This window comes from Accipiter gentilis, chromosome 30 (genome assembly GCF_929443795.1).
Source record: "Accipiter gentilis chromosome 30, bAccGen1.1, whole genome shotgun sequence".
Lineage (NCBI taxonomy): Eukaryota > Metazoa > Chordata > Aves > Accipitriformes > Accipitridae > Astur > Astur gentilis.
The window spans coordinates 3,866,853-4,155,210 of record NC_064909.1 but is presented as its reverse complement, the minus strand read 5'-3'; the positions used below and the strand labels follow the sequence as shown (position 1 = coordinate 4,155,210).

Sequence of the window (288,358 nt, the reverse complement as noted above, 5' to 3'; positions counted from 1 at the left end):
CTCAGGCTTTTCAACTCGGCAGATGCATAAATCTGGCTGTCACCAGTGGAGGTGGGAAGCACAGGAGAAGCGTACTGGGTCAGGTTTTCTGTGCTGTTATTTTTCCAGCCCTTTTAACAGTTTCCCCCTGTGCTGGACTGCAGCACTATCTGATCAGTTTTCTGCATCCTGTTATCTCCCTGGCAGCATGTGGAGCTTCACTTGTCTCCAGTCAACAGCTGTGTGCTTATTACCTTTGAGTCTTACCGACTGCCACCTATACATAAAATACAATTTTTCTCTGGCTTACGGTGTGCTTCTTTTGCATTTCTGCAAGGTTAACCAATTTGTGATCTTAATTTTAAGCAAGTGCTTAAATCTTGGGCTTTAGGCCATGCTTGGAGAAAGGGAAAAGGGTAAGTTAACTGAATATTCTCTAACGGTCTTCTGAATTTGGCCTGCAATAGTCTTCAAACCAAAAGTTTTCTTTTCCAGGGTTTATTTACCACTAATATTAACACAGCAGGCAAGTCTGTCCAGTTACATTGCCCTTTATAAAGCTTCTGCTATTTGTTGTTTGTTTCCTTTGGCATTTAACAGATTCTTGGATGCCCTTTGCTATTTTCTCTCTTGTTTCCTCTCGTGTCCCCAGGACCCCAGGGCAGAGCTCTCCTGTCCTAAAGGAGGTCTTCACCCTCACTGCAGAGGGATAGAGAGAGGCTGGGAGAAGCATCTGGTGGGGATGAAAGCAGGACACGCAGAGGAAGAAATTTCACTGAACAGAGACCAACAGGGTACTTGGTGCCCTTATTGCACCCACCTCTACTGCTTTACTCTCTGACCTGTTTTTCCTCATGAGGAATCTGCTGCATAAAGTCCAATGTAAGATGAGAAGAAGAAACTCCTGATCACAATGGAACAAAGAAAGGGTAGCACTGGGCTTTACTGAGAAGATGGGGAAAGCCCATGGGACAGAGGAGGAGGAGGTAAAAGCAGTAGAGGATGTCCAGGGGCTGCCCCACAGAACAGGAGACTTCTAAAGCTGCCAGTCCTACAGTAAGGAAAAGTTCAGTGGTAACAGAACAGGGCCAAAGGCTTTTAAAAAACTCATGTGTTCAGACTAAAATGGCCTGACAGCATGCCTGCAGTCCTCTGTGAAGTTAATGACAGCCAAGGGCAAGCAGCAGTAGGCAGGATCAAGCCAGTGTGGTATGCATCCTGGGTGAGAGACACTATCATCTCTTTGGTCCTGGGCAGGGAGTAATCTGGCCTGGGGGTCTGCATCTGTTGCAAATAACACTGATGGTACCGGTGTCTGATCAGGGATGCTGTATTTGCCAAAGCCTCCAGGAATATGCTCTTTGCTCAGAAGAGGGAGTGAAAGTAGATGTTTGCCAGGTGATCTCGGAGAGACTTTCAAGCAGGGCATCCTGGTCCCTCCCTGATTTATCTCTTGACATGTTTTACGTCCTGTGTGTGAGTGGAAAAGCTGTTACGCTTTCTAGTGGCTGTCTGTAATTTGGTCTGGGCTTTGGGAGAGAGACTTGGGCCCTGAGAGCTGAGCCTGGGCTCACAGCTCCTCTGCAGCGTTGCCCCACAGGCTTGATAGAATGAGAAGCAGCAGAACCAGGTTTTGTTACTAAAGCAAAAATACCTCTTGGTGCATGTGTACAATCACAACTATTTGTACGTAGCCCCTTGTCAGACCAAAACTGTCACTTTGCAGACTGCTGGGTGGGACAGTACCACTGGACTGCTGTCTGTGTGCAGGTGTGAAGCTGTCACCCTGTTGGCGTGATGCTGGTTTGCAGACTGTCATCAGCTTGCTCCTGTCTCACCATCACTCGTTTCCACGAAAGCATACGTGTGCTTAAAGACATACATGGGTACAAACAGGTCCGTGTGCGCGCATGCCATCCACTGCTCATGTGGTGCAGAGCATCATTTAAAAAGCAGGTCACTCTTCAGAATTAATATAAAAAGTCTTTATTAGTAGGAAGTGATTAGCAGCATTGTTTGGTATAAATGCAGCTTTATTCAGTAATTTACATTGCTAAAAGTGGTTAATTCCTTAAGAATCCACCTCCTCAATTTTGGATTTTATAGTGCCAGATACAAATGCAAACTTTCATTTTGTTGCATGGCATTTGCAGTCCTACAGTCTAATTTTTCCAGACCAGCCTGGACAATTGTGTGCAGTACAAGGCAGGTGGACACGAGTGGATGAACAGGGATAGGAGGGAATATGGAGGATATCAACATTCCCTTGTCCAGGGCTGAGCCCTGGACAGGACTGGGGAGAAACAAGCAAAATTCCACTAAGAGCAGGTCATTCAATGTGATGGCAGATGCTTTCATTTTCCAGCTCCAAACTGCACACTGTGTTGTCATTTCTAACAGCATGGAAGAGATGAATCGGGCCAAAATAATCCAGAATCACACAAAGTGCTTATCTTTTGTTGGAGCCCTTGGAAGTAGCCCATGTGCCACATAAACTGAAACAAATTAATTTTAGGACTTGTCTGTCTTCTTCGACCTTCCTGACTTAAGAAGCAAAGAGAAGGATTTTATGTCTTTCACATTGGAGTGCTCTGGGACTTCATTTACTAATGCTTTTAACAATGTTTTGATCTTCAAGTGAAGAGCCCAGTAGAAGGACAAGTGACTGCAATTAGTAAAGCAAAATCATGTCTCATTTTAATGTTCAGTTCTTTTATATACATGATCATAACAGCCAAGTCATTCTCACTTGTCTCCACTAATATTTGGTTACAGAGGAGAAGGCTGCAGCCTGATGAGCAATGCAATGACTGCTTACCATTTGCTTTCTTCACAGAGATTGGATGTGGCAATATCTTGTTGCATGATTGTTGCCTGAATCAGCTAGGAAGTTAAATATTTCATTATGAGGATTTTGATACTTGCACTGATCTCCTGCGGATTCATAATTGAAGACATCACAAAACAAAACAAACCTCCCCCAAACAATTGTGTATGTCTAAATCACCTACATATGTTTCTTGTTGCCAGTTATACATGGGTTTCTTTTTAAAATAACTCTTGGCATGACAGAAACCATGCTGGTGACATTATTGGTATTGTTGGCCTAGAATGTTTTCAATAACACCAAGTTTGTTGGGACAAAGCGTGAATTAGTAGTCAGTTCTCGAGAAGTCAAAATTTAATTGCTGATCAAGTGTTTAAAATATGACTTTTATTAATGACAGGTTTCCATATAAATTCTTTCTTGTGACCATTAGGCAAGAAGCCAAAAACTGGCAGCGCAACAGCTCTGCTCAGCAGCCGCAGTTTGGAAGTCAGCTCCAGGCTTCTATTCTGGACTGAAATTCTCATGGTTTTCAGAATTCTTAAATTATTTTTTTTTATTTTTTTTTTTCATTTTGGCAGAAAAAACCCTGAAAATAAGTTTAGGTCAACCTGAAATAAATCTTTCCCCCATTCTTTTTTTCCAGGACTCTTGTCAAGCTGACAAATCAGTTATTATGCATCTCTAGCTATTATGCTCCATATAAATCTGTAGTTCCTATCAGGCTGTTCTTCACCACTCCACCTTCTTTCATAGCCATTGTAAAATGGATGTGGAATCAAAGGGGTTTTTGCAGTTGTCTCTGCAAAAAAGTGGACTTTTACCTGTGAAACCATAGAAGAAAAGAGTGTAAACCAGAACAGAAATTTTTACTGAGTTCAGCTCCAAACTTATTGTATTTTTATAGATGAATCTATCTATCCTTCCTGTCTGTGTTGAGATTATCAACCCATCAGTACTGTTCTTCCCTTCCAACTTGCACATGCTGCTCTTGACAATGTAGTGTGCAAACTGATTAGTCACACTCCACTTAAGTACTGTTAATCTAATAGATAGATCACTGTTAGGTCAGGGAAAGGGGAGGAGAAAGAGATTTACTGTGAGAAGAGACACTGGCGCTATACAGGAGCCCACTGGTGATGGCCATAGGGTGGTGATGCTTTCCACTTCATCGGCGCACCAAGGTCAGAACTTCCCTTCTGCAGCTGGGGGGGGGGGGGGGGGGGGAGGGAGTTAATCCAGGATTAATGATGTCAAATTCCCTTAACACAGAGTTTTGAGCGTAGGGTAGATGTTCCCAGGATAGCAGACCAATTGGATCATTTGTCTGTACTAGAACAGCAGTTCAAAGGTTCTTCAACTTCCTTGTCCAGGACTTTTTGCTTACTCTAAAAGAAAAATATGAAACCTGCTTGTTCCAGTGGCTGGCAAAGGAGCCTGACCTATGGCCCCTGTAGCCTCCCACTTCTATGCTCAACTTCACAGCAGATTCCCAGAAGTATCTGTCTGAAGGCGTGTACCAGAGAGGGTTGACCCTTCATGGCCAACACAGTCCTTCTCCAGAGCAAATTCCTTTCTCCTTTTGCTGGCTAAATGTTTCTCTGCACTCATTTCTTTACCTACACTGTCATTGTTGGGAATTTGCCTTCATGTTAATCTTATCAGTTAGTGGCTGTACCATGTCTGAAAAGCCTGAAGTACTACAATTTGTTATTATTTGTTTTCTTCCTGATACTCTCTCCAAGTCCAGATCAAGTGGCATGCACATCTCCCTCTGTAGCCTATTGTCTTACATCTGAACAACTGATCCCTGTTATCAGCTCACTCGCTGCCTGCTTAACTCCTGTGTTGCTGGAAATACATTGTGGAACTGGGGGGAGTTAAACACTGTTAATTGCTTCATATTGTAATCAAGGTACTGGCTTTACTCGTGCTCGTAAAAGCCAGTGAATACACATCTAGTGCATTTCTGCAGTGCCTGCATGTAGCACAGAGTTGTCTTCTGATAAGCAAAACCTCTCTCTTTTCTTCTTTTCTACCTGCCTGTCTGTTGGCCACAGAACCCCCAGGGTCCTCTGTGTTTTTCCACCAGAGCATCAGAATAAAGCAGGAACACACCAAACATGGGTGAAGTTTTGGGACATGAATTTGTGCTAGAAGCTTCTATGGAGCATGTGTGAACTGTTAAAGGAGGGGTTTGGTTTTGCAGTTTCTTTTTCTTCCCCCTAAAAGACTCATCGTTTGGGGAATTTTTTCCTGAGATTTAATCTTTAGATGGAAAGTCCATGTCAGTGTATAAGGATCTTGTAAGCATAAAATCACAAACAACAACTTCTGCTTTGGAAACAAAGCAACTATTTTGCTGAAAATATTCCAAAAAAACAGTTCAGGCTGGACAGAGCCATCAGGGTAGATTCAAACCAAGTGGTTACAGCCCGACAAAAGGAATAAGATGAGAGCAGGAAGTGCTGAGTACAAAGCTCCATGATATGAGAGAAATTGGTTACAATAGTGCTTACTCTGGAGTGCCTGAAAACATCCAACAGGAAGAATCCAGCTAGGGCAGAGAGGCAAAAAAACCCCACTCTTGTAGTAGTTTTGTTTCCTGAGAGACAGAACTGTTTCCAGCTGTGATGAGTTCAAGTAAACTGCTCTTGTGGTATCAGAGGTAATATTTCTAGTGGCCTCAAGTGAGCCTGGTTGCAGTGGAAATGGCAGTTGCCCATATTATTTTTCCTGTGTCCATTGCAGCTGGCATTGGTGACACACCATGGTAAGGGGGGAGACCCAGTGGAGCATAGCATGGCATTGCTTGTTTTCCTCATCTCTTAATTTTCCAGGCTGATAAACAGGGTAGAGGAGATGCCTGTAACAATTACTATTAAGGTTTGCAGCAGAAGCAGTGTGGCAACAGAATTTCCCTGCAACTGTGAGGACTCAGTTCAGTCAGAAAATCCCAAGGCAGCTCTGTATTGGTCTTTGAGTCAGCACAGGCCTGCTCAGGGGAATGATCCTCTCTGGCACTGGTGTGTCCTGGGTTGATCCACCTCCAAACGTACGTTAACCAGCATGGCTCTCAGCTGTCAGGGCCCCAACCAGCACCTGTGAATCTTGCAAGGGCATGTCTCAGGGTGCTCTTGTGTCCAAGAGCCTGCCCTTATTCTGCATGTGTTTTTCTTCCACACCAAACCTTTATTTTCTCTGACCATTGCATTTCTTGTTTCCCTCCAAGCTATTGATAAATCTTCATCTCACTTTCCCCTCTTTGTTCTTCTCTATACTGAGATCCTGCTTACGCTTGCTTTGTTCACTCACAGAGAAAGGCAATGCGGGACAAAAAGGCCCAGCAAGCTGTGAGAATCGCTGTCAAAGTTGTTATCCAGGCTATGAACTCACCAGGTTTCAGAAGATAATAAAACACTTTCAGTATGATGCTTGGATAGATCAGGGATGAGGAGTTGCGTAATGGAGGCCTTTGACTTTATTTCAGGTAGTTTACTTGGCTCTCAGCTGTCACTTTTCTATTCCCCAGCAACTCCTACATCTGACTTCATTCTCAAACTTTCCTATTTTGCCCATGCTGGGTTGCTTTGGCTAGGGAGAGGACCTGTTTATACTAACATCCATTCGACAAGTTTGTTTTTTCTGGGAGACTTGCCAGTTGTGTCTGAAATATCTCAACCCCTGAGTTGAAAAACCTATCAAAAGCCCTTCGAAGATGGTAAATGCAACGGCCTTATCCCACCCCCAGACTCTTCTGCAGACATTGCACTTCAGTGAAACCGTCTCTTGTCAGACCAGTGATCCAGCCTGCCCATGTTTCTGTTCTGCAAACACAACCTTGGGCCGTTTTTCGAGCTCAGGGTCACAGCCCACGTGTGCTCCAGACCCTCTCCAGCAGGATCCTTCTGCCCTGCTGAATCCGCTCACACCTATGGGGACCACAGCCACTCAGAAATTCAAACTTCTGCTTTAATGAAAATTTTGAGTTGATTTCTGGTGGGCAACAAAAGCTCACCAAAGCTGTTCGTTTTGGCTCAGTGACCTTTTTTTCCCCCTAAGTGCAGTCTTAAGCCTGAAGCACCTCCAGTGTTTAGGAGAGTTCTAGAAGCAGCAAGAAAATGCAGTGTGTGCCCTGAAAGCAACAGAAAAACAGATCAGACTGTTCTTAAAAGACTGACCAAAACATCCTGATGAGGCATGAAGGCACTAGTGAGTCACACCCCACAATGGGCTAAAAAATAGTACTAGATAAAAGCTTCTTGTTTCAGTTCCCTGCTGGGGCCAGAAAGTTGATTCTTCACTACCGACTGGTTTCTTTTCCCTCTTCAGTGAGTTACTAGCTGCAATTTATGATTAAATAATTCCTTTGGGAAATTATTCCTTTTGGGGAGAGAATTATGAAAAGGAAAAGTGATCTTCCCCTCCCCATTCATCAAACCAATGAGAATAGCATTCAGAAAATTCTGATGATCATGAGACAGACTAGCCTTTGCTTCCAATTTTTTTTTGGCTGATTATTCTGAAAATGGATTGAGCAGTACCCTTGAGTCTTTTTCTTCATTTCCCACTGTACATTAGCAAAAAAAGAAATAGTTTTACTATGAAAAACAACTTATATTTCACAGGTGACCTTTTGTCTTTGGCAAAAAGGATTTTGCCACATCTTTTTGAGAATGCAGCCTTGCATTATTTATGATAAGCAGTTTAACAAGACAACTCTAGTTTAAATCAAATTCTAGCAAAACCTCCCAGTTTCTGTGACCTGAATTCAGTGCAGTCATGGATGGATATGCCTTAGCCAGGGCAAAGGATTGGGATTTTAGAGCAAAATGTGCCAAAAAATGAGGTCAGGACAGAGTTCTGGCATCCACAGTCATGGTCTTGTACATTTCAAGAAGTACTGGCAGGAACTTGTTTGTTCCTAATACTATTGTGACTCTGTGCTGTTGTACATATGTCGAGGGCAGACCTGTATAGGTGAGCATTTTTACCAAACAGTCTTTAGAAAAAACATACAACAGCAACCATAACACTGCTGGAATTAAGGCTTCTTGGTAGATAGGAATGTATTTGTGACTTTCATTTATATGCTCAGAAATTAGTTCAGTGTACCTGCAAGATAAATTAGATGTTTTCCTCCATCATCCATTGTTAGGGGAAGCTGTTTTGCTGATACAATGCAGAGAATGGAAACTTGGCTCACTTCGGTTCCGAGGGCCCAGACTAAAGAGTCCAATTAGCGGTCCTGCAACTGGCATGTTATTGTATGGTATTAGGGAAGATGAATAATGGCTGTGTTTGGGCAGATTGTTTCCATAATTTAAGAGAGAGATAATCAGCTCATTGTTGATCCACATTTTGTCATAAGTAATTTGAAAGTTCTCTGTGGGTTCAGTTGAAAGGCATTTGGAGTCAAGGAGAAAATGCATGTTGATGTACATTGGACTTTGGTGAGCATCTGCTTGAAAAAAGAAGTGTTTTATGATCATCCTGGCCCCGTGGGCTCACCCAACAAAACAGTTCACAAATAATTTGCAAGTTTGGGGCGAGTTCAACTACTCTTTTCTAGCTCATTTAAAAAAAAAACCCAACCCAATATAATTACACACAGAGCAACAGTTCAGTCCAAGAGACTCCTTGAATGCCATTAGGAGATGTATCGTACCCAAATGCTGCCAATGTTAGCTAAAACTTGAAAAGCCTGAGCCAAACTGAGACAATTTTTCCTTCCTTCCTTCCTCCTCCTATATTTCACTCTTTTCCTTGTCATTGCAGCTAAAAACAAGATATCCTCCTTGCCTCATTTGCTAACTAAAACATGTATACCTGCTTCTTAAGCTGTAATTTTAGCTTCACTTTGATTGATAGTTCAAGTAGGAAAGGTTTGAATTTTCATCTTGTACAGACACATTCAAATGTCTTGGCAAGGCTGTTAGATGCATTGCCTTTGTAGTCATCGTGCAGACTGGAGCTTCCCCAGTGACTGAAAAAAGTCTAAATGAATGTAATGAGTTTTGGGGTCTTTCTCTTTTTCTTGTTTTTTTAGTTAGTGCTTCAATAAAGCACTGGATATTTTGGAATGGTGAATGCATACCTTCTGAGTGAAGTGCAGCCAGTGCTGCAGCTGCAGCTCTCTTCCTATATTTGTTGCTCAATAGGCTTGTGGGAACTGATGGAGCAGACTGCTGGGACTGCCAAGCAGGACGGCTCCGCTGTTGTTACTGGCTTGGGCCCACTTTAATACCCTGTGTGTAGCTGAATGTAGGAGAGATGTCAAAGAGGTGTTACTAGAAAAATGCTGCTTTAAAATGAGACCCCTAAAAAGCCATAATTATGTTAATGCTTGTTGTAATTGTACACTCTTGGAGCATCATGTTAATAACTGAGGAAGCAGAGACTTTTTATTTTTAATGGCTTCATGCCTACTTGCATCCAGTGGGTCAAGAGCTTTGCCTGTCTGCTAGTGCAAAAAGGGTCTGGACACTTTGCCAACCACGTGCACTACTGTCTGTCATGGGCTAGTGTACCAGGCATGGAAAGTACATGTGTGACTTCTAATGAAGTACTAATAGTGATGTGACTGACAGTGTTTCTTCTCTGGTAGAAGCAGGAGGAACTGGGTTTTGGAGCGCAGTTGCCTTCAGTCGAATTCAGCCTGGATGAGTGTGGGGCACTGTTTGGGTAAGAAGTCTTCCTTTGTAAGAAGACTGGAAAAAAGCAGAGAGAGAGAGAGAGAGAGAGAAGGCAAAAGCCAAGTGGTCCAGACTGACTCTGAAGCCAGTATTCACTTACTGGTGCTTCTGAATAACTAATGCAGAGCAACTCTGGCAAGACAAAAATGGCCCTCTTGGGTCAGGGTAATGCTCTATAGGTGACTGCAGCTGTTAGTGACTGCTTAAAGAAGGCACATCAATGTACATCCTTTCAGCAGTCAGAGGCTCTAACCTCAGCATCTGGACCATCATGGCTGTCCTGGTTTTGGCTGGGGTAGAGTTATTTGTCTTCCTAGTAGCTGGTACAATGCTATGTTTTGAGTTCAGTATGAGAATAATGTTGATAACACACTGATGTTTTCAGTTGTTGCCAAGTAGTGTTTAGACTAAGTCAAGGATTTTTCAGCTTCTCATGTCCAGCCAGCAAGAAGACTGGAGGGGCAAAAGACATTGGGAGGGATCACAGCCGGGACAGCTGACCCAAACTGGCCAAAGGGGTATTCCATACCATGTGATGTCATGCCCAGTATGCAAACTGGGGGGAGTTGGCCTGGGGTGACCAGATCACTGCTTGGGAGCTAACTGGGCATTGGTCAGCAAGTGGTGAGCAATTGCGTTGTGCATCATTTGTTCTGTATGTTCCAATTCTTTTTTTATTATTGTTACTATTATCATTTTAGTTTCTTCCTTTCTGTCCTATTAAACTGTTCCTATCTCACCCCATGAGTTTTACTCCCCTCCCCCCCTTCCCAATTCTCTCCTCCATCCCACTGCGGGGCGGGGGGTGGTGGGGGTGAGATATGAGTGAGCGGCTGTGTGGTGCTTAGCTGCTGGCTGGGGTTAAACCACAACAGTGGTCCAGCAAACAATGGATCTACCCTCCATCGATGTATTTCATCTCTGGAACTTAACATAAGCTTCTCACCACCCAACATTTTGTGGCAATGAGCACTAGGACTAATCTCATTCTCTTAGTCAGATACAGGCATGAGTTGCACATTTTAATAGTTGATTGTATGAAAAATTGTTTTCTTTGGCTTTTTTTTAGACTTCCAGCCAGAAAGTGTTACCAGACACTCAGTGTTTGTTTTACTAGAGGGATGATTTTTTCAAAATCAGCTTCTCCATTGGAGGCGCACTTCCACCCGGCTCTGCTAATGAGAAATCTCAATCTACTTGAGATAAAATTAGCTGGGAGTTTGTAACCTCTCGTTAGCAACATGGGTAGTAATATCCTCAGATGTTAAAACCAGATTTGGAAGAGAACACCTGCCCAAGCCTCATACTGTGAAAAACAGCTTTTAAAATTATAAAAGCTTTGAATGACTTTCATTGAACTGGTCCAGTTGAACCAGAGGGAGGCATCTCTGTGTTAGCAAGACTCATTTATTGCATCTTGTTTTGGATTTGGTTGGGGTTTGTCCTCTTTGGGTATGCTTCTTTTTTCTTTGGGTACACTTTGGTTCCCTCTGGGTACACAGCTGATGTCTCCTTGTGTGCATGTCTAAATGCAACAGTCATGCAAGTAAATAAATCCTGGTAATAAGTGGGTGAAATCACAAGTCTGCTCATTTCCCTGCCCCCGTTTCTTTGTAATCAGAAGATAGAGTCACTCCAGAAAATGCAGAGGAAGCTCTGCTATCTGTGGCATGCCATGCCTGCAGTAAGCAAACATTTTAAATCACAGTTTTAGAGCTTATTTATACAGCTAAATGTCATGTGTTTAAAAATAATGAGTTCGTTCAGAAAGAAAAATTCTCCCCAAAGTGATTAATTAATGGAAGGAGACTCATTCCCAGTGTAACAGCCAGCTAGAATTATTCCAGGCCTTCTCTTGAAGTCAATTACCTGTTGGAAAATCTGTTCACTCCACCAAGTCGGTCCAAGTTCAACAACTAGAAGTAATGAAGCAATGGTATATAGCAAGAAACAGTAAATTTTTCATAATTGCTTGTGCATCTCATTGCAACATGTCAATCAAATTCTAAGACAACAAACTGTTTTGGGAGTTTAAAGTTAAAAATAATAGGGTTTAGGCAAACAGTAGCTTAGATGTTTTTCATAGTGAAACAATTTGCTTTTTGCTAATGTGCATAAGCCTTCCTGAAAAACCAAGTGACAGTGATGTTCTTAAAACCACATGTAGAACTTAACACTAGGTATCATAGCTGCTGACTTTTCAGCGTCTTGCCTCATATTGAATTTAACATGCGAGAAAATGGCTATGTCATAGAGCACTATCACAAAATTGCAATTGCTGCTCTTCAAAATCCTCACCTCAGTTTGCAGGCAGCTGCAAAGCACAGGCAGGCATGCATGGACGCACTGGTCTCCCAAGAAAGCTTCCTTATTGCTTCTTGCCTGGTCTTTCAGCTAATACATTTGTCTAGACCCCAAACGAGCAGGGTCAGATGGACTATAACCACAGTGAACTGCTTTGCTGCACTGTGGCTGCAGCTCAATATCCCTCCCAGTTTAGTCTTGCTCCTTGCTCCCAACTTCCAGAGTTTCATAATGGAGTTATAAAAACACATTTCACAGTGAAACTTGGCAAAGTGACAGCCAAGAAATTATTTTCCCTAGTAATTTTAAATGCATCAATACAGTCACTGTTAAGATATTCTAAGAAACAGAGGATGGAGGAATAACAGTATTTAAATAGCTTGATGTCTCATGTTGATTCTGATGGGGAGATGTCATTTGTCTTTTGTTCATAAAAAGATCTGAGATCAAATAATTTCAAAATATTAATGGCATGCTACATAAGCATCAAATGAATATAATGACTAGGGCTGAGACTGCTCTTTTCCAGTGGATTCATAACATGTCTTGTCTAGCAAAAAGAAAAAATCCAGTTGCAGGAATTTATGCAGTTGACAGACCAGAAGGGCTCTGGTGGAGTTCCTCTTGTCTCTGAACTAAATGAAATGCACCTTGTAAAACTTTCTAATTACAAATTTATCCAAGGAACTGTTCTGATCTTCAGGGTAAGTACTACAAGATTTATAGGCAATGTCCTGAAAGGGTTTTTTGGGGGTGTTTTGGGTTGGTTTGGGGTTTTGTTGTTGTTGTTTACACAAGTACTGTATTTCTGGCACAAGTTGCCAACCGTTCAGCCAGGAAATTCAATACTGTGCTTGACCATGTGTTATCAGCTCATTGTCATGGTTTGTCTCTCTACTTGAAAAGGTAAAATCCATGTCAGACACACAGTAACTTAAAATTGCTTGGGAGGGGTTTCTTTAGGTAGTACCATGAGGCTATTTGAAAGTTGTTTTCAATATCAAATTGGAGGGTAGGGACAAATATACTAATCTTGTTTTCTAGCTTTCCTTTGGAGGACAGAGGTCCTGTAGTTATCTAACATCAAGTAACGGATCTCTCTGACTGTGTGTGTGGCCAGGGAAAATGAGGTGAAAAGATGCCAGAGAAGAGGTGGTAGCTGAGAGGAAGCTGTTGGTTTGGAAAAGCATCAGGTGGGAGCCAGTGGAGCCTGGGCTGGTGGTGGGGCAATGCAGGGAAGGGATGCATGCTGAGGGAGGTTCATATATATTTAATATCTTCAGAGGACCAAAATCCGCACTTCTGCTAGGGGATGTACAAAATAATTTCCTTCTCTTCTGTGGAACTCTACTTCACACTTTTCCTAAGATCAGAACCCAGCCCTGTGTGACAAAGAAGTTTGTTTTCAGATATTTTTAACTTGTGTTAAAAAAAAAAAAAATCAGTGTCATTTTTTGTTTTCTGGCTGTGCCTGTAAGATTGGAAGAACTCTAGTGATTCACACTGCAGTGATGCACAGCAGCATTTGTATTCTGAGGAGGGGGAAGCGAAACAATCACACATTCAAAGGAAAACATACTTAATGAATACACATACATTAATTTGCCACCAATAGAGATCCTTACTAATGAAATGGATCATTACTCATGCAAAGATGATGACTAAAAACTGTAAAATGCATGTTCTCTGCAGTAGGCATCAAGAGAGACAATGCCATGCAGATTTTTATGATTTGTGGTGCTCCATTTTATTGTCTTCTAGGCTTGTACCTGATGAGAAAGGAAAGACCCAAGAGATGGCAAAGACCTCCTTCTGTTTCATCTGCCCAATTTTTTGGTACTGTTTGAAAGAAGATTTCTCGGGCAGATGTTATTTATTTTGCAGCCATGTCATTCCTAAAATATACAAGAAATATTCAGTGAAGACCAGCAGTGAAAAAAAAAAGACTACAAAACAAACTTGAATATGAAACTTATTATTTTTAACTGCTTTTCCAAAAGAACTGTGCTTTTAATAACAGTCTACTTTTGTAAAGCATCTCTCAGATGCGGACTTCAAAATCAGGTAGACAAATTGTCTCAACATGTCTGTGGGCTAGGTAGGTACTATTAATCTGTTTTTACAGAGGGAGAAAGCTGAACATCAGAGAGCTGAGAACGCTGTTTTTCAGCTTTGGTGTTACAAAACAACCGTCAGAGCTGAGAGTATTATATTAAATTCCGCCCCCTAAGTCCAATTTAGCATTTTACCTTTCCAGCAGAGGGTATGTTATAACTTCATCTTTTCTGGTCACAGGTTACCAAATGGACAAAGGCAGGTGTGGGTGTGAGAGATGGCTGGTTGTTCCCGAGACATACAACATGTATTTGAAGTTAATTGTAAGCTCCTAAGCTAAACATTTCATAAATATGTCAGAATGGATACAGACTTTCTTAAAGTTCCTCAGCCTGAAACTGGTTAGCCTACCACCATGTCACTTGTTTAAGTTCACAGAGTGTGGGCAAACTCCCCAAGAATGTACACCCCTGTTAATGTTAGTGGGGTTTTTTATATATCACAGGCAAGCTAGGTATTGATTACTGAGTGCATGCAGTCAGCAACCTTACTTCATCCGGTTTCTCCAACAGGTACTTAAAAAATGCAAGGGACTTATGAGAAAGTTAAGTTCATGATGAAAAGGGAACCTAAAACTACAGCAGTCTGTGAAGGCTAAGTCTAAATGAAATTTTCAGTCCTCAGAATGAATGTTCTTCCTGCTAGAAGGGGATATATATTGAAGTATATATGGGTTGGAGATATAACTTGATTAACATTTCTTAGATCCTCTTTTGATCAAAAAAGACAAAAACTATTGTTCTGGACACCTTAGGCTCCAGTGAGAATGCATGCAGCCAGATTTAATTTGGAGTGTGGTATCTGCTGTGGCAGTGAGGGCTATCTACAGCTCCAAGTTGAATTGTGTGTAAATCCAGCTAGACTGCAAGGCTTCTCCTTCCTTCTCTTCTATCCCAAAGGTACGTTTTGCTGTTGGGTGCTCTGTTAACGCCTATCAGGATAAAACCAGCCTGTTCTTCACTGTATTTATGACAGTTTCTCCCTGGCTGACCTTGGAGCTGCACACTCACTCACCATTGGCAGCAGCCATCAATAATGGGAGCATGGAGGCTGCCCTGGCATGGAGTCGTGCTTTTCTTGTTGGCAGGAGCACCTCTAAAACAAGATGTGACAGAGGCACCACCAATGCATCGGCAAAGGGTAGGAGCAGGCAGCCACGCTCACAAGGCAGCAGATCATGCTTGTCATTTCCAGCTTGACGCTGGCTCCAGGGTGCTGCCAGGTGCCCTGGGGCAGGCAGAGCCTGCGGGAAACACCCCCGCCGTTTGCAACAAGCTCATTGTACCTAGCAGCAACGATAAAGCTTGCCTGAGCAGGAGGCAGAGCTTTCTCAGGCTTGTCTGTGGAAAAAAGTTCCTGTAGGACCTCAGCTCTTCTTCCATCTGATCCACAACTTGTATGCAAGGGTTTGCCTTTACCCTGCCTGTGCTAACACAAACTGCACCACACAGCAAGGTTATTCATATAGTAACTGTTCTACACGCAGCCTATCCAAGGATAAGGTGCTTACCATGCTCTGGGATGCTACCAAATACTGGGCATGGTTTGGACAAGCTGTAAGGACGTAAGCAAAGCGGGTTAGAATTAATAGATGACATGTCAATTAAAGCAAGCGGTAAGTTGTGTGCCAAGGAAAGGAAGGGGCTGGAAATGCCAATTCTTGTTTCAGCAGCGTGTGAGACCCAGTTGCAGGGCTGGCAAAAAAGGGAAGAATCACAGCATGCCTTACACTGAGCTTGGGCTCCTAAGTTCAAAGCTTTTAAAGAAGCCAAGTAGTCCAGGTGACAGCAGTGCAATTTTATGAAGGAATCCAATTTTGGAAATAGGCCTGTTGAGAATATTTGAAAATCCCAGTAGTTGTCTTTTCGGTGTACTTTTGGACACCAACAATCTCCCTCTGAGAATCTTTGTGAAGTTTGCTTAGCCCACAGGAGCTGGATGCAGAGAATAACGTGGAGCTGGCTACAGGAGAGCTCACACTGGGGTATGTCCTTCCTCTGGCTGATGGGGTGAGTGGTAGGACCCTCTAATCCTGGCCCGTGAGGACGTGTGAGCTTTAGCACGCCCCAGCTGAGAAAAGAAAAGAAGAGAGCAGGATGAAAAGCATCCATTGAAAACTTAAGCAAGAAGGCGGCAAAAATATTGCCTGGTAGAGGACTAGATGAAGGTGAAGAAAAGAGCTATGCTGTGTATTTTGTATATCCAAGATTTTTGAGGTAAAAGTGAAAAATAAACTGAAAAAGTGGAAGTAGCCCACAGAGTTGCCAGCTGAAAGAAACCCAAGATATCTGTTCATGTATTGTTTGGGCTGGTCTCTCTACTTTCACACCGATATCAAAGCCTATGTGCAGCTGTGGGAAAGAAAGAGTTGAAGAGGATGAGAATGTCTTAAGCAACTTCAACAATTCTGCTTCAGTGAGGGGCACAATTAGGGAAAAAGAGAAGACTCCCTTTCTCTCCCCCATCTGTTTTTCTCATTCCTCATTTAACATATGCAAATGAAAAGTTGGGAATAGTCACTCTTTGGAGTCAGGTTTTACTTTCATGATAGTAGATCTTAGTCCTTGTATAAAATTGGCTATATTAATAATTATTGTCTTTCCCCACACTTCACTCTTCATCTCAACAGAAGAGTGAAGTATGGGCAACAGGACATGGTAGTTTCGAGTGTTTGTTCTGGATGCCTAAAAAGGAAACTCAATGTGTTGCAAGTTAGTGCGAGGAGTTGCCTTGTCTTCAGGGGTCATCAAAGAAGCTCTTAAGGAGGCAAAGAAAGAATAAGTTGATATTGAGCGTGTAATCTCTTTCATGACTAGTTTTGGTCTCTCTAACAGTTTTTAGGAGGTGTGCAGTTCCTTCCAAAGTACGCTAATGCAAAAGCACCAGAAATACAAAGGTGAGCCATTAGCTTGTTAATACTACCAGGAGAAAATAAAAGAATTAGCAAACTCTGTGATGGGCAGCCACAGCCAAATCAAATGCCACCTCTGTGGAATTAGATGTGCTGCAAACACCAAGAGCCTGCAATAATATGACCTTTAAAAAACATGTGTTTCATAAATGGAAAAATGAACTAAAGAAGCTGCTGGTGAAAATTCCAAGAAGCTGGACTGCTCATTTATACATTAACATTGCACAAACTTTGCCAGCTAAGCCAGGAGGCAGAGCTGACAGGGGGTCCATGTTTTCCTTTTTATATAAAACCTGCACAAAAGCTGGTAGCCATGGGGAATGCCTGCTGCAGGATACAATGAATAGATCTTTCTCGTGCTTGTCAAAATTTTTTTTGCAATATTACATTGCCTTCGATGCCAGCCCTGACCATCAGCAGTGGGTCCGATCATAGCACTGGTATTTGCCACCACAGGGTGCAGGAATGGGTGGAAAAGTCCAACCAGGGAAACAGAGCTGTGCCCATGGAAAACAGGCAGCAGGAGGGGAAAGCAGACTGCCAGCCTTTGCTGCAGAGACAGTTATCTTAAGCAAGTATGTCTCACCAAAGCAAGTGGGCAAGAGAAGAGGCAAGGTGCAGGAAATGGGTTTTGGGGAAGTGGAAAATGAGCAATATGGCAATATGCAATATTTAACGTGTGGCTTCGTCATGGCTGCCTGTGAGGCTGGGGGCTTTTCACACAGGAGCGGGGACTGGGAACACAGCGGCTGCAATGTCACTCCAATAAGTCATGATAAATGCCAGCTTTGTTAGTGTGCATGGCAAGTTACCAGGAGCTTTGCAAATTCCTGCACTTGGAGAGCCTTGTGCTGAGAAGGAAAAATGAGCTGTGAAGTAATAATGATAATAACAGGATTCAATGAGGCAGATGCAATCCACATTTCTTCAGCTGATCCTGGCTTGCAGCACCAACACTGCTTGACAGAATTGTATTCACAGGAATCTTTTCAAAAGTTCATTTCAACACTTGAGCTATGGTGTGGCTCAGACTGATCTACAGCTAAAATACAGCATTCTTTTCTCAGAAGTCATATTTCCAGAGTACTTAAGTGAGGGACGTACCTCAAAACAATTGTCCATGAGAATTAGTAGTTTGGGGAGGGTTTTCCCAATCATTTATAAAACCTCTGAGTACATTTTTGTTCTTCTGGCTTACTGTCAAGAAACCTTGGTAGTGCTGAGCTTCATGCAAATACATATTTGTGGCAAGCCCACTGGAGCCAGAGAATAGCAAATATTGACCAGCTTGTGTCAACAGAAAAGCAAATGCAAAACTGGCTGTGGGCAGATCAAATTTCATTTTCAAAATAAACATTTGGTGTATTCTTTCTGCTTTCAGCTCAACTCAATGTGTTGATGCTAAGAGGCTGAAATCCCTCCTGCTGCATCTTGCTTCTGTGTAAGATGCTGTTGACATGTCAAATTCTCTAGGACGCTCAGGGTCCAGACAGGCACTGCACACATTTCTTCTTCTTCTGACCCACAATGCCATCTCTCAAACCATCTCATGCAACTTCTTTGGGGGCTGGTCCTGTACCCTAGGATACACAGGAAAACAACCTGCAGGACTTGGACACTTCTGAAGGTGATCTAGATCTTGCAGATTCACTACACTTCGCTACACCCTTTGGACAAGGAATGTCTGCAAGCTACAGTGAAATCACTGTTATTTCAGTAAAAGTAAGGTAAAACACAAGCAGAAGTATTTATTTACAGCATGCACAGTAGGAAAAAGTCACAGATACTCATGCAAGGACATGAATGGAAAAAAGCGTACACATGCTCACATGCTTGGACCTTTGAGAATTAGTCTTGCTATGCCACCTACCTGGTGCTCTCCTGACTCACCCCTTGCTAGGGGCTTTGCTTGCCTTCCCCAGCTGTGGCCACAGGTCTCCAACAATTTCCCCTGGCATTAGCTGTCACCACAAGGAGCAATCCTACCACCTTCATGCCCCTACCCACAGAGTCCTGCCCTGACACCTCCTCCACAGTGGCCTTGGACGTGCTGGTGGGGTCATGTAGTGGTAGGGGTTAGACCACACATCCATGCTGAGACTTACCTTTATTTTTTGTTGTTGTCAGGTTATCTTTCACTGGATCACTTCTTCCACCCTGTGGACTGTGAGGCTGCAGGAATACTTGGGGCAACACCAGCAAATGGGCAGGTGAAGGGCAGGAATGAGCAGTGCCCAATGGGCTGGGGAGGGGACCGCTGGTGCATCCTGGCTTAAAGTCTTTCTGAAATTGTGGCCTCACTGGGAGTGTTTCTTCCTGAAGCATCTCCTTGTTTGGAGCCAAATATTTGGTGTCCATCTATCAACAGAGATACCTGATACAATTCTCTAAATGAGTTAGATGTGTGTAATCCCTGACTGGTTCTTGACTGAGAGCAGATGTGACAGTGATTAGCCACTTTGGGACAGCTCCTTGTCTGGGAAAAGATTGTCTGGGTGTCGTGGATTAACTCCAGACAGCAACTAAGCACCATGCAGCCTCTCACTCACTCCCCCCCCATCCAGTGGGATGGGGAGAAAATCGGGAAAAGAAGTAAAACTCGTGGGTTGAGATAAGAATGGTTTAATAGAACAGAGAAGAAGAAACTAATAATGATAATGATAACACTAATAAAATGACAACAGTAGTAATAAAGGATTGGAATGTACAAATGATGCGCAGTGCAATTGCTCACCACCCACCGACCAACACCCAGCTAGTCCCTGAGTGGCGATTCCCCACCCCCACATCCCCGTTCCTATAGTAGATGGGATGTCCCATGGTATGGAATACACCGTTGCCCAGTTTGGGTCAGGTGCCCTGGCTCTGTCCTGTGCCAACTTCTTGTGCCCCTCCAGCTTTCTCGCTGGCTGGGCATGAGAAGCTGAAAAATCCTTGACTATAGTCTAAACACTACTGAGCAACAACTGCAAACATCAGTGTTATCAACATTCTTCTTCGCATACTGAACTCAAAACACAGCACTGTACCAGCTACTAGGAAGACAGTTAACTCTATCCCAGCTGAAACCAGGACAGTATCCACCCCTTATTCTATACCATTGACGTCATGCTCAGTTCCCATACCTTTAGTTACATTAGTTACATCCTGATCAATCATCATCACTTTTCCATCCCTTGAGACATATGAACAATGATATATATATATATATATATATATATATGTATACACACACAGAGATATTATTCCTTTAGTTTATGGGTTATGTTCATAAAACGTTCATTGAGTTCATTTAGTTTCCGACTCTGGGCTCCATCTGTCATACCAGTCTGTCTGGGCAGGAGGGATGGTGCAAAGTCCTCTCAGTCGGTAGAGCAGAATTGGGCTTCAGTGCGGTGTGACGAGCAGATGACATTGGACGCAGCAGGAGGATGGTGTGCACTGTTGGATTGCTGCGTGCTGGAGTCTGTTCTGGTTCCATCACTACTGCGCTTTGCTCAGTTTTATCACGGTTCTCTCTTGCTTGATCTAAATGATTCTTACTCTAGTACTATGGATATAGCATATAACAATTATAGTAATGATAACATACAGTAGCAGGGTTATATAGCAACTAATATCATACAGGTTAATTCTGGCTATTTTCACCTAAAATCAAATCCCCTTGAGGCACACATCGGACTTCTCCATCTTTTCGCATCACCCACCAGGTGCACCCAGGCCCTTGAGCAAAAGCAATCCCACGAATGGGTTTACCTTTGCCTGAGGCAGGAGTAACCCAGGCTGTCTTCCCTAACATATTTTTTATGTGCACTACAGGGACTTTATCCCTTTCTACAGTATGTAAAAATTCTGACTGGGCAGGGCCACTCTGATTTGGCACATCCTCTGGTGTTGACTAACCACGTGGCTTTTGCTAAATGTGTATCCCAGTGTTTGAAAGTTCCACCCCCCATTGCTCTCAACGTACTCTTTAACAGTCCATTGTATGGCTCAATTTTCCCAGAGGCTGGTGCATGATAGGGAATATGATACACCCACTCAATGCCATGCTCTTTGGCCCAGGTGTCTATGAGGTTGTTTCGGAAATGAGTCCAGTTGTCTGACTCGATTCTTTCTGGGGTGCCATGTCACCACAAGACCTGCTTCTCAAGGCCCAGGATAGTGTTCTGGACAGTGGCATGGGGCACAAAATATGTTTCCAGCCATCCGGTGGTTGCTTCCACCATTGTAAGCACATAGCGCTTGCCTTGGCAAGTTTGTGGGAGTGTGATATAGTCAATCTGCCAGGCTTCCCCATATTTATATTTCAGCCATCACCCGCCATACCACAGGGGCTTTAACTGCTTGGCTTGCTTAATTGCAGCACGTTTCACATTCATGGATAACCTGCACGATAGCGTCCACGGTCAAGTCCAACCCTCGATCATGAGCCCATCTATTATGTTGCATCTCTTCCCTGATGGCCTGAAGTATCATGGGCCCACTGAGCCATAAATAGCTCACCCTTATGTTGCCAGTCCAGGTCCACCTGAGCCACTTCAATCTTGGCAGCCTGATCCACCTGTTGGTTATTTTATGTTCTTCAGTGGCCCGACCCTGATTCTCTAGCCGGGATGCAATATCTTGCCACAGTGCGGCAGCCCAAATGGGTTTACCTCTGCGCTGCCAGTTGCTCTTCTTCCATTGCTGTAGCCACCCCCACAGGGCATTTGCCACCATCCACGAGTCAGTATAGAGATAGAGCACTGGCCACTTTTCTCTTTCAGCAATATCTAATGCTAGCTGGATGGCTTTCACCTCTGCAAACTGACTCGATTCACCTTCTCCTTCAGCAGTTTCTGCAACTTGTCGTGTAGGACTCCATACAGCAGCTTTCCACCTTCGATGCTTTCCCACAATGCGACAGGATCCGTCAGTGAACAGGGCATATTGCCTCTCATTTTCTGGCAGTTTATTGTACAGCGGGGCTTCTTCAGCCCATGCCACCTCCTCCTCTGGTGACATTCCAAAATCTTTGCCTTCTGGCTAGTCCGTGATCACTTCTAACATTCCTGGGCGACTGGGGGTTTCCTATGCGAGCCTGCTGTGTGATCAGCGCGATCCACTTACTCCACGTGGCGTCAGTCGCGTGATGCGTAGAGGAAACTTTCCCTTTGAACATCCAGCCCAGCACTGGCAGTTGGGGTGCTAAGAGGAGCTGCGTCTCAGTACCAACCACTTCTGAGGCAGCTCGAACTCCTTCATATGCTGCCAATATCTTTTTTTTTCAGTTGGAGTATAGCGAACCTCGGATCCTTGATATCCTTGACTCCAAAACCCCAGGGGTTGACCTCGGGTCTCCCCAGGTGCTTTCTGCCAGAGGCTCCGGGTAGGGCCATTCACCCTAGCTGCAGTGTAGAGCACATTTTTAACATCTTGTCCTGTCCAGACTGGTCCAAGGGCTACTGCATGAACAATCTCCCGCTTAATTTGTTCAAAGGCTTGTTGTTGCTCAGGGCCCCATTTAAAATCATTCTTCTTCCAGGTCATTTGATAGGGAGGGCTTACGATTAAACCGTAATTTGGAATATGCATTCTCCAAAACCCCCCGACACCTAAGAAGGCCTGTGTGTCCTTTTTATTAGTCGGTGGAGACATAGCTGTTATTTTGTTAATCGTGTCCATTGGGATCTGACCACGTGCATCTTGCCATTTTATTCCCCAAAACTGGATCTCCTGTGCAGGTCCCTTGACCTTACTTTCTTTTATGGCAACACCATCTTTCAGAAGGATTTGGATTATTTTCTTCCCTTTCTCAAAGACTTCTTCTGCCGTGTTGCCCCGTACAATGATGTCATCAATGTACTGCAGGTGTTCCAGAGCTTCACCTTTTTCCAGTGCAGTCTGGATTAGTCCATGGCAAATGGTGGGGCTGTGTTTCCACCCCTGGGGCAATCATTTCCAAGTGTACTGGACAGCCCTCCAAGTAAAGGCAAATTGTGGACGACACTCTGCTGCCAGAGGGATTAAGAAAAACACATTAGCAATGTCAGTTGTGGCATACCACTTGGGTGCATTTGACTCTAGTTCGTATTGAAGTTCTAGCATATCTGGAACGGCAGCACTCAGCGGTGGCGTAACTTCATTCAGGCCACGATAGTCAACTGTTAGTCTCCACTCCCCATTAGACTTTTGCATTGGCCATATGGGACTATTAAAGGGTGAGCGAGTTTTGCTGATCACTCCTTGGCTCTCCAGTTGGCAAATCAACTTGTGGATGGGAATCAGAGAGTCTCGGTTGGTGCGATATTGCCGCCGGTGCACCGTCGTGGTAGCAATTGGCACTTGCTGCTCTTTAACCTTGAGCAACCCCACAATCAAAGGGTCTTGAGAGAGACCAGGCAGGGTAGACAGATGCTCAGTGCCCTCTGTCTCCAAGGCAGCTATACCGAAAGCCCATCGATACCCCTTCGGGTCCTTAAAATACCCCCTCCTGAGATAGTCTATGCCAAGGATACACGGAGCCTCCGGACCAGTCACAATGGGGTGTTTCTGCCATTCATTCCCAGTTAGGCTTACTTCAGCTTCCAATACAGTTAACTCTTGAGATCACCCTGCCACACCAGAAATACAAATGGGTTCTGTCCCTTTAAAACTTGATGGCATTAGAGTGCACTGTGCGCCGGTGTCTACTAGAGCCTTATTCTCCTGTGGGTCTGACGTGCCAGGCCATCGAATCCACACAGTCCAATAGACCCGGTTATCCCTTTCCTCCACCTGGCTGGAGGCAGGGCCCGTCTAATTCTGGTCAGAGTATTCAGTATTCACTTCTCGTAAAATTGGCTCAGAATTCCCTTCAAGAGGATCAGAAATAAAATCAGCCCTTCTACTCTGTTTGGAAACTGGAGCGGCATTTTTCCTGGTAGAATCCCTTTTTGTGGTGGTTTTTCCTCGCAGCTCACGTACCCGTGAATTTAGGACCGAGGTGGGTTTTTCTTCCCATTTCCTCATGTCCTTTCCATGATCGCATAGGTAAAAGCACAGGGCACCTCATGGTGTGTACCTTCTATATTCTCTCTCTTGGGCAGAGGAGCGCTCACTCCTAATAGCTGAGACATTGGTTCTTACAGGTGGGGAATGGACATATCCTCTTTGAGTTGCTGGAAATCCTCAGACAGCTTCTCCACAGCCGAAGTGCGGGCTTGTAGGGAGGAGGAGAGATTTTCTTCATATTGACGGAGTTGGCAAGCCGCTTCATCCACTGTCGGTGCCTCTTCGTCTTTCCAGGTCATTACTGCCAATGCGTTGGCGTAGGACGATGGTGCGCTCCATACAAACTTCCGCCACATGGGTCGTGTGCATTGGACTTCGTCTGGATCTTTGGGTAACTGTGGGTTGTCCGGGTCATGATGAATCATCTCTAGCACAGCTAATTCCCTCAGATATTGGATACCTCTTTCCATGGTGGTCCACTTGCTTGATTGACATATAACATCTTCTTTAAAGGGGTACCTTTCCTTCACACTTGACAGGAGTCGCCTCCAGAGGCTGATGGCTTGTGTCCCTTTTCCAATTGCCTTGTCAATGCCACCTTCCCCGGCAAGCGATCCCAGCTGCTTGGCTTCCCTACCTTCTAATTCCAAGCTATTAGCCCCATTGTCCCAGCATCGGAGGAGGCAGGTGATAATATGCTCACCTATACGGGGGCCAAAATCTTTTCGCAAATCCCGCAGCTCACTCAAGGATAGGGACTGGTTTATTACCTCTGGTTCTGCCTCTTCCTCCTGTTCCCGTGATGACCCTGGTTCACCTTCATCCTTCGTTAAGTGAACTGATTTTTTGGTATATTTCTTTTTCTGTACGGGGGCAACTGATACTGGTGCAGGTTGGTCCGCTGGTTCAGTTGCAGTATTGTTTGCCAGGTTTTGGATAACCACAGTGTCTGCCGCTGAGGTTTGGGTAGCTGCTGTGCTCATCACCAGGGCTGGAGGGGCTGCAGTGCCTGTTGCTGAGGTTTGGGTAGCCACAGTTCTCGTCACCGGGGCTGGAGGGGTCGTGGTGCCTGTCGCCAAGGTCTGGGTGCCTGCAATGCTCCTTGCTGAGCCTGGAGGGGCCGGAGCGCCCGTTGTGAAGGTTTGGGTGGCCGTGGTGCTCATCGTTTTGTTGTTAGGTCCAGAGACTTTCTCTTCCCCTTGAGGGTACTGAGTGGTGTCGAACAGGGCTCGATAGGCATGGGCCAGGCCCCAGCACGTTGCAGTGATTTGTATCTCTCTGGAGCTGCCGGGGTGACAGCATACCTTTTCCAAATATTTTACTAGTTCTTCTGGATCCTGCACTTGTTCAGGGGTGAATTTCCAAAACACTGGAGGTGCCCACTTTTCTAGGTACTTGCTAGTACTACCCCACACACCCTGCCACTCATAATTATCCAGCCTTGGGGCAGATCTCTGGGTGATCTTCTTAAATAGTTGTTTAACCTTAAACAAGAGCTGAACCACATTCAGAAGCATGCTAATTCCTAGCAGTAGGGCTAGGACTGCGCTGGTCCCAACATCCCAAGAGTATTCAAATTTTTCAAAATTCTCAAACACCATTGAACTGGACTGAAGGAGAGAGGAGAGGGGAAGAAAGGTACCCCACCCATAGACTGGTTTTCCAAGGAGGAAAGGTAAATGGTATAATTATTAATAGTTTCCCACAGATGGCTCCCGCAGTATAAAGGTGACAATGCTGAGTGCAAATACCAGATTAATCCCACAGCCGATGACTTTATCATACCGTAAACCACTGTTATACCATACATCAGAGCAAAAACCTTAATCCACCTCCTACGGATGATAAGCAGCAGAAGAGGAACTACATACAGCAGTCGAGGTGATACATAGCAGAACTTTAAAAACCAGAGCAACAATTCTAAGAACACATAAATCAACATAAAGACCAGCGACTATTAGACCAATATAATGAATGTTTATAACAAATTTGTTTTAACAAGCTCTGGTCAAGTTTGTCGTTATCTCAACCCTTTGAGCCCCACGTTGGGCACCAAAATGGACTGTCGTGGTTTAACCCCAGCCAGCAACTGAGCACCACACAGCCGCTCACTCACTCCCCCCATCCAGTGGGATGGGGAGAAAATTGGGAAAAGAAGTAAAACTCGTGGGTTGAGATAAGAACGGTTTAATAGAACAGAGAAGAAGAAACTAATAATGATAATGATAACACTAATGAAATGACAACAGTAGTAATAAAAGGATTGGAATGTACAAATGATGCGCAGTGCAATTGCTCACCACCCACTGACCGACACCCCGCCAGTCCCTGAGCGGCGATTCCCCACCCCCACATCCCCGTTCCTATAGTAGATGGGACGTCCCATGGTATGGAATACGCCATTGCCCAGTTTGGGTCAGGTGCCCTGGTTGTGTCCTGTGCCAACTCCTTGTGCCCTGGCTGGGCATGAGAAGTTGAAAAATCCTTGACTATAGTCTAAACAATACTGAGCAAGAACTGCAAACATCAGCGTTATCAACATTCTTCTTCGCATACTGAACTCGAAACATAGCACTGTACCAGCTACTAGGAAGACAGTTAACTCTATCCTAGCTGAAACCAGGACAGATGGATATGGTATGATAGATGGTAAGCTCAGAGATGTGGGAGCCAGCTGCAGGGCAAGGTTCAAACTAAATGTGGGGCTTGAACTCTCTGCCCAACCCTAGAGACCTTCTGCTCCAAATAAATGTGAAGCTCATTGGCAGCTGCCACACACAAAAGCTTGCACAGAGTTATACGGCTGTCTACTGAGCAGTATACATACAGACACAAGCATCAAATCCTTGCAAGATATAAACTACACTTCACCACATATAATTTGCCAGTCACTAATCAGCACATCTTCAAGTGTTCACTTTGTTTTCCCACTGGAAAAAAGCACTGCACTGTTTTTTACTATATAATTATAAAGGCCAAGGCAGGTTATTTTTCTAGATGATCTTTGCATGCGTAGCTGAAGTCACATGGGTTCCTAAACCCTGTCCTTGGGAAAATCTAGTAAATCCTTTTTAGATTTTGCCATCTAGACAGTGCCCACCAACATCATATTCAGGATCTGCCAGTGAAGCCTAGGGAACTATGATGTGGACCACAATTTTATTTTCTCCTGTGAAAACATGAGTGCTTTGAACCTGAAAGATGAAAAAAAATTTTAGGGAGTAGTGTGAAGATGACAATTTCATCTAATTCCACATAAAGTGATTGACCACTGTAAGGTTTGATCAGAAACCGAGGTGCCCTAGCATTTTGTTTCAAACATTTTGGATTCACAGAGCCCAGTAGGAAAGATCTGGGGAGGAGTTTTGCTGGAATCACAGCCCCCAGGAGGCTTGTTTAGGTTCACAGCAAGTTAGCAAATGCACATGTCTGCTCTGTTTCCCCAGATCAGGCAGGCTAGGAAGCTAGTGGGGTGATGGCTGTATATAAGGTAATGCAAGTCAGAGGTCTAAACTAGCAATAACCTGTCAAACAACAGAACTTACATGCACAGGGAGACAAATACATCTTAATGACATATGTGTTGTTGGGGCTTTGGAAAATAAATACAAAATGCCCAGAGCATGTGAAATGGAATATGTTCCAAGAGAACCAATTTCACTGAAAACCTATTGCCTGGCAGCCCAAAACCCAGGTCAGTTCAGTGTCATGAGGATGCTGCTGTATAAAAGAAGTACTAAAAACATAGGGAAGTCACAGGGAATTAAATGAAAATTCTGGTGAAGCCATAACCCATGTTACAATAACAGAGAACAATGAGACCTGAACACTTTCTTTGCAAAGGTTCAGCTAATGAATGACTCAGCCTTAGATAAGAAAAGCCTGGATGGGGCATAATAAATGTGAGTCACTATAACAAATTTTCAGATTTTCCTTGGGACTCTTCCTTACAGGATCTTTGTACTGGGAAAAGGAAAGGAATAGGGAAAGACTTGCATCAAAATCCATATAGCTATAAATATGGATGATGTTATGCAACTGCAAGGAAATATCATTTGTCTTCCTTTGCATAACCATGTGGTAATATCACGTACAAGGCAGTCTTCACAGGAGAAGCAAAGTGTAAGACTATGGTAAAAAAAGACCAGAAATATTATAGACATGAGATTTGTGAAGATGTGACAACTAGATAGTGAGTTTCATTGCTTCAGCCTTTTGGAAAATGACCGATTCTGCAGTTGTTCGGTGTATGATGCACACAGAGATCAGGTGTGTTTGGGTACATTATTCCCCAGGCAGGCAGACATTTGCTGGGTAACCTTTGCACTCTGCTGGAAGAACCACCCATGTCTGAAAGCTGGGTAGTAAAACTAATGCTCCCAACCCAAGCGTATTTTATGGAGCCAGGACAGACACTGAATTTATATTGTTTTTGAAGCTTGTTTATCTACCTGAAAGCTTTGGAGGGTGACAACCCTCTCATTTGTCTTGTTCTAGTGCTCTCTCAGTGTTCCTTTCCCTTCCAGTCTGCAGATTTGGGACTTGGAATATCTCTTTATATTGGAAAAAAAATCATAAAATGGCTTGGGCCACAGCTGAGCCATTCTCTAAAGCTTGTTGATAAAGGAAAAAAAAACAACCAACCAACCAAACAAACAAAAAAAAACAACCAAAAAACCAAAACCAACAAAAATCCCCAAACAAACAAACAAACAAACAAAAAAACAAAAAAGAAAGGGACTTTTAGGGTCTCTCCTGACTGTCGAGCTAAGACAAATCTGTTCTTGAATTGGGTGACTCGCATTTAATTTAATGTGAAATGTATTAAATGAATAAATAGATGTTACTTTTATGTCTCAAAGCTGATGCCAAGTCTTACTTGTTTCCTAGCAAAAATCACAGTCTCCTAGGGCCAAATAGCTGGCGCTTTTGTCTTTGCCCGCCTCACGTATTAAAAATGATGGTGGTGTTCTTCCAGGAGAGCCGACTATGCCCCTACTGAGCACTTCTCAGGATCAGTCCTGCCGGGATTCTGCACAAGTCACCTAAAATTAAAATTCCTTGTCAGAAAACAGCTCTGGAAAGGCAACGTCAAATCCATCTGTTATGAAGAAAAACACCTGGCAACAAAATTAGAGAGGAGAGGGTAGCAGTCAAACGGGAAGCACCATTCGGAGGATCCTGGAGCAGACTTCACTCTTGGTTTTCACATGCTTTCTAACTCTGAAGAGCAAATAAAAACATAACTGGTAAAATGAAGTTCCTAGAAAGAAACTCAAATTCCAGATGGCTGATACCACCCAAGCACCAGCTGTGGGGAGGTAATAAACTTTGTTTTTAAAAAGAAATAGACAGTGCCAAGCTGCTATTGCTGCACTTAGGGGTTTTGTGTCTGCTGAATTCAGCTGCTTTTAAGGGCCACAGACATCCAGGGTGTGCATAGTCCCTGGTACGAGTATCCTTCTGATTGCCATCAGACTATGTAGCACGTACCAAAAGAAATGTTATTTTGGTAAAAGTGAAACCTTTGTCAAGTAATACCGAGGAACAGTCAAAAGTCAGTTGGGCACTGGATATGTTTTCCCTGGAGGGCAGGGCTCACAACGCTCTGAGAGAATCCACAGCAGTCTCTACAAGGTGAGAGATTGTTTTATCCAATTTTCACCTCATTTTAAACAACCGCAGTTGTTGCTTTTTTTGTATTGACAAAATGAGCTGGCCATGATGTATAGTGATATCCTGTACTTTGGATGTTAGTTGATGGGGGCAAGGAGCCGGGAAGGGGGGGCACTAGGGAAGCAGGCAGGAGCTGTTTTTGCAGAAGCCCAAGGACGTGTGTGGGGAAGGAGGGAAGCTGGGTACAGTGATCCGTGTTGTCTGTGGCATGGGGGAGAGGAGACAGCAGAAGCTGAGAGCACGGCGCACCGCAGGTAGGCTGGACTGGGAACGGCTGCAATTTCAACAGCTGAACTTGTCAAAGGCCTCCTCGCTCAGAAGCAGCACCTTATCTCTGGCTGTCAGGCATCAGAAACAGATGAAAGAGCCAGGCGTTCAGGTCGCTCTCAGCTAATAAAAGGTTTTGGATAGCCTTTAGCTCACAGTGGACATAACCATCTATTCCTGATGCTGCTGAACCTTATGGAGTCTGTGTTTTGGGGCTGGTTGGATCCGCACCTCCAGGTGACTTAATCTAGAGACTGAGCCACACACTGAGTGCCAGCTGCACACTGCTGTGCCAAGGCTCCTACGTCCTGTGGTTGCATCTGGAGTGGGGTGTGCAAGTACCTGGTGACACAACTGGTGACATAGGAGATGAATGCAACAGCTAAGCGTGCACACTCCTACGAAATTGCATATGAATGGGTCTCTCTCTTGCGTCTTTATCAACCACAGCTCAGCTGTGGGAAAACCAGATTCTCTCCCAGTTCCTAGATTTGTTAATGTTAGGTTGCTACTAGACTATTTCAGGCTACAAAAGGATCAAAGGTATGGGACAGACTCTGAAAGCAGAGCAGCTGAGATGAATGAGATTGTGAGGTTCCCTTGCTGCTGCTGCTGCTGTTGTCACAAAAAGTCTAAACTAGCTACTGCTTGAAAGGACTTATTTCTGCCCCCCTGGCCAGGTCATACTGAGCCTGAAAAAGGTGAGTTTTTGAAGAAATACACTTCACATAGAGTAGAACTTGCCCTGCTGTTCTTCAAAAAAAGTTTTCTTTGTTGTCCCCTAGGTGAAATAATTCAAACAAAACTTTGCCTTTCCATTTTGACACAGTACTGTTAAGCACAGAGATTCGTCCTGGCCCCGTCCCCACCCCCACCCTACCCCCCCATTTGTTGGGGTTTTTTGAAGAAAAGTTAAATGCGTTTGTAATTCTAATCCTTTTCATTTTAATTTGAACTAAATGTTTCAGGCTGAGGTTAAATAATGTATCATTTTCCTTTTTGTATTGTTTAGAAAAAGTATTTTTTCTTCAGCTTCCCTCTGCCTTTGGTTGGAAACTTAAATCTAACAGCATTTGCCAGCTTTAAGTGAAAATGAGTAAATATTCCTTACTCATTGGGTGAGATCTTTAACTGGCTTTGAGCATTATAATCATACTGAAGTCAAAGGAATCAGATTGGTTTATACCAGATGGTTATCTGGACCTCCAAGGGGAATGAAATCAATATCACGGATTAAATTTACCATGAATTTAAGAAAACCTGTTTGCATTAGCAAGATTACATCTGTGCTTCCTCATAGACAAATTTTGTCCAAGTCTCCACTATTAATGTTGTCATCTTCATGCTACAGGCTGTGGTTCAAACCAGCAATAGAAGCCCAGGAGGTTTTTGCTGGAGCAATACTTCAGCCTTTGGGCCCAAGATTTGCACCAGTGTTCATGCAAGCCTGTGTTTTAAGTAGTTTGTTATTGTCTGTTAATTTTGTGTGTTTGTGCCAGAAATGTGTATAAAGACTAGAATGAACAAAATGAATGGGAAGATAATGGGGGGGTTTTTTGTTTGTTGGTTTTGGTTTTGTTTTGTTTTTTTTAAGGATGGACACAATAGTAAAGAAAAATAATTATTTTTTTGCCAAAGGAAGTTTATATAACAAGGGTACTTTTCCTGGCCACCAGAATGACCGCTGGTATGAACAAACTGGTGGGGAAAGACTTCTTGAGGTATTGCATTGGCATGAGCAAGGAAACTGTTGCAGCTTGGAAAATGAAACCTGCGATTTAGGAGCACAAAGGCCTTGAAGTCAATATTTTGTTTTCCTTAGTTATTCAATAATGACTTTGACAGTTCCTCTGGGTTTGAGGAGATACAGGTGTTTGGGCTGGCAGGGTGCAATGGACTAGCTGATTTCCAAAGCTCTCACTGATCTTTGATTTGTATCTTCAATATTTTCCTTGTTGGACTAGTTAGTACCATCAAGCTCTTGCCTGCCTTGGCTTGGTATGCAGCAGCTTGTCTCCAGGGTAATTCCAGGATGGCTTGTCTTACCTCTAGAAGAGGCTGCAGCCCTGCTTCTGTCTTGCCCTATTATGAGTGAGTTTTAAACCTAGGATATTAGAGTTGTGCCTGGACCTTGTGCTAGGGCACATGTTGAGCCCCATGCACTCTTCCTAAACTTCTGTTGAATCTGTGTTTGTAGCAGATGAGGCACTGCATTTGTGTCACTTTGAGTTGGTGGTGCTGGTGAGGATGGCTCTTGCCTGTTTGAGTAGCATGAGCCTTTCTTTCACTGCAGCATTCAGCCCTTTTCTGAATCTATGTCAGTTATTTACATGCTTGAAATGATTTAAAATGACAAGCACAGTGGAAACTGTCTATGATGTATAATTTGCTGTGAATTATTTCAAATTAGAGAAGAAAGTGAAGAATGAAGACTCTTGGATGTAGTATCAGCATGATCTCCATATGTCTGTGTGAATTTCATGGATGAATCCCTTCATAAAGACAAAGTCCTGTGCTGTACTGAGGGTCCCTTATTGCTTCCCCTCCAAGGAACACAGCAGAATTCCTTTTAGCAGGGTCACGTGGAAGCATCCTGGTGGTTTAAGGCATCCATGAAACAAGTGTAATCATGCTTGCCTGTCTTCCCGGGAGATCCTTATGCGAAAGGAACTAACTGTAGCATAGTTACAGCATATAGCTACATAGCTGAGACAGAAAAGTGGGTGAATAGTTTTGGGGCAGATTTTATTTGAACATTTTTGAGCTATGTTTGTTAAAGACAATGACAACTTTTTGAAGTGCACAGCAAAAGCAAGAAGGATTTGGGGTCTTGTTGCTGTTCCGGGAGCGCTGCTGCTTCCTTATTCCTGGGGAATGACAGAGCCAGCTGGTATAAATATCTTTCTCATCCCACTTTTTTTCTTTTTTTGTTTGTTTTTTTTTTTTACATTTTCTTCTTTCTCTATACCATCCATCTACATTATGCAAACTGAGTAATGAGACTTTACCAAGGCAAACCAGAGAGTGAAAGGCAGCTCTACAGGCTTTGGGATTATTTAGCATTAAGCTGTTACAAGCGTATGGTTTTTTTAAAAAAGAGTGTTTTCCTAACAGGCCTGGTACATAAAGAATTTCTGGCTGGATCTCTAAATTCCTGCAGGGAGATGTTGATCCTTTATCTAATGTTTGTTTTATCTGCTCCCTACCAGAGCATATTGCTGCTATATAAGTAGATTGCTGTCATATTGCCACAGACAGTTGCTTCATAGAGGAGTTCTACAGCTCCTTGATAGGGAAATTGTATTTATTTGTTCCTAATAACATCTATGCTCCTTGTAATTTGTTTTACCTGTAAAGCCACTTAGGTACTATTTTTTTCACCTGCCAAATTCTTTAACTGTATTAACAGTACAAAGGGAACCAAATTTTCTCATTTTCACTCTTCTTTTAGGTAAAGCACTTGCTGGGGTAGAGGAAATACTGATGCAAATCTGGAGTAACTGGGGATTTTTTTTTGTAGTAATGCAAATTTTGAGAAATGGATACTAGAAATGCAATATTACTCTGCCTGCTTCTTTACCTTGCTTAAACATCAGTAAGAAGACTGTAAGACAAGGGAACACTGCTTCTAGTGGGGTGGGGAAGCAGAAGTTTTCCTGTGGGTGTGGATAACTCTGGGTCTATAGTGCTAGCACAGATATTGGATGAAACTGAACTTTAGTCAGCCTTGTAAATACTCTTGTAATTCCTGCAGCCTACATGAGGTCATGACCCTGAATTTGGGAATGGCTGGACCAGTGCTCAGTGTCTGTGGAATAGAATTGTCTCACGCCGTCCTGGGCCAGCCCTTCCAGTGACTGAAGATGACCTGGCAAAAGTCACTGGGGCTTTTTGTTGCGATACAGACAGGGCTAGAAATTTTTTGCTGCTCTGCTCGCAGAGCTACAAACCTTAACTGGCCTGAGAAAGCAGACAGCATGGGTGAAGGTGCTGTTCCTGACACAGACAGCCCTTCAATTTTAGAAACTGCTGCTCAACCCCTACTTGTGGTCAAGAGCATGCTCTGTCTGGAGCATGTAGAATAAACAATGCTTTTCTTAATTTCACCAGTTTACCAGCTGTTCTTGTGTTAACAGTCTCCCCCTGAGAAGGGCAGAGTATCCCCAGAGGACTGGCATATCTGTACCTCCCAAAGGACCATTTTGGGCAAGTGATGGTGGCATGCTCTCCAGCCTCATAGCTTCTCCTCCTTGAAAAGATCTTCAGGTGCTAATTTTCAGGTAAAAGACTGCCTTGTGTGGTTTGTGCTGAACCAGGCTTCAAGTAGAAAACATCAGTGATACTTTAACAGCAAGAGTGACAAAAAAGACAAAACACACTCTCTAAAACACCTTATGAAATTGTCTGGTGGGGGCAAGATGATTCTGGCTTGATACAAGTGTAATATTTTGCTAATTTTGCTATGCCACTTCTCTGCTTGCTGGCTCCCTGGGTCCCATGGGAGGCTCCAGCCATCACAGGAGGTCCCTGAACACCTGGACCTGGAGCTGATCCTGCTCTGTGGAGCGAGGGGAACAGAAGGGCTTCACGAGGTGTGCGCCCTCTAGACTCTTCTACTGAGGCCAGGGGAAATTATGTCCATGGCAGGAAGACTGGATCTTAATGTGTTTCAAGGGGTATCTTGTACAATTATTTCCTTACGGAAACTTTGGCCTTATTCAGTGCTCTGCTGTGTGTGCCAATTAAGCTAAGGTTTGCTTTTGACAAAGCATGCTTGCTTGTACAAGTCCCACTACTTTTCTGCTCTAAATGGCTAATTTCACAAAAGAGAGCTTTTTAAGCATTAATAGCATTTTTTAAGAAGATCTTAACAAAGAAAGAAGAGTCACTTAAATATCTGCCTTCCCAGTATCCTGCAGCAATGAGGACACAACCTTGGGAGTTATTTAAAGTAATATATTTTTAATTGCATCTTCTAGCTAAGAGAGGCACTGGGATCTTCAGTACAATTCCTTTCAAGGTGACCTTTGCACAGTTGTGTTGTCTGGACAAACCATGGTGTCAGTGTTAATAAGGGCACCCACTGGAAAAATAGTATCACCCATGTTAGGTCTGTCAGCACCCTATAAAACTACAGTGGCTGGGAAGGTGTTAGTATAGCTGTACAACAAAAGTCTGCTCCCATGGAAGGTCCTGGTAGAGCTCCTTCTGTGCTTAAATTAGCCAGGGCTTCCTCATTTAGTCTTTGGTTGAGGAGCATGAGGTGAACAGCACAAGTGGGGTCTACAGTTCTTCCCTTGTGTCACGCAGTTTAAATACTGTGCTTGTCACTGTTCTATTGTCTTCAACCAGAAAATCACCTACAAAGATCCTGGGTGTAAAATTAATATGTTTGTTGCTCCAGAGTCTATCATACTATCTTAAAGACTGATATGGAGGCAGAGCTGGTCTTCTGTATTAACTGATCTTACGTACCAAAACTAACCCAGAGCTGGTGTGTGCCAGGCAGGAGCCTGGTTTTCTTCAGCTGCTGTTTTTGGCCAACTCTTTACCTCTAGGTAAGGCCAGTGGCTACAGAGAGGTTACTAAATCAGGATAGTACTTTCCCATGCTTTGTACTCCTATTGACTGAAAAAAAAGTCAGTATCAGGAAAAGTTTTTGACCTGCAGTTTCCTGGCTCCTCTCCGAACATGGTTGCCAGCTGATGGCTGCTTCAGGAGCCGGTTTGAAATGAATTGGTGATTATAGTTCAGTTCCTGTTGACAGGCATCCACCTTACAACCTCTGCAGCCGGCAGCCTTGGTAGTGGGCATGGCAGAGAGGTCCAGAGCTGAAAGAATAGGAAAGATAAACAATACTCTCATAACAGGATGTGACTGCCCGCCCAGCTTGCATGATTCATATCCTGGGCAGTATCCCTTGGACCATGCAGCCCCACAACCAGGTCATAGGCCCACTGGTTTCTCTTTGAGGTCCAGGAGACTTTCTGATATTACTGCTATTTACAAGGAAACTGCTTTTGGCCTGGTTCTTCAGGAACTCCTGCTCCTGGCTCTCCTGTGAGATGAAAGTTTCTGCCTCAGCAAGGGCTCTCAAAGGGTCTTTGTAGTGCTGCTGGCATTACCTGCAATTTTGATGTAAAAGTAATTTAAAGTTAGAGGCTGCTTCATTTTATAGAATTTCCTGTAGAGCTGGTCTGAACATTCATCAGGGAGAAACGTGGTGAGTTTTCTGGTGAAATGTTCATCCACTTGCATTTGGTGCAACTGTCTCCCTTCCCTTACACTGCCTTCTCCCTCAGCTTTTCTGTCAGCTTTGCCATTTTCTGGCTGTTGAATCATTAGGGAGCTTAGTCGGGATGCTTCTGGGACGGCACACCTCTGGGAGCACCAGGCTCCAATCTACTGCCTTCTAGGTAGATTTAAGTTCCTTCTGAACAACCAGAAAATTTCCAGATGCTACTACACAAACTTGTCTGCCATCTCCATACTCTTCCTGCATAGTTGTCCTCACTATTTACAACCCAAGGAATGTGCTGAGAAAGAGGAAGGTGAAAGATACTTACTTGTAATTGATGCCTGCGGAAAATGAGTGTTTATAGTATAGACTCAGTGTCAGAAAAAAAAGCAGCTTTCTCTGGTGTATAACTAACCAAACACAAGCTCTGAAAACATACATCTGAATTCTTCCCAGGTCCTTGCAACCTGGAAAACTGAGGATTCATCCGTCTCCCTAAACATAAATAATATTGTGGCTATTTTTCTAATTGCTTGCCTTCTCCTTTTGGAACAACCAAACCCTTATGACTCCCCAAATGTTCCTCTGCACCTGACAACAGTTTTTATAGCCTGTTTCCTTTTCCATAGCTAAGTTTAGCTTGTGATTTTCCTTTGTCTCATCTCCCAGGCAGATCTCAAGTAGTTGAGCTGTTTGTGTTTTCTTTCTGCCTGCATCAAGAAGTTTGTAGAAATAAAGTGCAAGTTTTTATATCAGATTGGTGGGAAAAATATCAAGAGAACAACAAAAGTCCTTTCTGAAGCTATCGTGCCATTGAAATAGAGCAGAAGGCAGCTTTGCTGAGGTTGAATTTATTCATCATCACAGAAGTCTCTGCAAGAACTTGAATTTCTCACATATCTCATGTGAGCTCTATTCCCAACCAGTCCTGTGTTGCTGACTTGGCTGCTGACCTGTATTCATGTCGTTGTAGTGTCTATGTGCATTGAAGATCTGCAAATAGCCGTCAAGAAGACAGGCCTGTCTTCAAAATTTCACAGTTCAAATATATGACAAGTTGTAGCAGTCAATGAAACTAACAGCTGTGGAAAGGCTAAACTGACTGTAACAGAGCAAGACTGAGCGAGGGAGGAGAAATTAAAGCTGTTGACTGTCAGTCATGGGCTGACCTTGACATCTGTCCATTTCTTCCCCGTAGGCAAAGTTTTGCAGGAGAAGAGGCAGAGAGGAAGCTTTGAAGAACACTGCTTTGAGGGCTGTGAGCCAGCACCGTGGCACATTGGGAATGGATGGAGGTGCTGGTGCACAAGAGCAGGAGGTGACTGTTTAGCACAAACTGGTGAGGCTGCAAGGGTGAAGCTCACAGTCTCTGTAGGGCTGTGGGGTCTGCCTAGACCCCTGGGAAGGCTAGGGCCCTTGTAAGGTGATTGCATCTGCAAAACCAAATAATGGGACAAATTTTAGGGTCATAAAATGTTCAAGAACTCCTCAGTGTGATTGCACTGCGTGGGTTGAAAAAAGCCTGCCTGGAGCAGAGCGGCAGATCAAAAAAGATTTGAGCTCTCCCAGCAGTATCCTATCTCAGATAATCTTTTGCTATGACATTAATTTCCTTGGGCAGAAGATTAAGCACTTTTAAATGAATTATAGTGATTTTAGTTTCTGCTGTCCTTGCATATTGCTGCAATTATCAGTGTAGTCTCTCAGTTGCCCTACTGCCATCACAAAGCCAAAAAGGTTAATAACAGTTCAACCAAAAATTGCTAAATCTGTGTATGTGTGTGATATGTCAGTATCACATAGAATGAGCACCTCTGATATTTAGATGGAATTAATTTTATACCCCTGCCCAAACAAGGTCTGCTCACCACTTATCAAAGACATTTCAAGGTGAATTTTAGATGGGACTTGTACTGGCTTTTTCCATTGGGTAAATTCCACTTCACTTGGACAGGTTCCTCTAGTGGGTCATTTAATAGACAAGGGAGTGTCTTAAAGGTTGTGTTGAACTGCTGAAAAAAAATGTGTCTGATCTGTGGTCAAGGTGTTAAAAATCCAAGGCAGCATTCAGACAGACATCCTAGCTACCACCTAGGCTCGATGGATAAACCCAGGAACTTTAATCCCAAAAGCAGAGATTGAGCAAAGGATGATTTTTATGAATTTTTGTGGTATCAGAGCACATACCCTTTTTAGACTGTATCCCTTGAAAGTAGAGGTACCACAGCCTGCCCTAATGCTAGAAACAGCCCTAACAGCTATATTACTGGAGGGGTGCTGAAGGGTACAGCTCTTCCTTCAGGTTAGTATTCTTGCAAGTGACTGCATTGTGCTGTGTAGATCTTACTCTGCCTGGCTCCAGCACACAAAGGGTGGCCCAGCTGAGCTGCCTGTAGGACCTCAGTCACATGAGATGCTCTGACACTTTCTCACTAAGAGTTTCGAAGCTCTATTAACTGACGCTCCAAACTGATTGAATTTAATGAAAGTCTTTCCACTGACATCATGGTTTTATACCCTTAATACATAATGCATTTTTTTCAAATGTGAGTCTTAATATCCTTATCCAGTCTGCAGCTCTTCCAAGTTAAATACGAACAAACAGGGAGGAGGAAAAAAACCCACAAGACAAGTTTAAGAGATTTCTGTGTGTCTGTTAGAGGCAACTCTTGACTAATGCCAAGAAGCAGCAGGAAAGGGTGTCTTTTGCCTAGGAATTCAGAGTCTGTGGGACTCTTTGCCGCCAGAACATTGCACCGCCCATTTATTTTCTATCAGAAGAGGCAACCGAACCTCTCGTGCAATAGTTAGACCACTAAGAAGGTTAATGGGCTAAAACCCTTATATGTTTATGTTAATTAAATCTGTCAGCCACTGTGTTTTTTCTTCTGGTTTTAGTCTGGTTTTCTAAGGAAACGAGGCTTATACAGTTGCAGTTGCTCTCTGTCCATCTGTTGGTCCCCCCGCTCCTCCCTGTAACTTTCAAACTGTCAGCAAATTTCAGCCAATCTGGAAAGAAAGGAAAGCATCTCAAAGACATTAGCATTTTTATGAATTTCATGAAGACTGGTGGCAATTTTCCAAAAGCTTGATTAATGTCCCCTCAAGTTAAAGCTGTGATCGTTCAGCCGTTGCCATTTCTGTTTGCCCCGGCATACAAAACCTATCTGCCCTATCGTCATGTGAACGGCTTTAAAGCAGCTACAGCACAGGCTGTTTCTTGCTTGCCCCAAAGCAATGGAAGAGTAAAGGGTTTGTGGGAGCCAGAGATGTCACTGGAGATGTGCAAGGGATTGGAGGGGAACTGCAGGGCATCAGATGGGGAAAAGAAATAGGTGAGACCACCATGGTAAATAGGTGAGGGCAACAAGGGAGGGATACCTGGAAGGTTTCATTCACTGATAGTTTTTCAGGCACATGGCTATTTTTGAAGGATGAGCAAACATCAGAAAAACGGAGAATATTGTGGCGGAGAGGAGGGTTGAGGAGTGCAGAGTAAACTCAAAGGTGTAACAGGGAAGAGAGGCTGGGCTCTAGTAGGCTAATTTCAGTGGTAGCATGGGGGTACATAACAGAAATCCATAGGCAACCGAGTTTTGTTAGCTCAGCTGTTCACAGAAGAACTTGTCTTATCAAGGTCTTTGTTGGTAAGGTTAGACTGTGGAATGACTGAAGTTGTTCAGAAAACATGTTCACATGACTTCTTTGGGGCTGTACTGCTAGAGAGAGCAACTCTTTTTCATGATAAATTATGGCCAGAGAGCATACCTACCCTCTGCTGCCTGCGTCCCGTGTAGCACCCACTGGGTTTCTTCAATTCCAGGACTTAGTTTTTCTTAAAAGGATGATTGTTTTGCTGTGCCCGTGCCACCAAGATGAAGGTGCGCTGATTTAATAGAGCCTTTGTGAGCAGTTCCTTGGACTCTGTGAGGAGGAACCTTCCTTACAGCTATGTGGAAGCTTATACTTATTTAGATGGCAATTGACATGCCTTGCGTTGGCCGTCTGTGTATCAGTAAGGAGCTCGAAGAGCCAATTCAGTCCAGACAGTAAACAATGAATTGCTGACACTTTCAGCTCTGCTAGGGCTCAAAAATACCAGCGCGCATATCTGAGCCATATCAGTGGAAACACACAAGGATTAGATTCTTTTGGTGACGGCTGCACTTTTATTGTGAATAATCTGATGGAAGCCTCATGGTGTCCAATATATCCATTCTTGCCTTGTGATTCTTTTGCCATCTGAAATGTTGTTAGTTTTAATGACATAATTATCCTTTACATATTCAGTTAGATGTGTGCGTTGGGTTTTTTCTTTTTGTTTGTTTCTTTTTTTTTTTTTTTTTTTTTTGAGTTATGATTAGTTTCCCTGAGAGGCTACAACTTTAATGCTTGGGTAGTTTTCTGAAAAGCTGGGACCAAAAGAAGCTTTTGAGAAATGACAATTATATGTCTATGGTTTTTATTTGGTATGCTTTATTTTAATCTTTGTCTAGGCTGAAAGCTCTTGTTGACTGGCAGAAGATGGATTCAATCAGTGAAATTAGGCAATTTCAGTCTCCCCCTGCCCAAACAAAAACATACAAAGAGCTTGTATATTGACTGAAAGTAAAGTGCAGTTGTTTTGCTGAATTTATACGAAGTACTGGTAGGAAAAAATGAATACCCTTTCCCCACTATCTTCCAGGGCATTGATTGAAATCACATGAAATTTTTTGCTGAAATTTTCTAGAAGTTTATCTCAACAGAAGATTTTGTAATAGATGTTTGTATCAAGGTAATTCTAACAAGATGAGACTATTTGGCCGGTGTATCTTGGAAAACAGGAAAAAAAAATGGCTAATGGCTTGTAAATGACCTTGTAACCTTCTTCTGTATTCCCCTTCCCATGGTCAGCCCATGGTGGACCATGTCTGTCTTGGGGACCTTGCAGTATCCCATGAAATCCCTCCGGGGACTACTGCACCTATGCAGATGCATAAGGACTCTGAAGTGGGTTTAAGCATTAGTAAAAGAAAACAGCTATGGAAACTTATCAGAAATCATACAAGCTGTTACCTTTTGAAGCTTCATAGGTGCGGTTAGTTGCTGACTGGGTTATGCCCAGGCTTCACATTGTCATTAGGAAAAACAACAGAGAACGATTTTCACAGGGTTTTTAAAGCTCCAGTGGGGATGCACCAAGGTAAGGGCTTCCCCAGCACCAACAGAAAAAACCTGTGGGTTTGCCAGTACTTTATGGTGCCATTCTGCAGCAACAAGTTTGAGGAAGAAGTTTTGAGAGCATCTGAAAGGTCTTGTACGTTCTGCCTGAGTGGAAAGTTTCATTATTACACTGAAATGATTAAGAAAAGCATTCGCTTTCTGAGATGGGGTGGGGGCACATCTTCCCCCATCACCTCGCAGTGCAGAGAGAAGCACTGACTCCTGTCACGCCAGAGTAAGGGAGCTTCCTTCCCTGGCATGGGGCAGGTAGGTTGCTTGCTTGCCCACTGTGCTCCTTGCAAGAGAAACAAGGGGGATAACGTGCAGCTTTGCTTCTCCCCAGCGGCTGGTGCAGCCACTGTGGGACCCCTCGGGGGGAGTCAAGCACTGCGCCCCCACTCTGCTCTTCTCACTCCTTCCCCTGCCTGGTCCTGGCTGCTAGGGAGCAGCAGAGAGACCCTGTAAGGCAGCTGGGGGAGCATCTTCCTTGAGATAAGGGGGGAGAGGAATCAGTACTACTTGTAAGTTATTTCACCCATCCAGTTTCTCCCAGCTTCAAACTATGCCAGGGCAAAGTCAGGGTTTCCATCACTTCTGGAAGACAGCAACTGGTTTCTCTCCAGGAAAGCCCATAGCAGCTGGAAATGGAAAAAGCCTCATAGGTCCCTTAATCAGTGTCTCCCTCTTGGTCTCTATCTTTTTTCTTTTTTCTTTTTTTTTTTTTTTTTTTAATCAGTGTATTTGAGAATTATGTGTCCATGCTAGTTTTACCCATCTCTTTCAAAGGGCTTCCAATCCCTTATTTTAAATGAAATGTTATTCCAAGATGGAAAAGCTCGTCTACTGGCAAAGTCAGTGATATAATTTGTTTATGTGGATTCAGTGCAACTAAAAGGAAAAAAAAAAAAAATGAGAGAGAAGAAAATTCCTTCACCATCTCGTACTTGTTACTTGTCAAGTTGTGTACACTGTCAGTAAAGCTGTGCTCTTGAAGGGTTAGGGATGGTGTGGACCCAGAACGTTATTGGTAGGGAAGAGGAGACAGGGTGTCTGTCACTCTGGCTTGGAAGGAGTGTGCTACATAGTTTTCATCTTCTGCATGCATGATTAAACTTAGAGGAAAAAAAAATAATCTTGGCTCTAGCAGTGGGAACCACACAGATGTGAACTGAATGGAAAGATGATTTTTTTTGCCTGTTTGTCACCACTTCTTATGACCTGAAGGATAGATTTGTCTCAGATTTTTCTGCAGCAGAGGCAAAGACATTAATTACCCTTTTCAGAAATAATAGAAGAAAAATATCATGTTCAGTGTTTCACAGTGTGTTTTCTGTGCTTCACTTTAGGTGGGTCTGGCATCTTTGCAAAATCCCAGATCTTTTGGAGACTTTCTCCCTTCCTTCCTTTGAAGTTGAGGATCGCAAGCCTTTTCCCAAACTGATCTGTGCAGCCTCTCATAAAACCAGGTAAGGCACACACAGACCATGGGTCCTGTGTGTCACGTGGAGGAAAGCACGTGTGAACCACATGTGCATTTATAAACCCCATTTGGTGATGAGATGCATACACACCATCTTCCTCCCCAGACAGGGGACTCCATACACGTATGTATATAGCCAGATAGACTTCTGTTGTGTCATGAAACACGCATCAGCTATCTATATATTTCCTGGGGAGGGATCCTCCTAAGACCCAAAGGCCTTGCCCACTGAGATGGGTGCCCTGGGAGGGGTATCATTGCCACATGGCACTGCAGGCAGGCAGCTATGCCTGCTGGAGAGTATTTCCATAGCTGTCCATGCCTCATTAGCCCACAGCCCCTCCTATGTGCGTGGGCTCCTAGTCTATCCATGTTACCCTCACACACCATGCAGGTATCAGCAGGCATCAGCTTGCTGCTAATTGCCTCCTAAGGAGACCTCCCAGCTCCTCCACACAGGCGCCATCCGTGTTGCAGCTCTCCATCAACAGACGTAGAGAAAGACTTAGCCTGAAAAGCCTGTCACTTCACATAGTGCCGTAACATGAGGTTACTAGGGTGAATAGACTAGAGTTACAATTCCAGAGAACTAAGTTCAAATTTTGGTTTTGGTCACAGAGGGAATTACGTTTAAAGATCTTTTAATCCTTTGGGAAGCTTTCCAGTCCCTGGGGATATCACCACTTAATCATACCCTCAACCCAGTGCCGGGTCATCCTCTCTCAAGATAGGGCTTGTTCAGGGACTTTTATAGATTTTTGTTTGCTTGTTTTCCAATTTAATTTGGGGTTGTTTGTGAAAGGTGTCTGCTTTCAGAACATTGCTGAGAGTTTTTTGGTGTGGAAAAAGTTATTTTCTTCATCCTTCCTTCTGGTTAAAAGGTACGTGGCACTAGAAAATGTAACTGGGAGAGAGAGTAAGGTGTGCAAAGGAGAATGGGGAGCATGAGCAGCCTAAACCATGGTTGTTATAAGACATTCAGAGGAATTTCCAAATTGAAATTTTTTGGATTTTGCTTTTGACATGAAGGATCACATTCTTCCTAGCAGGAGGGAGGAAAATATCTAGTGGTGTGGGCCAGAGCTGATGTAGCTACCTCTTTGCTTGCTTTTGCATACCTCCCATGCTCAGCAGTACAATTATGCTTTGAAAGAGGAGTTCACCCAGAAATGTAAGGAATGGCAAATGCATCAGCCCCTGCCTGCACCTTTACATTTCAGCTCTGGACTCAGCAGCCCCCCATTTATGATACAACAGGAACGTATTTTGTTCTGCTCCAGTAGCAGCACTCCATTGAGTGTTACTGGCTCGTTAGGAAATCAGATGATTTGTCTAAAGCTTTAGGCAAGGGACACATTTTTTAAGCAAGTATGGAGTGTTCAAGTGATGCCAACAATAACAATCTGTAAATTACAGACGAGGTGGACTGAGCAAGCAGTGTGTTATCTCTCTGAATGTTTAAATTTTTGCACATTTTGGCAACTTCTTTAAAGAAGGCAAGAGCTGGACTGTCAGCACAGAGTTTAGTTTTGCAGTGCTATGGTTTTCTATTTATAATGGACATGAAGGAGGTCCTGAAGGCAGCGTTTCTTGTCAGTGAATTAAAAGTTCCCTCATTCTGCAGCGTTTGCTTTAATTTAAATATTTGTCATGGTTAATGAAAGATAGCCTGAGAAAGAGGGAGTGAAGCAGGTTTCCCAGGTCCCATCGGTTTACTTGTGTCTTCTTCCTATTTGTGGTCAAAAATACAGCCCCGTAGGAATGGTTATGATGCTCTATGGATGGCAAAGTGGGTAGTAGTCCATCACTAAGGGGATTTCACTTCATGTGGTTATCTAGCAACCTTGGATGTTAATGTGGGGAGTCTGGCCTATTTTGTTTATAGCAACTGATCAAATGTAAAGTGCCTACCTTGAATGCTCTGATTCTCTGTTGAGCCAGTTTCTTGATGTCATCGTTAAGCGGAGCGGGAGACATCCCCAGAGTGCAGACACAGGCCATGCTTCCAGCTGCAGAACTGCCTGCTGCTCCCTGGTGCAGGAGCTGTGTTGTTGCAAATAAAAACCAGGCAAGTTCAAATTACGTAACAAGCATTATAGGCTTCTCTTATTTGGTTCACCTGTATACCTTTGGGCAACATTCAGACTCTCCAGTGCCTGCTAATTAATTTGTTTTCTTGTACTTTACTGAGATTTGGCACCAAAGCCCAAAAGGGAAGAATCTGGCTGTCAAAAAGTGAATGTCTATAATGAGTGTAAGGTGTGGATGGAAACCGCATAGTTGTCGCACAGCAGCTATGACGTAAAAGATGCTATTGCTTCCATACTGTTTCCCATAAGGGAGAGAGATATTTTGGGAGGGCAGAAGATGTGATTACAGGAGACAGCTACATGGAAACTATCATTGAATGCTCCACGCACTGAAATGGAGCACTGTGCAGGAGCAAGGCTGTTAGAAATTTTTTAATAAATATTAAGTTCATGGATGAATAACAAAAATATGTAAGCATTAATTAAACATGGCTGGCTAGCCTGTGCAGCATTGTCCAGTTGAGGAACACAGGGTTCAGAGTGGGAAGCTGAGGTTTTCCTCCTGGCCCTGAAACTAGTTTTCTCCAAAACGTCAGCAAGTCATATTTTTCACTGATTTCATACTCTCTGGACCAGGAACATGTACCTCAGTTTCCTCATCTCTAAAATGCTGTTGTTTGCTAACGTAATCCCTAGACCATTGCCAGATATTGATTATAAGTTATATCAGGACCCCAGAGTGAATAGCTATGGAATTCTGAGATACTAATTAATCATCATCGTTTTTAGGCTCCTGGCCCTTTGCTGCACTATGACACATTTTGCAGCCCTGTAAAAGCCCTGTATAGAGACCAGGCTTCCCTTTCTCTGTCTGAGAATTCTCCTACCAGCCTTAGGCATACCCCTGTGCTCAGGGCTTGCCTGCCTGCTGCAGTGGCACCCGGGCTGTTACCCCACTGCTCCCAGGCAAGCACTCCTGCTTGTGCATTCGCACCTAGTGCCGGCAGTATCAGCTGTTGAAATGGCTTGGTAATGAACCCTGGGGCAGCCACTCTGTAACAAATTAATCTTCGTGCAGTCTGATGACCATAAAGAGTAATCCTAACGTGTAGCATCTCTCTCTATAAGAGCACAGCATCGCAGGTGCCTGTACCTCAGGAACCCTTGGTGCTCCCCGTGGTCAGTACGTACAGTGAGCTCTACCCAGTTGCTTTGCAACATCCTATTTTCCCTGTGATGCTTCAGGGAGTCTGTGATATCTTCAAAAGTGCCCTTGAAAAGGTTCAAGAGAAGCAAGTAAAACTACGCTTTAAATGGGTTGCATTACTGAAAATTACTTAGATGATGAAGCAAAAGATGAGAGTGTGCTGGTGACTAGTAGACAGCAAAGGACGAAAAATAGGAGGCTGATGTACAGCTCATTCAGCACCTGCGAGTCCTCCGGCTGTGTTGAGCAAAGGGCTGTACTGCTCATTAAGCCCTGCGAATCCTAGCGAAGCAGGCGCAGAAACCAGCACCTCAAACCTCCTTGCAACCAGTGGAGTCACAGGGAGGTGGTGACAGTCATTTGTGTGACTGATTTTTCCAGTCCCTATTGTGTAACTGCAGAAATACCAAGCTGTAGTCTCTAGGCCTGCACTGGAAGTACAGAGACAGCCCTTCCCTGGGATGCGGTGGGAGGTGTGGGGGCTGCCTCCTGCTCCTTTTTAGCAAGAGAACATCTCTACAGCTCCCCATACCACCTTCTGCAGAATGACAACCAACTTATGACTTGGGTTTGAAATCCTTGCAGCTGATGGAAAAACAATTAAGATCTCATTAAAATTCTATGTAAAGAACCAAGAAAAGGAAGATAATGTCAGAGGAAAGGTAATACGTAGGACAGTATGGAGAATTCTCTGAAGTTAAGCCTGTCGTTAGGTAGGAGCACAGAAGATGCTAATTGTACAGTGCACTTCATTCATCCCACAAAGAATAATTAACTCTTTCTCTTCTGCCTTCCCCTTCACTGAAATGAATGGATTCAATACATATGCTCTCTTGTTAAGGCAGGAGTTGTCATATCCTGGATCCTTGTGTGCAGAAGAATTTTACCGCTGGGTTTCTTCACCTTCTGACTGTTGAACAGGAATCATTATTAGTCATGTGAGAGAGTGCTGATTTCATTAATCTCTTTGTGTGTCTTCATCTCTTGCTGTTACAGAAATTATTCACCCAAGATGGGAAGCATTGGAACAAGCATTGGAACTGGCTTTCAGGTAAGCACATGCTTAAATATTGCCCTAAATAGGGAAGGACTGACCAGAGATCAGTCCTACCCTGAGAGTCTGCCTCAATGTGCTGGTGGGGAGGGAACACAGTGCAACCAAGCACTGCTTGGTCCCAAGTGAGCTGCCAGCAGCCTGGCAGGGTGCTGAAGATTTTTCCTTAAGATTTATTTCCAGGCTGATCCACCCGTTGACAGAGAAACCAAAGCTCTCGCAATGCTTGGACTCTGACCTGCCTTGCTGCCCTGATCACTATCAGTCCTGAGCAATATTATTGCAACAGAGCAGCAGCTGCTTTGCAAAGCAAATCTTAGCCTCGCCAGGTCCAGTTCGAATGTTTGCACACAGCTTCCCAGCCTCCCACGCTCCTCGTGAAATTGAAATAGAGGTGATAGTCTTCACTTCCTTTTAAACTGGAGAAGATATCATTGCATGTTACTACGCAGCTGATGCTCTCTACTTCAGTGATGACTACACTTCAAGGCTGGGGTGAAGTGATCCATGTTCATGTGGTCTTTCTATTTCACAGAAATAATTCAAATTAATTAGTTAAAGATTACAAAGCACTCTGACATTCCTGGCTGAAAATGCTATCTCAAAGTGTAACAATAATGATACTTTACACCCTCTGATACTTTTGCAGGAGTCTCTGTAAGGGAAGCTATGCATGTACAAGCTGCTGTGCTTGAGTTAACTTAAGTTCTTCATCCCAACTCATGCCAGAGACTGCCCAAATAACCACTCTTCCCCTCTCCCTCTGTCTAGGCCTCTTCAAAGTTTTGGGAAGTTTGCCTTAGGACACTGTGCTCTTCATGCCTACCAATGGCATCAGTAGATGACTGGCTCAGAGGCTCGCTACAGCTGTGGTGCGAATGAGGGAGCTGCACAGTTACACAGCCGCTCCACTGCCCTGCTACCCCACTGTCTGCATTACACCAGCATGGCTAAAGGGGGTCCTTTCATCCCCACAGTAGATTTGCTTCTCATTGGCACTTTGGGCATACAAGAGTAGGCAGCTGCAAAGTGCTAAATTATTTTCAGCGTCATAGACACCTGCTACCATTTCCATAGCATGTGGGTTCTGAAAGTGCTGAGCCAAATTCCTTCCAAATGTTTGCAGGGGCTCTTGAGACAAAGGTATAAGACGCCCTCGCATCTCTGACACAACCTGAGGCAGCAGCATTCTGTCCTCAGTTCTACCATTTCCACCGAGGTGCAAGCAGCCTTAGCTGCTGGCAACCAGGGAACATCTGTACACACACACACCTCACCTGTCCTGTCATGTCCAGTCCTTGGTTCACCTGTTAGCCCCACAACTAACATATGTGGGGCTTACATTGTTTCCATATGGCCCCTTCTGACCCACTATTGTGACCCGTCCAAGCTGGCACAAGAGTAATCTCTGACTGAAATTGGGCTTGAGGGAGAAAGAAAAGAGTTCAGGAGGCTAAAAAGTGATACATCAGAAACAAGGCTTCACATTTCTTAAAGCAGAGACTATTCCCAACCTACACACAACGAGCTCTACATGAAGTCACTTAGGAGGGGTCTTCTTTGGGCCAGTCTACCTGGTGGCTACACAGTCATTATTTGGACTTCGCCCAACCTACTTTCATTCACAGACTCCTCTATGAAGGTTGTGTTCCTCTGAATGAACCAGAGAACTAAAAGGTAACCAAATGCGATAATAAGGCAGGGGCAAGTAGGGAAGGAGAGTCTTTTGGCGCTTTGCTGAAAGCTAAAATGGATATGGTTACTGAGCATGTGGGGCATTCAGGGATAAAAGCATGCAGGCTGCCACTGTAGGAGGCGCTCTCTTCCAGCAATGAAGAAACCCTATTTTGTTGGAGTCAGGGAGTTGTCAGCTTATGGGATCAGGAAAGTTTGCAGATATAGATCATCATCTTAGAGATCTCCAGACATTCATACATTGTGGCAGAAACAGCTAGAGAAGTTCCTAGGCAGATGAGGAGCAATTACCCATCCCAATCTCTCCCACTGGCTGAGGTGCCTGTCTTGGTTTCATTCCTTTGTAAATTGAAACAGCAGATAAAATCAATGAAACCAAACCCTTCAGGTTAATGATACCAAAAATAGCCATTCCCTTCCTGCTGGAAAGGTAGGTCAAAGCATTACAAAAGGCTATCGTGGTTTGGGACACATTTCCTGTGTGGCAACCAAGAGGCATTTCTGTAAAAGTTGTGAATGCAACTCAGTCGCCACTGTAGGGGGGGGGAGGATCTCTGTTGGTTTAGGGACAGGAGACCACCAGCTTCCAAAGGTTTGGAAGTATCACTGATTTTTCACATGCCTAACAGAAAAGATTTCTCATGCTGGGCACCCGCATCCAGAGGCCACCTTTAAACGTTTTGGTTTTTTCTGGCTGAAGTGGAAGAAACATTTCTAACTTGCAGTCCATTCTTACAGGCACATTGACTTGAAAGTTAATCATAGTTAAGCAGAAACACAAGAATCCCACTAAACCTCAGTCTTGTTCTGAATGAGGGTTACAATGGATAAGAGGGAGGAAGGACTTGCTTTTCCTCTCAGGGTGAACATGATGATAAAGTTAATTTCTAGATCATTCCCCAGAGTCATAACCAAGGGGACAGAGAAGTCAGTAAGGCTCTCTACATTGAGTTGCGAGAGATGAAGAAAGGGAGTCAGTACACTATACCTGCCATGAGCAAGCAGAGAAAGAATAGAGGGGAACGGGCAGGACCTCTTGCCTCATCCTCACCACATCTGCTCAGGAGAAGCAAGCCATCACGGACAGTCAGAAGACTGCATGTCTGCCATGAATGCAACACATTCCCTCTCTTCTGGAACAAGCTGTGAGCACAAAGTATTGCGGTGTAAGTAAAACCTTTAATGAAGGTTGAGCTTTACAGCTACACATATTAAGGCCCTATACTAATAGTTTACAAACAGGAATCATGTGTTTTGCTTTGTCATAATAATAATCAGTGGTACTCAGGAGCTGTCCTACCATCACAGAAACTCACTGCTGCAGCCTGGAAAAAACTCTCTTTCTGACAAGACTCAAAGAAGTGTTGCTAACCATGTATATGATTGCTGGGCAAATGATATGGCAGAAGTCCATTGAGCAATAAGCCAGGGAGGTACATGGAAATCAGCAAGTAGTAATACGCTACCCTGGGAATAAATACCACGGTATGCAACACCACTGGGGACAAAATGTTAGTGCAAAATGTGTACATAATACTGTGAGCAGGGATAAGTATCTGTATTTACAACACTGCTTACAATTACTAATGCCACACTCAGCAATTCTGTATTAAAATTGGTATTTGTTGTTTAACACATTGCTGAGGACTGATTTATGATTTGATTTCAACTCCTAAATGAATTGCAATTATTCTGGCAGTTATTAATTGTATAAATTGATGTGCAGGAGTTTATCTCGCAGTATTCAATCTGGTTTTTATGGCTGCTATTTTATTGCTCCATGATTGCTCTTGGATTGGCTTTGCTTGCCAATACTTAGAAGCTAAAAATGAGGTTTAATATATCTGTTGGCTTAAATGTAAGATTGGGGGCAGAGGTTGTTTCATTTGTGATTTGGGGATTTTTCCTCTTCACCTTCCTGAGTTTTTTCTATTAATTTATAATCCAGTTGCTTCAAGTCTGTAGTATATTGATCTGTTTCATATAAAAGGAATAATAGCAATTTTCCCTGAATAAGCAATAACACTTGGTGATGCATCTTCTGTTTAGGCAAGAAGGAAGAATCCAAGCAGGAACAGTGCTCCGCAGGGAGGGGGAGGGTTGTCACCAGTGCAAAGTTATAACACTGCTATGAGTATCTCAGCCTAATGGGGTGGGCTGACAGGAAGACCTTGGCCTTTGCTAACACTGTGTGTCCTCCCTTGAATGTCTTTTTTTCCTGGAGGGATGCTTCCACTGGGGAGGGCAGCAGTCAGAGCCAGAATCACTATCAGGGATCAAGGAAGCCATGGGAAAAGGGCTACTTCTAGTCTGCCTCCAGCAGAGTGAGAAGATTGGGATTAGCTGCCCAAGTCAAGGTTAACACTCTCTAAAAGAACATTAGAGGCATAATCTATGGGAAGGAAAAAGACCTATTTAAGCAAAGGCCATACAAACAAATGAAATACATTCACATTGGCAATTAGAAAGTTTCTAACTGTCAAAGCAGCGACGATCTAGAGCCAGTAAGAGAAATGGGAGGAAGAAAGCTACCTGGTTTTGAAGTGGTCCAATCTTTCTGGGTGTTGTGCCTCTGATAGAGCCAGGACTCAACAGCTTGCTCATACTGTTACATGAAGGCTCCCCTGTGGCATGATGAGGTCCTGGCACTCTGTGCAGTTTTCCACCATCCTGCTTGGTCTTGTGGTGACAAGGCAGAAAGGATTACCCAGATCCTTGGGCCTTTCCAAAGGACTCTGACATATCCTGGTCAAGAGCAAACTGAATTTATAGTCAGCCCAAGATGAAGCTGAGAGAACCTGGCCATCAGATGCCAGAGATCTTCAACTTCAAAGCACCCTTGGGAGCACTCCAGCAAGTAGAGCATAGACAGAGCCTGTGACCCTCGATCCTTTGTGAGCTTTGCAGTGATTAGTTATGGTGAGCTGATGTTTTGGGTCCTGCTGGCTTCCATGTACTTTCTGGTCTAAAGACTCTGGACTCAGATCGTTCAGCAAAGCACATAAATGGCCTTGGGCTTTGCTGAAGTGTGAAAAACCTCAGACTAGATTTCTACAATGCTCTGTGAGTGTTGCTTTACCCCTGTGCCTCCATCCAGTCACCAGCCAAAAATTCTGTGGGAAACAGGATCCTTGATATCAGTGTAGAGTGGCAGGTGATTCCCTTATGATCTGGAGTGAGCTGAGGCTTTGATCATGAAACCTCACAGACTGGAACTGTGAGGAAAAAGAAGGAGAACATGCAATGTTCTTTCAAAAGGTTGCAGTTTCCCTAATATCTATTCCCTGGAACTATGTGGAAATCTTGCTAAGCCACCCAAACACTTTCTAGAGCTTTTGCTGCATGGAAGCATCCTCAAGGCTGTAATGCAGGTTTGACTTATAGCCAAAATTGTTATTTCCAATAATAATGAGCTGATTGATTACTGCCATCAATTCCTGGCTGCTAGAAATGACAAAGAAAAATATTTCAATTATTTTTCTAATGACAAGATAGAAAATAAATAAGCCATGCCATTCTGAGAACAAAATATGTATGAGGTTAGTCCTGAAAACTAGGGAGTGGAAAATTGTACTTTCAGATACTGAAAAAATATTTTAAAAGTATGAAGTCGCTGTGTAAAATTTAATAGAGTAAGTGAACATAATCTTAGTGGCTCCGAGATAGAGAACAAGCCTGTGATATAGTGACTAGTAGCAGCCCTTTGGGGAGGTATTGCTTATCTCACAGTATATTGCTGTCTTCACTAGGCCTGAACTTGTTAGACATGACACTTCAATCTCAGAGTAGATTACTGCAGTAGCTTTTTGCCTCAGGACATACAAACTCCATCCTACTAACTTCACTATAGATAAATTTTCATGATACATATGAATTCCCTATTGTGTACATCAAAACCTGATCATGACTGGAGTGTCAATAAGCAGAATGCGAGAATGTTTTGTAATTCTTTCATACTGATGGGCGTTTATATATACTTTTTATAAGGGGAAGAAATAGGTAAGAGTCTCATATTATGCTGAAAGACAAGAAGATATGAGAATATTTGTACTTTTTGATCTAATGTGGTGCAGAATAGCCTTTCAGGCTTGAATTGGGCCATACTCTTTTGCCTTGAGGCGAGGCAGACCCAACAACGGACCACTGGCATTGCAGAAATTACTCCCACTGGCATGAGCTGCCTAGGAAACACAGACTGAGGAAAAGTTTACAGAGAGTGCAAGAGAGAAAAGAGTGTATTTTAAATGTCTGGAGGAAAAATTATCAAGAAAACAATATGCCTTCTTCTGGTGAAGGCTTAATCAAGTTTGGCCTGAGCTTTCTGGCTTGAGGAACTTCAGATCCTGCTTCCCAAATGACTGGTTGTGTGGATTTTTTTCAGAAAAGCTTGCCTAATTGTAGAGCACTGCTGGTTGCCTGGCTTCTTTAAAAAAAGGCAAAGGCTGAGTTTCAGTGTTGAACTCATTCACTGGTTAAGGTAGTGAAGTGAGTGTGGCTCTAAGGAGGGATGAAAGAAGACTGCAAATCATGAATGAGGATGGCAGCAAGGAGGAACCTGGTCATCTTCACTGAGTGTTTTAGAGAGAGAGTAGTTTGTCTGAGGATGGAGAATGTGAGGAGCCTTGGAGGCAGCAAGAGAAACTACTCATGTATAAAGTTGAATCCAGATTCTTCTGAGAAGAACACAGTGACACAACAAAAGGCACCAAGCATAGGTTACAATGTGGGAAATTCTCATTCGTTATTAGGAATATTTTTTTTTTTCACAGGGAGGATAGTCCAGCACTGGAATTGATGCCCAGAGAGTCTGTGGGATCTCCAACCTTGGAGATACCCAAATCTTGACTGGATGAGACCCTGAACAAACATGGCCTCAGCAGGCCCTCCTCTGGGCCAAATGACCTGCAGAGGTCCCTTCCAGCCTGATTCTGTGATTCTGAATCAGATCCTACAGCTGGCAATGGAAGGACCTTGGCTATCATGCTTGGGGATGGGGCAGTGTGAGTCTCTCACTCATGGCTAGGCTGGAGTCACTGATGAATTCAGGGTTTTTCATGACTGTATGTCAAGTTTTATGGGGAGCCTAATAGCTACAAACTTTTTGACTCTGCAAGGGAAGACATTATTTGCTGACTCGTATCACTAATAAATGCTGGTATTTATCTTGTCCAGCACTGACAGCTGATCCCTTTGAACTTTTCATGATGCTTTGGACCAGGGCAGGAGATTAGTTCCCTTGAAAAAGCCTTTTCCATGCATGTTCTGACCCAAAATTTCAAAGCCTCCAGTTCCCCAGCTGAAACTTGGTCTGCAGGGAAAAATCTTCAATCAAATGGCAGCTGGATAAATCAAAGCAAATGCTTTGGGCTACACCCTGCTCTTGAGGGATGCTCTGGGGACAAAGCTGTCTGTTGGGTCTTTGTCACAATGGTAATGGTCTAGGTTGCAGTGGATGAGTTGATGGATTGCTGTTTACGTCAATATTCTCTGCTGGAAAGCAAAACTCAAGGAACAGCTCTGGTATTTTACCTGCTTTATGTGGGAACATGGTCACTGATGCTCATCATGCATACTATGGGTATGACTGAGACTCTGGTATGTCACACAGCATTTCAAAATTGAGAGCCACAACTTCAAGTATTACGCTTAGCTGTAGATGTGTTTTGTTAATGATATGATGTACCTGTAACACCTTTTTATAAATGAAGAATAAGAAGTGGACTTCTTATCATCTAGCTGGACAAGTGCCACTAACAAAGGGGCAGACGTACTTTAATTCAGACAAAAAAATCCCTATTTCAGTTATATTCAAAATGCAGAATTTCATGGAGGTGTGTTTTCCTTTGAATTTCCATAGCTTAGAAAGGAGGTTGGAGGCACTAACAACAATACCTTAGATTGCTGCAGCAGTTGCTTGTATATTTATGCCCCAAAAACATTTTCTTGTCTCAGTATGAACAAACGCATGTGTGTGCACTGCATGCAGGCTGATCACTCCTGTCATGCATAGCCTGGCAGAGATATGGTGTTTCCTACACAAACTGCCATCTCTTCCCAGCTCACAAGTGAAAGGCTAAACATTAAGCAGAGACTAACAAGATTCCAGTTCTGCAGCACATTTTAATTTTCAGCAGTTTGTATTCTGCCATATACCCAACACTCTCTCTTAAGGGAAAAAAGCAACGTAATTAACATGGGATACATTTTGTTCAATGCCCTCTGTTTCCTTCAATTATTGTATTCATCAGAGGAACTATTTAGAGAGAAGGCTTTTCACAGTATTGTGTATTGACCAAGTTTTTTTAGTTGGCCAGGGAATCTTTTTGGTTTTTTATTTGTTTTTAATAAAGAACTATTTCAGAGGTTACATTTTCAGAAGCCGTTGGATTTCAGCCATTTCAGATACATAGTTAGAAGGGAGGAGACAGTAAGAACCAAAAAAGATTATTATTTTTTACCAGCAGGAACATCCTCATCTGAGTCCCATTAGAGAGGTAACTGCCTACATTAATAAAATAAACCAATATATAATCACTACCAGTCTTAATGCTGGGGCTGAATGACCTAATTTAGTAACCCATTTATGTTGTGTTTTAGTAGTGTGACCTCTCACATGTTATCTGAGTAAATAGAACACATGCAGATGCTTGCCAGAGGTTCAGAGTCTCATAAACTTGTCTCTAGGGTTTAGCTTGAATATGCCTTATAAATTCACTGCTCTTCACTTGCTCGATTCAAGCTTCAAAGCAAGTATGAAAGCTAGAAATGCAATATTTATACTTACAGATCCAGTTGTTGTAACTCAGATCAGTCAAACAGCAAGAATTAGAATTTCTAGAGAGAGAAACAAGAGTGGCACATAAAGTACCTCTTTTATTAACAGTTTTCCACTGGCTTTACTGAATCTGTCTTCCTTCAGTGTCTGAGACACGGTGAAGAGAGTTATCTTGCTATCTTTGTAGAGGCACTTTCAGTCTGCTGCAGATCTAGTTACCTAACTGAGGGACAACTAGTTTAGAGATTAACAAGACTTTTGCTCTGTGGTTTGTGTTTCTTTTTCTGGTTCCCTCTCAGTTTTCTGTATTTTTCCTGTATGGGGGAATCCATCTCCAGTGAAAGGTGCCTGTGTGCTTTGGAGTGCATTTGCTGAGGATGATGATAAATAGCTGCTGTGTGGTGATAGTTGTAAATAAAAGCAAATCCATGAGAAATCCAGTAGCTAATCCAGTTCTCCAAAAACAGCTGATGGAAGTAAATAAGGAAAAGCTTGTCACCCTTCAGCCCCTGCACCAGAAGGGTTCTCAGGTGAAGGCAGGTAACGTCTGTGTCTTGAGCAAATCCCTGAGCATGCTGGTCCAGTCTCACAGCAAACTGACTGGGCACAGACCACCAGCAACTTGGAGGTCAGCATGGCACCTGCATGAAAGGTAGCCAGGATGCTGGCGGAGGCAGAGACACCGCAGCATCCTTCTGTGCCCAACAGCAGTCACAAAACTTGCCAGGGGAATGGGACCCACCAAGGGTGCCTGTTGTCATCACTGCTCAGCACCATCTCTTTGCCAGTGTAAGAAATAATGACATCTGTCTCAAGATTTGTCTTTTTAACAACAGAGATATAATTTCTTCCTCTTCCAAAATGGATTCATCTGAAGCCCTAACTTTCAGCTGGTTTTCCATAAGCAAATTAATTTTTTGAGAACGAACTCAGTTTTTCCAGTTGCCTTCTTGATTAGTCTAATGAATTTTTGCCCTTGTCTTCCCATCATCAAATACATTTTCCCAGATGATGGGGAGGTTCTTTTCTGGAGGAAAAAGATTCTTTTCTGACACAGAAAAGGCTTTAAATGAAGATTTTTGAAGTGCCTAGTGATTTAGGGGTTCTCAATATTTCAAGTACTAAGTTTGAAACATTGTAAAGTGACAGCAAATGCTGGGTACCTGCCCTCTGATTCCTGATGTTATTTGTTTGAGATATCCTAAATTGGCAGACAAATCATCACTCGGTTTTGGCCCAAAATGTTCAATCTAATTCTTTCTGCCTTTTGGAGAGAGAAGATTTCCTTTCTGCCTTGCTTTCTAAGTAACTAGCTAGGCTAAGGAGTTAAAAAAAAGTTGCACAACTGAAGGAACTTTCCTAAATAGGGCATGTCTGCCTACAGCCCAGGCCTGAGCCCAAAGCCTAAATCCTATACTCACCTTGACTCTATGCATCCAAGCTAACAGCAACTAGTCACTGTACAGTCATGTTGGCAGATCTTCCGTACTTACCTAACACAAATCTTCTCCCCGTCTTTCTGCACAGTGTCTCCTGTGACCACACGTGAGACCTTGTGGCGCCCAGCTGCTGCTTTTTGCCGAGCCATTCTGCAGGGCTCCATCGTGCGTCTCAGCATCCCATGGCAAAAAGACTGGGGGAGGTAACTGCCATGCTTCACATCCGAGGTACGTATCATGTTACTTTTTACCTGTCCTGCCTAATACAATTCCATTTTTAGATTTATTATTTACTCTTGCTAGAAACCAAGGATGTTAATGCAGACTTCCTCACTCCCTAGACCTGAACACCCAAAGGCACTGTGAGTCTTCACCAAGCATTCTTTAAAGAACAACTCAATATGAGAAATCCTCTTACAAATCCCACACAAATCCATGTAATCAGCCCTGTCAATCCACTGCAGACTGCAAACAGCCATAGACAGGATTCCAAACAGTTAATTTCAAATAGCTCATTTTCTCTCATCTCCGCACAAATTCCTGTCATGTTGCATTACATGTAAGCAACTCAGAAACTTAATGACATGCCTTTCAGTCAAAAACTAGTATGGCTTTTCAGTCTGAGCTGATTAATTGCAGTTTCTAACAATACAGAGTGATGCAGTCTGATTAGAGTTTCTGTTTTTCTTTGGGATAAAGTATTTTATGTGAAAGTAAAACCAAGTTTTCTGCTGGCACAACTTTATTGACTTCTGTGGAAATAGAAAGTGCTCATGTAAAATCCATAGTACATCATTGTTTGTGTGCTGTTGTAGTAAATAAATTTTATAAGCTTCTGTAAATTAGATGTGCCAGATCAGATTCCAGACCCTATGGAAATGGCATTGCCAATGAAGTGAGGCAATAGGAATATTTTTCTTTGGAGGAGACACTCCTGAATTAATCTTTTAGCACTTTTGAAGGTGTTTTGAAGGGGTTTCCTACTTTCATTTTTTTCACTGCCCCTGTCTTCTTCCCGATATATTGCTTTTAAAAACTGCTTGTCACTCTCTTTAGTTTCATTGCTATGTATTCTAGAGTTGTTTTTCTATTCGTGCTACAGGCATCGCTCTGGTGTTTTGTAGTGATCCTGTACACCCAAGCCCACAAGCCCTGCAACACAAGTTCTGCTAGCTGCCAACAGGATTAATGTGAGGAACTTCCATGAAATCTCTCTGAATACATCCCTCAGTAACCAGTATGTCCCTCAACACTTTAGGATAGGATCTTTCTCGTCCTTTTTTTTTATCTCCAACTGCTCTTCTCTCATTTTTTAAAGCAAAGCATTGCAGAAAAGTCATTCAAGTGGATAATTAATGCATCGTTTGCTTGGTTGTTGGGGTTTTTTTTGGTGGAGGGGCGGAATCTCTCTGACATACTAATGCATAGCTGCTTGGCTCAGTCTCTTCCTTTGAAACATTTTTGGTGTGTTTGTCTGTTGTTTTGTATAAAACCAGATTTCTTTAGTTTAGTTGTCTTTGTTTATTTTACCAGTTTGCAGAATGTCATGACTGGGGTCACTGCTCAGAGAGGTCAGACGTTGTTTGTGGTGTTTTGAATCCCATGTAACTGCACCAGGGGGGGTTTAAACTTTTTGGCAAGAGTGTGGGCTTGCCAGTACAATTCCACCCTGTCCATGCTGCTGGACTAAAAATGAAGGTCACAAATATTCTACAGAAACTGCCAGCATCTGGTTGTTTTATCTCCTCCAACGGGAAGGAGGCAACCAGGTTTCACTTTTACAGGACTAGCACATTTTATAGAACAGGAGATATTTTTAATGTAATATTTGCAATATTACATTTCACTATTACAATACTGCCTGACATTGGGGTCCAAAGCAAGAGTACTAGATGGAAAAGTACAAGCTGCTGCACTTTGAACTAAAGTTGTGTGTATTGGCATAGGGGAGCATGTCGTTCACATCACCAGTGGGACATGTTATATATAGATCACATTAAACCAGGCTGCAGAATTGGAGATGTTTAAATCAGCATTGTAAAATCCTGAAAAAGTGTAAAAATGAGGAAAAAATTACATTATCAAAATATTGAGTCGTTACTTCAATATGTGTAGAAATCCTTTCTATAGAAAGATTCTTTATCCCTGTCCATTTCTGTAAGGCATCCTCTTTATTTTATTTTATCTATCTACTCTGAGTGGGTAGAAGCTTTTAGGTTTTGATGGGAGGGGTTTTGAAAGTTACTGCAAATTCTCCATTTCTGGGTGTGAAGATCCCCAAAGGCAGCAGGAACCTCTCTTGCTACCTATGTGGTTTGTCACTTGTGGGTTGGGGGTTTTTATTTTATTTATCCAGCCTATCTGCTGTAAGCCATCACTCCTTAGGCAAGTACATGGAGTTTTGATCTCAGATTGCGTGTTTGCATGTAGTTTTTCTTACTATGAACAACTTCAGATTAAATATTACTTAATTGTTCAATAATTGTATGCAATTTTAGGACCAATTAACTCTTCTTTGGGTGACTTTAATTACTTTGATGACTATTGAGGCATGGTACAGTATGTTCCTCCCATGAGAATGTTTAGCTGTTCTTAAGTCAGGCTGTTGGGAATAAAACAAAGCATCTGACAGAATCAGGTTTTCATTAAAAAAAAAAAAAAAAAAGCACCCCTCATAAAGACTTTTTAAAGGGAAGCTTCAATGTCAGTTGAACGTTACTGATAATTTGTGCAGCTGGATTCTTTTACAGATGTGGTAGGTAGAGCATGAGGGTACTGGAAAAAAGTGTGGTTTTATATTGAATTTTCCTTAACTGAGCTTTCTTAAAGCAACGTGGGTTAAGAGGTCAGGAGGTGACTGCATGGGCAAAAAAGATATAGAGCAGAGAATGACAGAAATCAAAACTAAGAGGGATGGTGGTTTTTAGACCCACTGTGGTCATCTCCAAACCTCGCCAGTCAAGAACTGTTCGCTGTAGTATAGGCCAGATTTAAGCAGAACATTTATTGCCACAATCAGTAGCTCTAAGTATCAGTAACTCTGAAAACAAGGGATTATATTTTCTTTTTTCTTCAGGCTGTTTTGTATACTGAATGCGGAGTGGATCATTAGCAGAGCACAGGTACCTCCACCTCTGGCTTACCTGTGGCCTCCACCAGCAGTGATCAAAAGCTGTGGTTACCTAACCACCCTCTGAAGTCTTGCATGAGGTATGGGTACCATAAGTGCATGTCTGCAATGTGAAAACCCTGATGGTGGGCAGCACTCAGAGCTGTCATCAGCAGTCGATCCTTTAGGACTTCTTCAGGCAAGTGCTGCAAGCACAGAGAGGACAGGCAGCCTTTCCATGCCTGTGCTGTAAAAGTAATGCAGATACATGGGTGATTGCAGTTACCCCACATTTCAGGCCAACACCTTTCACAAGCAATTCAGGATCAGCTGCAAAGGTATGCAACTCAGAATAATGAGAAGATGTGTACAGGAGGTCAGACTTACTGTCTAGTCTTGGAAAAATCAGAATATAATTTTCTATATTCTTTTTTTTTTCCATCAGGCATTTTTCTTTAAAATAGATAAGAAACTTTTTTGTAAGAAATCTGGGAATTATTGCTTAAAATCAAGCAATAATACCTAATATTTTAAGTCTCAGTAGAAGTTATTTTTTGGCCATGTTAACATATTTATCTTATTCTAGCACAGTATAACATGGATTTGCAATTCCAATGAGTATGAGAAGGGCCTATCTGGAGCAGTTGGGTTTATACCCTCAAGGGAGAAGTTGAAGTAAAGAAAGGGAAAAAACAGGAGTACATGATTGTTTCTGTACTGATTCCCAGATCTGTTTGCCATCAGATCTAGCATTGTGGTGGTGACATGGACTTGTTACAGCTAAAAGCAAAGAATGCAGCAAGTAAGGGGGTTTGACGCTAAAGCTTGAAATACTCAAAGGTTTAGTGTTTTGAGTAAGGCGATGATCCAAAGCCTATAAAGGCAGAAGAAAAACAGCCTTTGGCTTCAGTAGGCATTGCATCAGGCCTTCAGATGACTAGCAATCAGCAGACTTCCTTCTGTGTAATTCTGTATGAAAGAAGCATTATTTCTCCAAGGTACAGTCAGCTGAGGAGGAATAACACACTCTGTGTCTTTGCGATTTACCCTTCTGGTCAGCAGATATCCCCATCACTGAAGGCAATGGAGATGTTCTTGCACAACTGGTGGAAAGGCATATAGTTGTCCTTTGCAACTGCTGCTTCCCGCTAAGTCATCACCAGAGAGAGGATTAGCAGAGACTCCATCGTCACATACCCCAAATCTGAACCCTGGGTTATATTTAAACAAGCACAGGAAAGAGTCTGAAGACTCTCTGGCCCTGGTGAATTGGGGGATTGGTTTTTCTAAACTGGAAGGCGAATGTCGGAAGATCGGATTACAAGTGTCTACCCACATGTTTTCACTTCGTGATGGGTCAGCTGGAGTTCAGGCTCTGCAAATACCAAGGAGGTGGTTCCAGAGCAGTAAGCACTTCAGGAATTTCTAGCACCAGTGGTCTCAACTTGGGAAGGATTTCATAACATGTCTGAAAGCCAAAAGCTTATTTGACTGCTAATTTAATAAAGAAGAGCGAACCACTGGGTAAGTCCCTGGAAGATAGACTAAATCAGGCTAATTTGTTATATAATCCCTTTTTAATATGGAGGATTAAGGTGACAGCAAGATGACTGCATGTTTAATACTCCAAATAATTACTGGCGGGTATTGACATTAAAGATGGGAGAAAGCAAGTTAATTTCTGCTTGTTGTTTTCAACACGTGCCAAACTCTCACTTCACACCAATGAGGAAAGGCTGGAAGTTGTATGTTTCATATGCATGAAGTAACAGTTGGCACAAATCGCTGAGGAGAGAAAAATAAAAACCACTAAACCCCAGCAACCCAAACTGTCACTTGCTGACAATTTTTTTACTCTCTCTGCTGAAAAAAAAGAAAAAGGTAAATGAAGGCCTCATGCAGAGTATTCCATCTGAGTAAACACAGGTGTCTGGTACTCCTCAAGGCAAATAGTGTGCTGAGAAGGAAGCAATAGCCTCGGTTTTCCAACCTCCGCCTCTCCTCCCTCAGGAAGCGCTATCACAGGCAGTCCCAGAGTGGGACAAGAGCGGAGCAGGGGAGGATGACAGCACTTGACTCAAGTTGGTCCTTTCTTCTGCTGAGACTCTTGGCCATGAAAAACCTCTTCTTCCCCATTGCTAGGAACGGAGGTGCTGGGGCTCTTCATGGCTAACAGCATCTGCCCTTCTTGGGGCAACTCTGCCATGTGGATCAGGGTAATGGACTTTACATCCTCCCTTTGCCAGCACTGCTAGATTTGCCCCAAAACAGCTGGAGGTAGCCGTATCTGCACAACCTGCCTCTAACTTATGTCTTCACATAGGCCTGGGATATCTTTGGCATTTGGGCCATGACTGCCAGGGCCTTGGAGGCACTCAGGGTCCCTAATGTCCCTGACCAGCCCCCTGCTCACCCTGCCCAAGGTGCAGGAGCCTGTGTCAGCACCCTGAGCCCATCAGTGTCTGCTCCAGCAATGCCGCAGCAGGGTCAGGCTCCAGCTCCCTACAGCTGTGCCTAGCCATGGGCCCCACCGAGGTCAGCCCACCCACAGGCCCACATCCCATCCCGTCCCCACAGCCCATGTGGGCCCCTGGCAATGGCCATGGGTTACATGAGTTTTCTCAGCATGTTTTCTGTTCGAGATGACATCCTGTGCTCACAGGACTCGATGACCATCTAAGCCTTCCTTGTCACTTATGTAAGTAAATATGTGAGTAAGTATGTTTATTGAGAGTCAAAACATGTATGTGATACATGGGATATAACATACAGAAGTATTGTGTATTGTTTCTCTATGATTTCCTCACAGCTCGCTGTCCTGTGATCTCCCTTTCTCCTCTTTGTTCTCTCTAACTTGACGTCTACAGGGCAGGAGAGCAGCTGGGGATGAAGTCATGCAGGCTGGAAAGCAAGGGATGACACTGAGCAAATTCATATCGAGTTAATTTCAGCATGTTTCCTATCACATCACCCAGGAATCACAAAAATTGATACTTCCCTCTTATTTTGTTGATGGCTAGAATATTACTTGTAAGCCAAAGCTTGCTTGTTCAAATCATTCCCTTATTTTATTTTTAAGGAAACTGGTTTTGCAGTTTGTCATGTTTCTTGTTTTCAGACTGTGTTGATTTTCTGTGTGTTTCACTCTAGGCTTCCTGCAACTGACAGCTTATTATCTCGCCTTATGAAAATCCTGCATGACTTCTGGGAGCCGTCTATCAAAAGGAGAGAACACACTGAGAAGCTGTTACCTTCTCTCTCATTATCTGGGTTGACGGTTGTTCAATGACCCTATTAACCGCCCGAAGTGACTTGCACTTTTACAGGTACAGTACTGCGTGGTCTTTCTCTGCAATGTTTAAATGGCAAATGATATCCCTGTGTAGTGTCTCAGTCTAACTTCACCCCTGGTCTGATGGTTCCCAAATGCAGCTGGCTTCACTCACATGGGACAGTAGACCCTTTCGTGTGCCTTCAGAAGTAATGGCTGTAGGTGAACATTCCCTCCTCCCCTTATCTCCCATCCTCTGACAACCGCCTCCATTCAAGTTCTATGCTTTTCAGTGAAGCGTTTAAACACACACTTAGCTCTAAGCACTTCTTTCCTGTCATTTCATTGAATAGGGATGGATTTAAGTGCCTACTTATAGTTCATGGCCTGCCAGCACTTCAAGAGTTTCTTTTGCAGTGGCCAGATAAGATAAAAGTTAGGAGCCAGCCCTGGCACTCCTGAGCCTGGGGGAATGGTTTGCCTTCTGGTAGCGATAGACAACACAATTCAAACCTTTTATGATACTCCAAAGTATCCAAAGATTGATGGGGCCCTAGGTCCACTTGCTCACTGAGGATGGAGGAAAGGTGCTCTCCAGAAACCTAGGTCTGACCTGCAATGGGAGAGGGAAAGATTTCCCAGCTTTCTCTGTTTGTGGCCCAGTGGTAGTATCACGCTCTCCTGGGGCAGGACACCCCAGCAGCACAGCAGGGAGTCAAGCCTTCATGCTGTGGCCATAATATCTCAGTTCCCCAGCACAGATCTGGTGGACGCAGCTGTGTCCTATCTGTTCCAAATCCTATACCACCATCCCCAGTCTCCCACACAGATCTCTTCTCTGCTGTTCCTCCTTAAGAGTCAAGAGTACATATGTTTAAGGGCAGCTCAGGAAGCAAAAAGAGAGAGGAAAAACATCATTCATGTTGTTTAGCATCTGATGGACCTAACAAAGTCTGAGCACCTTGTCCACACTGGGATTAAGTGCTAAGAAATAACTGATCATAAGAATAAGAGAAAAATAGAGAGAAAAAATACTCATCTGAATGGTAGAAATCATCTTCAGGGGTGATGCCAAAATGAAATGGGATGTGTTGAAATGTGGCCAGTGATAGACTCCAGTTTTTCACACCAGTTACAACACAGACGTGTTCAGAAGCTGTACCTGTCCTGGAAGGAGGGGTTGTAGGGTAGCATGTAGTAATCTGTCTCAAACTGAGACTTTTTAGAGAGTATTTGGCTGACATTTGGAAATATCCTTGGAATCTTTAAAATCATCTCATTTTGTTTAAATTGGTGTGCATTAGCATTTTTATCTATGGCAATGAAGAAGGAGTTTGGCTTAGGACTAGTTGCCACTGGCTTCCCAAGGATTAGAAAAGCCAAGCTAATAAGTGGCCTTGGCCAGATGGCAAACCTCACTCTTGTCCCCCTGTGGCTCTATTCCACAGAGGATTATATCGAGCCAGTTTCCAGCCCAGGGAGCTGCTGGGGAAGAGTGGATCACTATGTCCACCAGAGCTTGGCAGAGCTGTAACCAGCTTTATTTAAAGGCTTTTTTTGAACATATGATCGAGCATACTCTGCTCTCATTTATACCGGGTAAAAACATGATATGAGTTACTGGCCCTGTTCTGGTCCTTTCGTGCTGCTGCAGCAACAAAAGGAGTCAGAAAACTGCACTCACCAATAAAGCGTGGAGAAGTCATTCTGCAAAGGAGTCACTTGGCTTGAGCAGCCCTGTGCCCCTGCTCTGCTCCCTGTGCTGCCAGCACAGCTGAGTGCCTCTGGGAGCGTGGGCACCCAAAACCTCTGGGCCGCTAGTGTGGCTCTGGCAGGTCTAAGTGGCATGGCTCTGCAGAGGAGCCCTGTGGCTGCGCTACCTTGTGCTGCCAGCCATGGACAAGCTGCATTTCTGCCCCTGCACCACCCTGATTATAAGTGTGGCCATCAGGGATGGCTAAAACAGAGGGAAAATCTAGGCAGCTTTGTAGACATGGGGCTTTTAAGTTGTGTAGGTAAGGAATGACAAGTTAAGTTGGGGAGAAAGGACACTAGTCAGCCACCTTGGGAATCCCTCTTTCTGAACATGTGTTGTGGTTTAATCCCAGCCAGCAACTAAGCACCACGCAGCCGCTCACTTGCTGCCCCCCACCCAGTGGGATGGGGGAGAAAATCGGGAAAAGAAGTAAAACTCGTGGGTTGAAATAAGAATGGTTTAATAGAACAGAAAAGAAGAAACTAATAATGATAAGACTAATAAAATGACAACAGAAATAATAAAAGGATTGGAATGTACAAATGATGCGCAGGGCAATTGCTCACCACCCGCTGACCAACACCCAGCTAGTCCCTGAGCGGTGATTCCCCGCCCCCACTTCCCAGTTCCTATACTAGATGGGACGTCCCATGGTATGGACTACACGGTTGGCCAGTTTGGGTCAGGTGCCCTGGCTGTGTCCTGTGCCAACTTCTTGTGCTCCTCCAGCTTTCTCTCTGGCTGGGGATGAGAAGCTGAAAAATCCTTGACTTTAGACTAAACACTACTTAGCAACAACTGCAAACATCAGTGTTATCAACATTCTTTGCATACTGAACTCAAAACATAGCACTGTACCAGCTGCTAGGAAGACAGTTAACTCTATCCCAGCTGAAACCAGGACAACGTGGATGGTATCTTTTGTGGCACTGTTTTGGATAGTCGTGTTGTGCAAACTCCCAGCTCTTTAGAGATCCAGTGGACTATCAGACAAAAAAACCAAACCACATCTTATGTCATTCTGGGTACGTATTTGCTGTGAATGAATATAAAGACCTCTTCATCACTCCTAGTGCTCACATAACTGACAGATTAAATCACTCTCTGGCTGTGAAGATGACAGTGGCCCAATAGCTAACGCTGTGTAACAGTTTCCATTAGAAGGACCTTGTTTATGATTGTTTATAATTTTGCCAGGCTTCAGCTGCTTGAGCTGAAATTTCCCATGCCATGTGTCACCAGAAACTGAAGTTTTGTGTGTTGAAGGGCCTACATGAATAGTCAAGGCATTCCCAAGCTCATGTATCACTGAAAAGTCACTTGAACACAAATTTTCAGAGACCATCTGTACATTTCTCCTTTCTTGAGGGAGCAGAAAAAGCATCTGGAGTTAGATGCTCCCCAGCGGTCGGTGCTCAGGCTGAAGTTGGAGTTGCAGCTAAACAGCCTGAGTGCAAACGTTCCATGTCCAAGGCACTCAACTTGGTAGACATTCTTGACAGTTTTAACCTTTTCCAAAATGACCAATGTCTTTTAAGGCTGTATTTTAGTCCACTGACATACTAGTCCCATATTGTAGCCCATGTTGTTGACAGAAGTTGTTTTAAGCAGACTGAGATTGTACTACCAGGAAGCACAATTCAGGAAGATGGCATCTAATGGCTTAAGTTTGAGCACATCTCAGGTTTGGGTATGTATGATGGCTTTATATCTTCTGCTCACCCTTTATCTTCTCCACTGCTGTCCAGTTGTTGTATTTCTAAGTGGCATTCCCTGTCTGAGAGGATCAGGACCAGTTTTTCAGATCTCCTTGCTGGTCTGAGCACCAGGCTGAAGTTGTTAGTTCCTGGAGATGAGTTAGTTTGGCAGCTTTTAGAATGACTTTAATTTGGTCCACCGAATCAATTTTTTTTTCTCTGCATTTCCAAACAATACTGGAGAGGTCAACAGGAAGAGCTTTCAGGCTGAATTGAGTTGTCTCCGGGTGAGGTGGTTGTGTTGGGAGGCCATTTGGTGACCAGAAATAAGTGGCATGGGTGTGGGTCAGGAGTGGGATGGGGTTTAGCAGACCTAAAGTAACTTTGAGGATGATAATGCTATTTCTGGGAGTAGTATCTGCAGATGACAGCTCAATTGCACATTGGGCGGAAATGTGTTCTCTGATCTGCAGCCTATATAACCCTCTCCCTTTCTCTACAGACATTTTTATTGGAGTGAGCTTTACAAGCCCCTAGAAAGGACCTCTAACTGCCATAAGAATCTGAGAAGGCTTGCGTAAGGTCCCTAGAGGAGTTTTTTCTTAACCATTGCACAACCCAGAAAATTTCCAGATCTCAGTAAAAATTCTGCCTGTGCTATGTTTTCCTAAACTGAGCATCAATGTGAATTGTGGGAGCTATTGGCTAGGAACTATCTAGAGGCAGACTTTATAACCACCCAGAATATTTTCATTTAACTACCCACACGACTGGACCTTCAGATGATTTAGAGCTCTGACAAACCTGAATTCCCATTAAACTAGATAGCTTGAGTCTAATTAGTAACATTATCCCATGAAGACAGTGTTCAGGATAGCCTGCAAAAAATATCTGACCATTTACTGTTCTCTGCTTTAATAGTGAGTTTTGCAGTTGTGCTGTGTTCTGTAGTGGCATTGCCATGGTGTTAGCAGCACCTTAGCTGGCTAATTTAAAGCTAGTTGGTTATGTCAATGCAATTTTAATAACATCTGTGGTAGAGGCACATCTGCAGTTGGAAATTGTCACCATTCTGCACTGCCAACATGGTGTAATACTCTGCACAAATCCTCAAGCCAGACCTTAGGAAATTAATCTGGATCCTATAAACATTTTCGGGAGAGGAAGCAAAAGTACTTGCATGAACTGCCAGGTCTCTTTGTCTCATAGGTAGGAATTCATATGGAGGAAGTGGTCTTTTCCCTTGGTGATAATAAAAGCACTTTATATTTTTGCCACAATGGAAAGATCATGAATTATATAGATCACACTGAATGGTATTCAGTAAACTGCAGATGTCCTTAAGTTTCCATTATAAACTTGATTTTATTCCTATTCCTCACTTTGCCAAAATTAGTGCTATACACCTACAACTTCACAGGCATAATCTTACTCTGGGACAGATTTTTTGGAAGAGTTGAAGGAAACTGGTCAAGGTGTTTAAGAGAGATGATGGCTAAAAAAAATGAGATCATCTGCTTGGAGAGTTTCCTAAAGACTTTTTGGCTTGTCATATCCTGAAAATTCATTTGCCTAGAGATTCAAAACATACTTCAAATCTGTTTGTCTTGGCTAGAAATGGTGCCTTTGAATAGTTTTAGGCTGTCTGGTGACAGAATTATTTGGTTACTGAAAGTGGTTCCTGCCTCAGTGTGTGTACGTATATGTGTTATGTGTTCTTTGGAGATCTTAGCTCAACTAGTCAGTGCCAACGTGCTCATAAATTTATGGCGGCATATATAAGGTTTCTAACAACTCTGCATGTATCCTAACCAGACATGTTCCTTCTCTGAGACTAGTCCTCTCTTGCATGTACTGCTGTCTAAAATCCTCACCTGTGTGTTTCCTGACTCCCACTGCAATCCATGCTGAAGATGACAGCATGCATTTACAGTCCCTTCTGCACAGTCACTGGAGACCTCTCCCAAAGCGAACAGCAATCAAATCTCATTCTACTCATGCCAGCGCTCTTTCCTGGATTCATACCTGGCATAACTTGTGCCAGTATGTCAGGCTCTGATGGCTGTGAGCCACACATGATGAGAGTCAGTATTATTTTTCAGCATATATGATTTGTGGCTTATTTCTGGTTTTATGACAAAATAAGTTCTGAGGCATAGGGCTTCCTCATCATTGGGTTATTTTTGAAGATTGTTCTTGAAGTGTGACCAAAACGAGAGGCAAACAGATTCATTAGACAATTTTCAGTGTCTCTCACTTTAAGTAAGAGGAATGTGACATCTGGAAACAGTATAGTTGTGCTATACCACTGCATTAATGTGGTCTCCTGGGATCACTACTTACGCACTGCATCATCTCTTCAGCTTATACTGAAGGTTGTAGCATAGCAATGTCAACAGTAAAGTCTGCCCAGCATGTATCATTGACCATGGGACATTGCCCACGGCCCATGAGACCTTGTTTTTAGTTAATAAAATTGCCAGACTTTAACATTTAAGCCTTGATCTTTCTGAGCTCCTGACTTTAGTCAGTTTTGTTGTTGAAGTCAAGTGTCTGACTTAAAAAATGCTGGAGCCTGTACTGGGACAAGCGTGACACTGTGCTTTCTCTGTTTATTATTCCATCAGCATCTGGTTTTGGCCACTATTTGAAGCAAGCTCTTGGGCTAGATGGACCTTTGTTTTGACTCAGTATGGATGCTCTTACACTATATTCTCAGTGTCAACAAAAATAGTTGCCTATTTGCTGAAAACAGGGCTAGGAGTTCACTTTGTCATTTTAAAGACTCTTAACAGTCTTTTTACTGTTCATTTTTGTGAAGCTTTGGTATGTCTGTGCTCTCCAGCTGGGACTTGAATCCTATGTGAAGCATTATCTTGGAGTCACAGATAGGCTTTTTTCCCTCCATTCTGGTTCAAAATGTTCACTTCTGGCTCTTGATAATCACGTTTTGAATGTGCTCAGTAGAAACTTGGTAGGGTTGTGCACTTAAATGCTGTTGACAGTGAGCATACCCTGACAGGACTGAGCAGGACATTGCTGGTTGCAGACTGCTCTGCCATGCTGCACAGGAACTCCATGCAGCAGGACTGTCCAAACGGCCATTGTCTTCTGGGACTGAAGAACTGCCTGACTGGAAGGCAGAAGTGACAAATAAGTTCTCAGGGGCTCTTAAGAGGGAAAATGGGTTCTGATGTTAAGAAGATGAGTTGCAAAACTGTTATCTAGATGGATTAGGGGAAAACTGGAATATGGCTGGTTCAGCAAGAGTTTACAGAGATGATAAGGAGAAGAGGAAAGGCTTACAGCAGGCAGAGGTGAGGATGGTCTGTGATCTTGGGGAAGACCTCTCTGAGACTTGTTGTTGAGCACAGGCTTCCACTATTCAGTTCCTGTGTTCAGCTTTTGGCTGTGGAACCCACCATAAGGGACGACTTCTCCTTATACAAGTCCACACAGATGTTGACAGTCATAGACCCACTGAGAGACAGGCTTTCACTGGAGAAGTCATTAACTCCACCTTTCTATCCCAAGACCAAGTTACAATCATGTCACCCCAAGGTATAGTATCTTATTGTTGATATTGAAGTTTTGTCCAATGTCTAATCTAAATCTCCCAAGCTGCTTGGGTTATGCTTCTTTATGTTTTATTCTTCCTGATCTTTACACCAAGGACATATTATTCCTTTCTTTGCAACAGCTTTTTAGTTGAAGACTATAACCTTTCTTCTTCTCAGTTGTTACTTCTTCAGCAACTCCCCCCCCCATTTCTTGCAATCTTCTCTCATGTTTTCTGGACTGCTGTCTAGCTTTGCTGATCTCCACTGGCCTCTTGCTAACTACATCATATCTTTATCGAAGTGCAGTGCACTAAACAGGATAGAGTCTTCAAGTGAATCTTTAACAGTGGATATCAGCACACACGGACTCTTTCAGTAGTCTTTAAGACCCTTCAGACATTCCAATGTGAAGGCTTTGCCATTCATGTTCAGCTTCTTCCACCACAGTCCCCAGATTTTTCTCTTGTGAACAGGTACCTAGACAGTTATGCAAGTACAGATGAGTATTTCTGTGTAAGCATGGTATTTTGCATTATTGCATTCCACCCATTTTAGATGATTTCTCTAAATATATCAAGATAATTTTAAATTCTCATCTTTTAGTATCTATAACATCTGCAGTCCATCCTTGCTCCATCTGCAAGTTTAATAATAATACTTTATATTCCATCTTCTATGCCTTCAGTGAAAACTTCAAATAAAACTTGATATGGGACCAAGGCCCACAGAATTCCTTGCAAAACCCTTGTATTTTGATAGGTTACAATGGAATTACCCTGTGGATACATTTGTCCAGCCAGACTTGACCTCCTGCCCCTTCCCACTGCAGTTTCATTTAGATCACAGTTCACTAGCCAGTTCATGAGGATATTATAGGGAAGTACTGCTAATGGCCTTGCAAAAAATTAAATAAAATAAATAAATTCAAGCTATATGACATCTGTGGCCACTACTTCACCCTCCCTTTAAGACTCCTAGAGTGAAGTTGATCAGGCTTAGGCAACTGGAAAACATCTAACCTAACTGGTTACTCTCTAAGCAGGTTTTGCATATTTGGGGCTGAAATTTTACCCCTTTTTCTTGGTAATAATTGCACTGTCTGCTTCCTGTTGACCCTTCAAGTAAAGATTGATGAAAAAGGGCGATAAAAAAAGGACACTAAACTCTTTGGCTTCCTTAATGTCCCCTGCTGGTAGCACCGCCCCCCCCCCCCCCCCCCCCAACTTTGAGTTGTAGTCCAAACTTCCCTTTGTTTTCTTTTACAACTGTATCTGTAAAATTTCTTTTACTTTTGGCAAGTTTTGCTAGTTGCATCTTGTGCATTTTATCTTTACTAACTGTATACACACCCCCTAACGACCCATGAATGGAGTATTGTGCTGGGTTCTCAACCGGCTGACCTATTTTCTATCTTACAGATCTCTCTCTCTTTCTTATGCTTGTGGTCAATTAAAAGGTTGTGAATTAGCTGACTTCTGCTGAATTTCCTTACTTTCCTCTAAAATGGCATAGGTTGCACTTGGTTTCTTACTAGCATTTCTTGAAGGAACTGACAGCTCTCCGTAATTTGTTTTTCCCTTAATTTGCCTCTTACGAGTTCTTCCCTACCCATTCTCTGAGTTTATGAACATCTGCCTTGTTGAAATCTAGTGTTGTCAGTCACTCAGTTGCAAGCAGCAGAAGTTGACACTATGTTCGCTGCAGTACTGATTTCTTGTAAAATGCCATATCTGGCAGTAGACTTTATATGTTACACTGCCCTCTACCTACGTGTAAAACTGCCATTCAGCTGAGGAAGGTAGTGACAATTACAGTCTGTATTAGCCCTTAAGATTTAGGCTGCTGTTCAGAATTTAGCACGAAGAATGGGAAGAAAAATGTAACTTCAGAGAAACCTTCTGTAAGGCATTAATAACTGCCCTTGTAATGGATCTCATTCAATGTGGATAGAGGATCTGTGCTGATGAAACATTTAGAACACAAATTCCTTTTGATAAGACTAAGGTATGCAATGATCCTTGCCCTAATTTGTTTACTAAAAACTTATAACATTATGCAAGCTGTCTTCATGGTGCAATGGGCAGACAGTGAGACCAAAACAGGGGAAAGGAAGAAAAAAGCAGTAAGCTTCACCTTAAGCAAAAATGGCTGATCAGGCAACACTGGACCTATGCCTTGTAAGAACTGTGACAGAAGCTCTTACTGACATCTAATGCCGAACCAGTAAGACTTCAGGTCTTACTAAAACCTCACTAATATTCTTTAATGTTGCCTGAGACCACTGTAGATACTTAATGGACTCTCCCATAGGTCAACTACAGATGGTCAAGAAGTCAGGCCAAGCATGGTGCTTATATTAGAAAGCCTTCCTGTTACACAGTTATTTTTACTGACAACATTGCAATGCAAGTTTCTTTACTACCATTTCAAGTCGATTTGGATTCCCTAAACAATGCAAATTAATTACCAATAACCAGTCCTAGCTATGGTCAATTTTTAGGACGGATGTAAACTAACAAAAATGTGGGCATCATACTGGCAATATGGTGTTGGAAGACCGGGGACCAAGCCTTGACTATGATCAGCGTAGTGGTGATGGTTTAGAGAAATTCAGGTTATTGAGTCACTGCAAGTTACATACAGGGGGGAACGAATGTGCACTGTCAACACGCCATCTAGTGGCTGTATCGATTATGACAGGATTCCTAAATTGCTGTTCTGCTTGTGAATTGTAGTATTAAAAAATACTTTAGACAGAATCAGGATATGTAAGTCTGTAACCATTCTTTAATGAATCTAAGACATTTTGAGGTTATAGGTGATTAATAAAAAAAGGTAATAAAGTCTGTGTCAATGTGCAGACAAAACTGTTGCTGGGAAGTTCCAGGCAGTCGCTCTTGTCATTAACAGCATTCTGACAAGGTACTGGACAAGCAGTTAAGATTTTTCTCCTTCATATACAGACTATGTTCTAGATCAACTAATAAAAAAACCTGCTCAGTTTAGAACCCGCTTCAAGAACAAGTTAAAGTATTTTCTTTAGCTGCTAGATTATGCAGTATTTTGTGAGGTAAAAGCAGACAATCCAGATGATAGATACCTTAAATTGGGCACATAGTATCTGGTAATGCAAGACCAGATATGTTGTCCTCTGGTGGGGAAAACTAATCCCCATCCCTTGAGATGATAGACTAGGAAAAAGTGATCACACACAACAGCATTCTCCCAGTTTTCTATTTCTGCCTGGGTTGTAAATGACCTTCAGTAAACCATACACCCCTTCTGCTGTGATATTTATCTGTGAAATGGAGGTAGTACTGTTCCACAGAAGCTAAAACAATGTTATAGTTGACGAGTACTTCTGTTTGTTGTCATGGCCATATTTTCTATATTATATATATATGAAATAGAAAATACTATATATATGACCTGTACCAGCATATTTAGGTGTACCACATGAGCTACAACTAGCACACAAGTTAGTTATATTTAAACATCTGACTCACCCTCGCTCTCAGCAATTTTACACTTTTCTACTTAACTGAGAAAACTCCCTAGACAGCTGTTAAACCATTTATCTTTAAATGCATTTAATTAAGTATGTGTATTTGCTTGAGGAGGCTGAGTAAAGACACGCTGATGCAGCTTTCAGCTTGGGTAGCATTTCTTGAACTGTCCTTTCTAGGAAAACAGAAATTTGTTTTCATCTTTCTTCATGCATCATGAAATCAAAGGTGCCAAGTGTGCTCTCCATTTTTGGGAAATAATTTTTCTGTCTGTACATACTTCTGAACCCTTAAAAACAAGCTTAAAATAGTTCATAAACAACGTTCACAGTACCTGCGTTTATCGTAATTATTTCTGATATAAAGCTTCTATGGTGCATGTCTTTTGCCACATACAATAGCAGTTAATAATTATGTATATGAATACAACATATGTTATATAGATGTGCCCCACAGGTGGTTGCTGGACAAATTAGACTGTGCTTGATAAGAAAACCATGATTTTTAAAAGTGCATAAAAGTCAGTTTCTTGGTCTTGCTCTTTCTTCCCAAATAAATCTAAAACTCAGAAGCTTATGCAATAAGCATATAAGAGTTGGCAGGTCTAAAGACAACCTGCTTTAAGCGATCAAAGCTGAGGAGCTTAACCTCTTCTCCCTTCCTACCTGCAAGCATTTTCTAGACTTTCTTCTGATGCAATATTCACTCCAGATTAATTAATCTCAAAAGAGGTATTTAAAAAATGATTTAACTGAAAGAACTTTCTTTTAAGATGACTGCTAGTAACAGATGTGCTTAAAAATACATCAGAAAATTAGGTACGTTTCTCACTAGGACTTCCAGCCTTGCGTGTCTAGCTCCAGAGTGCATGAACACCAACTTATTTTTATTGCTTGTACAACCAGCACAACCCTGGCCACAAAAGGTATCAAAATAAGTAATTAGTACAATAAAAGAGTCCAACGCTCAGGCTTCATTGCACAAACATTTAAACAGAGCAAATAATTTCTTTTACAAATGTGTTTCTCTTGTATAAGAATAATTTTGTACAGAAAATAGCTCTTTATACATTTTACAGAAGTACACTAACATTTAGATTCTCTATTAATGGATAATGATGGAATGCAATTTAAGATTTCAGTTATGTTTTAGAGTCACCAAATATCATCACACTGCAATACATCACTTCTCTAATATCCTTAAACTGCTTGACTTATCAACTATTGAGTCAAGACAGTGAAAACATTACTAGAACCATGTTTATTGGCAAACACTCAAGTATCTTGAAACTGTTAGTTATGAAATACGTCCTGAAATTAATACCGTTAACTTAAGTGTCAAGGAATATGAACTTAAACCTTAACAAGGCAGCATTACTTGCTCACTCAGATTATCCTGCTGGCTAAAAACCAAATTGAACAGAAGCTTTTATATCAAACTGGTTTACTGTTAACGTGACCTTCAAAACAAGATAGCAGAAGCTACTCTAGTAAATGCTATACAGCATTAATACAACATATAAATGTAATAAAAATACTTTCATTTTCTTATGAAAACACCATGGAAGGTAAAGAAAAAAATCAGTCAAGATAAAAAGTAAAACTGTGAAGGACAAGAAGAAATTGAAAAACACATGTATATATATTTATACATAAAATGTAAGGGTATGCTAGGAAGTACATATATTTAAAAATACTCAATTTCTTCAAAGACTGTGTTAAAGTCCATAGGGTATCATGTGGACCTTAAACAAACCACATTCAAACGCTTTTCTTCTACAATTGCTGTTTCAAGCACATGTACTCATATGCAAATTTCCTTTGCAATCAGTGGGAAGGTAAGGACATTTATCCTTGAAATACAAGTATATGCAGCAACCTTTTCTTGCTTTCTATGTATTTTATAAGTTTAAATACAAGATGTAAGCAAACAAGTACTATATAACCCAATGACAGAAAACCTGAAATTTAGATTGTATATGATCCATTTAATATTCATACACACCTACTTAAGAGTTTGCCAGCTGTACCCTATATGAGTACCATTGACGCTTCCATGCTTCAAGATTCAAATGGGTAGCTATGTTTAGTCAAACATCACTCTCGCTCTGAGTTAGCCAGTCTCTTAACACATACAACTTCCAAATAAATTCAGCTGGAACTGGTACACACCTCTCCTTCTCACAGCACAGAGGTTGATATGAGACAGTAATGAATCACATTATACTGGTTCACATTTCCACATAGTTAGAAGGAGAAACAAGCCCCCTGCAAAACCTTATTCCAGTGATTTTGCAAATTCTGCATAGTCAATGTATCCATCATTGTTCTTATCATCATCTCTTAAGACATCATCTATTAGACTAATCAGCTCTTCTTCTTTCATTGCCTGGGTATGCTCACCACCTTCCTACAAAAACAAAACCACATTGAACAGTTTAGCAGTGTTTCCCATCTAGTGGCACATACAACAGATTACTGACAAATAATTTTTTGTTAAGCTATTCACATTTGGTGCCTAATTTGGCACTAAGTTTTACATAATCATTTATACCGATATAAGCAATTTTCACCAGGCACAAGCTATGTAGTCCAATTTCTCTGGACTTCAGAATAAGCCCTCTGTATCCAGCTAATATCCTTAGCCAAAAGTTCTAAAAGCTGAATAGCACAGTGTATAGTGATGGAGAATAATCTAAAAGATGTATTCTTAATTTGGATCTTGATGTCATATAGACATTACAGTTTCTATACAGTACAGAAACATCTTCCTTGCAAAATGCAGAGCTTGACAGTAACAGAGTAGTGAAAAAATCCAGCACTGTAGCTTAATGTCAGTAAAATTCTTAGTAACACCCCTTACAAACAAAGGGGAACACAAAGAGGTGCCTCTGCACAAGAAACAGCAAGTCATTATTCTGTTCTTGGCTAGGTATTTTTTTCCACAGCAGTACGCAGGAAGTTATGCTACTCTGAATTGTGACTTCCAAAAGGTCAGTACAAGATAATGTGTTAGTATTGTCTTCGTAATCATTGTATCCTCCTACTTTGTCCTTAAATGTTCCTAACTGGAAAGAGAATTTGCGTTTAGAAGGCAGCAGACTGCAACTGGTTCTTCTAACACTACTTTTGTGCAAAAGGTCTCTTACCAGTTTGTGTAACCACAGCACTAACAGTTTGGAGTTGAAAACAGCAGCCTTAAAACCTCGAACAGCATGGTATCGCATGCTATTTCTACAAACCTTCATGAGCATTATCCTATTTTGGATAATTTCCCTTTCTCCCCATCCCTGCCTCTGTATCCCCTCTGTCAAATAATTTTCATTCTACAGTCCTTCCTCATAAGATCTACACTACAATGGAGACTTCTTGAAGACTGCAATGTGACATGAAAAGCTGTGATAAAGCTAGCACATTTATAAATCAAACCAAAACTATCGGGGGAAAAATAATCTTATTTTCAGGCAAAACTGTAACTCCAATCAAGATGTATTGTAACTGTTCCATTCTATTGCAAGCTGCTTTTAGCGAGTCAGAACTGTTTCCAAACACACATGCCATTAGAAAATTCCACCTACCTCTTTGTGGACGTGTGATATAGCAGTAGCAAGCTCTAACCCATCTAACAAATTATTGCCATCATAATCATGCATTTTGAAGTAATGAAGCTGCAACTCTTGTGGAGACATCTCAGATTCTGGTTTCTCAATAACACCTTCCAAATGTTCCATGATGTGGCTAAGAGAAAGAAAAGAAAAAAAACCAAACAAAAAACCCCACAACATATCCATCAGTTAATATTTAATGCTCTGTTTACATCAAATGTAGTCTTTGATCAAACAGTCAGGTACACAGGAAATACTGTATCTCTAAAAGCACCCTGGACAACCAGGGCAACCAAAAGCTACAGTTTTATACTAAGATAAAGGGAGCACAAAGGTTGTTTCTTACGGGTGCTGTAGTAGCCTCTAATACCTTTGACAGCTATTTCTGTTTCTTCTGGCCTACTTAGCAGGTTATCAAAACAACTGAAGCAGTGCCCAAAATCTCCTTTTGGCTGCCTTCCAAAGCACAGGAACTGAAGGAAGATCTTTCCCAGTCAAACATGAAGTATTATAGGGAGTTTTATTTGCAGCTACAACTGTTCTGTCTGTATGAAGAAGCAAATGAGAAAAAACCTCTCACTACCTGGTCAGAGTATGATTTTGTCTAAAGTATGTTGATCTAGGTAAGCAGGATTCCTGTAAGAAACCCTTTATGACATGAGTAGGGCTAAAGGCTTCAGAGAGACCTTTCTAGGTCTGGTATCTCTACAAACTTAGTGAGCAACCATATCTCATATCTAACTCCAGCTAGTCATACAACACCCTGAGAAAAAAATGGTGCCCTAGGCTTAAGTCCAACTCATGTAACAAGACAGGAGATAAGCAAATCATTAAGAAGCAAAGTTTACATTTTTAGAACATGGAACACATACTCTTTATCTTGTACCAGGTTCTTATCAAGGCGAATATTTGCATGTTGACTCTCTCCTATGTGTTCCTCAGCTAAGGCAGAGATGAAGAACGCAGCCAGAAAGCAGAACAGCAAATGTATTCTACTCCTTTGGGCCATCATGATCTCCTACAAAAAGGAAAACATTCCCCCCCCCCAAAAAAAAAAAACAGATGAAAAATGCAATCTACTTTCAGCAGATATACAGAGTGCTTAGAAATAAGCCCTCTAAGTTCTAGAATAGAAGAACTCGCTTCATTTCAAACACTTAGCAAGCAGAAGACCAGAGAGCTCCAATTAAGAATTTCTTTGAGGGTCCCTACTTCAAGGAAGTATGCAGTAATTTTCAGAGAATGACTTTTTTTTTCATGCGGCGAACGTGCACCCTTTAGCCGTGCTCGAGTCTTCACACAGCTTCCAAACCAACCACGCCAGCTTCAGGCAGACCTGCCCCGCAGCAGTGGGAGCAAAGGTCGCTTACGGTATCAAAGGGGCTACATCTAATTAGGAGATCTATTAAGACGGCGTGCCCTAAATAACGTACGACTTTAAAACCGCAACGGTCAGTGCAGCGCTTACTTCACAGGCAAGTGAGCCGCTAAGGCCCTTCGGCGGGGCGAGCGGAGTGCCCGACCCCGGCGAGCAAAGGAGCCGATCGTCGGGTTCGGCTTCCCCCTTTCTCTCCCGCCTCCAGCGGCGCCCGCTGAAGCAACCCCCGGTCGGCAGCCGGTTCGGCACGGAGGCCCCGACAGCTGGCGCCGCGCTGGCCGCGCACCGGCCGCCTCCCCCCCCGCGGCTCCCCGCCTGGCAGGTCCCTTGGGGGAAAACCTCGCCGCAGCGACGAGGGTGGGCCCACCCCCCCCCGCAACACACCCCGCTCCAGCCTCGGCGGGCGAAGGAGCCCCGCCGCCGCCAGGATACGCACCCTCCGGCGAACGGCCGCCGCACCGTCCCTCCCGCGGGCTCCGCGTCACGAGCAGGTGGAGCCGAGCTCGGGGCAGGGCAGCCACCATCCCCGGCGTCACCTTTGACCCGACGCACGCGCCGCGCTCCCGCCCCGCCCCGCCCCCCCTTCCCGCCCATTGGCCGCACCTTTCCGCCAAGCGGGGACTACGTCACCGCTCCTGGAATTCCACGTGGAGCCCTCGCTGGGGCGCAGGTGGAGCGCCCCGCCCAGCGCGGGGCGGGGCCCCGGGCGCGGCCGCTGAGGTGGGCGCGCAGGGGCGCCGGTCAGCTGCGGGAGGAGAACCCCCCCCCCCCCCTTCGAAGGGACGCACCGGGAGGGTCCAACCAGCAAAGCCCTGGGCGGAGGGTGGGTGCCTCCGGCGAAGCCGAGAGGAAGGGGGGCGGCGGGAAGGGGCAGCGTAAGCCCAGCGTGGTGCCCGCTCGTGGGGCTGTACCTGGCCACCCCTGCTCTGCACAGCTCCCGTGGGACCTCTCACCAGCCCCTTCCACAAAGGACCAGCTGCGCTTCTCCTGCCCCACTGCTCTTTTGGGAAGCGCAGCGCCGTTACCCTCCGTAGTTTATAAATCGTTCGTTCTCTTTGCTTCCCCCTTCCACCAACCGTCAAAGGTCTCGTTATTTTTACACCCGATGTTGAAACAGCAGTGGCTTTCGCCTCTTGAGGTCATAACCCTTGGAGCAAACTCCGACCTCGGAAAGCAAAGTGGGCTTTTGGCTCGTTACTCAGGCCTCAGGTGCTAGCTGGTTACTCTGTGCTGAAGTCGCTACGGAAGGGGGGCAGTGGCTGGCGGGAACAGCTGGCAGAAGAGGCCCGAGGTTTAGGTGACTTCCAAGGGCTTTGGTAAGGGACTGCACCCCTGGCCCTTCCCACCGAGGCAGGGAGTCCCGGGGCCTCAGTAGCAGGTCAGCAAACGCACCGCCACAGGGGTGATGCCCGCCTTCCTCGGGCGCCACGGACCCGCTGCGTGTGGCAGGCCCAGGGCAGTCGAGTAGGCACGGTGCCCCCAGCGGGCCGCGATGCCGGGACACGTGTTGGGGCCGGGCGTCAAGTGAGAGGCGGCAGGGAGGGGCGGCCGTGAAGGAGTCCCCCGTCCCCGGTCGCAGGCCTCGGGTAGGGAGTCGCCCTGCCCGCGCACGACCCGCCGGGCACCGGGCGGGGCCGGGGCCGCCTGTCCGTCCGCCCGCCCGGAACCGCGGCCCCGCACATGCACCGGGCGCTTCCCGGGCGCTGCCGCTGGGGACTCCCAGCCGGGCGGGGCGAGACGGGCCCGACGCGGCGCTAAGATGGCGGCCAAGGGCTCGCACTCGCACGTGAAGCTGGAGGGGGAGATCGAGCGGTGCCGGGCGGAGGGGCACTGGGGGCAGCTCCGACACCTGGCCCAGCAGCTGCTGTCGCTGGCGCGGCCCCCGCGCAAGGTGGCGGCGGCGGCGAGGGGCGCGCAGGACGCGGGTAAGCGGCGGCGGGGCGGTTGCCGTTACCGGACCGCCCGGGCGCGGGGCGGCGGGGCCGGCTTGTCGCTCCGTGCCGCTGCCCGGGGCTCGGCACTCCCGGCCCGGTGGGTTGACGTGGGCGGGAGCTGCAGCTGCTGCGTCTGCCGGGGTTGCGGGAGAGGGCTGGGGAACGCTGGGGTGGCGGCGGAGGGAGCGGGGCGTCGCCCGGTGTCCCCCGTAGGCGCCCCGGCCCGGCAGCGGGAGGGAGGGATGCCTAGGAGAGGCGGCGGGAGCCCAGGAAACGGCGTTCAGGAAGATAACTCTGTGCTTCCTCTTCATGTCCGCGCTTCCGAGCCCCTCGGGCTGCGAGGAGCAACGCGCTGCTTGGGGCTCTCAGTGGGAGTAAGGGGCAGCAGCGCTTGCTCGGTGGCTTCTGTGCGTTTGGGATGTTGCCCTCCCCTCGATAAGCACCTGGACGCGGGTGGCGGCTGCAGTGCTCGGTGCCTGCCTTTATTTTAACAAGCTCGGCTGTGCTGCGGACAGGCTACCGACCGAAATCTTCCGTGTTTGGAAATATCTCTCTTCAGCTTCTCAGTACGTGTGATGCCGATTCTCTCATGCCCTGTCCCTGCCCTCTTCTGGATGCCCTTCTTATTATCTCCCTCCCATTTCTGAAATAGGGGATTGCTTTATTTAAAGGCTTGGGCTCATCCAAGTATCCTTTCACATGTAAGACAGCTTTCATAAATAATAAATGTATTCTTTTTTTTCTGTTACAACACAGTACTTTGCTTCTTTTTAAATGAAATGGTCTGTGAGAAGTGAGGCAGCCTAACTTAGAAATACACAATTCTGTGTCTGTAGTCAACAGCAGTAAGATGTGAAGAGGACCTGATCCTAGCCACCGCAGTGGTACAAGAGGTTCTGCTGCTGAAGTCAGAGGAGCTATTTCTATGAATAAATACACTTCTTTAGAGGAGTGTTTCTAGGATATGGCCCTAGAGTTAATTGAAGCTTACTGGGGTGCAATAAACTTCAGAGTGGGAAAGCATGGTGGGGGGAAGATGTCGGTAGCTTAATACGTGTTTATTTATGAGGCTTTCCAAGTGTGTACATGATGCAGATTGAACACTGTGTTGAGAACCACATGGCTCAACCTTTGAACTTTTGTCAGGTTTCAGCAGCGCTTCCCAGGTGCAGAGATCATCATGCAGTTTGGGGGTATTAATAGTTGAAGAGTTCCTGTTAGTTTGTTCCCTTGTAATTAAGAGGCATAACAGTATGATTGCTGTAAAAGCATTTGTTAATTTGCTGCTATGTCATCATAACTTGCTAGTTATGAAAGTTATGAATGCTTTGTTATTGCTACAGAACTTCTCTTCCAGCAAGTGTCTAGCTACAGTTTTGTGTTTCTAGAAACAATAGTGTGTCTGGATGGGATTTTTTTAATGGTGGTATTTGCTTTGAGGGATTGTGTGCATTTATTTCTTAATTATATATGGTCTTGTGTAATTCCTTAAGTTTGGTTGAGAGATTAGTGATTACCTGAAACTTTTCAGTGTTGTGTAGAAATGGTTGGATGCAAGGTTGAGGGGGGAAATATACTTGAACGTTTATACTTCCCTTTTTATGTACCTATACTTTGTTTATGCAAGTTAGTTGTAGACCTGCAACTGCACAGGAAGATCTATGGTTGTAATTCAATATGCAGCTGAACACTTAAGCCACAACAACAAAAAAATCTAAAACAAAAAAAACCCCCACAAGTTGATTATTAATGCTGTATGTAATGTACAGGTAGTAAGTAGGCATAAGTTGTCCCATAGACTGAAAATAAATATATATACTATTGTGTTTCCTGCATTGTAGAATTTCAGACTTTGAAATGTGAAATATATATGAAACGTAGGGCTTGGCTCTTTGATTTATGAAGACTTTCTTACCCTGCTTGACCCACTAGTCAGCTGACTGAGGTACTACTTTTATGAATAAATGAACTGCAGAACTGGACCCATCATGCAGGAATTCCACATGAATTATTTTTTTTTTCTAGCACATGATTGCAACATCGCATGATCCGTCATGCTGTATCCAGTGCTACTACCTACGTTTGAGTTTCGCTTCTGTGGAACTGTGAACAGGAATGGATTTTAATGTAAAAAGAATTTTATGTGGCATGTTAGTTGTGTCATTGGATCAAGCCTTCTGTGGCTTTAGTAATAGATGTCTAGAATGTGTTTAAATTCTCTATTTTTACTTTTTTTCTGTGAATTTTCAGGAAAATCTTAAAAATTTCTGATGTGGTTACTGTTCTGCAGTAAAATTCATAGCTTTTGTGTAGTCCAAAGCATGTATTTCATGCTTGCACATTTGTAAATCTAAAGCATGCACTTAAATATTTGCCAAGATTGGTCTTATACTTTTGAAAGTAAGTTTTGTAATGAAAATTCTTAACTGTTATATTAGTGACAACACAAGAATGAACTGTGCTGTCAAAATTAAAGGATTCATTAGGGAAAATCTTCAAGTTAAAAGGAAATGTTTCAGTTTTTCATGGGAAACATACAGTTTCCAATACCTAGAAGTTAATGTAACTTTTTTCTGTCTGAGTTACTGTTTCTGTGTCTCAAAAGTGTGTTGCTTTGGCTTTGTAATGTTATTTATCAGCAGTATGGCATTAAGTGATGTTTCTTGTTGGTTGGTATGTGCTTTCAGAGGACTATGGGAGTATGCTGCTTGCAGAGGCTCTGCTGGAAGAATGTTTGAAGGAAAAGTTTGCCAAACTGAAGGACTCCATTCCACTGACAGAGAAGAATGAGCCAAAACTGAGTGAAGCTAAACAGTATCTGACCAATATCTTAAGCAGAGGAAAGCTACGAGTAAGTGGGCTCTGTGGTCATAATGCCTACCAATTGGATGCTTCTTTCATATGATTATTAGTCTAATACATGGTGTTGGTGTTGCCTGTTCATGTCCCTGTATTGTAAGTATTACTAATGGGATAGTAATTTAATATGTCCTTGCAGCATCTTCTGTTGGGAGACTTGCTTTTTCACATGCAACCAAATTACGTACTACAAATACATATTCTGTTTATTTTTTATTAGAAAGAAGCAGGATAAATATTTAGGAATTCTCTGGGGTGGTGAGGCATGGCCACATAACAGTGCTATCAGGCTAGCACAGCAGAGTGACCTACTGCTCCTGGTCTGAGGGAATTGTGTACACCTGGTCAGTTCCAGATCAGAGGTAAAATGTGCCGCAAGCTGCTGTCAGGCACCTATGGTTGTGGTGTGAGTCCCAGGATTATAGCCTTCCATTGCTTTCAGTCTCTGCCAGAGAAGTTATGCGAAGTTATGCTTTTATTTTATTTTGTGGTCTGGGTGTGCGGTTGGTAGCTGCCTGTCAACTCAGCTGCAGAGCTTAGGAGTGTTTTAAGACTCTGCCTCGATGGCTGCTGCTGTGTTGGTGTCCTTGGACACACAGTTGCATAACTTGCTTTAAAAAGATGAAGAATTACAACAGCCTGTTCTAGACTTGTATTACTTTTGGTGCTGAAACTTACAGGCTAGTTAGCTTGGAAGGGTATGTTACACTTTTTTCATGTTAATTTCCAGGGAGCAAGTGTGCAGTGGCTTTTCTGGGGGATTTCCTTGCTCTTAACTTCTTGAAAGTCGGCTTATTTAAAAAGTAAAAAGGAGGGGGGGGGAAGGAAAGGGAGTCTATCCAACCCTCTTTCTTTATAGTTTAGCCCCAGTAACAGCCAGAACCACTGAATTCTTCCAGGTCTTGGTGTTAAGTTTGGCTGCATGAATTGCCATTACTATTTCTTTGTTCATGGTGACTTGGCTACTCATGCAGCATTGACCTTGTGTTGACTGCATGTATGAAAACAAAAATGAATATGAAGGCTTAGGAACCTTTTCATGCTTTCCAAAGCATAAAAAGGGTCTGAATAGTTGTATTTTACTGAGATTTTTTTGTTACACAGATTTGTATGCATGTTTTCAATCCTTAAGAAATGAAACAAATCTTGGAAATAGCAGGCATGCTTTCTGGTTTTCTACTGTTGCCTGAAAATTCTTTGATAACTTAAATTTTGGGAGCTTTCCCGCTCTTTAATTAAATGTACAGAGGAGAGGGGAGCCCTTGACTAAAAAGTGATGCTTTCTGCCTAGCTTAAAAGCAGGGAATTTTCTTGGTGTGTATGTAGGTAGTTTTGACAATGCCAGACTTTTATCTGCTATCTGTGGCTGGTGAATCAATAGAGTAGGTCAGCTGAGGTGGGTTTTAAGCTGTCTGTTTCCAAACTGAACTCCAGAGTAGTTGCCTGAACTTCGTTGCCTGCTGCTCTCATGAGCATAGCCCTAAGATGTCTAGACACTTAAATCCTTCCTACTCTGGTCTGTGGAGCTAGCAACATTGAGAGGAAAGCATTATGAATCTGCTTAATTTGTTTTGAGGTACCTCATTCTTGCTGTCTGGTATTTTACCATGTAAACACTTTTTTTTCCTCTCCCCGCTCCATTTCAGCCTAAGTATATGACAGAAACTATGCTGATCCTAGGAAAGCTTCATTATGTGGAGGGATCCTACAGAGATGCCATCAGCATGTATGCAAAAGCAGGAATTGATGACCTCTCAACAAAAGATGAACCTCTGTACATGCTGCGTTTGGTAACTGAAGCCTTTGTTATTAAAGGTAAAGGACCACATATGTATATTTGAAGTATGCTTTGTTGAAGTTGAAGGTTTTCTCCAAGTGATTTGATTGGAGCAGAGTTAGGGCAATGTTGTGTGCTTTAGAAAATCCAAGTGGGTATGGTGTGTGTAGTTTGAACTTAAAGACATTATGGAGTCTTAGTCCATGGTTTTTAAACTTGGCTGGCTTTTAAAGAAAAGCTTGAAATTGGAAATCTTGTGGTAAGTGTTGGCTGTAAGTCAGTAACACACTTGAACTTGCATTATCCATTTTGGGAAAATCCCAATTCAGCCAAGTGCTTGATTTAGGCCTGTGTTTTCTCTTAGAAAGAGTTCATCTACTTGTAAATTTTAATGATTTCGGTGAATTAAGCAAGGATGATGTTTCCAAGTTTTTAACTCTGGACTAACAGAATATGTGCTTTCAAAGCAGGTAGTATTATTTTTGCAATGCATGTCACATGGTATCAGACCTTATGTACAAACAGGAATCTCTCCTCCCCCTTGTAATTCTACGGACATTGCACTGTTTGAGAGTGCAAAAACTGCCTCTACGTGTAGTGAAATTGCATTTCCTTTTTGAGTGGGGGAAAGGAAGACCCTAGTCAGTTTTTGACTTGGTGGGTGGGGGGGAAAGATCAGTAATCTTCTACTTCATTTGCTTTCAGTTCCTTTATAAATGTTGCTCAAGTACTGCTACCTATCTACTGCTTTCTACTCTTTTCAGCATGTCCACCAGCTAATTAGGTGAATGAGAACTCTGATGATCAGATACCTTCAACTGGTATGTAACAGAGTGAAACCAAATCAACCCAAATTACTGTTTGACTGGGCTGCTAGTATTACTGATAATAATTTGGGTGTTTTATGATGTCATACAGTCATTCAGCTTTTTTGAAAACCTGTTTGTGCTGCTTTGCTTGTTTTGATTTTGTTTTCTGTGGCACTGGTTGAGTCTGCTTCAATAATGAGCTTTTGTGGAGCAGGACTAACTTACTTGTAACTCAGGCTAATACTTGCATAGTGCAGAGGAATGAGTAACTGCCAGTGCATTCATAGCAGTGTATTTGAGAGCAACTATTGGTGCACTCCAGAGTCTGAAGGAGATGCACTGTCCTCACTGGGAACTGGATAAGGCACTTGGTGAGGTGTGAGTGTAATGATAAGGTATGCATGAGCACTGATGGAATAACACTGTTCCTGTAAGGCCTCTTCTATCATATTCACTGCCTCACTTGAATGTGAAGGTATTGGGGGTGGAGGTGTTTGCCTCAGAGGATCAGGCTGTAATTTTTTCTTCCATGTGGTTTAGCACGGAATGTAAATATTGTGTTGCCCCTGTGTTTGTGTGTAAACTGTAAGGAGCCCCTGCTATTGCAGAGCAACCTCTGTGTATTACTGTTCCACAGTTTTATATCCTCCATGATGATTATTTTCAGATTAGCCAAGATTATCAAGGGTATAGTAAGTCACTTGGTGTTCTACTAAAGTTTCTGACACAGAAAAGTCCAGCAGAATGGAGCTTGTCCAGCTGAGTTTGGAGAGGGCACTCACTGCTATGATCACTGTTCCCCCATGGCATGTGCTCAACTTCTCAGTCTTAGAGAAATAAGCCCTTAAATGTTAGAAATTTATACAGGTAGCTATAGCAATAGTGGTGTGGATTTAAAATTTAATTTCAAACCATATCTGTCCAGGCTAACTCTGCAGGGCAAATAACAGCATGGAGTTGAATTATTTAAAATTCATTTATACTTTATGCTAAAGGTTTTTCTTATTCCCTGTTTTCATTTGGTATGTCTGCAGAAATTCTGTTGATCCATACCATATTATTGCATTTGGTTGAACTACTGGCTGCTTATCAAGCTGAAACCTTCTTTAAAGATGAACTTGAACATCGCTGGTGTCATGGTTTAACCCCAGCCAGCAACTAAGCAGCCACTCACTCACTCCCTGCCCTGGAGTGGAATAGGGGAGAGAATTGGGGAAAAAAAAAAAAAAAAAAAGTAAAACTCATGGGCTGAGATAAAGACAGTTTAATAGGACAGAAAAGGAAGGAAATAATAATAATATAAAAAAATCAATAATAATAATAAAAGAATTGGAATATACAAAACAAGTGATGCACAATGCAATTGTTTACCATTTGCCAACCAATCCCCAGTCAGTTCCTCAACAGCAATCTGCCCCTCCCAGCCAACTCCCCCCAGTTTATATACTAGGCATGTTGTCACGTGTTAGGGAATACCCCTTTGGCCAGTTTGGGTCAGCTGTCCTGGCTGTGTCCCCTCCCAACTTCTTGTGCCCCTCCAGCCTTCTTGCTGGCTGGGCAGCAGAAGCTGAAAAATCCTTGACTTAGTCTAAACACTACTTAGCAACAACTGAAAACATCAGTGTGTTATCAACATTATTCTGTACTAAATCCAAAACACTCATAGCTATGCTAGCTATGAGAAAGAAAATTAACTCTATCCCAGCCAAAACCAGGACCGCTGGTAGTAAAATTTTTGCAAGGATCATTTAAGCAGCAATCCAGAAAAGCCACTCTCCTGTCTTTATTTCAAGGCAGAACTTAGGTTCCCTGCTAATTTCTTATTCATGTTTTCAGTAATGGGAGGAAGCTGTTGGTTTAATAGAATATCCCTGTTCACCCAGCATTAGTTAAACACCAGAACTTTGTCTCATTTAGTATGAACTTGAAACCACTTTGGTTTTGTGTAGTTAGTACTGCTGGGTTGTGCCTATATGCAGAATGGCAGTATAGGTTCTCAAGCACTCAGGATTATGCTGGAAAGGTCATGGAAGAAAGAAGACTCAAATTGAAGGCACTCACACTTACCCTTTTACAGTTGGAAACAAATAAAAATGTAATGAGAAAGATCTGGGATACACTGGGAGGAGCTGCATAGGTGAAATCAGTGGTAGAAATGAAATGTGAACCAGCAAAACTGAGTTTGCTTTTTTTAGAGCACCTTTTGAGCTCCACAACACTGAAGGTTGGACATTGAGCTAAATCTCTGGGGTCTTCCTCTGAAGGTCCATAGCATGTAGTAGGTTCATGTTATGCTAAGACGCAATATGGATTTGCACCCTTGTGATTGGACTGCAGAAGTTGGAACAGGGAAAAAGTTTCTTGCTTACCTTGCTCAGTAGACTTCCAATGAAGGTGAGTATCGAGCAGTAAACATTGATGTTCTTTATAAATGCAGGGACTTGAGCAGTTGACAAGTAAAAGGAGAAATGGCAGAGAGGGCACGACTCTTCCACTCTCCATCATCTATCAGCAATCCTGGTCTACAGGGGAGGTCCCAGAGGACTGAAGGCTTGCCAATGTGACTCCCATTTACAAGAAGGGTCAGAGGGAGGATCCGGGGAACTACAGGCCTGTCAGCCTGACCTCGGTACCAGGGAAGATTATGGAACTGTTTGTCTTGAGAGAACTCACATGGCAAGTCCAGGACAAGCAGGGGATCAGGCCCAGTCAGCATGGGTTTATGAAAGGCAGGTCCCGCTTGACCAACCTGATCTCCTTCTATGACCAGGTGACCTGCGTAGTGGATGAGGGAAAGGCTGTGGATGTTATCTACCTCGACTTCAGCAAGGCCTTTGACACTATCTCTCATGGCATACTCCTTGAGAAGCTGGTGTCTCATGGCTTGGACAAGTGTACTCTTTGCTGGGTGAAAAACTGGCTGGATGGATGAGCCCAGGGGGTTGTGGTGAATGGGGTGAAATCCAGTTGGTGGCGGGTCACAAGTAGTGTTCCCCAGGGCTCACTATTGGGGCCAGTTCTGTTTAATATCTTTATCAATGATCTGGATGAGGGGATCCAGTGCACCCTCAGCAAGTTTGCAGATGACACCAAGTTGGGAGGCAGGGTCGATCTGCTTGAGGGTAGGGAGGCTCTACAGAGAGATCTGGACAGGCTGGATTGATGGGCTGAGGCCAATTGTATGAGGTTCAGCAAGGCCAAGTGCCGGGTCCTGCACTTGGGTGACAGCAACCCCATGCAGTGCTACAGGCTTGGGGAAGAGTGGCTGGAAAGCTGCCTGGCAGAGAAAGACCTGGGCGTGCTGGTTGACAGCCGGCTGAATATGAGCCAGCAGTGTGCCCAGGTGGCCAAGGTGGCCAACGGCATCCTGGCCTCTATCAGAAATAGTGTGGCCAGCAGGAGCAGGGAGGTGACTGTTCCCCTGTACTTGGCACTGGTGAGGCTGTACCTCGAGTACTGTGTGCAGTTTTGGGCCCCTCACTACAGGAAAGATATTGAGGTGCTAGAACATGTCCAGAGAAGGGCAACCAAGTTGGTGAGGGGCCTGGAGCACAAGTCTTATGAGGAGCAGCTGAGGAACTGGGGCTGTTTAGCCTTGAGAAGAGGAGGCTGAGGGGAGACCTTATCGCGCTCTACAACTGCCTGAAGGGGGGTTGTAGAGAGGTGGGTGCTGGTCTCTTCTGTCAGGTGGCTGGAGATAGGACGAGAGGAAATGCTGCCTCAAGTTGCAGCAGGGGAGGTTTAGGTTGGATATTAGGAAAAATTTCTTTACTGAGAGGGTTGTCAGACATTGGAATAGGCTGCCCAGGGAAGTGGTTGAGTCACCATCCCTGGAGGTATTAAAAAAACAAGTAGATGGGGTACTCCAGAACATGTTTAGTGGGCATGGATGATGGTTGGACTTGATGATCTTGAAGGTCTTTTCCAACCTAAATGATTCTATGATTCTCAACTGGCTGCTTCTTCTTGTCCTGTTTCTAACTCCCTGCATTGTGAGGAGAGAAGTTATGTGGACACTGTGAGTGGAGCTCTGATAACAGTTAGATTTTTCACTATGACTAACCTCAATGGTTAGTTAATATGTGGTTGGTCTGTACTTGTCTCCTTCCTGCCCATCCTCTGTGAAGTTAATTCCTCCTGAAAACCTCTGCTTAGTTCACAATGATGCAAGCGGTTCTGAGTGTTGCATAAAACAGTACTAAGCAAACTATCTCTTATTTTGCTTCTGATTCACTTGGGACATGTGGCTTTGTTACCTGGTGTTGTCCATTTGAAACAAGCAAATAAAAAAGACTTTGGAACAACATTTGTAACTGCCAGCGCCCATTGTTTTCCCTCTGTCTGTGCTTGCTGCAGAAACCCTGCAGAGATCTCTGCTACCAGTGGATAAATATTCCTGGTAGTAGGGTAGGTCACAACCTAACCTTTGCAAAGCACAGTATAGTTCTAGTCAGGGTTTCAGCATACCTAAATTCTGACTTTGTAGGAAGGCTCCTATGTTGTTGCAATGTTTGTTGCGCAGCCTTTTTTCCTGCGCTGTGTGAGAGCATGCTGAGAGAGCCGTGTTAACTGAGGGAGGCTGTTGCCAGTCTGAGTGGTGAAAGCTCAGGCAGGGCTGATGTGGCGTGTGGCTCCTATCTTTGTAATGAATGGTAATGAGGGTTTTTGGCTTGCAGTCAGGATGCGTAGCATCAGAGCTGCAGCAAGGTGAGGCAGCCCTGTGCAGAGGAGCTCCCTGTGTTCACCAGATCAGCTGTCAGGCCAGGCACTGTACTACTTTCACCTGGAGTGGGGTAGTCTGAAGACAGGTAGCTACCTACATCTGTGCAGCAGTGACATAGGATTGCAAATGGTATCTAGCTGTTTTTCTAGTGAGTTAAAGCTTTAATAGTCCCACTGCCTCTTTTTTTATCCTTTTCTCCCAGTTCATCCTGCAGTAATTTTTGTGTTATTATTGGCCATATTGAGCTCAGGATGGGTTTAATTTGTGCAGCTCCAGTCTGAACTCTCTATACAGTCAGAATTTGGCAGTTCTGGGGTGATTAATCACCTCTTCAAATGGTGTATGACATGGATGAAGTGCATGGTATTGTACAATACAGTCTCCTCTTTGGCAACTGTGAGAGAAGGTTGTGGACTAACTTGTTCGTGGGTGTCTAAAGATGGGTGAAATGAATCCCTTGTAAATTTGTTTCTAAAAATTTTTTTTAACACTTTAGAAAAGGGATCCATTGTATCAAAAGGCTGCATTGTAAGGTCGGCCTTTTTAGGTCTAGAAAAATCCATGTGGAAGACAATAAGGTGATACTGTGTCTGTGTAAGAAGCCTTGATCGTAGTCTGCGTTTTGGTATAACGAGTCCAACCATAAGTGACACATACAAGGAAACGAGACTCTGTTAGTTCAGTGGCTTGGAGCAATTCTTATTTTGTTCTTGAGCCCATTTAAGTCATTAAAGTTGTTTAAGATCTGTAGTGTGACACTTCTGAACAAATGTAAGATCATGAGACAAATTCTGCTGGATTGAGCCACTGGTCTTTAGAACCCTCCTAAGAGCTGTGAATGCTATTGCTGAAAGCCAAACCCTGAATCCACCATGCAAGGGTTTTTCCTGACCTTGATAAACAGCCTGGAGTGTGCATCCAGAGTTCTGGGTTCAGTCCAGCTCATTGTGGGTTTTTAGGGGGTTTTGGTTTGGTTTAGGTTCTGTTAATTTTTAGGACAAATTGCTTAGCTTACATGTTTTCCTGTTCTTCTCTTATGGTTGTATCTTTTAAAACTTTAACGATAATGTGGTCGGTATTGCTTGGAAGTATATTGTTCTGCTTTCTCCCCATGTGAAATCTTTGTCATGGGTTTGTAATGCTGGAAGTGGTTGTTTGGAGGTTATGGTGGTGTCCTAAAAGGAAAATGGTGATATCCCACAGAGATAATAAACAGAAAACCTGACCTTTTGCTTGGCTGGTTTGAAAACTACTTGTTTGGTTGTAGTCATGATTGACCAACTGAAGCCTCAAAACTTGAATAATGTATTTTAAACTTCCTTTGTGCTTGTGCTGCTTAATTAATTTTTTATTTTGTTGATTTGCAGAACTCTTAAAACATGTAGGCTTGCATTCAGCACACATAAGTCTGGTATTAAAATTGTTCATTCTGGCTAATCAGAGGATTATCACCCACCTGTTCACACACTTCAATGGAGTCTTTAATTTTGACATTTGCTTGTGTGTCATTCATTTTCTGTGTGTCATTACGGTTTTCTAGCGAATGATTAATTTCCTAGGTGAGATTTGTATTCAGCTGCATTTGGAAATTAGAATAAAATGTACAGTTAAAGATAGCTTTATTGCAAAAATCTACTTTTTCCTCCTCTTTAAAGAATTTGATTAAGAAAATCTTTTAAGTTAAACAAATGAATTTCATTTGCTACAGTGTTTTAACTCAATGTTTTTGGTAGGTGTTGAAACTGGTAAATTTCTTGTCATGTGTGTATTTTTTTTAATTTGTAGATTAAAATGGGAAAAATAAGCTTTCCTGTTTGGTTTTATTTGGTCAAAGCTTTATTGATTCATCAGCTTTGAAAAGCTGATCATTGAACTAAATTAGTGGAGAGAACTGAAAGGGAGAAAGAAAGGTGGTTTTTTTTCTTGGTTTTTTGTTTTGTTTTGTTTTGTTTTGTTTTTCTCCCTGGAAGAAAGCACCTCTATTTTAAAGACTCATTTCAGTACTTCATCAAACTCTTATTTCAGTTCCTAAGCCACTAACTTCTCCAGTTCAATTTTTTTTACAGAATGCTACTGATCCCATAGTGCAAGGATATATTCCATTCAAATAATGTTAATGGGTTATTGTGTGTTATGGGCTTAACTTAGACAGCCTTACTTTTAAATAGAGTCCTTTCGAAAGCAGAGTTTCCAGTTAGCTTCTCTGGGATGAGATTTTTGTCCACTTAGTTGTTGGTAAGTGAGATGTCAATACCAAAGCGGTTGAGTGTACTGGAATACAGACTGTGTGGAATGATTCTGAGTGCCAGTAGTATGAACAATTCCAAGTACAGATAAACTGAGTTTGGAAACAATATATAGCTTTGCAGGGTCGTAATTACTTTTGTAATCTTCTTTTGAAAATTAATTTACACTTCTAACTTTTTTTTTCAGGAAGCACTTTTAATTCAGGTCATGTTATACAAACCTGATAGCAGGCTACATGTGCGTTTGCTGAGACTGCTCCTCATTTCAGAGGGCATAACATTTTGCAGGGTGTGTTATCCTTTTTGCAGACGAGTGTTAGGAATGCTATTCTGCCTCTTGGATGTGAAAAAACCCTCCCTGTGATTATGCATACTCTTATGCTTGGGAACTTTTCTACAGGCTTATTTTTAAGAGTTCTTGAAGTTCTCCAAGAAAAACTTTGATGTAATACCTAGAAAGAGATAGTGTGTGTGTATCTTACTATGTATGGACATACCTTGTCCTGTCAACTGAGACAAGTGTAGGAAATGGATTAATGGAAAGTTGATGGCATTTTTTCCATGTTCAAATAAGTAATGTTCTTTATGTCCTCTCTGGGCACTAATGGGGGAAGGTAAAAGCATGCTGTAATTGCACATGCCAAGATAAAGATGATCCATTTCTGTATTACTGTTCAGTATCCTCATGACTACAAGGAAAATAGCCAGATCTGCTAGTGGTAAAAAAAGAGGGAACTCTGCTCTTCCTCCCCTCCTCCCAGCACAACCGACTCTCCCATAAAAAGGTGAGTTTTCATCCTGCCTGCTTTGCTACTACTGACTGACATGGAGGCAACATGCTTTAGTGTACCCATTTAGCAGAAATGGGCAGTAGGTTGTAAGGGGCAGGGAAAATCCTAAGAGCCTGAATTCTTTCCCTACCTCTCCCCATTAGTTTCATTGTCGATTATGATGTTGTTTAGGCACTGTTGACTTTATGGCATCCTTCCTTTAGGCTTTTCTTGAGAGTTTAAATCTTCTTTACTCTAATCATCCTGTTTAAACCAGGAGGGTTGTTATTTTAAAGTTTGCCAACTTCCCTGGGGTCCCAATTCACTACTGTCTGGAACTTCCTACCTTGGAAGCAATGATGCTGGTTGAGGTGCTTGAATTCCTTGTAGTGTTTAGGAGGGCAGATAAGACTTTCCTGAAGATACCACCAGCTTTCCTTGTAGTCTTTAGGAAAGTTTGCTGATCCTGAAGAGCCAGAATTATACTGGGCACAAAGTTAAGAAGAGAAAAGCATAGGCTTGGGTAACAGTTGAGGGAAAAATTATCTAAAACTTTGCTTACACTTTTTTCGTACAAGTATGTTGCTCTTGGGTGATAATGGGCTTCATGAGTATGATTGACACTTGGCAGTATGCAGCTGTGTTAATCTATATGTTGCTTTTGATATGATATATTGGCTTGCAGTAGTCTCCTATTCCTGAATTACTGTTTCTTTTGCTAGCAGCTACTCAGTGAGGTTATTTTTTTATACTATTTTTTATAGTATTTATTATACTCAGTGAGTATTTTCAGCTGCTGCTGTGACTAAGTAGAACTGCAGTGGAAGAAAAAAATTTTTATTTTTTTTTTTTTTTTTAAATAAAGGCTCTGTCAGGGGCAGGGTACAAATTGCTTTGTTGGAATCCTTCTCTGATGACTAAGAAGGGGTGAGATTCATCTCTCTGTGCATTGAGATCTGTGGGGAGATGGGTTCCTTTAAACAGAGCCTAAATAATAAACTTGTTTTCTTGCCTGGCCATTAGAAAAACTGAGTCCCAGGTACAAGGGTATATGATGCAAAGTAACATTAAGAACTGAGTAACTGAGGGTAAGGCATTTTGTTGGCGGAAGTTGTTTTCACTTTTGCTTCATAAAAGCTGCATCTTTTAAATGTTAATCACATCAGAGAGAGAGAGAGAGACTTTATTCTGTACTTGGTGTACACTGTGAAGTGCTAGTTTTCATAATTCTGACAGCTTGACAGGAAGCATGCTGTTTATTGATGTTGGCATCAGAGTAGCTGATGGGCAAAAGCCCCAGTTTTATCAAAACATCAGCATCTACAAAGGGCCTGGTATTAGTATGTCTTATTTGGGTTTTCAGAATAGAAATTTAAGAGTTTGGAGTTGCTCTCAAGTTGTGACAGTGATGACTTTGAAGCTGTTGCATGTTGGTGAATTGTGTGCGTTGGTGCTGCTGCTTTCCAGCTTGGATGTGGAAGAGTTGCCAAGCCCAGCCTTGGCATTCTTGGTGCACTTAGGCTTTGCTGTTGCACTCTATGAGCTCTTTTCTGCTGTTGGATAGGATAGTTTACTTTTCATTCTGTTTGCATTTTAGAAGTAGTTTATTTAGCACAATCTGCTATGCACAAATGCAGCATGGGTGTGACTTTAGACTTCTGAGGAGAGTTAGGCTGCAGGCCGCTACATGTAAATAACTGAAATTTGGAAAGTGGAAAAAGAAAATAACTTCTCATTCCTTTTGTTACTGTGATTTGGTTTCTGTGATAGTAAAGTTTTGTTAGTCTTCCACTCCCTTCTCCACACATAATTCCAGGTGCTGGTTGCACACACGCACAAAAACTTCTCTACCTTCTGCACTATGATTTAGTTCTCTAAAGCTGTGGAGTCAGCAGCGCCAGGAGATACAAGAATATTTGCACATGGTTTTCTGAGGAGACAGAACAAGGAACACACAATGTTTGTGTGGTAACATGAGACAACATGCTACACTTATATTCACTGAAAGAAAAAACATACAAAGGGACTCTCAGATGGCCTAAGCTAGAGGTAGCTTTTAGATGGCTATGATGCTGTCCCCATGCTGGGGCTGTGTTGTGTAGCATGATATGTGTCCAGTGGCTATGGGAAGATTTTCATGTACTGGTATACCCTTAAGTACAGTCTGAATGTCTTTGACCATCTTTTAAGTGACAGGGCAACAATCCTGTTAGTCCTCGCAGGCAATGACGGTTCTAACAAATTTGAAATAGAATTGGCTTGAGTTCTTGATACGAATCAGAATACTAAAATCAGAATTACCTTCCTCTTTTCTTCCTCCTGCTCCCAAAGTACACGTGAAAGTGGGGTAGTCTGGTTCAGTGACTGTGACTGCATCGCTGCTGGTGATGCTGCCGAGCTGTGATGCAGATGAGCTCAAGCTGAATAGATCCAAATACATGGTTATCAGCACCATCTCTCTCCTTTGTGCCCCATCCACTCTTCATTTTTTCTCTTCTGCTTCTGCCTGTAGTATTTAGACCAGGGAAAAAAAATTAATTCTTGCAGCATGCCGTGAAAGCTTATGGATGTGGATGGTGTAGACAAAGTCCTTTAGATGTGGGGCTGTAAGAGTTTGCTGTGCCCCAGAGCATCACTCCAGCAAAGATGTCTCCTTAACTGCTATCAGATACGTTATGGAATGGAGGTGGCCTCTTGTACCAGTACAATTAAGATGTTTATAACAGTGGTCCCCAAAGTGGGGTGCGTGTGTCTCAGGGGGTGTGTAAGATGATCCACTGGGGTGCAGGAGAGAAATATTAGAACTTTTATTTATATTTATTTTTTCTTAAAAAAAATTAAAATTAAGCTTTACTAATGTATTGGATTGACAGTGGTGCCCTCCCTCAGTATGTATGTCAGAGGGTTCCGTGTCGCATACAGCCCATGAAGTGTCTTGCAAAAGAGTGGGTGTTCCACACAGCAGAGGGGCTCACAGGGGCACCCTTACTTTTTTGTTCACTGCCAGTGTATTGCAGTTCTCGTGTGCCTGGTTAAGTGGATTTATGTATAATATTATCTAGTTTTAACTAAACTAACCCTCATGAAATAGAAAAGTAGTTTAAAGATTCAGTCAAAGTGGATTGCAGGTAATACTAATAGCATGAGCACAAGTGAACAGTAAGAAAATGGCAGAGCTAACACTACTCCTAGCATGAGCTCTTCATCAGGTAAAAGCAATGGCAGACTAATCAGATCTCATCAGTGATGTTTAAGGTCCAATGATACTCAATTCAGTACTTCAAAAAATTTCATTAAACTTAAATTTTTAGAAGCCTCTGAAGTTTCATACATGAGAGCAAAAGATGAAAAACCACATACCATCAGGGAAACACTTGTTCTTCCTGCCATGGCAAACCGGCTGAAATAATACACAGAAAACAATATGGCAACAAACTAAAATGCATTCTTTTGGAAGACACATAGAAGACATTGCCAAAGACTTGAAGAAACAAGTATTAGAATAAATTACGCAGTGTGGGAGGTTTGCTATACAGTTGCACAAAAGTACAAATGTTTCTAAGATGTCTCAGCTTAAGGAGTTTGCTAGATTCTGATTCAATAATGAAATACACTAAGAAATAATTGGCATCAAACGAGGACCCAGAAGTGCATAAAGTGCTGTAGGATGTCATCAATGGGGCTAACTATAAACACAAGACTTTTAAATAGAATCTTTACAATACTTTTAAATGAGATGGGGAGTGGCCATGAAAATCTTTTGTACCACACCAAAGCTCACTGGTTGTCTCATGGCAAAATGCTTAAAAGAGCTGTCAAACTTAGACAAATTGTGCCTTTTTGCTTTTACAAAAAGTTAAGTGTTCTGAATTTGCAGGCCTTTTCTGTGATGATAGGTGGCTGTCAGTAGCATGCTACTTAGCAGGTATTTTTTAAAAAATAAACACGTAAATATAAAATAAAGACATTGTAAAGCAGTGTGTGTATATAATTATATACGTATGTTGAGTGTGCATGCTCAATAATTATTTTATTTTTTTTTATTCATAGGGGTGGGTGATCAAAAAAATTTGGAGACCACTATGACAGGTTAAAGCTAAGGTTCACAGGTCTGCCATGAAGCTTAAGAGCAGCCAGCTGATAGGCGGCAGGTCTTGATATGCTCAGAAAAATAAGCATCTTTGGATTAAGGCTGATGATTTCTGCTAGGCAGTAATATATGCAGTGTGATGGAGAGCCTACATGGCATTGATCAGGGGTAGGTGACTGAGGTTGCATTTCAGGGGAGTGCTTGATCCCTTCTGGCTTCACAGCCACTCAATCAAAAAGCTGTTCTAGTTTTAACAGCCAGCTTTAGGTGTAATTACAAGGCTAACCAGATAGAGTTCTTAATTTCAAAATAGTTGGGAGTAACATTGTTAGTATTGATTTATTGCATTTAGTGGGAAGGCTGGGAGTAGGGGTCTTGAGTTCTGTTTTGATGCAACTAAGCAGCCTTGCACAGGGTACTTAAATTTTCAGCCTTCTTTCCCAGCTTATGGACTAAAAGGTCTTCAGATAACTTTATTTAGGGTTACTGGAATTTTCTGCCTTTCCGCCTTTGAGACTTACATGAAAAATACCTCAAGATTATAATGGATTGCTATGCATGTACAATAATTCTGTATGATAGGAAGCAATGGTGAAAGAAGTTTGTGCAGCTTTCTTGCAAAACAAAACTTCTCTCCTCCACCCACCTTTCATGAGTTGCAGTATGTATGAATGAATTTGTTCAAAACCAAGGGCTTCTAGGCCTTTCTTCCTGCTCTTTATCTATTTGCATTGCAAATAAATCCTGAAAAATCATAGCTTAATTGCTGGGGAGATGAGTGTCGAGACGCATGATGTGAATTATTTGAACTGCTGTGAATAGTGGCAGAAATAATGCATAGTGCTGAGTCTTGCCTATGTCAACCTAATCCCAACTGCTGCTTTGGCTTGTTAAGGTTCAGGCTGTTTTGCTTTCCAAGACACTGTAATATAAGAGTTTGATTGAGTGCTGTGCTCTTAAGTTCAAACCTTAGCAGGCAGGACAGGCTGGTCGTAATGCCATCTCTAAAATGGTTTGGTTGTGCTTTTAAATTTTGTCTTTGAAAACTGTTTAGTATTCTGCTGAACTTTGATTAGTCACCATGCATGTGTATATGTTTGAAGAGCTAGTCTTAAAAATAGTCTTATTTCAATGCTAATTGATTTTCTAGAGCCACGCTTCTGAACTAGGCTGAAAGCTGCATGCTAGAAATGAAGTGCACCCTCCCCTTGGGGACGGCTACCCAGCATGACCTGGCATTTGCCACAGAGTGAAAACATGCACACAACCAGTTTCCCTGCAGTAGTTGCCATGCAATATGTTCACATCTGGCTTACCTCAAGACAAATTACTTACCTTCCTGTAGGTAGAGTAGAACTATTGCATGCACTTAGCTTGGCAGCACGCTGGCTTCTGGCCAGGATGGCCTTTATGTGTGGCCCAGGAGCATACGTTCTATAACCTTGCTCTGCAGGCTGGTGGTGATGCAGTTGGCAGGCGTGCAAGTTCCACCCCAAGCTGTCTTTTGTTTCAAGTTGCCATAGCTGTGTTCAACACAAGTGTAGCACTAGGACACAACACAAGAGGTAAGCTTCATGCTCTGTGTGGTGTTGTGTTTCTTTGATCCTTCCTTAGGTTGCCAGGTAGCTCTGATGCTCCTGGGCTATGGGGTTTTAGCAACTGAAGGCTAACACTGTTGGTAAAAGTGGTGTGCTGCTGCTGACCCTGAATTCTTGCACCATGAACCCACCATTCCTCAGTAGTGTAAATTCATCCAAATACAGGAGGCTGGAAGTCTGTGTAAAAAGGCAAATGAAAAGAACCTGTGAGTAGATTGGTATAGTCCTCCTACTCAGAAGGAGGAATGCTGCTGTTTGATGAACTTGTTTATGAACTGGAGGAAAAGAAGAAAGCCACCTTAGCCTCCTCTTCTCCCTAGCAATTGTGCAGTCTCCATCTATGCACTGAGGCTTTCAAGACCAGGCTGGGTAATGCCCTGAGCTGGCACTGCTTTGAGCAGTGATTGACCTCTTGGGATCCCTTCCAGCATGAATTTTCATATTTACGTTGCTGAGAATCTGCTACTGTATGTCCATGTGCATATGTATGTTCCAGTTCTGGTAATAACATCACCTCTGAGCATGGGAGCTACATGATATGATGTCTTCCCTTGACAAGGGCTGAGTGAGATGAAAGTGAAAATAAGCCCTCATAAAGTCTCGCCTTTCAGGTTTCCATAAATGGGAGCAGTGCATTTCAGCTTTAGGAAGAAATCAGTTCAGTGACGCCACTTATAGACCTTATGGGTTTGGTTTTTTCCCGACATAAATGCAGAATAGCTTTAGAAGGGGACAAGGGCAAAGATTATAGAGAGATCAAGAGCTAGAGATGAATCTTTGGGAGAACTAGAGATAAATGGAAGCCTTATCTTTATGCAGGAAAGAAAAGCAGTGTTTCTATACATAGAAAGTTACTGCCTCTGAAGTGGGTAGGAAGCGTTTGTTCTTTTAAAAAAGAAAATCTGGAAGCATGTCTCTCTTTAAATCTTGAGCTTGGGCCATACTCTATTAGAAATCTGTATTTTCACTGAATACAACTTTCTTATGGTATATATGTATTTATATATTTAAATTTGGGCACCCAATTCACATGAGAAAAATCTTAGCGTAGATAAGTTATAAGTTGGTATTATCTTACCATGACTGGTTGTGAAAAATACCCAAGTCCCTTTACCTTAACCAGCTACCAAGAAAGCATATGGCTTTATGCTTTAATCAGAAGCTAATTCTGTCTTAGAAAGAGCTACACTGCTCTTGCTAAATCTGGTGTGGAAGTAGCATGTGCTTTTGTGGCCTTCTGACACTTCTTGGGAACTGAGCTGAATTTAAAATGTATGTTGTGCTGCAAATTTTTTTCTGTGTTGATAACTGGGGGATGGAGACGAGTTAGTGGAATTTGTGCTCTCGGGACTGGATGGCTTGTAAACAGTCTTGTCCAACTGCACCTTGAGCAATTCTGTAATTGTTGGGGCTTTACACTGTGAGGACTGAGTTGGTGACTGCAAGAGCAGGGAACTTTTGTTGTTATTCTTCTGTTCTTCACTTTGTCTATTGGATTTGCAGTTTGTTTGCTCTAATTTTTCTTTTCATTGCATTTCTGTGATAGGAAAGAATAGCCCTGTTCAGATTCTGTAGAAGATTTTATATTCTGATGACATCAGGTCAGTGCATATGGTATTAGCGGAAAGAACCATGACTAATGTCGCATCATGTGGGTCATTTTTCCTTCTTGCCCTTTAGAAGTAGAAAAATGTGTGCAATGTAGCATAGTATCTGTTTTAATACAGTGTATATTGCTCTGTACTTACTGTGGCAAGAAACCTTTCTGGAGTTGTTAATTCGTTCCCCTGTCTCTGATCAACCCCAGCTCTGTTTTTCTGACTGCATGGATGGGCACGTTTGTTGTCAGTACTTGGTGCTGGCAAAGGCTGCTTGCTTTCCTCTCACACAACAGAGCTTAGAGATGGTGGCTCCTTGCAGTGGGCTGTAGCATGTATGTAAATGTTTTTTTATCAGCCTGTTGTCTCTGTGTAACATCTCCCACGATAACCACCCCCATACAGACTGTGCTAGGATGGCTCTTGCAGTTTGATTAAATGCTGCATGTGTATGAATGTCAGTGGATTGTACTGGATTTCCTTCAGAGCCCTCAGCCCCACTTTGCACTTAAGGGGATGGTGACTCTGAAATGAAACACTTCTTAAATTTTACTTTCAAGTAAGGGGGATGACTAGAAATTCAGAGGTAGATAAAACTGAGACAGATCTAAGAAGAATATTTGTAGGCTGATTGTTCTAGCTTCAGCACTGGATGTTTTCTTTTACTTATAGAGAGTTAACATCCTCTTTTCCCCTTCATTACATAGGAACAGGGTTAGGAAATAGAAGTTTTGAAATAATAGGAAAGCAAACCATGATATAAAGCCAGAGACTTCATAGATGGACTAGAATACAAAATCTGTTATATGTTGGATGCTGTACAATGTGTATGTCAGTAGAAGGAAGAGAATACAAAATGGGCATTAGTTAAAAGCAGCAAAATGATCGTTATCCCTGGCAGTTTGAAGTAAACAGTTACACACTGGCAGTTTGAAGTAAGTCTACTCCCCCTGCTCTACTCTGGTCAGAATTTTCAAAGGTGAAAGGTACTAATGTGTGTTTCTCCAAGATACAGGTCCTTTAGGGAACATGCCATGCACTTCTGGCTTGGGAGAAGGCAGAAGGAGTAGGGAGCCACCTCCCGAGCTTGCACCAGTGGGGCATCTTCTCAATGCACTGAACTAACTGTTCATGTCTTGCTCAAATATAAGACATGAGATAGGGAAACTCCTAGCAGAGTAACCAAGGGAACAAAACAGGAATGTTGAACATGAGTAGTAAACAAAGCTAAGACTGCCTAGGAACCTCAGGCTCCTCCAGCATGAGCGTTCATATGCATTGTTGATCATGGCAAAACCTGGCTCCCCATTGCTGCCTCACTGCAGTTCGTTGTCAGACTCCTGAAATGAGCTGTGCTGTAGTGCTGGGCCTCCCAGGATTGCGGGGGCCCAGGAAAGTGTGGCTCCTGGTACACACGGTGGCTCCTCAGGTGGAGCAGAATCTTTTGCTGTATGCTGCAGCAGTCTGAATAGCTTCCTTGGAAAGGCTGTCCAGACAGCTGAACTCTTTCTTCTTTTGTCACCTCTGTGGATCTGGGTCAGGAACACTAGGATTTTGTGTTACATGGTACACATTTTTCATTGGTATTAGGGAGTGTTGTTATATATAAAATTCATTGGGAAGCATGTGCTGAACTTTTTACAGCCCATATTAGGCTACGGGGCACCAGTGCAGTTGTATTTGGTGTAAAGACCTGAGTTTCCAAGCAGCGGTGTATTGTAGAGATCCAGTGTGTCATAAGAACCTACACTGATCAGAGTAAAATTGGTGTGTGGATGTGTAGCCTCTCCAAATAGATTTAGAGATGTAAAGGATGTCATAGTGTGATGCCAGACAAGGATCTGATAAAAGTTTTTCATGTAGGGACAATAGCTGTGGGTCTTCAATTAACATGCTCTTTGTTTGTAAGTGGGGTTGGATGACGATACAAGAAAAGTGTTTTAGTAATACAAAACCCAGGGTTTTTTCCTTTCTTTGGAAAAGAGGGTGATCTTGTGGTTAAGAGTCTCTTGTGCCTTGCCAAGAGCTTGTTGTGTGTCTGTGCAATTTGCATGTACTCAGATTTTCCAAGAGAGGCCTCAGATTTTCCAACTTTGTTTTGTTTTGTTTTTTTTCTTTTTCCCCTCAAAACTGCTGCTTATTGAAAGCTTCACTTGGAATAGTGGATGCTTAGAAATTATCAAATCCAGTGCCAAGGTGTTTCTGAAACAGCACTTGTGTTGAAGCACCCAAAATCTATAGCCGTCTTTGAAATATAGGCCTTAATTTCTCTGCTTGCTCATCCCTACCAGAGGGATTGTATGTCCTTTCTTCATAAAGTGTTTGAAAGACACTGTAGAAGTATGCAATGGCAGTGTGGGTTAGAGCAGCATGACAAAAATGCCTTGCATGCATAGGAATTATATTTTTCTGGGGGTCTTTTACTGAAAGTCACTAAAACAAGGGAGAAACCCACCTGTGGAAAAACTTTCCTGTCAGATGGTAAATGAAGGAATAATACAGCCATGCTGCTGTTGGTGGGCTCCAGTTAAAGGTGTTGCCATTTTGCAGGTCTGTCACTGGAGCGCTCAACCAACTCAATTGCTTCACGTGCTCGACTGTGTGAAAGAGAGGAGGAAGTCATGGCTTGTTTTGAGACAGCGTGTGTCATTGCCCAGGTGTACTTGCAGGACCTCGAAAAGGTAAGAAGAAATGTGCTCAGGGTGTTACCTGGGGGCCTGGGTGGAATTTCCAGGGTTTTGACAGCAAAAATGATGGGGAAATGCCAGGTGATCATAGACAATAAAGAGTATGAGAACAAGTTGGAAGGAGTGAGATGTCTCAGTATAAGCAGTTGCAAAACAGCAATTTATCTGGTCTCTGCCTGTTTCCTCTGAGAATGAGGTCTGAAAACCAGTTTTGCCTGTGGTAAAGCACTGAATACTTCAGATATGCTCAGGTGGTATCTCAAGCTTAGCTCTTACTAAAGAGGGACTACAAACTTTGCATAGCAAGTGCCAGCGTGAAGAAACTAAAGACATTTTACATATTTGCTGTGTAAATGATACACAGTAGTGGATATTGAGATCCCTAACGAGCTGAAAGCAACGTTTTCTGGGTCAGCCGTAGCAATTTAATTGCCAGTGCTTCACCTTCTCTGAGTGAAACTGGAGGAACCTAGATCATTAGTTAGCAAGTAACTGCTTAGTCAGTGGTTGGCTAGGATGCCGAGCAAGATGAGTACTGCGAGCCCTCCACTGAGCTGTAATACGTGCCACTGATTTGCTGGGCACATGCTTAGTAGTCTCTGTAACTTTGCCTAGCTGAGTTTAACAGGGCACACCATGTGCTTCCATGCCCTTCCTTTGCCACACATTATGCTTGACACCAGCAGCACTCGTGGCAGTACATGTTTTTCTGTAACTTAACAGCTTTTGACCTTCTCACCAGCTATTTCTGCTCTTCTCAGCAGCAAAGGTGTGTTTCTGTTCCAGGTTTTGTTTTTAATTGCATTAAAACAAGAAAAAATGAGCTTGGTACATATCAAAATTAATGAAGAAAGCCAGCTAACAAGTTGTCTGGTCTGTTTCTTTGTAGGAAAAAACTGAATGGCTTTTTTATTTAAAATTAAGTACTGTCCTTCCATTGTGGAAGGACGAGTTCCTGCCAGTACTGGGTACTGTAAATGTTTTTGCTAACAGCTTATGTCTGCAAAGAAGGCAAAAGAGTTTGAACAGTAATTCATTCATCTTCTGGACATAGAGACAAGGATGCAGGATTACTGATAGATGTACTAAAAGTCCTTAGGCCTTCTCCAGTCCTGGATTTAAAACCCTGCTTTGGAGTCCACACAGGGCAATTTTCAGCAGTGAAAGCTGTTTGTTACCAGTAAGGAAGCAAAAGCAAGAAGGGTTTCATAGGAGAAACAGAGGAAATGTCAAGATTTTTTCATCAGGACTCCTGATAGCTTACTAACTCTTAATAAATATCTATGTTATGTTAAGCTAGACATACTTACTCAAACATTGCATTAATATTTCTGGGCAAGACACTGGATCTCTGTGGTTGGAGTAGTACTTCTGAAGCCCTGGGTATTAATGTGTAGCTTTCTACTTATTTTATTAAAGGTTGGAAAGTAATAAGGGATGGTGTTTCAAAACTCATATTGGATGCAGAATATTTCATGGAAGTCACTGTATAGTTTATTTTAAAGTTGACTTTGAGGGGGTTTTGAATACCTAATGAAGGTAAGTGTTCAGGTAGTCTGAGGAGAAATCTGATGGCTGAAGCTAACATTTTATTGTTGGAGATGTCTCTGGCTCACGAGGAACTGGCTAGTTCAAGCAGTTGTCTGTAATCCCAGATATTTCTTTACTCCCCTCACAGACCTTAAACAACACACATTCAAGGAGTATCAAGGGCAGCAACGTGACTTACTCTGAGTTTGAACTTTCCTACTTCCTGGAAGCAGCTCTACAGAGTGCCTACGTGACTCATTTAAAGAAGGGGTAGGTGGATGCAGATGTTAATAAAAATAGATAATGTTGCATGTTTTGTCTCAGAACAGATGAAGGCTTATTTCTTTGTATATGTTCTGTTCTGACTTTTTGCTGTTGGCTCACCTCAAGTCCCCTCCTGGTGGGAGTGTCCTTCCTTCCCTCCTATTTGTGTCTCTTTGTCTCTCTTAAGAGTCCTAAGCCTCCTTTTCCCAGACCCACAAGTAGGGTGGAGTAGAACAATTTTGTTGTCTTGACTCAGCTCTGTTCCCAGTGGAGATGAGGGGAGTTTGACTGTAAAGAGAGAGTGGAATTTACACTGCTGTGTGCTTTTAAAATGTTCAGCCACAGGGCCTGGTTTAGAGCTCATCGAAGTCTTAAGGGTAGTTTCTTTCATTTATTTGTTTGTTTGTTTATTTAAGGTCTTAAATGTCTCAATCAATACCCCAAATCTGTGTGTTTTTACTAGAGAGAATGCATGTGGGAACAGTGCTGCTCCAGGGTATTTATTATGCCTCTGAAATACAGCTCCCAGTGAACCTTGGAAGGGCAAGAGGAGTTGGTATCTGCAAGCCTACAGTGAATTTCACCTGAGGAAAACCTTTTCAAGAACAATAAAAGAGACATTGTTAATGCCCACTTCCAAAGGCAATTGGTGAGGGCACTCTGTTCCCTAAACCAGGCCATGTCTTCAAAACATGATCAACTCTGTTTTAGCTGATGGAGAGATTGCCATGTAGGTAGAGTGTCTTTTCATCATGTGTAAACTGTACTTTTAAGAATCCATCATTCCCTAGTCCTGCTCTTGCACTATATTATCCTATTTTTTCTTAAGGAATCAGATACTGATTTCTCACTGCTCCGTGTAATATTGCTGGTCAAAGTTTTATAACCTTTTTTTAAGCAAACCATCTTTGAACGTATTTCATTTTGGCTGGGTTTTTTACCTTCACCCCCAGTCAAAGATATTTTCTCTCATTTTCTTCACTCCTCCACCTTTTCCTGCTCAATAAAATGGAGAAGAAAGCAAAAAATGAGGGGAGATTGAAAGGAAGAAAATTAGAAAAAAAAATCCCAGCAAAAATCAGTTTAAATTCTTCTGTAGAAAATTGATAGCATTTTTTGACTCTGTTGGAAGGGGCGTTGCTTCTTATTTAGGGCTTTTTTGCTAGTTTTTTATACCCCAAGAATGACTTTAAATGCAACTTTGAGTAGCTTCTGTGTTCTGCATTCTTTCATTAAAAGCCTGCATGTACAGTGAACCTGTACTCGTAAGCATATCCATGAGAGGTGCCTTCAGGTAAACCTTGTTTAACCCCTAGGCTTACAAATACACACAGCCCAAATGTTGTGAAATGACCCCTTTAGTCAGGTGAATATAAGTTTATATGTTAAGAAAGCATGGAGTGATAAGTCTCAGTATCACTCTGGCAGTAGGCAACAGGTAAATGGTTTTCCCAGGTAAGTGGATTGTTGACCAGCCATGGGCACAGTGTGTGCTTTCCTAGCCTTTTGCCATTCTCATGGCAAGCAAAAAGCTCAGGTCTTGCCAGTAAGCTCATTAACTATCTAATAAAATAAAATCTCATTTAGAACATATGGCACTGATGTCTTCTAGGCACCTTTGGAATATCAGACTCAGTCATGTTCATTTTATTCAGCAATGTTTTAAGTTCAGTCTTCATCAGTTCAATGTATCCAGTGGTTTGGTTTAGGTATTACTGTCGGCCCTGCTTGCTCCCTTCCCATGTTATTTTAATGACAGCCTTAAAAAAAAAAAAAAAAAGAAACACCACCCCCCTCCCCCCCCAACCCACCAACAAAAAACCAAACCACAACACCAAAAATCCGTACAACCCCCCCACCCCCCAAAAAACCCAACCACCCCAAAACCCTACAGGAAAACAATTTGGAATCAAAGTACATGTGTGAATTAAGCAGTGCATTGATTATAAGCTGAATTGCTGCAATAGCAGCAAAATGTTCCCTGTAGCTGTCTCCTGATGAAAGAGCATCCTAGTCGGTGCGATGGAGCTCCTGTGGCTGGGACGGGATCCACATGCTCTTCACCTCCTCCAGTGCAAGTAAGAAACAACAGCCAGGGAAGTGAAAGGTCCGGTGAGGGGGGAAAGGAGCCCGCTGGGACCCCGCAGCTTGTCTATGTGCCCTCAGCAAGTATTAATGTGTGGTTTCTGCCACGAGAGGGCATAAGCGGCATTGGAATGTATTAAGGAAAGAGGAGGGAAGTGGGAAGAAGTTTTTTAGGATGCTTCATGTGTATAATAAATTCCTCCACCTGATATTGAACAACTCAAAGAAACACTTTTGTTCTCCTTATTGCTTCCAGCGTGTTCAGGTAGGAAATAAGCCTTGGATGATGAATGCTCAGGCTGGCAGGGGGTTGTCCTTCCCCAGTGGCACATGTGTACAGAAGAAATAGCAAGTGTTTTATTTTTGTCTCACCAGGCAGAATAGCTGAAGGATAAGAGTGGTGGTGTTATGCTTTTGTTCCTGCTAGCAGGCACAGGCATGCTCCTCTTGGAGCGTGGTCAGGGTTGCCCTTTTCTCATGCAGTGGAAAGAAGGCACCAGTACAAAACAAAGGTCTGGTCTCCCTTTCAGATGTTGAGCTGCCAGCTGTAAGGACCAGCAAGTCTTGGAGCTGTGGAAGTCCCAGGTGCTTGTAATAAGATGTTTACTTAAAAATACTGTGTTGCTGAGGATGTGTTTCCTGCAGTTGTTTGCCCTGCTGCATCCCAAGAAAACTTTCTTTTTTAATTCCAGTGAGCAATGTTGATGCTGTGGTTGCAGAATATAGGCAGGCAGATGCTGTCATACTGTAGGAGGCAACCAGTTGTCTTTCATGTTAACATCTGCACTGGGTTTTGTTTGTTTTTTTCTTTTTTTCATGTGGATGTGTGAAGATTAGGTTAATTTCTTACTGCCTTTCCTTTCAAAGTATCGAACAGTTATTACTGCTTTATACTGTTATGGGGGCTTTGGTCAAGGTGCTGTTAATATTTTCTTAGGGCAAACAGGCTTCACCTGTATGAAGTAATGGTTATACGTATGCTGCTCTCTTAATGGCACTTGCAGTATGTGTGGAGTTTCTCAGGCAAGACAAGAACTCAGAGCTTTATAGAGGATGTGGTTGGTTTTGGAAGCTCTAGATGGAACACTTTTGAAGAAAATGAATTTCTGAAAAATAAATATTCAGCACTTACTAGAAATCAGATTTCCTCATGATCCGTCAAGTTAGGACCTAAATTACTCTGGAAAACCCTGATGAAAATGGCTGATAGGGAAAGCTTACACAATTCTCTCCCTTCCCTTCTCCTGTCAGTCTCCTGGCAGTTTTCTGGGGTGCTCAGCTCCCTTTTTCAAATTTTGTAGGCTTCTGTTGCAAGGGCACTTTGAAAGAGTAAGTTCATGTATGTGCTGTTTTGCAGTAGAATCTAATATACAAAGGCAGGCAGGACAGTCTCTGCTGGACTATTTGTCTCCTCTGGGGAATTTATGTGGGCTTTCTTGTCATTTATGTCCTCTTCAGTCCTCACAATCTAGCATCTTATCCAGGACACCAGGACACTGCAGCTGGTAATTTGGGAATGAGTCTTACTGCCCACTGGATGGATCTAGATAAGTGCTAACCTTTGTTTTGTATTAGGTTTTTTTGAGCACCCCACTTGTGTTAGACAGGCTGCCACTAGGAAACTCTAATGTGCTTTGTTGTAGTTACTTGTCTTATATCTTCATTCATAGGAATCTGAGGCTTGCTTCTTCAGGTGTGTTTTGTGCATATGCTTGAACAGCTGTTTTAAGGAGAGCGTATGAATTTTTAGAAACCTGGGCGTGATGCAAAGATGCAAAAGGAGCTGGGCAGAGGCAATGGTGTTGCTGCTGTTTGTGTGCTTCGGGTATCTCTTTTGCCTGGAGAGGTGGCTCCGCAAACTGCCATGTAGTCATCTCAAGATGGTCTCTTTCATCTGTTAGCGGTTAACTGTTTTAACAGTTAATGAGTGGGGATAAGAACATGATCTTCTGGTGCTCATGTTGTTGGAGGACTGTCTTTACAGATCTCTGTGCAAGGACCCCTGGTCCACTCTGGTTCATTTATCAATATTTTTCCCAGCAATTTGCATAGAAAACAGTGTATTTCTTTATTTTCTTGTATTTTAAAATTTTGTGTAGTGTTAACCAAACAATATGACATAAATGTGATATGACTGCTTCATGGACCGGTAAATAATTACCCTGTATTAACAGGGTATTTGTACAAACAAAACAGATTTTCATGCCAAGCTGGACTGACTGGACTGAAGGTGGTCTTTGTCACAGTTTGTGGCCATGATTTTCTGTGTTCCTCTTTATTAGATTAGCTATAATTGAATTCTAAACTGCATTTTGTCATGTGTTTTTAAATGCCTCTCTTGCCACTTTTGTGCCTAAAACTAAGGCAGTTTAATGACCATGTGCTTTTCCCTTCCTGTTCTTCCTCATTTCTTTCTCTGGCATCTTAGCAGTGCAACAGGCACCCATGGACTCTTCCAACTCACTTACATGATCTGATGTTCACTTACGATGCCATGGCATCGTAAAGAAAGACAGTATCTGACTTCTTCTACAGGGGCAAGTCTCCAGTGTTTTTGCTCTTGCCTTACTTTTTTGCTTGTCTGTAAATTACCCCCAATGAGGTAATCTACAGATTACCTCAAAGTTTAAAATTTTGAGATGTGTATTGATTAGAAGTAAGGCCACATGCATTTGAACTCTGTGACTTGGTGACCATAAGCTTTAGGGTGGCATTTTATGTAGCCAATATTCACGGTAAACATCACATTTTATATGTGCGCCCCTCCCCCCCCCCCTTACTTTCTTTTATTTTCATTGATTCTGGGGTGCAAGAAGGTTTGCAGGGCATGAAAGTGGGCACAAGCGCAGTCTATACTGCTTACCTTCAAAATTTAATCAGATTGACAGAAAAAGTTGTTATGGTGTATGGTGCTGCTTTTTTTTTTTTTTTTTTTCCTTCCCCTCTATGAAATTCAGGTTTCATTTGCACAGAAAATTCTCCTGGAATAAACTGAAGTGGTAGTTAATGTACCACTACAATTGCTTATCTGGTTGTCTTCATTTCAGTACAGCATTGCACCTTTCCTTGTATTTCTTTGGGTAGCTTCCACCTGGCAATGAAAGTGAGCTGAACCATTTTATAATTACTGTGGTGGTAGGGCCATGTCCTTAGTCTGGAAGAGTGTATAGGCTCCAAGTGTGTTAACTAGTATGTCCAGTGTTTAACCTTCCCTCTCTGCATCTCTCTAGTGCTCAGACACACAATTAAGATACCATTTGGCAACTAGTCTGCTTTAATTGCTCATGGTTTATGCAGAGTAATGTGGGGTTTTTGTTTGTTTCTTTGTTTCCTAACCCTTTTTTATTGCAGGTTAAGCTGTGCTTGCAGACAGTTACTGCAACTTATCTGGCTGATAATAAACTGTTTAAACCACTGTAATGTCCTCATGTGTCTGGACCATCAGACACAAGGCATTTAAGCGCCACTTAAAAGGAATCATCATTTAAAAGCATCGTGTGAGCTCAATATAACTCAAACAAGTACAGTCTGTGTCTATGAAGAGATGTGGATGCTTTTAAGAAGAAGCAACTGCTTTATGAATACAAGCTATGAAAGGCTTCCAAATGTCCCCTCTGTTCGTCAAATGTGAATGTGATCTTCTAGGAAGCCATCTGGAGTAGGCATGCTACAGTCAGTCACTGCCTCGCTCAGTGTCATTGTCCTATCTGTGCCTCAGAGTGACTTGTCTCGTTACTGCACGCTCAGTGTTAGTGATTGTTTCATGGGTTTGTTTGAATGTCAAGTTTGTTGCCAAGCTTTGGTGCATCATAAAAATATTTTGTCTCCAATGTGCTAGTTTTTTGGGTTTTTTATGACGTGCGTTGTTTTTTTTTTTCTTGCCTTCCCCATAGAAATATTGTGAAAGGAATGAGGAGTCTGCGAGAAGTACTACGGACTGTGGAAACAAAATCTACTCAGACCTTCAAAATGGTACGGGGAATGGGAGATGGGAAGGGTGGGGTACTTACTCTGCTATGCAGGAATTCTCTCTGTTTATTAACCACTGCAGGACAAAAATGTATTTGTCCTCACTTGATTGATTGCTGCTTTTTTGTTTTCTTCCTTTTCTTTTTTATTTTTTTTTTTTTTTACTTTTGGAAGTGATATGTCAAGTGAAGCACTTAATTCAAAGACCTGCCCAGTTGAAACCTCTGAGCCTTCAGACCTGGGCACATGGGTTACTTTTGGGGTTATTTTCCAGTGTGTTTTCTAGCCATGATAGAAATTGGGATATATTTAGTTAGGCAGTGCTGTCCTCAGGTGATAATGTCTTGTTTTCTTTTTTGCTTTTCAGTGTGTGCATGCACACCTTTTTGCATTTGCATGTAGAAGCATTAAGTACTTCTGTCTCTTGCAACAAGCAATGCTTTTTTTAGACTCAAGTACTTCAGTGTTCTTCCTGTAAAACTCCCTTCAATGCAGTACAGAGTGATTTTAATTTTTAATTTTTTTTTGTTGGTGGTGTTGGCATTCTGCATCCTGTTATCCTGAGTGCCTCTGGTAAAGAAATCATGGAAAAAGTTATTTATATGCCTGTTTAACTTCTTAGACCTTTAACTGGTTCTTCCCTGTCTCCCCTTTAAGAGATCTTGTCCTGAAGTTACTCAGGAGGTGACAAGGTCAACAGCATGGAGAATAGCAGTCTTGAGAACATGAATGAAAACTTTGCATCCCTAACAGCATTGTCATTCGTATGTCTAAACTTGTTTTGTGCTTGGTTCAGCTTTGTGTTTTGTGTAATTCCAGAGAAATTCGGCAAGGGAGGTAGTCCTGGGTTTGCATAGTATTTTGGAGATGGAGAGTGCCAGGTTCCAATGGATGGACTGATTGTGTGTGTAGCTCACATGCAAATACAGAGCTAAAATGAAACTGCGAGCAGAAGGGGTATCCTGGGTGCTTTTTTACCTAGGTTCCTCACGTGTGTATTTTGGAACTTTGTTCTGGAAATGAATCTTCTTGTTGCCTTGGGATCACCTTATGTGCCTAATGGAGAATACAGATCCATGTGGAAGTTTGTGCAGGGAATTAGAAGAGGTGACTTAAATAATTGTCACACTCAGGTGGTTGCATTCTTTTCCGGATTGAGATCAAGGTTCAAGTGATTTTTCTTGCTTGCCTGTTTTATCATTTTGCTGAAATGAGTCTAACCATCTGTTGTTCCTATACCATGACAGAACGTGGCACTCAAATGTTCCTGTCCCTGTGCAACTGGGGAGAGCTGTACAACACCCCTGGGGGATTTGTCCCTAAGGGGAAATCTGAAGGTGTTCATCCAATAGTTTTTCCTGGGATTTCCATTTTACTGAAAGTTGCACTTGCATTTCCTTACTTATTTTTAAAGAGTTGTCAAGAGGGCAAAGAGAGGAATGTGCGTAATTAAACAAGTTTTTCAGGCATTAAATGAAACACATGATTTGTTTTCACAGTGTTCTTCAAGCATAATGATGCTTTTTTTAGCCAAAGGCAGTAATAACATAAATCAGAGTCTTGGCCTGTTCTGGTTTGTTTGGTCTTATTCAAAACAAGAGTGAAGCTAATTTACACAGCTACTGTACTGTATGTTAAAATCTAAGACACTAAGAGTATTTGGTGCTTGCCTTTTGAAAGGCTTATCACAAACTATAATCCTACTTCCATGTGAACCAGTAGAGTTCTTTGTTGCTGGCATATTATTGTTCCCTCCTTTCTAAAACTGTAGGAAAAAATATAGGAGAGTGGGCTCCTCAGGGTAAAACTGACTAAATAATTACACACTGAGATGATAAAATGATACTGGCTAATGTTGCAGGGCCCTAGGCTGTTTTGCTCATGGTTACTTGCTATAAAAAGCATAGAAAAGCCTAGTTAGAAACAGAAGGCTTTCTGTAACTTGTCAGTAGGAGTGCATGGACGGTCTTGGGGTTTCCAGGAAGTTGTATGTGACCATATTTCTTTGAGGCACCATCATACAATCAGATCACTTTGCCATTTGCTAGGTACAAGTATGAAACCTCTCTTTCTGGTGTTTAAGAATCAGTGCACCCTACTGTGGTTGCATTTTAGACTTAATTTAGTGAATTCATGTGTGGTGAGGTGGATGAAAATGAAGAACCTAGCATCAAAAGAAGTAATTTTTCTGAATCTGATAACAGGAACTTTAACCTCAGTGTGACTTATTTGGTCCTATAGTTGTCATACATCAAGCGGAGTAATGCTTCAGTTTATTAATCATACCTGTCCTTGTGTTTAAAACAAAATGACTCTTGGTGGCCTCGTAACACATCCCAAAGTGTGTAAACTGCATATAAAATACATATGCAGTAGTCAGAAAAGTTCCAAAATAATATTTACAAGTATGAGGACAGAAGGGCTGAAGTTTCAGCGTGCCTCTGTTCTGTGCAGTATTTACTTTACAGCTTAGAGTGCTGTGCTGCTTAGAATTCACAGAAGATACCACCCATTTTGATGTCTCTGTGCTTGTTTGCACATTCATCTATTTACCGTGCAAAAAATTAGAGATTTGTTGGGTGGGAAACAAGGATAAATGCCAAAAATAGTTTTGCAAAGTCAAGTTAACTTGCCCCCTTTTGGGCCCAGCTTGCCAGCTATGTGTATGAACCAGAAAGCAAGTATTTAAGGATCCTTGGCCACTTGATGGTCAAAAAAGTGCATATGATGTTGCTGTCTCAATATAAAGTTCCTAACCCTCTTCTTCCCTCCCTCCATTATTGCAACAAAAAAAGAGCAGCAGTATTGAGATGGAGCTATAAAAGTCTGCAGGAAGAGTGATACTAACAGATAAAGGGTTGATCTTTTAAACCTAATATAGAAGTAGCCTCTGGGCTGAGACTTCCATACAAAATTCTGAGGCTGAGAATGCAGGAAGTGCCATCATACTCTAATATAGTAACATTTGTGAGATTATCTCAGCGGTCTGTATGGCAGTCAGTTGTCTTCATTCACCAAAGCATCCCTTGCTGTCAGGCCTTTTTGATACTTTTTTCTTACAGCATTGCAACAAGACCATGTAAATGCAGAAGGCTGGCCTTTTCAGAGGAGGGCAGAAGCTGCCAGTGCTGTAAACTTTTTAGCAGCCGTTTTAGCTACTCTTAACTTTCTGCAAAGTGGTACTGTCACGTTGTTGGTACATCTCCTTCCCAAGGTGGAACATGGGGAAGGTTGAATCTTTTGTGTTGGACAAGGCTTCACTGATATGTCTTTTTTCTGTACTGCTCATTGATCTCTAGACTGCAGCCAAACAGCTAGCCCAAGTACTTCTCCATTCCCTCAGTGAAGACTGTTACTGGAGCCCTTTATCTGATCTGCTTCCTGAGTTCATGAACAAGGAAGATCAGTCTTATGTTAGCAATCTTTGTCGGAGGCCTGAGCTGTACACAGAAGAGAAGTAAGCATTCTTTTTTATTTAAGTTTATTGGCAGGAGGAAGGATAGTGTTTGAACATTCTTCAGTACTGCTAATTATGTCACTGATTCATGTAGTAGTATTGTGTGCTCTTGTTTTTAACTTCCCATCAAAAGGCCTGCTAGAAAAATAAAACATTAAACCTTGAGTGTTTGATTTTTTTTTTTCTCCAGGAAGGCAAAAAATCCAACCAAATAGCTGTCTTTTGCTATGAAATGGAAATAATCTCTTTATGGTTCAGTATAGCTCATCTAGGATATATTGCAGAGCTTTTAATTGTGTGAACCTGCAGAAGAAGGTATTGTCTAGCAAATAAATTATATATGAGATGTTTCAAGTTACTGCTCCTCTTGTGAAATGAGAAGGAAGCTGACAGGATAACTCTCGACCTTCCTCAGAAAAAATGTGTTCTGTCTTTCAGTGCATACTGCCCTCAAGACAACGTAGAAGAGGCTCTTCTTCTCCTCTTAATCAGTGAATCCATGGTAAGCCAAAAATGAGCTTGTAATACTAACAGCACAAAGGAATATCTAGTGTTTCCTTCTCAAGTCTTCTGGTTGGTTTTATGTACAGAATCTTCCTTAGATAAAGAGAAGCAAGGATTCACTGCTGAACAGGAAATGCTATTTATTCCTATATTAGTGACACTGCTTTTATTAAATGGACCGTCAGTGAAGGGGTTTGGGAATTGTCAAGAAGAGGAAGTGACTGCATTCACCGTAGCTTTATGCAGGTTCTGACATCCAGATACATTGTCAGTAGACAGATGGTTCCATTCAAAACATCTGTGTGGATTTATGGATCAAGAATGAGAGGAAGGGAGCCTCACCTAAAGCCAGGCATGATGGTGGTACCTGTTGTTTGGCATTTGCAGGATACAATATCTTGATTACATTCCTTAGTCTGCGGGGATAATATTTTAGCTGTTTCAGTCCTGAATGATCTTTGTCAGTTTCTGATGCTGATGATAGAGGGAGTTTTGTCACATGCAGAAACATCCATAATGAACTACAGTGAAATAATCAGATTTCTTCTATTTATAACATGAGTTGCTTAAAAAGAATCCCTTTAAGAGGAACAGAAGAAGGTGGAGAAAAACTGCATGGAAAACTGCATGGTAACCTTTGATCATTTTCATCTTCTGAGAAGACGCAACCATATAGAAAATATGTAAGGAAAGTTACATTGCTTTAAATACTGGGTGGTCACTTGTAGCCTACAGTGAGATTTGAAAACCTTAGAGCACCAATGACCCTCTTAGGAACTTTTAAAGAGCTTTCAGACAAGTTGAAAAGATATACTGTAGAAACTTTGTTTTAGTTTCTGCTTCCTTCAGTTTTAATTTGTCTGATTCTTCTGGCTCAAGTCCTTCCCCTTTTCTGCAAACTTCTTCAGAACATGGCAATTTAACATTGTTTGCTTTTAAAATTTGGGGAAAAATTCAAGAGGTGGAACCACCCAAAAATACTAACTTGACTTAAAAATCACATACACCTCAATGTTACTATACTTCCTGCTTTTTAGTGCTTTCTAGGTTAAGCCTCTACAGTACATCTGATTTGTGTTTTCAGGGGCTCTTCTGCAGTTAGAAGGGCTTTTTATCATTGGAAGTTGGAGACTCCAGGAGTGAGGGCTTGTAGAACACCACATGCACTTCTATTAAAATCAGAAGAACGCATGTCAATGTGGCTTGTCAGGACTAATCCAAGCAGGAAGAGGATCAGGGGTCTGGAGCAGCGACAGTACTGGCTGCTGCAGCCTTTTCTGGGACTGGGCTTGCAGTAAGAAAGGGCTTGTGGGACCTTGAACTCTACTCTTGTTCTGCTGAGGGGAATAAAAGTTGTCTCTGTTTTAGCTGATGGTGTGTAAAATGGCGAACTGGTCCTATAACTAAGTTATGGATGAAGCAGTGTGAAAATGGTGTTGATAGGAACTGGACTACTGTGCTGACTTCAAAGTTAAATAAGTAAGCTTGTGTTTGCTTACGTGCTGTCTTCTATATATGGGAACTTTCTGGAGGCAGATGCAAGGCATTTTGAGCTACTGTATATAAAGCACTTAAATAATTGAAGATCCTGTAGTAGAGCACTGCAGGAACCATAACTGTCTTTCTGCTTTTTGGGAAATGGAACATCTGAGCCGTCCTCTTGCATTAGCAATAGGCTTGCCGTGAGTTTATTGTTTTAACAAAAATACAGGACAAGTGTATAGAAATATAGCTGTGTACAGAAATACACTTAGGAACCACAGGAATGTGCTTCCTAAGTGAAGGAACAGAGGGACCAATCTGATTCTTACATAGGTTTGCAATTTATAAATATTTTCCTGTAGTTCTGCTGTTACGGTACTAAGAAGGGGCAATTTTGTTTAATTTATGACATGAGACACCTTTTCCATGACAGCTTTGTTGTAGGCTATTGAGTTTTCTTATATACAGGTTTGTTGTTTGAAGTTTTTTGTTTAATTTTTTTAAATTTGATGAAGCTCATGGAAAATGAGTTAACAAGAAGCAGATTTCCTGTTGAGGTCTCCCTAATGATATAATGTTGACAACTGAATAAAGCAGATTTTACTTCCTGGCGAGAGTGTCAGTGGCAAGTGATAATGATATGTTTCTGTAGGCCAGTAAGCAACATGGTTGGTGTTCCTGGATTTTGGCTGGATTAGGCGTTCTTCCAGTATTTACAGTTATGAACCCCTTAAAACAAAACAGAAGTAGAGAATTAGGTTGGGTTGCTGGGAGCTCTCCAGCTTCTCTGACACTTTGGTCACTCTATCAGAGAAAAACTCACTAGAAAAGTACTTTTTCTGCCTGATTTTTAAAGAGAAAAAAGAGCAACCATGCTATTATAAATCTTTTGCAGGACTGTAAAGCCAAACAGCTGCTCCACATGCCTGTTCCTGACTTTTGCCACTCCAAAATGAGCTCGAGGGGGACAAAACTGGGGGGAGGAGGGCCAGAAGAATTGTCAGCACATGGAGGGGACACAGAGCAAAGATGTACTGGGGAGGAGCATAAATCATCAGAGAACTTCAAAGTAAATATGTGATACATTTGATGAAAAGGAGACATGGTAGCTTTTTAAAGAAGTATACATCTGGAACACCTTTCTTCCCCCCAGCCATACAGGGAGGGAGTAGATCTAGGTAGTTTGCTGCTGAAATTCACTCTGTTCTTCTGTTTGTCTTGCCTTCCTAAGGTGAAGTTAACACCTACTTCACTAGGATCTGTGCGACTCCCCAGAAGATGTTATGGGAGTTACAAGAACTGTTCCTGTAAGGGGGAAAGGGAGAAAAGAAATTGCCTTTAAGGTGTTGTGAGCCAGACCCTACTCAGCAAGCCTTTTCTGGCTCTTAGTGGTGCTGGGTTCTGGCTTGGGATGCTGCCCCAGCTTTTCTTCTTATTCCTTTAACTCGCGTTGGAAGGGAGCCACTTTGCATATTCTGGTGGGATGAAATGAGAGTATCTTCTAAAGGGGTAATTAAGGGTTCCTTCAGTATTTCACTCACTTTGCCTCTGAGCCTAAGTATGTAAAAGTTTTTCAGATGGCCAGAAAGCCTCTTCCATAGCTTTGAAGATGTTTCTGTGGTTATATTAACACTTACAGTGAAAGTGGGGCCTGTTTCCTCCCTATACTCTCCTGAGTTGCCTCCTATATTCTTTCTGTCCTGTTGAAAATGGGAACCTATTTTCATAAGCTAAGGCATCCCAGTTGTTGAGTTTGACAAGTGTTCCTCCTCCATGCCAGCTGTTATTTAGTCACGGTGGTTGGCTGTAGAGATCTCGTGAAGGAATCTAGTGAAACAAAATCAGGCAGCCTGAAGATTACCACAGCCAGGGCTGCCTTTAGTGGGGGGTTGTGGCCTCTTGGCTAAATCCTCATTCCTTATGCATAGCCCGAGCTATGGCATGGATGAGCTCTGTTTGTGAGAGGAGGAAAATGCTCTCCTTCAGACCAAGGAGAAGGCCAGCTGGTGACGGCCTTTACAAGCTCAGGCTGTAGTAGAATGATGTGTTCCCATCACATGTTGGAAAAAATGGACTGGCCTATTTTTAAACCACTGGTCCTCCTCCTTACTGCATTTAACCCATCAAAACCAGTGGCACTGTGTTTATGGGGAGAACTGAGGGTGTATTGTGACTTGCTGCAGTGTGGTTTCTCTGCATCATGCTATCAGTAGGAACGGCCCTGATTCCACCATCGGGGACTCTGGTGCTTTGTGCTGCAGAGTGTAGGCAGGGCAGGCTTGGCAGGAGTAACCCTTAGCTGCAGTTTTGTTTATTTTAATAACCATTCTCAGGAGTATTCTGAGTTGACTGCACTTCCCCTTAAAGTTAGCCAGAAGTTTCTCAGAGCCACGAATGGAACACTTTCTCTTAATTTTTGTTTATTTTTGAGGTAAAAAAGTTCTTTGCACTTAGAAACATCCCTTCTTGAATCTGAGGTCCAACGTACAGTCTAAAATCCCTTTATTCAGCCCTGGCAATGCTGGCTCTTACAACTGGGGATTCTGGCTGATGCTGTCTACCAACCATACCAGGTAACATGAATTATTTTTTTTGGCTCTGTGTTCACTTCACTCATACTGGAAATGAAGTTCCTTGTATCCAAAACTAATAAATTCTGTGCCTGTGTAACAAAGATTAGAAATGTCATCCCTATCTTATCTCTGATTTGAATCCCTAAAGGCGATTTGACCTTGGAGCGCCTGAGAGCACAGAACAGATGGTGAGGGGGAAAGTAAGATACTGGGACTTGTCTTTCTCTTTTTACTGGTGAGAGCAAACTCATGGCTGTGAGCATGCCTTTAACAGAATAATATTAAACCCATGTATTTTTAAGCACAGACATAATTAAAATCTGTTAGCTCAACAATTCCTAGCTTTATAAAATAACGCAGCCCAAAAAATGGGTTGGTGAAGGAGAAGAATCTCATGTTGCTTTTGTAGGAATTTTTTTTTTTTTTTTTAATGACACCAAGCCCAGTGATGATACAACAGCTGGATGACCATCATCAGTATTTTATTGAGGGCTATTGGACTATGGCTGCTGAAAGAGACAACTGGGGGCAGGATTGCCTGCTCTGTTGGATCCTGCCAAATCACAGTTGTGCACTTAGAATAGCAAATGTTTCTAGTGGGAAATACACCACCTCTGTTAATCGCCTCTTGACTAAATAGTTCTAATGTGAGTTGCTGGAGACAGGGTAGAGAGCTTTTTTTTTTTCTGTTTTGCAGTAGGAAGTCTTGTTTCCAAACTTGGAAGGAGGATGCAAATTGTTGGAAGATAGCTTTCTAAATGCTGATTATTGATAGCAAATATATGACTTTGTTACCAAGACAGTATCCATAAACAAACTTCATTACTTTCTTCCCCTCTCTTCCTTTTGTGTAGGGTTGTTGGGCTATTTTGGCCAGGAGGTCATATGTCTGTCTTGCTTTCTGTGACATTTCCAGAATTAGTTCTGCTACAGCACAAGATGTTAAAATATACCTGGTGAGAGATAAGATACATCTATATGGTCATACTTGATAACCAATAATAATGGGCTATTTTGCTGAGATGTCTGAATGGGGTACCAGTGACTTGTGCTCTGTTGCTTACCAGAAATGAGATGGATGCCACGCAGTTCACAAGGCAGTAAGTTTTCATTTGCTGTGCTTCTGGTCTGAAGTGGAGCAAGTTGTGGTATCTTTGTAACAGGAGTTTTGGGAGAGGCTGGGGTATGGTATTTCCTCCCTGTTCTACCTGCTTCCCATTTTCACAGCAGCTTTGCAGTCAATCCTGAATATTTTTTTTTATATATGTCAATGAGGGGAAACTTCAAGTGCTGTGTAGAGATTGTCAGTAACTTAAGTGAAAAGTCCATAGCCTCTTCCATGTGAATGGGTCCTTGCCATTGCGAAGAATTCATTCGTTTTGTTGGCAGTGCTGGCAAAACAGCCAGAATGGAGACCCAAAGGATATGGGCTAAATATTTCCCAACTCTTAGCAGTAGAGGCATGAATTGCATGATTTCAAAGGCTTGTTGTCAATCTTATACACGTGGCATTTGTTTTTTCTCTCTTAATGCTGGTATTGAATCACACCAATTACATTATTACAGTACACTGTGTAAAACATGCTGCCATTCTGTATAGATGGGTTGCAGTAGATCTGGCAATTATGTCTATTATGAAAAGACACAAGTTGAACATTAGAATGCCCATGAATTAGGGGGCAGGCAGCAGGCACCCATTAAAGATTTTAATTGCTTTCTTTTTCTTCTTTGAAAAAAAAAACAAAAAAACCAAACAAACAAGGGGGAGCCATGTTTCAAAGTGAGCAATTAAAGGATACTTCATAGCTAATTGCTGTGAGAAGGGGCTGCTACATGGAATATGTTCTATTGTAATTCATATGATTGCTTGGTATTTTATTAAGAAGCACATCTTTGTACTGTGGTAAAATTTTATTTTCTACAGTGTAACTGCGTGTGTAATAACTGCTGAAGTAATGGCAGTTTGGATTTGCTTTGGCTCTTTTCCTTTCTACATGTAATAAACATGCTATAAATAAGCTGTAATTATCAGGCTCATTGATGTACAGCAAATCCTCTGTGGATAGATGGCTTATCTAGTTTGCAGGTAGGTATATTGTCTGTGTGGATAGGAAAGTACAAGCTGTCTGCAGCTCAGCAGAGTCCGTAGTTAAATTGCAGATCCCCAGAAAGGCAGATCTCTTCCCTGCTGTCAGAGCCAGCATGGGACTGAAGACATACCTAAAAAGCCCTGCTGAGCTCCAGGTGGTTCTGTGCCTGGTCAGGTTGAACACTTGAGTTGGGCTTCAGGCATGATACAGAGACATCACAATGGCCGAGTGCTGGGTCAGCTTGGGGGTACCAGCCTGTGCTGGAGCCTTTTGGATGTGTGTGGCCTGCAGACAGGCTGTGTCCCTGGGCTGCGGAAAGGGAGGGCTGAAGGTGCTTGCTATCCTGTGTGCTGCTCAGTCTGGGCAGACTACAGGGTGTGTCTTATCTCTCCAGATAGGATTAGTGTCATGTCTGAGCCACCTGCATGCACAGCTATTGGTGTCTAATGCATCCCGAAATAGGCAAATGCAGTGCATCACTGGGTTGCTCCATTACCTAAGAGTACCTCAAAGGGGCATTGACTGTGTATTTTTGCCCTGTATAATGCAAGTTATGCTAACTCCCGATGGTGAAACTCCTGTTGGTTGCATTAGTGACCTTCTCCATCCCACACAACAGCCTTGAACAGAGGTTCTCTTCTTTTAATAGTGTGACTCACCATCTCTCTCCATCCTGCTTGTGTGCTGTGAGGTGTGTCTGGGTGGCAAAAGGAACAGCTTAAAGGGAAGAGTCATGCTGGAGGTGTTGAAAATGTATTTGTAGCTGGTTTACTGCTGCTTATAGTGGAGGAGGAGGAAGTAATTCCATAGGACAAATCGGGAGTTTGCTGCTTATGTTATTGATATACTGTTTGGAGATCAGTCTTCTACAAATAACCCTTCTTCCACTTGTGTTCAGAAAAATTAGTGGTCTGAAGCAATAGAAACACAAGTATTGAAAAAATGTTGGAGTAAATGGCTTAGAATTTATGCATTCTCAAATACAAAATGAAGTATCTCTCTGTGTACATTTCAGTAAGTAAAATTCCCCATCCAACAGAATCGGTGTATGCTGCGTTGCTGTAACTCTACAACTACTTTGCAGCTGTACTTACCAGCAACTGTCAGGTTTTCTCACTGCCAAACTGAAGTTTACAAAACCAAACAGGTAAAGACAAAAAACTATTGGCTAATGGTGATCTGGGTCATGGTACCTGTCCTTCTGTGAGAGGCGGGCCACAGAAACTTGCCAGTTTCCCTGAGTGGGTTTCTAGAAATAGTGATTCACATTCCCTTCTCCACCCTCCTGTATGTAACACTACAATAGTAAGTGATACCTTGAGCCTTGGGATGAGGATTTACATTACCGTGTTAGACGGACTCCGTGTTCTTGCTACTGTTCAGTCAGTTTGGTGTGAGGTTTGCACCTTTTGATATTGTTTGGGGTGTTTTTATCTCTGTGATAATGCAAGAACTTTTGTTGTTTTTTGGGGGATTTTTTTTAGCAGCTGGAATTAGCAATTGGAAATAGGTTCTGTATTAACAAAAATGGTGGGATGGAAGTGATGAATTTGCTCAGTGGCAACTTTAATGCATGCAAGTATAGAGAGCAATAGATTGCAGAGACCTTCTGTGGCTTTGAGATGTGAAAGCTTGAACAAAATAAGCAGGTTTATGACCTTGGAAAGACTATTAGTCATGCCTATGCATATGTTGTTTTTAACTGCTCTCTGCTTGGGTAAAGTACGATACGTACGGTATGTTCAGTATGACTGTAATTTTAGAATGTTGCATCCTTGTAATATGTCTCTCATTCCTACTTATTGCAGGATTTGGGCATGTTCTTCCTTCTAGTACCAGTATCTGTTAGCAGATGTTAATGGGTACTCACCAATTCTGATTAGTTTTCTCTCTCTCCTAATGCATCAACTTAAAAATCATAAAAAATCATAGCTTGGTACTAGATGGATACCCAAAAAAGCATCAGGCTATAGCTGACTCTAATTGGAGGTTGATGATGGGATTACAGACCATGGTGGTGCTATCTCAGTAGCTATTTTCTACAAACAATTGTCATAACAATGTAACAGGTGCAGAAAAAATTGTTAATGCAGTTGTATATATGTAGGAGGATTCACTCGGCAATAAAGATCATTCTGTATATGCTTTGTCTTTAACTCTCTGAAGTAGCAATCCCAGAATTGTTTTGTATATGCCTTTAACTCCTTTTTTTCTTTTCAGGTAGCAGTCTTGGGTTAAATCCAAACAGACCTTAAACATGGGGCTTTGGGGTTTTTGGCGGGGGGGTTGTGTGGGTTTTTTTTTTTTTAATTTTTATTTGTTAGTTCTGCGAATAAAGGTAGATGAGCTATGCATTTGTACTCTGGTTGCAGGATTTTCTCTTTGAAGTTGGTTTCATTCTCTCATGCAACCTATTGCTCTGAACTATTTTTAAATCACAAATTACATCTTTTGCAATAACATGAAAAAGAAAAATACTTTTGTGGCTACAAGAGTTGGTGTAGGTTTATTTGTGCAAACACTAGACTGAGTTTGACCTGTCAGTTTGCCTTTAACTGCAAAGGCAAGTCTCCATTTAGCTCTTGGTTGTGATTGCGTTAGTAGTCAGTAATTGTGTTTGCTGTCTTGGCTGGAGGCTGTGATGAAGAGTGCTTGGAACTGGGGCGTTACACAGGTAATATCATGATGAAACAGCTGCAGTTTAATCATAGTGAGATATGCGTGGGCTTTACAGGCTGCATATTCTGTAAATTTTTATTTCACTTAATTCCCATGTTGAAACTTTTTAGGAAAAAAAAATCTCCCTACAATTAGAAGGAAATAGATGTAAGATTATAGCAGTAAGTATTAGAAAATAAATCTCATAACCTTCCTGCTTCAGGGAGAAAACACTTGTTGGCCTTTGCCCCAGGTGAAACTGCTGGCAATCTTCTTCATTTTTCTGATCTTTAAAATGTCTAGACCTGAATGTCTGATGTTGCACCCCTTACACTGCCCTGGGCTCCTCAGCTGAAACTGTGCTGTCAGTCAGTGCTAGCACTCAGTGGCATCCAGCACTGCCTCTCTCGGAGGTTAGGCAGTCTGGGTGAAGTCCTCTGTGTCGGAAATCAGAGGGACTTTCCTATTTACCCTTGGATTGAAATCTCCTTCTTTGTGCTCCGAAAACAGAGAGGTTGGGATCTTGAGATAAATCTGAGTCTATGGCATATGGTATTTTGGGACATCCTCACAAATTGCTAGACTGATCATTTTCTGTCAAAAGTAATACTTCTTTTTGATCTAGGCTGAGCAATGCACTGATAGATTATGCAAAATTAACACTTATAAGATTATTTTTAAAAAAAAATAATTTGGTATTGTGTTGCCCAGACCTCTAATTGCATTAAAGTGATGACAGGCAAATCTGATTACTAAGGCAACCTGCTCAAATTAAAAAATAAAAAGTGTGTAGCAGAAAAGAACAAAACCACAGCTATTGGGAAGAAGTCAAATGCAGACACAGAAGGTAAAGTATCAACTGTGGAAGCAGTTACCACAATTGCAGACAACTGAAGTAGTAAGGAATGTGGTTTAAGGATGGCCTTGAATTTTTAATTATTGAGGAAATGGGACTTGGTGGGTCTGTTTCCTAATGCTCTAATTCTGTGAAACAAATCCAGATGAGGTATTCCTAACAGTTCCTTTCTGTATGTACAGCTATCTTCTTGAGTTTGCTTCATGTAGATAAAAAGTATCTCTGTGGAAACACCTTCCTTATGAATCTCGAGATTATTTTAAACAAAATGTCACGGATGATGGGTGGAACTCCCTCTGGAGGGGTCGGTTCTCCCTTGCTCTTTTGGTGTCTGATGCTTCATTTTTGTCTGCCCAGGCAAACCGGGACGCAGTGATCAGCCGAGCCCCAGACCAGCAGGATGACCGAGCTATCAGCCTCCGGGATGCTTCTGCAGTCTACGACCTCCTCAGTATCACGCTGGGCAGAAGAGGGCAGTATGTCATGCTTTCTGAGGTACCTCCTGGCTTCTGCTGAAACTTCCACTACAAACGTGCAAGCAAAGCCCCTCTTTGCATTAACTTGTTGGGGAAGGTAAAAATGAAGCACACTAGTTGGCAGTTAGTAGAAATAGCTACAGACCTATGGCAGCACAGGCCAGAAATGTACACAGAACTGTTTGCGACATTAAAATAATTTATGTGTAGGCACTTGAACAAAGTGCCTGTCTTTTGAAGTGATGGTGTATGCTAACAAGGCCCATTAACTGAGAAGAGGAAAATGATGTCGTTAAAAAAAACCCAAAACATTAAAAAAAAAAAATCACTTGGGCCCTGGGCCACAACAGATTGTTTTCTCTGATTTGACTACTAAGGCAAGCGGCAGTCTTGACAAAAGATATTTAAAAAAAAAAAAAAAAAAAAAGCCTGATATTTCTCCCAACATTTATTTCTCAGTGCTTGGAGAGAGCCATGAAGTTTGCATTTGATGAATTTCACCTCTGGTACCAGCTTGCCCTGTCCATGGTGGCTTGTGGAAAGGTAAGGTTCAAACCAAAGGACTTAAAGGGCATGTTTTCCTCTGGCAGAGTGTATCTAGCTTACTTGTTTGAATGAGTACAGTCATGTATTTTGTGGTGGTAGGTCCCAGCAGACAGGTACATGGAAGGACAGTGCTCTCCTTTTAGACTCTGATTGCACTTTGTGATCAGGTGTGTGCATTTGGTATTAAGTACCATTCTCTCCATGTAGTGTTTGCTTCTCACTATCAAGGAAAACACAGACTTTTTACATAGCTGTGGATTGAAAAGCATTATACAAATGTCCATTCTCTGCAGGTTTCAACATAAATGTGCTTTGTAGAAGAAAGATACTGATGTCTACAACTGTCATCAACTCACTCTGTCTTTGGGCAGTTGAGTTAACCTCTCTTTAAGCTGTGGTTTCTCCGTCTGATCAAGGAAATGTTAATGCTTTTTCATAGGGAGCTTGCAAGGATTAATATTTTTGAAGTGCTTGGTGCAAAAGATACTGTAGAAAAAGAAATGATGTGTGAATGTTTGCAATGACATGTGTTTTAGCATAAGTTTGGGGTTGGTTTTGGTGTGTGTTTTTTTTTAATTAGTGTAGTATTTGTCAAAGTTACCAGTTAACCACTGAGATGGCTGAAGTCTGATTGCAAAAGGTAGGCAGAGACAGCAGGAGCTTTTCTTTATTAGTCTTAAAAGAGTAGGCTTCATGCAGGAAATATGGATGGTACAAAATTTAGCCTGTTCATTCTGGGGGTCCCCACCTATGCTTTTAGGAGGTGTGAGCAAATTAATGCTGTGTGGTAGCAGACCACTTAATATGGTCCTATGTTCCGTGCCCATGGAGTGTAGGGGAATTCATGTGGAACTGGGCAGACACCACCAATTAGCAGTCATCTACCAAATGGTAAGTACTGGCCTTTTATGGCTGTAAGCTGAGTTGGAAACAGTAGCTTTGGCATGGAAATGGCAGATAAATATACAGTGGCATGCTTTTGCAAAGAAGTTGTCATCTTGTGATGTATAAGTGGCAGCAAAGCTTGAAAGATGTCTGAAGGGATTCCGTCACTTCTGTGAGCATAGGCAAAGCTTTGTTTTGGAAGACTGTCTGTTGTTATGCATTATACTTCAAGAAAATTGCAGAACAACCAGTGAAAGTTTAATAAAGAGCGTCAAGGACAGCTAAGGGTATAATAAGCAGGACTGTGGAAAGATTGAAAGAATTGGATTTTTTTTTTATTTTTTATTTTTAACCTTAAAAGGGAGAAGGAAGTCCAAGAGAAACAAGTCTTCAAAAGCTCTTAAAATAAGGGGTTAATCTTGTCTGTGGTGGGTAGGACAAGATGTGACAGCTTCCAGTTGCAGCAACACAAGTTCGTGTTTCCTATTAAGAGGCCAAAAAATGAGGATAGTGGTACACTGGAAGAAGATTCCCTGTGGAGGCTGTGTGAAGCCTGCATCACTGGGGGTCTGTGGAACACCCTAGAGCAGTCAGTAGTGATCCCAGAGTGAGGCACCAGGGGTGTACTTCGTGGGACCTTGCAAACTCTGACTCTGTCCTGGGACTCCAGTTATCTCATAAATCGGCTAGATGTGTTACAATCCAAAGAAGATACCAAAACTCTGACAAAGCATGTTAGATCAGCAGGGAGCTGAATGGAGATGTTTAGTGAGAAAGAGGCTCGCAGATTCCTGTAGGAGTTTAGTACAAGCATTTCAAAATCCAACTCCAAGCATGGAAATGATGGCTAGACTCAATCATGTATAGGGAAATGCAAAGCTACTGGTGGAATACTTAAACAGTGAGCTTGGTGCCATGGTGCTAATACCTTGCACTGGCCTATGTCAGGTGGGGGGTTTACAAGTCAGGTCTGGCTCCCTTTGGCATTCAGCTGGCGTTAGCACGTTGTTGCCCTCTGTGCCTTTGCAAATCCTCTGGATACTTGATCTCTTGACACTGAGGACAACAATGGCTAGATTGGCTATGATGGAAAGGCACAGCATCTTCCTGTGAACACAGGACTTGTCTAGGAGCTTTATTGGCTTTACAGGTTATGTAACCTGTTTCTCAACAGCAGACAATACTGTAGCTCTAGTAATCTGCCGGAGAGCAAATCTAGATTTTAACTGCTGATGGGTGAGAGAGTGAGTGTATCCAGAGCATAATTGTGGTTCAATCTTAGATTAGTATGGAGGAGGGAAATGTGGCCTGATCTTTAGCTTCTAACAGTTTGCATGAGAACTCTGTCCTTGTCATTATGTGTTTGCATACCTCCTCACCTTCCCTAGAAGTCACTGAATATTTGGTACTTTAGAGAAAAAAGAGCAACACAAGTATCTGTATCTCTATAACTGTTCTATCTTTTCAGATTTTCAAGTATGTTATGTCTTTTTGCCTGTACTTTAAATATTTACAAGGTAAAATGTCCTGATCTTGCCTATTGATGTAAAAGCTCTAAATGTTCTGAGCCCTATATGGGGCAGAGGGAATTCCCTTACCCAACAATCCCATCTGTGCAGTATTTCACTTCTAATCCCAAAGTATTCTCTGAGGATTCCTGTCGTATACTCTGCAATGCGTCATCTTGCTAATGGGAGATGTGGCTTACATTGTTACATTGCTTCGCAGCTTGATAGCAGGACAGAGGTCATTTAAAAGCAAGTGCTCCAGTCTAGCAGAAAGAACTGATGAGAAAACAGTGTGGTCTGTCTAGACTGCAGAATGCAGAGTACACTTGAGCTTTTATAGGTAAAAGATCTGTTTTAACCTGTCTCAGTCACAGCCAATTCCTGATCTCATTTCTTGGTAATGAAATCTCACATCCTGCAGTGTTACTTGTTCTGCAGTACAGCAAATCATGCTCATAAATCCTGGGTACGACAGGAACAGTTTTATCAACCTGTAAACACTGGAAACTTTGGTCTCTCTTTTAACACGTTTTTAGGATTTGCAAACTCTGACCTTAAAAGTGCTGCAAAATCCTATCTTGCCCTCTATTCTACACTGCATTTGACTGGTGTTACTTTTTTTTTGTATATTCATCATCTTCAGGTTACATCAATCAAGTTGAATTTCAAACTGTTTTCTTCCTCTGCCAGCCAAAAAATTGCCAAATGGTGACTGTCATTTTTCACAAGTGATCAGTCTGAATGTCAAGCCAGCTACCTAGGCACATTACTGTATGTAGGGTTGAGTTTACACATTATTCTAAAAAGCATGTGTCTTAACAAAAATAGGCACATCATTTCAGTAAGTTCTTACAGAGCAAGTGAGGCCTTAGGGCTTCATAAAACAGTGAATGAAAAAGCTCAGAGAAGCATAACCTTCCTGTCTGTCTTCTATCCACTTAAGCTGGAAACAATGGAGTGACAGCAATTTCACTTTCCTGTGCTTCTCAACAACTTGCATAATGAGAAAGATGGTGTGGTCTGGTTGTTTTTTAACCCATTCTTGGGAATGCATGTATACTGAGCTGTATGTTTTCTGAACAAAAGGAGCATGTTTATTTAAATTATTAAAATCCACCATGAAATTCGAAAGACTTTTGTAGGCAATTTTAGATGAAATGCTGGGAAAGCCTAGACAATGGCAAAGACATAGTGAGACATGTCCTTTGTCACCAAGTGCAGTTCTGGATATGCAAGAGAAAGGTTTAAATCGGTCTAATGCAGCACCCCTGTTCTTCTGAACTGGTGCTGGAAAACTGAATGCTGAACTCTTCACAGCTGCTTTAAGTTGCTTCTACTGATAATAACCTTTGTGATGTGGTAATATGACAGCCAGAGACTGAGTGGGCACAGCAGCTCCCTGGCTCTGCCGTGCATCAACAAGCTGGAGTCTGAGTGGCAAGTGGTATGATAGCTGGATGCCATCTGGCAGAGTCCTCAGGCAGTGAGATGAGTCCTGCTGCCAGAGTAAAATGAGTGCAGTAGGTTGCATCTGCTTGTCTCAAGATTTTGAAAAAGTGACCTGTATTCAGCAGAATGGGGAAAAGGAAGGACCGAAGTCTTATTTACAGAGTAGAGAAGACTCTGTAGTCTTCACAGTAGTGAAAAGAGAGACGGCTGTTTGGGGCAGACTTCTCTGCTGCTGCTTTTCAGCTAAAAAGTTTCCACTGGAGGTCGTGGAGATTACCTGCACACAGTGCTCCTGCAGACTAGAGTAGATCTACCAACATATCTGAAGTTGGAGGAAAAATTGTCATAGTGTCTAGGTGATATGTTGCAAGCACAAGGGATGTGAAATAGGGCCCCTGTGCACTTGCAAGCATTTCCCTGGCCTTGGACCAGTTGGATCAGTTATGCATTCCCTCATTCAGATTTCTGTCCCCTTCCACACCTAACAGCCTCACACAGGACCCAGCCTGGGTGTCCCAAAGTGTCACTGGAGCTATCTGGGAGTAGAGACTCAAGTGCATCATGGGATTGGGCTCTAGCTTAAATTGACAGTACTTCAGAAAGTCTTCTAGATCTGGATCATGTGTGTCTTTTTTTAACCTGTCATACTGCTTAAGGGAATGATAAACTGATTTGCCTTGAACAATGTGAAGCAACATTGATGCCTCTCTTCTACCTACCAACCAAGGAGACAAGATTTCTATTTAGTGACAATGATGTGCCATTTTCCTAAGGGTAGTGAGGGAGGGATTTTTCAAGGATAGCTGTGAAATTATTCTGTGAACACTGAGTTTACTTAGTCTAAAAGTGCTGGGTACCCTAATTGAGCCATTCAACTAGCAGCAGTCTTACACTGATCTCTCATGTCCAGTGGATGTTTATTATTATTAGCATATGCAGTGCGTAAAACCATTTTCATGTTCATATTTAATGTTTCTGCCCCCCAAAAACAACACAACACAACTTGGTTAGGGAATTAAAAGCTTTAGGATGTGTGTTCCTTGAAAGGAGGAGTGAGGAGTGTTACAGTCTCAGGTCAGCTGAGGGAACTGTGAAGCATCTGCTAGGAGAGGATCATCTGCTCTTAGCCCTCACCCTGTACACTCATTTAGGGGATGAAGTGCAGCAAAAAGTGTGTAAAGGAAGAGCTCAGGATCAATTAAAGGGGCTGTGGGGAAGAGCCTCTGTGAGAGCCCAGTGGAGCTGGAAGCAGTTACTTGGAGGCAAGGGCTATGTTCAGCAGGCCTTGTGCTGGGATTGCTAATGGTGGTTATGTGTTCCTGGGTGTGCCTGGCACACAGCTGTCCAGCCCCTCTTGTCCAGTGTTGACAGAACATCTTCAGCCCAGTGCTTGCCTTTAGGACAGCAATTGCATGACCTTAGAAACAACTGCATTGGTGCTGATCCTCCCCCAGCCCCTACTAGCATAGGAACAATGGTCAACATTGCCATATATATAAGATAGGCTAGCAGTAGGGGGATTTAAGCTCCAAGCATGGTACCTTGCAAAACTAGGCACATAAAGCTGCTTTCAACTACACAAAATGCTGCTCTCTGCTCTTATACTTTATGTTTGTTCATCTTTAAGGCAAAGAGGAGGAAAGAGTCACGCTTGTCTACCTGTATGGTTTTCTTAATAACATACCACTTCAGGATGTATCTGGTGTTATACAAAGGGAAATAATCACATCCTTCTTGGCATCTGTCATTCAGCTGTTTTTCTGGGGGAGTAGGCTCCAGCTCTTCTCAGGCTAATCTTGCAGTGTCACTGTGCTCCCCTTGGCTGCTCAGCAGCTGGAGATACTGCAGCCCTGCCCAGGGCTTGTGCTGGCAGCATTTTTAGGGTTTTGAAACCAGTCTTATGCAGACACGAAGTCTGATTTTGGAGCCCTGTGCAAGTTGCTGATATATACTGGTCGTAGCCAAATAATGACAAGCTAATGTCTGAGCTGATTATATCTGTGTTGCACCCAAGAAAAGGAATAGTTCCCCTTATTTAAACAGTGCAGCGAAAGCAGATGTCTCTAACGGCTTTGAGGAGCTTCAAGTTTGACTCAGCCATGCCTGTACTGCCAACATACAGCTTTCCAGAAGGTTAGAAGGGAAGTTCTAAATATATTTAATACATAATTCTGCAGCAACAGCAGACAAATTTTATGATTTAGGCTGCTCCTTCTGTTGGTTTCCTTGCAAAAGCTTAGGCTGGTTGCTAGGCAACTGGCATGAAAAAAAGAGTACATTTCTTTTTGTGTTGCAGGCAGGAACCTTGGGAGCAACAGAGACCTTGGATGGCTCCTTAAATAGCATTGCTGGGGAATGAAAGTTAAAATATTGAACGTTCATTGGTTAAAGATCCTGTTACAAAGGTCAGCTACCTAGGGGGGATATTCAATAGTTTGGTTTCCTTTGGTGCAAAAGAAAGATTAGAAGGTGGTGTGCCTGTGTGCTGTAGATAGTACAAAAAATGGAAATTTCCAAAGATGCCTGACTGTTGAGCAGAATACCTAGGTGGGCTATATAACTGCCTTCAGGCTTAACTCTCTTTTCTTGACAGGATGTGTGAAGTGGGGTGTCTGTCACATTAGCAAGCACAAAGTTATGCTTACAGATCTTAGAATTTAAGAGGTGCTTTTAGAAGTGAATATTTGAAGCTGCTCAACCTCAATGCTCTAATTTGCTAAACATAAGGTAAAAGAAAAGGGGGAGAATTGGTCCCTGTGTTGAAAGAAGTAAATGTCTTAGGGGAATAATGTTCATGCGGAGGGATTCACAGAAACCTAGAAATTCAGTGGAAAGCTAACACCAAAAAAACTAATTCTAGAGTTCTCAATTGCTAGCTCACTCTGTTATCTTCCTGTGTTGGTTCAAGGTCATTTATAGCTAGATGGCTGTGAATCCCAGGGTACAGGGAATACTGACTTTTGCATAATGGTGAAGGATTCCCACCCCTGCTTCCCCACAATCCCTTTGAAATAGTGCAGTTTTTAAGATCAGACAGAATGGTGCTAGAAATAAAGCAGTAGTAGTTGTGGAGATTTATCTGTGTACTACACTGCCCAGTGAATTGGGAATGAGGCTGTCTACCAAAACCACCACCTTGAGGAACATTTTTCCCTCTGGCTGAAAAGTAGTAGCAAAGAAGCAAAAAAGTAGAAAGGTTTTTGGAACCTTTACAAGAGAAGAGCAACCGTTTGTGTTGTGTCAATTCTGCCTGGCATGATTTACTGACTGGAAGTTCTTCTTCCTTGTACTTACATTTGTGGTTTCTTTATCTTCTAAATATGAAACAAACCTCTGATGTCCTTCTTTTGTTGCTTTGGTATGGTGGGAGAGAGGGGAAAGAATGAAAATTGTGTTGGAGTGAGTTAGGGAAACCAGCATTTGGGCAGCATCTATGTGTTTACTGTAATTGATGGCAAGATCTCTTGAGCCTTTTGGAAAAGTAAGGAAGAGATTTAACTAGAATATTCTTCATTCCGTGTAGCTTGTGCAAGCATCTTTGAGGAGTATGCTTGCATGCTTCGTTATATAATTAGTAAATGAGGAATGGGAGTTATGTTTTATATTTGGATAGAAGTTTTTCTTTACATTTTACTCCCTTATAGGATTCAAAACTGTGGCTGCTTTAATTACTTAGGGGGAAGTGTCCTCTCCATCCTTCCCCGTAGCTTCCTTGTGATTTCTTGCTGCAGATCGAGAAGTGCCACCCCCATGTTCGATGTGGTACTTAGACCTTTTTTGGAAGTCTGTATTGAAAGCAGCCATTTGTCAGTATTGCTTGCTACTTCCCAGAAACTGCCTTTCCTAATTTTCTTTTCATAAATTATTGTGGAGCCTGTTTGTGATCTCTGCAGAAGAAAAATACTGTATGCAAGTAGATTAGGGGATGAAGACAGAGAAAACCAGCTTCCTGTAGATACTGGATTTAAATATGGAACAGTAGTGCTGTGTCGTTCCTTGTTTCCATTGCAAAAAACACAGAGTTGTTGGTATGTGGAGGATGGAGATGCCCAACTCAGGTAATGGAAGTTCTTAAGCCCATTATACAGTTCACCTTCTTTTTTTTTTTTTTTTTTTTTTTTTTTTTTGATGGCTGAACATTCTAATTAAATCAGTGTTTTCACTCTAACCTGATTTGAGCTCTGTGCTTTGTTGGTTGTAACAAAGGGAGAATGGTCATGAATCTGCTTAAACCTGATGAGGATCCCAAGGCTGAGAACTCCTACATTAGACCTCCCATAAACAAAGTTGAAACCCCCATGGAGCAGCTGTTGGCAAGCTTGCCGTTTCTTTAAACCATATCTGTTTAACGGGTTTGTGTGTGTTTGGGGGGACTTAAAAGCCTTTTTCCCAGAAAGAGGCCAAATGAGACCCAGAGGCAAATCCCTAGCTTTCTGAAGTCTTTGGGAACTGGTTCCAGTGCAGTTGTTACAATCCAGCAATTAGCAAGCTAACAGAAAGAACTTAAAGCCTGGCTTTGAAGTTCAGAATTATGAGTAGGAACATGCACTCATTTGGAGTTCAAGCTCAGCTCTTCTCAAAACATGCCTCACCAATAAATCTAATTATTATTGCCTTGCAGTGAATCTAACAAACAATGTGTTTGGCTGCCTGGTCCACCCACGCTAAGTGAAAGAATATGTATATTTTAATTATCGGATTATTTCAATGTTACACAAACACTGTTTCATATTAAATATTTTTACAAACCAATGGCATCTGTATTCAGTACTGAGTGGATGATACTTGTTCCCTGCCTGTTAATGTCTGTAATTAATATCTTTAAAACACCTTGATATTATATGTCACACCAGTCTCCCCTAAGTAAGGTCACTATGGGAGTGGGATATTGGCTAATGTTTTCATCATCTGTATATGATTTCTGCTGAGTAAAGTTTTCAAGGTGAAATATAGATGTCTTGAATTTTTTAGAACATGGCTGGGGAGAAAGACTATGTCACCGTGTTTCTAAAACCACTTCTGCTCCATATGTTTAATTGCAAATTTTATAAACTTCTTTAAAATGACATAACTTTGTAAATGTTTTAGCAGCAGTGTGGAAACTGTGGCTCTCGCTCTGTAAATCCATGAAGCTCCTGAGTGCAAGTGATAAAGTGACTCCATGCATGAGGTGTTTGGGTGTAGGCACAGGGTGGGACTTTCTGCTTTGCAGCATTCAGTTTTCACTGTTTTGCAGTTGCCCCAGGACAGATATGAGAAGCGCTCTGCAGTTTGAGGCTATTGGAGTCTGCAGGGTTGGCTTGTCCTGAGGACCAGCCTTACTCATTGGACAGGCTGCAGACAGGGAGGGAGCGGAGTTCAAGAGGAATTGGCAAGGAAGAGGGTTGTATCGCTTCTGTTTTGGTGTAGACCCTGGAAGGTCCTACAGCTGTAGCCCAAATTAGGACAGGCCTCTCGCTGCTCTGGTTTGTGCTAGTGCTGGCTGTGCTGGCCTGTCAGGCAGCTGTCACCAGCTCCCAGGTGCCTCCTGCTTTCCCTGCAGTTGTGCTGCTGATGGGGAGCTGAGAAACCACCACTGGGCTCAATTTGTATCTGTTTCTGAAAGTGTTGGCACTGGACAGTGTACGGGCTTTTACATGCCTGACCTTTTCAATTCACTTTTGCATGGTGAGATGACAAGGGGGTTCAGCTGGGGGGTTCAGCTGCAGATACACTGACCAGCAAGGTGCATGTTGTCCTGCTCTACTCTTTAGATTTCTCTTGTCTGGAAACAGCTGTGGGGCTGGAATATGGGCAGGAGGGCAGGAAGATGATGTGCCAGGCTAGGACCCTTATGGGGTTATGCTTGCATTTCCAACACATCCAGCAGTGCTGCTGGGAATACTAGCTGCCTGCAGTGCAGGTAGTGTTCTGTGAGAGAGAGGAATAAGATGCCATTAAAACCTAAGACACTACTTGTTCTGAACAAATAGGAGTCAGGGACGTTCATTCTGAGGGATGCTAGTCACCTCATGACAGCAGAGCGCAGCGATGTGTTTCTTCCTGTACCTCAGGGTTGAATTACCCAAGTCTTCATTTCTGAGAGGGGTGAGGTAGTGGTTTAAGCTCTAGCACAAAGTTTATTGATTCACATCTTTGCTCTGAGACAAGCTTCCTTCTGGCTTTAGGCAAATTGTGCATTTGGAATTGTAAAATAGCGAATATTTCCTTACTTTTATTGATGATACCTGATGATCTAGGTAGGTGGGAGCAGCCTGGAGAATGTAGGGCGCACTGTTGCTTTTCAGACTACACAGCAGGTACCCAAGCTTTTCAAGCAGGAGGGTTTGCTCTCTGCTGCTGCAGACCTTGCATCTTTGGTTATGAAACCCGTCTTTGCCTTAGCACAGGCAGGGCTGCTGTACATCTGTTTTTCCCTTTTGCCAGGGTCCCTTCCAAGCAAATTCCCATCCAGGCTTTCAAATCCCATAAGAAGGGGACCTTCAGTTCTGTGGAGAAAGGAGGTGGCAGGCGCAGCATGTTTTGGTGTGGTGTGAGGGGAAGTGCTGATGGCCAGTGGGAGCATGAAGCTGCGGTGCGAGGCTATGGGGGATTGGAGCAGACACCAGACCCAGCTGCCTGTGCTGGTCAGAGCTCTGGTGAGGAGAGCCCCTGGGGGTCAGGGTCAGGAGGAGATGCCCAGGACTTGATAGGAATAGCAGTTAGTTTGACTCTGCAAGCTTCTGTTGCTGCACTCCTGTAATATGGAAAGGCCATGACTTTTTAATGTGCTTCTGAGAGGGAATGCTGAATGAGAGAGGCCTGTGTGTGGAAGAGTTTGGGAGGAATGGGGCATATAAGGACAAATTCTGAAAGAAGAAAACTTCCCCTTGAGCTCAAGGATGAGAGAATTTGGGGGGATCAGGGATCAGTAGTGATGAGGGTTGGAAATGTGAAAGAAACTGTGGTCCAGGTGGGGTGGTCTGGGAGAGAGTGGCAGGGCATCTTCTGTCACCTCCTCATTGGCTGATCAGACCTTCTCACCAGCTTCTGAGACCAGAGCTTTCCTCATCTCCTTTTTTAAACCTTCTGAAATGTGGCAGCCATGAATATGTTCTGTAAAAAGCAATGTATGTAGAGCATATTGAATCAAAGGGGCTATGTAACTGCTAATCTTAATAAACATAGTTCATTAAAGGTAACCTAACACCAGAAAGACAGCAAGGGTTTCATGGGCTTTCTTTCTAACACATGCTACTTGGACCACCCACTGAACAAGTGTATTGCTCTGCAGTTGCTTGCTCCACCCTTTGTATGGTGGGCTCCCAGCTGTATTCTTGTATACTCTGAAACTGGAGAAGACACAAAACAACCTACAGAGCAGATTACTTTAGCTGCCCAAACCTCTCTCTGAATAGACTTGGCCTAAAATGTTAACGTACTGGAGGATAAGCTCTTTATGATCTTTTCTGGCTTACTGGAAGATGGTTGTGTGCAAGGAAAGCTATAGCAGAATTCTTGTGAATTGGGAGGGCAGAGTTAAAATAACCAGTGCATTAACAGCCGAGGAAAACTGTTTAAAGTGCACAGCCAGGGCTAGTTCTTTGGCATGGTTCTTTTGAGCGTGGGAAGAGTATGTGTTTGCTTGCGCATGTGCACACACATGTGTCTGTGTGTGGAGGTGGGAATACAGTTACTAACTTGTTGCTGACATGATTCTTTACTTCAAGACACTTCTTTGTACATTTCACTGAAATATCTTGTACTCTGTAACAGCATTGTCTAATCAGCCTTTTTTTATTTCCTCCTCCTCTCTCCCCCCCCCTCCTCCTCCTCCAGTCAGCATATGCTGTGTCAGTGCTCAAAGAGTGTGCTAAACTGCGACCTACAGATCCCACTGTTCCTCTTCTGGCTGCCAAGGTCTGCATTGGGTCACTGCACTGGGTAAGCAAGCTGATATAATTCTTATGTAATGGATCAGGTGCTGCAGAGACAGTGCCATGGTGTAGATGCAATAGGGAGAAAGGGAGTCCTGTTAAAAATCGTACACATATGCATGCCTTATAAAAAATTAAAATCCCAGGAAGAAATTTTGCAGTGAGTCACTGAAATGCATTTTGCTGGCACATTAAACAAAGGAGGTTGGGGGAAAGCTGTAACAGCCATTCTGGGGACTGCTGCTTCAACTGAGTGTCAAGTTGAATTGGCCACTTTTGTAGCCACTGGAAGACAAAATAGTTAATAATTATATGTTGACTGTTGGACAGTTCAGGTCTGCTGGATGACTCAGTCCTTTGTTCTTGAAGTTGCTGTGTCAGTGTTTTCTGTTCTGGGTATGTTAATGTATGCCCCAGAAGCAGAGTGGGAGTGGAAGTCTGTGCCTGTGAAATTCTGATTATCCCAAGGAACAGAAACATCTCTCTGTCTTTTGCTGCTTGGTTTAATTAATTGAATGGCAGCCTGCTGTTTTCACCTGTCCTCACCGTGAGGTGTCCCTGCAGTCAGTGAAGGCTTATAATTGCTAATGTAAGTAAAATAAAGATGCAAGAAAGCATGAAAGAAAATACCAGAAGAATCTGCCCAGATTTTGGTGAAAAGCTGTAGGGGCTAGATTTGCTGTTGTTGTGCTCCCTATCCCCTGTGTCCCCATCTTCTACATCCCTATCTGGTGAACATTGGTATTCAGCTAAACTTAATTGAGTTGTATCAGTTTATACCACCATCAGCAAGGGGATCTGGTTATGTATGTTTTTGAATGAACTATACTGTTCAAACTATAATGATTAAACTACTGTGTGAGTCAGCAAAAACTGGGAAGTATCTTGTTCTAGGAAAAATCAGGTCTGAGGGCTTGAGGGAATCCTTGCTGAACCACCCAACCTACCTCTGTTCTCTATATAGAGCAATTTAACTCTCTTGTCCACTTAGCTCAGTATCCAAATTTTGAGGGCTCATAGTCATTCAGTGATATAAAATAACATTCACAGTGAATGTTTCCTTTTTAATAAAGCAAATAAGGTTTTTTCTGATTCTTAAAGACATTAAAACAATATGAAAGTCAGGCTTTACAACTGTGTTGAACACTCTTGCTAGTATCTCTGATGAAGTTTTCAAAGCAAGATGAACTTGTCATTAGTGTAAAACATCAGCAAGTATATTGATAATTTTTACTCTGTAGACTTTGAAGCTAGAGAAAATTCGGGGGCTAAATTTCTGCATTCACTTGGAGCCATAGTGGGGGACTGCAAGACCCTGGCAATTCTGCTGTCTCAATGATTGCCAGGAGGCAAAAAAAAAAAAAAAAAAAAAAAAAAAAAAAAGAAATCAGCAGAAGAGTCATGTTAAATGTGAGGAAAATCTTTCTCTTAGATCAGGCTAGTTTTTGCCTATGAGCCTGAATTTTAATATAGGAGACAAACTTGGGATCTCCATATTGCAAATAAATCCCTTACTCTTCTGCCTTCCTGCTCTGTGAAAACAAATCCAACAAGGGGAAGGCACTGTAGCCATGAAGCCAATGAGGGAAGATGCTCTGTTGGACCTGATACTTACAAACAAGGAAGAACTGTTTGGGAATGAAGTTTGGGGGCAGACTTGACCGCACTGACTATGAAGTGGTGAAGTTCAGTACCCTGAGAGAAGGCAACAAGGCAAATAGCAGAGTGGTCCATTCAGACCTGCTTTGTCTGACTTTGACCACTTCTAGACACAAATAGTGACTTCAGGAAGGCAGTGGTCTCTTGATACTTGCTAAACATGCAACCTCTGCCATAACTAGCCTTTGGACAAAATTGAAATACTGTGAATGCGTCTTGTGAGACGCCATGCTAAAATCAAGATCCCTGGCATGTTCTTACGTTTAACAGGAGCAATGAAGTTTTAATGGAGGCACTTTACCAAACAGTGGGTCATTGATGTGTGTTGAGGGGAAAGGACATGGTTTCTGTGCTGCAAGAAAAGAAATAGCATGGAATCCCTTTTCTTTCATGTGTTACCCTGGTGTTTATGCAGCTCTCACTACTGAGGCCTAAATTTCAAATGGTCCCATTAAAGTCTGCCGACTGGGATGGCTGAGGAGTTGAATGTGAGATGATGAGCCCAAACTGAAGATGCTGCTATGCCAGGAAATGGGAGGAGTCAGGATTTGTCCTCCTCATTGGTGCTTCTCACCAAAATCTCTTTGGATCTGCTGGGACAGGCAGCATGTAAAAAATACCTTGTTGTAGAGACACTTAAAAAAGACAGTGAGACTGTAATTCAGTCCCAACTCTCTCCTCAGGCAGTCCAGTATCTCCAGACTTCTCGTACATGGCAGAGCTGATAAAGCAACAGTCTAACCCTAAAAAATAGGAGAAAGAAGGGAAAAATGAGCTGCTTTTGATTATTAAAAAGTAAGAGGGTTTTTCCCTCTATCTACTGCTTTTTCATTGTGTGAAACGCTTTTCAGTGTTAATTCATTGAGACCCTGGCTCAGAACTGGGGTGCAGTATGAAATACAAACTTGATTTCACAAGAGGGTAATTTTACTTCAGTTATCTAGAGCGCAACCTTATGAACTAAAACCAAATTAAAAATATTCCTCTCCCCTCTTCCTTTCACTCAGTGGTCTATGCTCTACCCTGATAGCAAACTTGATGATGGTATAGAAGATTTTTAATTAAGGGGAGTCAGAGGGAAATCAGAGCATCTTCTGAAAGAACTGAAATGATAAGTTCCCATATCTTGAAGTCAAAGGGATGCTTCTGATATTGCTGGCAAACTCCTGTGCCTAATAAAGACCTTCCTGCTTAGCAGAGCTGTTTTTCTAAATGTCATCCTTACAGTAATTATTTGCATTTAAATTACATGGCAATCAAATCAGAATTGAATCATTTAAACTGGAAGTGAACAAGCTGATCAATGCCAGCATAAATAGAAAGAATAGACATGGCATAGGAACAGTCTAATGGACAGATATTAACAGTTACAAATACTCAAAATATATCTTGCTTTTCAGAACATATAAAACATGATTAATTTCTCAGTTAGGAAGTATATCTATATACTTGATTGCTGGCTAGGCAGGAAAAGGGTGAAATCAGATCACCATTTATCCAAATGAAACAGCTAATTTATATGTCCTGCATCTGTGTACTATGTGCTTTTGGTGCACTATTGTACTCTGTTTATGGTCCATGGACAAGGACTACTTTAGTCTTATTTCAGTTACTAGCAATAAAAAAAAACCCAAAACATTTATGCAGCTGGATAATTACAGAATGTCATGAGGAGCACAGAACAGTTTCGTTCCTGATTAATCTAGTGGTTACTTAACTTATTTTCCTGGCTTTGTACATGGTGTCTCAGCACACTTTAAGAACTAGGGGAAACAAAAAATTAATTGAAGTGTACCATAGTGATTTACAACATTGAGGATGCTCAGATCGCATCTATGAAATAATCTCTCAATGCAGAACAAATCAAAGTAAAAACATGCATACATTCATACTGTGCCATGCAAATCAATATATAACAGAGCCTGATGTGGAAAAGAACTAAATGCCCCCAGCTTCTTTTGTGACAGTATGACCAGATTATTGGCTGATGCAAGTTGGCACTACTCCACTGGCATGTTATTGGCACCATGCTGGCTTACATCAGCAGGTGATCTGCCCCATCAACCACTAGCTTTTGGGATTGGGCCTGCAGTAAACAACTGAGTGATACAAGCAATATTTTGGTTACCATTTTCAGAATTACAGGTTTTCACAAATTAAAAAAAAAAAAAAAATGCAGAGTGGACAGTAAATCAATACTTCATTAATTCCAAAGCTTATGCCTGTTTTCTTGGAGGACCAGAAAACCTCCAAAACTAGTACACCTATATAGACCACAATTGTCTGGTCAGGGTGCAGCTCGACCTGTACTTAATAAACCTCAGGAGATACAAAAGTTTTCAGCAAAGTTGGAACTTTTATACTCTATCTAACCCATTACACAGGTGTTTTAAATGTCTTTGTAGTGGGCTCAGAATTACTTCTGAGGCATCATGCTGCCTAGTCTTCTGGTTTGCTGGGGTTTCAGCACAACAGTTTGCTGAACCCACATGTGAATGATTCTAGCAAGTGAACACAAAGCCCATTTGTGTTTAGCCAGCTGTCTTTTAGCTTTCCAGAATGCACTATAAAGTTTTTGACTATTGAAGTTCAGAGTATTGTTTTAAATTTTCATAGGAAAGTTGATGTAGCTTGCAGTGAAATATGTCCATAGTGAAGTTGTCCTGCCTTGGTCCACTATAAATTTGGAGTTCTACTTACTTAAAGAGGCTTGCTGCAATTTCCTCTTTCACTCAGCCTTCTCTGGCACAGCCTCAGCTGAATGCTCACTTGCCTATTTTGGTAGTGACTTTGAGTTGCAGCATGAGTTGTTCTTTTTAGTATTTTAATAGTACAGTACTGTTAATTTCACTACTGATCTGGGTTCTCCAGGACCCTGTTATGGCAGGTGTGAAAAGACTAAAACCAGAACTTCTGCCTACAGGCAAGTGTTAAATACTGAATTTCTCCATTTTAGGAGCCTTATTTAAAGGCATTTAGGGTTGCTATGATGCTTTCTCATGCCTTCTACTCCATTAATTTCAATGAAGGCATGTTGAAAACTTTGTAAATACACATGGAGACAAATGGACTATAATCCTAGGATAGGCTTGAGTCTTCTAGGACTCTGGTCTGACAGAGAGTAGGAAGACATGAGGCATGTTCTTACTATTTTCATTGCCCCACAGTTGATACAACAGAAATAGTGTTATGCTAAACTTGCGTAGCACCAAGTGATGCCAGTATTATCAGCTCATATGAGCTTTTGGAGAGACTTCACCCCATGGCAAAAGCTGCAGTGCAAGATGGTGCCGTGCCTATTGGACATTTCCATCATTTCTTTTAACTCACTGATCTAGTGTGCACAGTGAAGTGGTCTGTTCCAGCACTTTGCTGGGAAGACAGAGATCATGCCATCAGTAAGGGAAGAGGAGAAGAGAGTGGGGTTGGGCCAGGCCAGACTATGCATGGAGCCATAAAAAGTAAGACATACCATGAGGTCAATACATCATGGTGGGTCAGGGGTGAGTTGGCAGGATGTAGATTTAGAGCTGCATACTTGTGAGGTAACAGCTTACCATTCATTACTTTCACAGACCACTTAATCCAAGAGTGCTTCTCTCTCCTTCTGTCCGTTGTTGACCCTGTCACTACAGATAATAAATGCTGTGCATGTGCTTGTACCCAATCGCCTAGGAGCCCTGGAATTGCATGGAAATGCTTAGGTCTTACTGCAGTATGAATAATACTGAAAGATCAAGTCTAGTCCCATTATTGGAGTTATTCTGCCCTGCTGAGCGGACACTGTAGAGGACCAACATCACTAAGGTGAGAGACTACAGAGAAAGCAGTGAATGGTAAGGAGCTACTAGAGATTTCTTCGATCTTTTAAAAGACATTCTTGCTTACATCACAGTTACTGTTAATGGAACAATCCAAAGGATTTTAGACATAAAAAATGACCAAGAATTTTGCCTTCTATATATCTCCCTTGTGAACAAACCACTCTTGCTACAGTGGAGGAAGGGCCCAAGTATTCTGAAGTGCTGGGAGCTGAGCTTACATGCAAAGTAAGTTGGTGGGCTTAGCCCTGGTGACACATGGAGAAAATGCTGACTAGACTGACAATAGAAACCACAGGACTTTTTTTGCTGACATAGATGACATGATTTGCTTTGTATGCTGCAGCTATGGGATAAAACCTTTCCATTATACTATGCATTATTGGCCACTTCCTTCCTATGCATTTTTCTTCTTCTCATTCTCTTTTCCCAATATTTAATTTTTTTTCTCCTCTTTGAATTAGTCTCTATACCTACAACCCAGTATAATGAAAATTATAAGAGGTTAATCCAACTAGTTAATATCATCTGTAATTTTGCATAGATACCCTTTCTGTAGGATTTGGGTCTCTTATGTGCTTGGGTATCACTCAGTCTCACTGGTGTCCAGACTCCCCTGCTTCACTAACCTTGTCTGCTGTCCTAAGTTCAGTGTCACTTGATGTGTTTCCTGCCTCCTCCCTTGTGCACTCCTCTTTTTCGGAGCAGTAAGGTGCCATTTCCATGCTGCTGTACATCATCAATTTGCTTGTCCTCAATTGTTCTAAATCCATGCTGGTGAGAATTGCAGCTCCCACTTACAGTTCTAGAGGGTGTTGATTCAGTGGGGTAGGGCTTGAGCTTTTCTAAAAACAAGCTGGGTGGCAGTTGGAAACCAGCTGGGTGGCGATAGACCAGGGGACAGCACCTGCTGTTCCCCACTCTCTTGTCAGTATGCCCCCGGGGTTGGCTCGAGCACAAACCAAAACCTGCAGTCAAATAACAAGGGTGGCTGTAACAGCCATTCTTTTTCGGGGAAAACATGCCTCAGGGTTACGCAGCTAACAACTTTTCCTTTTCCATCAAAGATGATGAAGGGGGTGGAAAGTGGTAGGGGGAAACAGCCCCACAGTGTTACAGTCTTATCAGTGTCAGCTCACAGTTTGGCAGCCTGTCTCTCTCCAGGTGTGTGCTTGCTTATGCTGTGGTGGAGAGGTTGCTTAGCTAGTGCTTCCCGGTGCCTCCTGACAGTTTATACATCTTGACCTCAAAATATAAAAAGTTCCTTTTAGGTTGTTTTTCCCCCACACCTGTTTTCTGAGCTTTCTTCCATGCAGGTCTTGGAGGTAGGGAACCTGTTCCTGCAACCTGGGGTGCTGCCTTTCTCTCCACCATCTATTCAGTACAAAGTATGCAGAACAATGTAAGAATAGTAAGGGCCAAATCGGAGGTGTATCTGTGTGGCTTTGAGACTTTGGGTTTTGCTTGCTTCTGAGAGAATAACAAGTAGTGATTCTAAGGAAACTGAATTCAAGCTGTTACCGGCACTCTTGATGCCCAAAGAAATATCTTTTCCACGGTGTTGGGAGCTGCTGTTGGCACTGCTAGCAACCAGGTATCAGTAGTATGCTGTGCATCTCCTAATCACAAAGTGATGCTGTGCCATGCCCACTGTGGGAGGACATGTGGCATCCTGTGGCTTAGAGCTTACTAGCAAAGTCCTATAAGTTGCAACAAGAAGTTTTGATCCATGTTCCTTGCCATTCTAATGCAGTGTTGTGTCATGTTAAGATTGGAGTCCTCCTCTGAAGTGAATGAGCCATTTAGGCGTCCTTCATATTGAGGCTGGCCCCTGGCTGTGCAGTTGGAGTAGGAATGGACATCTTGATTCTCCTCATAAGCTTTCTGCCACTTAGATCACTTCTGTGTACCTCAAGCTCACAACTTCTGGGAGTCCCACAGGGTGATACTTCACATACCCAGCACCACATAGGGAGAGGAGAAATGGGGAGCAGCTCATGCTGCTTCAGGTCATGTGGCAGCATGCAGGAGCTGCAGCTGGGAATGGTTATATCTGGTGAGACTCCAGAGGGGTTGATGCCTCATTTGGAGGCCGCCTTCGTCTTCCTTTCCCATTGCTACAGTACAGAGTGGAGACATCTTGTATACTTCAGGACCCCCACAGACACAGCTTTACTGGCAGATCACAGCTCAGGCTCACTACTAATCCCTCATTCAGGTGTATGGAGGGGGATTTTTCATCCAGACTGCAATCTGGTAGTCCCTGCAATTTAGTTGGTAGCCCCAAGTATGCCCCAAGGCAGGTATTCCTGGTTTAGTTAGTAGTTTCCAGATTCATAGTTGACTAGGCAATCAGCAAGACTGATGCACTGGAGGGTTGAAACCTCACAGTGGGTGATGTGAGCGAAAAGTTTGGCTTTTCACACTTGCCCAGAATGATTGAAGAGTAGGAGAATGGGAGAAGAGGGGGCAGATGGCAGCCACAGCAGGGCTGGCAGGGGAAGTGGCTGAGTGCTGTAAAAAGGAAAAAATAAGTCATCTCATAAAGATAACCAGCTGTGCAGGAGTTTGCAAGGCCACTTATTTTCAAAGCAGCCTTCAGCTGACCCAAGTTTGCATTCATGAGTATCTTTGTGTCTGGTCAAAGTGTCATTAGTGTTTAGTTTTAAGATATGTTTACAAGAACATTTGTGTTAGAAGTGCTCTTTCAGCCATTCTGAAAAGTTGTGGTTTTAATTATTCATACAATAGATTAATCTGACACTCACAAGTGGCTTGGGATAACTGGCAGGCAAGAAAGCTGAATGGTGTGCTGCTGATTTATGCAGTGTAGACCATCAGTCAGAGACTGGAAACACCATCAGGTGACCATTCAGAGAAACAATGAAGCAAAATCTCTCCAATTTTAAATGTCTCGTTTCAACTCCAGACCTTTCATTTAATCTCTTTTTTCATACACTCTACCCACCCCTACCCTTGTTTGCTAGTCATTAGAATTCCTTGCATAGATCTTTTCTTCTTCTAATGGAGACTTTGTGGATGAAAGAGTGTGTGGGGATGTCCTGGTTTCAGCTGGGATAGAGTTAACTGTCTTCCTAGTAGCTGGTACAGTGCTATGTTTTGAGTTCAGTATGCGAAGAATGTTGATAACACTGATGTTTGCAGTTGTTGCTCAGTAGGGTTTAGACTCAAGTCAAGGATTTTTCAGCTTCTCATGCCCAGCCAGGGCACAAGAAGTTGGCACAGGACACAACCAGGGCACCTGACCCAAACTGGCCAACAGTGTATTCCATACCATGGGACATCCCATCTAGTATAGGAACTGGGAAGTGGGGGCAGGGAATCGCTGCTCGGGGACGAGCTGGGTGTCGGTCGGCAGGTGGTGAGCAATTGCCCTGCGCATCATTTGTACATTCCAATCCTTTTATTACTCCTGTTGTCATTTTATTAGTGTTATTATTATTAGTTTCTTCTTTTCTGTTCTATTAAACCGTTCTTATCTAAACCCACAAGTTTTACTACTTTTTCCCGATTTTCTGCCCCATCCCACTGGATGGGGGGGGGGGGATAGTGAGTGAGTGGCTGTGTGGTGCTTAGTTGCTGGCTGGGGTTAAACCACGACAGGGGAGAAGAGGAGAAACAATGAAGAAAGAGTGGGAATATAGCTGTTTATGGTGGCAAAAGAGGTGTGTAATTAATCTTCTGGCTGCAGAGATTTCATGTCTCACATAAAAGTTCCTGAGAGCTGAAGAATCCAGTTGTTGCTTCATGGGAAGGGTTTTTTGTTGGTGGGGTTTTTTTCTGTGTGGCAAGTCTTGGGACACTTTCTTCTTCCATTGTCCTAGGCTCTGGTCCAGAACGCTTCAGCGCGTGGCAGGGAAGTCAGTAGGGCTACTGATACAATTAAGAAATTTCCTAGAACAAATCTCAGTCTTCCTGATGTGATCAGAGTTTAAAGGGTCTCATCTGAGCATCACTGAAGTCAGTAGAACTATTTCCAGTATTTTCAGTAGACTTTGGATTATGCTGTTAAAGACAGTCCTTGCAATTCCGTTGGTAGCCCCAAGTATGCCCCAAGGGGGTATTCCTATTTCAGTTCGTAGTTTCCAGATTCATTGTTGACTGGGCAATCAGCAAGTCTGTAATGCTTTCCTAGTGCTTTCAGGAAAGAGTTTGATGATAAAATATACATTGGTCATTGGGCTGACTGATCTGAGGTTTCAGAAATTTGGGAACTACTGGTCTACATCTAGTTTAAATTGTATGGCCTCAGGGAGCTGTACAAGTTGAGGAAAAGACCCAAGCGGTGGAGATTGCTTCTTCGCTTGTACTTTACAACCTTTCTTCATGTTTACATTAACAGTAAATTTTTTCTTATGTTTGATATCATCTAATAAATATCAGCTCCTTTGTTTATGAAGCTGTTAGTTAATGTTGTCACCTGAATGTCTTCAAGTGATGTAACTAGGAGGCCCATTGACAGGATAGTGTATCAAGTCAAGGAGATTCTGTTCATAGGTAGTGTATTAACAGATCACTGCAGAAGGGAAGTTTCTGGTCTGCTGGTACGTTTTGATTCCAGTTCATTTCAGGTGACTCCTTTTAGATATTAAGGAGCTATGAGGTGCTGAAGTCTGACAAAGCTGAGTATTAAGAGAACATGTTTCAGTTATGTCTGCAGTTCTTGCGTTTAAAACAGTTGGATTTCAAACAAAAATGTATTTCTTCAAAATTAAAAAAAAACATCCCAGAAATTCAGTTATCATGTAATAGAAGTTTCCAAAAGGAGGATTTTTTGGTTAGTGTACTGGTGTCTGGTTCTTGATTAGGGATGACTGATGATGGTTGACAGGATCTGCAGGCTATCTTGTACAGAAATGAGGCCTTCCTGTAGACTCTTGTGTCTTTAAAGCATTACTTACAGCTTTTGCCTGTACCTCTCCAACCTACACCTTCCCAGATATGTACAGCCTACAGGTCTTAGTCTTTTCTACTTCTAAGGGGTGTGTGATGTTAACGAGAGTTTAAGGTTAGAAATGAGGGACTGTCTATTCTGTAACAAACTATTCAAACTATTTTTTGTTTAAAATTACCATTAACTCAAATTTTAAAGATACTAAAGCTTTATATTTTCATTAAACTTTGATCTGCATGGTCAGCTGTAAAGGAGGGTTGCAGGGAGCAGTCTATACTGTAGTAGAAGAGAGCAACTTACATATTTCACCATTTTGGAGGCTGATCCTGAGAGGCTCTGACTGCTTTCTTTTTCCGTTACAATGTGTAATATAAAATGCATTTTCAATTTGGCTTTGCAAAATATGCAAAATGTGGTTAGTGCAGCATGAGCTGCTAAGCTAGTGTGGTATTTCGGATCAAAATTTGTGTCCTGAATTTGCTGCCTCCTCCTTGTGGCAGAAGAACTGCAAGCAACAGCTGAACTTGGCTTGCAGTGAAGTGCTTTCTTGTTTTTCTCTTATAGTGCTTTAAAAGGAAGTAAAATTTGCTAAGGTTTGAAAACATCGTATGCAAAACTAGATGGTCTTCCTTTGAAGGAAGAAACTTGGTAGACCTTTCAATGTACTGCTAGGAGAGTATCTAAGTAGTCAGTTGGTCCAACGTTTGTATTTAAGGTTGCATGATTGAAGCGTGCCTGAAGGGAAATATAAAAATAAGATGGTGCCCTTCGCTAACATTAAGCATCCACCCCAAACTATTTCCAGATGTTTAAAACAGAAAACTTTTCTCAAAACTGTGCATGTGCACCGAGGTCTGCTAATCTGACCTACGTCCTCCTTTCTATGAGTGTTTACTGTGATCACTGAAAGCCCTTGTATGAATGACTCTCAGATCACTTACAGGTAAGTTTAATGGGATAATCATACTGAAGCAGGTGTAAGGGAAATGCCTGTAAGTCTCAACCTACCTCTTTTGCAGCTGGAAGAAGGAGAATACTTTGCTAAAATGGTGATAGACCTGGGTGAGGATGCTGGCGAGTCCCTAGCAAAGGGTTACCTGGCACTGGGCCTGACATACAGTCTTCAAGCTACTGATGGTGAGTTATCCTGTTTGTCAGGTATGTTGAATGGAGAGCATCTGTTCAAAGTCTTCAGTGCAAGCAATGGAAATTTATTAGAAACTCTGCTTTTAGTGCTGACTGGACATGAAAAACAATCAGGTTGCAAGACAAATGGGAACTGTTCACTTGGTCAGAGAGCTGTCTTCTGTGGTAATAGAAGTGAAGTTTTTAGGTAAAAGAAGAAATGCAAATCATTTCTTAGGAGTTGATAATCTGACTGTAGCTGACAATGCTTTGTGTGCTTTATTTGCATATTTGTAATACATTTCTTTCACTTATTTATACAACAAAAAGTCAAACTTTCCATCCATTTTCATATTTTTGTCACCCACTCGTAAATCATGTAAAGAAATACAATCCAAGAGCTGGAGTCAAGAAGTACCTGACTTCAGTTCCTGGCATGATGCTGATTCCCCACAGAGATTCAACCTCTCTGTGATGTTGTTTCTTTCTCTGCTTAGAAGTAAACAAGATAAAAATATTTACCTCACTGGTATGTAGATGATGTCTACATACAGAACACTGAATGTAATAAGTATTTATTTTAATGCTCCTTGCTTGGGTTTTGACTGACTGGACAATGGGGTCTTGCAGATTTGGTGCTTGGTAGCCAGAAGGGCTTGAAATCTCATTTCTAGGATAGTTCTAGCTCTGACTTTCATCAAGCTCACAGGTGGGAACAGTCTTTGTTTCTTCTATAACTTCTAACATAGGTAGAAAGCCTTCTAACATAGCTTCTTTGAAAAATGGCTGAGCTAATGTGTTTCCTAATCAATTTGGCAGTCCTGCCCACATGCAAGCAATGGCTTTTCTGTCATATGAGTCCCATAAAAATGAACGACCTTTTTCCAGCAAATGATTCTGAAACAAAGCTGAAATGACTGTATGGTATCATGGAAGTATGCTGGCCTTGCAAGTTACAGCAGAATTCTGTAAGGCATGTGTATGAGGAAGTGGCTTGTGCTCCTCAGTAGTGTAAGTCAGTGTATTTTTTCAGCCAGCCATATCTGATCAGCTGTTCTGAGAACTACTTTCCAACGTGGAGGCTAACAGACACTGTAGCTCTCTTCAGTTCTACATTTCTCTGCCTCAGAATAGTTCCCCTAGAAAGTTCATGTCAAGAAATATATATCCTTCCTAGCGTGAACTTTCTCATATATGTTTTTTTTTAAGTTCATTAAACATTGAGTCTGCTTAACAGCATAGCTGTTTAGCACATTTTGCCTAGATTTTGTTTGATCTGTCCATAAAGCTTTAGCAGATCCCAGAGACTATTTTCAGAGATAGAAGGTTTTCTATGTTGGCCCATTACTATCTATTTGTTATCTTCAGTATGGAAAGAAGGTGGTTTCTAAAGAGTAGAGTTGTAGAGGCATGTGCTGTACTCTGGCTCTAAAAATACTTTGATGCAGCAAAATGCAAGTTGGAAACTTTTTTGTTCTGGAAGAGAAGTTTTCTCTGAGTTTTCAAGAGGTTAGTTCAGATGTTGTAATAAGTGTCCTTTTTAACGTAAAAGAAACAGTCTTCACAACAACTGCCTTGGATTTTTTTTCCAGATTAGCATCTGATTTATGTTGTGAAACAGTGGAATATCTGCCTTCTCCTATCTCTAGCCTTTAAGTCAATAGGGCTAGTCACTCAGTTATTTGAGGGAAATCTGAAGAGTCTATTTCCCTCTTTTAGGTTATAATTTAATAAAATAGATTAAGTCCTTCAAAAGCATACTTATGATGATCATGAATATGCAACAGCATTTTACTAGAAAATGTCAAATTTGCACTAACAAGACATTTTTCATTAGCATTGTTAAAAAATAGCTTATCACAGTGAGGAAGCAAGAGTAGAACACGCTGAAAGGAAGATACCAACTCCCCTATGTAATCCTGCCTCATACTGTCAATCTTGTTTATCCTTGTGCTTATACCAGTTCATAGCGACATGCAGACACACAAACATCTGCATATATATATGGTTTCCATAACTTTCCACCTGAGCTGACTTACAGTGAGTCGGGATTTTCAATGGTAGCTAAGTATTTCAGAGACATTTGACCAATTGCCTTATAAAGCTTACAGCATTATATCAAGATGCCTTCCATCCAAGGTTAGGCTTTCTTATTTAATATATCCTTTTAGTAAATATTTCTCCTGCTGTGTGACAAAGGCATTGAGAAGTTGTGTTAAAGCCTTTTCTTTGTGACCTGCAGAAAGCACTTTCTAAAAAGCAGAGTCAGAAGAATCCTACTGAATGACAATTCAAAGAACTTTTGGGAATATTTGATAAAAAAAGTCACTTTACAACTATTAGATTTACTCCTGGATGAAATAAGCCTTCCTGAAACTTATGTTGGGTAGCAGTATGTGTAGCTTTCTTGTTCATAATGTCTAATTATGTGCTTCTTGAACTAAGTCTCGTTGAAGTAGCTGAAAGATGTGTCCTCAGAAGAAGTCATTGCCACTTCTGCGTCACTCTTAGAAGCACAAATCTCTTGTTCGTACAGAATGTCCATCTATTGCTATGCTAAATTTTCTGCAGATGTGTTCCCAATGGGTCGATGTCAACTGCAAACCTTTCTCTTCCTCTTGTAGTTCCAATTTTGACATAAGCTGTATTGTCAACTTTGCCTCCCTTAGGTCTGGTGAAGAATCCATTGGAGACAGGGGAAGGTGAGATGAATTTAACAAAGGCTAAAGAGGAAAGACCAGGTTGAGAATGCTTTGTCAGATATAAGTGCTCTTCTTATCTAACATCACCACCTCACATCTTGTGAAATCTTGGTAGATTTAACAGACTGTCACTCTTTCAGAGATGAGAGTGTATGCTGTATCTCTGTTTTCATTTAGAATTTTGGTATAAAGCACGGATCAAGGACTGAATTGGAAACTTTTTCTGTGAGTCTGTGTGGATTTTATAAATAATGAGTATACTGACAGCACCAGCTAATGTTTAAAAAAAAAAAAAGGTTAGACATTGCTTATTAGTGAACAAACACATCAGTTTTGCTTCTGGAGATAACAGTCAACGCATGCGATCTTTAATTATAATTCTGGGTGCTAAAACTGTACACCCTGCTCTATTAAGTGTCTTAACACAAGGGAATGTTTTTTGACACCCATTGATATGTGCAAAAGGGTGCATGCACATTGGTGTTCTAGTTTGGATCAGAAATGTATGTCTGAAGTCTCTCTCTCCATCATCCTGAATTCTTACGTTGTGATTCACATAATGGAACAGTTTTGCACAACAAAACTGAGTTCTTTCCCGTAAAACTAATGTGCTACATAAATACACCCAATTATGCTGCAGCTGCTAATGGGTGTTCAGTTCATGGGGCAATACTAGAACTAGACCCCCATCCCCGTGTTTGTAGTGTTGATGCTGATCCTCAGCGTTAAGTGTTTCACTCCATGCATTCACACCTACTGTGCTGCACCTGCTTGCTAACTAACACAGAACTTGCTCTCCTCTGTTTTCAAATGTGACTTTAGAGCTTTGTGTTTAGGTACTGAAATATTGCTGAAAATCCTGTTGACTTTTGGTAAGGCTTAAGCTCCTTTAAAAACCCAGAGTGCTTTAGAAAATAAGTCTTGGGCTCCTAAGGTGGCATTTGCAAAAGTACTGTGTCTTGCAGGAATAACTGCTGGACTTTCAGAAACCTAAACTCCCCTGTGCTCTCTGCCTTACTGTGGTCAGACTGCTTTTCAGGTTATTTTAATCTAAGTAATAAGTCATACTGCGTTTTAGTTGGTAGAACTGCAGCAGCCATGCTCACAGTAGGTAAAGTTGGGTAGAGGCTGAAGAATTCATTAGTGCTGTCAACCTCAGAGAATGGAGCACAACTTTTCTAAAAGTTTAGTCTTAGTAGAAGACTAACTTTAGACTTCGTAGAAGTTCCCACCTAATTCTTTCTCCTTGGTGCAAGCTTTTCTTTGTCTGAAATGAAAGTTTTTCAGTGATACAAGTGGGTTGCAGTGACGATGACCTCTTTGAACAATTCCAGGAGTAGGGAATGTACATCTCTGGGCAACCTGTTCCAGTGTCTTGCCACCCTCATAGTAAAGAATTTCTTTGTTATATTGAATCTAAATCTTCCCTCTTTTTGTTCAAAACCATTACCCCTTGTCCTATCACTACAGGCCCTGGTAAAAAAACCTCTCTCCATCTTTCTTATGAGCCCCTTTAGGTACTGAAAGGCCACAGTAAGTTCTCCCCAGAGCATTCTCTATTCCAGGCTGAACAACCCCAACTCTCTCAGCCTTTCTCCATAGGAGAGGCTTTCCATCCCTCCAACTGTTTTCGTGGCCCTCCTCTGGACCTGTTCTAACAGGTCTGTGTCTGTCTTGTACTGGGGACCCCAGAGCTGAAAACAGTACACAGGTGGGGTCTCACAAGAGCACAGTAGAACAGAGGGGGTAAAATCACCTCCCTTGACCTGCTGGCCAAGATTCTTTTTGTGCATCCCTCCCAGAATCATTTTTCATTGCTTTTTTCCTAATTTATCTCCTTTAGCTGTAAAGGCCCTGTAAATGGCATGGTTAACTTGCAGCATCGGTCCTTAGTATTGTCAAACACAAATTTCAATGTGTTCATCCAAGTCAGACACAAATCTAGAGACAGACAACCAGATTTCCAACTTAGTTGTAGCTGCAGATGCAGCTCATGTTGTGGGAGGTGGGACTCACGTGCTGTATCCCAGTAGTGCAGAGGCAAAGCTGTCGTTACCATAACATATTTTATGCTCTTTCTGACTACAGGCTGAACATCAGTCAAATATGTTACCAGGTGAAACCTAAAAGTTCTACCTTTTGATGTTTATTTTGGGGGGCAAATAGTAAAATTTCTTCTAGTCATCCTCATTGTGGCATCTCCAGAACTGCTCTGTAACTTACGTAAGGAATCTTGTAGTTTCCATGAGAAACAGAATCTGATGTATTTTTCTGGATGAGTGTTTATAGCTATGATCAAATCCTTTCCAATGTCTCCTCAAGCATTTTTGTGTTTACATCAGTCTTGATTCTTTGAATTCTTTTCTGAATTTTCCTTCTCTGTTACCTTTTTCCAGTATTTGGCAGTGGACCTGGATACTCAGTTTAATGCTATTGAGAGTGAAGTATTTCCAGCTACTCCTCATAAATGTTGCATTTTGCATGAAAGTCCTTGTCTTCAAATTTATTTTTTAAACTGCAAATTTTTTGTTCAGTTTTTACTACTTAGAGTAGATTTTGTGGTGTAAGCAATTTTTGATCTTTATGATTTGGGAAATCTTGAAGATTGGTGTTCCTCCCAAATGAACCTGGTGTTTTGAAGAACTGTTGGAAGATGCAGGAATAAAAAAGGTCTGATCACTCTAAATACTTAGGCAAAATAAATGACTTAAAAAAGTTTCACCTACTAGTGTGCTGCAGAATCAAAGAAACTGATTACCTTTGTACCTTGTTACCTTTGTAGAAGAACACAACTCTTTACTCATAATAACTTTTAAGAATACTTGAATTTTATCTGGTTTTGTTGCTTAAGTATATGCTGCTTACTAACTTTCTATTCTGGAGCTTACACTGACTTGATGTATGAAGTCAAATAAATTCATAGGTGTATGTTTGCTGATGTTTTGTGCGCTTGATCAGTAGCTCTCAAATTCAGGGTAGGCAGAAGAAGAAACAACTACTATGCAAAATCTGAAAACTAAGAACCAAAACAAGATAGCCAATGTACTTCTGAAAATGATCACTAGCTTTCCAGATATTCTGTATCTGAGAAAGCCATGCTTCTCTAAGCTCTTCCTCCATTCCCCTTGCTCTTGATGATGATGATGATATCTTATGATACCCTGCCATAACAAGGACTTGATTCTTCTTCTCCTTTTATGGTTTTGACTAGGAATTAATACACACGTTGAGAAGTGAGCATAGTGGGCAGGATCCATTAGTCAAGCAATTAGAGGCACCAAGGAGGGCTTTAGTGGCTAATGCCATACCTGAAGTAGCCTAGAAGTCTGTGGTGGTCTCAAGGGAGGTGGTGTGTTGTCAAGGGTTTTGTCATAGAGCTGTAAATTTAGCTCCTGGTGTTCCCTGTTCAACCTGCAACACCCTCCTACGTGAAGATAGTGGTGGAGACGGCCTGTATCCGAGTCAGAACATGCTGCTAGTTACTGCTTTTAGCATATACATCAACCTGGCAGAGGGCCTGTTATGCTCTTAGTATATAGTTAGCGTATGTCCCCTTCTTCTCCCAGACCACTTCAGTGGCATATGTAAATAAAAAATGTTTTGGCATTTCAGACAAGGGAGTTGGAAGAGTCTTTAATTAAAATGAAATTGAGAATTTGGGTTAAAATACTGGTTTTGTGCTGTTCTTTAAAAACAAAATGGCATGCTTTCCAGCCATGAACACACACCCCACCAGATTTCCACAGTTTTTATGTTCCCAGTTTGAAATACTCTGTGCATGTGTAACTATGTATTTATTTAATCTGAAACATTGAATTCAACTCTTAAATGGCATTGTATCTTGTCCTACAGCTACTCTGAAGGGCACTCAGGATGAATTAAACAAGAAAGCACTTCAGACTTTGGAGAGGTGAGTAGGAATCTTGCAGGTACTTGCATTGTGTATTTCTTTGGATGAATTCAGAATAATTGCTGGTTTTAATGTTGTTTTTCTTCTGCGTAAGGCTTACTTGCCTGAAAATTTAAAAAACGGTTCAGTAGATTTCAGCAATAGTCTGTCAAAACCGTCCTTGTGATGGCTAAATGCAGTGATTATTTGGTTGAATATCCAAGGGAAGAGTACCTGTTCTGCCACTAAACAGCAAGAACCTTAGCCCCAAATTAGCTGCAGTGAGATCTACAGTGCTGGGAGATGCAGCTTCCTCATATGATGCCAGCAGGCAAGTGTGGAAAGCTAGTTTTGTCTCCCTTCCTGTGTGAAGCAGGCTTAAACTCCTATTTCCCTCATGGTGGGAAAGTACCTTCACCACCAGGGTGTAGGCTGCTATGGGGTGACCTGGCATCAGTGCACTTACCAGGGAGAGGATGATTACTGTCCTAGTGGGTGTTTACATGACCTGTTGTGTGAAAAGGGTGCTATGGAGCTAGTGGTACAAAGCAGTCGCCACTCGCCTGTTCTTCACCACTGTATTTTGTGCGAGAGTCTGATCCAATGGCTCTGCCCTGAAAGTATCTTTGAATTGAACTCCTCTGCAGCTACAGTTACCTCAAGTAAAACTGCTTGGGTTAAAAACTTTTTTGTCAATTCTGTTGTGGTAGAGATGTGAGGTGTGAGCTTCCTGACCCTGTCACAACCAAGTTACACCACCCAAAATACACTAGGTGGTGCTTGGGCAGTTAACATTGTAAATGTAGTTGCCTACAGACTTTAGATGGCTACTAAATGGAAGCTTATATGGTCTAAGTCTTGGGCTGAAGTATCTAATTCTGGGTTTGTTGTGGTCATAAATACATTACAAAAGTGAAGAAAATTTGAGATCTCTGGTATCTCAAAGTACAGGTATAGCAGTTGAACATGTTACTGGATCTTAGCCGTTTTTCTGACGCTGAGCAAGGAGTCCAGTATGTTTGTCTTGCACTGGTTTTGCAGTGGTTGCAAGAGCATGTAGTAAGCTGAAACCACAGATGTAATTCTGGATGTTTACCCTATGGAGATCTGAAAGATAAAATTTTAAAAAGCCATTTATTCAGTCACTTTTTAGATCAGGAGTATACTTTAAGTCACGCTAGTTCCTGGACCCAATGTAATACTTTTACTTCTGCCTAATTTTGATGTAATTGCAGTGCATTTATTTTTATCCTTTGACCTTTCCCACTGGCTGTGGCTTGTTTTCATGGTATCTTAACTCTAGCTAGGAAGCAGACAAGCTTCTAGCCAAACATTAGGTACTCAAACTTAAGCCAACAGGGATGTTGTGGTAGTGAGCTGGTTAACTAGTATCTTCCTAAATGACCGAGTTTGGTTTCTTTTTTTTATCTTCCTTGTTTTTCACCTGTTTTTAAAGTACATATATGATCTCTCAGCCATGGTTTGGCCTGTAGCCATCTTTGTAAGTGGCCTTTTCAGCTGGAAGATTGGATCAAATATTTTTCTAACACCTTTTGAGGAAAATGAGCAGTAAACTAACAACCCTTTGTTTCTTTCTAAAACCACCATTAATATCTTCTCCCATACATCCATGTGAACTTTCCCCTGTTGTTTATTGTTGGAGAGGCTACTGGAGGTTTCACAGGAGCTGCTTGCTGAAGAGGCAGCTCACCCTGCTCCAGCAGCTTAGGGCAACGCTGGGTTCTGTCTTGTGGAGTCTTGTTGTTGTTGTTTGGGGGGTGTTGGGCGAGTGTTTGTTTTGGTTTTGTTGTTGGGTTTTTTGTTTTTTGTTTTTTGTTTTTTAAGTGGGGGGAGAAATTAGTGACTTGCCTGTACTAATGGCACAGTGATGTCTTTGGCATTTCTTCAGAATCCTTGAGTGCTACCTTGATTTGCAGAGTTACAGGACACATTCAGTCCATATTAAATTAATTAGTCCTAGAGCCATTAGTTATGAAAGTCAGCTCCAACAGCTTCTTGCTCAAGGGCCAAGACGGCATTTAAGAGGTGGCTGCCATTAAAATGGTGTGTGGTTTGTTTCCTAAAGTAATTATTTGATTTTTGTTTGCTTGTTTCTTTATTATTAGCAAATGAATAGTTTTGGCAGGGTTTTTAACAACCAGCCTTGTCAACCTGTTTCTCCCTTATAAGGATGTTAATCATGCTCACTTTGGGCAGGACAATGCAGGTGCAGGCTTCCCTGCTGTCCTGGAATGCAGACCAGAAAGAGGTCAGGAACATCGGTTGGCTACGAGGGACCTTCCCTTTCCCCCTCTCTCCCACGTGAAATGACTTACCTGTGCCACAGAGCTAGGATTGAGCGCTGTGGATCAGCAAGGGGATAATCCACTGGTACCCTGGGCTGGGCTGCCAGTGTGGCATGAGCCAGTGCCCGATGTTGCTCCTAGGTTAGGTCCCCAAAACACTATCTTCACATTGCCTTGGTTAATGGCTTCTCCACAGGCTAGCAAGCTCAGACTGCAGTTTAATGCTTAGCATAGTCTGAGAGGACAGTTGTGCCCTGGTTGTCCATCCCTGTTCCCTGCCTCGCACAAGCCTGTGTGAAGGGCCTCCATATCTGGTTCTGGAGACACTGCAGTCTTCACTAGCCAAGGGATCACTGCAGTGCATGCTGTTGCCTGCCATGGACTAGAAGGTAATATTTAAGAGGTCCAAGCCTGAGGAGTGAGGGCCTTGGTTTTGGTCCAGGTTCAACTCCTGCCACCAAATCCTCATTCCTACCTCAGTGTCTTCCCTTTCCAAATTAGGAGTCTACTGTCAACGATTGGCCTAGAAGCTGCAGGGTGGAGGATGTTTTGTGTGTTTGAGCACCAGCTTACATCACAGGCTCCTGATCTGTAGCTCTCTACATGCTTATAATCACAATTACAGCAGAAACAATTAATTTTTCAGTGCTAACCTAACCCTCTCCTATTGTTCGAAATGCAGCAATATAGGAGCAAGTTGGACAACTATCTCCCTCACCTAAATTACTTAAAATAATGCTTTAATGGGTTTGTCATGAGTTAACTATTTTCTCCATATTCGTTACCCAAGTTCCAAAACACTAAGCGACATTTAATGAAGGAGCATGTAAGTTGTATAACATCCTGGCAGTTGTGTTTCTCATACTTGTTTCCTGTGAGCCTGGCTTAGCCAGGCCAGGAGTGATCTGCTTCTTGTCTAGTTTTGGTGTGCTCCCCTGTTACTGGACTAGTTACTAGTTTTTTGTAGGAGAGGACTGGGTTTTGTTCTGTGCTTGTGTGCAACTCATAGCGAAGGAGTTCTGCAAAGTACAATCTAACAGTCACTTTTCTTTTTGTATTGTGTGGTCATCCTTAAAGAGCACGTGACTTGGCCCCGGAAGATCACCAAATCATCCTCTACCTGTCACTGCAGCTGGCTCTTGTCAGACAGGTATGTGCAATAATTGGCAACCACTGAGTCATGAGCGAGTGGGAGAAGGACAATCCAATTGAACAAGACCCAGACTTGCTAAACAGGGTCCTTTCCTTCCTACATTGTAATTGATAACAATCCATCAGAATATGTTTGTGTAAGATGTTTTATATTATTATTTTTTAAATAGTAATTCTATAGCACATGGAACAACCTTGCCTAGGGCATGCATTCAGCTCTAACTCCTGAGTAGTGCTGTTCCCGCTTGGAGCAACTTTGTCCATGTGGGGTGAGTGAGATGTGTTTATTCCTGTTCCCTGCATATCATGCTGTGTCATGCTGTAGACCCCTCCAAAGGCTGTCTCGTTACTGTCTGGTTCTGTATCACACCAGATCACATGCTCTCTGTGCTGGGGATTGGTTTATTCCATACTTGGGCACATTCAGCGTTAGGCTTTGATGGGTGCTGGAGCTCTGCAGTGAGTGGGATTAGTTGGCATTTGAATGCTGCTGCAGGTGTTAACTCATAAAAATTAAGCTGATCAGAAAGCACACTGCACTGCCTTTCAGAAAAAAGCATTTGGGCTGTGCTTTATTTTTCTGTCCCTTCTGTTTAAAAGCCAAAGACTTTATTGGAGCAGCCCCTATTTTTTAAATGCTTCACTAGCTAGATTTGAAATTTCATTGTCACAGTTTCCTTCTTTGACAGGCTTTCTGCCTGCTGCAGTTTTCTCTTCTTAGCCTACACTACAGAGTCAAACAGTTAGATACTTTGTACTTTCCTGAGCTAATTAGGGGAGCTGTGTGTTCATGAGGTTAAACTAATTGGTCCAGGAGACCACACTCTTGATAATGTTACTTTGTAACCCTTTAATAATGAGAGCAGTGTGTTGTACGGAAGCCTGCAATAAGAAACGATAATTAAAATGACTTATTTAACTTTCTCATTTGCCTACTGGCTGCTTTATGAGGCAGTTTGCTCAGGGTCTTTTATTAAAAAATATCCAGCTGCCCTTCTTTCTGTCATAGCTTTTGCCTCTTAGGGAGGTTGTCTGATGTGCTGCCTCTTCTGCTTCTTGCCATGAGTAAAAGCATTACACGTTTTCACTTGCTAGCCTTAAAAATAAAGTCAAGATTTTTTTGGTCATTGGTTCTTTGTTGTTCTCACTGTTATTGGTCCACTGCATTTTTAACTCATTACCCTTTCTCTTTTTCCAGTTGTAGCCTGTCCTTACACTGTCATTTCATATGTCTCATCATTTCTCTTCCCTCCTGTTCTTTCCATTCAGTCTCTTGTCCTCATGCTCACTTTCTCTTTTGTCTACCTCACCTGTGTCTTTTCATCCTTGATGTTCTGCCAGGCACCCCTGCTACCATAAATGTGTGATCTAAATGTGTTATATAGTGTCAGCCTGACCTCTGCAATGCTGCTCCTGCTCTTCTCCATCTAGTGAGAATAAGTCTTTAATGCATGCTTGGAGAGAGAGGAGATACCTGAGACACCTTTATTTTTAGACTGCTGTCAAATATCCTACTCTTCTTTTACCAGTTTACTTAATGATAAACATAATTATTGAAAGTAATATATTCTTGTCCTGATTAACTGAAAGATAAATGATACCTTTTTTTGACAGATTGCATTAACTATTGAACATCACAGTTAGGGATTTCATCAGGCGATGCTATAGTACCAACAAATCAGGCCATTCTTACACAGTAGGTTATAATATAATACCTGAATGTTATTCTCAACAAATAGGCCTTTGTGTTTCCATAGTCAAGGTCAATAAATGAGATTACCTTATCCAACACTGAAAAATCTAGCTATCAGCTTGCATAGATAAGAGAGCATTTTCATGGAACAAAGCAAGAGAAGCAGCTGACCGGTAGAGTGCCAAGCAAAGTTGGAGCAATTCATTTTCTTGGAAGACTCTGTAAAATATTTCCAGTAGCACTTGTCTCTGTCAGCACTGGGCAAGGGAAAGGGGAAATGGAAAAGCATAAGCTTCCTTCTGACACACGATGAGGACGTGACAAAAGAGGAATTGTTATAAAAGTTTTTCACAGAGTTGGCAGTTGAAAACTACCAGCAACGAAATTGAAAGATGGTGGTGATGATGGTGATGTGCTTCATGCTTGTGTCTATGTGTGTGGCTCTGTGTCTTAAAGACCACTGGAGTCATGGGGAGGATCCAGTGACTCCTGGAGGGTCTAGGTCAGCCCCACAGCATTTTGGGGTGGATTTTTCAGCAAAATACAGAGTAGAATACCCTCTTCTGTAAGGAGGGTCTCAATCTGGTTTCCCTCCAAAGTTGAAGTGTCATGAGCCCAAGGTCAGTATTTGCTGTGGTGGTGATCTCCACCTGCAGCGCCTGTCTGGCAGCTGGCCAAGCTGATCGACAAATGAGACTTGTAATTCCCAAATCCCAGCAGTTGGTTTGGCTGCTTCTCCTGTTTCTGTGGTAACAGCATTTGGATCAGCAAAAACAAGGTAAAATGAACATTTTAAATCTCACTGATTTTAATGCCTTGCCTTAGTGTTTAGCAGGCTAGTTTCTATGGAAATGACTACAGAGTCAGTGCTTTTGTTAATTTTAAGTGCTAGTTCCCTTCTTGTTTTGGGTGGTGGTGGTGTTTTGGACCTTGAATGCCATGTAAATCGGTGTGGGATATATATAAACACATATGGGGGTTTCGTACCATTTTAATACTTGATTTGATTTGACCTTTCTTTGCATGAAAATAGGAAGGGAAAGACAGCCAGGGGCCAGCAGCTGAGAATTAAAGGTCTCACTTACCAGTTTCATCTGGGGGCTGCCAACAGACCTGAAGTTTCAAGTGGCAATATCCGAAAAACACCTACCACCTTCCAGAGTGTCTGGGTGTAAAAATAAGATAGATATCAGTTAAGACACCAGAGAAAATATTTCAGCTGTTTTCTCCACAGTTTTTATTCTGGTTTCAAGAAGGTGAGACTGCTGTCTTTTCTTTGCCTCAGGAGGGGAACTCTGTTTTACTACGTATTGAGAGGTGCTTCTTTCAGCAACTGCTGGATGTGGGTAGTTCTGGTCTGTGTGTGCCTCCTCTGTTGAACAGCAATATGCTGCTTTTCTGTCTAGGTCCTGGACTAGATTTTTCTGGTGATCAAAACCAGCTTGTACTAAGAATTAAGTAATAACTTAACTCACAGATATGTCTGTGTCTGCTTTCCTGAAGTTCTGGTGGACTGTAGCAAGTCTGTTTTCAATGGAAGCTCTTGCCAGTCAATAAAGTTTTCTCTTTTCTATAATCCCTGTGCTATAAAAAGAAATGGAGAGGATAGTTTTAATGGTTAATTAACTGTAACTCAAAACTGATGTGAAATTATAAGGCCTGAAAACTCCTTTTATGAGATCCTGTTTCATTTCCCATTCTAAATATGAAAGTGCATTCTACTGTTGGGAATTATTTTTAACACTCTCACTGTTTTCTTTTTTATACCTACAGTTGTAACATCCCAGCATTGTTTCTAAGGAAGCATATAGCATTATTGAAATAAATCCTGTTATATAAGAGGCAGCCTAAACAATCCATAGTGAGGCATTATTTTGGTAGTGCTGCAAAATGCTGTTTCTGGCTTACTTCCCAGTCAGTGTGATCTGAATATACCTGTGTGCCATGCAGAACATGTGTGGTATATTCTGTAACAGAAAGATGAATCAGAGAAGGTTAGCCTCTTCTAATTGCAGGCCTCACTTGGACTTGCAGTCCAGCTGAAATAAGATTACTTTAAAGTGCAGCACTTGTAGGAAATTTAAACTGGCAGCCTACTCTGATACAGCCCTGAAGTTTCAGGGTGCCATCTGGGCTGCCAGCTTCCATCTTTCTCATATTATATAGCTACTTAAATAAGCTGTGGCATCTGTCAATAGATTGAAGATCTCTGCTTTTCAAAAGAAGTTTGTGTTGACTTCTGACAAATATCTTGCTTTTATTGTTCTATAAATTTAGTTTTTATTTCATTGCATCTGGTCTGTTGCAGGTTGTTGTTTTGTATAATGCTTCCCATAAAGGAATAGACTCTCCTCCTATTATTAAAGGTTATTTTTTTCTTATCTGTGTTTTATCCACTGTAATTATGCAGTAGTACTTTGCAGGCTACTAATGGTGTTACAGCACTAAGGAATCTTTTGGGGCTCAAGTTAAACCATCAGGTGTCAGGGAAGCATGATTAACTTCCAAAAACAGCCATTGCCTGTGATGCTGATGGTGCTAGAAGGAAACACTGAAATGAGATGTAACCATTGCAAGCCCTATGCTACAGAACAGGCAAAAATTATTTTAGATTAGGTCTATTTCAACAGTATGTGACTGCCTGTTAAGCAGGCACAGGTTTGCAGGAGTGACCACAACTGACTTCTGTGCTGCTTTATTTTGTGTACGTTGCAACAGAGTCAGAGAACTGCTTTGATAGCTGGCATCTGTTAGGGGTGTGAACTTGCAGTTGTGTGATTGTCAGACATTTGCATGGGTAAAGCAAAGTCTCAGTGGCTTAGTTTGCATGTTCACGTGCAAGTAAGGTCAAGTATCCTTACAATTTTGAAGTCCCCTAGTAAGGACACTAGTTGCAAGTATTACTCTTTGTCTGATTCATACTAGCAAATTAGTACTACCTTCCCAAGTCTTTGAATAGAGTCATAGAATAGTAGAGTTTGGAGGGGTCCTCTGGAGATCACCCGGTTCAATCTCTGCTCAAAGCCCCCTCCAGTTGTTTGGTTTACAGCTTTTCTTTTTCTTCTAATTAACTTATTTTTCCCCAAACTTGGAATTTCTTTATGACTACTTCTACAGGTCTGAGACAGAGGAATAGAAAAAAATAAGAGGTTTTTTGGTCCCGAGTGCAAGAAAAGTCTTGAAGCTGCTTTCATAGAATCATTTAGGTTGGAAAAGACCTTCAAGGTTGTCGCATCCCAAAGTTGGAGTGACTCAGGTTCATGGATTTCCTTTGTCAGAATTAAGGTGAAACGACACCAGGGGAGTTCAAACAACAACCAACATTTATTCAACCTAGCTAACTTTGTCCAAGTCCACATGAACTTGTTAATATGAACCTTGCAACATGTCATTAAGCCGCTGTTTGAGAAGAGGAGGGAAGTACAGAAAAATGAAGTGGAAAAATGAACATGAAATATATCAGAAGGAGAGCCCTCCCATTGAGTCATGAGGTTCAGAGCAGACCCCCTTTGCTTTCTGGACTCCTTCTCAAAGAGGAGCTCAGGGGCGGCTAGATCAACTCCTAGTCTCAGACTTGGTCAACGGTTTATGTTTCAAAGGATGAGGTGCAGGAACTGTGGAAAAGAGAGAAGGAAAAGAGGGAGAGGGAGAGAGAGAATGAGAGAAAGAAAGAAAGAGAGAAGAGAAGGGTTTCACCAGTCCTGGGTCCAGTGTTGGTCCAGCCAGCTTAGAGATCCAGTTCTGGAGGGCGTGCACTGAGGATTTGTACTCTCCTCTTTTATAGTGTGTTAGTTGATGATCTCAACATGCGCAGTTCCCACACCTGGGGTTCACTGGAATCGGTCAGTGAGATTTGGGAGGAGGGGGGTGTTCATTGTGGAGTTGCCTCTCTTTTCCTGCTGGCATGACCACTTAAGATAGAAGCACAGTCCCAACTTCCATGGGGCCTTCTTCCTCCAGGAAGGCATAAATTGTGTTCCTTCTCCTGGACACTTAAGATAAGCAATTGGGGCTTTGGAGAAGTGCGTTCCCACCCTCCGTGGGGCCCTCTCCTCTGTCCACATTGTCCTGTTCACAAAACTCCAGCATTTTTACAGAGGTCGTTTTCTCCACCAAAGCTCTTTTAAGCGGATGTTTGAGACATTGAATGTGTCAGACCGTCACAAAGGTCATCAAGTCCAACCATCAACCATGCCCACTAAACCATGTCCTGAAGTGCCTTGTCAACACACTTTTTGAATACCTCCAGGGATGGTGACTCACCCACTTCCCTGGGCAGCCTGTTGCAATACCTGACAACCCTTTCAGTAAAGAAATTTTTCCTAATATCCAACCTAAACCTCCCCTGCTGCAACTTGAGGCCATTTCCTCTCATCCTATCTCCAGCCACCTGACAGAAGAGACCAGCACCCACCTCACTACAACCCCCCTTCAGGTAGTTGTAGAGAGCAATAAGGTCTCCCCTCAGCCTCCTCTTCTCCAGACTAAACAGCCCCAGCTCCCTCAGCTGCTCCTCATATGACTTGTGCTCCAGGCCCCTCACCAACTTGGTTGCCCTTCTCTGGACACACTCCAACAACACCTCAATGTCTTTCCTGTAGTGAGGGGCCCAAAACTGAACACAGGACTCGAGGTGCGGCCTCACCAGTGCCGAGTACAGGGCAACAACCACCTCCCTGCTCCTGCTGGCCACACGATTTCTGATGCAGGCCAGGATGCCGTTGGCCTTCATGGCCACCTGGGCACACTGCTGGCTCATATTCAGCCGGCTGTCACCAGCACCGCCAGGTCTTTCTCTGCTGGGCAGCTTTCCAGCCACTCTTCCCCAAGCCTGTAGTGCTACATGGGGTTGTTGTTACTGAAGTGCTGGACCTGGCACTTGGCCTTGTTGAACCTCGTACAGTTGGCCTCATCTCATCGATCCAGCCTGTCCAGATCTCTCTGTAGAGCCTTCCTACCCTCGAGCAGATCGACACTGCCTCCCAACTTGGTGTCATCTGTGAACTTGCTGAAGGTGCACTTGATCCCCTCATCCAGATCATTGGTAAAGATATTAAACAGAACTCACCCCAATACTGAGCCCTTTGTTTTAGCAAGTCAAATTTATGTACCTCTGGTATACCTACTGAAGAACTTTGTGGACAGGCAGATCTGGGCCCACCACAGACTCATGCCTGTTGTCCTGGTTCTAAGTTGTCTTGTCATTGCTAGTGTTTTTACATCGTAAGAAAATGTGTCCTAGTAAGCTGCTGAGGGAACATTGGTGATTTAAGCCAATGTGTTTACCTTTGCAGTAGGCTATAACAACACGTGTGTTTAAAGTAGCTCTACTGACAAGCAGTAATTCATTCAAGCTGAGCACTCAGTCATATATCCCAACCTGAATTGAAGCCAGGACATTCAGCAAGTTTGAAGCTGTGGGCCAGATGCCAATTTGGTGTTATGTCTGTGGAGCAGTGGCACTGATCTCCAGACTTGTATGGAGTTACCAGTAATAGAGAAGTTAAGTCCTTTGGCTTATGTATGCACAGTGAGAGTGAAATGTCACTTGGACATGGTGGAGTTGTCCCATGAACAGAATATGTACCACGCTCCCAGAAGTATACCTGGGATCTAGACCATCAGCAACCTCTGTTGTAACTGCAGGCAGTGTAATTATTGCTTTCCTTAGTTATACACTACCTGTTTTCCTGAGTGATCTGTAGAGGTGTTGGGAATTTGACACTGGTGGTATGCCAAGGCAGGAGAATGTTTGCAGAGCTTTGCTAGGTGGGAAGTTCTCATAGTAGGAAAGAAGGAACTGTGTTCTCCATCCCTTAAGGGAAGGAGAGGGAAGGTGTATATGAGGAAAAGAAATTTACACGTTTCTCTGTTTTGTTTTCTGCAGGCTTCCAGAACCAAACACTAATCTGAAATAATTTAACTAACAGTAATTTCAGACACTAGAAAATCTTAAAGAAAATCCTCCATATAAAACTTAACTGGAAGCCAAAGGAAAGAAAAAAGTTCTCTTTTGAACAGAGAGCCTAAAATAGGGTATTGGATCACAAAGAGCATGTGATACACTTGCATTCATTATAGGTGTTAAGTTTTCTGCCAAGTGAGACTTGATTCTAATGACATGCTACTGCTGTGAGTGTCAGGACTGCTCTTTACATTGCTGCTTGCAAAGATACTTCTTTTTCTGACAGCATTTTGAATCTTGACTGTTTTACTCTTGAGCATTCAAACTTAATTTGTCATGTTCTTGATCTAAATCATGAAAGGCCTTGCACAGCCATCACAAGAGGCAAAGTGCAGCAGAGTTGTGTAATGCTCTCCCCCAGGTGAAGAGCCAGCCACTTATCCTAGAAGATGGACTTGAGAATTGGGCCTCTAGTGAATTTGTTTACAGCATAGAAGCACCATGCCAAAGTTAAGAGTGGGTTGATTGGATCAGGTCAGTTGCTCCTGTTTATAAGCAGTGATTTTGTAATGCCGCAGACTCCTTTCTCTAGAATGTGGTTGTTTTTTTCAAGCAGTGCAGTCTTTTAATTTTGGCAAACTTTTCAGATGGTAAAAGTCTTTCTCATAGGTGTCTAAGTAGAATTGTTTCAGAATTTCTAATGACTGTATTTGTTCTTACCTTTGGGATATAATGTAGGACTGAAGGAGAAATGTGTTTTCTTTTTATTTCTACCCCATGTCATTCCAGATTTCTGATGCTATAGAACATCTTCAAGAAGCACTGCAGCTGTGCAAAGATGACTTGAATTCACTTCATCTACTGGCCCTCCTTTTTTCAGCTCAGAAGCACTATCAGCATGCACTGGATGTTATCAACATGGCTGTTGTTGAATACCCGGAAAGCTTTAGGTAAGAGTTATTGCATGATGTGATACATCCAGTCAGGAATGATCTGCTCGCTACCTCTGTTCTCAGTCATGTACAAGGAGCCTGTTAAATCAGGTGTGCTACTGGTGCGTCACTCTCCTTCTGGGTGTACTGTGAAGCCAAAACATGTGAGGCTCAGGGTACTCTTTTGATTTTCCATCTTCATGGTCTTTCTGTTTTTAAAACTAATCCTTGTGCTTGTTTGCTTTTCCAGATTTGTCTTTCTGTATTGTGCTGATGGTGTTTTCTCCCATATATCTTCTTGTACTTTTTTCATAAGTCACTTAACATGTGGAGAAATGTGTGAGACAGCTATGATGATGTCTGTCTGTATCACAAATAATTTTATATTTGGTAAACTTTCTGGCTAAAGACAAACAAATTCTTCATGTATTCACCACACTTTTGATGCTTATGTATGACACAATTTGCTGCAATAGCACAGCTGGGGAAAAAAATCAGTTGAAAATCATAAGTTGTAATAAAGTATAGCTGAAAGGATGATTTGGCTGCCTAAGAGCAGGTTTGAACCAGCACAGACTTCTTGGAGCCAGAGGTTTCCACTGTTCTATGTTTGACTCAGTCCTCCATCTATCCAAGGGTGATAAATTGAATTCCTTGCGATTTACTGTCATGACCTTTCAAAACAATGAATTTGCCTGTTCTGTGCAAAAATTAAAGCTACTGTAACACTTTCTGGTGATTGTATACTAGCTGAGTTTCTCAGCCAAACTGCAGAAAATCCTATTGCATTGCTGGAAGACCAACTTCCATTCAGAACTGCCTGTATTTAACTGAAGGTTTAAACCCATGCAGCATTGTCTTTAGGCAGCCTGCTTTCTCAATGGAGAGAGGGAGCAGCCTCCACAAGTGTAGTCTAGCAGCTGAGTGGGACATTGTCTAAACCAAAGCAAAGGGAGGTCACAAGTGAGATTGAGGCTATCCAAATGTGAGCTTGAATGCTTTAGGATCTTTTATAACTATGATGCTATATCAGCATATAATGCTTTTCATTGTAAGTTGCATGTTGTTATTCAAAATAGCTCTGCTGTCTGTGTTTTTTAGGTTAGTTACTTTGTGTATGTAAGGAGCTAAGACCATCAGTGCACATCTTTGAGAACAAAGTGAAAATTAGTAATGGAGAAGCTCTTAAAATGATGCCAACATCTCTTCAGAGTGTGAACATGGGATGATTGAAACAGGAAATACTCCAGTGGCTGCTACATTGTGTTCTGTGGTTTGAAAGTAATAAGCATAGTAAAAAAATCATGTTGTACAGTCAAAGGTCAGATTGTCACTAAGGACTGCAAACACTCAAAGATAGATAAGACAGAGGTGGAAGAGGAAGAAGAAAAAGAAACTGGTTGTTTATGGGAGGAACAGAGCATTTGCCATCTCAGATCAACCGACTGGTCCATCAAGTCCTGGATCTTTCCTCCAGCACTTGCAGAGAATTTATGTTTCAGGGGAGGACAAAACAAAGAAAACATGGTGTGCAAAGTAGCCTGGAGGGCTGCTGGGTAGGTTCCTTTGTGCTGTCTGGTAATCTGATTTCCCCAAAGCAGGAAAGAATATTATCTCCTATGCTTCTATCAGCGCCAATCTTCATGTGCAGAAAGACCTGGTAAGGAGTAGCAGACTAGATTGTTTCTGATAGAAACGATTAATATTGGTAGTGAAAGCTACAGGTTCATGCTTACTCCTAGACACAGACTTGCTAGAGTGTGTGCTTTTGGAATAACCCCTCTTTGCTCCCTGCATGCACTGTGGTATGTAACACAGTTGGCAGTGAGACTCATTAACAGGTACAAAGGGATGCAGGAGTAGGGGCTGGCTTCTTGCGTCTGCTGCTATTAGTAGCCTGTCTCAGTGTGGGTCTTTCTCTAAACCGGATAGCAAATAACTCATGAGTGAGGGAATGGTGAAAAAGTATCAAGAGTTGCAAGACAGAAAAAAATATTATTTTTTTTTTAAAAAAGGATTTCTGAAGAAAAAGAACAGGAATCCAATGAGGGGGGAAAACAAGAAGAGTAACAGAATACATCTATAGTTTGTACCAAATCTGAAACTATTCCAGACTTTGTAGAAGTCTAAAGTATAGTTTATGCTAGGAGGGCTTTACTGCTTTGTAAAGCTTCTTTGAAGGGAGAGAGACCTGACGCTATCGTGTATCTCCAGTTGTTATTGCCTTATAGAAAAATTGTAGTAAATTTTACTACTGTGTGGAATGACTACAGGATACTTCATGTAAATAGTATAGGCAAGTTCAACTGCATGATTTTAAAGCTGTATTTAAAAGTGGTTGATTATTTTTCCCAATTCACATTGATATGAACCAGGCAGCTGTGTAATGTGGTGCCTGGAGACTCCCCTCCTAATGACAACTCTTATTGGAAGCATAGTTTGATGGCATGTATCAAAAAAAGAAGATGAATGCTGCATTAAGGGACCTTAGGGCTCTGTACATGGCAAAAACTGTAAGTATTACAGTTGGATGTTTATCCTAAACAAAAGAAAGTATAATACATAAAAAATTAAGGTCTTAGCTGGCCCAAGCTACAGACATCTTGTACTGTTTAGTTGGTCTCTGACTGTATGTAATTAAGATGAGTTTGTTCTGCTTTTTTATTTTCATATTAAATTCTTTCATTATATATTTTAAAGTAGTAATCGTTCAGGATGTCATGTAGTTGGTTAGTGGCTGAAGCAGTTGGAAAAAATATACTGCACTGCTCAGCTAACACAACATCCTTTGACATGAACCCTATAATACTGACCCAAATGTGTCTCAAGTGCCCCTTGTTGGAGTGTTTAAACTTAAACATTTACTTCGCATTTCAGTGGTTGGTATGGTGCATAGGGAGGAGGGATACGAAAGCTAGACACTGAATACAGAGAGAGATGAACAGGAATATTTTGGATCAAGCTGTTGGAGAAGAATGTTGAACAGCTGGATATCCAAAAGCACAAATTGTTTAGAAAAATGAACTTGGGAAGATCACTTCTGCTTGAAAGGCAGCATATAGTAATGAATGCATTACGCTACAGTCAGCGAATGACTGAATTTCAGCACTTGATGCACTGTCAAGCAATGACAGACTAAGATTGGATAGAGGAACAATGAGAGCTATCTATGATGGGCATATTGCAAGATGGAGTGCACCAGAAGAAATATACTGCCTTGCCATAACTAGAATAGATAGAAATAATAGTGACCTTTACATGGGAGTTATCACCTGAAAAATCACTGACTCCTATGGAGGCAGACTGCCCAGGATAAAACTTCGTGGTTTTACATCTTGTCAATGTTGGTATGCTTTTAAAAGAAGTTAACAAATGTAGTAGCAACAGTTGGTTTTGGTATATATTTCAAAGCACTATCTCCAGCTCATTTGGAAGAGAAGACTCCTGATAGCATTAGGTATCTCCCCTCTAGGTCAATGGTACTGATCATAAGCCTTTCTTAAGATGGATACCTTCAATTTTTTTCCAACCCAAAGGTCAGCCTTTTGGGCAGTGTTGTACCTGGGACTGGCTGTGATTACTTCCCCAGGCTTGTCTAAGGGATAGATCTTTTACCTGGAAGAAATAATATTACTGAGCACCCCTCCTCTTGCTCTCCACATGATCTTCTTAAAATAACACATTATTTATTTAGAAAGAAAGTATTTCCCTTTTCAAAGTCTGTATTCACACCTCACAGTGTTCCATGCAGAAGTCCCATAGGTCTGGCAGCCTGCAGAACCCACCACAGAGCCTGACATGGTCCTTTATCTTCAGCTGGTAATACTTCTTCTTTGCTGTTTTGCTTGTGTAAAATTGACTTTGTCCTGACTCATCCACTATTCTAGAGACTGTTTTGGTCTTTGGTCATCTTTTAGTTCTAATTGGTTAGCTCTCAGCATTGGAAAAAAATTCAGGTCTGTACCTAGCCTGAGGTTGGAAATAGGATATCAGTTTTATAGATACTCTATTGCTTTATAATTGCTCACAGACTGCTTATGAAAACCTATCCTGTTGATTGCTAGCTAGTTTTTTGTCTCCTGGACAGCTCCTCATTAAGTTAGAACCATACATTCCTCTGGCATAAGATACAACAACTTCTAATTGCTGCCCAATGTGATGGTGAATGTTTTCTTTAAATGATCACATCTTTGTATCTGTAGCAATTCTGTATGTGGCACAGGAGTCATAACTCTCTTAAATGCTGCTCATATTCCTTCTCTTTCTAAACTATGTCATTATTCTGTTGCTTTCAGAGTCTCAAAACTAGTTTTAAAGAGAAATAACAGAAGAGCACTGCTATTCTACACATAAAGACTCAAAAAGAAGCAGGTGGGTTGGTGTTTTGGAGCAATGTAGCTGTCAAATGCAGATGCTTTTATTCTACCCAGATATTTGCTATCAGAAAAGTAATTACTGTAAATGTAGTGCAAAAAAGCTTAGAAGGCCAAGAAATATAAAATGTGTATCTTGGAGACTGAATAAAAAAGGAAGTAAATTTTGCATGGGGAATTGTGTGTGTTGTCTTGGTGGTGGTTTAGCAGAAAGGGGTTTGGTTTTTTTGCTTCAGCCAGCCCTCAAAATATGAAATCCTTTTCTAGATTGGAAGTGGTTTACTGATAGCTAATGTCCTTGACTTTATCACTACTACATTAATTTCATTATGGACATGTGAAGTTATCATCTGGCAAGATTTATTTATCATAGTCTGGTCAGACTTACTGTGGGGAGAGCTATTCTGTGGTATATAAGCAATGTCATTTACCAGGTGCTTCCACTTGCTACAAAAAAACCCCAATGTAAAATCAGGATCTCAAAATGCGTGATTAAACTGGCATTTCCTGTTTGAATTCTTTTTCTATTACTTGTCAGGCTATTTCTTGTATGTTGAAAATAAACAACTCATGCTGGCTTTGAGCAATATCTTTATGGGCAGTTAGTAGAGTCCTGCAATATTGCTGACAGCCATCAAATAAACTGTCTTCTTGCCTGTAATCTTCATGGGGAATAAAGAGTCAGTTGTCTCTCAGTCAATGGTTTGCAAACCTTTGTGTTATGCCTAGTCTATATTACAGTTATACTAAGATAATTGTACCTCGCATCCCTCCCACCTAACCCCCAGGTAATAGGATTGTATATGCTGTAGAGTGGTTTTACCACTTTTGTCACAAAAGTGGTGGTGACCTCACTTAGCTTTACAAGTATGGCTTTAGAGAATCAGATTAGCCTGTTCATATGATTCCAGTTCATCATTAGGCAAGAGGCAAGGAGGCCTGGTACATCTTGTGAGCAGACATGGTGATAAAACAGCTTGTTAAAGTCCTCAGAATATTGTTTTAATTCCTCAAGGGTGCAAGATCTGAGATCTAAAGCAGGGATAAATTAGTATTTTGACCGTAGCATTTGGTCATGCTAGATAACTTTTATAAATAGGATATTTAAAACTTAAGGATGGAGCTTTTCTAAGTTGTCTTCTTGTAGTGGTGTGTTCGTACCCTGGCTGGTGAGAGTGACCCACAAATGTTTTTGTCTCTGTATTGATGCCCCCGACAATCATACAAAGTATGGTGATATGACAGTACTGTGCTACAAGAATACAAACCATCTATTAATTAGGCTTCTGTGATTCACTTAAAAAGAGATGTATTATGTGGAGTTAGAAGGGTTGAGCTGGGTTTTTTGCTATAGTAACCATGAGTGTTTGCTTTTGTTGGCATGTTATGATCCCTTGGGTTTTTTACAAAATTAACCTAAAAAAACCCCTTGGTGATATACTGCAATAATCTGGACTATACTCTGTAGCACTAGTAACGATATTGAGTATTTGTATGCCAAATAATATGAAGGGAAAGCTTTAAGCTAGTCTCCTGACTCTTACTAATGATAAGACAGATACATAAAGCTAAAAAAATTTTAGAAATTGAAATCTAAGGGGTTTTTTCTGGTTTGGATTTATTTCCAAGCTTTTAAGGTTTTTTTTCTTTTCTTTTTTTTTTTTCTTACCTATATGGTGAGGAAACAGAATGAATTCCTAAGTTACGGTATCCAAGATCAGATTTGCATTTTGGCAAGTTCAAACAGATACAGACACCTCTTTCTAAGGATGACAGTCTGATCTAAGACAAAAATTCACCAGATGAGCATGGTAGCTTTCTATCTACCATCTTAATGCAGCAGGAAGAAATATCCCCTAGCTGTTTCATGTCTGTTTGTACTAGGAATGGATTTGTGTTAGTGTACATATCAATTCATCTTAAAATTATATGGATGGATTCAGTGGTACCTGGGGAGAATTCCGTTCCCTCATAGCACAAGGTTCAGGATATGAATAGAAGAAGTTAAACAGAGCTTAGAGAGGAAACCTACTGCAGACTTATTTTCTTAGTATGGTATGAAAAGAAGGAACAGCTGTGCTGTTTTCCAACCTTAGCAGCAATTGTTCAACTCTTTTCTCCGGATGAAAAAAATCAATTTTATTTCATAATAACTTTTTTCGCTACCACCTGAGTAAATGGCCACTGCCTCCATTTAAGACCTTTATAGTGAGCAGCAGTGCTTCTAGATGCTGGTTTTGGCATTGGAGAGGTAACAAGTTCTGCAAATGCATAGGCTTCAGTTCAGAAATTTAAGAATAGATTCTAAAATGCAGGAATAGCATGGCTGATTTGAGATGAGATAGTTACCACCCACAGGTTCTGTACTTCGGAGCAAATTATTTATGTAAAAGCAGGAAGTTCCATAAGGGAATGTCAGTAACTTTGTGTTTGAGACTTCAAGCTCAGATTTTGTGGGTTTTTCTGTAGATTCCTGCTGTGTGTTTGTTGGGGCTGCTAGCTTGTTTTTGACATGACATTTAAAGTTTCGTGATACTGATAAGCCAGAGGAAAATGAAACCTGCAAACCACTTGAGGTAGTAATAACTAAGTTACCTGTTGATCTTTAAAATTTGTTTCTTTGATGGGTCAGGCCTGAATGCAATAAACTCTGACTGTTCAGCACAGCTGCTTTTTGAAATAGCAAAATGTCAATTTTGTATTCCTCTACTTGCATTTATCTTATGCAATTAACTTCTTGCCAGTACTTTCTCACCTGGATTGAGAAATGCATGCTTTTTTGGTTCCTGCTGGCTCACTTCAGTGCATTGTATGTATCTGCCATATCAGTAAGTTAGTCCCCCCAACACGCACTTTTCTCCCTGCTAAGTGCTATTTTCTTTTGAACAGCTGCAGTGTGTTCTGCTTTATATTCAAAGGAAGTGTTCAGGAGCCCTGATTGTCTACACTGAATGCCAGAATATATTGAAAAATAACATGTGCGTATTATCTGGGCAGCAGAGTCAAGTTGCCGGTAGGTACTCCCCAGGCTGGAGTTTAGCTGTAGTATGTGTGTAGGGGTTATTCAAGGTGAGAAGGGACTTGGTGATTGAGATCCCTGTTTCCACCAGGCAGTTTTGTGAACTCCAAAGGTAGACCTGGGTCACAGAGATCAGGAGGAGGACCTGAGGCATGCTTGTTGCCTGGAAATTAAGAAGAGAACCAAGGGGGAAAGGTGGTGGTGGTGTGGGCAGCTCAGCTCTAAACTTTCCCTTCCTGCTGTGGGGCTACACACATATACAGGGGGGCTGCATAGGATGCCACCATTTATTAGCTGCTTCAATCATCAGTTTTGCTGGAAAACATGGTTGTTGGAACCTTTGTGAACTGAACTCCTTCAAGGCTCTTCCATTATATGGATAAAGGAGGAAACAAAATGCCCTGCTTGGCTATTTTTCATCTTGGTACATCTAGCGCAGGTGAAGGCTGTGGAAAGTCTGCTGTTAGACAGATCCAATAATCTGAAATTGTTTCCTGAGGCTCTCAGAAGCTCATCACCAAAGGAGTAGAGGAAGATACTTTCATGTTTTGGGTTTTTTTCTTGAGAGGCATTCCTGGATTTTCTGAGACCTTTAAAAAGCCTCAAATGCAAGGATGATGAAGAGTCTTATTTTTTGATTGGGAATTTATTTTTCAGAATGAAGAATATCATCTTTATTATAGCATTCATAGAGAATTTCTGTTGATAGTCATTGCTGGAAAGCACAGGTCCTGAAATACAGAGAGGCGTGGATGTTATGGTTAGCAAATTGTTTTTCAGTGCAGTAAACAACTTTCTGAGAAGTTTGCAGTGTGGTCAAGCCATGTTGTCTCTCAGATGAGTATAATGCTCTGATCACTCAATGAAAGGGTTGATTTTTTTCATCTCCAGCTGGAAATTTCAGACTTGAGCAACTTCTACTCTAAGATCATAGTAGTATTTATTTATATAATGAGAAGAGCACAAAATGTTTTGATTTTTATTATTTTCTTCTTGAAAAAGAAGAGGGAGGGAATATATTCAGACTTTCTGAAGAACTCACCAGGGAACGGGAACTGAGTATAGTAGTTTTTCAGCCACGAATGTGGTTTTTGCCTGCTGAAAACAGGCCTTGCTCTTCACTCTGTGAGAAGCACTGGTAATAATTGCGTCTTAGATGCCAAGTCTACTTCTGTTGCCTTTGTCATTAATGTCTGCAGAACCAAGTATGTCATAATATTTGATATTAGTCAGTATTCATGTTACTTAATATATTAGTCTCTGTTAGTAAAGGACAGAGAACAATGAATGGAGATGTTATAATCGAGAGAGACTGTAATGTAGAAGTTCTGTGTTACCAACATGTCTTTAAAAATGTCCAGACATATTTCTCAGTATGCTAACAATTTTACAACACAAAACAGATAATATGAATTGTTTTACTCTTTCCTTTATTCATTTTTACCTTGGCTTGAAGCTTTCTGCTATATATATAGTAGCAGTAAGTTTGTCATAAGACTGTATTTTAGGAGGAAGGGTGAACATGAAGATGGAGAGCTAAATGGTCTAATCAAGTGTCGCAGTCATTAGCAGATTTCTTCCTACATACACCAACAGAAAATTCAACTCACGCCTACGTATGACGTTGAACTGTGTTTCTGAGGGCTGTGGCTGCAAATGTGAACTGCTGGAGATCTAGCAGGTTAGGAAATTAAATGCAGTGACCTCTACTCCATATGTCTATCAGCTGGAAAAGTGGCAGGATGCTGATAACTAGCACCTCAAGTGAAGATCATACCAGTAAGCAGTTGCACTGAAATTCATAGTGAAAAGACTCCTGGCCTTTTTTTTTTTTTTCCTGGAATCTGGCTATTTGCATCTACCGCCTTGAGCACTTGTGATGACTTGAGGTTATTCTGTAGTTTTTCTTGTATTTTCTCAGGACAAAGTCAGTGTCTTTCTGTTGTTGGTAGAGTATGTAGCACAGTGGAGCTCTGAACCCAGCTGAGAATACAGCATGCCACTGGAGTCTGTCTAATGAACAGGAGACATGGCCAGTGGGCAAGGTTGCTGCAAGGAGCTGTGCTGCTGAGCGAAGGAGGAAGCCATGGCTCCCACCCCTCAAGTTTCAGCAACCAGTCATTTTGTCTGATTCTTCAAAAATTAGGCGTTTGCTGTGTTGGGAGGGGGGAAGGAAGAAAATCTTTCACTTGGCTTAATAAATTTCAGTAAAGTTCAAGTGTGCAATATAGCAAAGTAGGAATGACATAACTCAACATGAAATGCAGGGATACAATACAGGTATGAAGATCATCATTAGAGTCTTCTCTAGCCCTCCCCAGACCATTGCAGCAGAAGTGCTTGAAGAGGCTGCCAGGATGCAGCCTTGCAAAAATGGCGCTTGAGGAATGTATGGCATCTGCCCACCCCCAGATGCACGTGCCAGCAGCTGTGGCCCCACCAGGAGGGGTGGCACCCCTGCCAAATAAGGATGCAGAACCAATAGGTGCTGGCTGCTAGACCATCCTCACCAGGAGCAAGAAACAGGTGGTGCCTTAAAGGGAGCACCAGTTGCAAAGGGTATGTCCACCCTGCCCGGGCTGCCCCTCGCAGGGATGTGGCTGGGCCAGCTTCAGCCCAGCTCCTTGGGCTGCTGCTGACAGAGTCTCCATAGAGACGTGGATCTGTGTGGATGAACTGCCTAGCTGTTTGTGCTCGCACTCTTGAGCCTTCTGGACTGCATGGGCTGCCTTCAACTGTGCAGCAGGTCTTCAGCCAGGCCTTGACTAGCCTGAATGTATCAAGCTGCAGCAACTGCCAGCAAGGTGGGCAAAGCATCGGTGGTAACTAGCACTAGGTAGCAGACAGAGACTCTGAGAGCAACAGGGTCAGAGATTTTCCTGGCCTGCACAAACCAAGCATGTGCTAATGCACAGAGCAGTCCCCAAGCCTTAGATGTTCCACATACTGGGTTAAAACAAAGCTACCAGTAATGTGCACCTCAGGAAGGCACTGGTAAGTGGCATGGGGCCAGTGTTCCATTTGGGGTAGTTCATGCCACTGCCAGCCAGCTGTGCTGAGCTCAGCCCTGGGGGAGGGGGGGTAATTTACTTGGGATTGCTTTAATCTGTGCTCTTCCTACACCTCCAGAAGGAATGGCTCCTGAGAGGGAGAGCGCAGAGACTTCCACTTGCCTTTCTGAGCTGGTGCTATAGTGCTGTTCTGTAGAAAGACTTGTTCAGAGCTGTGCATGGTGTTATTGGAGTTTATTATTTGGAGGGGGTTTTTTTGCATCTGAAGTGTTTGTGTTAATTAACACTTTTTCTTATACAATTGCATCTAGGCGTATACTAATTTATCTTTAAATCAAAAACATTCTTCTGTAACTAAACTGGATGGTACATTTCTTGTTTATTGCTCTACTGTTAAAGCAGATGGAAGTGTGTGGAGTCTCCTTTGTTGCCAGGGGTATAAACTATGTCACATCTTAATCAAGAGCCTGCACATTGTCAGTTTGGAAATGCCAACTGGAAAAAGATTTTATTTTTCAAGTCCACTTTAAAAAAGAAAAAAAAAAATCTATATATGCACACTCTTTGGAGCTTTCACACCAGATGATTTTCAAATATAATAGGGGTTAAAGCCTGCTTTACCAGCAATTCTGGGATTATGTTGCTTCTTTCTCAGTGGCAACCAGCAATTGCCTGCTGCTTCCCCGGCCACCTGCAAATGTCAAGGGTTTGCATAGCAGGGGCACAGTCCTGTGCAAAATATCTGTGGGGAAGAGGAAGGGAGATCCTGCAGGGTAATAATGTCCAAGTTAGGGGGGAGGAGGGAGGGTGCACTGTCTGTGGCTTTGCAGGCCAGGAAAACTTGCATCTGAAAGACTATGTTCTTTGGTGTTATCTCTCGTCTCTCAGTGCTGTCCCAGATAGTGTGTATTTCTTACTTCTGGTAGCCATATTTTGTCCCACATATGTAAGACTGCTTTTGAGCAAAGCCCCATTACATTTCTTACAGTTTTTTTAAAAAATTTTGCAGAGGCAAAACACATTTGAATCAAACCTTAGTTGTTTTACAATGTATTGACTGATGTATATAGAAAGAAAGAGAGCAAAGCAAGCTTGACTTTTCAGTTAAATTTTTGGCAGATGTAGAAACAAACGCTTATTAAACTTTGGCAATGTTAGTTTATTATTTAAGCCCTATGATGATATTGTGAAGGACGGTATCTAAATAAGCTGCTGCCAGGGGTATTTTATTCAGCTCATTAGCTGTGATAGTAACATTGGAAAGCATGTAGAGAATTCCAGTACAGATTTTTGATGTTCTGGAGGTCAAATTGGTCTTAAAAGAATGAAATAACTTATTCAGATGCCTTAACCAGCTCAGAACATACCTAATCCCTGCAGTGTGGTTTTTTTCATCGGATGTGCATCAGGTATTAATTTAGGCTTTGATCATTTCTCCGCCTAGATCTTCTGCAAACTTCTGATGCAAAAACTATATTTTAGATATGGCAATATCCACTTCTGATCTCATCTAATTGGCCCCTGCATGTGGCAGAGCCAGTGTCTCATTTTGTAAGGTATAGCAATATGTGCACTCAATCTGGGAATTCTGCATGTAAGCAATACTGTAGCTGAACAATAATTTATTTTTTGTCTAACACAGTATAAGCAATGGTACAGTGTAAAGTTGCAGTGGCATGAAAAGCTAGAAGCAACGCTTACAAATTATATATTCCAGCAGGTACTCATTATTTGCCTACATAGAGTAGGACATTCATCTAGGATTAGTTGCAAGACGTGAGAGAGACAGAAATCATGGTTTTAGGTGTCACTGTGAGCACTGTTATTACAGCGAAGAACTGATGAAGCAATTCTGTATCCCAACAGCACCTTAAGGAAATCATGTTTCTTACAGGATAGGGCAGATATGCTCTTCAGCACTTATGAGGCTGTAATAAGCTGTAAGACTGGTTGCAAATAATGTCACAACTAAAAAAAAAATGTTTTGCTCTATCATTAAGGACAAAGCCATACACAGGTTCTCACAAATGAATGAATAAATTCTAAATGCTTCCTCTGATGTGTGAACTCTAAAATTAACACCCCTGATGTCTGCACACTAAGAATAGTACAGGGTGTTGGCACCCAGAGAGGAAGGGAAAGGAAAGGAAAGAGAAAGATACCCTTCCAGTCTTCTGTACTGTTCAACTTGCTTAAAGCTTAAGCTATGTAGTATAAATGGCTATATCTGCCATTTCAGAAGTTAACTAAATAGCCCTGTATCGGTGTTGTAGTAGAAAAATCCCTAGTCGTTGACTTGGCCCCAACCTGAGCAATGCTTACTGCAGGAAAACAAGTGTACAAACAGATGTATTTTCTGACCTTGGCACTTCTAAGTGCTTATCATGGCTTGTGAGCAGGTTCTGCTTGGACTGTTGGCCTTTTAAGAAAAAGCTTAGTGTCTAGATTTCAAGCTGAAGAGAAGGAAAGCCACACTGTTTTACCCTACCCAAGTAGTGGAAAAAGTACAGCTGAGAACAGCACAGAGAGCCTGAATCGGACTGGCATATAGTACTGGAGTATCAGCATCAGATGACTACCTTAAAAAGTGAGGTCCTGTCATCTCCCTATTTTCACTGGGGATCTCATAAGCCACTTTTCCAAGATTATGCATAATAGCAGTTTGTCTGGCTGAAAATATCCCCCAGAAGAACAAGAAAAAAATTCTGTGAAACCAGAATACGTTAAAGGCCAAGGAAAAGAGGATTTTTATTTTTTTTTCTTACTGATGTTAAACTTTATCAAACTAACCTGATAAAAATGTAACAAACCAAAAAGTCACAGTACTGCAGGATATGTCTTTTCTAGTTGGTACTCTTCTAACTGGCTACAAGCATTTTTTTCCATCAAATTCAACAGCCTCTCAGCAAATTTTATTAAACTCAACTGCCAGTTTCTCTTGTACATGACAGCTACTGCTAACAGCATAATTGTCTGGGGAGGAAGTTACTGCTCGTCTTGGTCAGCTCACAGTCCATCTAAATTCCTTCACAGTTCTAGTGTGTATCGTGAACAATGTTGATTATGTTTTCAGCACTTAAATAGTGCCATTAAACTGTTGCTCAAGAGTATGCCCTAATCAGTGTGAAAGCATTTTGAGTTTGGGCTTGGAACAGAATTTGCAAGCGGGACTGAGTGCAGAGCTGGTACTTTCTGAAGTTTAAGGCTGCAGTTGCATCCAGGTTTTATGTAACAAATACCTCATGCCTTAGTCAGGGCCACTTCTAGTGAGAGTAACTATAGTAACAAAACAAAGTTTCTTACTAGTGAAGGAATATTTCCAATGAGCAGGACATCAGTCTCTGATCCAGCCCTGAAATATGCATATTTATCAGTTTTGTGTGCAATGCTATTTTAATAGCTACTACTGTATTTTCAAAGCTATTTAGAAATTTTAATTTGTTTGCTTGGGGAGGAGGGTGAGTCCTAAAACCTATGGAGGGACTTGCTCCTTTTGCCTTCAAATGGAAATGTTCTAATTATTTTCCGGCTTTCTTAACTCATTTTCCTGGAGAAATGAGGATCATGCAGTTGGGCTTTTTATACTTTGAGCATTTTTTAAAATATTGGCTGATTTAAAAAAAGTTTTGACAGTGTTAGAAGTCCCAGAGATAATTAAGCTTCTGCAAGTTTCCTAAAGCAGCCGGCTGAATCAAGGCCAGAGGGGGCAGGCAGAGCCGAGCTGAGCCATGCTGTGCCGCGGTTGGCAGCTGCCAATGGGACAGCGAGCACCGGTGCAGCAGGTACGACATGCGGGGACGTGGCAGCAGCACTGCCATGAGGGTGGTGGCTCTGGGAGAAGGGTTAGCAGGGGGGAACAGAGACAGACTGCAACGGGAGACGGGGGCAGAGGATGCAAATCCGTAGGAAGTTGCATACCACCTGGGAAGGGACAGTTTGTGGCATTTAAGTGAAGAGTATATAAATATATACTGTTTGTTTCTGTGTCTTATATGCTTATTTGCACGTGTAACAGGTGATAGCAGACTGAGTAAGGAAGGTAATGAAGGATGCTGCAAGTGGTAATGAGCACAGCTTGACCAAATCTGCGCATGTTGGAGGAGCAGTAAAAGACTGGGGTCTCAGCACGGCCTGCAGGAATTGGCCTCCCTTGGAAACCAGGGAATCGCGCCCCTTTTAGGTTTTCACAGAAATCCTAACCTAAAAGTGACGGCTTGGTTAAATAACGGCAGAAAGAATTATTATTCCATTAATTAAAAGGTCTAATGAAACTTCAGTGGAGAGCTTTTCTGTTGCCAAACCAATGTTTTATGAGGACCAGGAAGACATTTTTAAAGGAAGCATGGCATTTGCTGAAGCAAGCTGAATGCACAGTACTGGGCCCTGGCTCTGTCTCCCCAAAGCTGTGACTACATTTGGACAGTCTACGTGTGAGTTTCCTTATTCTAGCTTCAGGAACTAAAAAAGTGCTAGTTTTTAAAAGTGATCCCTGACCCTCTCTTCTATTGTCTGTGAATAATTGTCTTTTCTAAAGTTCAGTAACTTTTTGCTCAAATGGATGAGACATAAATGCACATTATGAGCCTCCGATAAAACTAAATGCGTTACTGCACTGGAATGGATTCTCCCATTCCATGTATTTCCTCTTTCAAGCAACCGCTTCTTGTTCCTACTAATTCTATAGCCATTTGGTAGTGAAGTGTTTGGAGCAGCAGGCAAGGAAACGGAGGTGTGGAAAATAGAAGGGAAAACAGAGTGAGAGAAAGCCAAAATCTGTTCTTTGGACTTGAGGGAAAGTAGAAAACCCATCTGAATCTTTTACATAGTTTTATGGGGCTGTTCCTGCAAATCAGAAAATCTAGTAATTCACCTCTTCTGCATAATAAGATGCTGTTTGTCCACCAGCAGACAGGAAGCAAAAAGCTGTTCTTTTGCAAAAGCACATTTCCTAGATGGTGTATAACTGTAGTAAACCATTTCAGCCCCAGGCTCCTTGCAATGATACTCTGTTTGAACTTCCCAGCAGCCCTATGATGCATCAAACATTTTGTAATCACTTTGTACACCAGTGAAATGCAGCTGTGATTGGGGAAGAGTAGAACAGCTGTTTAACACGGAATAACAATAGCATGTATCAGATTAGGCTGGGAAGTTAGGAAGAATAATCTGCCAGTTGAAGGTGGTGAGGTGGTTGTAGAGAGGCAGAATGTAGAGACCAGAGCTGGAGTTTTACCATATCATATGAGCTAACACCTTTGTTCATGTAAAAATGTGACTTGGGCTCCTTAATATTTTCAGTGAATTAAAACTTGGGTTTTAAATTTAGTTTAAAATAAATTAATGATCCTAACTAGGGATGGGGTGGGTATTAAAAAGGATGAATATTAAGGGGACAAATGTAACCTTAAAAGACCCAAATAAAAGCAATTTTGTTGAATGTTGTTTTGGATGGAGTGATGCACTTTAGTCATAAGAGAGAAGTAGCGACATGTTTATTGATATAAAACAGTGATATAACAAAGTTTGATAGTAAATGCGACAGTGGTTTAACAAGATTTGATGGCAAGGTTCACTTGATACTTACTGCACAGGGGACAAGGTCAGACAAAACTGTCAGGGAGACCCTCCCGTTGAGTTACGAGGTTCAGAATAGACCCCCTTTCATTCTGAACTCCTTCTCAGACAGGAGTCTAGGTGCGGCTGGATCCACTCCTAGTCCCAGACTTGGTCAACAGTTTATGTCTAAATGATTATATATGCACAATCAATCCTTTATATCACTTAGCTAAGTGATTTCAAAGTTTAGCATGCTGTTAACTGCTTACCGAGAATCTGTTGTGGCACGATTCTCTCAACCTCGAGGAGTAACCTTAAGAGGCATCTCTGTTCAAGGGCAGATCCTGGCATGCAACCTGCTGCCGTGCAGGAGAGCTCAGAGGGCCCTGGGCTGTCCACTGTTTATGGAGTAAGATAATTGACTCAGTCACGTTTGCATACCAACTACAGATGTTAGCTTCTTCCAAATTGGCTGGAGTTGGACATCAACCAGCACTGTGATTAGGTGGGCGCATTGTTCAAATCAGCCCTTGGCTATTGTGTTGTTATCTGTCTCCCCCAAATCCACTTTTGAGCCAGATGCAGCCATCACAACCAGACACATCCAACCACTGGTGTTTATCACTTGATAAGGATTACAGGGAAATACAGGTCAGGCTGGAGCAGAGGGGAGCACACAGCCACAAACATGTTAGGGAAAGCTGGCCAGATACAACTGAATCCATCTCTTTTCATTTGATGGCTGGAAAGATATTTTTTTACTCACCCTAAATCAGCTACAGCATTAAATTCCGTAACAGAAACATTCTAAAATTAGTAGAACTGGCTGGGTTTTCCATCTTTGCTGCACAGTTCTAGTTAGGATTGTTAATGAAAAACTCAACTTTTGCCTTTCTCTCTGTTCTAATAAATTAATAATAGGATGAGTTAATTAGCATAGGCAGTAAGTCTCAGGCTTCATTCTGTGTCACATCAGTTTGTGTTGTTTTCCTGAGAGCATTTAACTTTGTGTTCTTGCATAGCAGCTGTTAAGAGCACAGCAGTTTCTGCACGATGGCTCCTGCATACCTGTGCTTGTGATTTGTGGTCCACAGACTAATACTTCTGGACTGCACAGGTTCATCCCTTGGATTCTCTTGAACAAAATTCCCAGAACGGTAGATCACAGTTCCCTGCAGGGTAGTGGCAGTGTTCAAAACAGATTGCAATACAGCAGCCAGTGTAGCTCAGTTCCGTGGATAGAGGGGCATGAGATGTAGCTGTAATCGCTGCTGCTAAGGTTGTGCCTTCCTTCTTCTGCCAGTCCACCATGCTCATAAAAAGTAGTTGTAGGTGCTCTGGAGACTGGTCTGCACTCTAAAACTTAAGAAAAATTGGCTGAGGACCCAAGTGAAGACACAACTTCGAGCAGTCATAATATTTCTTTCACTCTTATAATTTGGGCCTGCTTCCTGAGTAGCAAAAATAAACCGTGGAATGACTCATTTGACAAGGTAAGTTGCAGTTTAGCTTTTCTTTGTGGCAGCAAAAGAAAAATTTGTCACATGGATGTGTCCTGAGACATAGCCCATGGGAGAGGAGAGGGAGGGGTGAGTCCAGTGCCCTGGCTGTGTTTTCTCGGTTACACAGGGAGCTTCACAGGTACACAGTTTAGGCAGAGAGGGGTGCTATATCTGAACAGAGCCTCTCCTATCTGCTGCTGCAGATGCTGCCCGCAATGAAGTTCAGTATCTTAAGTTGGGATGGAGCAGTTCGCAGTGGTGCAGAGCTGTACCAAGCCATGCCAGGCTACCCCATCAAGGTGATTAGCTGGTTTAATAAGAGGGAACACACAGCTTACAGAGAGAGGTGAAATGTTTCAGTTGAATCCATTTCCCTGGGTAGTCTTTGCTGGGTTAACTTCTACAGAACTGTTTTACGGAGCAAACCAAGTAGATGATGTGTTTTACAACTTAAGTAGTGTCTAGATGGTAGCTTTTATGGACTTGGGAATTTATGCACTACTGGTTGTGATGCAGTGGTTTTGCAAAAGTGGTGGTTTTGTACTTGGCACTTCAGTTGTCCATTGTTTGTAATTCTGAATATAAATATCAGAATTTGTATCCATTGGAAACAGCAAACTGCTCAGAAGAGATGGCAGTCTGGAATACATGGATCTGCAGGGTTCACTGAAGCAGACTTCACCAGATTTGAGTGAATCAGGCACATTATTATTTACAGTTTTCAGTGGAGAAATGAAACTGTATGGGTAACTGGAATCACACTAAAAATTCTGCATTGAGGCTGACTGAATGGCAGGTATTATCTGAAAAATAAATTTATACTTGGAGAGACCTGACAGAGCTGCGATCTTGGCACAGAGTGGGAGAAGGAGGGGATTGGGGAAAATTTAATGGGATGGCTTGTATTGATATCAAGTCTGCCAACTGTAGCTACTGTAGAACCTCTTTATAAATAAGGAACAAAGTGGAAGAAAAACACACAGGGAAGCAATCACAAATCTGATGCATTAAATAATCTGTCAGCTTCCAGCAGAGCTGATGTTTCTGCAAATTAATTCATTCTCTGTCTCATTCATGCTAAAAATGTACTGCAGCTCACATGTTTGTGCACTTACTAACTTCTCTAGGGCCTCCAGGAAAAAGATGTCCAAGAAATTTACTGAGTTCTGTCCTGAATACTCTGTACAGGAATTGACCTCAAGGACGTAATTTGCAGTACTATTTAGTCAGCATGTTGGATTTTATGTTGCCATTTAGATTCATAGAATCATTTAGGTTGGAAAAGACCTTCAAGATCATCAAGTCCAACTATCAACCATGTCCACTAAACCATGTCCTGAAGTGCCTTGTCTACGCGCTTTTTGAATACCTCCAGGGATGGTGACTCAACCACTTCCCTGGGCAGCCTATTCCAATGTCTGACAACCCTCTCGGTAAAGAAATTTTTCCTAATATCCAACCTAAATCTCCCTTGCCTCAACTTGAGGCCATTTCCTGTCGTCCTATCTCCAGCCACCTGACAGAAGAGACCAGCACCCACCTCACTACAAGCCCCCTTCAGGCAGTTGTAGAGAGCGACAAGGTCTCCCCTCAGCCTCCTCTTCTCCAGACTAAACAGCTCCAGCTCCCTCAGCTGCTCCTCATTTCTGTTGGAGAGAATCATCTATACAAACTGATGCAGAATTTCCTTAAGCACTGGGTAGCAAACACTATAGTTTATCCTGAGTAAGGATATAGTTACACTGTCCTGGAATTGCACAAGTGAAATACTCCTACATGCCTCATGAGGCGGGGTAGCAGTAACCTGTGCCAGCTCTTTATGTCAGCTACTAACTTTCCCCTCTCCACAAGCTCATTTCCCTGGGTAGCCACACAGATCAGCTCATGGCTGAGTCAAAACCACAGGTTATATGTGTGAAAGCATTCATTCACCGCTGTAGCTTTGAGGAGCTGCCTCACCCAGTCAGCATCGCTACCCACCCTCCCTACTTCTTTTTTTCTCCAAAGACCCTTTTAGGTGGTAGATGGACTTGATACTTTCACATATTCTAGCCCTTCCCTCGAAGTTCTAATTTTAGCATAATTCGAGCCTGTGAGTTGACAAATGCCTGCAAAGTGCTCTCATCACCATTCAGCTTGGTGTGTGTATATACTGAGGCTTTCATATCCAGTCTCCATTTCTCTTCTGCTTGGAGTCATCTTCTGCTGAAGCCTGGTGAACACGGTAATTATTTGAAAAAGAATTACAGCTCTGAATCTTTTCCACTAAGGCTGAAGGAAGCTATTACTTCATCTTATATTAAATGCACATGGTAATTTTAAATACTTTCTGGATTTCTAATGAATTAAATCAAATTTGTTCAAGAACAAAGAACACTGATTTTTATCTGTATGTTTCAACAGTTTTTAAGCCAGTCTCTATGACAGGTTTTAGTTTATGCCATGTATCTACACTCAAGGAAAATAAAAATGTCAGATATTCCATGGATGCATCTTAGGTATTGGGGATCTGATTCAAAATGTCAAATTTCAGGTGCATGCTGTGTATTTGAACCGTGCTTCCTCTGGATGTCGTTCCCTGAGGGGAATTAATTATGGTAGCATATATCACATACATAATGACAGGCTCTGTTAAGCCTTCCAGAGGCAAAACTACCAATCAGGTCAGCAGAGAGCCTTGGTGCTTTCAGTTGCCTTGGAGTAAGGAGTTCTGCAGAGCGACTTTGGATATCCTTTCAGCAAGGTACTTCAGGAAAGGTGTGGACATAATAATGCAAATACAGTGCCTTTGGTGTGGTGGGAATGGAGAGGAACACTATACCTGTGGTTTGGATATATTGGTTTAGAAAGGAAAGGAAATAGATTGTGTACTCTGAATTACAGCTGCCTTGCACGATGGCCTTTTAAGAGGGAAAGTAGAGGCATACATAAATGCAAAGCTTTTTTTTATGCCTAATGGTAAAACACAGGGCAGTTATAATACTCTTCTGCTTTCAGGTTGACATCTGTTCCTCCCTTTCAGACTTATTTCAAGGAAAAACTGGTACATGCTGCTAACTTATCAGATAGCAGAGATTATAAATACACACTTCCGATTTATCCTAGTGTGCTCTGATCTCTTACTCTGCAGAGAGCTCTGTGCTGAATTAATAGGACATGTGAAATAGAATAAACACAGGGATTTCATTGTGTTCTGTCAGCAGGAGCAGGTGTGAAGGAGTTCAGTCCAGCCTCTTTCTGTCGCCCTTCTTGGCTGAGATACAGGGATGCAGAGTTTGACCTCAGGCACCTTGCAGCTCTGCTGCAGGGCTGCTCTGCCAATCGGCACTAGCAGTCCTGCAGAAGGCAGGCGTTTCCTCACAGGTTTCTTTCCGCAAAGGAGAAGGGAAAGTATAAAGCTTTTCCCTATGAAAGGCTGGGGCTTGCTATTCATCGTAGCTTCTGTTCATTTCTTTTTTTCAGTTGCAGGATCCTTATGGAAGAACTGAACAGGGGGTGGTTTAGTGGGGTTTGTTTGGGGATTTTTTTTTGGTTAGTCACTGGAATGTTTTGAGCAACTACTTTCTTTTTTTTTTTTTTTTTCTCCAATTTGCAGGCTAGAATTCTGCAAATGAATGGTTTATTTAAAGGGATAAAGTAGGAAGTCAGCTGGTACAAGCTGATCAAACTGCACTGACCCTGCACTTCATTTCTGTGTTTATCTGATGCATGCTCATTTTTAGGGAGTTGAAGCTTGAGTGCCAGCTCCCCAGCTAGTTTAAAAAAGATGAAATCCATTCATTTCAGTTGAACAGAGCTGATTCCCTTTAGCTTACTCTCTGGCCCTGAATGTTTAGTTCCTTTTACCTGTTTCATTGCAGCTATTAGCTCTAAATTTTGGAACAGAGTTCAGTTTTATAAAGCACTGTGGCATTAAAAATATGTAAAGGTCAGTGGTTGCTAAGTGCTGGACTGTTTCTCTGAAAAAAAACCCCAACCTTCCAGTAGTCTGTGGGTGAAGAACCACAACTATACAACGGATACTATCACCTCCACTGTACTGTATAAATAAGACGTGTTTTTCAACAGTCAAGCCTGTTTTATTCTATCCATCATTTAATTGTATTTGCAGTTTTACACTGAGGTGTGTTTTCAAGCTGCTATTGAAAGAAGGCCAAATATTGCTATTTTTGAACATTTCAAATGTAGTAACTATACATGTTTTCCCAAAGGATTCTCTTTAATCACACATGCAGTGCTTGGGATCTATAATATTGTGTCATCTTTTCTCAGCACATCTGGAAGATTTGTCATATTGGGATGTAATAGATATTGCAGAAAAATAATCCATTAATCTGATTTTAGGCTCAATCTGCCGTGGATTCTCTTTTTATTTGAGGGTTTTTTTAGCAGTGCATCTATTTCTCACCTTTCTCTTGAGGCTTTTAGTTTTCGTTGGCAGTTCTAATTGAAATTTGTTAGGTATTTCTGACTGAGAGACGGCTGATTTTTCTTTGTTACTCATGAGCAGTGACTCAGCTTATTTGTACAGTGTAAGGTGCACCTGCTGGAGTCATATGTGCAACATTGAAGTTACATTTTCCAGCAAGGGTAGGAAATGAAGCTTCACATTTAAAATACAGCCTGCACGATCCTGAACTGTATTAGTGTTCAGCTGAACTGGGCACAGGTCTCTGCTAGGAAAACCTTGTGCTGAAGTAATAGTCAAGGATGCAAGCTGTGGAACGGGGTTCTGTAAGTAGGCAGTATCCTTGGGTTGATGTGTATAGTTGGGAAATTTTTAGGAAAAAATCCAAAGATTTGTTTTATGTTTAATTATATTTGTGCCACGAAAACAAAGAATATTTAGGTTAAACTGAAATGCTTACGTGGCTGCACACATACCTCATCTCGGAGAAGAGTGTGTCTACATATATTGAACAAGCTGGATTTATTAAAAAATAGTCAGCTGGACTGTGCTTCCAGTGTGTATTTAAATAATGGTGACGCCTTTCAGTATGACTGGAAACATACAGAGCTGTTCACTGTTATATCCTGAGTTTGATTTTGTCTCAGAGTAATGGTTAAGGAAAGCTATCACGATATCAGTTCAGCCGGCTGGCCTGACATCTGTGGGGAACCTGTACTGTATGGGAGAGTAACAACATGACAAAAAGTGCCGTCGTTGCCAAAGCCAGTCTGCACGGTCGCAAACCTGACAGGAATTAAGAGCTCTTGACCCTGCAATTAGCTTTGTACAGGATGAAAAGGAACTATAAAGGAGCTTCATAAGGAAATTTAGTGCATCTCCAAAAACAGTCTGTGGTGAAAAAGCAACCCAGCACTACCATGAATACAATTTTGTCTGTCTAATTTTTGTAAGTCAGTGTGCTATGTCAAGCTAAATGGTAAGCACAGGTTTTGTGAGGTTAACTTAATTGTGCCAGTAAAGGATTGAGTGAAACTGCAGTAGCATGATCTTCAGCACATCTGTCTGTTGAAATACAGACCCGAGTCTGTACACTGATTGCTAGCTCTGCGTTAAAGGTCATGCTCCTGTGTCTTCCTGCTGCTGTTACTGTGCTGTGTTCAGCTGGTGCTAACACAGACTGCAATTACATCATGGTTTTGGTTTGCAGACTTAGACAAATGTGTTTCCTGCTGGTAGCAAAATATCTATTTCTTTCTATAGGATTTTCTTTGGTGAAGCCAGCAGTTTTCTGAATACTTATCACAACACAGGTTTGTTCTACATTATGGGGGGGGTGGGTGGGGGTGGGTCTGAAATGAAGGAGCTTTTGTCTGTCTTCGCTTCTGTCACTTCTTTGAACTTTTAAGCATGTCTTTCCCCATCTTTTTTCAGGCTGGCATAGAAACCTGCTCCTCCGTATCTTACTGAACAAGTTCATCTTATAAAAAGCACTGCCTCTGAACTGTCATAAGTATATGGTGGGTTGTCTTAGCCAGAACATAGGTTGAAACATGCCCACATGTGCCCCAGAACCAGTATCCTGTAGTGAAATTCAGTGGTGTTTGGCAGATTGATTTCCATCTTTTTCACCTCTGCAGAGACACACAGACAATGAGCACTAAATATTGGCAGACTCTGGCCCTTCTTGTGTTACTCGCATTTATGCTTTGTCCTCTGCAAAGTTAAGCAGTTAGGGGAGACTCTCATAATCCTTCTTCTCATAAAGAGCTGGATCTACCAAGGTTCTTAAGCACAAGCTGTTTTAAGGAAAGGAATAATTGACTTCTTGTTGACTTCAGCAGGACTACTCATGTGCTTAAAGATGAAGAACTTTTATAAGTGTTTTGCTGGAGTAGTGCCAAAGTGGCATAAATAATATTGCCCCAAAATAAAATTATAGAAAAAATGAGGTCTGTTTAACAACATTGCATAATGCATTTTGAAAAAGAAAAGCTTGTTTTACAGTAAGCCTATTGTTTTTATAGCAAAGCCAAATTTTGTGTGGTTCTAATTTACTAATACAGTGGGGGTGTGATGCAGTTTCAGACTGTTGGCTCCAAGTATCAGTGTCCTGGTTTCAGCTGGGATAGAGTTAACTGTCTTCCTAGTAGCTGGTACAGTGCTGTGTTTTGAGTTCAGTATGAGAAGAATGTTGATAACACTGATGTTTGCAGTTGTTGCTCAGTAGTGTTTAGACTATAGTCAAGGATTTTTCAGCTTCTCATGCCCAGCTGGAGGGGCACAAGAAGTTGGCCCAGGACAGAGCCATGACAGCTGACCCAAACTGGTCAATGGGGTATTCCATACCGTGTGACATCACATCTAGTGTATAAACTGGGGGGAGTGGGGGCAGGGGATCGCTGCTCAGGGACTAGCTGGGCATCTGTCAGCGGGTGGTGAGCAATTGCACTGTGAATCATTTGTACATTCCAATCCTTTTATTATTGCTGTTGTCATTTTATTAGTGTTATCATTATCATTATTAGTTTCTTCTTTTCTGTTCTATTAAACCATTCTTATCTCAACCCATGAGTTTTACTTCTTTTCCCAATTTTCTCCCCCATCCCACTGAGTGGTGGGGGAGTGTGTGAGCGGCTGTGTGGTGTTTAGTTGCTGGCTGGGGTTAAACCACGACAATCAGTAACACACAAGATTTCATAGATGTGTCAAGTTGGGTAAAAATGTTTTATTAATCCTCTAGGGGGCTTCTGCTTTACTGTATTTTGTTGCATAATTCATGCAACCATAATATCAATATGCTATCACTTTTTATTACCTTGACACTAGGTTAATTAGGAGGTATTTTACTCTATTTTAAATATGTGAATCAGGATTCTGACATACCTTTGCAGACAGAAGGTGTGTTCTTGGTTGCAGATTGCAGTGACTTGGAGTTTGATGTTGAATGTGACTTTATTAGCCAGAGTCCTGGTATCCTTTCCTCTAAAAGCTGCCTAAACTGCATGTCCTAGAAGCTTTTCTGAAAAATACAACAGTTTAGAAGTGTAAGTGAGGCATCCAGTTCTGTGGTCTTTGGGGAAAGGAATATTGGCAGCATATTAAGTAATTCAGCTTAGTCCTGTTAATGTTCTTTTATTGTCTGGCAGGATCTCAGCTCAGCAATTAGAGACCCTAGGCCTTGCTTCCTTTTCCGTTTCTGTAAATCAAGAGTTATTCCAGTGGTTGTGACAGCATGATAGTTCTCAGCTCTGCCCTTCCAAATTAATTCCTATTTAATCAGGGCTGGCCGGATTTACCCGGAGGCACATCTGATGAAATTCTGAAGAACCAAGCCCAACAGATGAGAAGATGTTTTAAAAGTGATGTCAGTTACAGAGGAACTCAACCTGCTTTCCTTCCTGTCCACAAATAACACTGAAGTTGAGAGCACCAGCATTAAGAGATCAAATGTAAAGGCTATGGGGAAGGCAGTGATGAAGAACCTAGTTCTCCGAATGCTTTGCAGAGGTCATTCCCATTATCTGCTCTGCAGTTAGAAGAATTGAAGCACAAGGAGCTGAAGTGACTTGACCAAGACTGGCCAAGAAGCCATGTGAGAGCAAGAAACAGAGCATGGCTCTCCCATGTCTATCGGATGTTGGCTACATGGCCACCACGGGTGAAATACAGTGGACCACTGTTTCCAGTACACCTCTGAGATTGCACTGACATTTGCACGTTGCCATGTAGGTGTCCGTTTCCACCCAAAAATGAGATACTGCACCACAGAGTCACCTGAATTTAAGTGCCAGGGCTCGCATCTGCTGGAGAAGCTATGCATTGAACTGCTACTGAATTCATGACTGAAATTAAATAGGAGGTAGACCTCTAAGCTCCTAGCCTTGGATGCTTGAGACCTGGTCCCGGCTTTCAGATATGCTCCTGCAGTGTCCAGTGCAATGGGGAGTACTCTGTGTAATTGGAGCCTGTCAGAGAAAAAACAATTCACAACAAAATGTGGCAGGTCACTTGCAAATTAAACCTCAGATTAACATCTTCTAAAGTGTTGCAAGGGAAATTCTAATGCACTGTGTTTGGAGAGGGAAATTACATATAAAAAGTTGACGTAAACACTCTGCATAGCAAAACCAGAAACTTTTTTTCCAGGTTTTGCTATAAAACTTATAATTGTGAAAATTATTTTTGTCTTTATTCAGGCAAGATATGGACTGAAATACATATGATTTGTGATGGCACAAAATCATTTTCTTGCCAGTTCCTCATCACAGTGAGAGGAAGATAAAAAGCTCTTTTCAGGTGTATCACCTAAAGGATCCTACATAACACAGGGTGAGAGAAGAGTTTTTATCAGCTCTGCTAACAATTTGCTTGATTCCTGCATTCTTAACAAAAAGCAATATACCACAAGTCTGGGATTCAAAATGAACGATCTAACTAAAAGGAAAGAAGATAATAATTCTGGTCACCTTTATTTTGGTGCCTTCTTTTCTTGGGTATGACTAGTTATGGCTTGATTCTGAAGAAGGTGAAGACATGGAAGGCTTTCAGTGCTTCCCCACCCCCAGCAAATCAGTGTGCTTTTTCTTTCAGTAGACTATTAGTTAATTGTTGTTTTTCCTTCAAGTGACAACCTGCCTGGGTTTAGCGGATAAAGGGGGTTTGTTAAAAGATCTCCTTCAAATATAAGTGGCAGTTTTGGGATGGGCCACATCAACATTGACTGATATTTGGCCTCTGTATCACAAGAGAATCTGATGGACCTGAATGCTGAAATAGGTGCATGAGGTTGCTGGACTGGCTGCAGACATGTTTGTCTTGGGAAGTGACGTTTGGGTCCATGCAGAGATATGCAATGTAGTAATGTAGTCCATCAGCAGGACCTTCACCTGACTGACAGGAGGCCCTTCTGCCATCACGTACAAGCTGCAGCTTGCAGGAGGAGGCAATCCAAGAAAAAACACCCAGAGCTTGAGCCATGCCAGTGGCCACTCCTTTGTTTTTGCTGTGCAGTCTCTGACAGGTTGGGCTGCAGTCTTAGCTTCTAGGTGCCTCATGTCATAAGACTAAGCCTCATAAATTGTCTTCAGCATGTAAACTTTTAAATAGCCTAGAATCTACCTCTCTGGAAACTGTTCTCACCCAGTGCTGTGCTGTTGCAGTCATAGTTCATGGAACAAAGTTAGCTGACTTGCTGTTGTCATGCAAGACTGGGGCTCTGAGCAGGACATTCTTCTAAGATGTCAGCTCTGAGTCAGCTGGTTTTCCTGGGCTGGGAAGATGAAGTCAACAGTTCTTTGGATATGCTGCTAGGCTCCCTGTTTTTATTTTTTTTGTTGGTATTGGGGGATAAATGGGCAGGGAGCCATTTAAAAAAAAAAAAAAAAAAAAAAGAATTGTATGTCTGTAAAAGTATATGATCAATTTATTTTTGTAGGTAAAGTGATAGATAACATGGCACAGCATGAAGTTATAAAAGGAGGTTGCAGTCAGCATTGCTGGCATTAATTTAACTAGAGAATGTGCCCTTAAATGTCAGGAGACTGCAAGAAGCACTAAGTTATTTGAGAAGACAGCAACTTTGATGTTGATTTTATCAACAAAAATGCAGGAGATTAAAAGGAGCTTTCCAATTTTGCCAACTTTTTTTCTTATTGATAACATCACTAGGGCTTTAGCAGGTGCTCTAGGAAGGTTAATGAAACCATAATGGTTATGGTGAAAGAGTATACATTAACTAATTGGCTTGTATAGGTGACTCGCCACTGAAGCTAAACTCAGCAACTGGTAAACTGAGCAGCTAATTTGCTGTGAAGATACTACAGTTCCAGATACACTGTCCTCTCATACTGGCAGACAAGACCAGACAATCTGGGTTATAAAAAGAATGTCGGCTGCAATCACATTTCAACCGTATCAAAATGTGAGAGTGGCCATTCTTGATCAAATAAGGGCTTGTCTGGCTAGAGCAAGGTATCTGGTGAATGCACAGGGAAAAGCAGGTAGAAACGTGGCAGTAGGATGATCCTACCCCTTATAAGTCATCCCCACTTCTGTCAGCTGAGTGGTTCAGAGGCTTTTGGAGCCAGAGGTTGCATTAAGTTTTGTTAATGCCCCTGATGGGCCTGTCATCTGTGAATTTATCTGATCCCTTTTTGAACCTATTTATATGTCTGCTCCAGAACATCCTGTAGCAATGGGGTTTGCACTTTACTTTAGCGTTATATGAAAAATCACTTCATTTGCTCATTTTAAATCCACTGCTTGATTGCTTTATTGGATATTCCTTACTTCTTTCATTGAAACAAGACAGAGTGCTTTGATTTCCTGGTTTTCTTCATGCTATTCATGATTTTATAAACCTGTCATTTCCAGGCTGAGAAGTCTGTTTATCTCCATATATCAAAAGCATTCTAAAACTTTGATCATTCTTCTTGTCTCCTCCATCCTCTTTCCAGCTCTGTCAGATCAGTCTATGTCCTGTAGCCACTCGTATCCAAGGGGAAGAAACTAATTCAAGAGCTCAGTGATGATAAATGTTGGGCGTTTGAATCCATGCCTCGCAGTTTCTCAGAGAGTATCTTCAGGCCATCTACCCATTCAGGTTGTGGCATTCCCCTGCTTTTCATTGGAGCTGGTATGGAATGTTTATCTGGGCTTCAAAGAGGCAGGAGGGTGAGCTGGTCTCTGCTGTCCAGCGGCACTTGGGCACCTGCATGCTGCTCCAACACCCCATCAGCCAGTCACTGGATAAAGTGCATTTGCTGTCCTTGGAGCTGTGACTAAGATTCTGGTTTCTCTCTCCAGGCAAATGTCTGTAAACATACACAAACAAACAGGCACATGCATACTGTCATTTAATGAAAGAAAGAAACAAAGTACAACTATTAGTTGCAGAAGTTCAGCATCTTCATGCTAACATACACAATTGTCTCTGTGAGTTGGGACATATTGCTGCTGGTTTGGGTGTTTTGTTTTGTTTCCTTTTGTATTCAAAATCCAAAATAACCCAGCAGCTGTGCGTGTAAGTAGGCAAATCTGGGTAAAAAATGAAAGACTTGGGGAATGATGGCCCTGATCTGGTTAAGCTCAAAGACATGTAGATCTTTGAGCAGCTGCTGACAAGCTCTGAAAAACTGGAGGGATTTATAAGCAGCCAGTGAATGGCAAAATATATAGCAAAACATATAGATAAATGACTACATAATAATCATTGTTCCTAATTTAGTCTCTCAACCTTGAAACGAGTGGAATGTGTTATTGTTTGTTATAATACTAGCATTATTTATCACTTGTCAGACAGTAGGGCACAGAGATTCCACTGTGATGCTGTATAAACGTGTAGTTAAAGAGCTACATTTGATATGAGCTACATTTGATACTAAAAACGCCATTTAAAGGAGCTTTGAAAAGTTCCAATAACTAACTGATTAATAAATCTTTATACAGTCTTAGAGCATCCATAAAGTAGTTAATAGGTTATTACTAAACAGAGCAACTTACAACTTCTTCCACAGATGTCCTTATAAGCATTTATGGTATACCATATGCACATGTGAAACCTTCTGATAGTAAGTATTAACTGTTAAACCTCAGGAAAGAACTGCCTCTTTTCTTCATGGGTAATATTAAAGAACTTAAAGGCTGAGTATTTAGCCATGTAGGATTAGAAGACTCTTAGGAGAGCTCGGTAGGTGTATTTGGCCAGACCTTGAGACATGGTGAGTATCAGCAGCCGAAATTGTGTTTATGAAGACAAATGTTGAATACCTCCTGAAAACAACCAAAGTAGCTTGCTTGCTGCTGAAAATTTTCGTAGGCCTTCCAGTATTGCAGTCCCTGCTTTTTTGTCATTGTGTGGCATATTACAGTGTTATTTCTGTCATACTGCTGGAATTTTGATATTTGGGAAACATAATTTTGAATTTTCAGACCTTCATATTTCAGCAAAGTCAACTGTATACAGATTCTAATTTAACAGAGTTAATGTTACTGTGATAGTTACATATGTTTGCTTGTGGCAGTAACCTGATGTTACATCAGGGAATAGAAGCTTTTGCATACTGTCCACATACACAATAGAAGAAAACCTCTTCTGAGAGGGAGCTTAGAGTCCAGTATCAAGAATAAGCACTGGTTATTTTCCATTGTTACTGTCCCTGACATTATACACATTACAAGAATGATTTGTAGATTTTTTGCTTTCTTTTCCTATGCTTATTTAGTAGCATTTTTATGTGTTTGCTTTAGCCCAAATCACTGCTTTCATTTTCAGAGGCTAATGGAATTACCAATGACTGTATTGATAATACTGGGGCTATTTTTATGCATTGAATCTCTTTAAAGAGTCTGCTCTGCTTAATACTAGAAGCATCATACAAAAGTACAGTAAAATGATATTAAGAAAATATGATGAGGTGAGATCTGTGCATTTAGGCCTTAGAGTTGTGTGCAGACACTGATATGATGCAATACCCATTAGATTTCAAATTATTTGTAGCAAGAGTGCCATCTCAGTAATAAAATAAGCTTGAGATAAGTGATACTGTGTCACCTACTTTAGTGTTTTTCCTATATTTTTATTATCTGGTTTTCCTGTTACAAAACCTATTAGAAGCTGAGAAACACAAACAGCATATAGTACATGTGACCTAATGTACCGATTGTATTTCCACCTTTTAATAATCATGTTTAATTGTGTTGTTCACTACTGCTGTCAGTATGGTTTGATTCCTTTTGCCACTTACATTCTTCCTATTTGCCTTTTGGTTTGGTTCATTATATTATTACACAATAATGTGAGTAGCGCTACTGCAAAGGTGTACTACCACAACAGCTAACAGCATGTGATATATCCGAGATCTGGTAGTGTTGCACTGCAGAGACAGTTGCTAAAGTTGTGTGATTTTTTTATTTTTTTTTATTAACCTTTGTGTGTCTATTCCTTATGACTGGTGATAATACTGTGCTGAGGCTTCATTATGTTTTTGTGAGAGATTAGCTTTTTTCCTATGTTTCAGTAGTTCTCTCTGCTGAGATAGAACATTGCATCTTCACCCAAAGAAGTTGACGTGTACTTACTGTAAGCAGTAAACCGCAGAGTAATGGAGAGAAGAACTTGATGTGCTTGTCTTTTTAATGTTTAACTGCAATGTTTAAATATAGTATGTAGTGATTTTAATTGCCTGCTGATAACTAAGCCATCTATATCCCTACTAATGTGAAAGGAAGAAGAAACCGTTAATATAACCCTCCCATATAGTAGTTTGACTGCTAATTGAGTCTTCTTTCCTATATTCTTCTATTTCATTAAGAGTGGTATCTTAGAGCATTGAAAAGCGTGGAGTTAATAAGGGATGTAATACAACTGTTCTCTAGGCCTGAGGCTCCTTGACCACCACTCTTCTGCTGCAAGGAGGGTCATACAGTACATTAGAAGGTCTTTCATTTTGAAAGTTTGTAGTGGTTTAAAAAATATTCTGTATGCTTAAAATAGCATCGATTGTTCGCTGTTGTTGTTTCTTGGACTAGTAGAATATTTCTGATAGAGTAATTGCCAGAAGGAAGGTGATGATGCAGTCTCACCCCTCTGCACAGCACAGTCCAAAGAAGCTTGCTCACAAGCCTATGCATCAAACCCATAGCTTCTATTTGTGCATTACCATTGCTTTCTGGATGTTATCCTGTCTTGCTAAAAAGGCTTTAAATACTACAGAATTTACTGTGCACACAACGTAGCTGCTGCAAAGATTATTTCTTTGATAGTTATGTGTCTGCATTTACCTATAACTCTGCATTTGACTAGTTTCAGCTTCCAATAAATCCTTGGATTTTCTGATACCTTTTCTTTTAGATCAAAGACTCTACAATTAGATGCTTCTCCATCTACATGCTTGCAGGCTGGGGCAAAATAATTTCTTGGCTGCTTCCTGGTTAAACCAAATAAGCTGAGCTTCTTAACCCTGTGACGAAATATGTTTTTCTAGCCCTTGGATCACTTGCCATAACCTTTTTCTGAACCTCATCCCATTTTTAGTCATCTTTTGGAGTTAACTAGAAACAGGATTGTAGTAAGTGTCTTGCTGATGCTGTGAACAGGAATAACCACATCTTCCAGCTCCTACTTGATTGTGCTTCCATATATGGATGCTGAGGGTTGCTTCACCTCTTAACTGCATTGTTGCTCAGGAAGCTCATGTTCATGAAGCTATCTTTTATAATACTGTTGCACTCCAGGGTATAACCTCCCATCTTTCTAGTGTGGTATGTATTCCTTGCCCCTGAGTGACTGATTCTATATTCTGTTTTATTAAAACAAGCTTTGTTCTTATGAGCCCAGTTAACTCAGGGATACAGAGCAGCATGCATCACTGACCAGTTTCCATTGCTAACCACTCCTCAGAATTCAGTCTCATTTTTATTAAGAGTGCGTCTACTGTTATATTCTTTGTCCCAGCAAAATTTTTGATCAGCCTATGGAACTAGCCCAAAAATAACTACCTGAATCATAATAAGGGCACTTCCTTTCAGTTAGGGGGTCAGCATCTTTAAAAGCAGGGGATGTTTTTAATTAGTATTTGTTTTGCTCAGATCAGTAACAAGAAAATCAAAGGTAAACATAGAGTAGGGATATAAAATAGTAAAAGACAAAGACAAATTCCCTCGATTATGAATCTTGATCTTCCTTTCCTAGCCTAAGTTTGTACCTGGGAAGTTTAGTTGAACGCTTGTCCTGTGAGGTCGAACTGTAGCCGCAGCCATGAGCAGACTTCGCTACAGCAGTGGATAAGTTGGGCTACATATTGGTGACTTCCCTTCCTGCCCCCCTGGAAAAAACCTCTAAGGTTTGTTAGTGCAGAATGGGACTACCATTTTAGCACATTACTGTTGATATGTACCAGAGTCTTGGCTGCAGATTTCTAATTCTTGCAAGTGAAGGATTTCTTACCCAGCTGCAAAGTCTTCTCTCACGTCATCTATGTAGTTGCTGTTCTCTCTTTCTGAAGCTGTTTGGATTCCCCAGGAGCCTGCACGTCACATCCACAAAACTGGTTTTAGGATTTTCAACGTTCAGCTGTTAATGTTGTATGCATATATGTCCATATATGTCCATCCAGTGGATTAATTGCTAGCCATATTGAGCTAATTCAAAATGAAAACATTTAAAGCAGAGAAGTAAATTTACATTAGTAAATCAGAAATAAATTCAATCATCTTGGCAGTTAAAAAAATATAATGGGTATTGTGAAGGATGGTGTTAAAAGCCATGCTAGCAGCAAGTGGTAGGTTGTGTAATTGCCGAACCTGTCTTCTAACCTCTGTTTGACCTAATTCTGCTGAATTCCAGTGGTCTGTGCAAGTACATATTCTCTAGGTATAAGAATGGTAGCAGGAGTTACACTACCTAGAACAAGAATGTACAAGGGCTATCAGCTGTCTTGCCTAGGGGGATGAGATGATTGCCAGCTGAGGTTAAAAAAAGGCATTTCCTTCGTGTGAAGTGTTACATAATTGTCCGCGTGTATTAAGCGTGTTGGGGTTTTTGTCTGAAATGTGTTATATAAGCCAGTGCTATAAGAAGATGCCAGACTAAGAAAAGAGCCTGGCATATGTATTAAGGCAAATTTGTTTTTATTCTGTTTTTAATGCTGTCCAAAATAAAATGAGATTCATTTTATGTTTCACCTTGTTAGCTTTGCAATGCATTGCTTTTAACACTGTCCTGCCAGCTTTGTGACGCAAATTTGACTGCAGCTGAGGAAGATTGTTAATCCCCTCATCTCCTTGTGGGGAATCAAAGTTGAGCCAAATGAAATGTTTCATGCTACAGTGTTTTCTTTTATTGCTGCACATAGAAGGCAAGTAAAAATGCTGGCTGCCAGGATCTCGCTAGAGTGATACTGATTTTCCACATTTATGAGATGCCAATAAAATAGAAATTATTCTTTTTCATATTGCAGCTTACTCTTCACCAAAGTAAAACTGGAATGGATACATAAAGGACCTGAAGAGGCTCTGGTGACATGCAGACATATGTTGCAGATGTGGCAGATGGTATATAATGTTTTACAGCACAGGTAGGATTTTTCCACTGTCTAACAAGTTCAGATTTCATAATGGAGATGCAGTTGTTTTCTTTAATTGTCTAGATACTTAAGTTATTTTGCAGAAAGGGTAATAAACAGTGCAGTTTAAAAAGAAACATAAGTAATATTTCTAGCTGTGATTAAAAAAAAGTGCAAGATTTTAATAGCCATGATTTTAAAAAAAAAAATAAAAATCCAAAAAGCCCAACAAAACCAAACCTCAATATTTTAAGATGGAAGAAGTTTGAACCAAGGGTTTCTGATTTGAACGTCTAAATATCTCTATCCTTATTCAGATGTCCAGAATGGAGGGCAGATTCTGGGCCCCCCTCCTCAAAGTGCTGAGCATCCATGAGTTATTGCTCAGAGTCTGCAGTAGTTGGCACCCAGGAATGTGGGGGGGTGACACAGTCCTGAACTGAGTAAGCCAAGGAAAGGCACACGGCTAAGACTCTATCATATGCTGTGGTTGCATGCCAGTAGCATAGCCTGGTCCTAACAGGGCAAGGAAAGGACTAAAGGATGTAGCATCTTTCTCCCTTCCCTTGTCCTAATAAATCTGCATTTAAACAGTGCTAGGTTCCTTGTTTGTTCCCTCCCTCTCATCTCCTTCCCCTCTAAAATGAGAAGTTCAGAAAGTGTGAAAGGTACCAGGTTGGGTTTTCTTGCTTTCCAGACCCTTTGGATGTTGTCCTAGTTATGATACCACTGTACGACTGTCTTGGGAATGTTATCCCAAGACTGTACTTATCTCTCACCTGTAATGTCCATAGAGGTTGTGTTTGAAGGGAAGGACAGCATGCTTGATGGCAACAGTCACGACAGCAGACTGATGAAGCTTGTATTGTTCCCCAATTTCTGTATGCATTTACATAAACTTTATAAACACCAGAAGTGTATGTACAGAATGCTGCATGCCTGCATACAAGTTGTCCTTGAGGGATTGTTAGTAATTCCTTGTTGCTTTAGCTAATGAGCAGCAGACCAAACACAAAAATCAAGATATTTACATAGCAGCAGAGAAATGGTCTCTTACAGGCTGGAATCATTGATTTCCTTAGGCCTTAGTCTCTTTAGCTAAAGATTCAGTCATGTACCTCTCACATGAATAATCTTTATGGCCATGAGTAGTCTTCATGAAGCTGATCAAATTCACACTGAACAATTATGGCTAAGATTTACTCTTGCTAGGAGGGGCTGCAACTCTGGGACTGAAGAGAGTACATTGGGAAACAGACAAATGGATAGTTTGGCCACTTGGACTGCATTCGGATCCCAAGCTGTGCTTTGGCTGTTATACTTAAAAACCCAAGATGTGATAGCTTTAGAGACTTCTTATAAGCTTTAGCCATAGAAGCCTAAACAAAACAAATGGCTTTGCTTTTGCTTTTAGGATCTCTTAAATGTGTATTCCACTGCTATTTCCAGTGGGACTTTTTGTCTTTCTCAAAAAATACATCATAAAGCATTTTCTGTTGGGAAGTACTGCTGGAAAGGTAACGAGAATGAACTTGGTACCTGCAGTTTTAAAATGGATTCGATGATCCAGGAAGCCCCTTGTATTAAGCAAATTGCAGCAGTATCAGCTAACAAATATGTAAAATATTCCAGGTTGGCCTTGTAAAGGAACTTAAGGGGAATTCTTATCAATGAGACTTGGACACAGACATTTTTCTCTTGGAAAAGAGAAACCTGTATTTACATAAAACTGAGAGTTGTTGCACCCTATACCCTTTACTAGTTCAATCGGCAGTTGATCGCCTACACCATTAAATTGCACTTTAGTTACATTTGGTTGCATTTGTCTGGCCTAAGTTTCCCAGCTTTGCAATCTTGCTATGACTCTGCTAGACTAGAGAGTCTTTCAGGGCCAATGTTTTCTCCCCAGGCAGCTATTCACATGCCATGCTTGAGTCCCCTCTTGTCTTCTCTCTGATAAATTGGTGCCTCTGCAGTCTTTAACAATCAAGTGTTTCCTTCAGCAAACATGGGCAGTGGAGTGACAACATGTCCCACTGTCAGTCTTTCCAGGGCTGTATGTGGAAGGCAAATCATCTGGTTGCTGTCCCTTCCATGGTGCATGGAGAAGCTTTCTTGGCTGAAGGCCTTGTACTGCAGCTTTGAAGGAGTAGTTCATTTTCAGCCCTTCTCCAGGATAATAAAGCTGTTGGGAGTGGCTGTTTTGCGCAATGCAGTCCACTTGGTTTTCAGGCTAGGATTTCAGTCTGTTTTCCCAGTTAAAAGGCCATGCTGTTGACTGAACTGAGGTGCATTTTGTTAACAGAAGTGATCTCATCAAGCATTCTCTGAATGCTGCTCTCCTGTGGTCAGTTTTTACTGTGGCCAAACTTATGCCGTCCACCAATCTCCTCACCTGTCCTTTGTGTAGGAATATAGCATATAAGCCAGTGTCCAGCCTTGTGCCTGAACAGTGACTTCATGGTGATGGCTGCTGCATCACAGCAGCGCTCACCTCATGGCAGTAATATTTTGAAGTGCAGCTGCCATGTTCCTGCATACGCAACACACCAGTAAGACAGAAATGTCCCTGCGATTCCACCAGCAGCCCCCACTTACACTTGGGTTAATCCTGGCTAGGCAAGGCTGAGCCCCAGGACAGAGAATTTAATTCTCCCTTGCATCTGTCACTACATGATAGTCTCAAGTGGGGTATCAGTGTAGAAACCTGTATGGAAGGAAGGCAGGGAGGCCCAATCAAGGCCAGAGATTTGTGCAGACAGTCAAATGCACAAGAATTCAGGGTCCATTAACAGAAACCCTAATATTTGATCCCAAACTCCAAGTAAAAGGTTAATAAGCTATTGTAAATACGATTATTACTATGATGAATGACAGTAAGTGGCTTTCAGTCCTAGATCGTTGGCTGGGAATGATGAGACTTGGTTTATCTTTTGCTATTGTTTTCTGTGATAACGGAACAATCATGTTTAAAACAAAATAGCAGTCCCAAGCTAATTCTTCTGCTAGATTAATGCAAATTCAAGGGAATCCTGTGCAATCCCTACCAAAGGACTGATCAGACTGGAAGATGGGGCATCTACAGCAATCATGGCTCTGTGACAGCTTGTCTCCTGGGAGGAATATTGTCCAAAGGCTGAGCTGCAAGCTTGGAAGTGTGCCAGAAAAAGTAGCCAGGGCAGTCACTTTTCCTTTTGATATTTTGTCCCTTAATGGATGATGAGAGGAGATATCATCACCATCTGATGCTGGAGGGATGGCAGACTATGTGATGACAGGAAGGCTCAGGAGATCTCTGTTAAGTGATTTTTCATTAGGTACATGTTTGGGGTTGGTTTTTTTTTTGAGTTTCCCGTTGGAAGACCTCTCTTGTGAGGACAGAAGTCTAGTGGAAGAGAAGACCAGATAGTCCTCCTTTCATAAAGTGGTGCTATGTGGTAGCTTTTATTTTCCTCCTTTGTTTGAACAGAACAAAGAAAATAATCCCTTTGAAATGAAGAAATTGTTGGCCTGGGTGGAAGGTGGTAATTGGTCTGTTTCAAAAGGATCAGCACAGCAGACCTGTGAACAAACCTTTCTGCAGACAAGCCCAAGGGGTGGTGGTTCTTCCTGGGCATGGGGCTGCTGGTTGGCCTCCTCTGGTCTGGCTTCTAGCTGCCAAAATGTTCCTCGTCCAGGGGTTTGCAAAGACTCCCAACAGCCAAATAAACTGATACCGGCATGTGCCTTGAGGGCCTTGCTGGGTGCTGTCTCTCTGAGCTTCCTGTCCATTGGCAGGGTGGGGGTGTTAACACATCAAGAAGCTGATTGCCTGCAACTGGAAAGCTTCAGTTTTCAGTTCCAGTGGCAGCTAGATGAGACTATTGCCTGCTTTCAGGGAACTTTGTCTCTCTGCTGAAAGGAGGCCAGGTAACACAGTTTTGTTTCTTTACAGTGGCTCTGAGAAAGGAAGTAGTGTGACAGAAACACCAGTGATCAAAAAGCATAATGGACTGCATCTCACACTCCCGGATGCTCATGACGCTGACTCTGGTGAGGAAACAAGATTTGTGCTTTCCTGTCGTAAATTCATGCTTTTGTGAGAGAGGAATGTTTTATTTTATCCAGTGAGGGCAGGGGGGCTGTGCATGCATGTGTTGCTGGGCTGGTGGTCAGGAGGTCCAGATCAGTCTCCAGGGCCATCTCTACTGCACAACGTGTCACTGTGGTTTGTCTGTACTTTGGCTTCCCCATGCATAAAACAAAGAGATGAGTTCCTGCTTTCTTTTACAAAGCTCTCTGAGATGAGCATGAAAGGTATTAGATGGGAGTTCACTATACTTCTGCAAGAAATTTATAATTCAGTCCTTTTTTTTTCCCTCCCCTCCCCCAATTTAGTCCTTTTTAGATGTCCTGATCAAGCCAGCTATTATTGTGGTTTTGGAAAGCTGAGTGAGAGTGTCAATTCCTATTAGAGAGTGATTTGCTTTGGGATCTGTACATAAACCTTATGATGCTTTGTTATATGGTAAATACACATTCACAGTAACAGATATAGTCAGATGGAAATAACTGAGACATCAAAGCTAATCTTGGCAGGAAGGGGAAAGGCAGCTTTCAGAGTGCTGCTGACTTGTGATTTTATCATAAGTCTCGTGATATTTGGTGCTTCCTTTAAAACCTTAACTCTCAAAATCAGATGATTATGTGAGAAACTTGCCTTTTAACTTGGAAGTCTTTTTAGGGAAGCAACTTTCTACCCTTTCTATCCCTGTGGATGTAGAAGAAACACTTGCAAAAAAATGAACCTTACAGACTCAGAAATTGGACAAGAATATAAAAGCTTGTTTAACTGTTAGCTTCTTTAAAAATAAGTCTCATGCTTTGGGGCTAGGGAATTAGGGTTTGTCTGAGTTTTAACCATGAACATTTGGAATTGGTAAAACTGAAGTCACATGCTCAGCATATGTGGCTGAGATGGAGGACAAGTTCTTATGTGTTAAGTGTGTGACTTGTATTAAATTATGTGTGTTTAAAACCTATTTACACCCACCAATGGTTAAGAAGCATTGCAAGGTTAGGTCTTGAGCAAACATTCAAATATCAAAACATTATTCAGTGTGTCTGCTCTTCTGTTTGTAGTGTTAAACCCTTAGGGCCTTTATTTATGACATTATAATCTTACTGATTCTATACACACATATTTATGTAATTTTTAATCTGTTTATTCCATTTCCCCTTTATTACCCTTTGCTGAGACGAGTCTCTGTATTTTGTCATTTTTTTCATTGTTTATATGGAAGCATTCTATAGTCTTTGGCTTAATTAAAGAGAACAGGCCAAATTTAGCACAGATAGATGAAGAAGATACAGTAAATTAATATGTGCTGTTTGTCATATTAAAAATTATCTGGAAAAGGGAGTTGATATGACATGAAAGTTTCCTAGTGATACAAAATCATTTAGGATAGTCATCACTTGACAGTAATTGTGAAGATTTGTGAAATATATCCTATCATCCCTGATGCTGGGCAGTAAAATGGACTTTCAGTTTCAGTGAATATATGTAAATGGTTTGGAAAACCCTGTAGGTAGTTTGCAGAATCCATCAGCCACTAGGCATTACTAGGAAAGCAATAAAAACCAAAAAATACTATTTGTCACAGTACTTCTGATATCTATCCAATTCCTACTCTGCTGCTGAAACAGTGACTGGCTTATGGTGCCTAGACAGTAGGGCTGAGCCTGGACTGATTCCTGCCCCTTCAGCTCTAGCTGGTGCTTAATGGTATGTGAAAGGAATTCTGGGTGTGGATCCCATGATCTTCTAGAGATCCCTTGCCTTGCTTTGTAATTGTCTGGAGAAAGGAGTGTGGCCAGGTTTGGGCTACATGCACTTCACAGCCATGGTTTGAGATTTTGAGACCAAATTGTCACCAGCAGAGCCTGTAATATTTTGATATGCTGCGCCATTCTAAGACCTCAGTCCTGCCTCCTGCTTTCTCCTCTGCTGCAGACCTGCAGCACCTCCTCCAGAGTCACAGCAAAGCTCAGGCATGTTTGGTCTCTATGTAGTGCCCTCCTCAAAAAGCACCTGGGTTGGGTACCTGTTCCAGCCTGCTCATAGCTCAGTTCTAGCACCCAGCATGCAGTGGAGCAGCTGTAGTTCAGAAGGTGCTGTATGCCATGGTACTGCCTGCCAGAAAGAGCAAATTAATGTAAAGTACAAATTTTAAACCAGCTTTTCACACATACATAAAGTGATTTGCACTGAATGCAGTTTGGTTTTAGCCAAGAAATGTATTCCTCCTCCACTTCGAGAGTCTAGGTTTCCATGCTAACGTGGTTGCACCCACAATGGATGTAAGGATGGGGCTTGTACTGAAATTACACCATCCACTTTAGCGCATGACTGGCGCTGGCTGATTTCAGCAAGGGTCTGTGGCTTGCTGCCTTGCAGGCTCTAGGTGCTGCCATTCTCCATCTGCAGAAATGAGGCAACTGAGTCTGTTGTCCTGGTTGGGAGCCTCTTTGAAGACAGTGGGAGGTGAGAGTGGAGAGTACAGCTCTAGCCCCTCTCACCCTTGTGCCTCCCCAGAGCTGCGGCTGTGGCTGTGGCTGGCTGCTTTGAAGGAGGGAGGAGGTCTGATTTTCTTCTGCATCATTCTGGAACAGGCTCTGGTTTTCCATCGTGAAATCCCCTGGGAGAGTGCGGCAGTATCACTGTAATGCACAGGCACTTGTGATCTCTGGGCTCATCACTAAAGGGGGGATTACTGCGGCCAGGTTTGACACTGGCCTCTCCCTCAGTTAGACCACAATGAGATTATTTGCTGTGCCAGAATTTCAGGTTTGCTGCCAGGAAGATTAATTCCTCTTTATTTTCTTCCTCTTCTCTTAACAGAAGCAGCGTTCCTAACTAAATTCACTGATACCAGTCAGCTGCCTTGCTGTTTCATTCTTTTTCTGATTTAGTCTTATCTTATAATGCTCTTGCCTGAAGTGATTTAGGCTAGGGAATTATGTGTTTCTTATAAGCCTAGTAAATCTACTGAGGTACATTTCTATTTTGATAGCAGTTTTTTCGTAGATGCAAAATATTAAACTTGGTCCTTCTTGGTCCTATCAACCCTAGAACAGTGCTTTAAAATTTTTTAGATATATTTTGTATGGGTTATATGCAGGGCTCATTGTGACAAAATCAATTTTGTTATTTTCATTTCTTTCCAAAATGTCTGGAGGGCTTTACTGTAAAATGTGAATTTTATATTCTGTGTAGTGGAGCTGTTAAAAAGAGAAAGAGACTGCACTAAAATAACAAATTGATGTGATGTCTTCTTGTGCCAACATTTACATGTATTTTAAGGCATGACATTAAAGTTCTGTGAGACAGGTTTTGTGTTTGGTTTTCTTTTTAGCATAGAAAGATCTGCATTTCTTTAGGAAGAGATATTTTATAATGAGACATTCAGAAACCTTTTTTTAATGTTTGAAGTTTTTCTGGCTCCCCCTGCTGTCACGACCCAGACTGGACAGACCAGGGAGTCGTGTTTAATTCGAAATTCCCTCGGACTAAATTAAGGTGAAACGACACCAAACAAACAGTTAAAAGATTTTATTCATGACAGAAGCAAACTGAACTGGGGAGGCATGGTAGTAGGTGTCGGAGTTTCTCACAACAGGAATTGGCATAAGACCACTTCTGTAAACTGTGTAACCCAGGGTCACCATATACATCAATTCAGGGAATAAAGAGATCCCTCCCGTTGAGTCACAAGGTTCAGAGCAGACCCCCTTGCTTTCCAGACTCCTCCTCAGGAAAGGGTCTAGGGGCGGCTGGATCCACTCTTAGTCTCAGACTTGGTCAACGGTTTATATAATGAAATGGATGAGGTGTAGGGATTGTGGAAAAGAGAGAAGAAGACAGAGAGAGAGAGAGGAAGAGAGAAAGATTTCACCGGTCCTGGGTCCAGCGTTGTTCAGTCAGCCGAGGGGTCCAGTCCTGGTGGGCTTGCGCACCCGGGGCTTCAGTTTGTGTCCTTCTATCTATCATCCTGGCCCCTCCTTCGGGCCGGCACCCAAACTCCTCAGGCTAATGAGCAGTTTGTGAGCCTTTGGCTTTGGGGGTCCTTTGTGGAGTAACTTTTCCTTCCCTGCAGACACGTCCATTGTTTGATCTTTGTATCAGAAGAGGGAGCTGCGCACCCTCCAGCACGACCTCCCCCTCCTGTTGCTGATGTCTGAGCTGATGGGCTTTCCACCTTGGTTCCTTGCTGTGCAGGGTTCATGGGGCAAGCAGAACTTGCCTCACCACAATGTTTGAGACATTAACTCTTTCAGTCTCTCACACCTGCCATGCAGAGGTCAGAGTGATACTGGTACCATACTTGCCTACGTCCTCTCTTGGGAGACAGCATGTTAGAGGTATACTCTTTTCCGGCTCCAGTAGCCTTCAGCCCACCCCCAGTGTGACCATATTGCCTGAGGTTCAGAGCTGTGACTGACCCCCTTCCAGTCCAGAAGGGCCAGGCTGACAAAGACCTTCACTTACAAAGTTTATTTGGGTAGACAAGCTTTAAGGAGCGTTCCTGTGAGCGGTCCAGCAGAGATGGGTAAGAAGAGCAGTAGCAAATGTGCAGGTATGGGCTGGGATGGAAAGAGCCTTTTCATCTGGTGTGTGTTTGTCTAGAACAAGGACCATATCTGTGTCTGAGGCTGGGCAGGGATGGGAAGGGATTGGATGGTCTCTGCCTAGTGTGGTTTGCTTCCTTGTGCAGGCTGAAATGGAAAAGAAAATAAACATCAAAGGACTGCAATGCCAAAGGCTGTTTAATGCTGTAAATTACTAAGCAACTTGGGTTCCCTTTTTCTGGCTGTGCAAATTGAAGCCCACAGCACTGGGCAAGATCAGTCTCAAATTGCAGGCTTTCCCCTTCTGGCAACTACCCAGCTAATGAAGAGAAGAAGAGGAGCAGCTAACTGGAGTTCCTTTGAGTGCAACTAGCTCATAGTGATACTCCTGTAAAGCCTGCTTTGTGAGGGAAGGATGCTTTAGTAGATCCTAAGTGGCTGTTCAGCCTCACAGCAGCATGTGAACCTCTCCAAAATGCACGAAGGTGCCTTACAATGACATGGTCTCCTTGGGTTGACTTGGAAGGAAAAGAGGATTTCCCTGAGCTCTGTGAGGATGTGAATAAAACGCCAGCCCATCTGCCCACCTAATACAATCAGACCAGCATTACATACTAGTGCTTCCAAGAAACACAGCTCCAAAAAGCCTCTCTGAAAGAGAGCGGTCTTGGCAGAGAAATGTAATATTGAAAGTTGCTTTCAAAGCATGCTAACATCATCAGGAGTGTTAATATAAGAATCTGGTTAGGCTGACTGCAAAATCCCCAAAGCCCATGTACTTTTTTCCAAGTTTGCCAATCTAGAAGGCAGGAGGTCTGCCCTAACTTCAAAGTGCTCCTAATAACATCACTAGCTGTTCACTTGGCCATTTTCCTGTTGCCTCTGCACTGCAAAGAAGCTGTCTGTTGGATGGCTGGGGGTGAGTGCCTGGTAGTTTTCCGTGTGGTAAACAACTCTTAGAGTTTCAGTGAAATTTCTCCCAGATGGAGGTGGGGATGGAAGAGAGGAGTGTGAATGGGCCAGGCAGAGGGAGGAATCCCATGCAGCGAAACAGGCTGAAGATGGATCTGTTAAATAAACTGTTAAATATAATAAATTCTCCGTGCAAAGCAGAATGGCTTTTACCCTACCATTAAAGCTGTAATTGCTACATTACTGCACTGTCATCTCTTGGAACATTAGATCAGGAATGTCTTTGAAAATACATAGGAATTTAAGAAATGCATCTAGGAAGAGCACATTTGCATTTTCCAAGGGAGCCGTGGGAGGCGCTTGTGCTGCAGGGCTGTTTTGAAGTTCTCCTGCTTAAAATGAATGACATTAGTTAGCGGTGAGATAATGGGACAAATATTTCCCATAGCAGTTTTAGGCTTCGAGTTGCACTTGCGACCTCTCCCTAACCATGACGCTCTCAGGGGCAGGCAGCACTGCCTCGGCTTAGGTAAAAGCTGTAGGCTGTATCCTGCCCCACACCACAAAGGTGTCTTTGGGAAGGAACGTGGGCCAGAAACGTGCCTCCCCTTGCGCCTGGCTGAAGGCTGGCTCCCAGCTCAGTGTTCAGAGGGGTGCCAGCCAGGGGACCACGCTGCTCTGCCTGTCGGTGCCCTGGCCCGGATGATGGTCTGCTGGTGAGGAGGTGTGGTTTAGCAACGCTCTCTTCAGCACACTCCAGCTGGAAAAGCATGCTATCCCTCTCGGAGAGATCGCTTAATGCATATGCCCCGTGACAGGTTTTTTGCCCTTCTGTCCCTTCCCTTGCCCAGAGCCATCCCAGCTTCTCTGAGTACCTGTTCCTAGGCTCTGCTGCTCCTACAGGGTGGCTGCAGTGAGAGAAAGCGGGGTTTTAACTCCGGGATCTTGTGGTCTACAAGGTCAGCCTGTAAGGATAGATCAAAGGGTAATAATGCTAATCGGCACAAATGCTTCAGTCACAGCAGCTCTCCAGAGAAAGAGCTTATCAACCTTAAAGTCACATTAAACATATGTATATTAAAATATTTATTTCCCAAAGCTTTACAAAGCCAACTCTGAAATCTCATTTTGTAGCTTCTTATTTTGTTACCGTCCTATTGGTACCCTTCTGAGAGGTCGCCTCACCAGTATAATCCCACCAGCTGTACTGGAGAACGTGGTATCTGCCCATGCATTCTTCTTTGGACTAGCTTTTGATGTCATGTTTTGTCCCAGAGACATGGGCACCAAATACTTTATTCTTGCATAAATGTTAAAGTGCATACTAAAGGTTAATATAGTCAAAGCACTGAGCTCTCTGCTCCCCAAGGTTAAATGAAAAACCACACTGCCTCTAAACCAGTAGAGCACTATTGATGTCACTTGAAATGTGTGTGCTGTGTGAACGGTGCCAAGCTACTCTAGTGTTGTACTAAGATTTTACATTATTGGGCCATATTTTGTAATTGTGTGGTGACAGTGTGCTTATAAAACAGGTTACTTATAAGTATTTGTGGGAAAGATTTGATGGTAGAGCTCTGCTTTCCAAATGAGCGAAATACGGTTGCTTCTTTGATGAATGCTAAGCAGACCTTTATAAAATTACTTTCTTAATTCGCTTGTTAGAGCTGCAGCCCTTGGGTAATTTAATAGGGTTTTTTTCAGTAAATTAACCTTTTATAAAACATGGTTCTCCAGTTGATCATGCCAGAACTCAGTGGTGTTCTTATTACAAAAAACTGATGCAGTAAGTGGAGAATCAGACCTGCTGCCTTAATGAGTCAAAGAAATAGCCAAAGAAGTATAAAATGCATTATTGTTCTTGATTGTTTGGTCCATAGGATCACAGCGAGCCTCTTCTCTTGCTGCATCAAGACTGGAACAGGCCATGTCTGAAATAACTATGCAGAGCAGTGCAATGAAGCAAGGACCTATGCAGCTGTGGACAGCTCTTGAACAGATTTGGCTACAAGCTGGTAAGTCCTGGACCACCTGGAGTTCCTTTTTCCCTCCAGTGGTGAAAGAGATGACATAAGTATTGATGGAGTAGTTGAAATCAGTAGTTGAAAATTGCCTTATTTCAGCAGAAAATCTACCTGTCTATCCCAGCCAGTTTTTTAAATACCACTTATTTGAGTCAATATAACAAAAAAAATACTGGAGTAGTGCGATTTTTCAGCTCACCTCTATTTTTCTATAACACACAGAAAACTTCAGTCATCACTAAAATATGCTTTTAAAAGAAGAGAGTAGGTTGTTCTTCATTAATAAATGGTAGTTGGTAGGGACAATTATTTGCATTCTTTTCCCATGTGTTTCCCTGTATTAAGACTGGGCAAACCATGTATTAAATGTTATTTAGACTGGGAACTTTCCAATCTTTGCTGAGGTTTAACTGAAAATTATTTTAAAAAGCAAGTCCTCCACTCATTTCATCCCTGATTGTTTGAATCTCCCAAGGACTTGTAGGTTGCATGTCAGTTCAAGACACTCATGCAGAGATGCTATAGCAGAGCACATAAAGGGAAAAGAGAACAGCGAGAAGGAACTCTACCCAGAGGCAATCTCCAAACGTAGGAGAGGGTTTTATGTAGGCCATTTGGTGAGGAACGGAGTTGCCCAGCACATTCTGCATTTTGCACTCCAACATTTCAGGTCTGATAAAAACAGTTCTGACCCTGCAATTTTGCTTTTAAGTGACAGCTTGTCTTCCACAACTGGGCCCACAGTTGTGCACCTGAAATTACATTTGAGTGCTGTGATTGTTTCTTAGATGTCTCTGCTACCATTTCCAATGAAAAAGCGGAGTCCACTGGAACCTCGCCGATCATTTGCTATTCTGTATGCAGGAGAGCCTTTCAAATTCGCATTTAGCTAATCTGTACAATTAACAATTCTCACATAAAACCTGGCAGTCTTACCCTACTTCTCAGCAAAGATTTTTATAGCTGTTTTTGTGGGCCATTTCCTACCAATTAGACTTCAGTTCTGGTACAAAATATGTGACATTCTTTTTGTTACAATTTGACTAACTATTAAAGAACAAAAGAAGTTACCTTATGGAATGCATCATCCTTTAAGTTAATCACGTGTGTTCACTTAATGGTTTGTGTGTATGTAAATTTAAGTGATGTGCTGTGGGCTTCAAAATCACTAGCAAGATTTTGCTTTATTCAGTTTATGCTCCTGATCTAAGGCTGCAGAGGAGGCTGGTGGGGAGCAAAAAAACCCAGAGTTTATTGTGATGACAAGTCAGGCGTCTGTTGTCCATCATCCTGCAGATAGCTCTAGGCAGTTTACATTTTTGCTGCTGTGTGAGAAGACAAAAGCAATAAAGACCTAGTGCTTGCCGTGACCTAGCTGTGAATTGCTATGATTACTTTTCAGTGTAAATTGAGTGCCTTTCTCGAAGGTGTTAATTCTTTTAGATTGAATTTATTTTTGTGAGCTGTAACTTTTCTGTCCTATTATTTTTTAAATCTTTTTTTTTTCTTGCTTATTTTTAACTGGACTTGAATCAGGATCGATATTCTGAAAATACATACTGTTACTGCTTTGTAATTTCATTACTGAAGTCGGTTATTGTTACGGATGCAGCTTAATGAGCTCTTGGTGAGGTACTGCCCATTGTCTTCTCACAGTAGTGTGGAAGTCACTGCATTCTGGTATCCTGAGGAATGAGGAGAGGTGCAGGTACTTTGGGATAGTCTTTACTCTCTGTGGAGAAGGGGACAGCACCTGAATAATTAGAGGACCTCTTTGAAGTGGGTCAGATCTTACACTGGGCTTAGTGAGTGGAATAGTCCAAAAGGGTATCACGGATCCTCTGTACTAGAATCTTTCTGTCATGGTTTAACCCCAGTCAGCAACTAAGTACCACGCAGCCACTCAGTGACTTCCCCCCAACCCAGTGGGATGGGGGAGAAAATCGGGAAAAGAAGTAAAATTCATGGGTTGAGATAAGAACAGTTTAATAGAACAGAAAAGAAGAAACTAATAATGATAATGATAACACTAATGAAATGACAATAGTAATAATAAAAGGATTAGAATATACAAGTGATGCACAATGCAATTGTTCACCACCTGCCGATCGACGCCCCTCTCCCCCCAGTTTATATACTAGACGTGACATCACAGGGTATAGAATACCCTATTGGCCAGTTTGGGTCAGGTGCCCTGGCTGAATCCCCTCCCAACTTCTTGTGCCCCTCCAGCTTTCTCGCTGGCAGGGCATCAGATGCTGAAAAATCCTTGACTTTAGACTAAACATTACTTAGCAACAACTGAAAAAAACAGTGTTATCAACGTTATTCTCATACCTAACTCAAAAACATAGCACTGTACCAGCTACTAGGAAGACAATTAACTCTATCCCAGCTGAAACCAGGACACTTTCCCATCTGGAAGGAGGGAAAAGGAGGAACAGGTGTAGTCGTAAGAAGTCAATAACTTCCAAAATAGAGATATTTCATAAACAACAAATTAAACAGAAGCATGTAATTAAAAACAGTTGAGGTAGTCACATGCTTTTGCGTTACAACTCACCCCAAAATTAACAGCTGTGGAAAGCCACAGGTCCTGCGTCCCAAGTCCCTTCACATTCATGAAAGAGCTGCACTGGTATGTTGTAGATTTCTATCAGGTTTAGCTTGGACTTGTCCTTTTTCAGTCAATGACTCATCTTGTGACTCTAGGCAAGTTGCCTAACTTTTTCATACCTCAGTGTCCTATCTCTAAAGGGAAAAAATGTTAATCTGGCTTTGGGAAATGACTCGCGTATTGTTGGTTTTGTTGTCATTAACACTTTGACCTTTTTAACATGAATCACAAATCTCTAGATAAAATTATTATAATGTCCTAACCTCATACTACAGTAAAGTTATAACAATGCATCTGTCCTTTTCAGGCACTAACCGGATGCATTTGGCTATGTCTCTCTGTGTGGGTAATGGATTTAGAGTGCCAGGCTGCAATTGTGTCTGGGTTCCATTAGAGCCCTTAGAGTTCCCATGCCTCTTCGCATCCCAAGGCATGAAAAGTAATGGTACTAACCGACTGATCCGTTAAAGCTTTCTGCACTTAGATTGGAAAGAGGTGTACAAAACCAGCTATCCCACAGCTATGTGAGGCTGTTCTTTCATCCCTCCAGCAGGCAGGCCAGGCCAGGCCACAAAGCCAGCACATACACTTGCAAAAGAGACCATTAGTGGGTGGTAGCTATCAGATGGTGCTTACATAGTGGACTGCTTACCGTATAATAGTCCACCTGCAGCTGCAACAGGAGTTCCTGCCTTGTGCAGAAGCATTCTCAGTCCATCGGAGCTGGAGAGCCGTTCTGCTCCTAACTGGTCTCACAATTAGCACATGAGAATATGCGCATTCCTTTAACAATGGCTGAATGCGAGGCTGTGAACCCTGTGCAAATAGTTAATCTCTTTTGTGCTGTGATAAAGATACTTATCTCACGCATAAGAGGGCATAGACTTAGTGTTTTTATCTGTAACTTTTCTGGGTTTATGACCAGCACAGTTATGTAGGGAAGGCAATAAAGCAGCAGCTTTGGAAGTGCAGCTCCTACCTAACTCCAAATGTGCTGCACTAGTTCACTTTGGCAAGCTAATTTTTTGTAGTTTCCTGTAAGCAACCAAAGAGCTGCTTGATGGATCTGTGGTCTCTAGTAAGAGTCCTCTTCTTTTTCACACATCCAAATAAAACTGTAAATTCTCACTGTTAATCTTATGTCCAGCTGTCTCTTGTAGGACCAGCTGGGAGTACAGTCATCTGCAGCAGGGAACTTGGCACATTTCTTCAGTGGGCTTCCATATATTCCTGTTTACCCTGCAGGTAGTCACAATTAGCTTTGGAAGAGTACAAGGTCTGCTGTCTCCAAAGACTAGAGAGGTGGTCCACTCCCTGCAGCAGGCATGCTTGGAATACTAATAGCCATACTCTGTTTTCAAGTGCTCTGCAGCCGTGTTAACACGGCTTGTCTGGTCCCTTTTAACAATCCCCTCATCCCCCCCAACCCCCCTTGAAAGGTAATGGCTTCTTAGAAGGAGAGAGTCGTCTCATTAGGCTTTAAAATTAATAAGCCTAAACATTATTCTTGGCCCCAAGTCTGAGAAACAGCTCATTTCAGAGAGTACTCGGGAAGGGTGTGTGCTGCGGTGGTGCAGCTCTAGGAGAGGTGGTCTTTATGTGATCCGTATGCTAATTTCTCCTCTTTGTTGTTGTTTTCATGACTGAGAGCTTGAATTCAACTTTGAGAGAAGAGCAGGAACTTTGGTGGCATTGGTAAAGCTCATTAACTCCTCCTACCTCTTGTTGCAGGAAAAGCTGTAAGAGGAATCCTAGAGATCACTGGTGATAATACTGTTTGTGTTACCAAGAGAAATGCCTGACCTAGGAACTATTTCTACCCCTTATTTCCTTTTTAAAATCATGCCAGTACTTCTCCTTTCTGTTTAGAAAATACAGTCATGCTGTTTGGCTAAGGAAAATGTACTTGAAATGGTTTGAATTTATGACCAAAATTTACCTTCATTCGAGATTTTTATAACATCTCTTTTGACCCAGACAGCAAAGCATGTCAGTACTGAAAAGAAATAGTTTTAATAGTTTTAAGCTCTTTGGGTAACTGGAGTGATTTCTTATCTGAAGCATGTGTGATTATATTTCCAGGCAGTAATAACCTTATGCTCTATTTACGCAGAGCTTTTTAGAATGCTGCAAGCCAGCTTAATAAGAGTTCTAATATTCCAGCTCCTGTTGCTATATCATTTTAAGCTTTACTTTTAACAACAATGTCCACTTTGTTTGTCTCTACTAGTACTTTATATCTGACAATTTAGCTTCTTGACTAACCCAGTACTTTACCAAATATGGCCACTAACAGCAAAGTAGGTCTGGTAATATGATCTAAGACTGGCTAAATGCCTGCTAAGCGCAGTCCGCAAACCTCACCAGGTAGACCTAAGACTAATTTAAAGGAGCATTTAAAGAAAAATTACTAGGATAACTATTCCATGTACTCACAGTGGGGCTGGAGTGGGCTACCTGCTGGCTTGGTAACGTGCTGAAGTTTACCCTAGGAAAAAAAATATTATAATGAACATGCCATGAACAAGAAATGTAACGAGAGCCAGTGTAGCAGAGAGCAGTGAGCTAATGGAAAAACATCTGCTCCCTCGAGTTATGTACAGCAGGAACTTTTTTTCCTTGCCCCTTCACAAAACGGCTGTGATTTATTTATTTTATTCCATATGGGCCAATTCCTGGGAAAAAGCTGTGTTAGAGGAGATGGGCTTTGTTCCACGAGAACAGGTCGTTGGGGCCAGTGGGCTGGAATCTTCGACCCCGCCTGGCGCACGGCCGCACAGCCGCACTGCCGGCGCCCTGGCAGCAGCCAAGGGCACAGCCGGGCCCACCCCTCCTGCCCCTCAGCTCATCCAGCACAGCTTCTATTTGCACAGCTTGCACACGGGTATTTAAATGCTTTTCCTTCCTGACACTTTTAGCAATCCTAAGCCCCCTCAAGTTACTAGCACCGATATTAAAGGTGTTTGGGAGACATCTTTAACTGACATTGCCAGAATAGCTGGGATCAGATACAGTCCCGTGATGCAGCACTGGTTGTTGAAGCAATTCTAATATTCTTCTTTCTTTTTTGCTTTGTTTTTTAGAAAGTGCTTTCAAATTTTAGAATTTCAAATTTAGAATTTCCCCATTCCTTGAGTTCTTCAGCTCCATAAGCACGGCTGATTTTTATGGCTCTTTACGGTGACACAAAGCAGTATGAAAAGCTGGAGCCTGGCAAGGGGGGAGCAGGAGGGAGTCCTTTATTACACAGCTGTTACTGAGGAGAATAAAGGTGTACTGCAAAGATGGCTGCCCTGCAGTGTTTACTTACTAGGAGGGATTAGGAACACTTCACACTAGAGATAGAAATAGTAAAGTAAGCTGATTTTGTCCCCTTTGAAATGGTACTAGTGAAGTTAAGAAGCCAGGAGTGGTTCTGCTAAGCTTCCTGGTTTAGCGACCTCTGTCCTAGGCTTTTCTGGTGCAGGCTAAGGATCACCAAATTCCCCATTTCTCTTCATCTGAATGTCCTCAGGGGGATACCAGGTTTTGATCTACACTCTGCAGCTTGGTTTATTTTATTTTCTATCAACAATGAATTTTAAAAGTCAAAAGGAGTCTCGGCCTTATAGCAGTACTGGGCATTTTGGATTGCCTCCCCCATTCTTGAGGCTTCTGGATATTTCTCATTGCTGGAGCTGGATGTGAAACTTCGTGGACTGATAATCCCTTGGCACGGGCGATCTTCAAAGAGCGCATGCCATTTCTTGAAATCCGGGACACGCAAACAAGCATGTGTGTGGTGAACACTCGCTTGTGAAGGAAACAGGCAGCAGCTAGCAATGCTCTTTGTTAAGCAGTCTGTAGATCCTTTGCCAAGAGATTGAGAAGAACCTGTTGCACTGCCAGTGGTACCCGAGAATGACAGAGGGTACCAAATACTAGCTGTCGTGGTTTAACCCCAGCCAGCAACTAAGCACCACGCAGCCACTCACTCACTCCCCCCCATCCAGTGGGATCGGGGAGGAAATCGGGGAAAAAAAAGTAAAACTCCTGGGTTGAGATAAGAGCGGTTTAATAGAACAGAAAAGAAGAAGCTAATAATGATAATGATAACACTAATAAAATGACAACAGGAGTAATAACAGGATTGGAATGTACAAATGATGCGCAGGGCAATAGCTCACCACCCGCCGACCGACACCCCGCCAGTCCCCGAGCGGCGATTCCCTGCCCCCACTTCCCAGTTCCTATACTAGATGGGACGTCCCATGGTATGGAATACACCGTTGGCCAGTTTGGGTCAGCTGTCATGGCTGTGTCCTGTGCCAACGTCTTGTGCCCTGGCTGGGCATGAGAAGCTGAAAAATCCTTGACTTGAGTCTAAACACTACTGAGCAACAACTGCAAACATCAGTGTTATCAACATTCTTCGCATGCTGAACTCAAAACACAGCACTGTACCAGCTACTAGGAAGACAGTTAACTCTATCCCAGCTGAAACCAGGACACTAGCATTTCCTCAGCTGCTCAGTAAGTTTTGGGCAAGTGATAATGTGTACACAGTCATGAAGAAGGAAGCAGGGCATGTATTCATACCAGAGACAGACGATACGAATTTATACTTGACTGGGCTGGAATATGAAGACTTAGAAGTCCTTTCTTTGACTATAGCCAGTAATACATGTTTTGTGAGAGGGTACAAGAAAACCCAAAAGGTGCCTTTCCAACAGAAGCATTTTTATGTCACCCGTATCAGTGGTGGTCTTACTGCCTAAAGATGGTGGCTTGCTTCTCCCAGCTGGGAAAGAGCTGTTTCCTCACTAGTGAGCGGGGCCCCACTTCACATAAAGGAACCAGCTGTCTTGTAGTATTTCAGGTAATGTTTTGAGTGTGCCATTTAGTGTAGAAGGTGGCTTGTGGTAGTTCTGTGTCTTCCAGAAGCTTTCACTCTAATGCTGCATTTGTAAATAAAGCAGCTTAGTGGCCATTTCAGCCCCTCTGAGACCCAAAGCCTGGAAATTTAAAGAGGGTCCCTGGACTCCAGTTAACTACCATGCAAGGGCAGCTTCTAAGGATGTAAATCTGTTGCCTCATTCAGAAGAGCAAGTGGCTGAGCTCAGGTGGATGGGAACACATGGCAGTTTCTATTCTTCATTTCTGTATCAAAGGCTTGCATCAAGTGAAATTATTGCAGTCAGGATATGGCTTGAGGAACCTTCCATCTAATCTGCCCATGAATTGTCAAGCTACTGCGTGCAGGGTGGTGTCATAACATGGAACAATGACTAAACATCACCTGCCAGAAAGGAAGGGGGGCACAACGCAATGACACGCTTTGTCACAGTAATAGCTCTGTATTCACTGCTGAAGGCCGAGCTGTCTCAGAGGAGTGGGTCTTTCCAGCTGGCTAAGGGCTGCTGCAGTAACAAGCATTAATAGCTCCTGAAGGCAGATGATGTGGATCAGAAATCACCTCCCTACACATCCTCACAGGTACTCTCACCTTCTTAAAGTGTGAAGGGCTGTTCTCCACCGTACCATCCTGCTGGGCATCTGGCTGCATTGTGCTGGCCATGTCCCTATGCAGTAGCATTTTTGGGGTGGACAAGAGTAGACAAGTGCTTTAGAACTGGCGGGCACACACAGCTGAGTGATGTGGAGCAGTCTACTTGTGGGAGTTAAGTGCTCTGTCTTGGGTGACACCAAATGTGATTTGCAAGGAATGAATTTTTAACTCTTGGGTTGTTCACATTGCAGAAATACATTTCAAATCTGTTTGATTTTTTGGCTAGAATTGCAGTTGTTGCTGCTTCTATGGTGACAAGCACAATCACTCTTGACACTGCTTTGAAACACTTAGGAAATGGGGAACAGAGTTAGTGTCCAAGGTGATGGCAAGCAACTCTGTTCCTCAGACTAGCACTGTGATGCAGACATGGCTAGATTACACTGTTGTTACCCCTCTGATGGACTCCCTAGCAGAGCTCTGTCAAATTATTTATCTTGGAGACAAAAAAGGAGCCTGACTGTAGGAGGCCTGGCTTTGTCCGTTTTCTGGGAAGTGCTCTTGGTCTGTGCATTTGTTACTGGTCTTTGGAGAGCAAGCAGATGATAAGCTTCTCAAAATTCTCACTTGATTAAGGATCTTCACTGTAGATGAGCTTATATGCTAGCAGAAACAGCTGGGAGAACTAGGAGCTCATGTCAGGAGCTAATGATAATCTGAGTGGAGATGTGTGCTGCTCTCAGAGACTGGCCCAGCATTAAGACTGGTGTATCAGTGGAAGTCTAGTTGCAAGTCAAGACAAAGGAGGCCATAGCCACAAGAGGAGACAACAGGTATTTTGAAGAACAGCAGAGTAGGCTGGACAGTACTGCAAGAGAGCACAGCTGGGAAGCATAAGGTAGAAATGAGAAAGAAATGAATCATGCTAGGCTGGACCTTGGAGTCAGTTGGATAGCTGCTCGTTGTCTCAGTGGGTGCAGGCTCAAGTTTCAATTAGTGAATGAAAGGAAACAGTGCACAATTCATCCTGTCTTTGCCCATCCATGCAGTGCGCTGTCTCAGCCTGTACCTACAGGTAACAATGCGGAAATATTTCCTAATAATCGTTCACACTCAGTTTCTAGCATTACTCCAGAGAGGCTAATAGAGGAGGTGGTATATCCAGGATGATCTCTCTTTGCTCAGTAGCATTCAGAGAGCTTTTGGTAGTACTTAGTTCAAAACAGAATGTAAATTTGTTTAAGTTTTTATGAAGATAGTATTAAGTGAGAGAGAGCAAGGAAACTTGCAAACATGGCCTTTAGATTCAAAGCTGCGAAGGGTGTCAGTACTAAGAATGATGTAGTCCAATAGTTGGAGGTTCATAAAAGGTTTCCCTGAAGCATTGAACCTTTCACAGGGCAAGAATTACAGGTCTTCTGTACCTGTGTGAGGCTAAGGAGATACCCTCTGCTTTGGAGTGGAATTGGGTGCCACATCTGTATAACAGAACTTTCTTGCAAGGGCTGCTAATTTCATCAGATGTTTATTTACAGCATGATTAGGTGATATAAGGAGATAATGCTGGATAATCCAGTGGACAGGAAGCTGCTACGCAGGTAATGCAAAGGCAGGTGTTTCAGTACTTTCAGTACCATTGAGGAGGCAGTAGTTCTACCATGATAAATTTAATGTATCCTTGTTTTTTGGATTTGATTTCTTCCTCTAGCTGTTTTTTTTTTATTCCACGTTGCATAAGGGAGTCTTGTTAATCTGTAAATAAAATAAGTATGTAATAGAAGTGAAAAATGAGTTTACAGAGAGCACATTTTAATGCAGGCCTAAACTATTTCCCTTAATGTCTATTTTTAGCTGGATGGGTGCACTCCTTTTCTTTCGTAACCCAAAGGCACCTCTCTCATTCTTTTTTATGCAAATTAGGCCTCCCACACCATTAAATCATTTTTTATTTACTATTGCGCCTGCAAAGAAGTGGACTGAACTTTAATATGCTACATTACCATACCATAAAATTTGTAGATCTTATTTAGATTCTGTGTTGCTGCACTTCCTCTAAATAATTGTTATTACTGAAGAAGATTTACAAGCACCATTGAAAGAAAGAGTAAGTACTCTCCGTTTTGTATGCACTGAAACACTGGCTGTGCATGATTTCACATCTAAACCCCCTTGCTCCCAATTCTTTTCTGAAGTGAAACAAGTCACATTATGCTGTTAGTTGCTAATAGAGGTTTTAATATGGCAGTATCCAGAACTTCTGCTGACTTCAAACAGTGCCAGGATTTCACCCCTTCTTTTGTGCTGCTAAGTTTGTGCTACCTTTGCAAATTAAGTGTTTATCTTCAGGCTGTGAATTGTCACTTTGCACATCCCCATCCTCATCATTGCCACTTGCACCGCAGTCAGCTGCTACGCAGCACTTGGCAGGAAAATGCTCTGTTCCTTGGGAAGTGCAAGTAAAATATTGTCCTCCCACAAACTTTTGAATAAGGGTGTGTACGTACTCAGCTTGACAAGGTACATGGCCTTGCTTTCTCTTATTATAGATAGCTGCAGCCTCTTAGAGCCAAGGGAAGGGATGCATGCTGAGATTTTATAATAATTAACCAGAGAGAAATGTATATGAGTCACTCTTTAAGAGTATAGCTCTTACCAAGAAACTAATGTTTTGCTCATGTTGACAGCCTTGCAGAATGACATTTATCTGTAGCACAACCTAGGGATGGCTAAGAAATATTCGAGCACTTTCTCAATGATGTCTCACCCTTCTTCTAGAAGGACTACTTCAGAAGTGGAAGGGTGTTCAGCCATGCTATCATTTCAGTACACAATCATTTACAGTGTGCCAGTAGAAGTGCTATTTGTGGTCCCAGTCTCATGTCACATAGGCCAAGGAGGAGCTTTTTCATGGTCAGGCAGGACTGCCTTTGAGATGCTCTTCTGCTCACTTCTATGCAGCAAGCTTCATGTCAGTATGCCAAGTCCCCCCAGTCATCTGGGTCTCCCAGTATTTTGAAACTGGCAGAGTTTCAGAGCTATTTAGGAGGAATTTTTAGGCTAATTTCCCCCCTCACAGAGACTTCCTGAGAATATTCACTACCTTTAAAAGTCAGGGCATTTAAGGTTGTGTCTAATTTCAGAAAGATTTATCTAAATCTGGAGCCTGATTTAGGCATTTCAAATTGGACTCTTGAACTGTCAATACTTAACTGCATTACCACATCAGTTTAAAAAAAAAAGAGAGAGACTTTGAGCTTTTGCAGTGATAACGTGTAGAACACAAGCAGGTTATGGACCAAAGAGCAACGGCTGCTGTATGAAGAAAGAGAATTATTTTATACACCTACAGGCATACATCTCTCTAAAAACACAGTTTCACTTTTCAGTTACGTGTGGCAGTGAAAATTGAGTATCGCTCTTGAAGCATTTTGCAAGGATTTAATGCATAATAAATCTAAAATTAGAATAGACTCGGAAGGAACCTACAATGATCATCTAGTCCAATGAAGATCTAGTCCAAATCCTAAGAAATGTTCAAGATTAACCATGAGATATGTTACAAAATTTGTTTAACATGAGAAATTATTTGATTAACAAATTGACAGTCAAGCACATTAGTATGCTCTTTTTTTTTTCCTAAGAAAACCACTAAAATAGCTGCTGATATCTGAAGAAAGTAAACAACTGAGCATCTCTTCCAAGAGCTCTCTTTTGTTTTTCTGTAGAGTATGTATAAGGAAGTAAATGTGTGAATACACAATATAAATAAGTCTCTATGATAAAAGCCTTTTGGCTTTAATAGTCTCTGAAAAGTTAAGAGACAGCCATCTCATAAACTAGACAAATAAGCAGAGCGAAACATTTTCAATCATCTTTTAAAATGTGGAAGTACTCTTTTAAGTAAGTTACCTGATGTCCAGCTCAGTCAGATGTATCTTATTACTCTGACACATTTAAAGTTCTCAGTACACAGTGACGGCCTATTCTGTTCTTTATTTCCCCAGATTATTTGGAAATACATATGATGGCTCCAAGTGGCTACCAGTCCTGCTTCCTTAGGGCTCCGTTCAGCACTGTTTACATTCCTGATTGAGGAATCCTTAAGGCCGTCCTCTGTCAGGACAACACCTAAAGATGTCCATGAACAACTGCATAGAGCCCTTAGCATTGAAAAAAGATCCATTCAGTGAATCCACTTGTGATAATAAGCAGTAACCATAGTAGTAAGCAGTGTGCAGAATCATAGCCTCATGTTTTAATATGCTTAGGGGAGATGATGTATAATTAATGTGAAGAAAGGTCCCTGACTTATTTCAACTAATGGTAGGGTGTTTTTTGGTGTTTGTGTTTGTTTTGTTTTTTTTTTGTTGTTGTTTTTTTTTAGCTGAACTCTTCATGGAACAACAGCATCTCAAAGAAGCAAGCTTTTGTATCCAGGAGGCAGCTAGTCTTTTCCCCACGTCTCATGCTGTACTGTACATGCGTGGGAAGCTTGCAGAGATGAAAGGCAATTTGGAGGAGGCTAGGCAATTGTATGATGAAGCACTCACAGTGAATCCAGCTGGAGTGGAAATTATGCACAGCCTGGTGAGTTTGCAGGGGCTCAGCTCCATTATAGTATTTATGTTCCTGATTAACTGTAATAAGAGGGGAGAGGGCTCATGCTTGCTCTGGATGCCATTGTCTTCCTAATCCTGAGAGCAATTGACTGTTCCAAGAATAAATTGGGTAGCATAAACCTCTATCTTAAGACTGGATTGAATGTTTTTAACTAATTAGGACTTGTGTCAAAGTTAAATATTTTAATTGACAAAGGCTGATAGTTTTGGAAGTCAATTCACTGCTTTGTTGCTTTTCCTACTAACTGTTACGCATTTCTAATAAGCAGTCCTCTGATGTTTCAAAAATTTGAACTAAGTAACTATAGAGTATAGATATACGGGGGGGGGGGGGGGGGGGGGGTGGGGTGTAAACCTTGGGCTGGAATCTTATGTCTACTCAAATCAAGATAAAGTATGAGTTTACAATAAAATTAATGATGTTGTCTTAAACTGTGGCTTAGCTTGAACCTTGTGTAGGGGTAGCGACTCTGCATTTATGGGGTTTTTGGTAACATTCCTATCCAGCAAGTATTTTTGCTGCTGCAGCATCCCCAAAACAAACTTATTTGCAGACACAGGGCCTAGAGCTTAATAATAATAATAATACAGGGAGCTTTGTGGAAGACCAAAACCTACTTCTCTTACGAAATCAGAACAGTTAATCGTATTTCATCAATGATGTATCTTGCTAACATTGCCCTTACTAGGTCTCTCTGGGATTTTAGAAATCTTTCTTGACTAATTTAATTTTTACAGGAATTCTATATCCATGTGACCGCTTTGTGTCTTTGCTAGCAGATTTGTATTTCCTGGTATAAATTTGGTCCTGATGAGGTTTGCAGGCAACTCCAAAACTGAAGGGGTATCAGTGCACAAGAGAAGAAACAAAAAGTGAAGCTGTAACTGAGAAAAAAATAGTAGAACCTACAGGCAAGGGGTGAGATACTTGGTAATAATGAATGTTCAGTGCAAAACCAGCAAATGAAGAGCTGGTGCATGTGTCAGGAGAAGGTTACAAAACAGCTATGCACATATCAGGCTTATATGGAGCAATAATATTACTTTGTTGCTGTGATCCAACCTTTACAAAATCAGTTGGTAAAAACCTGGCAAAATAGAATGACATTGTTTTTTCAGTGTCATGATTTCAGACAAGTCACTGGTATCAAAGCAGCCATCAAGTTAGATGCCAACATGATACTAACAGCTTTCATTTTTGTCCTATTTTATGGGCAGAACCACATACTGTGTCTTCCCGTTTCAGTTGCTTGCCATTATCTGAAACTATAGGCATTTGGAATAAAACTTTCTGAGATGCATATCTGCTCTGGCCCAGTTTACTTTGGAAAGTGTCACCCAACATGGTCTGAAAATGAGGCTAAAGAAGAGACTTCAAAGGCTTCTGTGACATCTTCTTTACTGTGCTTTAGTGTCTCCGGGTTTTGTCAGGAATGGGTAGTCTTTGTAACATATGAACGAACATGCTTTTTGCCATCCCTAAGAAAATCCCTCCTAGGTTATCCTAGTTATAACCTTTAAAAAACACATTTTATACATGCTTAGTAAATGGGTATTTCTGAAACCTCCGAGTAGCCTATGAATGCTCATTCCCAGTAAGCTCTGTAATCTCTTAGTCAAGAGATGGAAGTAAAATTTAGGAGAGGTGAAGGAGACAGTGAGATGGGGAATTTGAGGGCAGAGACTCCAACCATAAGCAAGCAGGGAAGAGGAAAGGTAAACTCAATAACAAAGTGAGAGAAATAAAGACAGATAGAAAATAAGATAAGATAGGTAACACTGGATAAGACTGGATAGGTAAGAAGAATGAGACTGGGTTAAGGAACCAGGCAGAGACACTTGGGTTGCGGGGTGGGCATGTTGGAAAGGATGAATCAAAGGGGTTGGTCTTATGAGAGAGATAAAGGAGTGTGAATCTGTAAAAGTACTTCCACTCCATAGCCTTCAGTCTCCTTAAAATTCTGTATCTTCCCATCCTGGTGCCAGCAGGTATCAGTGAAAATCACTTGCTTAAGCACATGCCTCTTCTCCTTTAGCTTGGCTATGCTGGCAGCCTGTGGCTTACACCTGTTAGCTAAGATAGCAAAGGTCTGGTCTATTCCTGCTGATATAAATCATGGCAGTAGTTACAGGATGCCACATAATGGCATTCCTTCGTATGCTTTTCTAAAAGCTAGGAAATTGCACATAACAAGTTAGAAGCATCTCATAAGCACTACAGAAAAGCCTGTAAAGAAATTAATCATTCTGCCTTCAGAACAGGGCTGTAATAATGTGCAGTAAACAAGGCTTCTAGGGCTATGCATCAAATAAAAAGGGCAAAAATAAAATATTGAACAGCTGCTAGCTAAGTGATTTTGTCCTGTGTACTGAATGAGACAGTGTCCCCATGGAGAACTTAAGACTGGGTTTATGCAACTGAGGATATAATGTAACAAGTGGTAAATTCTGCATCTCCTTGAGGCCATCAGAAGAAGACTGGATGCCTTTCTGAAATGTATGTATTAGCCAAGCTGTACCATTATTAAAAATACAAGGTCTTGAGCATAGTATGTTCAGTCCCCTACCGGAGGGAAATCTATGTCTTGGATTATGCAAGAGGCCAAACTAGATTATCAGCTAGTTCCAAGTGGCTTGAAACTATGCAAGACACATGCAGGCAGCTGAAATTAAATTCACACATGCTGTTTCAGTGCTAGTTTCCCCAAACATTTGAGCACATAGTTTTTCCACTGTAGTAATACTGTTGTGGATGTGTAATAATTTAAGGAAAGAGGGTCTGGTTATGAGAATTACTGTTTGACTTAGTGCAATTGCGATCCAACTGACCTAGTCGACTGTAAGGGAAAACTCTACTGTAGACAGTGCCGATTCTCCCTGGTGTATCAGCATCAATTATCACAGTAGTCATGTCTCTTCCCCTGGGCTCTCAGAACTGGGTTGTCAGAGCTATATTTGGAAAATTCCAACCTGAAGAGTGTTGCTGGCTTTAAATGAAGGGCACAGATCTAGCAATAAATGAGTCCATCGGGTGTCAATAACTTCACTTTTACACAGGATAGAGTCACCACCATAATAAATGCAAGCTCTTTCTCTGGGTAGCTGAAAATGGCTGTGTTTTACTGGGACTGTAGGGTGTTTACAATAGCTGTCAAATCAGCGTGCTTTACATATAAAGCACATTGCTGCATGGAAGAGCAGCACTGTACAGCAGGACTGCAGTGCTGAGTGCATCTGTTGAGGTGGGTAGCACGCTCCGCTGCATCGCAGGGGCTGTTGGCACTTGGTGTCTGATACTGTGGATAGGAAACCACAGGCACATTGAAAATACCACATAGTTTTGTGCTGCTTCTTGCTAGCACTTGCAGTTTGTAAGTGATGCCACAGGATCCTTAAGCCTGTATTGAGAATCCACCAACGGCCTTTACAAAGTAAATATTACTGGCTAATACCTAATCTAAGGAAGCGCATTTGTTGAGGAGTTCTGTTTTCATTTGGAAAAAACACATAGAATCAATATTTGGGGCTATTGGGATCATACTTCTGTACCAAAGTACTCCTGGTGAGGTGTGGAGCTACTCCTTTGGTTGAACAACTGTTTGCTGTCAGAAACAATTAGCTTGGCTTGGCCTGTAGAAACTGTACATACTGTAAGACCACAGCTCTCTTTAGGAAATAGGACTTGCTAGGGTTTTTTTTCCCACACTACTTCTGGTTCTCTCATGTTTCTGTCTTCCTGCCCTTTACTAGAACAGCCCTGTTCTTTTCTTCTTCCCTTTCACAGGCTCTTTCTGGGGCTCGCTTGCAAAGATCATAGAGCACTTCTACCTCCCGGGGGGGCTGATGGAGTTTGCACTGAGTACATATCTTCACTGGTCCAGAAACAAGAGCTTAGCCTATATCACCTTGTCTTAACACTGTGACTAGTCAGCCATGCCAGATGCTAATCTCTGACAGCACATTTCTAAACCAAATAACTATGGCTTACTTCTTTCATTATGTACCAAATCTGGTTATATAACATCATGATACACACAGCTTTGGGACGGTGATAACAAAACTGACGCGTGCCTAACCCAGTCAGAAAATATAACATAAGCCGGGGCAGATGACACCTCCTTGTAAAGCGATAATACAAATCCACCTACCTGTATGTCACTAGAGAAAGACATTGAAATTTGCTAGTTCCCAGCCACAGTGCATTCAGTACCATTCTCCCTTTTGATTCAGAGGAGGAGAAAATCAATGCCAGCATGTTGGATTTGAGTCCTAAAGCTCCGTATGTACTATCACAAGATAAACTAAAAACATACTGAGATACTCAGAAGACTCCTGCCCAGCATGCATCTCATAGCACTTTGTTGAGTTAGAGCAATTCTCAACATGTTTTAGTTCAGGGAAGAAGAGAATCATGTATTTAAAAGGGAAAGAAATGGGCACCCTTATCTCTGTCACTGTGCCAGATTTAATGAAAACAACAAAAAAAATACCATCAAAACAAAGAAAAAAAATTCGCTTGACTCATCCTTGAGTCTCAGTGATTGCAGTGGAAGATTGTAATGACTCCTCACTTCTCTTGAAGGCTGGGGCAAGGATGATAAGGTTGTTATCAGAATGCCATGTAGCTGTCTGCACTGCATCATCCCTATGCTTGATAGCAAGACAAAGTGAAATACATATTGGGTTTTCTTTGATGAGTTTTTGTGAAGGTTAAAATGGAAAGCAGTCTTCATAATGTATTTCTGTGTTCTGCTGTGACCACATAAATGGGTGGAAAACATAACCTAGTGAAAATGTATTTGATTTGTTCCATAATCAAGTCAAATAGAATATACAGGTAACACTGGTTGTTCTTATCATGAGAATTCTGCTTTTTCTTAGAGAGACTGTCATCTGCACCACAAAACATGAGATCGGCAGCCATGCAGAAGGGGCTTTACAGTCATATAGTACACACCAACCGAAGTTGGAAAAACAAGCTTCCCACTCACCCAAGTTTAAGTCGCCTAAGCTGGGCCAACAAATTGACTGCAGGCTGTTTTGTGACCCTTGTTTTCTGAGATTAGTGTAGATTTTGGCCTTTCCCCAGGAAGGCCTGGTTATTTTTTGGAGAAATTCCTGTGGTAGATGCAGTTTGGGAGGTATCAGCCACATAGTAGAAGCACAGAATGGTTGAGGTTGGAAGGGTTCTTGGGAGATCGTGTAGTCCAACCACCTGCTCAAGCAGATTCAGCCAGAGCAGGGTACCAGGACTGTATCCAGCTGGGGTTTGAATATCTCCAAGGATGAACACTCCACAACCTCTCTGGGCGACCTCTTCCAGTGTTTGATCACCCTTACAAATAACTAAAACTTTTTCTCATTTTTAAATTGAGTTCCTTGTGTTTCAGTTTGTGCCCATCCAGTCACTGGATACCACTGAGAAGAGTCTGGCTCCGTCTTCTTTACACCTTGCCGTCAGATATTTAACCATATTGAAAAGGTCCTGCCTGAGACTTCTCTTCTACAGGCTAAACAGTCCCAGCTCTCTAGGCTTCTCCTTGTATGACAGATGCTCCAGTCCCTTAATGATCTCAGTGGCCCTTTGCTGGACTCTCTCCAGTATGTTCATGTCCTCCTTGTACTGGGGAAGCCAGAACTGGACACAGTACTCCAGGTGTGGCCTCACCTGTGCTCAGTAGAGGGGAAGGATCACCTGCCTCAACCTTCTGGCAACACTCCTCCTAATGGAGCCCAGGATACCGTTAGCTGCCTTTGCTGCAAGGGCATATTGCTGGCTCATGGCCATCTTGTTGTCTACCAGGTCCTTTTCTGCAAAGCTGCTTTCCATCCAGTCATCCCCCCCAAAGTGAATCAGAAGCTAATACCAGGAATATTTTCTGCAAGTAGATACTAGATGTAACATTGGCATGACTGTACTGTGTCAGACCAGAGGTTCAACGAGTCCTTTTCTCCAATAGCAGCATAAGGAAGTGCCTAGGAAAGAATGAGAGCAGGGCAGGCATATTATGGTACTTCTGAAGTTATGACTTAGCTCATGGACATCCTGAAGTAGATGTAGATTCTACTTGCTTAGTAATTCGCAGTGGATTTCTACTTCATGAACTTGTCTTGAGCCCGTGTTAGCTTTCAGCATTCATAGTACCCTTTGGCAAGGAGACCCGCAGGTCTGCTTTCTGCTGTACAAAGAACTGCCAGATTTTGTATGTTCTTGATGCAGCTCTTCCTAGCCACACTGATGCACCTTGTTCTTACTTCGGAAGACATAACACACCACTGATTGTTATTCACCCTCCCTCCCATTATTGATTTTATAGACATCTATCACTGAACCAGTCTCATTCCTTTCATTATTGCTGTTGCCTCTCTCTAAACTCCTTACAGTTCTTTTTACGATGAGAAGGCTAGAGCAAATAATGCACTTATAAAAAAATCAGCTTAGCTTCAAAGGCAGTGTTGTAGACTCAGTGTTAAAAAAACCTCACTGTCCTGTGGTCTTCTACTCTTATAATTATTACCTGTATACATTTTCATACAAATACAACATTCTATTTCAAATGTTTTGTATTAACCTGATCTTGTTACCACAGATATGTTTACATTTCCTTGTGCCTGTAGGGGCTAGATTTTTTTCTGAACGGTCAGCATCTCTAATGAAGGCATGGTGATTTATAATAGCAGCACGGAATGTAACAGTGTTGTCTCACGTCCTTGCAGAGATGTCAGTGTCCCAGTCTGCAAATACAACACAGCCAGGAACAATGCAGTTCTAGTCTTTGATATATATTCTTCATTCTGCTTGGCAGAGACATCCTTTTAGCCAGTGGAGCACCAATTTCTCTCTGCTGGTAATGCTAGAAGCTGAAGAGCTTGATTGCGAACAGGGGTTTTTATAGATTATGTTCCTTTTGCCTAAGATAAGTACACTGCTTTTGATGAGATCTGAGCATTTAAAAACTATGTGATGTTTTGTTTAAATCTTCTGCTCTTAATTGTTCAGTGGGATGCAAGGGCTGAATAAAAAGAAAGAGTCTTTACAAAGAGTCTTGAACTGTTTAATTTGGCCTTTATTGTGTACTTAGGATGCAATTTCATGTTCATTTTAGTAGAAGAGTCAACCTATTGTCTCCAGACTCGCATTTGGTAACAGGATCATTTGAAGACTACAGTTTCCACTGATTAGAACATGGAAATGAATTATTTCTGTTCATTTATTTCATTTTACCTCACAGTATGGTGCATGCATCCTTGTTTTTGAAGGCATCCATTCACATAATAAAAACATGGCTTGATTGCTTAATATTTTCAAGGATGACATGTGTTGCTTCCTTGGGGATTTGTTTCATGCTGCCATGAAGTAATCATATAAATCGTAGGGCAGAGTCTCAGCATGGGTAAATTATCATAGCTCCATCATACCAAGGTATGTATGTCTTGTAAGGTAGCTAAGATCCTAATTAAAAGCATTTTTACCTTGAAAGCTGAAGTTAGAATGCTTTCTGTGCTTAAATGTGGGAACAAAAGAGCATAGTTTTCACATTAATAGAGTTATTTATCATCTAAGGAGCTGCTTTATGTCTGTAGTTTATCCACTTTGTTTGCTATTTTGTAGATAAGTATGCCATGCTCTGTTTACATTTTCTGGTGACGTTTCTTGCTCAGTTTTTTATATTTGTATACAGAGAATTGAACAACACAGTTAAAATGCATTCCCCTGTAGTTAGGACAACTGTGCATTTGTCCTAAGTGGTGGATAATTGTATCCAGAGACACAATGAGCGACCTGTTTTTATCTGTTCTGAAGTTATTTCTTCCTAGCTGTATTTGATGTTCCCCTTGCTCTTGTTTTGCCAAAGCTGGTAAGCAGAGTTAGGAACTGGGTGATTTTGATTAAGTGGACAGTTGTGATACTGAGAATATTTTTCATTAGCACATTAGCTGCTACTTAAACAAATACGTAAAGGGAATCTTTGAGAAATTGCTGTCATAAGAACTTGAATTTCAGTAGATAATGACAGCAAAATTAATTTATAACTGTTCTTTGACACACAATTGAAGCTTTACTAGTAACACTATTTTTATAGTTGGTTTTTTTCTTAAATACATATGTAGATTGAGTTCATTACTTTAAATATTTTTAATGGTATCAGATGTGTTTATTATTTATATTTATTATCCAGAATTTCTGTATGTAAAACCTGCTTCAAGAGAGTGTTATTTTAAGGTTTTGATGTATGTATTGACTAAAATTTTTAATTACATTGTGCCTGTGTGATCCTAGGTCAGTGTGGCTTCTGAGTTATAATACAGTAAAATGTGTAGAAATAGAAAAATAAAAACGAACATTGCAGGTTAAAGTACTTAAGATATTACGTATGCCATTTCCTCCAAACCTGAGAAGCAATGAGCCATGTTATTAGGACTGTTTGGGGGATGCTGACACAGAGGCGATCTCTTGGCTTTTTAGAAAGAGTGAGATAGAGCACCTGAAGCAAAAGTATGAGAGAGCGAGAGGTCCTGGTTTCTCTTCCCAAACTAAGCACCGTTTCATGGTGTTTGTCAGAACGCTTCTGGCTTGGGCTTTGCTACTGTTGTGCAACAGGGTGGGTCCTTCCTCTTCCAGGGAGCAAAGAACTGCAACTCAGTCATTTTCCATTGAAGGCAATTCACCGAAGAGGGCTGGAGAGGAGGTGGAGCATGGCTCTTGCCATCCCTGGTTCAGCGAGCTCCGCTGCACTTTCAGCAGTGATTATGTGTCGCACATTAATCTAAACCTCTGTAAAACAGGGATGAAGTTACTAATCTACTTCATCTGGGGTTTGTGGAGCTTAATTAATATCTGTACATACTTTCAGATGACAGGTGCTCTCTAAGTGCAAAATCTTATTTATTCTAATTATATGTCTTGATTCCTATGGTGCTTCATTCATCTGGGCTTTTGGACCACAAATTATTTTGTGCAAAGTACTGCGACTGTTCAGCACAAATGATGTGCTTTACAGCTCTGAGTAACCTTATGTCCCTAAATGTAAGTAGTGATGAAAACATTATTGCAGTGGGAGTGGGATTAAGGAGGCAGATCTGTGAAGTATTACTCTCGCAAGGATTTGTTTTCATTAGAGGAGTCTGCCTTGCCTGTGTGTTGTGCCTTGCCTTTCGTTGTATTGAAAAATTGTTACAGCAGTCCTGTGAAGGACAGAGTAAAACAGAAGCAAATGTGAATCTGATGGCTTTCTAGCACAGCCCTCTTCTCTTCCTGGAGATAACACATGACAACGCCTGCAAAAAATAGCTTTTTGTGGGGCAGGGGGGAGGGTGCTTCCTTTCTCTGACAGTGAATGTATCCTTCTGCTCTGCAAATTCAGTGCAAGCAGAACATCTTTGTACCAGTACGGTTCTGCAGTTTCCCCTGGTGAGATGGGGGTTGGATTTTTAAGAGAGATGACAGACCTAAAGGTAGAAAAAGCATTCGAGTAGACAGTCATTACAAGCCTTTCAAAAAATGGAGCAACCTTGAACAAACTGCCTTTTTCTTTTTCTTTCTTTCTTAAGAAATGAAGTAAGTAATAGTAACAGTCAACAGGAGATTCTAGCAACCCAAAGGAAGACCAGTGATGTCTTCTGTGGTGGAGCTTGGAGAGCTACAGACTCTTGGACTCTCTTAGATCTACCTAATACGGAGTGTACAAGAAAACACTGGAAGGGTGAATTTGCTAAGTTCTAGTCTCCAGCAGGGTATTTTGGGGCTACTCTGATAGTACAAAACTTTTAAACAGTTTAGCCTACCCCATAAGTTTTCTCTCAATGTGGAGAAATCCCTATATGCTGTTAACAATTTTTCTCAAAATTTTTTTCTGTTCAACGAACTGCATTTCCCCAATACATTTGGAGAACAGGCAAATGGTGATGTATAGGTGTGTATATATAGGTGTATAAGAGAGAAGGGGTGGGGAAATAATTGGAAGGGACATAGAAGAGACAGCAAAAAGCATAGACTGCTGCTTACTTCAAAATACCAAGGTAAAGCATTGACCAGTCAGAGACAGTTTAAATCACTTCTTTTCTCTTCCATTAGCCATTCAACAGGTTGTTTCTTCCTTTTCTGCCCCTCTCTGCCTTGTAGATTTCTGCAGGAGATGAACCCAACCTTGATTTGCCCCAGAAGGCTCTTTCAGTGCTATTCATTTGCTATTTTATCCAAGAAAGGTAAAATTCACTACAAAGAATCTGAAGGTGCACTTAGGTCAGAAGCTTGTTCCAGTGCTGTTGAAGGAGTGTCTGAAAACAACAGAACAAACAATCCAGGACTAAGAAATGGGGAGGCACAACTCAGCCCTTGGGAAAATTCAACTTCTGAGGCAGGAATTTATTAGCGGTTTCCTGTTTGTCCTTTGTGACATCTAAACTTGTGCATTTTTTATGTGTTGAAAACAGTCCTCTTGCACCTTTCCTCTTGTTCTTCCTCATGCTTCTATAAAACTCCAGTCTATCAATGAGCTGCTGTTTAATATTCCTAATGTGACTTTTGCCTATGTTTTTGCCGGACTGCTCAAGAGAGAGAAGCCCCAGCTAGAAAAAGAGCAGGGGAAAAAAAAAAACCAAACTGCCTGTGATAGTGAGGGATAGGCAAGAAAGAGCTTGACTTGTCAGGGTAGCAAAACAAGGCCTGGGAAGGGATGCATTTGCTCTCTGCAGGTATGTGTGGAAACAAATAGTGAATGCTGTGGCGAGAGAAAAGCTGCATCAACTAAAGGATTGCTATAGATTGGTGCTGGAGATTGAAGAGGGTTCCTGGCCGCTGGTGCAGGGTTCTGGAGCAGCCTTCCAGGATGAGATGTGGGAAGAACAATCCAACCCCTCTGATACTGGAGCTTGATCAATTTACAAGGGAGGGAAGGGGCAGCCCTGAAGGTCCCTGTAAGTAGGACTTAACCAAACTCAAAACAGTGCTTGCCAATTCAGGCATGCAGGCTGCCCTGCCCAGACCACCAGTGACTGAATTCATACTATCCTCACATGTGACCTGAAACCCAGAGTGTCCAGCTAAAAATGTCTTGCAGGCCCAGCTGCTGTCCCGCTTTCCTATTTCCCTTTTCCGTTGAAGAACTTCTATTCACAGAATAATTTTGTAATTACTTTGAGTTTTATTATTTTTTAATTAGAGGTGGAGTTTGAATGTTAGTAGGGCTTCCCTGGAACACAGCCCTGACCTCCATTTTTTATATGTATTATACGTATTTTTAAAGGTGGCTTGTGTGTATCATGGAGTGGAATGATGGATGTAGCTCAGGAGAGTTGCATTGAAATTCTCTTAAAAATAAGAAGCACTGTGGCAGCTCAGCTCTATTGACAATAATGCCAAGTCAGGTTTAATAGCATAGTTCCTTATTGAATGAATCCACCCTCAAGGAAACAGTATGACCTTCCTGTGTGTGCGCAACAAAAAAAAAATCAATGTTAATCCCATGGGAGGAAAAATATAGGATTAGTAGAACAGTTGAGTGAGTCTAATGAGAATCAGATGGCAAGAATGTTAATTTGGAAAGAGGTACTCATATAAACTGTCTGAAGGTATAACACGGTAGTTTCCATATATCACCAAATGCCATGTATTCTCCATAGATACATATCTGCAAGATGTAATTTAATGGATTTGCAACTCTTCTGTATGGATTCCTGACAGAACAACAGGAAATTTTCAAGCTAATCACCTTTCAGTGGGGAGATTTATGACCAGTGTAGTTAGCAGAGCCTTTCTTCTATCAGGAAGAGCACAGAGGGGAGACAGTCGTTGGGCGCAGCATGCGAACTGGGAACTGCTTAATCAGAAACAGGCTTGAGCATCTCTGTCTTGCAGTTGGTCTCTGGAGTCCTGCAATTCACTGGCATTGTCGGATATAATGTTTGCCTAAATCAGTCCTCATTAGGAGTATTTTTGGAAGTTGGGTGGGTAGTAATTTTTGTCATGCTTTGCTTAATAGCCATCAGCTTTGTAAGAAATAAAACAATGGGCTTTTATACTTCCTCTTTGCCTCTGAGAGTCTGAGGTGGCAATTCCATTTTAAGTGCTTTTAAGTTGTAGGTGAAAATTCACATTGCCTAATTCTCAGCCTTCAGCTTAGGTAGATGAGTTGGTCACTCTCTCCACCTGTTGCCTGGAGGGAAGAACTTCTCCAAGGTTGGTGCGGAGCGCCTTTTGTTAGGCTCCTGCTCTGCATTGCCTTGTGGAAGAGTCTGCCTCTGTTCTTCTCCTGAAGATAGAGGGAGACTGTGCAATTAAAGTGGGTGCCTATGTTTGTACAGATCACATACCTCTTTCAATTAGTCACGTGAGGCAGCTGAGTTATGCCTAAGGCAGGAAATGAGGTGAAATTACATTGACTTGTTCCAGAGAAATTACTGCATTGATGTTTTCATATTTAGCCCAGTTCTCTCATTGCTTGTGTTCACCTGTTCAGCATTCATTTTAATACAAAGAGTAGGCTCATAAAAACATCATTTTTACAGTTGCATCACTTACTGGGCTGTATCTGCTTTCCAAGATTGTCACCAGCATAAGAGACTGCAAATAAGAATAAACTGGAACACAAATGGCAGCATCTCAGCCAAGCTGTACAGTGGAGATATTTGTTTATGCTTTTATTTGCCAGCATTGACTAAACAAAGATAAGAATGTAAAATGCTGTAGCAGACCTTCCCAAACAGGATTACAGGGGTGATAAGAGCTAGCACTTAGCATTACAAAAATAGATGCCAATGTGCGAGAGATGTCACTGTCCGCTGCTCCTCTGACATCCTAAGAGCAAAGCAATAGAAGAAGAGGCAGTTCTGTGGAGTTGTCTGTGAGGTTTGCTGCTTTATTCGAGAACGTTAATCTTTCAGGGTTTGATTCATTAGGTTTGTACTGTGTGAGCTTTGCTTTGATTCCCCCCAAATCCAAATCGTGGTTAATGTGAGTCTGAAGGAGGGCCTTACTTTATGAGCCTCAGTAAATTTTACAGCAAACCAGGCAAGCTCAATATAAGCTCTGAATTGAGTGGGGAACAGGCCTCCAGGTCAGCTAATTTGGAATGTCAACATGCACGGTACAAGGCTAACTGAGATACAGAGAAACTGCCATGTGCCTCTTTAATTGCATTTAGAAAAGATGTACAGTATTTGAGTCAGTTTGGCAGTGTTCCAGCTGATGAAAGTGTTGATGATACCTGACACCAGTGATGATATATTAAGTGTGCTTAATATCTTAGCACACATGTCATGAGGCACGTTAGAATCATCGAAGAATTTAGGTGAGAAAGGACTTTTCCTCTGGAGGTCATCTGGTCCCACCTCCTGCTCACAGCAGGGCAACTTCAAGTACAGAGCAGGTTCCTCAGGGCTGTGTCCAGCTGAGCACTGAGCACTTCCAAGGACGGATATTCCATTACCTCCCTGGGCCCGTGTTCTGATGCTGCGCCACCCCTTACAAAGAATTTTTTCTTAATAGCAGATCAACCAGAATTTCCCTTGCTGTTGCAACTGAGCACCTCAGAGAAAAGTTTAGTCCTGTCTTTTTCCCAGTCACCCCTTAGGTAGCTGGAGGTGGCAATCGGATACCTCCTTAGCCTGGAGAGGGAGAGGCTGAATAAATGCTCCTCTCTGACTCTTCATAATATCATGGTCCCTCCAGCCATCTCGGTGGCCCTCTGCCTATCCTTCTGCAGTTTGTAATTGTCTTTCTGGTACTGGGGAACCCAAAACTAGTGACAGCACTCCAGATCTATGCAAATAGAAGGAAATAATTAATCTCAGTCTGCTGTGATGCACTACCTAATGCAGCACAGTACGCCATTACCCTTCAGCACTGCATGGGTGCCCTGCTGACTCGTGCTCAGTTGTTCACCAGCATCACCAAGTCCTTTTCTGCAGAGGGGCTTGTTCCCAGTTGGCATCCAGCCTGAGCAGTTTCATGGGGTTATTCCATCCCAGGTGAAAGATGTCACTGTTCAGCAAATGCAGTTCCTCTTAAAGCTCCAGGGAGACTGGGCACTGAAATAACAAGAAAGACCTGCATCATTAAGGGCTGGAGGCAAATCGCACATAATGATCACTTACAGCAAGTAAGACTTTTACACTCAGAATAAGTAAAAGATTATGTTTGGTCAATGCTTAAATAAAATACAGAGCTACCATCTCTGAGCTACACTGAGATTTTGGTATCAACACTGAATTTTTCAGTAACCCACAGTGCCCTTTGTACAGAAAGCCACACAGTGTTCAGGGTTTTTTTCTGCATTGTAGACAGTAAGGTATGGTATTGCCCAAGGCAAGATGAACAAAAGCAGAGAAATTTGATAAAGTGAGGCCCATTGGGAAATCACTAGTCATTGGAAAGCTGTTGGAGTAAGGCACCTTTGGTGGGAGGGACCCTTGTGTGACCTCATGATTCTGTGCTTTCAGTGATTGTATGTAAACAGGCAAGCTGCTGGAAGGGTTCTGGCATCCTCTGTGGCCTACAGCAGGGAAGTAAACGCATGTGTATGCGTGTACACACACACATTTGTCTACCTCCGAGCTACAAAAAATGTAATGTCAGCTGGTTTAACAGGCTCAAATTTGGTTATGAAACACTAGATGGAACAAGCATCTCCTTTGCCCCTTGAGCAATCTCTTCTGGTTGGGATCTGGTGCTTTGGAAAGGGGACAGGTCCCCAAGTGCCATTTGGTAAGTGGGCTGTGCCCCAGGGTAAAGTGGAGTAAGAAAATGAAAAACCAGATTCTCAGGAGGACTTTCCTTGCAGAACTAGCCAGACCAGGGCAGGTGGAGTCTAATTTGTTGAAAGAGTGAAGCCTTGTTTGTAAGCAGTTAGTGATCCTGAAGTGAGTAGAGCAGGAGGCTGAGTGAGGGCAATGCAGGATACCCGAAATGGAGAGCCACTGAGAAACCACTACCTGTGCTTTGGCTCTCGTGTATCTGGGGCTGTTAACCCTGGCAGTCATGAAAAGCTGCTACTCCATTTATTAGCACGGCAAACACCATTGCCGTTCAGTGTAAACTTATCCTTGTGGTCTCTGTCTCTACTTGTGTTAGAAGCAACAGCTCCCCCTTCTCTGCAACCTGTTAAGCCAATCTATGTATTGCAGACCTTAACACCTGCATTGAACATGACATGAACCAGCACTAAAGAGGCAGCGTACAGCTGAAATACAGCACTTGTGCAGCACATTTACGCATAACATACCAACCTGGCCAAACCTAATTGGTAGCGAAGGATGAACTATGAATTGCATTTAAAATAAATTCTCAAGCAGCTCTGAGATTGTGATTTATTTTTTTAAACAGGGAGAAAGGTTAGCTTCATCCTTCTGTAAATATTCCCTGGGGCAGCGTTCCCCAAAGCAGCTAATGGCGAGCAAGTTTGGCACTTCTATGGGATTGTATGTTTTTTAATAAGAAAGCAGTATTATCCCCTTGCATCTAAACAAAATCTCTAGAATTTCTGCACTTCTAGTTATAGTAATTTTTGAGCCAGATTGGCAGGCAGTGGTATTTTCTCTTTGAGGCTGTCACTTGCAGCTCAGCAGAGCACAGGAGTGACTAAAACTGACAAATGAAGCTAGGTCAAATTAAACAAATGCCATAGTAAAGCATTTCTAAAGTCATGTATGAACCCGTACTGCATTGTGAGGTTTAAAGCTTGATTTTGTAGGAGAGCTTATAGACTTGTTAACATATAGCCAAACCCCACAGCATTTAAATTTTTTCCAAACTGAGATTACATGCATGAGGATAGTTCAGGACAGGCTTCTCCAGTACAAGCAGATACCAGTTCTCCTTGTGACTTCAGTGAGAGTAAGAGATTCTGCACATATTTCATCCACATTAAAAGCAAAATTGCCTGCAGTATCGTAGGCACCAGGTTCATGGACCATTTGGTATCCTGTTTGCCTGAAAAGTGTCTTGCCTTGAAAGCAAGAAAAGTAAATAAATGTAGAGAGAGACTGATAAAACCCACAAGCCCTAGAAATTTCCAGGCTTCAGGAGCAGAAACCCTCACTTTAGGATTCCTTGCTGTTGTTCCTAGAATACCACAAATAGGTCAAACAAGCAACCCTGAAAGTTCAGAACTGCTTTTCACTAATGATAAATAATTATTTAAGTGTTAATTTCCCATTTCTGCAGCTTTAATTATTTTTCTTTGAATATCACCATATTCACCAGTGGTTGGAAGACTTTCTCAGCTCTTAGATTTTGCGTTCTCTTAGAAATTCTCTATTATGTATTATTTGCTGGCTGACACAGCAAATCAGACAGACTGGAAGCATATACCATTTTTAAGTAATCTCTTACTTTGAGTAATGAATGAAGAACAATCAAAGGAAATGGTTTGAAAGTAACCCATTGTTTGAAATCAGCTTCCCCAAAGCAGCAAATATAAAATAGCAGCATCAAAAATAGCAGCATCACAAAGTAAAAATGGCATGTATGTGAGATCCTTGAGCCAAAAGGCAGCCTATTTTTTATAAATTTATTTTTAGTTTGGTCAGCTGTACTAAGTGATTTTATCAGTGTAGCTAGTCTCTGGAATAAGAATGCTCACATAATGCAGAGTCAATGCAGGCAGCTATGACAAGTCATGATATATACATGTAGCACAAATCCTTTCAAATCAAATTCATACAACTGAAATACTGTAGGTGGATTAAATCTTGATAGTCTTGCACTACTCAGTTTCACTCTCACAAGCTGGCATCAAACAGGGACAGAAGAGCAGCCTTGTTGGAAGTGCAGACCTGCTATTTTTGCATACTTTGAACTAGATGACTTGCAAACTTTTTCCATCTCAGTGGTCGTAGAGCCTGTCACAGTTTGAGAAGAACCAGAGGGACTGTTTCTCTGTTTTTCTTTCTTTCCTATTAGAGGAGAGCTCCCTTTAGAAGAGACTTCCCTTACTGAGATGCCACAGAGCTGATGGTGAAAAGTGAAACCTTTCAAATTAAAAGGAATTATAATGGCTTTTAGGTATCTATGGCAGCATATCCCAGTGCTTGGGGCAAGGGGGAAAAACCTATACTGTACCTTTAACACTACCTTGGCTTCAGATGTTAGATAGGATTTGTTGTTCTCAAGGAAGGGGGCTAGGGAAGCACCTGTGTATGTGTGGATGCCACCCCCTTCCCCAGGTGGCTAGCACCGCTACATACAGCTTTGACAAGCCTAAGTAACTGTGCGTGGACATTACTGTTCCTCACTTACTGCATGCAACACAAGAACCTGATGCTTCCACAGCTCCTCCAGGATATTGAGAAATCAGCACTTCAAGATGTAAACCAGGGAAGAGATAGAACTAACTATCCCAAACCAAGTCGCTGTGCTTCCAGTAATCCCCATCCGAAGGAGAACAGGCAAAGAAGGCCTTGAAAGCAACTGGGTTTCTGCGATATTGTACATCTCGAGTGCTGCTGCTAGTGCTCTTACACCACAAGTAACCAACTAACAGCAGTTGTGGTCAGCAGCCCTGGCCTCCCAACAAAGGATAGGGGATGGCCAAGGTTAACAAGGACAAAGTATTTGATAAGCAACAAGTCTTAATGCCTTAAAGAGGGTGGGGGAGGGCCATGTGAGGATTTTTTTAGATACTAGTGGCCGAAAACTTGAGGGCAGTTTCAACACCCAGCCAGCATACAGACTTAAGAGCAAGCAAACTTCAACTGCAGTAAAGCAGATGGGCAATGCATAGCAGACATAAAGTTAATTTAAGAATAAAAGAGGGATTTTTAAAAAATTGAATGAAACTGCAGCAGGTACAATCTGAACGTGGCCTGCTGTGGCTTCCTTCCTATGCATTGCAATACTCTGCATTGTGGGGCTGTTTATCAGCAACAGAGCATAGTTTTGTATTCAATGTTTTCCCTGTTGTCCTCCATACCATCAGCACCCCTAAATCAACACTTGCATCATGTGTTTGGTGCAAGCATCTTATGCTCGTTCTGGAGTTACTTTGCCTTGCAAGTGATTTTGTGAACGAGTTTGCCCAGCCTTAAAAACCAAACCCTCAGGTATACCTTTGCAGAGTATTTTTCAGCCTGAGCAAAGCTAGTACTTAAGCAGGAGTGAAGAAAAAGAAAAAAGCCTACTTTCAGACTTTCTTAAGTGCAGTAGTGTCACATAAATTTCTTCTTAAGAAACTCCTGCAGCTGTCCATCAGAGCTAGCCAGCAGCAAAGACTGGAAGCAGAAAGGGTTGGGGGAGGGTTTTCATTCTCATACTGGGCCAGATCCTCTGAACAATAAAGCCAAGTGGGTAAAAGCAAAAGATATGTTAACTGAAGCAAGCTGAACTGTTCCTTCCTCAGTGCCTGAGGCTCGCTCAGTTTATACTGCATTTAATTCTGTCATTTTCGGCCCCAGTCCTGCATTGATGATAGATAGGAGGGTGGCTTTCTCCACCCATGCCTTAGTCCATCAAAAAACCCAGACCTTAACATCATGAAAACCAACCTAGCTACTCTGAATTTTTGTTTAAACCAAGCCTGAACAAAGGTGTTATTATTTTACTTGAAGCTCCAGTTTAAAAAAATAGTGAAAATCCAGTATTGCACGTGATAAGCTCTACATTTAAGTTATACTGTAAAAGCCACAAAATGGAGATGATATTGAAAATCCTCAACCAGCCTCACCCCATTAAAGCTACTGAAGTTTTGGCAACATGTCCTCACCGGAGCTGTAGCCAAGGATTTAAGAGGTCCATGTTTGTTTAAAATTGTCTCCAGACTACCTGAAACTAGAGGCCCAGGATCTCTGCAGAGCCATTGGGCATTGGTTTTATCTGTTTTCATCTGTGCATGAATTTCTTTGAAAATGCCCAGCAGAGCAATAAGAAGGGATTGTTTTTAATCTTTAGAGATGATAGCATGCTGTTATGCATCAAGGACACTCAAAAACAAAGCATCAGACAAACTGTACCAGGAGATTATTATTTTTTTTACCTCTGGGCTTTTCTGAAAATAAACCACATTCTGCATGGAGCTTGCTGTTGATGAGAGATCTATAGGTTTTGTTTGTCATCCCAGAAGCATTAACACCACCGCGTTCAGACAATTTACATGTGTGCGTGTGTGAAAATAGACTGGCTAGATTCTGCCAGTGCTCAGCACCCCAAGGAAGGGCGGTCATTATCACTACAGGGACAGCTGGGACCTGGCCTTGAGCCAAGACCTTGCTTAATGCAATCAGAAGATTTCAGTGATACAGAGTGGATTTTACATCCCCTTCTCTTGGAGAGGGTAGCTGAAGATGGGAGTTTTATGCCCTACTGCTGCCTGAGTTTAAAACAAGTCTGTGCATTTTTTGTGCTACACTGGACAGCACAGTGGACAAAAGAGTGCCTTCTGCCATCCAGGTTTCAAATCATATTAACAGCAACTATTTATGTAGTTGCAGGTACATCATTTCTCTTGTTTGAGATCTCTTCAGCAGCATCCTTCCCTGCCTGAATGAACGAGGTTATAAAACACGGTAATTATAAATCTCATTGACTGCCTTGCATTCAAGGGCGTGTGTCCCCCGAGCATTGCTGTGAAGTGTGTTACCCAGGAGACTGTCCTGTACAATCAAAACCAGAATTATTCTGACCCAGTGAGATTGTTGGAGGGGAGAACATTTGGGATGCTGACCTGCTGCCACAGGACAGTAAGTGCATTTTTCTCATTTCACAGCAGGGCAACGCCGCAGAACAACAAGGCTAATACATTCAAGTATTCTTTTGAGGCATGACTTGCATCTTGCTGACAAGTGCTGGCTCCCTAAAGGTGCAGAAAGGGAGCCTAGGACAGCAGTCACAAAACCAGAAGTAATGCTGGCTGTCCACACAATTTCAGCAGTTTTCTCTGAAGTTTTGGTTGTCTTAGACCTTTCTGGGCAAAACCATAAATACTTCAGATAATGTAACACAGTACCAATAAAACCGTTTCTTAAAATATTCAAGTCAGGCTGTGCTCCAAAGACGGGCTAAAAAGTGTTTAGTAAGTGACAGCTGGCTGTTCTGCCTTGCACTACTAACCATAGCATGCTTCAATACCATCCTTCCCCCGTTGATCTGATCATAGTCAGGATCTGTATGGGTACTTTCTTCAGTCCTGAGGGGTTTATTATCAGCATCAATCATGATGCCCTACTGTTGGGAAACTACACAAAGCCCTGTCGGTCCCCCAGTTTCCCAAAAGGGCTGTAAAACCTGCGCAGCCTAGACAGTTGCATCCTCTTTGTGCTCAAGCAGGAAAGGGAGATGAGGTGCTGAGCAGTCACTCCAGCAGGTGTGCAAACCAATTGAGTTTAATTGGAAACATCCTGCCGAAAATGTAAATGTTTTACAAGGGTATCACCCCATCAGGGGCTGCTGCTGCAGCCTGTGCTTTGTTGAGGGTTTGACGCAACAACTGAAGATGCCCCTCTCCCTCGCTTGCTGTCTCCAGTGCTCCCCAGACATGGGCACTGAACTCACGTCATACTGCTAAACAGTGGGTCTTTTCCACATTGCTGCTTCCCTGGGCATCTCGAGAGATGCAGGTTCGTTTATTTAATGTACCCATCCCGTTCCTCCTAGCACAAAGGCAGACCAACCCCATTAAAGTGAAAGGGCTTTGCTAGACTTGGGAATGGATGCAAATGCTAGGGGGTTGTACTGCTCTGTAAATGTACTCTTCACTCCATATGAATTAAAAAGACTTCACAGTGTTCGCGATTTAATTTTTTTTTTTGCTTAGGTCTGTGGGCAGCACTAAAATGTATCTTATATGTATGTTTCTGTGTGTGATTGCAGGAGTTAACCTAGTTCATTATTTTTAGGCAGTTGAGTTTTTTCACTGCTTTGCTGAAAATCATGAGAGATTGATTTTACCCTCTTTCCTGATGATCCAATATTTTTTCTCTGGCAGTTCTCAAGAAAATTCATTTTTCCCTCCTCCAAATACAGTATCTGTCATTAGACTACTGCCAAACTATGTAACCAGAAAAATAACTGGTCTGTAGTGCAGGCAGCTCTGGTGCCGTCTAAACAAGAGATACTCTGCAGAAGTTTTCGGTCAATTCAAATCTGGTTTAGGTTACTAGTCATTAGAAGTCATCCCCTTACCTGCTGTCTCTGGAGAGTTGCAGCTATTTTTTCCATTCTCTTCAATTAAGTGAGGGGCTGATGAGCCCATTCCTGCAAAGGAGGTATGCAGATGCTTTAGGAAATCAGACGTATGGTCTCTATAGATGGCAGGCTGTCTAGAATCAATCCTTTCATAGAAAGAGAATTAGCTTTTCCTCCCCACACATGGTTTTAGACAGCACTGTACTGCTTTAATGTTGTTCAGAGCTCATGTAGAGCCATGTACCTGCCAAACTGACAGTTCCTATGGTCCTTCTGTAGGAGCCAGGACTTCTCTGAATGGTGAAGTGCAACTAGATAGTTCCGCTGCTGAACCAATTCTCTACAAATCCCATGTCCTTGTATTTATGTGAGAATATCAGCACCTTTTCTCAGTATACCTGCATTGCTTTTAAAACTAAAATGCAAATATTATAGTATTAAGCTAAATACCTTGATCACACGCCAAAAAAAAAACAATTACTGACTGCTATATTTTGGCTAAATACTTTGATCTCAAGCATCCATTTATAAAAGAGCTTCATATCACTTTGGACTTTTAAACAGTTATAGAAATGCAGCCAGATCGGGACAAAATACGCTTGATGCTTGGACCAGTTTGGTTTTTTCATGCTTGACTTCCAGAAAGATGACTGCCTATGGAAGTGTCTGGTGTGGTTATTACATGACAATTAGCAGTTGTTTCTCTGCTGACAGATGTCCACATCAAAAAAGCACTGATTGTCTCTTTTGTTTGCAATTTTAGAGATACCATAATCAAGTAGCTTAGACCATCTCCAAGAGATACTGTCCTTTGCACCGAAAACACAGCCTCATTGCCTAGGTTCATGTTGGGGAAAGTCAGATGATTGTGAAATACTGTAACAGATGAGTTATGTGGAAGTTTAAGTCCTTTCTGCCCATACAGAATTAAAAATTGCAGTTATTTCTGTGGATAGATCTCTTATCCAGGATTGATGAACAAGCTGTATTTCAGCATTTTGGTTACTAATGAATTGTTTCAGCAATGAAGCAACATACAGTATATACACATCACTGGTGGCATTGCTCATCTGGGACTGGTAAGAAGCAAAAGAAGGGAAAGGAAGAATTTGTAAAGAAAGGAAGAATGACTTCGCATGAACACATTCTGGTGAACAAAGTTCACAAATTCTCTTACTGCACAGCTATAGCACGGAAGATGTCTCAAAAGAAAGCTTCTTAAAAAGTCACAGACAAAATAGTATTATTCAGATAATTCAGGGGAAAAAATAGCTGGTTTACATTAGTGCTGAAAAGAATGCAGTGCAAACTATGACCTAAATGAATATTTCTGCCTGTAATCCAGAGGCCTGTCCTCTAGCCTTTCCCTCCTGCAGCCCAATGAAGTTAAAAGGAGTCCTTGAATGAGGGTTTTTGCCTGAGGTAGGATTGCAGAATGATGTGCTGTGCCTGGCAGTGTGATTTTGAAACATTTGCTAACAGGCAAAGGTCTGTGGGAGCAGACATGAGACTGGCAGGTGGGATTTAATAGCAGAGATTTTGTGCAGCTGCCAAAAAATCACAGCCCAGATGCTGGAGCTGAACACAGGCTGCCTGATAGGAATGATATTCTGGGGAAAAGAAGCCAGCAAGTGTCTGTCAGAGAGAAGAATTTGATTCAGGGTCCACTGCTGCCTTACCTTGTCCTTCTCCTGGAGTCAGACAAGTCACAGCACTTTTTATGCATCAGTAACTTGCTGGGCACAGAGATGTACTGCATTTTTTCATTATGCTGCACTCAAAAAGTACCTCACCAAGTCAGATTCCTCTTTGCTTCTCCAGGAGCTTATTTAAATCCCCGATTTAACGTGTGCTTTTCCTTCTTTCTCCCCCCGCCCCGGCATGAGCTATCTTCTCTGAGCTCCCTGTTCCCCTCACACATTCATTCCACAAGGTACATTTTTATTGCTGCTCCTCAGAGAACATATTCTTCCCAAGACATTGATCTTCCTTACTTTTTTCTCCATCCCTGCTCTGTTGGAGGTCAGTTCCCTCTCTGAAAAGCACCAGCAAAGAGAGAAACAAAGCACAGCAGCAGACCAGCCATCTTAACACCCTTCCACAACCATCCTGATCAATAGGTAACTCGGACTGGCACTGTATCAAAGCACTAAGGGCATCCACAGACTGACTGGTGGCTAACATGCTCCCACACTCTAGTATGAAAGATCTGGGCAAAGCCAGCAGCCTGCAAACCAGGCCAAGTACTTCACCCTTTCTGCCCAAAGGAGGAATTTCCTAAAAATACATGTCCTGACATACCACTGAGCCACATGGCACAGTGAGTGCAGTCCTATTTTCAGCCTGCTCTGCAGGGTGACATAGCTAGTTACACCTCCTCCCAAAAATGGCATGTCAGGAGTGCAACACTTGCTGGTGGACCATCAGCACAGCCTCCTGTGGGACAGTGCTCTCCACTGGAATTCCCCATCAAGCGATCGCATGGTCCCCGTCAAGTGATCGCACGGTTGTTGTGCATAAGGCTGCGGTTGCAGGAAGCATCCCCAGCTGTGCTGAGTGTAATCAGAACAGCTGCTTTCTGCCTGTCAGTACAGCACTGGTACTCTGCAAGTCCCAGATAGGTGGGTTATGGGCTGGGGAGGAGAGAGCGATCAAAACTAATTCTAATCTGGCCCTAAGAGAAGCTCTCCCAATGGATGGCACCTTTTTGCAGCTCTACCAAGCAGGACAACGCTAAAGCAACATTTGGCTTTTGAAGATGGCTTGGTAGCCTCCTTCAAACCATGGCTGGTTAGCATTCTGTTTTCCCAACTCTGAGGCTTATTGCAGAATCCCAGGAATGTTCCTGTACTTCAGATATCCCAAAATAACTGCTCTAAGCTCTCCTTGGGGAAAAGCAATCCTTAGAGCAGCCTCTTAACTCAAATTTTTGTATTGAAGCAGCTGAGCTTGAGGGAGAGAACTTGTCTTTGCCTCTAGTCATTGGCTCCCACAGGAGAAGTGAGCATTTTGGATGCTCGCATTAATAAGTTTGTGTGTCAGCTCACTCACTGTCCAAGGAATTGCAAACGCTTTGTTCTCCTCATTTGTGTTTGCTGCAGAAACCCTCCTCCCCCACTGCCATCCTCCTTGCAAAGCCACTAGTTAGCTGGGAGCTTCAGTAGCTCAGCCATGGGAGCAAATCCCTGGCTGTGCAGTGGGATCACGGCTCCTGAGCACCAGTTAGGAGCTGACAGAGTTGTTTTGCAGGTTTGTTGCCTGCTCTCTTCCTCTGCAGTTGGCAGGCTTCCTTCCTCCATCCAGAGGAGACAGTGGAGCCATCACAAACAAGGTGATAAGTGATTCTCTGACACCGAAGCCATCGCTTGCACGCTGTGAGTGGCCACTTCCTCTCCTGGGGGAACTGCACATTTCCCTCATCAGCAAGAGACCGGACCTGCTGGGGTGTTTGGGGTGATTGGAACAAGCAAATCTGTCTGATCCACTGTGCAGCACGGACATTTCAGTCCATTAGCGGGAGGGCTGGTGCTCTGCTTCTCAGAGGTGGATTATCCTGGTTTCCAGGGGATCTGTAGCTCCTGTTTATCTGTGCCAGTCACTTGCATTCCTCTGTTGCAATAAGTTATTCTCCGTGTCCCTGAGGTGCTCATTACCACATTATTCAGGCTCTGTTTACGTAACTTTAGAAACCAAAATAAATTCCTGAAAGACAAAACTCTCCAGCTCTTCTCTGATCCCTCCTCTAAAGTGTGTGTAACACCGTACAAGAACCTGATACATTTCTTAAACCCCTCGAGTTCCTGGGGTGGTTCAGTTGTCTCTGGATAATAAAACTTGCATCCAGTCCTAAAGACATTGTCCTTGGCCTGATCTCTCCCTGCAGCAGATGCCTCTCCACTGAGCTCCAACCTGATCTTCCAGATTACTAGCTTTAGTTGTGGTTTTTCATCCACAGCCCTCAAGATACCACTGCAGCTCTACTAATCAGTATTGTCCTCATGCTGTGCTTTGCTCTGAGGTCAAATTAAAGCCTAGAAATTGTAGTACTCAAGTTGGTCTACAGCTGAACTCTTAAGTAGGATTTGAGAAAGTGCTCAGGGAACTGTCAGAAGGGAGAAGGGGTGGAAAGACTATCCCCTTTATACTTCAACCTTCAAACACTGTTTTTCACAAACAAGGAAACCAGTTATACTTAGCTACAATTCTGTACTATTTAGGCTGCCTGTTACCACACCAAAGACAGGACAGAGTGATAGAACATAGTAATATAGTATATAAAATAGTGTGTAGCAAAATAACAGAATATGTTGTCTCCTGGTACATAAGATGCAGCTGCGCAAACAGGGGGTGTGGGAACTAGCAAGACTTCCAGATTTTCAGCAAGCTGTCCCAATACACTGAGCTGGCCACAGTCAAGAGAAGGAAGCAGAAGTCCCTTCTTGCCAAACAAATGGGAAACATGAAAACATCACAGCTCTCCAGTGTCGCTGGAGCTTCCGTTTATACTAATGTTATCTGCAGTATTTATCAAAAGTCATCAATTATTTATCTTCTCAGTGAGTTTCTTCATTCATTCTCTTTTGAGCATGTAACAGGAAATGCTATCTGTAATTCAGGAAAATTGTTTCGTGCATGGAGGCTCATGATTTATGAGAGATTTTATGTTAAGAGACAATAAGGAAACACGCTCCTTGTGGGATCAGAGGCACCTGAGCAGAAGCCAGGGGCATTGGCTGGACCACAGCAGTGTGTTCCTGCCCAGGTTGCTCTGTGTTTCCCAGCAGCTCAGCTAGCTTAGTGCTCAGCTGCGATATTGCACTTTGAGGCTCTGGCTGTAGTTGTGCGGAGGATGTCATTAATAACATGCTATCACAGAGAGTGCTAGTAGTGGAAAACTAAGCAAATTAAGATTTTTTTAAATATCTCAGCTCCCCTTTCAGAAGATATCTGCTGTAATCCACATTGGCATGCTATGTGCTTCTGTCAGCCGAGTCTTCGCTGCACTACACCCTTCCTCAGAGACATACTAAATGCGGCGCTTGCTCTGGCGATTAGTTCTGTGGGACTGAGGTTCACAGAGACCCTCGGCAGAGCTGAAGCTGTTATCTAGGAGAACCTGTTCATGAATCACACATTCAAACAAGATTTACTCTGTACAGAAAGGCGAAGATAACATGCATGGGAACTGTGCACATCAGCCCCTCCTTTGTTGCAAAGCAGTGCATTAAAAATTGGGGAGGATCCAGAATTAGCACTGGAGGAAACCTAAGCAGACAGAAATTCCCTGTTCATCAGCCACAGCACACTGTGGGCACTCCGATTAATTGGGTGTCCGAGTCTTAAGCCTAGACATTCCCCAGCTATATGCAGCAACATCTTGCTATGTGCAACAGAACATAGGCACCTGCATACTATGAAAATAGAGGCAGAGAGCTGTTTCCCCCTCTGGGGGTGGTGGGGGTGCTTAACTGCTGCCCTGACTTCTTAAAAATATTTGCTAAAAGTTAGCATGCACCCCCTGGGCACGAAAGGCAAGTTCTCAACCCTTCTCAGCCTAAGAACACTTAAACCCAGGACTTCTGCCTCCCAAAGCTTGTCCCTTGACCCTGTCCCTGTCCCTGCTCTCTGAATTGTTCCTGAGTAATGGCAGATTATTCAATGTGAAATGCATTAGCAGCCAATGAAGCACAGCAGGCTTTCTAGTCAAGTGCTTTCACTGGCAGTTTACCTGCTGCTCTTCAGCATCCTGCATATATGTTGCATGCCTTTTCTCTCGTTGCTAATGCTGATCAATCTCAATTCCGCACATATTTTTAAATAATTGGTTATATCTAGGCTGAATCTCACTAATTTCAACAAAGCTTTCTGCCGGGAAAGCAGGTACAGAGCATAACACAATTGGGACCTTAAATTATAAATTATGTATTCTAAATTACTACTTATTATTAGTTTGGGACCTTCTCTTAGTGCATATTTTTACAGACAACACCATGAGCTTGAGTCCTAGTTGAAGCTACAGTGCGCTCTACTGCAACATTACTATGACAACTGCTAAGATCAGGGCTGGGAGAAATCTTGCCTTCCCTAGGAAAAGAGAGTGCGAAACAAATACTGCATTTAGTTAGTCTCAAACATGTGGTCGAGGCATCCTGTTAGGTTTCCTTGCTTGCAGCTTCATCTTCATGTATGTCTCAGCAAAGAAGAACTATCTAGAGAATATTCAGCATGCAGCAAACAATTCTGCTTTGAACAAAGCTTAAGTGATGACAGTCCAACAAGGCATAAAAACTCTTCATTCTCCCTAGGCTTGTATGAGCCTCCCTATGAAGAGATCAGAGCCTCCTAGTTTGAAATGCTGCCTTAGGGTTTGCTTTTTATGTCAATAAATGTTTTATCGCATTTAAGCTTCAAACACGGTACAAACCTCCCTGCTAACATTTGATGAACTCAAATAGGGACAGCAAACCTGGGCAGAGGGCCGTGTGGAGCATGCCACAGTGCTTCCCTTCTGCAGCGGGGCTTGCCTTGGCCTCACAGAGGGGCCTGGGCAAGATGGTGCCTTTTCAATTGTACACTGCCTTGAAAAACATGTTGGCAAGCTAAGGAAGGGGATGTTCCTTTCTTCAGGGCTTCTCCACTTTTGATCTTTTCTTTCTTTTGCTTTTCTCCTCTCCCTGCCAAAGCTACCTTGGTATGGTTGGTAAAGCTTATCCGTGTGCCCAGGCCTGTGGTGGGCTTAAGATGTCTCTGTCTTCATGCTCAGCTAGTCTGTCTCTCCTGATACCTCCTTGCAGTCTCATTTCTTCTCTCACCTGCACACAAAAGTGCTGCAGTGAAGTTTAAGCAGCAGTCTGCTGCTAGGCTGCCTTTGGTGCCTGCAGTACCAGAGCTGAAATCTCCAGGTTGAACCTACTGAGCTGAAACCCACAGGCAGCGCACAAGTGCTACAAATCGTGACGCAAACTCAGGTTTTTGCTTTTCCCAGCACTTGCCAGTTCCCCCCCCTCCAGTGCTGTTCCTTTGTTTTTCCTTCCCACATGCTGCGTTTTGCAGTGGCCCTGCTTGCCTTCCCTCTCCTCCCCTCTCCTTCCCCTCCTCTGCTTTATCAAATGCAGCACTTCAGCGTCACTGACTGACAGAGGATGCAGCAGCTTCGCTGGAGGAGACAGAGAGGGGAAGGAAGAGAAAGAAAAGCTGCTTGTGACAAAAGAGGCAGCAGAAACACTGAAAGATGAGCTTTCCTCCAGAAGCAGATCCCAGTCACCCTTTGTTAGAGCAGCAAATTTAAGATACAGTCTCTAATTCAGTGTGTTTGGTGAGTGGACCCTGACTGCTCCATGTATTCCTACAGTGAATTTTCAGAGAACAAAGCTCAGATGTATATAGCTCAGGTCTGCCACAACCTGGACTGAAGCAGCAAAATGGATGATTAGCTACCACACACACTGCCAACCGCTGCATAGCTAAGTGACAGCACAACAAAAACTCTGCTCACAGCTTAAAAAAAAAATCGTGGCTCCTCAGAAATGCAAAGGTCATGAACGTAGGGGGAGAGAATCACAGAGCAATTGGCTAGTTACGTGTCTCTCTTTATTCTAGGAGAACTGGAATTTCCAGGGTTAATCTTTGCCATTTTCCAAAAGGACTCTCTGATATTTCATGGTTTATGCAACAGATTTTGCTTACAACTTATTCTGATTGCTAAATAATTACAGAAGCGTATGTTGCCCTGTAGCAGTGCAGATTTTTCTGTTACATGAGACTGTTATCGCCAAGTGCCAAATGCATCTTGAAAGGCTTTTTGTAGGTTTCTGCTGAATAAGCATACTTTTGAACGAGCACTTTTCTGCAGCATGGCCTGATCTTGCCAGCTGCTGATTACCCTCCTACTAACCACTAGTGACATATCTGTATTACAGATTGGACTAGACAATAAGGATACCCCATTTACCTTGAAATTAATTAAACAATGCACTAGCAGAAGCCCAACAGCAAAGTCTAATTTATTCTGGAAACTTCTTAGGGTATTTAGACAATAATGGACAAAAATACTCTGCTCAGTTGAGAAAAGCATCAGAGACAACCTCACTTTCTGAGTCTGATGCTAAGAAAGAGAGAACTTGCATTTAAAGTAATTATTAAAACAAATTTGTAAATTATAGAGTCTAGTCCACCTATACAGATTCTCCAAGAATGAGAAGGCCATGCAAACAAAACAAAAAGCAATCTTCCAGGAATGAAATAAAAAGTTTTTCTGGACATCTCTTTCCAATGCAAGCCCCAAAGAAAGAACAAGTAAATCTGTGCCACCTTAGTGGAAGGAAACAAGGATGCCAAGACTCAGGATAACTCCCTGCAGCTCATCAGGTGTTTGAACTAAACATTTGCAAAGGAAGTTTTGACTTGCATTACTAAAAATAAACTCCAGCTTGTACATGAGGCTTATTTTGCAGTCTTCCATAATGTCTTTTCTGCACTATTTTTCTTGGAATTTTATGAGCTAACAGCTGTCAAGGAGGGTTTGTCAAACTCTAAGGAAATAAAGGCATGGATCAGAAATTTCATGACCTTCTGAAGCGGGACTTCAAGTGGGGCTTATGCTCACTTTATTAGTGGAAATTGGAAACAAGTCACTTTTTGCTCATCTAACTTAAATTGAAATATGGCTCTCCTATTCTAAAACAAAAATAGCCTCACTCAAGTATCAATTACTAAGTATCACATCACTGAAGGCATGGGAGTCCAACATGGACAAGGTCAAACATACCTTTGAAAAGCTTCCCATATAGACCCCCTGTCCCTTGAAATTAAAAACGATAAATTCAGGAGTCCAGCTGCCAGCATAAGGCACCCTAAATCAGCAGACCAAATTCGCACTCTCCCCTCTGCCTTCATGCACCGCTAGACTGTACCAGCTTTGCTGTGCCACAACTCTTCACCTCAAATGAGTTTCTTCCAGTGCTTTCAGTGCCGTATTTTACAGTCTGGCTTGAAATTGCAACCTTTACTACTCTGCCTGTGTTTACCAGATCTGAAGTATGTCTTCAGACCTAAAGAAGAAAATTAAATTAGTCGGCACAAGTTACCCTCAGACCTCCCTGAGTAAGTGAGTTAGCATCCAAGTGCTATACAACGATATTAATGGAAGCAGCACATGAAATGCCTGCGTGTAGCTAGCACAGGCCCAGTGCGAGCCCTAACAACATGCTGCCCACAGAAGCTTGAAAGCAAAAGGATTCCCACACACCTTTTGGTATGGTTTGGGGTTTTATTTTACTATTTACAATATGCTTGAGTTTAAAAAGAAGCCTGTCCTCATTGCTCCTTAAGGCCTGACTCGGTACCAACACCACTGACAGGGAAGACCATCTGTCTCACGGTACTCACCATCTTTGGGAGGAAAATAACCGGGCAAAACCAGAAGTGCCAGTGCTAGCCAGGAGGTGGCAGAGGAGCAAGGCTACCTTGTACACCAGTTTCTGCGTTAGTTTGGCAAAAACACGAATACAAACCAAGGAAAGACAACAAAACCCAGCCTCACCCTCCATCTTCAGGAATAAGAAGATGAAACCCTTAATCACATACCTGCTTGTATTTATACTAATTGCTCATCTTCCTGAGATCTGACTTTATGAAATTATGCATGCACACCAAGCAGATGAGTTCCCATAGAAACTCAGGAACTGAACTTTCATTAGAAAAATCTTTTTTTTTTTTTTTAAATATCTTCCAGATAAAAATGCAAATTACCTGTCAGTGGGTGGCTTTCTGAATTTATATATAATTTTTTTCTTTTGCACTGTAGGCAGATTCCAGCTGGACCTACATAGCAACAACATGCAGGCATTGTTTATAGCAAGCCAGACTCCATGGGGAAATAAACTCAGTAGCAAGGAGAAGCTCTCAAGTGCAAATACCTCAGGAAAACAAAAAACTGAGGTGCTCAGTGCTGCGTCTTCATGAGGCTTGGGGATTGTGCAGCCTCCAGCTCTCAGAAAAAGCTTGTGGTTTGTAAGGAGCAGGGTGGGGAAGAGGAGAGAGAGGAAACCCAAAGCAAGAAACTCTACTGCATGCAGAATTAGTGATGTTCAACCTGTCCTTTAAAAATCCAGCAGGATATTTCTGCCGGTTCAGTTAAGCCTCACTGGAAAGGCTGACACCATCTGTCACAGCTCACTCTGAGCGAAGGAGTCGGTCTCTATGCTGGGGTTTGGCAACATTGGCAAGGCCTGGGTTGGAGAGCGGGTTGGCCACAACCTGACCTCCACTTGGGCTGAGGCCTGAAGCCCAGCCTCTTTTGCCTACACCACATGGAGATCCAGGTGCATGGGCAAGAAGGGGACATGGGGCAGTTCCTGCTCAGAACAAGAGGGGAGCAGGACAGCAGGCACACCTGGGAAGGGTCACGGACCTGGGCAGCCTTTGGCACCAAGAGTTGTGCATGTAAGCAAGGAGGAGGCAGGAAATCTTTACCTCCTTTAGCAAATGTTTCCTCCTGTGTTTCTCCCCAAAAGCATACAGCACTTTTTCACTCAGGCAGAATACTGCAGCATCAACAGGAGGCTTTCCCCTGGCTTTGGAGAGCCTGAGATCACCCTTTCTGAGGGTTCACAGCTGTTCTTTCAGCTAAACTGGCATGCTTGAAAGCACAGAATACCTACAAGCAAACGTTCACGTGTGCTGCACTTACTGGTGGGCATCGGCCTCAGCATCTTCCCCAGGTGAACACAGTACCTGTGGTTTGCATACAGCCTCCTCCCAGCGCTGCAAGACAGCTGCAGGGACCTCAAGCACAGGCAAAATAGATGCAGCGGCTCTGCACTGGGGAGCTGTAGGGGAGGAAGCCACGGCAGCCTCTGGTCATGGACCAGACAAGGGGCAGGGGCAGACAAGAGAGCTGTGCTGCATGAGCAGTTTACGATGAGGTGGATTTCACTGCAGCATTGTTGAGAGGCGTGGGATGTCTGCCGGGGAGGGAATTCACTTCCTCACTGGAGAGGGATGACAGACAGCAGCTGCACAGGCTCGCTGGCCCCTGTGCCTCCAGGGCCAGCAGCCCTCCGGGAGTGTCGAGAGGCTTGATGCCACTTAGTGTCAGGGTGAGGACAGCAATGGGTCCCCGGCCACCGGAGAGCACAATCGGCTCTGCTCAGTCAGCGCAACAGGAGGAGTATTTAGGAAGAGTGGTTTTGTGCTTGAGGACAAACTTGAGCTGAGATAGCCCCTGTCTGTTCTTGGCTCAGCAGCAGATTTGCTATGGCCACACTACTTGCCCTTTCTATGCCTCATAATCCCTGTCAGGCGGGTGACTCAAATTATAATTGCACAAATTCCTTCCAGTCTGTCATTACGTGCCTGTGGTTGTCTCCAGGCAGCTACCTCCAGAGGAACCAGCCTCTCCCATCGAGGTACCTCTGTGCCACCTGCGCCTGCTCGCAGCGGAATGGTGAGGTTAGGCCCCGTTGCCTCACCGTTTTCCAACAGAGAGAGAAACCTAAAGAAAAAACAGCCCCACTGCATCTCTAAATGATCAGATTTGATACTGAGTTGACTATTCAGGTCAAGGTTATGGGCAAGAAAGAGGCAGTGAAACTTCACAGTACTGCTGATAATTGATTAAATGGGTGTTTCTTAATTTTTCTCTCAGGCAAGGTAATGTGTTTCTGTACGTATTAGTACTATCACTGGCTATAGGCTCTTAGCCACGTTGATGCACTCTGTTTCTAATGGCACTTTTGGAAAAGCAAACAAAACAAGACAAAGGAAAAATCTTCACTATTTCCAAAAGCATCACCTTTCTTTCATCAGAAATTTACTTGGGTTCTAGTTGTGAGAGATTTCAGGTTTCTTATGTCTTTTCATATCAACTAAAGGCAATTAGACACATAAAAGATGAAACTAATGCTTTTCTTCATATATATATGCATCCACATCATATATAGTCCCAGGAAAAGCATGAAGTCAGGCAGTCATATCACTTTCCAGCATTCCACGGGTGAGTGCAGGCAGAGGCCATGCAGAGCTTGGCAGGCAACATCCAAGTGTTGACTGCTTCTTCTACAGGCCACACCTGGATGGAACTGGTGGGATGTTCATCCTGGTGTGTGCACCTTCAGCAGGAAGCAGAAGAATGCCACTAATGCAAAGGCTGACTGCAAAGCCCACATGACCACCTGGGCTCGGTGTGGTTGACTGCTGTACAATTAAAAGGGAGCCTGGCTCATTAGACACTTTGAGGGTTCAGGCACATCCATGCGAGCCCTATAGGAAAACATGTTCTTCCTACCACTTCTTTCATCCTCCCCCTCCTGTTCCTTCCAGATGATTACACCCACTTATGTCTTTTCTTACCTTAAGGACAGCTTTTTAAACAAGGTGCCTCCATCCTTCTCCTCCCCCACACTGCTTTAGGATCTACATTGGAGTGCAAGAGGACAGAGGGCCCCATGCTGTTACATACAGCCAGCCCCTAGAAGGGTGCCGCATCCCTCTAGCCCCATTTGTTAAGAAGAAAGATCTTTCTATATGGTCAGGATGTAGGAGCTGAGATACTTTGCCTCAGCTGGATCTTCCAGATGTGCAAGAGTTAATTTAGATACTGGATATAATTGAACCTGTGTATAATTTTCCTGGAGATTAGAAGCCAGTGTAACCTACTCAAGGAGAGAGGGATGCTTAAAGGGCCTCTAGACTTTCCTCTATATAGCACCAGTGTATGCTCTCCCAGTAACGTGCAGCAGGAGCACTTGCAGAGCTGGATCAGTCTCTGCTTAAAAAAAGTTATTTTCACAGTTGTTTTTTTAAATTACACATCACAATCAAAAAAAGGAAAGTTTAACAGCTGATTGCTTCTGTTCTCCAGAAATAGGTGGAGATCCCCCACCCCATAGGACTCCTGCACCTGCAGTCAAACATCTGCCCAGCTTGCCGGGACCTTGGGGGGTTCCATTTCTTCCTCTGTTTTTTTTGCCATTATTAACTGCTTATCACTTGTTTGTTGACAGGGCCTGGTGCTGAGCAGACTTGAGCGGAGGGACCTGGCCCAGAAAGTCCTCAGAGATGCCATCCGGATCCAAACCACCAGTCACAGGGCCTGGAACAGCCTTGGAGAGGTCTTGCAAGCTCAGGGGAAAAATGAAGCAGCCATCGAATGCTTCCTCACCGCTCTGGACCTCGAATCCAGCAGTCCTGTCATCCCGTTCACTGTCATACCCAGGGAGCTCTGAAGCTTTGCCCTGCAGCTAAGCACCTTCATTCCGTGGCCAGACACCAAAACCAACCAACCAACCAAAGACAAAGCCCAACAGAAAGTGCCATTGTAACCTGGAACTGGGCAAAATAATTCCAGGGTGGAGCTCAGGTCTACATGCTTAGCTGAGACAAGGCTAACCGTAGAAGAATTTGCAACAGGCAGAAACAGAGAATGCCTTTTTCTTCACAGGTGCCTGGCTAATCTCCTGTTCAAGTTAACAGCAAATCTTATTTCAAACTGTTGGTTCAGGGTGACTGTCTGTAGAAAGATCACGCTAGGGTACAGCTGTTCAAAGCACTTGCACCTTTCAATTTTCATTAAAGATAAAAACCCCAAGCCCTGAATTAAAGCCCAGACCTGCTCTGAACAGGAGTAAATGCACCAGCTAGCTTGACCAAGTTGTGCTTAAGCATGTGGCTGCCTCCACACAGATCTGACAGGACAGGAATGACAATTAAACCATATAAACATGCAGTATATGCTGTTTACAAAATTATTTCAGCTATTTTGATAATCCTTTTTCCTGCCTTGCTCTTATATACTGCATATGCTGACTATATTTAGTGTGGCGCTTGCCTAGACCAATTTAAATAAAAAATACTTCTTTTTTTAAAAGTTGCTATTGCAGTATGATTCACAAAAGCAGAAAGACCAAAGACCAAATAAGTTCACACTTGAACTAGTATTAAAAACATTTATATATCTCCAATTACATATTTATTGAAAGGCCTTACATGAAATAGCTAATTATAAACTCTGAGCTTCATTCTTATTAATCACCTATTGCATCACTTTTAGTGAGAAATATAGTGATTACCAGTATATAGTGACTGAACTCTGTGCTCTACTGCATTACCATTCCTGGCACAAAATATTTTCATATCCACCATTTCATGATACAAAAGATACAGTCTTTTAAGGGAAAGCATGCTGAAAGCAGTATGTGTATATATTAATTACTTCTTTCTTAAAACTAAATCTTTTGATTGTCTGTAGAAATCTCATATTAGAGGTACGGAGTTGAGCCTTCAGCAAAGCAGGATAAGTTTGCGTATCCTATCAGATGTAGGAGTGAAGAGCTCCTAATCCGCACAGCCTCCCCACAACTGGCACAGCCGGGGAGAGGGACACAGCTGCCATACCCCCTGCTAAACTGCTCCTTAGCTGTGCTCAACCTCCCCGGGGCCTCAGCAGCAAGGCAGAGCTGTGCCTTGCTGTCACACGGCATGTGAGAGCCAGTCCCGTCCAGACCAGTCCCAAGATGAAGATGATGCAGAAGTGAGCTGCAGGCACTTTTCTACACAAAAGGTTGGGGTTCTGTACCTGTTTCTGTCCAAAGAAGATTTGTGACTATGTCATAAGTAGGTTTGCACTAAAACACACTTTGTACTATAGTTCTGCCCAGTATTGTGATCCGCAACTAGTTCATTCTGGAAATAATAACATCCTCGGGCAATAAATGAGTAGGGGTTATTTCTTAAAGAGCCTGAGGCTCTGGCAGCAGACTTGAAGTCAGCGTTGTTTACAATTATTTGGAAATCTGCAGGCTAATGGAGAGGTGGGCCCCTTGCGCTGCTCCCAGACCACACCATTGTAGAGCTCATGCTTCCAGCCTCCCCTCCAGGCACGCGTGCCAAGGGAAGTACACTGCCCTTGGGTTTCTCTCAGCAGCCTCCCAGCAGCCTCAGTTGCACTCCCAGGCCAATATTTTTATTTTTTCCCATTAAATCATGCTGGTGCAATAGCCCAGCTTATTCATCTGTTCATCGAGAGGTCACGAGTGAACGCAACACAGCCATGAAAGGTGCTCAGCCCATGAGGTCTCTGCCTTTCCAGTGCCACACAGGCACCAAAATGGGCTTTTTAGGCTGGAGGCAAGTTTCCAAGGAGGCAGTGTTACCCGGACACATTTCTTGTTTGCAATAGCACCAGCAGCAGAGGAAGGAGTAGGTGTTAAAGTACTAGAATTAAATGAGTTTCACGAAGACAAAAAGATGCAGCAGAGACCCATTTTGCTGTGAAGGATGCTATGAAGTCGGCTTGCTCTGCACTGCAGGTGGGAAAGGGGAAGGCGGGGGGGGGGGGGGGGGGGGGGGGGAGCGGGAGAGATGTTGTTGTTGACGTAATATGTAAATTGTTACCCAGGTGTTTTAAACCCAGTTCCACAGTCAGATGCAATCTGACAATAGACTTAAGTAGAGATATATATAGATAGGTATTATATTCCAATATTTGTTCTGCTCCACAGTTCCCAGGTTGGGAGCAAGTCTTCTGTTTAAGACACACAAAAAAAGAGTCAGTGTGGTCCGACATCACTGCTTTCTTGTGCAATGTATATCTGTAAAGCGCTGCCATAGCAACTTCTGTGTACTGGACAGCTATTTGAGTACAAGCTATGCATCCACCTCTGCAACTGAGGAACTGCTTTAAGAGGTCTGTTATATCGCTGGTCTGTGACCTGGCAGGAGAGTGCCTGTTTCCCAGCAGCAGCTGAAAAGCAAACACAGACCCATTTACTTCTGCATGCGTAGTTTGTAAACAGCCACCAGCCCATCACATTTGCTGCCATCAGGCAAACTTCATCTTGGTAATAACGAGACTTGCCACAGTAGTCAGCATCCTAGGAGAGGTGCAAACATGCACAAGTACTTTGAGTGCATCAACCAGACAGATGTTGCCAGGGTGATCCCATATTTGTCGTGTGCATTAATGAGTTTTACTGGCATTGGAATTGCAGTCCTAAGAGCCTCTGCTCTGCCTCTTAGGTGTAGCAAGGAAGATGTACGTGAGTAAATGTCATCAGCATCAATAGGAATTATGTGGGTAAGGTACCCTCTACCGGCACAGCACACCACAGCCCCTACATCAATTGCAAAGTACTTTGCATGCATACTGGACTCAAGCCTGAGATTTGCTGCGTGCTTCCCAGAGGATACAAAGCACCTGTTGGCTGGAGGGGTGTTATATTGGCCTGAAATACCCTGTACAGTGCAGGAAAGGGGGCAGTTGTTGCAGACTTGCAAGTATTTTAGGGGTAAATCCTGTAGCTACATTTGTTATTAGTGCTCACCAAAACAGGAGCCTTCCCAAGCTTACATGCTGCCTCTGTTCTTCAGCATGGATTTTGTTCATATTTTCAGGTACAGAAAACCAAAGACAACTACTTCAGACAAGCCTATGTCTTGTATTATTTATTTAGATAGCAATGTTGATAAATCTAATAGGCCTACTTCCCTGAGCACAGTCAGTAATAGTTCTTTGTATAGCAGGGAGCCTGGCATGCTTAATGCTCAGGATCTGAGACTAAGAACATACAAAAGATTTACATCCCATCCTTCATACAATTATTAGAGATGATCATAAGTAATGGAAGTTTGGGGAACAGTAAGTGAAATACCAATTCTGTGAGTTTTAGCACTGACTTGAGTCCAACAGAGTTTTCTCATTAGTTTAGAAAGAGGAAGATAAAAATGGTGTTGCTGCCTAAAGGATCCAGGTATACACCCAGGTTCCTCTTGTTCCACCATGAGGTTATTTTCCTTTGTGTTAGCAGGGTGCATACAAAAGAAAAATAATTAGCTTCTATTTTTCTGTTGTGCCGTAAAGGAGCAGTATTTTGCCGTTGCCTTTGACCAACAAGAAGGTTTGCATATTGTAACAAAAATGACTCTGCCTCCAGGATAACAGAAGCCCAACAGGTCAGGGAACAACTCCCCTCCCAACTTTACCCTGTGTAAACTGTCATTAGCTCCACTGGAGTTGGTGGTGGTTACAAGCATTTCCTCCAGCTGAGGATCTACCCACTGGGGTACTCATTCAGTACAAGGAGTACAACAGAGCTGCCATATTCCTGCACTGGACAAGTACACCAGTCTGTTTCTATTGGTAACAGTTCATGCTACTGATTATCACAATGCTTCAGAAGTGCTAATTATCTTTTCTTGGTAATGACTAATAAATCCAAATGGAGAACAGTCCTGGAGGGTTTTTACTTTAAAATTCACTGGCTGTGTACCGACATAGGCACAATGCTGACTGCTGCAGTTTGAATTACAGTTATTTTATCCAAAAAATGTTCCAGTTTCTGAAAGTCTTGGTGAAGACAGAGTTTGGTTAGTTTATATATTTTTTTAATGACAGCAGACTGGGAAACAATCATTTTTAGTGAAAAGACATCACAGCCATGATCTTTTTTCAGCCAAACCAACAGAGATTTGATAGTTGCAATGCGGCCTAGGAGAAGAAGGCTTCCCAGAGCAACCACGCTGCAGTGAAAATTGCCTCTGATGGAATTGTATTACAGGCATATTTGACAATTATGAGCATGAGCATGAGCATATTGCAATGAGCATGTGCAGCTGAGACGTCTCCCTCCCACAGCATGTCACATATTTGGCTAAGGAGAGCTGCTTTATGCCCAAAGCGGCAAGTGCTGTGCCTGTCTGGGTGCCCATCAGCACTGCCCTGGTGCCTGCTTTCACCTGCAAGGTGGCTGCTGCCACCAGCTGCACGGTCTTGTTTGCTCCTGCTGGTTTAACCAACACTCTGACTGTTCCCTAAGCCTGGCTCCAGGCAATGGTCTCCCTACTGTTAAGTTGTTGTTCAGTGCTGCAGGATATCAGTGCATGGTCAGATAAAGAGTTAATTTTCTTAGAAATGAGAAGCTGGAACATCCACCAGTTCAGTGATGTGGCAGGAGGGGAGGTAACCACTGACCCAGCAGCTGCCAAGATGGTTCTTCTGACTTTGCCTTTAATAGGAACTGGCTCGCGCCTTCAGCTCCAGCAAACCAAGGCAGGTTCCCAAGTAACTGGATGCTAAAATATCCAGCTCGTTTCCCCACAGAAACACATGCCAGTCTGTAGCTAAAACCACTGATAGGGACGCAACACTGCACCATTGCAGAGTGGCCTGGGGTGATTCAAATAAGAACCTCCCTGAGCTGGTGCACAGAGAGGTGCTCAGCTTTCACATGTATGAGCATTTCCTGTCCACCACTTGAATACTGTTAATGTGGTTGTCAGAATCGCTTTTCCATGTAACTTAACTTTTTTTTGTCATTGTAAGATGTTTTTACCAGATGAATAAAAGTGACCCCGTGGAAAACAAAAATGCTCCTCATATTTCCTGACAATTTCAGGACTTTCAATATATTCCTGCCACAGATACTTCAAGCATTATGAAATGATCATTTGCTATATTAACTGGAACCTAGTGTGCCTAGGAAGTTACCAGTTGCAAAGGGTATTTTGGCCTACACCCTGTAGTTCATGGGAAAAATGAGAGCGAGCATGCAAGTGGCATGCTTTGAGAGAGGAACAGAGCCAGGAAAGAAGTAATGTAGCTTCAGATGTTTGGATTTATGGAGATTTAAGTGAGCATCATGCTTTTCTTATGCTTCTTCTAGTAAAAATAAACAAAGGTAGAGTGAGAAACTTAACATCGAGGTAATATGCAAATACTATTCTATCAAGGTTAGGAACTCGCCTTCTTTCGGCCACAATGCCATTAATCATCTTTTTGCTACAAACAGTTACTCCTGTGGTTAGTTGGAAATAAAATTCCTCCATTCAAGAGCTTCCAGAGCATTCTTTGCATTTACACATTAATCTTTTGGGCAAGCTTCAAGAGGGCCTTCTTAAAAAGCCAGCCCCTTAGTTTCATACTCAGATTAAGGACAGGGTTTTTGAAGAGCATTTCTTCATAACTGTGGCTACTTTGGTTTACGAGTGTATTCAGTATAATGCAAGCAGAATGAGGTTCCTCTGCGGCAATAACAGCATTAAGTCCTTCAGCTGACAGTGCAAAGTCATAAAAACTGAAAATCGAAGTGAACAAAATACTAGCTCTGACCTTTTCCCCCTCTTTCCCACAATACAGAGAGGAAGAGAAACAGTGGTGTGGGGTTTCTGTGGGGGATAGAGGGAGGAAGAAGGCTGCCACAGCCTCTCCAGGCAGGAGCCCAACTGGAGGTATACAACTCAACCCCAATGAAAACGGGAATTTCATTGTTCAGTCCCCTCTGAGGGAGACCACTCATCTTTGCTTCCATCCTAATGCTGGTACATCTCCTGTTATCCTCCCTGCATCACAGAGGTATTTAATATTCCCTTTCTGTTTAAACGGGAAGAAAATAAGCCTTTTTGCCCCTCACTTTTGCTGGGAGGAGCTCCAGACAGTTTGCGTACTCTCCACCCTTAATTCAGAAACACTTCTTCCCTTACAGAGAACGAAGTTATATTTCAGTGGTAATTTTGACACAGAATCACATAATCATAGAATGGTTTGGGTTGGAAGGGATCTTAAAAATCATCTAGTTTCAACACCTTCCCCTAGACCAGGTTGCTCAAAGCCCCGTCCAACCTGGCCTTGAACACTTCCAGGGATGGGGCATCCTTCTCTGGGCAACCTGTTCCAGTGCTCCACCACCCTCTCAGTAAAGAATTCTTTCCTAATACCTAATTTAAATCTACCCTCTTACAGTTTAAAACTGTTACCCCTATCACTACCACTCCCTTTTAAAAAGTCCCTCCCCATCTTTCCTGTAGGCCTCCTTTAGGTACTGGAAGTCTGCTATACGGTCTCCCCAGAGCCTTCTCTTCTCCATGCTCAACAATGCCAACTCCCTCAGCCTGTCTTCACAGAAAAGGTGCTCCAGCCCTCTGACTGTCTTCATGGCCCTCCTCTGGACTCACTCCAACAGGTCCATGTCCTTCTTATATTGGGGGCCCCAGAAGTGACCACAGTACTACAGGTGGAGTCTCACAAGAGCAGAGTAGAGGGAGAGAATCACCTCCCTCAGCCTGTTGGCCACACTTCTTTACACACAGCCCAGGATATGGTTGGCTTTCTGGGTGCAAACACACTTGCTGGGTCTCTTGAAAGGTCATTAAAAGTAATTTAATATTTTAGCAGTCCCATAAACAGCAAGGGAAGAGATAAGAAGCGTCACTGCTGCCCAGATACTCACTTCCATGACAGTGTCTGGCTGTCAGGTTTTTGTGGAGTCACCAAAGCAGCAGTGTTGACTTTGTCTGTGTGTGACTACATCCCTCGGGAGATGTCACATCCCAGTCAGACATGCCTGAACTAGTCTTCGGAACAAAGAAAAAGTATACCCATAAAACTACTGATCTTCAAAGACTGGTGTTAGAGAAAGAAGACCTAGGTATCACTGGCTTATTCTGTTACCGTTGGCAGTCACTACAGCATTTAACTGAGCTGTGGCTGTCGAGTGAGTTTCCTCTCCTATGTTGTCTCCAAAATGAAGAGCAACATCTCATAGCAAAAAACATCCCCACAGGTTCACCAACTGAAGAGCAAGATCCAAAGGTTTTCTTAGTGCTCCAAGTTAAGCAAGTGCTGAATTATGGAGGAAAAAAGCCTTACAGGTCATTCCCCTGAATGTGCTGCACGGCCATTTTCAGATCTGATCCCATTTAGAACTGATGTAGCCACTACGATCATCTGGCTGATGGAGGAAGAGCAGCAGGTAGACAGAGCATCTGAATTTTATACAGCAAAAATGGCAAGCATTGTAACATGTCCTAAAAAAGCAACAGAGCAATGAAAACTGTAAAACAGGAGACATTTTCCTTGCTGAAGAGCTCTCACACGGAAAGCCTAGCTTCACCGGCTTTTCTGACAGAAACATGCAAAAAACCCAGTCTGTGAGAGTAAGAGCAAATGTAAAGCAGCCTCTCACCAGCCTCCTGACTGCAAAGGCCTTTCTGAACCTTAACTCTGCCTATACCCCGTGCCATAGCCAGACACCCCAATCCAGCCTGAGAGCAGGGGGCCCTGACCCTTCCACAGCATACTTAGGGCAGATGCCAGTCCTGTGCCTCTCAAAGGACAGCATGGTCCTCAAAGCAAAAGATACATGACATTATGTATGACAAGTCAAACATCTTTTTTATAATGCGGTTGCTTATGATATCATAATTAGGTCTGGGAATGTGGATGTTTGTAAATTAATCAGCAAGAAGTATTCCTGTATTTTGTTGTCCTGTGAGAGGAGCCAGCATACGCAGTTTGCAATGCTGGGTACCATTTCAGAAGGATAGGAGTTCAAGGATATAATGATTTTCTGGTCAGTGGAGGTTAGAGATGATTTTGTGCTCAGTGTAAATGGCATTGTCTGGCAGAGACAATTAGCAAATGAAGCACTGCCTCACCAGAGGCTTTGCAGCCTTGGAGTCTCTTCTACGCTGGCAACAAACAGCAATTTGAGATGGCATCTCCGGTTTCCAGAGCAGGAAGCTGCTAAATCCAGCAAGCGAGCAATTCATTTCCCAGTTACAATGATGCTGCTTTTATACCTCCTTGGAGCATACTGATGTGCTCTTTGAGTGGTAGCAAGGGAGGTATTTTATCCCCGTTTTTTTTCACCAGATGGAAAACCAAGTCCACCAGGAGTTGAGCCAAGAGAGGGGTGTTTTTCTGTGCAGAACTGGTTAAATTAGTATGACTCGTGTTTTGTTCCTTTCTGCAGTCTGCCTCCCACCTGTGACTGCAATCTCCTATGCACAGCATGGCACGGTCCTCTTCCAACCCCTTTTTTTTTCAGGTTTCTTCTGTGGAGGGAGAGCTAAGGGAAGTACATTATTAATGCAGTATGTATGACTTCTATGAATCAGCAGAGTGACCCACAGTAGACGTGTTGGTGCAACTACAAGGTACAGAAAGGTACAGGTACCTCTGTACAAGTGATCCAGGTCTGGCCTTGAAGTGCTGCTGGGTCAAGGGGATGACTTATCACAACCAAAGCTTTTCTTTATTAATTTCTTCTGTTTTCCCATCATCCCCTCCTGGGTACTTGCAAAGTGCTTTCTGTTCAGCCAGCTAACCAAGAAGTAATAAGCTGAAAAAAACTAGTTTGTTTCAAGCTACATTCCAAAGGAAAACTTCAGAGACTTGCAACTAACTAAAGAGCTTAAAAAACTTCCAGTTAAACAAAATAGTGTTCTGACAGGAGTCCTCAAGTAGTGTCTTCAATAACTCAGATTTATATGACCAGAAGTTTTGAGAGAATTGCCAGAAGGGAGAGCATTTTGAAACAAAAATACAAGATGTTTAATCCTGAAACAATCTACACAGAACATTTAAATTTTCCTTTTTGTCTTCCAGCCAAGAACTATTCGCCAAAGTTATCTCAAGTTTATATGTGGCTCCAGTTTCCTGGAACTTTGCTTTTCAGCAAATACCATACTTGAAAGAGTTTAGAAGTGCTTTTCAGCCCCATTTTTGTTCTCATATGTGGCTAATGCTGGAGTTCCCAGTGTGAAAGCATTCTCAAGTGCTTCTGCACATTACCAAACATCACCTCCACAATCCAGCAAGCACAAGTTGTTTCCTGGAGATCAGTACGAGCTGCTGAATAAACATCAGCATACACTGCTCCGCAGCCAGGTGCACGCACAAGGTGGGATTGTCCCCACTGAAATAAATATGGACCAATCCCAACTACTTTTGGAAATCCCACCCGTGTACACATCACATCTGCAAGTCTGATGGTGGTGATTACAGGCTATGGCTGGCTCAAACACACTCTGGGTAGAAATTGGGTCTTAAATATTTTGGGTCTTGCTACCAAAACGAGTACACTTTTACATATACCAAAGCACTAGTGAAGTCCTGTGGTTGCAGTGCAGGCAGAGCTCCACTGCACTGTGGCGGTGCTTGAGCAGGCTGTGAGCTCAGCTGAATACCTTACCCAAGCTATTGGTTAGAGCTTCACACGTGGACATTTCTTTGTGCACCTGCTTCCAACTCACCCCTCTGTTGGTCACTACCCACTGCTCAACAGCAGCCTACTACAGAGCTTTTCAACTTTTTGTGATCCCTAGAAGTTTTTCATGGATGTCTACATCTGTAAGATTTACTTATGCAAATTTCTGCATAGGATATGACCTTTTGAAAAAGGACATGTTCAGGGTCCCATACTAGTTGGCCATAGACACCCCTGGGATCTGTAGCTCACGGCCTGAAGACTGGGGACTTAGAAGTTTTCTCGGAGATTCTATTAGAGCTTCTTAATTAAAAGACCTCTTTGGGGACCTGAATTGAACTGGAAACCAGGGTGATCACTTTGGTCAATCACACACAGAGATAATTGCATTTGGGACAGTGAGATGAAAGATGAGAATGTGTGCATGTTCAAGAGCTTTAAGAAAAAAAAAGAAAAAAAACAAAAAAAACCCATACATGTGGAAAAACAAGGAGCATGCATGTTTCGCAAAAGAGCAGTTAGAGGATTCATCGTATAGGTCTCACTATTCACTATTGAACTAGAGACTAACAGCTGTCTTACGGCATTGAAAAATGTCTTCAACTTTTATCTCTCTGAACATTTGACCAACGGATTTGACAGTCTGTCCACTTTCTCAAACCTGTGTATGCACATTTTCACTCCTGTTGATAACTATACCAGGAAAACCAAAATGCTAACTAAACAACTATTCTTCCAATCATCCCACATGAAAGAAAGATGTTGTTACCAACCTACTATGAAAATAGAAATGTTCATCCACATACAGTAGGTCCTGTAACTTCATTATGCAAAACCTAAAGAGATGCTCAGTATCCAGGAAGTATTTTTGTTCAAGAGTTGAATTCCACTGTTATAGTTAGGAAATACTCATTTGTGATCAGATAATGCTGATAAGATATACAAAGTTCTGGTTTAGTTTCAGCTTAGAAATCATTCTACTCTAGCTCCAGGGCAATGAAGTCGGTTTCAAAATCAGAGCTGATTTGGTTTCACTAGAAAGAACAGTTCTAAAATTCATTGGTTTTTTTCTTGCAGAAAAGGATGACATACCACTAATCTACTTTAGTATCATCTTCTTTTCTCTTTCCTCTTACAAATAGCTATGAGGTATGTTCTTCTTGTAAGTCTCCACCAGAAATAAGTAACCTTGCTTCACTTGCCTTTGCAAATTACAGCATTTAGATCAGGAGCTTTTACAGACTAAACACTTCAGTTGTTCAGCCCATGTGTGAAACACTTTGCATTGCTCTTGAGAAATCTTACAACCCCAATATGTGGGATTAACCTGTTATAACCTCCAGCAATAAATAAGACTGTTCACGTAATTCATAGGAGACTGAAGTCTGTTGATCCACAACCTATCTAAATTAGCAGTTTCTTACAAGCTGCTTTCTTTTCTAAGCTGGAAGTGAAACACCAGAGCACAGAGGTTGCAGGAATTCAGATCTTCCTCTCTCCATCACATTGATTCCTCCCCCTGCCCCCTTCCAGGTCTTCTACTTACTTTACAGGCAGTATCTATCTGCAACACCCTCCATACCCACCCCTCTTTCCCTTGCCGGCAACTATTCCATACCAAATTCACAACATGTAAAGGATAAAGCAGTAGGTGATGCTGATGCGCAGAAGCAGCAAAAATTGGATTTTTTTCTCTTCTTACTCTACAGTTTAGTAATTGCGAGACTCAGATATGCTGCCAGGTAGAGGATACTCATACTCAGGTCCACCACCACTCCCCACCCCCCAATGCCAGCCTTTTCAGTCAGTGCCAGGGCTTTGGACCTGCAAGGAGGCTGGTTTGGTCAGGTTACTATTGCTTGTCAATTCATTTCAGGATGACATGGCTTGTACAATAGGTTTAATTATTCCAAGTAGCCTTTTGTTGAAGCATTACCCTCAAGGCCAAAGTTTTATTCTATTTGTATTAATATCACCTGGAATATATCAGTGGAAGTTAATAACCTTTGCTCTCTACTGACTTACTCTGCAGGGTTATAATTACAGCTATATGAGATTCAAGCATGATGTAGCATGCATACAATGACATGTATTTTTCCAGCAAAGGTAGAAGCAACTCTGTGCCACAGAAGTAGTATCAAACCCACAAATCCCAAATACAATGGATTCAAGGAATGTCTGTCTGCTCCAATACACATCAGTTGGCTTTAATTTCCATTAGTATGTCCCTGAAATAAGGCTACAGACTTAAAATGTACTGAACCATTTTTTTCCATTGCCTTCATTGCATAGTCCCATATATCCATGCAGTCAGCAGCATGATGGCAAGTGAATCACCCTGACATGCACCTGCAACAGCTTCTCCTCAGTTACCCGGGTCACAGCTCTCCCAATAAACAGGACAGACCACCGTCTTGCCACAGAATGAGTCAGAAGTCAGGTTACTGAGGTCACTTGAAATTTTCAGTGACTGATCACTAGCTTCTGCTATCACAAAAATACTATATAAAGCTTCAGTGATGCTCTGCCATTGAAAATATGTACTGGTGCAGGTCTCCACACACACATAGCTTCCTGCAGCAGTCCATACTACTTGCAAAATTACTAGAATTGCCGTATTCCTGCTAGCAGTCTTCCTGACAGAAATATGTGCATGTTGAGCATTGTTTTTCTAACTGAAGTGGACCTTTTGCCAAAAAGTTAGTCTGCTATTTTCCCTCATCTCCATTTGCTGTTGGAGAAATTTTTCCACAGCAAAATGTTAGCCATCGAGCCCTGTAGACAAATCCTGATAAAGGCTATTCAGTGAAGCTTTCTGCTTGTAATCAACATTTGCCCATGGAAACCAAAGCCCTTTTTTTTTCTTCTTTTCCTCTTCCAAAGGGGTTTAGCCCTGTATCATTTGGTCCTGGTTTCGAAAGTCTTTGCACAGGGGTCACATCTGTACCTTTTATACACAGATGCAGGAGAATAGAACAAGACCTCACTTTTTGCTTTCTCTATAATTAGTATGTTCAGAGGAAACCTTAATGCTGTACATTAATTTTCAAACCTGGAGTATGTTTTCAGATAACACAGAGATAATACTTCAAAACAAAGCAAGGGCATTAATAAACACAGTACCAGGGAATCCACAAAGGTTAAGTGATTTTCTACAGAGTAATTCATTCTCCTAATGAGGTTGCTGCAGACAATGCTCTCTGCAAGCAGTTACTGCGTATGTATCTTTAATTTGTGTGTTTATGTAATTCATGGTAGTGCAAAATAAATTTCGATGTAAAGTGTCCTAATAGATGAAGTGAGGCTATAATATTCTTTCAAAGCTTGTTCATTACAGTATGCACTGGCACAGAGTCCAGAGGGAGAAGAAGCCATTAAATATTAAGCAAAACAATTGCTGTCATCCTCCAGAGGGATGGGCTTTGTAAATGCTTATGTTAACACTGTACAAAAGAGCTGCATATTTGGGTAAAATTAGAATGATAAAGGGAGGCAAGCACCTTGTCCTCAATTTCATGAGATTTGGTTGGATAACTAACGATATTTAGATCTTCGTCCTAGAAGAAGAGAGCTCATCCTCTCCCACCCACAGACTGGGCACCACAAAGCTGAAACGCTCCCCTGTGTGTGTTTTCAATTTAACTAAAATAGATCACTGTGTGTAAACAGCCACTCTATCTGCATCATTCATATTTGATGGACTAGTCAGTACAACAGATACTTTTATCAGTCCCGTAAGTGATGAGAAACTAGACACTTCAGTGTCTTGTGGTCCTCTCAGTTAACATGAGTGGCAGCAGCTGTTATTCTAGGCTCCTTAAAATGTAACGTTTGATGTAGAGACAGGAAAATTGGAGATGTATTTAGTGGAATTGAGTATAACAAAAGTAACTTCCATGACAAAACCCTTCCAGAATACGCAGGAAAGCTCCCGCCATGTTTGTTAACAGCAGCCCAGGCATTTGTGTTCTTGGGCTTTAGAGGCCATATGATAATAGTATTATTATCAGGTTAAACAGAAACTTGCAGAAAAGGTAGGGCATGATCTCAAGATGCCTTTGTTCATGTTGGCAGCAAAGCACAAACGTGGTCCAGAACACCATCACCAGAGAATGTAAAGTACATCCTAAGTAGATGAGCTTGTGTTTCAAATTAGGTTTTGCACATACAACTTCACACACCTGTAAGAAACATGTAAGCAGACTTTTGTATGTATTGGAAACCAAGAGGAGATATTGCCACTTCCTTCTGCTTGGAAGAGATGAGACTAGCTGGTTTACATGGGAACAAATGTAGCATCCCAGAAAGAGTTGCACAAAGGCAAGCAATCCTTCCTCTCTGAGCAGATACTTGAAGGCAGGAGCTCCTGGCCCAGCTCAGACAAAGGTATGTTGGTGGTAGTGAAATACCAGAAATTCCATTTAAACATGAAACCAAACCTCTTTTCAGTGAGGGTGGTCAGCAGAGGAATGCGTTCCCTGGAGAGGTTGTGGGGCATACACCCTTGGAAATAGAAAAAAAACCATCAGATCAGCCACCTGCTCTGGTTGACTTTGCTTGGAGAAGGGGGTTGGACTAGGTGGTTTCCAGAGGTGCCTTCAAACCTCAACCACACTGTGATTCTATGAAAGGGAAGCCCACAAAGCAAGGCCACAGGCAGAAAATGATGTTGCTGGTATTTGGCAGCAGGCTTTGGAGGATATACCAAAAGAAAAGAGCTTCTTTTCCTTTCCAGTCCCTCCCACCCCAGCACATACCTTCTGTGCTAGCAGGGAGGGAGGGAGGAGAAGAGAAGGCAATCCCATGGCCAAAGCTTCAGAGCTCGGACCTGGAAAGAGCAGGTGCAAAGGAAGACCCCTCGCCTGCTTTAGGACATACTTCAGGGCAGTTCACTAGACCTCATGCCAGCTGGCATTTTAGTGACCCACCCTGCAGACAGAGGGGTTAACATCTCCTGAGCTAAAATGCAATTGCTTCATTTGTGGCCTCACTAGAGAGGGCAGCTGCAGACTGGGTTTTAAGCCTCTGCTCTGAAGCAAGACTCAATGGAAAGAAAACTGTAACTTCTGTCTTCTCCTCTGGGAAGAAGATGGAGAAGGTGTGTGTGAAGGTCATTTTAATATTAAGCCAAAGGTCCAAGAAGCACCAGACAAACAGTTCTGGTTTTCCAAATAAAGAGTTAGTAACTACACAGATATAAAACTTTCTCCTCTCATTTTAGCCAGGCTGGTCCTTCCTTATTCCTGAGGGAACACAGTCATTCCTTGGGCATGTTTGTAAATGTGCCACTGAGATCCAGGAACAGGAGACAAGATCTGCTCAGTCGTGGGTTTAGGGCACAGGGCCTCTGCACGGAGCACAGTTACAGGGCGCAGGCTGGCCGTGCGGAGCAGGGGATGGGTCCCTTGCAAACCCAGGCTTTGATGCCTTCTGGAGCCAGCACTACATCCAGCTTCTGACAGCCTCTTTGGTGGGCATTGTAACGTGCTTACAGCTAAGGTGGGAAGATCACTTCGTTACTAAGAATATAGTCGGGGAAACAGTACCCTGCAAATTGCTTTAATATGCATCACACTGCCACATATGCTTTCTGACTCTACTTGCACCCTATCTGTCAGTTCAGCTCAAGCCCACCACTGCTGCCAAGCTCCTGCAGCTACTAGCTTTTCCCTCACATGCACGGGAGAAACAGGGAGAGCAGAAGACAAGAAGGCTTTGTATGAGGCTTCCACTGAGACGCAGGGATGAGGCTCGCCTCCTGTCCCCACAGCATTGCTGGGATCCACCGAAGGCAAGCTGTAAAGCAGAGAAAACTGCCCAGGGGGCACAAGTGGAAACTGGGTGACTTAAAGCTACGGGGCAGTTGGGGAATGCAGGAGCAGGTTCAATTTTAGATTAAATCAGCCCAAGCTTGAGATGTAATCCATGAGACGTGAGCAGCAGAGAACTGCCATTGGAGAGTTCCCCTTTGCTTATGAAGTGACTCGCTGGCTGATGGGCACAAGGCAACATGTGTGACAAGCACGCTATCAAGGTGACCTCTAGCTACAAGGACCACACCAATGGCATGCACAGAAGCAGAAAGAGGGATAAGAAGTCAAGGCTCTGGCTCCCTCCCCATCACCTCCCTGTGCAAAAGTCTGCCATCAATAAAGGCACAGGTAGAAGGAGTTGTCCTTTCTCTGTACCTTGTCACCTAAGATGGGGAGTACAGCTGCTTACTCATACGACCTGCTTATTCTGCTGTGTGCTGCAGCTGTCTGCAGGAGGGGGGACATACTGCAGATCCTTACAATTTAATGCTGTTCCCAGGCTAACAAAGATTAACATTTCTTTTGGGTGCTCTGGACAAAAGTAGGATGTTGCTATACCTCTCTCCTATGAGTGCTTAAAGCCCTAAATATTGAGCGTTTGGGGATTTTTATATATTCCTTATCTTAAACTATTGCTTAGCAACAGACTTTAACCACGAACATGTTTGTGAAACTGCCAGGCATATTCATATCTGCTAAGTGCAAAGCAATAAACACACCTTTCCAAATTATCTCTGCTAGGATCACACATGTAGCAGATGATCAAACTGAGCAGAAGGTTATCAGCTGTATTGGCTCTTAGCATTATTGCAATGCTAATAAAGTGATCTGGACCTGGGTGAATCAAAGCCTTTTCACTGCAGAATAGGTATCTTTGCATACCAAGTAGGCTGCAGGCGGAGGAGCACCCAGCAGGACTTGGCGTGATGCAGTTCTGTGGCTGCTACTCCCACACAGAGAGGAGCTATGAACACGTTTATCTTGCAATTGTTAGGTGTTCCCCTGACACAGTGCTATGTATGTGCATACTAATGAAGAGCCCTGTTTTGGGAAAACAAACAAACAAACAAACAAAAAAAAACCCCACACTATCTTAAACATGACTTTAGATACCATCTCGGTATCTATCAACCCAGATTCTCTCAGGCAGTTATAGGGCAAAGCTTGACACCAGTATTTTACCTCAAACTGGATTGCAGCTGACAGTCCAAGGTTATACTTCTCAGTTACGTTACAGAGGAATCTTTTCCCTTCCAGTCTCCAGGCTGTACTTTACCACTATAAGCCACAATGTAAATGTAACACACATATATATGATAATTGGGCCTGGAAAGACAGGCGAGCACATGGGCCCTTCTCACCTCCTTGTGTCCTTGAGGCCCAGCAGCTGGTGACTGTGCTTTGCAAGGAGCCTGGTGACTGTGCCTTGCAAGGAACATCTTGTGGAGAGCTCACAGTGGCTTTCTGCAGCTAAAGGATCCTTTCCTTTCCAGAGTTTCTATTATGAAACAGGAAGAAGAGATGAATTTCATTTCATGTATGGGCTCAGGGGAGAAGAACCACTTTCCTGCCTAGAGCAGGGATGAGATGCATTGAATAAAGGGGGGGTAGCGGCTGTGAAATACCCACTTTTGGTGTGCAGGGAGGCAGTTAAGGAGTCTGCAGCCTCTGCTCTCACATGCTGTAAGAAAATATGGCTATACGTGTGGTGTATCGTAACATAGCAATACTCATATTGCTGTGCTTCTCTCCACTGCACGCACCCTGTCCGCTGTGCACCAGCATCACAGTGGTGCGTGCACCTTTGAAAAGGTGCAGAGTTTGAGCAGCAGAGCGGCACATTGTTCAGCATAGGGTTGTCCCCCTAGTTTCACAATAATTGCTGAACTATATTTTACAATGTTGTAAGAGCTTACATCATCACTCCAAGGGCTTGGGGAGGCAGAAGGCAACCCCACATGATCCTTATCTTTGTTAGCACATAGCCTGTAACACCATCATTAACACAAAGGCCAGGCACACTGGTGCTCCAGCTGCTGCAGTGCTGGGTACTTCCAAAGACACAGTAAAACTCTTAATGCCCAGTCGGAGCTACAGCAAAGGAAGACCTTCAGACTGGAGGAAATATGAAGCACTAAACATTAATGAGCAGACAGCACATTAAAGCAGTCCCTGTGGACAGCCCTATTGTAAACGATATCATCTCAGCGCTGACTTAAAACTGAGCAGTATACCAGACTTGCAGCAGCTTTTAAGGTTTCGATCCAGGTTTTAAATGATTCATTTGAGACCCTTCATAAGCCGTAAGCACTTAGAACAGAAGCTGCAGCTGGGTCTATAGTGTCTTAAGATGAGCTCACATTAATGGCCATGTTGGCAAGAGAGAAATCGGTGCTCAGTTCTGGGATGTGCTGGACACCTACATCTCACACCGAAGTCAAGAATTGTACATCCTCCAACTTTACTCACTTTCTCACTGGTTAAAAGGGGGAGTGGAGGAACAGAGAAAAGAAAAACAGGACAAAGAGCAGGAGCCCCTACTAGATCTCACAGATTGTACCCAATAGCCCAGAAAAGCAGATTCAGCTGAGTTTCCAAAACATAGATAATTTCCTGGTATGGTCTCAGTCTGGGAAGGCTGAGTACATCCCTGCTGGGGGCAGAGGAGAAGAAGGAGAGATGGTTCTGTGCCAGCAGGATCAACTCACTTTTGTCAGGGCTCTGTGAGCAGAAGGAGCACAGGGGATTAAACCCTTTCTGAAATTCTGATGACAAGAGGAAACACAGCTCTCCCATTATCCTCCTGCAGATAAATATTTGAAAGCAACTATAAAGAAAACTCAGCCATGCGTCCCCTGCTACCTACCAGGCAGCCACATCAGTACAATGGGAGCCATGTTCAGATAAACAGCAACACAAGGAGGTTGAATATACCAAGTTCACAGGCACTGACTTCTATCAATTTCTACTGAGAGCTACTATTTTATAGAGATACCTGTTTATTTTAAACCCATGAGAGGATGTATTTTCACTACATGGTGGGAATACCAGTATCACAGACCATGAGGTTTGTTTTCAAAGGGGAGATGAGGGAACAGCAGAACCACCTCACCTACTCCAAGGGGATCCCCAGGGTTACACCAGCAGAAACACAACTGGTGGCAAAAAAACCTACAGATCAGCTTGCAGGTTTGAGTTATTCATTAGTCTTTTCCTTCCATTCAGGGAAGAAGAGGGCAGTATAACCACTTCTCACAGAGACTCATTAAATCAGGCACCACAGATCCATTCACAGTAAAGGTAACCTGAGAGCAAAAGCTAGCCCTTAACCTGACACAAGTCAAGAGCTGTCTTTGGTGGACAATAGCTGAAGTGTTGGTGGTAAGGCGCAAGCACGTAAGCTACTGACTTCTCCACAATGGGGCAAGTCAAGGTGGGGGGGGGGGGGGGGTTGGGGGGGGTGGGGAGGGAGCTTCAGAACTGGGATCTTACTTAGGACCTTTCCTAGAAAACTAAGTTGAGCCCAAGGACACTTAGCAGGAAGGATAGCAGCTTACCGGGCCATAGGATGTCCCACCAAGCAGCAGGCAGGGACCGTGTCCTTGGGGCTCCTCTCCCTTCTTACTGGCTCTATAGTGGTAACACTGCTGACCAGAGTGAAGCCACAGCTAATTAACATAACTGCAAGCAAGGAAAGGATCAGGTTGGCTACAGCATTCACACTTAATTTCCTTTCCTGGCCCAGCATTTCCAAAAGCTCTCACAAGTCTTTTACATGCTAGAGGAGCAAAAGCTCCCCTGGGCAGACCTGCCCTATCAGCAGTTCAGTTGGCAGATCTGACATAGTGCAGTAAAGCAAGTCAAGAAACCTTTGCACTTCCCAACACTAAGGAGCAGCATATAATTCGTCTGCCCAGAAAGCCATGTAGGTATAATCAGACTCTTCTACATAAGCTTTGTCCCAGGCATTTAGATGGAGTACAAAGCAATCTATTACTTAGAGAGATTGACAAAACACATGGTGTCAGGCAACTTCCATGTTACGAGTGCTCACAACACAGAAGCAGATGGCCACCTAAGCTCTTTCTTTCCTTCGGGTGCAAGTTTCTCCCAACCTCCACAGGAGCAGTGACTTTAGAATTATTCAAATTTCAAGAAAGTCCAAAATCTGAACCAAGATTGGATTCCCTCTGAGCTAAGTGCTGTAAAGCCACAGGGGCCTTTCTTGCAGTGTTTATGGCCTAAGCAGATAATGTCTGGGCTTGCAAACAGAGAATGCGAATGCAATTTTTCCATGGACAAGCACCAGGGCACAGAGAGGGGGGGCTGAAATACAAGTTGCATTTCCTTAATACCGACACAGAACTGCAGGCAAGCCAGGAAGCATGCAGACCCCCGCAGCAAGTCTCTTCCCTTGCCCCTTTAGGAGCACTGTGCTGCAAAAACGGCAAGTAGGGCACAGGCAGAACTGGTTGGTAGGTGCTAGACCACACTGTTTCCAGTATCTAAATGGCTCCCACGTGCTAAGTGCAGCAAACCACTTTGTTTTATCTCATATCCTTAGCTAGTTACCGATTACCAGAGCCAATGACGCTACTAAAAATAATTCAGAGGCTGCAAAGACATCGTTCATCCCAGGGACAGGAACATTTACCAGTCCCACCTGATACTGGAGACAAGTCTGCTCAGGGTTGCCCCAACTCTTCTGAAGTCTTCCTGTAGCAAGAAATACCAGAAGATATTACAACTTTCTGCTTTGATGTGTCTCAGTCAAAGACAGATTTATGATGCCTGATAAGAGTGGCTCTCCCACCCCTATGTTTCTCCATTTGTCCTTACTCTCCTTTGAGGCAGATACACCCATCTGCTCCACCCTCTTTCTGCCAGGTCTTTCCATAAGGAAAAGAAATGACACACAACAACATTTGTTTTCCCTTCGGTGTAGCAGGGGACCCACCTCCACTCCTGGCTAGGTGGAAAGCACCTCACCAGCCAAGAGGAACTTCACAGGGAAGAAGACTTAGGAAAGCTGTGAGAGACAAATGAAAGGGGACATGAGGCATTTCTGTGATGCCATGCCTTGTTCAGAGGGCTTCCCTGGGCAGGGTGGCAGCCCCTGGCCACCCTCACCTTTCTGATCCTAAGGGCAACTCACCACCTTCTGGATGGTGGCCCAAGGACATGGCGCATGGCAGCCCCCAAGTTTCCTTTCTTTCCATTTCATCCAGAGTAACAGGCCATTTTTCACCACTGCTAAGGAAAGCGTGCCACCAGAGAAGGATGTAAAGCAACAGCTGAGACAAGAAGGGATTTCCCCTCTCAGCAGCCAGACACCTTCCTGGCATACAAGTACATCAGTACGGGCACATGCATTACTAACAACCGTCAGCAGATGAGACAGTCACACACAGGACACCAAAGCCACCATACAGATTTGACTGCCAAATTAAGAGCAGAATTTTTTACTGCCTTTCAAAAGCAGTTCAGTGTTTCCCAAGTGATTCTCAGCCACAGAACTTTGTGGAAAGCTTGTTCTGCCTGAGGAACACTGGGAGCCACAGGAATAAAACACCTGCAGGAGGGTCTTGCTGTTTTGTCATCAGCAAAGACCTACCCTGTCCTACAAATCTCTCTCTGTTAGTGCAAGGTTTTCCAAGACTTTGCTCAGCCTCACATAGAGAAAAATTACATGTAACATTTTTTAATTTCAGCAAAAGCAATGGTGATTAATTTAATACCCTGTGAGTTTGTATGTTCCATTTTAGGAAGCTTATTCTACAGTTTCCCTTGTCCATGTCCCACCTTGCTTGTAGTATTAAGGCCTGGTTATTTATTTCACTGATCTAAGCAGAAACCTAAAACTTCACCCACACTGGGAACACAGCACACTGTCATCTTATGAACAAGCTGTTACATATTTTTAGGACTACTTCAATAAAATTACTAAAATGGAAAAAGGTAAACTTTACATCCCCATGAAGTGTTCAGTCTTACAAGTCTCAGGAGAGAGGGTCCTTGCACCTTGCAAGGCTGACCTCTAACTGAAAAAACCTGCATGGATTAGAAAGCATTTCTCAAATATTTAAAGCCAGCACATAGAAGCAAAGGCTATTCCTGATTTAAAATGGCTGAACTGGTTTCCCTCAAGCCCGCATGCATGAAACCAATTTGAAAAGGAAACCATCTGGAAGAGTTCTGCTCGGTATATGAAGTTTCAGAAATTTAATAGCAATTGTAAGCACCAGAGAAGGAGCAAATATAGAATTAAAAACACTTCAGCAACCTCAACCAGCACAGAGAACACCACTCCCGCCAGAGCCCCTGGCTCTGACAGACATATAACACACACAGAGCTCTCAGACCACAAGCATTCCCACTGAAATCAATACTTTAAACTATACACTGACCTAAGTACAATCCTAAAATTGGACCAGAAAATAAAACTTCCAGACTTTGCACCTTCTTTTATTACTATCAGTAAGGACATTCCTTTATGTTTAGAGCCTTCTTTTCTGATTAACATTTATCTAATCACAGTTTCTCGTCACGAGGTTTATTTCTATTACTTCTGCCAGAAGGCTGTTCAGGGGTTTTTTTAGACATCTTTTTCAATCATAGGACCCCCCGAAAATTGCTCCATCCCCTGAGCCTCATGGCCTGTGACTCCCTCTTCTTTTGCAGTTACTTCCAAACCACCTGCCAGATTCTCCCAAGTGTGAAATCGTCTCTGGAGAGAGAGAGAGGGCATCGCCTTCCCCCTTGTACTCCTGACACTAGTTTGCAAGTTGAAGAAGATGCTGTGCTCCTGAGCCAAGCCAATAATAGTTCATGGCCGCCCGGGAAACCACCTTGTCGGTGAATAGCTTCCAGGCCCTGGTGTTGCCCACACAAAATGGAAAACAAGAAATGCCAGATAAAGGAGGGAGGAATGAGCGGTAAACTCCCAGGGCTGTTAGAAAAGGACTGCCTTTAGGAACACTGCATTGCAAAAAGGTCTGAAAGTTCCAAACAAGAGCCAAGCCTCTTCTGTGCCGCGTATTGTTCAGTATCAATTAATGCCTCTGAATAGCCATTTTCACCCAGACATCTCCAAAGCAGTCTTCACAGGGTGAGAGTGTCATTATCTCCCTAGGTGGGTAGGGAAGCCAAAATACAGAAAGAGGAAATTACTTGCCCTTGCTCACCACAGCATTTCAGTCCCGTTCCCCCCCAAGTGCACTGCTGAGCCATGCTGACCCCAGTAACAGAAAGCCCTCAAAAACTGTCCAGGAAGATCACTGGATTCTACTCATTTACAAGCATATACGACCCAATTTTCAGTTCAGCTCATGCACTTGGAAGTACAGGCACAAATCTCTGCAAAATCAAAGGCTAAGAATGACACAGCATGAGAGGGAGCACCTGTTTGTTACCTCCATGGCAGAGCTAGTGACCAGACCGCGGTACGTTGTGTCACTCTCTGTACATGAGTCATGCACTAGTTTGGGATTGCTGGGCTCTTGGCTAACTCAGTGAGGCCAAACTCTTATTTCAGTTACTTACATTTTTGAACTTACTTTCTTTTAGTCATTCCTCATTCCTGGCACTCAGTGGGGACAGGATTTAATTCTTTGGCATTGTAAAGATTTCCAAGCCAGACCAGGGGTTTGCCAAGGCATCTGTTACAGTACCAGGGCCTCCATGTTAATAAGTCTGTGATAAAGCCCAGGATCAATCGGCAGGCAGCAGCAATTTAAACAAATTCCAAAAGAAGTTCTATCTTCCAACAAAGAAATAAACTTTCTCCCCACAGGATTTGCAGCCACTCAACCACTGAAGAGCTATGCTGGTGCAGAGAGAGCCTGGAGTGAAACAAAATGTGAAATAATCATAAACCATCTAATTGGTATTATCCAAGCTGAAAAGTATTGCTAGTAAGCAAGCACAAATAAATGACACTGGATTTCTTTTTAAACTGTTTCGCTTTAAATGTGCAAAGTCTTACATGTAACACTTCTATATCTATGTAGCTATATAAGGATTTTTCATTTTATTTTGAATTTTATAGGAATGTAAACCAATATGTAATTGGAATAGGACACTGAAATAAGATAATGATCTCCTGCAGCTTCAGAAATTAAGAAGGAAACAGACCTGTGTATATATTTCCTTCTCCAAGGAAGAAATAAATGTATGGTGATGATTCTTGTCTCTGGAGAAAGAATCATTGTGTTGCGTTTTGTGGTTTTCTAAATAACATTCATCAAACGAAAGGCTATTCAGAGGTGCAGAATACAGCACATGCTAATTGGCCCTAGGGCTAGCTTGAATATCCAGACACCTGTGAGAATTTAAGTCATAGCTGATAAGGAAGTCTGCATTATGCTTATACTTGGGTAAACTGAAAACAGTCTTGTCCTTGTTCATATTTCCTTCTCACAATGGGCTAAGTAGACCTATGCCCATTGTCACTGAGGTTTATCATCTCTGGATGTATATCCCTATGGTCATTGTGTTAATCGAGTTGCTTGCTGTTTAGATACTTCACATAGATGTTACATCAGAGAAGTGATGATGAGTAGAAAGTAGAGGAAATAGAGATCTTTTTTCTCCAAATCTAAGCAGATGGGAGTGACAGATTACAGTACTCACAAGTGCCAGTCGGGTCACATACTGCTCTGGAACTGAAATTCCATCATCCTACTGGGGGATTCTTCATCCACTAAATGCACTAAATGCTTTCCTAGCAGGTGGAAATTTCAAGGTACCATTTCAAGATGTTGTGATATTTATAAACCTAAGACAGCAAGGATCTGCCCACAAGGAACGAAGGTTGATGCCCTCTTGGCCTTTGCAGCTTATGATAGGTGTCATTTGCCATTTTGTCTCTTGTAACAGCATGTTGTATGTTTGAATCTTATCACTTCTCCATCACTCTTGTCGTGCGTCTTTCCCAATTTAGTGATAGACCTGGAAGATGAGTGATTGTTTCTTCTAACTAATACAGTATCAGGATAAAAACAAACCAGTTGCCTTTAAAGTGTTCTCAGATCCATTTTAGAGAGCTATTATCCCCATTTAGGAGGAGACAAAACTGAAGCACATAGATGTTAAGCAATATGCTCACCTTTATGCATATTGCCAAGAGGAAGAACACAACCCATTACTCAAACTGACGAGCATATTTCCTGCCCTCTGTATTCTGGTGTCAACTGACCTTGGCAATATGCAACAACATTTTCTCATGCATGATTTTGCTCTTTACTTTTTTTTTTTTCTTGCTACTATAATAATTTACTTGAAGTGTTTGGTCTTAATAACTGTAACATTTTTCCATTTCTGTACAGATGGGAAATGCACTGGAATAGAACTGGATGGTTTAAGTTCATCATCTATTCATCTCTTGATAGGGATCAATATAGATTTGAGGTAAGTCTGTTTATCCATATTCATTTTCAAAAACCAAAATGATATGCAACAGATTTATAATTAAGCAGAAGTGATGATGGTTTTGTACAGCTTAGTTAAATGGATTTGCCACTATGCATTAGAGTAGGAGCTATAAAAACAGACCAGATGTTGCATTCCACCACCACCACCCCCCGCCCTCTGTGCCACAATTTGCATGAGAGATCTACATCCTAAATAAAACTTGAGGTCAAAGTTTTCTAACCTGGGGATCTATTATTAGTTTTCTAAAACCATACTGGCTACCCAAATAAGAGGGCTTCATTTACAGAGGGGATGAACAATCCCAGCTAGGAGTAAAATCTGAATTAAATTTACCTGGGGATTTATGTGCCCGAACACAGTGGCAGCTTCAGGTTCCTAAGCCTGCTGAACTCAAAGCTGCTCGTGTAGCTCCTGCCTTGTAGCCCAGACGTTTACATTTCTGCCACAAATAAAACCAGCTGAGTCACAACACTGCGAGGACTATCTTGTAAGTGAGCTGCAGCAGGAATCCTGCACTGGGTGTTGCTCTGCCAAATTAATGTAAGCCCTCCCAAGAGGCATACACAGCCTTCCTTACTGTACAGGGGAAAGTCAGCTAGGCAAAACTTGGCGGTTCTTCTGCAGGTTTCGGTGCAGCGGTTGCAAGAGTTGCAGTCATAACCCCATACTGCCAGATCTGAAGTAGGGATTGGAGCTCCCTCTGACTTCGTGGAAATACTTGGTTGAAAGCAGGATCCAGCCTGACGTATGAAAAAGACAGATTGTGTAAGCCAATACAAAGCACCTGAGACTCCAAGACATAAAGAAGTATCTCTGCGTTCGAGACTGGTATCAGCTTGGCTGGCAAGCACTTCACCCTGTTCACTTAGTGAGGACATAAGAGGACACTTGCCCTATGATCCTCTCAGTTGCCAGAGCTGGGCAGAGTAAGACCCTGCAGGTGAGATCTTGTCTTCACCACACACAATCCGTGTTTTACCACTGGTTTTGGTGGAGTCTGGCTTTCACAATATTCCGTGTTTCAATCACAATGAAGTCACCGGGGTCATTGATGAGGCAGCGATGCTAGGAGATAGCCCTTACATCATGGAAAAGGGTAGGCTTGGGCAAGAACCTATTAAAATCATCATTACACAACTGCTTCCACGGGGAACTGCTTTTCGCCAATTATAAGCCACAGTGATTAAGTGTGCTGGGTGACTCACGGACCTTACATTGCCCATCAACAGCAAAAGCCATTTGGAGTTAGATAAATACTTTTAAAATGTATTCTTTAACATAGGTAGCTCACAATATTTTGAGCACCGGTAGCTGTGATGTGAATCATCTTGATGCACTGAAAGTTTTTTTTGTTGCTGCTTCAATTTTTTAAACAAAGAGCATGCCTAATAGACAAAGAGCATGCCTAATAGCTCTTAGAAACTACAAGATCACCCCAATCCAGCAATAAAGAATGAGCACTGATGTTGATTAAGAGTTTTTGCTCTACGCATTCAGCTTCTAGCAGGCTGGCTTTACAGTGTTCTACACATCTAGCATGTCCTCAGGGCGGCTCATAGAATGAGCATGTAACTGAGGAAAAACATTCTGCAGTGTGTATGCCAAATTATCATTTCCAGAAGTAAGAGGAAATAGTTATTTCTCAGTTCAGAGGTCTCTAATTTCCAACTAGCTCTTTAAAAGAATAGCTTAATTTTTGAGCCCTCCATACTATTTATAGTACTTTTATTGATACAAGCACTTTTAAAGAAGCCATTGCACAAGGAAGAAACTTCGTATGAGTACTGGTTTCAGAGTAAGTGGGTATTTTTAAAGAAATATAGATGCTCACTGTATGCCAGGATTTTAAAAAATGCCTAAGAACATCATTAGCATCTCTAGGCAGCTAAATATTTTTTAAAAAAACCCTGTCCTTTAGTCTCTTGGATTGATTAATGGAACATTTCTTGTTGTGAATAATTCAATGCCATGGAACAGTATTCCAATCACAGTTGATTATAAATTAACACTCATTTTAACTGATGCAGATAATCATGCCAATGTCACAGCAAATACATTATCAAGCATTACATATGGATGCTGTAATGTAAACAAGAAGCTGAGAACTCCATCACTAGCAAGTAATTTCTAAATATTTCATCATTGTTTAGACTGCATTCAGATTGTACAGAATAACTTGCTACTTACAAACAGTAGCTGCAACTGTTTTTTAGGTATAATTAGAAACAAAAAGGAGGAAGATTTCCTTTGTTGCCAGTTGAAACACTTGCTCAGGATATTGGAAAAGAAAATATCTTCCCTGGACTCCCACGGTAGGCCATACTTCCCTCCTAACAAATAAAGAAGCTTGATTGAGGGGAGAGTACTAACAAAAGACTAATAAATAAGCTCTTGTTTTTATATAGAAGCAAAAGGAAAACATGACGGCTCACAGCACTGCCGACAATAACCCTTTGCCTCAGTTTTCCCTCCTCGGTGTTGTGAATGACTGGTAGGGATGTAGACCCTTTTTATATTACTTTCTTGCCTTTCCCTATCCAGGGAGTCATACTCACGTTTTGTGAGTTAACACAGTCCCAGAGTAAGGAAACGCACATGGGCACATTCTTTTTCAGTCCTCA

The 288,358-nt window shown here is 42.3% G+C and overlaps 2 protein-coding genes across 9 annotated transcripts; one reads left to right on the top strand and one right to left on the bottom strand.

The window, feature by feature from the left end:
• Nucleotides 1-74,743: 74,743 nt before the first annotated feature.
• Nucleotides 74,744-79,299, bottom strand: MCFD2 (multiple coagulation factor deficiency 2, ER cargo receptor complex subunit). Of its 3 annotated transcripts, none has more exons than XM_049833765.1 (4): nt 79,190-79,299; nt 78,248-78,393; nt 77,349-77,508; nt 74,744-76,180 (listed from the first exon to the last, which is right to left on the bottom strand). In XM_049833765.1, exons 2-4 carry the CDS (start codon nt 78,385-78,387, stop codon nt 76,049-76,051), a joined length of 432 nt encoding a protein of 143 aa, XP_049689722.1. In that variant the 5' UTR covers nt 78,388-78,393; nt 79,190-79,299; the 3' UTR covers nt 74,744-76,048. The 3 variants fall into 3 exon arrangements, with proteins under 3 accessions (XP_049689722.1, XP_049689723.1, XP_049689724.1); XM_049833766.1 differs by having other exon boundaries at nt 78,248-78,390; XM_049833767.1 differs by lacking the exon at nt 79,190-79,299 and adding an exon at nt 79,138-79,169.
• A 1,207-nt stretch (nt 79,300-80,506) lies between these two features.
• TTC7A (tetratricopeptide repeat domain 7A) lies at nt 80,507-262,823 on the top strand. Of its 6 annotated transcripts, none has more exons than XM_049833713.1 (21): nt 80,507-80,678; nt 83,375-83,538; nt 85,193-85,361; nt 103,708-103,838; nt 105,523-105,644; nt 111,617-111,695; nt 114,992-115,149; nt 115,588-115,651; nt 125,670-125,807; nt 126,248-126,331; nt 137,995-138,099; nt 149,507-149,624; nt 152,282-152,314; nt 156,167-156,224; nt 159,587-159,659; nt 168,049-168,209; nt 202,021-202,137; nt 206,060-206,157; nt 213,528-213,662; nt 226,161-226,363; nt 260,515-262,823. In XM_049833713.1, the coding sequence occupies exons 1-21, from the start codon at nt 80,513-80,515 to the stop codon at nt 260,734-260,736; spliced, it is 2,598 nt and encodes an 865-aa protein (XP_049689670.1). In that variant the 5' UTR covers nt 80,507-80,512; the 3' UTR covers nt 260,737-262,823. The 6 variants fall into 6 exon arrangements, with proteins under 6 accessions (XP_049689670.1, XP_049689669.1, XP_049689673.1 ...); XM_049833712.1 differs by having other exon boundaries at nt 152,282-152,353; XM_049833716.1 differs by lacking the exon at nt 260,515-262,823 and adding an exon at nt 234,959-235,216.
• The last annotated feature ends 25,535 nt before the right edge of the window (nt 262,824-288,358 follow it).

Excerpts from the sequence above, each read along its gene's own strand:
- MCFD2 (XM_049833765.1), bottom strand. The coding sequence starts at position 78,387 with ATGATGGCCCAAAGGAGTAGAATACATTTGCTGTTCTGCTTTCTGGCT. Across the intron at positions 77,509-78,247 it reads AACCTGGTACAAGATAAAGA|CCACATCATGGAACATTTGG; the intron begins GTATGTGTTCCA and ends TCTTTCTCTTAG. Across the intron at positions 76,181-77,348 it reads TATCACACGTCCACAAAGAG|GAAGGTGGTGAGCATACCCA; the intron begins GTAGGTGGAATT and ends TTGTTTTTGTAG.
- TTC7A (XM_049833712.1), top strand. The coding sequence starts at position 80,513 with ATGGCGGCCAAGGGCTCGCACTCGCACGTGAAGCTGGAGGGGGAGATC. Across the intron at positions 105,645-111,616 it reads GTGACTCATTTAAAGAAGGG|AAATATTGTGAAAGGAATGA; the intron begins GTAGGTGGATGC and ends CCTTCCCCATAG. Across the intron at positions 202,138-206,059 it reads TATAATGTTTTACAGCACAG|TGGCTCTGAGAAAGGAAGTA; the intron begins GTAGGATTTTTC and ends GTTTCTTTACAG.